The sequence below is a fragment of the Nannobrachium achirus genome (genome assembly GCF_963921795.1).
Source record: "Nannobrachium achirus genome assembly, chromosome: 14".
In the NCBI taxonomy this organism is placed as follows: Eukaryota; Metazoa; Chordata; class Actinopteri; order Myctophiformes; family Myctophidae; genus Nannobrachium; species Nannobrachium achirus.
In genome coordinates, this window is record NC_137821.1 from 34,833,078 (window position 1) to 35,051,217 (window position 218,140).

At 43.2% G+C, this 218,140-nt stretch overlaps 5 protein-coding genes across 5 annotated transcripts; 3 read left to right on the forward strand and 2 right to left on the reverse strand.

Annotated features, from left to right (window-relative positions):
- Positions 1 to 322: 322 nt before the first annotated feature.
- Positions 323 to 9,223, reverse strand: oxa1l (OXA1L mitochondrial inner membrane protein; the record flags this gene model as incomplete). The annotated part of the gene is made up of 10 exons (XM_080742010.1): positions 323 to 494; positions 1,553 to 1,633; positions 1,916 to 2,078; positions 3,160 to 3,264; positions 3,908 to 4,072; positions 5,935 to 6,020; positions 7,158 to 7,301; positions 7,592 to 7,892; positions 8,027 to 8,149; positions 9,113 to 9,223. 10 exons carry the CDS (start codon positions 9,221 to 9,223, stop codon positions 358 to 360), a joined length of 1,416 nt encoding a protein of 471 aa, XP_080598136.1. The 3' UTR covers positions 323 to 357.
- A 9,715-nt stretch (positions 9,224 to 18,938) lies between these two features.
- LOC308297983 (E3 ubiquitin-protein ligase CCNB1IP1-like) lies at positions 18,939 to 26,673 on the forward strand (the record flags this gene model as incomplete). The annotated part of the gene is made up of 4 exons (XM_080741547.1): positions 18,939 to 19,241; positions 19,460 to 19,606; positions 25,793 to 25,961; positions 26,507 to 26,673. The coding sequence occupies 4 exons, from the start codon at positions 18,939 to 18,941 to the stop codon at positions 26,671 to 26,673; spliced, it is 786 nt and encodes a 261-aa protein (XP_080597673.1).
- Positions 26,674 to 29,916: 3,243 nt separating this feature from the next.
- Positions 29,917 to 31,916, forward strand: LOC308297719 (putative E3 ubiquitin-protein ligase RNF144A-A; the record flags this gene model as incomplete). Its single annotated transcript, XM_080741274.1, has 4 exons — positions 29,917 to 30,007; positions 30,325 to 30,419; positions 31,136 to 31,309; positions 31,461 to 31,916. The coding sequence occupies 4 exons, from the start codon at positions 29,917 to 29,919 to the stop codon at positions 31,914 to 31,916; spliced, it is 816 nt and encodes a 271-aa protein (XP_080597400.1).
- Positions 31,917 to 34,767: 2,851 nt separating this feature from the next.
- On the forward strand, positions 34,768 to 38,423 carry LOC308297984 (beta-1,4-galactosyltransferase 1-like; the record flags this gene model as incomplete). Its single annotated transcript, XM_080741548.1, has 3 exons — positions 34,768 to 34,869; positions 36,168 to 36,305; positions 37,758 to 38,423. 3 exons carry the CDS (start codon positions 34,768 to 34,770, stop codon positions 38,421 to 38,423), a joined length of 906 nt encoding a protein of 301 aa, XP_080597674.1.
- A 34,990-nt stretch (positions 38,424 to 73,413) lies between these two features.
- LOC308297985 (sodium/calcium exchanger 1-like) lies at positions 73,414 to 207,168 on the reverse strand (the record flags this gene model as incomplete). Its single annotated transcript, XM_080741549.1, has 17 exons — positions 73,414 to 73,793; positions 89,213 to 89,485; positions 93,866 to 93,965; positions 98,029 to 98,153; positions 102,780 to 102,886; positions 167,927 to 168,119; positions 169,580 to 169,765; positions 172,750 to 172,846; positions 175,951 to 176,103; positions 177,674 to 177,784; positions 190,444 to 190,605; positions 191,671 to 191,910; positions 195,321 to 195,548; positions 199,554 to 199,706; positions 201,803 to 201,942; positions 206,508 to 206,588; positions 207,147 to 207,168. The coding sequence occupies 17 exons, from the start codon at positions 207,166 to 207,168 to the stop codon at positions 73,414 to 73,416; spliced, it is 2,751 nt and encodes a 916-aa protein (XP_080597675.1).
- Positions 207,169 to 218,140: the final 10,972 nt, after the last annotated feature.

The following is a 218,140-nucleotide window of genomic DNA, read 5'->3' on the forward strand; positions in this document are numbered from 1 at the left end:
CACAAATGAACTCCTTACAATTGTATTCTCTCTCTCATGTATGGACTATGCACATGCAAGTGGGTTTGTGATGACAAGAGTACGGAAATGCAGTAAGATGTATGTATTTATAATAAAAAAGGTATTTGTGGACAATAAAAATGCATTTTTCACCCTGTTTTGTCTAACACACTGCAATAAATGAGCTAGGAAATCAAATCACATCACAAGGAACACACCACCATGGTCGATAGAAGACAGCAGATAGCTGCTCTTTAATTAGAATACATACATAATGACAAACCCTTCCTACCCACCCACCCTCCCGTCCATTCATTTCCACTTTCATAAATATATACACGATTCTTTTAATCTTTTCTATCCTAGCGTCTCCTTCCAAGGCCTGGTCTTGTCGCTGGATGGCTGGGCTACTTGCTTGCCTTTGGCTGATGGTGGGTTGATGGGTGGAGCGATCTGCTGGAGCGGGTTTTGCGTGAAAGTCTGCCTTAGTGGCCCTGATAAGAAAGGAGTGGAGCAAATTAAGCACTGTGCTGAAATGTATGAAACATTACATGTTCACTGATGTACCTACTAGAACTGGGATCAGGCTCATTTTTTCAGCCTGAACGTTACAGAGAGCTTATCTGCCGCAAATTGAGTCCGACCATTAATTATTAATATGCTTCCGACCCCGATGCCATAATTTAGCTGAGGACAACCTGGAACCCCCTCAAGGACAAGTGGTTGAAAACCACAGTTATAGACAATCATATTTTCCTTTTAAGCACTTTAACCATAGTGTCCCTATTTTGGGTATGTCATTATATAGAATAACAAAAAAGAAAATAGCAACTCTAAAAGCATTGTGATTTTGTAAATAGGCTACTTTGACATGTTTTAAATAGACCTTAGGTGGTTCAGATTGAGATCCTTCACTTCACATGTTTTGACTATTCCTGTCCTGTCTGACCCTATCAATTATAATCTGTGGAAATAATAAGATTTGATTTTGCCCTACACAACAGCAAAGGCTAGCTACTGTTACACTACTAGGCTACAGGGGTTAAAGCCAAAAGAAATCCCAGGACAAACTTAATTTCAGACCATGTCCAAATATGTGATTTTTGAAACGTGGCGCGTGCAGCGTACACCAATATTCGTTTCCCTGAAGTTCTGAACTGCCTTCACTGAATGCGTGGGTGCCAATCCATGCATCATTTTATAGAAGTATCTTCTTGAAGTTCTGTTGTATTCTATGCTAGTCTGGCCAATGCAAATACTCATCTTGAAATTAAAACAGCTTTTTAGTTATAGTTTATTATTTTGCGGATCTGCACTGATCTCAGAAATAGCTCCTATGGAATCCGCAAGACTGAAATCAGTCCCCAGGACTGAGAACTTTAATCCCTGAGGCTAACATCTATAATATCTAATGTTTTGGGCATTAGCCCAGTGTTTTACTGGCTAAGAAATGCGGTGTTAGCGAAACTGTCTTCTGTGTCAGTGCAATGCTAGCAATTGAAGTGTGGAGAAAGATCCATGTACACAGGACTACTGAAGCGGTGGTGCCAACCTTTAGAAGCAAGGTCTAAATGGTTTTTTATCCTCCGCTCCCTCTCCTGCAACTGCTGGGCCAACTGCGCATTTTTCCAGCCTGAAGGGACAGACAAGACATTTCACGTCACAAATAAAGAAAATGAATATAGAGAGAGAAAGAATAGAGAGAAAAAAAAAGAAAACAATCAGAAAATACAACACAGTTTCTTTTTTAGTTCTGTCCATTAGAATTAGATCTCTTCAGATGGACAAAATGCTGTTGAAGACTAATTTGAGAAAAATAAGTTGGTTAGTTAACTTATGTCTTTGTACACCCACCTATAATATGCCACTTCCTACAGGATTTAAAGAATGTATTATTCTTTTCGAGAACACCCACCCTTCTTCATACTGGCGATGATGCCGTCGCTTTCAGGCTCAGTAGGCTTGGGATGCGTCACCCTCTCTGGAATATTCAACTTCTGTCTCACCAAAGGATGCCTCAGCAGGGCCACTTGTCCCAGGGAGAAGCAGTTTGAGGTCAACCAATACGTGAATACCGCCTGAGGAACGAATGACAGGCAGAGAAACATGTTGGTTTAGAGGAGAGGAAGTGTGACATGGCGTGTTTCAGGCCTTGTGGTGATATATTTCCAGTCTTAAAAGGATCATACCGTTCGGCATCAATCTTTGTTATGTATTCTGTTCATTCAATGTTAACAATGTTGTAAAATTTGAATTTCATTCATAACTCATTCATATTTTTGTCAACAAATTTCTAATCTAGACACACAAAAAACGCAACTATAACAGAACTTTGACAAAGAATAGTAGTTACTGTATATTTAGCCTGTTGGATTACCTATCTCAAACAAGTTTCAAGTATTAACAAGTTGATTTTCATACCATACTGAAATTAACTGAATACAATGGCTTCATCAAAAACCAATGGTATGCTTTGGGAAATGGTCAGTAGAAAAGGGCAAAACATGATGGAACAGGGCTGGTGGAATATGGGCGACACAGGGATTCCTTGTCCTTCCACATTCAGGTATGAACAAACAGCCTTTCAGCGAGCATATGGCACTGTTCTATGACAGTAAGTGTGCTGTGGACATGGTGCTGTTAATATCTTACTAATAATCATAAGCCTGATGGTACTACCTATTTTCTTTTCTTTGGGTTAAGGTTCTTCTCCAAATAGAAGCCACATCAGTTTAATATCTTACTGCACGTTTCCCAAACATACATTTTAATTGTATCAAAGAAAAACTACAGATGATAAAATAAATGATGAATGCCACACATTCAATTAATATTGCTGGATTTCCTCAGTCAAGGTGGCCACAAGGGTAGCCTTGAAAGTGATAGGGAAGTATGGAACAACTGACAGCCTATGCAATGTGTACAGCTTCAAGCAAAGCTAGATTTACCAGTAAGTTGTGTAAATATAAAGCCCTTCGCAATTGTTTAAAGTTAACGGCACAAGATCAACATTTTAATCCAATCAATTTGTCCTTTTCCTAAACATCCATAAACAGTTGACAGATGAGTTGAATCTGATTTACAGTAGAAACTGTATGAGGTCAGCTGAGGTTGGTGCAATAATAAAAAGAGTTTAAAAAAGAAGAAAACGATACTGACTGTGGGGAAATTGATGGTGAGGGGCAGAATTATGAAGGGCATGATCCTGAAGACCGTCTTCATCGCCTTCAAGTTTGGGTTGTCAACCCCTGACTCTGCTCCCAACTGAAAGACACAAAGTTGACATGTACATTGGGTTAGGCTCACTCACCGATAATAGCTGATTTTCAAATGAACAACTTGTCATCATGTCAGAAGATCTTTTACGGGTTTTTCCAAATCACCGCAAATCTGTGCCACTTTAACCATTATTTTATGCTTTAACTATTGAAAAATAGCAGCTATACAAGTTCACAGCTTGTAGATCTTGTAGATTTGCTATTTTTGAAAAATTGTGAACATTTGTGCAAGTATTTGAATATTTTGGACCCGATTCTAAAAAATCCTTCTAAATCCTTCTTCTAAAATCAGTGATTCTCAAACTTTTTCATGTCAAGGACCCCCAAAATGACATATGTTTAGCCGTGGACCCCCATCTAAAAATATGTTGTTCCAGGGACCACCCAGAAGCAAATATTTGAGAGACAAATGTTCGCTTTTAAAAAGATATATTCAAAGAAAAAAAAGATATAAAAAAGAAAAAAGAATAGCAGATCTACAAGCTCACAGTGCGGCTTCGGTGCTGCACTGTGAGCTTGTATATCTGCTATTTTTCAATAGTTAAACCATTAAATAAGTCTAGGCCTAAATCGGTTAAAGGTTAAACATCTTATTAAGTGCTTTGACAAGGTTAAACATCAATGCTGACCTCCAGGATGAAGAACATTGTACCGGTGACGACCACAGGGAGCAGGAAATAGGGGTCTGCTGCCGTTAGGTCTGTGAACCAAAGTGCACCTCCGGTCTGCAGGCTGGGAACTGGGAGATACGCCATCTTCCTCAGCGCGATGAAGAAGGAGATGAAGACTGGCGCCTGAGGAGAACACAGAGGGATGTCTGATTGGTCAGAATGATTTGTCGGGTGTCAAATAGTTGATCTTCAAGCTCAGAACGGCGAGTCTCAGGCTTGGATATAGGGCTGTCACTATATGACATTTTACATGACGATTAATTGTCACTCAAATAATTGGCGATTTAACGATTTAATTGTGTATTTGTCGTTGATAATTACATTCCTGTTTGGCTTTTAGGCTTTGAAGTTGCATATGGTAGATATGACACATAACCTAAATATACAAATACATTACTGACATATTTGACAACTTACTACTTAAAAAAGAACATTGATAGTGGAAATAGCAGATCTACAAGCTCACAACGCATCGCATCGTGAGCTTGTAGATCTGCTATTTCCACTATTTCTGACATTTTTCAACATGACGATTATGACAAAATAATTGCGATAATGTCAAATAATCACGATTAGACGATTATGTAATAATTGTGACAGCCCTAGGTTCATGTGGTTAATAATCTGAACTAAAATTACTACAATTATAATCCAAATCATGTTTATTGATTTTTTTATTAGGTTGGTCTGTCTACTCTACATAGAACATGGCTTTTATGCATATACTGTAGTTTTTATCATGAATTCACCACCCTGGGCAAGATACGACTTCCCCTTGGTTCCAAGATTTCTAGCGAAGTGCTGCATTTAAAGGAAGTTACGTCATGCGGTGCGGGTCTGTTTACATTCCCCAGCGAAAAAACTAAAATAGGTTGTAGCTCTTAACACTTATGTTGCAATGATTTTTTCTCTTCAATGTCTCGCGTTGCCATGGTTACCATAGACTTCCATGTAATTGTGCAATTGTGTAAAAAGTGCACGCCCATGCCTAGATGATGCACCACGTGTGTAGATGCTGTTCACAGCTTTCAAACAAAAAAATCCGCTTGGAAATCCGTTCAGGCATTCATGATTTATCAGCCATTATGTTTTCTTCAGATGTAAACAAACATGGCTGCCATGTTTGAAAGAATGAGTTGGTATGGGGGTTAAACATGCAATTTCGCGATCGCGATCATGCCTAATACATTTCTGGAGGTCCAAAAAAAAAAATTATTATTTTTTTTTTTTTATTTTTTTTTCAAAAACGGCCCAAACTCGGGAAACTCGGGGTTGGCACAGCGGTAGTACCAATACAAAATCGGGAAACTCGGGGTTGGCACCATATGTGTTAATAGGTGTAATATCGCCTGAATTAATGTTTTTGTTTGTATATTGTTTATTGCGAGCACAACCGACGGAGCAGGAGACATAGACCAGTTTTTTTTCCAGCAAATAGGTTTGCAGGGACACCACACTGTGAAAAGAAGACAACTTCCGGGAAAATTCAGCCCCACCTCCTAGAACGGTCTCTGCCTCATATCTTGACCAGGCTTTTTTCTTCGCTAATGAGTAAGCCTGGCTACGCGAGGCTATGAATTCACAATGATTTAATCTCAACAATAAAAACGTAATGTGACTTTTGCCATCTTGTGTAGATATATCCAGTGATTTGGAAACACTAAATAGTCTAGCTCTAGCCTTTAACTACTTGAGCCTTGTATACTTTGTTTTATCTTAAATTGTTTTCATTTATTTTTGCAATTTTCAAAGGATTTGAAAACTTGTGAAATGGCACATTCTGTATAATGAGTACTTTCTACTTTTGGTACTTTAAGCACATTTTGATGCCAATACCTTTGTACTTTTATTCAAGTAATTTTTTATTACCAGACTAATAGAGTATTTATGTATTGCAGTATTTATACAATTACTGAAAGTAAAACATTTTAGTACTTTTTCCATCACTGCAAAAAAGGGAGGCTGTTACAAAGAAATATACTGACCTGCACCAAGGGAACCAGGAAGCCACGGAGAGGGTTCACGTCATGCTTCTTCTGGAAGAGGTTAAGATCAGTGTAGGCCTTGGCGACTAAGATACAGAAATGCATTAGAAGGCATTAATTAGGCTGCCGTTTTGAACACACACACGCTCGCGCCATGGCTGGACAGGAGCTAAAACAATAATGATTTAAAGCCCCACTAAGTTAACTTTTAATGAATAAATTGAAATTTTGTCCTATCTGTATGGTAGAGTATGTTAATAATACAATATACAGTAACTTATACAATGAATGGGGTGGTTGTATTTTGTCTCCCTGCTCTTCTATTGAGACATTTAGATCTTGTCAAAGGTCATGTCTCACCTAGACACAGGATCTCACACAAATTTTGAACTGATGGTCAATATTAAATGTATCCCTTAAGCAAGCAGGCAGACTCGTATTAGCTCAATTGTAAAATGTCAGCACTTAAAGGACAACTTTGTTTTTTTACAACAAGGGTTCATATTTTAGATTGTAATTAGAGAAAAGAAAAGGTGAGTGTTAAAATGTTTTCATTTGCTTCGTTCTATTGTTTTATCAAGTTTACTGTGCTAAAATGTGGGGCATGCGTACGCATGGGGGCATGCGTACAAGTGGCTAAATATGTCTTTAACACAATAAGCCAGCAGTTTCTTTATTGCTATTTACAGTAACACTTCTAGCCCCCATAAGTCACATCCAACCATGAAAGGTTGCGTTTTATCATGGGAATGGGCTTATTCTGTGTAAAATGACATATTTAGCCACTTGTACGCATGACCCCAACCACTGATATAAGAATCTCTAAAACAATGGAAAGAAGTAAATGAAATAATTTTAACACTCATCTTTTATATTCTTTAATTACAATCTAAAATATGAACCCTTGTTGTAAAAAATCGAACCTCTGTTCGAAGTGGAGCTGTGTGTGTGTGTGTGTGTGTGTGTGTGTGTGTGTGTGTGCAACAGCGCCCCTCCCTTAACATGTGTGGCCAGAAAAGGTTACTGCAGGCTACATACCCGGAGACAGACAGACAAACAGACAGACAGACCCACACACACGGCCACGTATAGGGAGCTCCACACAGCTCCAAAAACGAAAGTTATCCTTTAAGCAGGAAACCAGGTTCAAATCAGGGGGAGCAGAGGAAAGTTACATAATGCTGCTTTAAAAAATCAAGAAGAAAAACAACAAGAGAATTTACATTCAAATTTGTTTCCAGACTGTTTGGCCTCATTCATTCTGTTGGTAAGTTTGGTCATCTCCGGTAACACGTTGTTTAGCTTGGCTGCCTCCCTCTGTCCTTTCACGATGACGGGAAACACAGCCAGGCGAGCAAACACCGTTCCTGCATGAAGACAAGGAATGGATACAGAACTAGGACACCGTGTCATACAGTAGATGGTCGCTGGTAGGCAGAAACCTTGTAACTCCATTAATTCAGATTTTCATGTTTTTAAGCGGAGCTAACTTGTATATCCGTCCAGCAAAGCTGGGCAGTGGGCATTGGCCAAGCTTCACAGGACGTTTAATGAAATTAACCCATAAAAAGGCACCGCTCACTTCACACTGGACGTGATTTTTCATAAACGAATGATCTATTTTACAAGCTTTGGGTTTGTACCATTTTGTGCTTACCTGCAACAATGGCGCCCCACCAGGGTAAGCCTACGTCCATGTGCAGAAACTCCAGCAAGTTCTGGATCAGCCCTACTGGGGTGTGGTGAGCGAGGCCCAGCTCCGCTAAGCTAGGTTCATGAAGCACCCCTTGTAAAAGCTCCCCTGCGGTCAGCGGAGCCTCGCTCACCAGCTCAGAGACGGGCTGTGCGATGGCAGTGGAGGGGTCGGAGGGCACAAGGACAGGAGTGGACTCCAGGACTGGAGGGGAAGCGGAGGCTTCCACGGCGGGAATCGCCGCGCCAACTGCTTCAACTGGGATCTGGTGGTATTAACATAACATGGCGTCACTGGGAAATTAGGTACACAAATGACCTGGCACGATTTCAAGCAAACTATACAGAGATTGTCTATCAGAGCTATTTGATAACAACTAATGTCAACCAGACAACTCACCTGTGAGCTGTTATATCGCACTGCTGCACACTTCAGCAATGGGAACCTTCCACTGTGTTGTCTACCCAGAATAATCTGAGTGGCAGTTCTCCTGCACTCCACAACCGTATGGAAGTGGAACTTCTATATGTACATGGAAGGAGGGGGAATATTGTCAAACAAATGCTCATTACATAGGATTGATTTCACAAGGCTCTATAGTAATTGTTTTCAACCCTTTTCACATCAAGGTCCATTATTTATTCTGCATTTGAGCCACAGACCATCCTCCCACCATTTGATGAGATTTAGCCTCTCAGACCCAAAATGTGGAATATTTTGTTATCGTCGGATAATATTTTGTTATTCCATGCTGTATTAATGTGGTACAATAGGAGAGATAACAATTGATCCAAACAATTCTTCTACATTATGGTAATGCAGATTTCTAACAATAATTGAAAACCAAATGAACCCGTAAGGGTCCATTTGGTTTAATTTTACACTCTCAAGAGTTAAATAGCTAAAAGGGTCCATTTGGTTACCAACTCTCCATTTAGCTGGGGACCACCTGGAACCCCCTCAAGGACCACTGGTTGAGATTGAACCACTGCTCTATATAGGAACACAATGGAAATCATAGTTGTGTGTGTGTGTGTGTGTGTGTGTGTGTGTGTGTGTGTGTGTGTGTGTGTGTGTGTGTAAATTAAAAAAAACACAAATAATCAAAGATCCTATGGAGCAGGGTGACATCAACCTAGAACTGTAAGTATTGATGGTATATCCATTGACACAGCAGGACAGAAATACTAAGTCTATGTACTAAATGGCAGGGAAAACACACTGCAATGTTTGACAGATGTAGACTTAATTGTGCTACGGACTGAGGCTGTTGCTAAAATCAGTTTGAGATCAGATCAATCATTATCTATCTGACCCTCCTATTAGCACAAGATGCACTGTCAAAGTCACAGGAGGCATGCTGCTCGCTGCAAAGCACTGGAGATGCTAACCGGCTAGCTGGAGACGTTTCACTGTTTTTCGCTTACTTGCGAAAGCACCGATGTAATGACAACGCACACGCATACATATGCGAGCAGTACACACCTGTTTCCATGTCCCTGGAAGTGAATGGCTGTCAGGCCTGGATTTCCCCGTCTGTCTCAAAAGACATCTTGCTAAGCAACCCTGAGTCGCACCGCTCCTGATGGCAGCCATGTTTACTGAATAACAGTAGGCGTCTACGGAACACGGAAGCGGACAGAATACTTGTTGATACGTTTGATGGTTGTCAAAGGTTGTTGTTGAAATGGTGGGTTAGTAAATACATTAACTGCCTAAAATAGAAATATTGTTATAGTGATGTCATAAGTGAGTAGTCAGTACTGTAACATATCGCCGTCTTCACACACACACGCACGCACGCACGCACACGCACGCACGCGCACACACACACACACACACACACACACACACACACACACACACACACACACGCTAGAACAGGCCTGACACAGACGGCAACATTTTAATGTTTTGTTTCCTACATTTTGTTTTTAATTATTCAATTTTTCAATAATTTTTTTCAGTAATTTTATGATGAAATAAAAAAAATCAAAGACATTTCATAAATTGGAAAACAATGAATTAAATGTTTAAGAAGTAGTAAAAAAATTGCCGATCTATAAGCTCACAACTCTAGTTTGTGTCCAGGTGTGAGGGGGTGGAAGTAGCGTTATCCTTTTTATTTTTATTTTCTTTAATAATTGTTTGTTTTTACAATTATTTCCTTTTGTTTGAGCATGTTTTGTATAATTTCTCTAATATGTTTCGTTGTGATAATGCTATATTGCTGTCTCCCTCTAACAACCTCCTCTCTTTCCATGTGTGAGTCTGACTGCGAACTGATAGGATAACTAGACGCCGGTGCTGGCCAATGTATGGGGGACTGACGTCATGACCAGCCAATGGGCGGCTGGCAGAGTGGGAGGCGGCCCTTTAAGAGGAACGCCAGGCTCAGTCTAGGTTGACAAGCAAGGGGCGCAGACGTGTGTGTGGAGCAGGCTGAGGGAAGTGACTCAGGTGGCCGGCTGTGATGAGCAGAGAGACAGGCACAGGCCGAGCCAGGCAGTAACTGAACTGAACCTTATTGAACTAAAGTGCTAGGACCGAGTAGCGCTTTACCTTACAAACCCAGCGGATTCCAGACGGTGATCCGGGTGTCAGCGGTACCAGGCAGGGTCCGGCCATCCAGAGACGAGCGAGAGGGTCCTGACGAGCCGAACCGGCTACCCGGCTAACGAGAGGGGTCGTTGTGACTACTGTGGTGTCGTGCGAACTATTCGCAGCGGCAGGTCACAAGCCTGCCTGCGTGTGAGTATCCAATCCTGTACACCACTGTCACTAAAGTCACTGGCCTAGAGTTGAGCTGTATAGTCGTCACGACAAGGATACTGGCGTATTCTTTGTATTCACAGAACGGTGGACTAAAGACGTAGATGACCAAAGATGAGCTGTGCGCCGCTGTGTGTGCCATCCCACCTGCTGTAGAAGTCACTATTCCCACCTGCTGAAACGATACTCTGCCTATTATTTCATATCTGCTTAGTTATATAACATTTATTCGTCCTTAAATCTGCAATCCTTGCATTATAATTAATTATCGTAATTATTATACTATTACGATTTGAGGCCTTAACGAGCCGGTACCCTAAACTAAGTGCACTTTAATTGTCACCAAGAACGTTACGATAAGAGAAAGAAGGGGGGTTGAATTAATGTTTTATTGTTGACAGTGCTCTTATTTTTAGTTTTCTAGTTAGTTGGCGCCGTAGGATTTTAGGGTTCCCTTTTATTTTATTATTGTGTTTTTGGCGTGATAGAGGCCGCTGTAACCTAGTAATAAAGATTGTTATACTTTTCTAAACTGTCGTCCTGGTCATTCTCTCCTCATGATTATATTGCTCTGGTGTTCCGTAAACGAACTTGTGTGTCCCTAAAGGTTGTGCCTTTTGTGCACTTATTTTCCTCTTTAAACGAGGTGGCGTTGTCGGAAACTTATAATTATACAATCTGCTAATGATAATACTTAATAATATACAACAAACCAAAAAGGTGTATTTACAATTATTTATTGGCAAATTCAGTAACAAGGTAATGACAAAGGTACCAGTTTAAACACTGGCGGTTAATGTGAGTTGGGCCACCCTTACATAATTGGCGTTTGTAGCGGCAGGATCGGACACAGAGCAATATAGAGGAGAGAGTGAATAAGTGTGTAATTGTGAACTTGTTAATATGATGATGATGCCGGTGTATCCGGGCGCCCCGTGGCTGCCCACGTTTGGAGGTACAGAGGGTGAACTTAAGTACAGGGAATGGAAAGTACAGATTAAAGGGCTATTGGGGACGCAAGATGTTAATGAGGCTAAAAAGGTTGCCATTCTATTACAAACCTTGACTGATGAAGCTAGACGGCAAGTTAATGTGTTGGATGAGGGGGATCGAGATACTGTGGCCAAAATCTTTGCTCATCTAGATAACGTGTACAAGGAAACAATCCCTGTTGCAAAGGTACGCTCACAATTTTATAGTTGCGCACAGCGCCCTGGAGAGAGTGTCAGTGCCTTTATTCTGAGACTTAGAGAATTATTTTGTGGGTTGCGGCGTTATGATGCGACTACAGCCCCCTCCGAGGCCGTCTTGAAAGACCAGTTTCTTATGGGGTTAACTGAGGGCCCACTTGGTCAAGCACTGAGAATATATGCTCGACGCCACCCTGACGAAGACTTCGCCGCGCTGCGACAGGAGGCCTTGACGTTGGACACGGAACATGGAGGTACGCCAGCTACTGAAATCGCTTGTCATGCTATTAACCCCGTAACTGTCCCTGTGCCACCACAGACCTCTGCGTGGAGAGATGAGCTGAAGCGAGAAATAATGGAGGATGTCAAGACGCAGTTGCACGGTATGACGAAAGAGTTGATGAGTGAACTCCGACCGCTCATCCAGGCTGCCGCTCCTGCTGTGCGTCCCCAACCACCGCCGTCTGAGGCGTCCTATGTGCCACCTGCGCGCCGGTACGCGTCACCTCAGAGATATGAATGGGATGGGGAGGGGAGGCCCATATGCCGTCAATGCAAACGGTCAGGACATATAGCTAGATGGTGCACTACTAATCAGCCGTCGTTAAACTAAATCGTCCTGTTGCCGAGGTCCAGGCAACAGGAGTCCCCTTATCTGTGACACATACTCGGGCCAATGATGCATTTATCGGGCAATGCCCCATGATTAAAGTAAAGATGGGAGGCGTTCACTTAAAAGGGTTGCTTGATACGGGGTCCCAAGTCACTTTAATGCAACAGAGCTTATTTGAAGAACACTTCTCTCAAACTGATTTAGGTGCAGGGCCACTTGTGTTTAAATTAAGAGCAGCAAATGGCCTTGACATACCGTACACTAGTTATGCGGTATTTGATTTGGAGCTAGAGGGAGTGCAAGTCCCAGGGCGAGGGGTCGTAATTGTTAAAGATGAACACTGTACGCAGCCCTTGATTATTGGCATGAACGTAGTGAGTGCATGCTGGCGTACACTGTTTAAATGGCCTGGGAGGGTTGCGTTTCCCCCGCGTCAAGCGAACGCGTTGTGGCGAGACGCATTCGCTGCCTGTAAAAGAGTTGAGGCTGTGACTAATGATGACGGGTCTTTGGGTTATGTGTGGCCCGTCAGTCGCCAAAGGATTCGGGTCCCCGCCCGCAGTGAAATGGTCGTATGGGGACGCACACGTCGGGGACCGGGAGGAACTGACTTTGAGGCTCTGGTCGAGGCGCTACCAGACATGAAGGAATTGGGGTTGGCGCGCGCCTTGGTTACGGTACGGGGCGGGCGGGTCCCTATTCGTCTCTGTAACCCCTTTCCTTATAGCCTGACGGTGAGGCGCTATCAGAAGTTGGGGAAACTGTACCCTGTGCATGATGCTGATGTTCGGGGAAGTCAAGATCTGAGCCTGTCCATGTCCGCTGATGGCCTGGTGGATGTTGCCCTGGTGAGCGCTGCGGAAGACGGACCCGTGCGCACCCTATCCCAAGAACTCGGTGGGCTGGCTGATCGCACTGACCTGCCCGAAGGAGAGAAAGAGGGACTGCAGTCCATGTTGCTGAGATGGGAAAAGGTGTTTGCTGTACACGATGAAGATTTCGGGCGGACGGACGCCGTGCAACACCAAATCCACACAGCGGGCGCCGCACCCATTCGTGAGCGACACAGGCCACTGCCGCCCTCCATGTACAAAGAAATGAAGGCCTTGTTAGGTGACATGTTGGCGAAAGGAGTCATCGCGGAGAGCTGTAGTCCGTGGGCCGCACCGATTGTGCTGGTTAAGAAGAAGGACGGCAGCTGGAGGTTCTGCGTGGACTACCGTAAGTTGAATGCAGTTACCCATAAAGACGCGTTCCCTTTACCTCGTATTGAAGAAACATTGACCAGTTTGACTAAAGCACAGTGGTTCTCGACTCTTGATTTGGCCAGTGGGTATTGGCAAGTAGGCATGGATCCACGTGATCAAGAAAAGACTGCCTTTACGACCCCACTGGGTCTGTTTGAATTCAAACGAATGCCCTTCGGGCTGTGTAATGCGCCTGCTACGTTCCAGAGACTCATGCAGCACTGTTTAAGTGGACAAGTAGCTGAGTCTTTATTAGTTTATTTGGACGATATTATTATCTACTCCCCTGACTTCTGTTCTCATCTACAGCAGCTGGATCGGGTGTTCCAGCGACTATGGAAGCACGGACTGAAACTGCGCCTTGATAAATGTAAACTGTTACAACGTGAAGTGCAGTTCTTGGGGCATGTGGTGGACCGGGAGGGAGTGCGCCCCGACCCAGACAAGTTAGTGGCGGTGCGAGGGTGGCCAATTCCAACCACGGTGCGGGAGGTTCGTGCATTTCTGGGTCTTGCAGGCTATTACCGCCGTTTTGTAGAATCATTCGCTGCTATAGCCCGTCCACTGAATAATCTCTTAATTGGGGTCCCCGTTGATAACAAGTCCTCACAGAAACCGATTATATGGACGGCAGAATGTCAAGCTGCTTTCGATGCGCTAAAAGGTGCCCTCACCCAAGCTCCGGTGTTGGCCTATGCTGACTATGAGGAACCTTTTGTGGTATATACGGATGCGAGCAACCGGGGGTTGGGTGCAGTGCTAGCCCAAATCCAAGATGGGAAGGAACGAGTTATCGCGTATGCGAGTCGTAGTTTGCACCCAACAGAACAAAATGATGCTAATTATAGTTCCTTTAAATTAGAGTTATTGGCCCTTAAATGGGCTGTAACCGAGAAATTTAAAGATTATTTGGCTGGGGCGCGGTTCACTGTATTTACCGATAATAACCCGGTGGCGCACCTCCAGACAGCTCGCTTGGGCGCTATCGAACAACGCTGGGCGGCCCAATTGGCTTCTTTTACGTTTGAGATTAAGTACCGGCCAGGCAAGAACAATGCTAATGCTGACGCCCTATCTAGATTTCCTGTAGACACCGGGGCGGTCGCGACGGTGGAACTAACGCCCGCAGCAGGAAATGCTGGCTGGGCTGGTGCTGAGTGGCTGCGAGCACAGAAGGATGATGAGGCTATCCAGGTGGTGACGCGGTGTGTGGAGAGGGGCATCCACCCTACGTTGACAGAGAAGAGGAGCTGGACGAAAGAGGCGGCCCAGCTGTTGCGCCAATGGACGAAACTGCGGGTGGAGGGGGGGATATTGTACCGTAATGTGACTGACCCTTACACCCAGGAAGAATATTTACAAGTTGTCTGTCCAGGTTCCAGGAGGAAGGAGGTGTGGAGAGAGATGCATGTGGCTGCGGCACATGCGGGGGTGGACCGGACGCTGGTGCAGCTCCGGCGGCGTTTCTACTGGCAAGGCATGGAGGGGGAGGTACGTCGTTTCCATGAGGGTTGTGTAAACTGTAGCTTACAAAAAACTAGGGTCGAGCCTAGAGCCCCTTTACAACCTTTCGAAGTCTCGTACCCCTTAGAAGTGGTGGCTATTGATTTCCTTACCCTGGGTCGACCTGCCGACACCTGTCAAAATATCCTTGTAGCCACAGATCTATTTACTAAATATAGCTGGGCCATACCCACACGTGATCAAACTGCTCAGACCACTGTTCGGGTGTTATGGACCCATATTATACAGCCGTACGGTTGCCCCGCCCGTTTTCATTCGGACAGAGGCGCTAACTTCGAGTCTGCGCTCATGCAACAGTTATGTAATAATTATGGTATTACTAAGAGCCGTACTACGCCGTATTATCCAGCCGGAAATGGTGGCGTGGAACGCTGTAATCAAACGGTACTTAATTTACTACGCTCGTTGGACACTGATAAGCATGGCCGATGGCCTGAGCATCTGCCTGAGTTGATTCATGCGTATAATAACACTCCTCACAGCGCCACTGGCTATGCCCCGGCGTTTCTAATGTTTGGCCGCCATCTGCGGCGCCCTGTAGACGTGGAACTGGGAGTACAGCCTAGGCAGGACAGATTTGGGGTGGGGGACTGGGTTCAGCATCACCAACGGCGGTTGAATGATGCGTATCGCACCGCAGGGCAAAGGATGGAAAGGATGGCAGAACAGCGCAAGCGCACGTATGACAAGAGGGCGGGTATCCCACCGTTGGTATCCGGAGAGCGAGTGTGGGTGAGAAATCGGAACAGACAGGGGCACGGGAAGTTGGCTTCTTGGTGGGACCCAGAACCCTTTGTTGTACTAGAAACAGTGGGCGAAGCTGGGCTAGTTTATAGGATTCGACCAGAAAAGGGTGGGCGAGATCGAACGGTGCACCGTAATGCCTTGAAAGTCTGTGTAGCGCCTCCAGAGGTGCCCCAGTGTCCCGAACCGACACCCCAGCAGCCAGTCGTGGGGCCGGTGTGGCAGCAGTGTTATGGTTTTTTCCCCGTAGCTCAACGACGTTCAGGGCGGGCTAATTTTGGGCAGCCGCCCGTACGCTACAGCCCTGGTTGAGTTGGTCGCAGGGACTGCTAATGATTTAGTAGGGGGGAGTGTGAGGGGGTGGAAGTAGCGTTATCCTTTTTATTTTTATTTTCTTTAATAATTGTTTGTTTTTACAATTATTTCCTTTTGTTTGAGCATGTTTTGTATAATTTCTCTAATATGTTTCGTTGTGATAATGCTATATTGCTGTCTCCCTCTAACAACCTCCTCTCTTTCCATGTGTGAGTCTGACTGCGAACTGATAGGATAACTAGACGCCGGTGCTGGCCAATGTATGGGGGACTGACGTCATGACCAGCCAATGGGCGGCTGGCAGAGTGGGAGGCGGCCCTTTAAGAGGAACGCCAGGCTCAGTCTAGGTTGACAAGCAAGGGGCGCAGACGTGTGTGTGGAGCAGGCTGAGGGAAGTGACTCAGGTGGCCGGCTGTGATGAGCAGAGAGACAGGCACAGGCCGAGCCAGGCAGTAACTGAACTGAACCTTATTGAACTAAAGTGCTAGGACCGAGTAGCGCTTTACCTTACAAACCCAGCGGATTCCAGACGGTGATCCGGGTGTCAGCGGTACCAGGCAGGGTCCGGCCATCCAGAGACGAGCGAGAGGGTCCTGACGAGCCGAACCGGCTACCCGGCTAACGAGAGGGGTCGTTGTGACTACTGTGGTGTCGTGCGAACTATTCGCAGCGGCAGGTCACAAGCCTGCCTGCGTGTGAGTATCCAATCCTGTACACCACTGTCACTAAAGTCACTGGCCTAGAGTTGAGCTGTATAGTCGTCACGACAAGGATACTGGCGTATTCTTTGTATTCACAGAACGGTGGACTAAAGACGTAGATGACCAAAGATGAGCTGTGCGCCGCTGTGTGTGCCATCCCACCTGCTGTAGAAGTCACTATTCCCACCTGCTGAAACGATACTCTGCCTATTATTTCATATCTGCTTAGTTATATAACATTTATTCGTCCTTAAATCTGCAATCCTTGCATTATAATTAATTATCGTAATTATTATACTATTACGATTTGAGGCCTTAACGAGCCGGTACCCTAAACTAAGTGCACTTTAATTGTCACCAAGAACGTTACGATAAGAGAAAGAAGGGGGGTTGAATTAATGTTTTATTGTTGACAGTGCTCTTATTTTTAGTTTTCTAGTTAGTTGGCGCCGTAGGATTTTAGGGTTCCCTTTTATTTTATTATTGTGTTTTTGGCGTGATAGAGGCCGCTGTAACCTAGTAATAAAGATTGTTATACTTTTCTAAACTGTCGTCCTGGTCATTCTCTCCTCATGATTATATTGCTCTGGTGTTCCGTAAACGAACTTGTGTGTCCCTAAAGGTTGTGCCTTTTGTGCACTTATTTTCCTCTTTAAACGAGGTGGCGTTGTCGGAAACTTATAATTATACAATCTGCTAATGATAATACTTAATAATATACAACAAACCAAAAAGGTGTATTTACAATTATTTATTGGCAAATTCAGTAACAAGGTAATGACAAAGGTACCAGTTTAAACACTGGCGGTTAATGTGAGTTGGGCCACCCTTACACAGGCAAACGTCTAATAAATCACGGGCAAAAAAGTTTGGGAACCATATGCACTGATTTGTAACATTTCCATTTTGAAAGACAAGAGTGCAATATTAAGTGTAAATCTGTTAAATATAATAATAGTTAAATATAATAATTGCTTAATAATATGCCATCATATATGCCACAGACCTATTAGGCTTTAATTTATAGACTAGGCCTACACAGCGCGAGCTACAAAATACTAGTCTGTCCACGCAGCACTGCAGCAGCCTAATAGTAGTAGGCTACATTGAGATAAAGAACGTGCTATCAAGCAGCAGCAATTGGTTAATAATTAGTGTAAGTATTAATGCAAACATATCTGATACATTTATCTTATGATGAAAGGTAACACTTAACTTATTATCCACACAATGCTTTGTGGCGCTGAAGTTAAAGTTAGCTGCAGTGCTAACGCTAGCCAAATGAGGGCAGCAAAACGTAGCCTAAATCTCGTAAGCTTTTGTCAACCACAAGCAAGTTTGAATGCCAATGCCATAGTTTGATTTCTCACAGTAATATTTATAGGGTAAGCATCCATTGAACGTTTGGTGTTTTAAACAAGGAAGTAATTGTGTTAATGTATTAGTTATAAGCACATTATGACTGTTTCCCCCCCTGCAAAGTAGGACAAAACAAAAGTCACAAAACGTCTGTTTGTTTCAGTCCAAGCTAAAGGCCACTTCCAATTTCAGCTGTGTATTCTTCAATTGTCATTTTACACTGAAATTACACTTATCTATCATGCTTTGACATAACTGTGATGTCATGGGAACCACTCTAATAGAATCCCTTTTATGCCCATATATGGAGATCCCTGATGTCATCAATAAAAGCCCATATCTAACAGGACTTCATATGGGAATGCCCATATGGAGGAAGGCAGCCTGTATCTGTGTGGCTGGTTCAGACAGGGATCTCCATGTATGGGCATAAAAGGGATTGTATGTATGATGTCAGATGTGATAGACGTCATAAGATTTTCACATAACGATTAAATGAGTAAGCATGTTTGGGGTCTCACAAAATATCTCCATATACAGTGCATGGATCTCCATATGAGTCTCCATATATGGGTAACTGCTCCGATATACATCACTGGCCAAACGGCCAAAACATGGCGCTTGTCGCCCTGAGGCGTCTTACTAGTAATACATGTCCGCAGCCCTCCTCTGAGACACAGAGCGAGTAGCAAGAAATTTCTCCACCATTTCTCGCTACTCGCTCTGCATCTTATAAGGAGCACGAGGACCCATAATAAGTATGTGTTTTAACAACTACAATAAGTATTTTTTTAGCTTGACATTCTTTCAAGGCAGTTATTTACTGAAATGTTTCTTTGTGCAGATATGACCATGTCTCTCTGCGATGACACACTACTCTGCAACTTCCCTAAGTGCCGGACCAAGTTGTATGGCTTTGCCTGGGTGACAGCGTGCTCCCACGTCTTCTGTGACCAGCACGGATCCGGCGAGCTCAGCCGGTCCCCTGCCATCTGCCCAGCATGTTCCTCTGCACTCTCTGGGAAATTTGACATTGTTAGGACAGAGTTGTCACCCTCTGAAGAGTACAAGGCAATGGTGCTGGCAGGTCTGCGGCCAGAAATAGTTCTGGATATAAGTGCCCGTGCTCTGACCTTCTGGAGCTATCAGGTCCTAATTGTATTTCCCTGTTTGTGTAATTTTCTGTACATGTATTCAATTTGAAAGCGAAGAATCGGAAATCACATTAAGTTCAACAACAGAATAAGAATGAATCCATGTCCTGTATCCATGGACATTTTGTAGCTCTGGTGTAACGTTATACTGTTCTTTCAGTGAGGTGTTCACTCCCTCAATGTCACCACCTTGTTCCTTCCATGTGTATACAGGTCCACCAGGAGCGTATGTATCAAGAGTACAGTCTGTCACGGGCCGAAACTCAGGTGAAGCAAATGGAGAAGGTCTTGACCCAGCAGAACCAGACCAGAGAACTGGAGCTCAATGCCATTAGGGGGGAAGTCGCTTCATTGAAGAAGGTAGACATAAACATTTGAAGTGAAATAAAAAGAAACTTTCAAAACCTTTACAATAGGATCTCTACAAGACACGAAAAAAGGATTGTGTCATGTGGATTAACACAATATCACTCACAGTCTTGAAGAGATCCCATTGTAAAGAAATTTGACAAGTTATAATCAAAAGCTACTTTTATAGATAGATAGATACATAGATACCTTTATTATCCCAAGGGGGAAATTCAGTTGTCCAGTTGTAGCATAGCAGTATACAGTTATTTACAAAGTTACAGAGAAGTAAGAAAAAAGATAGATAAGAGGGGGGGAAAAAAACAAGAGCAGTACAGACAGGAACAGGGAGAACACAGCTGAAGGCACTCACCAGAGGGATATTAGGGTAAGACTTTGACATTTAGAACCTGTATTTAATTATAACAGGGTTGGTCTCTGTGTTGAATTTAATTAGAACACTTTGTTAGCTTAGTATCTATGGGGGTTTTAGCAGCCACTCCACTGTTCTCACCTCTGCCTAAGCTGATTGGCTCACCACTGCACACTCCCCTAAATATGCTAACCAAGTGGCATATAAAGGGAGACAGTGGAGACACACTATCACTGATGGCTCAGACAGGAACAGGGAGAACACAGCTGAAGGCACTCACCAGAGGGATATTAGGGTAAGACTTCGACACTTTAGAACTTGTATTTAATTAGAACCATTCAGTGAGTTAAAACATCAGCATGCGAACCATTCAGATCCGGAAATCTGAGCTACCAGTCGGGGCGGGTGGGGCTCTTAGCCATGGTAGGCAACCCACCTAGGAGAAGGTCACTCTGAGGTAAAAACCAGGACTGTGAGAATTTGCGACCCCACAGTCCTTAAACTAGCATTGTAAAGCCAACCATGAAGAACAAAGTCATCCCAAATCCTATACTTCCAGCGGCGGGAGTCCGCAGGAGCATCGCGGCGGATGGTGGTGCTGGTCCGCCTTCCGGAGGACATCATGACGACAGGACCTCAAACCCACGGGAACGAGGGAGGGTTCTGTCTGACCACAGCATCCCACCCAATGCACTCATGCGTTGTCGGAGACCATTTGTAATGGGGACCTTCAACGCATGCACAGTGAGAGAAGAAGCTAGACTGGTGGAATTGGCACATTGTGCTGAAGAACAGGGGGTAGAGATCCTGGGAGTCCAGGAACACAGAAGAGTCCACACTGACGACCAGATAGTTTACCACACAGTGGAGAAACGCACGTTCATCACTGCATCTGCGGGGCGAAACGGGGCCCAGGCTGCAACAGGGGGAGTAGGGCTATTGCTAGGTTCTCTGGCGCGCAGGGCCCTCCGACGGGTCCACAAGCACACCGAAAGGATCCTCATGGCTGAATTCGCAGGTAACCCAGTAACAACAGTCTTAGTGGTGTACTCGCCCACTAACACGGCATTACCTGAGGAGGTTGAGAAGTTCTATGAGGACCTCACAACAGCAGTCCGAGGTGTCCCAGCGCACAACTTCCTGGCAATCCTTGGCGACTTCAACGCCAGGATTGGACAGGAGGATGCACCATTCCCATACCATGAGTCTACCAACCGCAACGGCGCATACCTCACAGCCCTTCTCATGGAACACCAGCTCCTGGCAGCGAACACCATGTTCCGGAAGAAAACAGGGAAGAGGTGGACCTTCCAGGACCGAGCCTCGGGTATGCAACGCCAGTTGGACTATATCCTAGTGAGGCAAAAGTGGAGGAATTCCATCCTGAACGCTGAGCCATACAGCACGTTCAGCTCTGTAGGCTCTGATCACCGTGTGGTCTCCATGAGGGTGCGACTGAGCCTCAGGGTCCCAAAGCCAAGCCCCAAGATTCGGCATGACTGGAAGGCATTCACGACCAATCCGGGCCTCCAAACCAGGTACACGGAGGAAGTCAGGAAGCGCTTTCGGCAGCTGGATAGGGGAGAGGAGCCCAGCCGTGAATATGGGAGATTCATCACAGCGAATGAGGAGGCGACCAGACTGTGCGTGCCAGTGCTGAACAGAGTAAGAGCACCACCACGGTCCAGACACCCGAAGGTTGTAGCAGCACGAGGCAGGATGGAGGAAGCACGACTCAACTTTGAGCGTGAGCCAACAGAGGAGGGTCGCGAGACACTGAACGAAGCCAAACAGTCTCTCTTCAGCACCTACGACACCATCAAAGGGGAAGAAGTGATGGAAAGTGTGCGAAGAGTGCAGGCAGCGCAAGGTGAAAGGCAATACGGGGAGGCCTGGAAGGTAATAAATGAGATGACAGGGCGGAAGAGGGCCAAGGAGGGCCAGGTGGAGGGACACAGCCCAGAGGAGAGGGTGGCAACATGGTTCGACCACTTCCAGAGGCTCCTGGGAACATCAGTGGAAGAGGGAGAGGAGGAAAATATACCGACAGTCCTCCAGGGCCTGAACATCGACGATGGACCCTTCACAATCAGCGAGCTCGCCAGGGCAAAATCCACCCTAAGAGAGGGAAAGAGTGCTGGGCCGGATGGCATACCCCCAGAGGTCTTGAAGAACTGCGACCTAGACAACCTCATCCTAGACTTTTGCAACAATGCTCTACAGCACAACAAGCAGCCTGAAATATGGTCTCTGTCTAATATCATCCCGGTGCCTAAAGCTGGAGACCTCTCAAAGCCAGACAACTACAGAGGCATCAGCCTGACATGTATCACTGCTAAGGTCTTCAACCGAATGATACTGAACAGGATACGGCATGCCATCGACCCTCACCTGAGAGAGAACCAAAATGGTTTTCGAGAGGAGAGAACAACCGTAGCACAGATCCTGGCATTAAGGAGATTAATAGAGGAGGTGAAAAAGAACAACCTAGCAGCTGTACTGTGCTTCATTGACTTCAAAAAGGCTTTTGATTCTATCCACAGAAGCAAGATGGTGAAGATCCTTGAGGCCTACAATGTCCCTCCCAACATTCTCCGGGCTATCGAGACCATGTACGCAAAAACAAGGGCCAAAGTGGTGACCCCAGATGGCAGCAGTGAGGTGTTTGACATCCGAGCTGGGGTAATGCAAGGAGACACCCTAGCCCCCTACCTCTTCATCATAGTTCTAGATTATGCGCTCAGGAAAGCCATAGGGGGACGGGAACAAGAGCTTGGCTTCACGCTAACACCAAGGAGGTCAAGACGGCATCCCGCAGTAGTTCTGACAGACCTGGACTATGCGGACGACATCAGCCTGCTCTCCGACAGCATGGAACAAGCACAAGAACTCCTGAACAGGGTGGAGATAGAGTGTGCCAAAGTTGGTCTCAGGCTAAACGCTAAGAAAACTGAGGTTATCACCTATAACCTACCTGATCACTCACCTCTGACAACAACAGAAGGAGCTGTGTTGAAGGAAGTCAAGGACTTCAAGTACCTGGGCGCATGGGTCGACTCAACTGAGAAAGACCTTAAAGTAAGGAAGGCACTCGCTTGGAGGGCCCTGAACGGCATGAACAGTGTATGGAATTCTAACCTCCCCCGCCAAATCAAACTTAGCTTCTTCTTTGCAACGGTGGAGTCTGTTCTCCTCTATGGCAGTGAATGCTGGACCCTGAAGCCAACCCTGCAGAAGTCTCTAGACGGGTGCTACACTAGAATGTTGCGTGCAGTACTCAACATCAACAGGAGTGCACATGTTACAAACGAGAGCCTGTATGAGGGAATACCAAAGGTAAGCGAGAAAATTGCCACCAGAAGAATGAGACTAGCAGGACACTGCCAAAGACACCAGGAGCTTCCAGCCAGCAAATTGGTACTGTGGGAGCCAACACACGGGCACCGGCCGCGAGGACGTCCCACAAAAACATACGTGGACGTACTCAAGGAAGACGTAGGGACACAGAACACCAATGAGCTGGCCAGATGTATGGAGAACCGAGATGACTGGAAACAACGATGGAGGGCTCGTCTGAGGACGACCTAGATAGACAGTACCAATAAAGAGAAGGTGCATCAATAGAGGGGGCGAATGATATATAAGTATATATACATAAAGTGTCTTACAAAAAGAGACCGTAACAGTCAATGCTAGTTAGTGCAACAAGTATCTCACTGTCATTGTTAAACAAAGCAGAATACTCAGAAACTACCAACACAACCTAATAGTGCAATGTCAAAAATCAGTGCGAAAAACAAAACAAAACAAAAAAACAGCTCAGAGAAGAAGAAACTGGGGAGCGTGTCACCGCAAGACGCACATGAGCACTCTCCCTGGAAGGTCCTTAGGGGTCAAAGTCAATACAGCAATAGTTCCGTCAGTCTAAGTTAGGAAGGAAGTCCTTTTCAATCGTCCGTTATGTGTCTCGTTGTACAGCTTAAGGGCGGCCGGTACAAAAGATTTTCCTAGTCTCTCACATCTCCGTCCTGGGTAGGCAAAGCGGTCGTTTCCTCTCTTACTCCAGTAACTGGTGATCTCCAGATGGAGGGGGTGAGAGGAGTTCTCCAAGATGGAATCTAGCTTCCTCGCTGTTCGCACCCTGGTTACTTCCTCCACCCCCTGCAGAGAGGACCCAACTACAGAGCCTGCTTTCCTCACCAGTCTGTTTAGGTTAAACGTGTCACCTGCTCTGTTGTTGCCACCCCAGCATGTTATACAAAAAAGAGGACACTTGCCATGACAGACTGGTAGAACATCTGTAACATCCTATTGCACACCCCAACGATCTCAGTCTTCTCAGGAGGAACAGCCTGCTTTTTCCCTTGCTGTGAATCGCCTGCGCGTTGTCCGACCAGTCCAGTGAACTATTCAGGTGTACTCTGAGGAATTTGTAGTTATCCACGAGCTCAACCACCTCTCCGTTAATGGTGCTTGGCACCGGGGGGACTCTCTTGGAAGTACGGAGGTCAACCACCATCTCCTTGGTCTTGCTAGCGTTGAGCCTATAAAAAGAGCCTATAAAAAGATCCCACAATGGTGCCATAACAAAAATCTGTCATTATGCCAGCTTGGCTTTTTACACAGAATCAAACAAACCCATCCCTTGTAAGCTTTTAAAAGGCATTCTACTAGCATTCTTAAATCAGAGACATGCACAACAGCACCTAGTGTTACACTCTGCTGTTTGACAGCTGTTGATAGATTCTATACATTTACAACTATATCCTACACACAAAACTTTCAACATAATTTAGTTATTTACCTTTCTCTTGCTTGCTCGATCTCTCAGTCTTTCTCCCTCTCTCACACACATGCAGCACACACACAAATTGAGATGGCAGCTGTCGGTATAATTTATACATTTACTACAATAGCCTACAGGTATATTTCACAAAAACGACTGTATTTTTATTTATTTAGATTTTATTATTTAGGGGAGTGGTTCTCAAACATTTTCATATCAAGGAATATTTATTGGCCATGGACCCCCAATCTCATAATATTTTGTGCCAGGGACCCCATACAAGATGTGTGTTTCCAAAATGTTTCAAATCTTTTCAAGATGTAGATTGGCTATTTCCAAATAGCCAATGTATAGGGTTAAAGTGTTAAAACTTTTTGATGCTATTTCTGGAGACCCCTTGAACCCCCTCAAGGAGATTTAGAGGTATGCATGATGATAACCACTGATTTAGTGTAACTGATTCTGTTGTTGCTTCTATTGCATAACAATGCCCCTCCATTCTGTGTTCTTACCTTTTTCAGAACAGCAAGGTGGCAGCTGGGGCAACATTTTCATCTTGAACAGGCTGTGTAAAGGAGCATAAGAGAGAATAAAAACAATTGCCATCACAATCTAACATAACAGGGATGGCAGCGATATAATGTACCATCTGTGAAAGATCTGCACACTTAAATACATAAGCCGGTCAATTATAGTACATGGCTTGATTACATGTATTCTATTCTATGAAGTTCTTTGCTTTTTAAGAATTAAAATTGGGTAGTGTTGTGTCCAGTTTCTACGCGGACTGCACATAAGTCTGACATCTCATTACCCTGAAGGTAGTTAGGTTTAGGGTTAGGGTGAGGGCACCGTTTCTACTTTGTGTATTTTTTGTTGAGCGACAATTGTGCAACAAAGTAGAAGTTAAGCCATTCTCACATGTTAGACACGTGTGACGTGTTACACCATTCTCCCCTGTTTGCTGTTTCCTTTTGAAAATATGTTTATTTACCTACTGCTTTGCTCTACTTAATTGTGTCTCACCATAACCACTCAGATGATGGAGGAGTACAAGAGGAAGTACAGCGAGGTGTCAGAGAGACTGATGGAGAGAAACCGACAGTATCAGAAACTCCAGGGGCTCTATGACTCTCTGAGACTTCGCAGCATGGTTGGGGTGGGGGAAAGAGAGCCACCACCACCACCAAAAGAGCAGTTCAACACTGGTGAGCAAGCAGGGTGCTTTCAAGTTTTAACGTTAAGTCTCATACTGGTGTATAGTATGAGACTACATAGAGTTATCTTTCCGTTGACAGAACAGACTAGTTATCCTTTCACAGAAAAAGATTCATCAAAGGAACAGTATATATTTTTGGGATCTATCTACTAACTGAGATAAACATAACCGAGTGGTGGTGTCCATTAATTTAAAGGTTGTGTGTGTGTGTGTGTGTGTGTGTGTGTGTGTGTGTGTGTGTGTGTGTGTGTGTGTGTGTGCGCGCGTGCGTGCGTGCGTGCGTGCATGTACATTTCCAGCCTGCTCAACAGCACCTCTCTGGTCACTCAACGGTATCACAAAATGTATCAGCAGGAAGTGTAAAGAATAATGTTAAATATCACAAAGATTGCCCAAACAGAAGGAATTGTCTTTAGTAGTGCTGTCACCAGGACAGAAAATTAGGACTTAGGAGTAAAGAGCTGACTGGCAACGTACTGTACAGTGAATTCCTCTTGTTGACTGACAACTCTCTAATTCCCATGTCTCTCCCAGGGTTTGTCCAACAGGCGTCTCCCCGGGCAAGCCCCCAGTTCCTGTCCATAGGCCCCCAAGGTGAGAGCAGACTATTCTCTTGCCTGGACCCAGATGCAAACCAGACCTTCTTCCAGTTTAGTTCCCCTCCCAGACACAGAGGACGTCCCTTCCTGAAGAAGCACTGAGTGAGGCCGAGATGTCATTGGCTACTAGGCTTTGATAGTGAATATCACACAATATTACAAGTTCATTATATGCAACAGGTGTTTTTGTTTGTAGCGTTGAAACTGTCTAAATTGGGCATGTGTTTCATGTAAGAAACGAATAAAAAATATTTTGTGAATCGTGAATATTCTCATTCCATAAAGGATGGATGAAGAAGGGCTGAGACTTTTTGTACAACTACATTCACTACTACTACATTTTACTACGCTATGTCTAACACCAATGAACCAAAATTTGGCATTCTCATAAACAATAAATACGATATATTAACGATGGAAATCTGTGTTTGAACAGACCAGTTAAATCCACCCCGAACCCAACATTCAGTAATCATGCAGTTTAGTTGTTTTGTGATGTCAGGACTCAGGAGTGGAATAATTCCACCTTGATAAACTCATCCAAACACAATATACATAATTCTATATTTAACTGAAGAAATGCCATAGCACTGCAAATACAACTGTTTTTGAATGCTAGACATTTACAAAGTACATTTACAGACCAATATTACACATATTACTTATTAAGTACAGTCAATACAGTATGTAGAACTAGAAACTTCCTCCACTTGATTTTCAGAACTTCTCATCTATCTATAAATTACAGAATAATTGGTGTTTGTCCTGGGCTTAACTTGGGCACCCTCCAACTGATCGACTTCAAACTTTGCGTGTGTGCCACCAATGACCCGGGGATGGCGAGTGGGAATTTGGTCAGACCAGCGATTGACCAGACCCCCCAAAAAAACACAAATGACTATCTGTGTATATGTCTGTCTGTGGAGGATGCACTGAATCTCTCTGTGTGTGGGAGGATTTGGCTTCGCCTTGCGTTTTGCCAACCCAAACCATTGGCTTGATTGGCCGAGCTTTGCTGCTGCACCGATAGTGGTAGCATGCACTATATAACTCTATTCTTCTACAGGGTAACAGGGCCATACTATGAATGTCTACCGCTATCTACTGTAGACTACACGAAATAATGACTTAATCAAAAAAAGGGAAAAATAAAATAAAAAGCCTTTCCAACGCTTCATTGCTTCCATGCACTTTAACAGGTGTAACAGTGTCATATTTAAGTACAAGAATAATAATAATGTCAGTGTGCAGCTGGCAGACGGGCTGGGAGTTTAGTGTTGTGTTGTGTTGTCAGCAGCTGCACACAAGGTTTGGTAGCTATTTTAAATAATAGTAAAGTATAACATTTCTCAGACACATGGGAACAGAGTTTTAACCAGAGCCTTTAACCAATGAATGGAGGCATAGACATATTCATCATATTTACAGGTTGAGTGACTCAGTAGACCCCTTCATGTCTTTTCATAGCCCACCACTAGGTGGAGCCATGACGCCAGAGATGAACCATTAATAGGCTACATGGTTCTCAAACGTGTCAAGGACCCCATGCAAGCTTCGTGTTATTTCTTTTATTTATTTTTGGAGCGGTGAAAGCGCTCCCAATAGACAGGTATGTCTGTGGCTGGCTATGTGGCTATGTGGCTGGCTATGTGGCTATGTGGCTGGCTATGTCCGTAGCCTGGCAATACCTTGAGTGGCCACAAATGTTAAAGGAGGGGCGCTGTTGTGCAGGCACACACACACACACACACACACACACAGTATAGCTGCTCAGATTCACCGCTCCACTTCGAACCGAGGTTTGATTTTTATAGAAAAATTGCATGAATATTTTCAAACAGCATAGGCCTACACACTGATTTTGATGTTATATAAAGAAAAATGCTGGTGGCACCAGAAGACAATTAAGGCAGTGAAGCACCATGACCATAGGATTATAGGAAGCAAAATAGACACACATAAGTTTATTAACATGTGTACTACTCCTCGTTTTAAACCATTGATTGTAGTGACATGTAACTTGGCCTATATTGTGTAGCCTGATTGCACAGAATACTTTAACACTTTTACTATCCGCATCAGGCTTGCCTGTAGAGTTGCTAGCTCTGTCTGGTCCAGACAGAGCTGCAGTTGCCAGAATCAAGACCCTTCTTCAGTTCGTAGATGACACGTTGTAGTAGGCTACTTTTAACTTTGGGCTAATAGTAGGCTAATGAGTCCTACAAAAACTGCATGCGAACGGTTTAGTACAAGGAAAAAGGTTTCACCTCTCATAGTCATATTACAGTAGCACACTGTATGGAATTCAGAACCATGGACAGCGAACGCCAAGGAAGAATAGATCATGGCAACTTCTCAACAGGATACTTTTATTTATAACTTGCACATAGGCCTACTTATGTGGAACTTAGAACAAAGTTCTGCCAATGACCTAAATCACAATAATGAACAACAGCCTAGCATGGCAAATATTGTGTACAGAACAATACAGGAACGGTCGGCATCAACAGTAAACAAGTAGGCCTAGACCAGGGTCAAAGAACAGCAGCATGCTTTCCCTCTCTCTCTCTCTCGTGTCCATCTCGTCTGTCACAGTTTCAGTCCTCCAGGAACTCTAATCACCAACTGGATGATTGACTGGTGCTGGATTCCATAAGACGACAGAAGGGTCGAATCGCCGTCCAGTTGTTTGTTTGTGAAGATCAGCCGCAGTGTCTCACTGTCTGCACACACAAAGAGAGTATAGGCTAATTGAAGTACATTTCACAGCACGTTTTTGTTTTATTTTACAACACAACACATGTTGCTCATCGTTGCCAAAAGCTACTTACCAACGCTGCCTGGAAGCCTTTCTGCAATTCTCTCTTTCAGCTGCAAAACTGTCATGGTCTTCATTTGATCCTCTGTGTTGCACAAGTCAATCACCATTTTCTCTCCCCTGAATCCAGTCACCAAGACCTGGTAGATTTTACCCATCTTTGCTGTTTTTTGCGACTGCTCCTGCCTGCGTATCCGACAGCTTAAAAGTGACCTACACAGTTTGCTCTTTGCCGTCTCTGATCTGACTGACTCGTGGAGGTCAGAAACGTTAAGTTTCACTTTGAAGTTAAAACACGTGGCACATGCAATCAGTGTAAGCCTATGGGATAGCCTTTAGGCAATTGCTTTCCCATAAGTCACTTGGCTTGTTGGCTTCTTGGAACTGGCGGTGGCACTAGTCGAAAGCGAGATAGCGAGAGGATAATAAACATAAATTAACAAATTCCAGTGAATACCCTTCCACCAGTGCAGTCTTTAATATTGTCCTGATCGTGAACGAAGCTTTGGTGACTGACCTGAAGGAAAATGACCACACAGCAGCAGGAGGAAAAGAGATACGACCCCAAGGACACCACTCTGAAATTTGTCAATAGACCAGATGATTTGGATCCACTACGTGAGTATATGAAATATAATTGCAGGCAATATAGCCTATTGTCTATTTGTGGATGTGCTACTTAACAAACACTTATTGGATATCAATGTTTTATGTATACCAGTCAGAATGCAAGTTCAACAATATAATTATACACCAAATAGCCCTTTCTTTGACTGTTGTCTTCGAATGGTATAAATTCTATCTCCTCAAGATGTTCTAAAATGGAGCTGGGTGCTGGTTGCAAGTCACAATTCTCATATTGCAAACTTGTTATTATCCCATATCCATAGATGTAACTGTACAGTTTCTATGTGTATTTTATTCCTCAGCGCCAGAAGATGGCGACAGGTGTCTCCGAGCAGAGATGTCCTGCGGTCATGCTGTTACACCTGAGTCTCTGACAGCATGGTGTCGCAGCTTACTGGACCAGGTAATGTCCTTCCTATTCATAGATCCTATTACATGGGGTTGATCTAAGTCAGTGGTTCTCAAAGTGGGGTCTGGGGACCCCCATGGGTCCTTGAGGGGGTTCCAGGGGGTCACCAGCTAAATGTGTTATTACAGCATCAAAATAAGTTCAACCACTTTAAACCTATTTTAGCAGATCTACAAGCTCATCTAGAAGCTTTTGAGCTTGTCGAGTTGTTATTTTCTAGACGTTTTGAAAAATCAAAAAATAATTGGGGTCCTTGGCCAAATAAATGTCATTCTATGCGTCCTTGACATGAACATGTTTGAGAGCCACTTATCTAAGTTGTAAACAGTGTTTTCTTGACAGAGTTGGAGTTTTAATTTAAAGCAGTGTTGATCATTGGTAGAGCCATTGTTATCTACCTGGCCAATGATATAAGTACAATTAAATTACAGATAGTCTTTATCCAGCTTGTTTTTGTGCGCTGAGTGAGCAATATAAAAAGATAGTGGATTCCATTCAGTTATTTTAAGGTGAAACCGGTCTCAAAATCACACTTTTAAGAATGTGAACAATGTAGATTATGCCAATATATAATAAAACCAGTTAAAACCATGTGTAGGAGGAATATTCATTTTCATCCAGTGTTTTACAGGCCTCATTTTCGTCATTTGGCACTACCGTGCATTAACCTGCTTTAACTTCATAGTCTGTCATCTTATCTTTAATCCCAGGGCCAGTACAATTTCAAGTGCCCTGCATTAAAGGATGGCACTCTGCAGAAGTGTGATCAGGTGTGGTCCTACCAAGAGGTGCGTAAACTGGCAGTGCTGACTGCTAAGGAGATGCAGTACTTTGAAGAAGTCCTAGCTCGTCTGGCTGCCACAGAATACTGTGACTTTAAAACAGTGAGTGATCTAGTATACGTATATATTCCCAATTAAAACATAATAGGTTTTTGGAATTACGAAAAGATTTCAACAGCAATACTTTGTTGTGACTTTTTACAACCTAACAACTCTCCATTTCTGATGCCTATCTTTCTACTCTTTTCCAAAGTGTCCAGGATGCAACAGCTATGTGGAGAGAGAGGACCTCACCAACCTAAATGTCCAGTGCACCGTCTGTGTAGCAGAAAAGAAGCAGTTCCACCAGTTCTGCTGGCAGTGTTTGAAGCCGTGGAAAGGGCGTGCTCCGCGCTCCGACCGCTGCAGCAACAACGGCTGCATGAATCACAACCTGGAAATTCTGAAGAACTGCAAGACCACCTCCCTTCCTCAGGTCCAGGGAGTGAATGCCTGTCCCTCCATCCGGGCCTGCCCCACCTGCGGCCAGAGAGTGGAGCACGACAAGACAGGGTGTAAGAACATCATCTGTCCTCGCTGTCAGATTGAGTTCTGCTTTGTGTGTCTGAAACTCACCCCCGAGTGCTTGAAGACGAGCTCATATTTCATGCCTTGCAGTGCTGGCATGGCTCCTAGGCAGACATCTATACCTGTATGGCGTAAAAACTAGGAAGAAAGGCACCATACACATGTACATACACAAAGTAGCTACTGTAGTGTATGCTGTCAGATGCATAAGTACGTTTGAGTTAACCGTTAACATCCAATATTGCCTGAGTTTTTCAGTTTAATGTTTTCAATAAGTGCATTAATAATTTTTGTCAAAAAAAGTTAGGTATTTGGTTACGTATTATCCCAATCCCATTGCCTGGAGGGCACACGGTGACTCCCCAGTTGCATGTGACATCTAAGTTCTTCCGTTTTGGATTTATTTTATTTTCTAGTTTAAGATGGAGAAGAGTAAACTATTTTATGGGATGATACTGTGCTTGCTTTTTCTTTCACATTCCCTGTACAATCGTGAAAATCTAGTCTGCCTTATTGTCATTTTGGTTAGAAAAATGTTCGGCTAGAGGCTGTCTTAAATGTTTCATATTTTGTGTTTGATTTGAAAATGTTGTATTGATATTGGTAGTTGTATTGAGAATAATGATTGTTGTGATTACATTTGATCTTTGATGAGACTTAAAACACAGCTAATCGGGTAATCACGGTTTGGATTAATAAAGTTCAATTAGCATGAATACAGAATGGGTATTGGGTATGTGTTTTATATCTAAAGCTGTACTGTATTTACCCCCTGTTGTCTGACAGTGAAATAACCTATTTATTTTACAATTATATTCAGACAGTCTGGTTAAACCATTAAGACCTGAGGCCGATTCTACAAATGCCTTCTAAACCACTAGTTTCTTTCGTGCCATGGACCCACCAAAATGATATGTATTTGGCCTCTGACCCCCGTCTGAAAATGCTTTGTGCCATGGACCCCAAAAGAGAAGATCTCTTTCTTGGTTAAAAATCACACCCGTGTGAACTGAGCGGTGGTTTACCCACCAACCCCCCCCCCCCCCCTTCCCCCCTGTGTGTGTGTGTGTGTGTGTGTGCATGTGTGTGTGTATGTGTGTGTGTGTGTGTGTGTGTGCCTGGCCTGGCCTGGCCTGAAAACAGCGCCTCTCCCTTAACATGTGTGGTCATAAAAGGTACTACACCACAGGCTACACCACAGGCTACATACAAGGCGCATTTCCACTGTAGGGCCAAGCCAGAACCAGAACCAGAACTTTCAAGAACCTGTGAAGTTCCAGAACCAAGTTCTGCTTTTGTTTCCATATAACCAGACCCAACCGGGAAGCTCCACTGGTCAGCCTGATTTGGCTGAGACAAAACAGCTGGTCATTTTAACAGCAGCACATTCGGGAATCTAAAATCTAAAATAACAGCTGTATGTAAATACGTATATTATTAGTTACTACTTTCTGAATATAAAAAAAATTAAAACAATAGAACGTTCAAACAAGCTGCTATACTGTAGGCTACTGAGCGTTTGGTCGGTACGCTGCCTTTGCTCTAGGGAGGGAAAAAAGCGTCTCCCTCTCTCACACACACGCGGCGCGCACGCACACACACACACACACACACACGCGCTGCCTCGCGACTCGGGAGTCACCAATGGACGCCAGCGAATGTAGAAATGCGTATCTCCACCGTAGTTTGTTGTCGGTCTATCGACGTACATTTTCTTTATTTTTGCTTGGCACCGTGTCTGTCTGCTTGTGCACTCAACGCCCATTTCAGAAAGACGACGGCGACGGAATTTGTTTGAAACTCCTTCATTTAGAACGGATACTTCTAACTCCTGGATATTTTCTTCTCCCGCCCAGACACAAATAAGAGCCTGTATCATCACATTCACTTGTGTCGTGGCTGTCGTCTGGCGTCGCGTCCATAGTGTTTCTGCCTGTCAGAATAGTATTTTAAAAATGACGGGGTTGTGTTGTGAGAGATTTCTCCCAGTTCTCCTCGGCGTAGTCTCCGCTCAAGCGGCTCAACCAATCAAGAGCAGTAGCGCTGCTAGCCCCGCCCATAGGTTCCCAGAACTCAAGTTTAGTTCTACCTCAGGAGCAGGACCGAAAAAAGGTTCCAGGAGGTTCCAGGAACCTTGTATGGAACCGGGCCGTTTGCAATGGAAACAAAACCAGAACCAAAAAAATAGGTTCTGGTTCCTGAAAGTTCTGGTTCCACCTTGCAGTGGAAAAGCGCCTACAGACAGACCCACCCACAAACATACCTACACACACGGCCACGCTATGGAGACGGTGTGACCACCGCTCAAAAATAATAATAATAGATGTACAAGCCTTCAGTGTGGTAAGAAGTAACACTCTGTGAGCTTGTGGCTCTGCTATTTTTGAGAACCACTGTTCTAAACCACTGTTCAGAACTTTCTGAAAAAACATCCTTGCTAAAAAATAACTGGATGACAACAAAGTGAACAAACAAATCATATGTACATGTCCGTACATGCACAAACATATCTTTTTTGTCTCAAGTTTCCTCATTCCAGTTTTGTCTCAAGTTTCCTCGTTCCAGTGTTCCTCGTTCCAGTGTGTTCCTCTTTTTTGTCTCTCAAGTTTCCTCGTTCCAGTGTACCATTAGCATTTTATCATTGACTTTTTCTGAGAAGTGTCATTATTATGTCTAATTAACAATAGTAAAAAACCCATATGGTAACACAAATGTGTGTGTGTGTGGGTGTGTGTGTGTGTGTGTCACGTGTGTGTGTCACGTGTGTGTGTGTGTGTGTGTGTGTGTGTGTGTGTGTGTGTCTGCGAATGCACGCACCAATGTGCGTTCTATTGTCTGGCCATTTATCTTCTTCAGCATAGTATCGCTGTAGTTTAGGTCAAGGAAGTTGTTCTCACGCCACTCTTGGTTGGTAGTTGGCTGCTTTTCAACACTTTACGTATCCACAAGTTTCCCAGTGTGTGCTCCACTTCCTCCACACAGTTGATTCAACAATGCACCAAGTAATCAACAGTGATTCAGGTGTGACAGGCCACCGGCTCACAGCAGTCAGAATCATAGAGTATGGTCAGAATGAAACGGCTGAGGAGCAGGAAGTGAGGCCCACCTTTCACGCAAGGGCTCATGGGACATAGGAAACTTGTGGATATATCCTCTTTTTTGTGCCTTGCGCTTTTCACTGTACATAACGGTACTTCTTTTCATACTTAACTTTATAACCTTAAATTGCTATCTATCTATCTATCTATCTATCTATCTATCTAATAATATATAATATAAATGGTAAGACGGAATTTATTTCCCAGTGGATTCCTCTTCAATTTCCCTTCTTGTCTCTCAATTTCCTTATTTAACAGTATTTTACTTGATTTTGGGGGTTAAAAGCATTACACTGTCAGACAACAGGGGGTATGCAGTATATGATTGCTATAGAGAGTTTGTTTATTACTGGGGGGTCTCCCTGTCTCTCCAGCTCTTTATTAAATAGAAAATACATTTTCAGGTGGGCTGCCAAATTTCAGCCAATCAGGAGAGATCATTTATCAGCTTAAAATGGATAGTTTACAGTTCCAATTTAATCTGCTTATTTATTTGTGTCATCACTTCCAATTTCCTTTGTTCATCCCGTATCTCTTTTTTTTAATTTCTTATCCCACAATTTTGTAACCCATTTTTTCACCCAGTGCCAATTAGCTAACCTATAATCCTGGTTTCTGCTCTCCCTCTGCCGCGCCTGGGGAAACAACGGACTGACCTCATGCTTCCTTCAGTGCATGAGTAGTCCAAGTTGCTTCTTTTCACCTGACTGGGGAGTGGAAGGAACACGTTATTCCAAAGAGTTCCTTTCCCTTTTTGTGAGGGTATCTACCCTAGGAGACACGGGGAGAACATGCAAACTCCACACAGAAAGGCCCTTTCGCCAACCCCACCTAGGGTGTGGGCGCTCATGACGCGGAGGAGAGAACACACCCCCAGCGCCCACAGCATCCCCCGGGAATCGAAACCCAGGACCTTCTAGCTGTAGACAGCGCTACCAACTGCGCCACCGTGCCCAACTTGTCATCCCTTATCTCTTATCTTTTTCCTCTTCCAGTGAACCTGTCTGGTGGGATTTTTGGCTGTGGCAGAACAGATATATAAGGGCACAGCGTGATAGTTGACTACTTGACTCATCTTAATTCTCTGCCCATCAGTTGTTCCACATCTGCCACTAGACTCAGGAGGAATAGTCAATATGAAGATAAAACTAGCAATACTAACACTGTTGCAGATGCTCATCTTATTTGCACTGTGGCTGTGGATGATGACAGCAGATGAACCAGAACAGACCAAGAGACCAGAAGACAAATGGCTCAAGAAAAGCAACATTACCCCTCTGCCCTCATGTCCTCAGACCTCCCCACACCTGGTGGGTCCACTTCTGGTGGAGTTTAACTGGAACAGGACTATGGATTCTGTGAGAACATACTTGAACTCAACTCTACTTGATGGAGGGCGATACAAACCACCAAACTGTACTTCACTTCATAAGGTAGGTACATTCTTCCTCAATTGATTTATTTGATACATTGAAATAAAAATTATGGCATATTCTGTGTATAATTAAATAACTTGTAATTACAGTTTTTCTTTAATTTAGTTGACATGAATCCAAACATGCTTATTAATTAACACAATCATTTTTAAATAGATGTCATTTTACCAAATAGGACAATTATTTTCAACAAACCAAAATCAACAATTGATGAAATAGCCACAGGTATGGATAAAACATGGTGATCAGAAAGTTACACAATAATGTTATGTTCCCATAATGTGTTGAAGGTATTTTCTTTATTGTAATGTAATGGCAGCACCTCAATATTTACACATTAAACTCCCATAAGGTAGAGGTTGTCTGAACAATTAAAAACTGGTATAATCCACGCGTAGAGGCCTACACAGCCTTATGGGGTATGAAGAAGGCCAAACGGTGTGACTTGTTTTTAATTTATTTTGTATATAACTAGAAGTTCTTCTCTATAGCTGCATCCCCATCCGGAATCAATGGGGGTAGATATACTATAATCACATTCTTGTCTTAGGAATGCAACAAATACAAAAAAATATTATTGAAAAGTCTCTTGGGCATGAGAAATCAATAGCAAAAAAAAGTAATTTTGGGTGTGAACCTATGAACAACTCCTTTAATGTTAGTGACGTCAGGGTTCTGAAACAGGCCATGCCGGGGGAGATGGGTAGACTGTTGTCCCTCTTCATGTTGTTGTCACAACAGCATGAAGAGGAGAGGTAATGCAAACATTGTACTCGCGTAAGACATCAAGTGTGGGAGAAGTGACCTCGCCCTAAAGGGATCATAGATCACATATGTCCATATACTGTATGGTTCATAATTATATATACTGTAAGCTCAGTTATGTTCAATACATATATATTCTAAATTCAATCTAAGAGTTTGACTGAAATATAATTGTATTTGCATTCTTGTTGATTAAGCAGGAGATCCTGCCCAAAGATCTTGTTCTTTGGTTGAGCTTTGGTGCAATTCTTTCCCCGGAAAGTTTGTTTTCCAAAATACAACCCAAATAGATGACCTCTTCTTTACTTGTTATTACATGGTCACCAACTGTGACTGTGAGGTTTTCAGACTTACGGACGTTGATGTTACACCCAAAAATAATGGATTCCGTTTTTCAAGGTGTAATGAGGTGTAATTGTTGTCAGTGTGGATTATTATTGAGCTCAGAGCTGAAAGCTTTTACAACATGCAATTTGTTCTTGTCTGAGACTACATTCATACTGCAAACCTTTGTTTGTTTGTTTTCAAAATACAAAGCAAATTGAAAACAACCATTGCTTAGTTAAAAAATATGAATGAATTTGTGTTGGGCTCACTGCATGTCATCAGCCTTTTCCTGTTTCTCTTCAATGTCCCGGTATTGTAATGTAACATTGAATATATATTATTTTCTCTCTCTTTTAGGTGGCAATCATAGTTCCATTCCGCAATCGGACTGAACACCTGATTCAATGGCTTTACTACTTGCATCCCATATTGCAGCGGCAGCAGTTGGACTATGGCGTGTATGTCATTAACCAGGACGGTGAGGGGACGTTCAATAGGGCCAAACTGATGAATGTAGGGTTTATCAACGCATTGAAGGCGTACAATTATAACTGCCATGTCTTTTCTGATGTGGATCTAATCCCTATTGATGATCGCAACATCTATGGCTGCTTTAGTACACCCAGGCACCTGTCTGTGGCTATTGACAAATTTGAGTTCAAGTTGCCCTGGCCAACAAGCTTTGGAGGGGTTGTGTCAATGTCCAAAGAGGACTACTTGATCATTAACGGCTTCGCGAATGAGTACTGGGGCTGGGGTGCAGAGGATGACGATCTCTACCAAAGAACTGTCATCAAATCCCTGACTATCTCAAGGCCTGACATGACGACTGGCAGGTATGTGATGATCAAGCATGAAACAGACTTGCACAATGAGCCTAATCCCAAAAACGTTGATTTGCTCTCAAGAACGTCAGCAAACATGGAAGAAGATGGCATCAGCTCCCTCATGTACACCATCAAAAAGGTTGAGAAACATATGCTCTACACATTTATCACTGTGGATATTGGCGGTCCAAAATAGAAAATGACAACAATTGGGTGTGACAAGGTGCAAAGTCCCAAGGTCAGAGACTCAGAGAGGTGTAGTTATTGATGTTATACATGTTTCCTTATGTGTTGTTCTATTCTTTTCTTTTACATGTTTGTTTATCTTGTTGTGTTTGTCTTGTTGTTGATTGGAAAACCTTTTGGGTGCTTACTGAGCCCGTTCTCTGGTATTGTGGGGAGAGAGCTGGCTAAGAACGTGGTCTCTTTGCACCTGAATAAACTCCAGTGTAGTGGAGTTTATATCTACCACAGTACCACACCAACCACAGCAAATGTGTTTGACAGGCAACCTTCATCCAGTGAGTTCCTTCAGCAGTAAGATCACTTTACTGTACCTACAGTAGCTAACCAATCAGCCCAAGCTTTCACCCTATCATTCTTTTATCATCCCCTCAGGGGGCAGGACAGGGGACTGAGGGGAGGCTGCGCAGCTGTGCTGGGGGAGATTGTGACACAACACCACCATGGCAATATGCCAAGATTTTTTCATATAAACTCTTGGAATGTTTACAGGTAATAAGATAACATTGATATTTCCTGCTCCTCTGCATTCTCTCTGCATCTTGATGAAAGTGTTGGAAACCCCCATGCAACTTTGTGTTGTTAAAATATTAAAAATACAAATAAATGCAGATCTACAAGCTCACAACGTGCCGCATCGCGAGTCATGTAGATTGAATATTTTCAAACTGATTTTGATGTTTATCCACAACTTTCCAACATCCCATAGTGCATTTCGCAGAGGTTGGACGGAGCTTCCGTCGCTGCAGCTGAGTGTGATCTACAAGCTCACAACGGTACCTATGGCAAGAAATGACTGGTATTAGCAATCTGTTGATATATTTTTATGCACTGATATAATAAATATAATTAAGTGATTGCTTGCTACATTCAGTATGAGTAATCCAAAAGTGTATAAACAAACCTTGATCAAACTGTTTAAAGAAAGTAGGCTACTTTTTTTAAGCCATTGATTGTAGTGATGGGGACATGTAGCTTGGCCTATAATGGGTAGTCTGCTTGCACAGAATACTTTAACACTTTTAATCAGGCTTGCGGCGGTCCAATGCAAGTGTAAATCTGACTGTTCTTCTAGCAGATGTTCCTGCAAAGCTAAGCCTGTATTGACATGTATCAATGCAGCAGCCAGTTCCAGAACGATGATGATTCCCAATCTGTGATGCACGAAAGTGATGATTGTTGAAGGTCGCAGTATACCATGACCAATGTTGCAGCTTGTCTCTGTCTGTGTCAATCCTTCCTTCAGTCAGTCAGTCAGTCAGTCAGTCAGTACCCATTTTTACAGTCTATTGGTTCCCTTGTCACTGTGACATCACTCTGACATCATGCTCTGATGTCACTGTGATGTAGGGGAACCACTCTTAACAGAATAGGTTTGCTGCTCTGACATCACACTCCTGGCTTCATGTCCCTTCTATGCCCATTTATTTTATACCCATATATAGTCGACAATGTGATGTCAGAACATGCCTATATATGGGCATTCCCAGATCACACTTGCAAATTATTACGTCCTTGTCCGTTCTATGCCCATATATGGAGATCCCTGTCCCGATGTCATCAATATTAACTCATTCTGGGCGATGCCCGTAGAAACCGTAGATTTCCCGCTGTACCGCGGTGCCATGCCCGTCGAACCCGGAAGTTTAATTAGCTTTAATCATTATGAAAGGATTAAAATTATTATCGCAGATTTTCGCTGATTCTGGCTCTTTAGGCCCGCCCCCCTAACTGTATCCGGTCATTTCCGGTCTGGACCGGATCTAGCTTTCCGTATCCGGTCTGAGCCTGGGCCATAGTCCCGCCTCCGTTGGTTTACAGTGTAACAAAAGAGAAAGCTACTGCGATGGAACACTCGTTTTTCAATCGGATTTTTGCGTTTGGAAACTTTGATCCAGTCTCTACACGCCTGGATTATGATCCCCGCACATATCGTGCGTTTTGTGCGCGAACGTGTCCACTTGTTACCATAGCGCACAGTTGGCTTTTTTCAATGTTTTCTCATGTAAACACTGGCGGATAAGCAGGGATACAGCGTGGCAACGGATATGTCTATTTCAATGGGGTTTTTTTTATTCGAAAGCTTGTCACCGAGTCTACAGTCTACTAGATGAGTCGCGCACAGATTGTGCACGATGCGTGCGCGTGCCCACGTTAAAAGGTAAGGACAATTTGGCAGCTGCTTACTAGAGCTATGTTTAAAATGGCAGCAAAATTGTTAAGGGCATATCTGGTAATGCCCATATATGGGCATGTCCTGCAAATTTCAACAGGCACTGTTGAGATTGGGTAACTGGTCCGATATACATCCCTGGCCAGATAGCCAAGAATTGGCCTTTAGGGCAAGGTCGCATGTCGCCCTGAGTCGTCTTACTAGTAATGATTATGATGATGCATAGAGACTGTCTATGATTTTACACGTCATGATGTTTAAGATGGTTACACAAATATTTAAAGTTCACAGTTAGATATAAAACTAGACCAGGTCAACCTGGTTGTGCCAGACCCCCTGTCTGTCATCATCATTTATGACATCATGCCTTTTGTAGGCATGTCATCATCATGTCATCATCATATATACCCTTTATATAGAAAAGGGACAGACCGACATTTGCTTATGTAGGCCTACCCATTTCATGGGTCTGGCAATAACTCTGAGTTCTTATCTGACTGACTGCTGCCCTTGGCTGTGTCGGTTTTTTACTCATACTGTATGGTGGATTATGCATTTCAATGGGATGATAGAAAAAATTAAATGATAACTTGGACCATTTGATTCCTTGACCCTGAAATGTACAGGTTTAGCCATTAAAATCAATGTTCCGTCTTATTTAGAAGCCAAGATATGACAAAACATATTCCAATATGGCCGCCATAAACACATCCGGGCAAATGGAAACATTGATTTTCTGATTCCTTAGATAACTAGACCAGGTCAACCTGGTTGTGCCAGACCCCGGTCTGTCATCATCATTTATGACATCATGCCTTTTGTAGGCATGTCATCATCATGTCATCATCATATATACCCTTTATATAGAAAAGGGACAGACCGACATTTGCTTATGTAGGCCTACCCATTTCATGGGTCTGGCAATAATCTTTCCAAAAAATATATAGTCTTGCAAATCTTCAAAAATAATCCAACAAAATTACTTAGTGAAACTAATATTGCAAGAAAACAATCACACCAGGCCGTTTTGGACTCAATCATGCATCTAAGGGTTAATGTTGTAATTATTTGAGATTTATAACTACCACCATTGGATTCCTTGACCCTGAAAATGTAGGTTTAGCAGTTAAAATCAATGTTCCATCTTATTTAGAGGCAGAGATATTACAAATCGTAATGTTATGGTGGCCATTTTGTAAATTCCAATATGGCCACCATAAACACACCTGGGCAAATGGAAACATCGATTTTCTGATTCCTTAGACAATAACCTTTCCAAAAATGTATAGTTTAGCAAATCTTAACAAAAAAATCAACAAAAATAGATAAGGGACCTGACTAGTAGTGAATTTTGTGGCCCCTGCTGTCAGGTGGTGAGCATTAAGCAACTTTTTTGAGGGCCAAAATAATTTGAAACAGACAATTACCTGTAGTCATGCATTTTAGATAGAGTATATGGTAACTTTAGTCTTACTGAGTTTTTGCCTGATAAATTTGAAGCAGACAGCATATTTCTATAATCCTGCACAAGTTTATATTTTCAAAATTTGAATACATCGATGACATGGAAGTGTCCCGAGGACGAGGGTCTCAATATTTATTTTAGACACATAATTGTGCTCAACAGCATAACAAAGCATAAAGGTCACCCCTACATAAACGTAATAATAAAAATTATGATAATAATAATACATAAGCTTTAGAGTTTGCTTTTCTAGGTATTCAGAGTTGCTACAAAACAAAACATAACTTTATTAAAGCAAAGAATTAGTAAAAAAAGAAACATATGGGTTAAAAAGAAGAAGAAAGCTATCTCGCAACATGAAATAGCTTCAGACATACCAGATGACAGGAGAACGAGCAGGAACACTGTGACTGGAACAACGGTCTTAAAGTTCATTCTTGCTGCGACAAAAAAACAATATAGAATTGTTGTGGACAGTGTTTCGGTCCGGAGTCCTCAGCGACCTCTCTGTCTGGTGACTGACAGCCACGGGTGCAGCGTCCACCCTCTATTAAATAAACCAGCCATTATCTCAACAGGTGCAACACCGACTCTGGGGACCTATCGAAAGCGTTGACCACATCAGTGCTGTAATGATGCCTATACTAGCAATTATGTCATTTAATCCGATGAGAAATAAATAAGAAATTAGGGGACTTCATTGTTCATCCCAAAATGGATGGATTATGGCCAGTGCCACAATCCATCCTTTATGGCCAGTGCCATAATCCATCCTTGACTACCAGGGGCCCGTGGAGTCTGTAAATCCTGTATGATAAAAAGGTCTACAGGTGCTTTATTGACTCACACTCACACATGCTTTATAACTACAGCAGTGTTTACATGCCCACACGCCCATGTCTATTCTGGATGTGGGGTAGGGGGTGGGGGTAATAGACAACTGGCCTCCTGAGTCTATATCCGTCCGATCCTATCAACAATTTGAAAAAGGAAGAATGAAATGAGCATTTCTTGCCAAAATAAATTCAATTTGTTGTACTCAAATTCTCCAGGTGACATGACACCCCTGGAGTTGCACAACAGCAGGGTGTTACAAACTCCCATGACTCACCAATTACTTCATAAAGAGGAAATGTTTGGCGAGGAAGAACAGCTGATATGCAAAACATCCCAAAGACAAATCACCTTCAAATACTACTATTATATCAGCTACCTATGTGTGGAAGCCCGTTTCACAAGTAACTACAAAGTACTGTTCCTGAAGAAACAGTGTGGGCTCGCTAAGAATGTTCATAGTTTTAAGTTAAAAAATATTAGTGTTAAAGTGAAGAGTTCAGTTGACTAATGACTGACATTTGTACACAATGAAAGATACCGGTAAGTCAGTCTCATAAGCTGCAGTGATGAAAGATGTCTTACCCTGCAGTGATGATCGATGCACAGTGAGGCTCCAAAGTGCCAAACAAAGATACACACACACAGACATCCCATGCCTACTAGGCAGGGTCCTGGATAAAAACACAGGTTTGCCAAATAGGCTAAGCAGCATATAAAACATCCACACACCAACTAACTGCTGTCTGCAGACCTTTACTGAATGTAACTTCCTCAGAATAGCAGAAGTCTGACATTAAGGAAAAAGAAAAAAAAACATTGAGCGTGGTGGCTCTAAATGTTACAATAAATATCTGCAAAGGAGAGTTATTTGGTGCAGATTTTACTTTGTTTGCTTAACATCAAGTAATATCAGAAAACAATTATACCATCAGAATCAGCAAATACAATAATTGTATAATTTGTCTCTGTAAAAATGGTGCAAACTAACATATTGACAATATTCACAGTGCATAAAAAAATAGAATATCAATTTGGCTCAATAGACTACAAGACCTCACAGACAGTGAACAGAATGTGCTTTGCGAAACTTAAATAATAATTAAATAAAGGTCTAATCTAAACTGAAATGTAAAATAAATATCTTTATGACACAAAATTATACTATATGTGAAGTATTCAGAAATATACCAGATACTGTATGGATTAACAAATACAGACTTTGAGACAAGTTAAACGTACATGTATTTGTGTTGAGAATGATGTGGTTGCCTTTCTAACTAAAACACAACTGAACATAACTTCCAATGTAAATAATTAAAATGCTGAATTTAAGTTACGAGAACAAATGCTTGTTTTTCATTTGAGGATACCAAGTTGTTTAATCGTCCCCTGTTTATGCTTTTGTCAATCACTATATCCTAATTCAGTACTTCCATGGTGGTTTTTTCTTTTCTCCCTGAAAAGTTGAAGACTTGTTACTCCTGGCATTTTTAGAGGGGCTCAATGCAGAAGGGGGACAAGGAGCATACCATTCGTTTCTAAATGACACAGGTAAACTGCCTATGTGTTTTGACTCCATAAAGAGGCTCTGTGTTTGTCTGGACAACTGTGAGAATCCAGATGTGCCACTGGGAAAGGTATGACAGAAATGTGTATCTCCTTGTTTAAGATCTCTGTGTATGTTTGTGTCAGATAAACCCTCAGTTTTTCCATCTTGGACACTCTTGATGGCTATATCTGGACTTACTGTACTATCTTTACAATAGCTGCGTCCATCAGCCATGTTGTCACATGGATAGGCACTATACTGCTCTACAGTGTTTAACCTAGGATGACAGTAGTCAACCTCTGATGAAGCATTATAGTACCTCTGTGGTTTATAAACCCTTTCGTGTTCCCTGGTGTTGATTTCTTTGGTTTCTCCTCTCTCTGCAGGGTAAACTGCCATTGCCAGTTTTACATCATCACCCAGTCTAGTCATGGTCAGCTGCTTCACTGCTTTTTTAACATTATCCAGGTGGTCCTCATGGGTAAACTTAGAACTGCGTGGTTCTTGCCAATAAGCTACATCACATGTTTCCTGAAATAAGTGAGGTAACAGGTGATTCTGCTGTTTGTTCATCTTTCTATCAACACTCGCCTCCCTCTGCGTCTTCATATCATTGTCCCACCATGACGATTCCTCACACTTTTGCTCAGGCTTTCGGAGTTCCGGGTTAGCTTCGTATTTTACTTGAGAATCTGTCGAGGCCACTGTGAAGAGTAACAGCAGATGTTGACACGTCCTACTTGGTTTCAGTACAGAGGTTTGAATAAATATGTAAACAACAACAATAATTATCATTATTAATATATTCACATACTGCATTAAAGCTGCATTGATGCATTACATTATTCATACAGCATGTCAAACCAAGGCTTTGTTGGCTAAAATGTCTCTTGAACTCTGCTGGTAAAATGCTACAATAAAGAACTGGGGCTTGAATCCACCATTACTGATATAGTGATGTCTATAAAGTAGTAGGCTATGTGTATAAATCTGTACAGTACAGTTATTAACTGAACAGCACCCTCTAGTGGTGAAACCTGCAGTGATGTGGAGAGAGTGATGTCTACTCTGTACTGTCTACTCTGTAATTTGTAGGTACAAATCAAACAAAGCCACCTCACTAAGGTAGTTTTCAATTTGCTGCTTTGACTAATGTGAATACTGAATATTATATATTTGTAATCTTACCTTTCCGGTACAAGAGCAGATACACATTCTTGGACCTCATTGGGGAGGAGATGATGAGAAAAAAGATAAACAGCCACATCTAATGCATGTGGAAATACACTTCAACTGTGCATGTGGACTGGTTCAACACTGTAGCTAGCTGCACTGAGCAACTACCTGGCATGAATGTGAAGCAGGTCACTACAATCACATTTACCGATCAGGGAAACCTCTTTTGGAAAATAAATATGAAAATATGTTTACCTAAAAGCAGTCTCACGTGGCCCAAATGGTGGCTTGATCTGTCAATGTGAAATAGTGCACAATGATTACTTTATCATGCATGCAGAGCAGCCATTTGAATAGTACTGGTGCTCCTCTTCAATATCTGGCATGCAAGTGAAAGAAAAATAATAATTTCCTCACCTTTCTAACATAGGTGTCATTGAAGCAATACCATTCTCCAGTTTCGTAAGATTTGACTGTTGCCGTGTAGTGTCCTCCTTTTATGCTCCCAAAATGGTCCACAGAGGCATAGAAGTCATATCTGCCATTCTGATTAAAGAAATAAAGCAAAATATTACATTTTAAAGCAACACTTCTCAATCCTCCCAATGAAATGTCATAATTTCTGTCTACTCAATGTCTATCTTTGACAATTAATCTGCCAATAACATCAAAGTGGATTTCAAATTAAAAGAAACAGCAGCCTTTCTGGAACATTAGCAAGCTAATATAGTAGCCACGGTTGTTGCATCAATGAAAAAAGTGAATCAAAACAGCATCCCGGTTTCGACAATGGAACAAGGGGGGAGCGCTTGTTTTCGGTGGAGATGACGGAGGCACGCCGGCGCTATGATATAAACACAATCTGATCTAGCAATCATGACATAGGCTATTTATTATAATCAATCACTAATTCACGATGAAGTGTCTTTAATTATAATTAAAGTAAAAATAGTCAAATAACAAACAAGGACAAATTTCTGCCCACAACCTTATCAAATCAAAATGCCTAAACTACTGTAAATGTAGGCCTATTATAACTATCATAATGGTTCTTAATTAGTCCCAATTATTAAGTATAATACTTGACCTTATAAATATAGAATGTTTATGATTATATATGTTATGATGAAACATCGCATAGTCAAGCGTTGTGACGGTCGCATGAGCCGACTCAGCGCCGTTACCGACTTATGTGCCGTTATGGGCAGAATAGTAAATCTTCAGCCCCCCGAATTTCGTCACCTCCGCGCGGTGCAGGGGAACACAACGGAGCGCTCCCTACCTCCGGTTCAGCCAATCACAAACTTCCACTGCCGATACCGGGATGCTGTTTTGATACACGCCAATGAAAATACGCTTGAAATCAAGTTAGAAATCCCTGATGATGTCATTGGTAGGTACAGTTTCACACTAGCCACGGTCCACCTCTGAGACGTACTGTAATAATGATAGAATTAGTGAGGACCGATATATGGAGATAAGTTCCTATAAATGAAAACAGCCAAAGGTAAAAGTATGTAAATGTGTTGAAATACCTCTGTCTGTAATGTCTGAGGCACATCCACGCAACAGTGGAGTTTGACATAACACATCTGACCACAGTCAAACTCAAACCTCTTGAGCAGCAGGATCAGAATCTCAGGATCCTTTATTAACTGGCTTTCCTTGTTTATATAAGATAGAATCACAAATATACAATATCTTTGAACAGCAACACAGATTTAAGGATATCGAAGGCTCATGTTTGCACATTGTGATTTACACACAGTTGTTTGTCTTGTAATTGTTTCTGTCATTGTCCCATGTCTTATAAAATGTAATTGTTCTGCATTGTCCTATGTCTTGTAAAATGGTATTGTCAATGTCATGTCATTGTCCCATGTCTTATAAATTGTCACCATTCTGTCTTTGCCCTACAGTATGTCTTGCAAAATGTTATTGTTCAGTTCATTGTCCAATGTAGTCAAGGTTGTTCAAGTTCAAGTACAACCTTGACTAGAATCAATTCCTGGCTAAAGGGTACTTCTTCCAGACTTCAGACCTAACTTTGACTTGTACGTGCTTCATACAGAATACTCACAATGGTTGCACGTGTCTTTGTTTTGCACGTCTCACAGTACATCTTGTTATCTCTGTCCAGTTCTGATGCGATGAAGAATGCCTTAAAGCCATCACTCTGAAAACACAAAAGAGTTGCTTATACTTCACGTGCCCAATTCACCTGTTAAGAAATTAAACAATGTCACTGCTAATAAGTTGACAGTTAATAAGTTGACAGTTACTGTACCACGCTGTAGGATTGAGAATGGGAAACTTCCATCGAGAGTGGAAGAGTCCAAAACAGTCCATCCACATCAGTCTTCTTCCAACAGTGAGAGCATGTGGTCCTGTGTCTCAGATGTCCTTTAAATATCTCAACAAAAAGATAAACAAGTAAAGCACAGTACAGACAGCGCTCGGGTGGCGCAGTGGTAAAGTCCCTGCCCACCAACATGGGTTGGAATCCACTGTGGTGCATCATGCTTTGTCGGGTGTCTATGCAAGAACAATTGGCTCATGTTTCGGGGAGGGAAGCCGGGCATGGAGGGAGTTGGTCATTGCATGTACTACTACGGGCTGGGGTGGCCCAGGCAGGGAGTGTTGGGCGTCCTACCAGTGGGTGAGTCGGCAGGATACAACAGCAGTGCCAGTGACAACACAGAAATTAGCGTGTGTGGGAAGAATTAATTGGAATAACGACTAAAATGGGGTAAAAAGCCACTGTTGTTGTACCCTACTGGCTCCCCTGACAGTAACAAGCGCTGACAGTAACAAGCGCCCCCATGTGGGGACGTAGCATCTCTGTCCTACCACTCCTCCTGGTCCACACACCCAATGTCAGGCACTGCCCCAGCCCATAGGAGTAGTGTAGGTACTTTACCCCTGTGCCACCCAAGATTCTATAAATATTAACTGCATCTGAAAATATAACACAGAAACTCAGTGTATTTTTACAAATATATGAGATAATAGCTTTGCCTCTCAAAATATATTCCATCTTAAATATATATGACATATTTTCTTTCCACATGGGACTGAGCCTATATACTATACTATATGCCAGAGCCATGGCTCGAGCCATGCCAGGCTAGTGCAGAGGCTAGTTGAAGAAATTGAATAATTCTTAATTAAACGGTATGAGATAGGGAGACACGCAGAAATGCTTTTAAATTACTCAAAGAATTCTCATATATTCTCTCTTTCTGACCTTGTATTTTCACCTACTTACCTCAGACACATCAGGGCTGGTCAGACTTAGGATTTTCTCAAGATACTCTGCAGAGTCCCGTTGTTCATGTACTGGAAGTGGAGATGAGTAAAGTCAGATTTATGCTTCATCATACAATGGTGTCACAGAACTACAGTAAAAGCTCACAGTCACATTGCAACACTTATATATAGTATGTATATATCTATCAGATAAACCACCAAACAACTCACTCACTCACTCACACACTCACGCTCTAACGCTCTAACGCTCACGCTTATCTACGTTTATCTATTCACTCACTTCAGCAACTGATCCCAAAGTTCACATGGTATTGGCCATTAGCATTATACCAACGCTGACGGAGCCCGAATTTCATTTCTCCCAAATTAAAGCTGTTTATTAGCGTTTTCTTAGCCTGTTGTCAGGGTTACGGTCCGTTCCTCCAGGCCATGGGATCTGTAGCCCCACACACACACCCCTCTCTCTCACAGTTAGGAATGTGCTCTCTCTCTCTCTCTCTCTCTCTCTTTCTCTCTCTCTCTCTCTCATCTTCCAATGGGTATGAAACTCTCTCTCTCTCTCTCTCTCTCTCTCATCTTCCAACGGGTATGAAAAAACTACAGTATGTGGAGCAAGCGCATACATTATGCCTTACATTATGATGCTCCCACATATGCTCCCACATATTCTCACGCACGCACCAGTTACAGTAACTTTCCCCACAACCCACACTCTGCACATATTTTGGAGCACATATCTTCGAACGGGTAAGGTCTAGTATATATATATTCTACATTTGGTCTGTAACACCGTCATACAGAGAGTGGACTAAAGCGGGGCAATATTAGGAAAACCTTCGATATTCGATAACATTGTTGAATACCTCGATATCGATATTACTCACGATATCAGTAAAAACAATTACATTCTATCGTTTTTAATGTTTTTCTGCTTTAGGTCCACTGCATTTTTTCAGAACTTAACCTGAGAACTGGCAACAATTATTGGCAAAGATTTTGAGGGGAACTGGCCTGGGCACTATTTTTGGGGAGAACTGGGGCTGTTCTGATTCACATTATAGGACCCATATCTAATCACTTAGATGCATAATGGTTCCAAAAACACTAGATTCTACATAACAGACAGACAGACCAACCTACTGTAAGTGACTATAAGTAATTATTACCTCACCTAATGGTCATTCACACATCTCAGAATGAATTTGCTGTGCATGGGTGAAATACTTCAGATTCTAAATTCAGGTGAGAGCCCCATCACTCAAATGCAGGACAGTCCTGAATTTGTCCACGCTTAATCATAGATACGATCATACTTAATTGCTTAATTAAATAACAAAAATGATTGATTTAGACAAAGATACATACTGTCATCATGTATTCTTTCAGAATGTCATTTAGAAACCTCACCATGGATGAAAATAAATCAACAAATACAGAGATGTAAATTGCACATAATCTACACACATAGAAATTAACAAAATGTCACATCAAAACTTACCTTTAGTAATCCCCAAACATTTTGTGATATTATGTGTGTTAGCTGTATGTCTCTCCAAATCAACAAACAATCTTCCCAGGTGTGGATCAATGGTTGCAGCAGAGTCTTGACCACTATGTCTGACCCTGTGGAAATAAAGACATAATAGGAGTCATGGTTACACCATCATTATACAGTAAGTGAGACTGATCACTCAAACAGATACAACCATACAGTACAAGCTATATGCAGGCTATGCAGATCGATGAATGTAGCCTACCAATCTGTAAGCAGTTATCTGTACAGAGGCGGCATTGGGGGGCTTGGAGGTGCTTTAAGAAGCCCATAGGGCCGCCGTAGCAGCCCAAGAAATGCTAAACCAATTTATTTTCACTGTCAGCAAATGAAACATTTCAACTCTTCAACTCTGTGACATTTTCTGGCGGTCATATTATTAATAGCCGATCAATAGGCTAAAACATGGATGTACGCTAAATAATGTATTGTCGAGCGACCGTCATTTACAGTACCCGAATCAACAACCTATCAACAACCAAATGTTAGATAGGAATGCCAATCCTGTAATGGAGGCGGAGGAGTTTCAGCCTTGGTGGTGGTGCTGCTAACATCAGCGACTTTGATATAAAAACAACACAGTGGCTTCCAGCGTGCATACCATGGATGACAACAACCACACAAAGGGGCCAATACGTCCAGTTCTTATAGCATACCGATCTGAGATCTTTGGGGAATCAGCAAGAGCTTCAATAGACACTGGTTTGATGATGTTGTCTGTCTGGAATACAGTGTCACCAGAGATGTTAAGGGTCACCAAGATACTAGGCTGTAGAGGGAGCCCAGCAAAATTTAAATCAAGACGTGTTGTAGATGCTGTGGTCCTTCTAACTACACAATGTGCATGATTTTGTGTTGGCTAGACTATGCTTAATTTGGTAAGCTATTGACAACTCCTTAGTTTAGTACCTCCAAATAGTCAGGCTCCCCCAAGCACCCCCAAAAAAGATTGGCTGTTGCCGCCACTGTAGTTGTAATAGGCTATATGCAAAATGATACCTTGATTTCATATCCTCTCTGAAGTCCCTGGTCATGAAGAGCACCTGAAGAACACCGTTTAAATAGCATGTAGCACCCTGGTTTTCCAAGCCATGGTAGTCTAAAGAAAACATAGAACAAATTCTGACTAAATGCTACGAATGTACTGCCAACATTCAGCATGGATAAGTGGGGTTTAATCAATGAATATATTGTGCTTCCAGTGCATGCATGGTACCTGAAACTGGAATTCCATCAAGTTTCTTTGAGAATTCTATTATCTTATTGTTCATGTTGACCTGTCAATGACAAGGGAAGAACTCAATGACATTGTAGTTGTTTAGTGCATTCTCTTCCCAAAATACTGTATGTTAAGAGAAACTATAGGCATGACCAGCTGAACAGTGTGTGTCTGTGTGTGTGTGTGTGTGTGTGTGTGTGTGTGTGTGTGTGTGTGTGCGCGCGCACGTGCGTGCGTGCGTGCGTACACTAGGAATTTCCCCTAGTGCCCAGAATAGAATGTTTGGGTGTCCCACTCTCTTCCTATGGCTCTCAATCACATGTTGTTTAGGGCTTCTTTCACTTTCAGTTTGACAATGAATGCAGCCTAGAGCCTACAAAAAGGGGGGACGCTTCAAGAGTTTGTCAGTTATTATTTTGGCAGGTGCTCTCTATAAAAGGAAATAATACACGCGGAATTGTATTTTTTTTCACCAGGTTCAATTGGTCAACATCTGGTTGAGTGTGAGTCCAGAGAGCTGCATGGCAAGGCAGATAGAGCAGTGGACGAGTGATAACACTAAACAGTGTCAATCCGCAAGGTATAGCTAAAAATATTCATTCATACAGTCCAAAATATAGGCTAATGTGAGTCTGTGAGAGAATTGCTGTTCAAAACATTTAAAGTTGTCCCTTGACTCCCTTCCTTTAAGATTTGATGTCATGTTCCTGTAACGCACGAAGTGGTTTCTATTTTATTTGCAAAATGCTTCCACGGTAAATAAGCAGTAAGATAGCATTTAAAGGCTACTTCAGTAGTTATTTCATAGATTTAAAAACTCACTTAAATATCAACCTGTTGGCTGGAAATCCACTTTGGGAAATCCCAGGAAGTAGCCAAAGCTTCTTTCTTCTTCATTTCTTCCTTCTGCTCAAGTTTCCTTTCCTAGCCCGGTCTGATCCCGCCCCGTAGCTCTGGTGCGTTAGAATGAGTATCGCTATGGGACGGCTCACAGCCGCGGTAGCCCACGCTGCTCTGCCTCTCGTCTGTAGTAGCAATACAAAATACACTTTCGCCACTCACCAAAACAAAGACGGTTCTAAGATGGAGAAATGCTACTTTCTTTAGTGGGGACACTCGGAGGAGTCGGACTCGGTCTCGGAGCCTCCCACCTCACGTCTGCATAAGGCCAGATTGGGCTGTAATACCGAAATCGACCACTTGGTGTCAGACTTGACTCAGTCAGTAATAAGTAAAATGAAACGAGCAAAGCAGACCACACTTGTGCAAAGCAGACCACACCGTGTCCACACAGTCAGTGTGTGGTCCTGGTCCATGATGTAGCCTTTGTATAATACAAAGGCTACATCACTCAATACAAATTGAATGAGAGCAGGACACACAGTGGTGCTGTCAGGTAAGAGAGAAATACATGCAAGAAATGATGTAGACCAGCGATTCTCAACCTTTCCTGGATCAGGGCCCACTTGAAAATCTTTAAAGTGTTCGCAGACCACCCATCTTCAGGTCATATACTGTATATATACATTTTATATTATCTTTCAAATCTTAATGTTTGGCCAATCATTTGGGGGCCCACTTGCAATATCCTCACGGCCCACAGGTTGAAAAACTGTGATGTATTATAATGGATTATTTCTCCTATGAATTCAATTAGTTCGATGCTCAGGTGCTGGTTGGCTCCCATGGGTTGCACATGGCTGACCGAGACCTGCACCGATGTATAAGTGTGCACACTCTCTACTCATACTAATACATTGAATAGAAACCAACCCAACAATAAACTGAAGCTAATCTGGAAGAAAGAAGGGTCCAAAATAACTCTTTGTGTAGTAAACTGATAAAAAGCCTTTGACTGAGTGATTTGTTAACTATGGAACAATTAAAAATCAACATGTTTCAGCCACAGACTGGACTTCAGCACATGAATTGTCAAAATGACAAACTGACAGACAGGTAAACCATCAATCACTGACAACACATCAGGTCAATTAGCACCATCAGAACTTCATTAGTACATAAAAAGACCACTGGACCAGTTCATTGTAGATACAATTTCAACAACTTAATTTTATAACATAATGAAAGATTATAGATAAACAGTAGGATTTACATCAAAAATAGCAAAAACAAAATAAGCGGCTATATGTAGGCCTATATACCCATAATTGAGACAAATGAAAATCTTAACAAAGAAATATATAATTTTAATTTATAGACATAGCCGCCTTCCATCGTTAAAATAAATAACAATAATAATGAACATAAAACATCAGCAATGGCGCTCATATTTTAACAGCAGTGTGGCACCGCTGTTGTATTCATGTAGGGGAAACACTGCATAATTAAACAGCTCTGTGTGGAGGAGGGTTTGACAGATGCCAGCCAGTTATAGTACTGATTTAAATTAGTAAGTACCTGTCAACTAATCACATATCTTGTTTTAGTTTGACAGTAATTAAGACAGTAATTAGGGAGTTTTATTCTATTGCTAAATTATACTTAGTATGTGTTCCGCATATTATGTTTATTTTATTGTGTTAAGATTTGGTCATGATCTTTCAAAGATTTAGCAAAAAAAGCTAAAGGGCTATTCCCCTGTATGAGTACTCATGTGGGTCCTCAGTTTACATTTAAAACGAAAGCTGTTGCCACAAATTGTACAATTAAAGGGTTTTTACCCTGTATGTGTTCTTATGTGGTTTTTCAATGAATCCTTCACTCTGAAGCTCTTGCCACAAACTGTACAGATAAAGGGTTTTTCCCCCGTATGAATCCTCATGTGGTTCCTCAGAGCTTTATTTTCACAAAAGCTGTTCCCACAAACTGTACAGTTATAGGGCTTTTCCCCTGTATGAATTAACATATGCCGCATCAGATTTCTTTGTATACTAAAGCTCTTGCCACAAGCTATACAGCTAAAGGGTTTTTCCCCTGTATGTGTTCTTGTGTGGTTTGTCAAGTATTCCTTCACACTGAAGCTCTTGCCACAAACTGTACAGATAAAGGGTTTTTCCCCTGTATGACTCCTCATGTGGTTCCTCAGAGCTTTATTTTCACTAAAGCTGTTGCCACAAACTGTGCAGGGAAAGGGCTTTTCCCCTTTGTGATTTCCCAGGGATGGATATTGTTTTGATGATGAGTTCAGGTCCTGGGACAGCTTTTTTCTCAAAGACAATCTTTGTTCAACATTTGGTGTCTTGTGTGTTTTCAGTGTGTTTAAAACGGTCTGAGCTTCCCTTGTCTCCTCCCAATCATCGCTGTCTTCAGTGTCAGATTCAGAACTGTTCTCTGCATCAGCTTCTGTTTTCACGTGTCCAGTTGAGGTGCTGGCTGGAGCACCTGTCTCTCTGTTTACATCATCATCTTCACCTTTCACCGTTCGTGATGTTGATATTGTCCCACCAGCCTCCTCTGGTCTTAGAGGTAGCTCTTCCTGTTCCTCTTTAATCTGAATTATCTCTTCCTGTTCCTCTTTAATCTGAAGTATCTCTTCTTGTTCCACTTTAATCTGAAGTATCTCTTCTTGTTCCACTTTAATCTGTGGAGGCTCTGGCTCCCCATGGTCCAAACTGGGGCTCCTCTCCTGCTGTTCATGTGAAGACTGCTCTTTACACACAGGGACCCAGTCTAGGAGGAGAAAGATAACATTCAGTCAGGAAACTGACTCTTCCCCCTTTGTTAGCCTTCTGCTTCTGGTTGGTCCCTGACTGACCAACCAGCAGGCTCTATCTGCCTTGTCCCACCCTGGTTACGCCTTTTTTATGTTGAATTTGCTAAAACATAATATTTGGAGAAATAAAAACATGCTGAGTCACTACACTGCCACTGAGCAGCTCAGTTTTACTGAAACCAAGTTTGAATTAGAATTGAACACTTGATTGAACAATACGAGGCAACTGAATTAAAATGGTAGTGGTTGGAGTGTCCCACCGAGTGTCCCACCAAGACACAGCAACCAATGGGTGTGAAGAGGGGCGGGACAAAAACAGAGGGTGAATTCGTTCAAATAATGTTTCACATTTGTACGGCCTACCACCAAACGGTGCCACTCCCCATCTTCATTCAAGAGCACCTCTCCGCAATTCACAACAGGGCCTAGATAAGTCTTCTAGCTTGCCACCAGAGTAAGTTGTGATCAGTAAATGATCTGAAGTTTGAAATTCTATGCTTAGAGTTGCACCGATAGTTTTTTACAATTGCAATTTACACCAACAATGGTATTTTATTTCACTTTCAATGGGGCTTTTAAGCCGTGACATCATTTTGTAGGCAGAGGAGAATCTGCCCCCAGAGCATTTTCTGTCCCTCGCTATTTCAAAAAACAACGACTAAAGAATAACGACTAAAGTATAATTCTAACACTTTCCTTTCAACAACAAAGAGAAGAAAAATGTGTAAATAGTAAAAATAGTAAAAAGATTCACGGAAACTGAGGGCAGAAATTCTCCTCTGCCTACAAAATGATGTCATACTTAACAGCCCCATAACAACAGGTCAGCTCGTCTCAAATAAATAACTCCATCTCAGCGACAGTTCCATCTGAACCAAAACAACGTGTGGGGCAGACTTGCATACAGAGACATTCAAATAAGCGTGGTTATACTTTGTCTGTACAAGGGTGTTGCACGGTGAGCATATCCGATTTAAAAGCCCTCAAGGCCCTGAGGATGCGACGCGCTGTGGGCTTAGAGCAGGGGTGGGCAACTTTGATAATGGAGAGGGCCACAATATTTCCACACTCCAGAGGGCCACATTGCATATATAGTCAGGCAGAAACCTCTTATCTCTGTATTTTAACCTTTTTGGTAAATTAATTCTCTACTTTGTCTTCTACAGTAGGCTATGTCACACAAAAGTAGCAAAGAAATAGCTGATATACAAGCTCAAAATGTGTCACAGTGCGACGCGTTTAGAGCTTGTAGATCTGCTATTTTTGAATTGGAATCCTGAATAACTAAATGCATTTAGCTATACTTATGTTAACTTTATGAACTTAAATACAAATACATTGGACATAAAAAAGACAATCATTTTTTTTATACCAGTCATTAAGCTACTGATAGAGACTGGAGTAATTAAAGCGGTACATGTCTGCATGTTTGGAATGGTAACACAGGTGAAATCAATAAAATACCATTTCGATATTTACCTGCGGGCCACAGTAAGTGAAGGTGGGGGCCGCATGTGGGCCCCCGGGCCACCCATCACAGTCTGAGCTAGTAAATTAGAATGTATAATAAGGTGTATTTGTCTCATTAGACAGGGATCCTTTTAAGTCAGTGTCACCCAACTAAATGTATTTGTTTTAATTCTAGTTTTTTAATCAAGGTTCATTGAGAGGCTGTAGATTGGCTGTTTATTTTTCAAATTGCCGTTGCATGTAGGGTTAAAGTTGATGAACTGATTTTGATTCTATATTAGCTCTGGTCCAGAGCGTCAGCGCGTTCTCACTAACGCTCTGACAGGCGGCTGGCTCACAGACAGGACCAGGATTTCTCTGCCCAGGCCTACGAGGGTTCAACTTTAGTCAAAATAAACAAAACTACTTTGCTACTCACCTAACCAAATTTATTTTTGCGTTGTTGATAGTATTCTCGGGGTCCAACCTATGTTCCCCAGGTTCTATGTTCCCCACCTCACAGCATTAGTTTAGTGAGGTTATGGTTAGGGTTAGGGTTAGGTGGTAAGAAAGTGGGGAACATAGAACCTGGGGAACATAGGTACGGTCCCGTATTCTCTGCTGGTGGGAAACCCCTCAGCACCCCACCCATTCTGTAAAATACACTATTTTTGTCATGAAATAAAACACATCCAACTTGACTGCTGCAGACACAACACGGAAATAACTGTTTCTGTTTATTTCTTGACATCCAACTCGACTGCTGCAGACCGAACACGGAAATAAGAATACTCAACTGTTTATTTCTTGACAAATATACAGAGTGGGTGGGGTGCATTTAGTATGAAAACCTGTAGATCGTGTCTGTCTGTCTGTCCATCCGTGCGTCACACCTCATATGTCACGCTCCATATATGGCCAAGATCCCCGATGTCATCAATATTAAGCCCACATCTGGGAATGCCCATATATGGACATATTGTGCCAGTGTGGGTGTCGCGACACGAGTCATACTTGCAAATTAATTCCTTCCTTGTGCCTTTTATGCCCATATATGGAGATCCCTGATGTCATCAATATTAAGCCCATACTGTATCTGGGAATGCCCAAATATGGACAAATTGTGTCAGTCGACCCCCGTTGTTTCAGCACCATCACGTTAGGGCATCTTGTTGTACTTTACTTGAGTATTTCCAATTTCCAATACTTTTACTCCACTACATTTCAGATCCAAACATTGTACTTTTACTCCACTACATTTATTTGAAAACTTTAGTTACTATAATTACTTTGTAGTTTGTAGATTGATTAGTATTACAAAACATACATTAACCACTTCAACCCTATATCAATTCCAGCCATTTGAAAATAGCAGATCTACAAGCTTGCAATGCGACACATTGTGAGCTTGTAGATCTGCCATTTTCAAAAGATTTTTATACATCTGAAAACTTGACATTCTGCATAATGAGTACTTTTACTTTGGTAGCCTACTTTAAGTACATTTGACACCAATACTTTTGTACTTTTAGGGCACGGTCACACCGGATTAATATTCTACCTATCAGAGTGGATTCCACTAATGCATTTCTGAATGGGAATGCGGGGGGTGGGGGGGTGGGGGGAGACAGGACATACTTTGACTTAATTATAACATTTGAGTACTTTTTCCACCACTGTGTTTGACCAACCTGCTCTATCAGGTTCACCGTCCATCAGAGTGTGTTGTGGTGGCTCCAGTAGTGTTTGTAGGGTCTCTATCTCTGGAAGAGCTCACAGATCAGCTCAGCAGCCGCAGTCAGCCGCTCGCTGACAAACACTCTGACAAGCTTCAGCTGCGACAAATCACATTGTTTTTCCAGAACGCACGATATCTCCTCTGCCGCCGACGTCAGCTGTTCATTACCGATAACATTATGATGATACACACCTCCTCCGGGTCAACGTGCTCAACTCCACACATGCTCAGTAAAGAAACTAGGTATGGTCGAGAACTGTTGTCTTCCGCCACCTACTGGATGAGGTCTGTAAATCACTGAATTATATGATTACAGTTGAAAAAACAAAACAAAAAAAAGAATCATGTCACAGGAGGACACCCATCCAAATAGAAATACCTAAACATGCCCCTTACTTTTAAAGTTTTTTATTTTTAAGCGCACGCACGCGCGCGCACGCACGCACGCACGCACGCACACACACACACACACACACACACACACACACACACACACACACACACACACACACACACACACACACCAGGTTTGTTTTGATCATGGTTATATAAGGTTTTGATAGCGGCCTTCACAAACATGGATTCTTTATTGGGTTCAGGTCAGGCCAGTTGGCTGGTCACAGTGGTCAGTCGACACACACAGTACCATTCCATTAACTAGTATAGTTTGGGCACTGTGGGCAATGTCAAGTCCATCAGCATCTCCATAAACCATAAAGCAACGTTTTACGCAAAGCTCAAAGTGCTCTTTAACACTTATGTTGCAATGATTTTTTCTCTTCAATGTCCCGCGATGCCATGGTCTCCATAGACTTCCATGTAATTTATAGTGCACGGATCGTGCACGCCCATGCCTAGATGATGCACCACATGTGTGCACACTGTTCACAGCTTTCAAACAAAAAAAATCCGCTTGGAAATCCGTTCAGGCATTCATGATTTATTAGCCATTATGTTTTCTTCAGATGTAAACAAACATGGCTGTTTGAAAGAATGGGTTGGTATGGGGGTTAAACATGCAAAAAAAACTCTGGAAACTCGGGGTTGGCACAGGGGTGGTACCTTTTCAAACTCGGGAAACTCGGGGTTGGCACCAGATGTGTTTTTAATCTCCTGGCAGATCATGGCTGAAATGAATGAAATGTTGCGTTCCGTATTGAACCAATACGGAACGCAGTTTGTTCCGTATTTCCCAAATGCCCCATAAAGGTCTGTCACTCAAACACTGAATTTAACAATAATGAACTGGCAGCACTCACGGGAGGCAAGCAGGACATTCTGCGAGCGTGAACATAAAACATCAAGTGGCTCGGTGCGGTGGCTGTGCCTGGTCACGGTCTTTGAGTATGTATCTATGGAGTCCACTTGTAGTCCGGCCAGCGGCCGCTGCCTGCAGACTGCAGTCATTTAGGCTGCGTTGCGGTGAGCACCGCGGATTTACCCCACAAGCGAGCCGCTTGTGGGGTAATTGTGTTTCGTTATTTAATAAGAACACTCTAATAGTTCACAGAAGGGTTGTGTAAATTCAATAGGAGACGTTTAAAAACACAAAAAGCACGAGCGCACCAAACTCTGTGTGCGCCTCTGTCAGGTTGGTGGGAGGAACCAGCAGCCACCAGCAACCCCTCTACCAGTTCAAGATAAGATACAATAAGGTGACAAAACCTCTATTGACTCTGAGAAGGAAATTTGAAATAACACAGGAGAGGTATTTTAAAGTGATAGTTCACCTATTTTTGACATAAAGCTGGGTGAAATACTTGCCATTAAAACAGTGGTTCAAAATGTATTAATTGATTAATTGATCATTTGTATTGTTGGCCTATTTCTACCATATAGAGCGAGGTTTCGTTCTGATCAGCTGCCTGCAAAGCACCTTGTTTTGGGGAAATACGTTGCAGCGGCGTAGTGATACTGGACACAAAAAATAGTACCATGTGACAGAGGGGTCAAAGTTGAACGAAAGTTGGTCTATTTGGTAGAAATAGGTCAACAATACAAATTAAGCTATAGTTTTGTGGATTCATCTATTTTTAATGATTGGGCCATGAGCCCCTGCCAAATCACCGGAACTACTTTATATTCATCTAAAACTGACCAGAACTCTGACCACGGGACTCTGGTAATGGATTAATACATTGGCAACCACTATTTTAATGGCAAGTATTTCACACAGCTTCATGTCAAAAATAGGTGAACTATCACTTTAAGCTCACAATGTGTTGCAATGTGACACGTTGTGAGCTTGTAGATCTGCCATATCTTGACAACCTGGCAAAAATATATATAAACTAGAAAAATGCTCCTCGGAGCACTGGTCTCCGCCAGGTCAGGTAGGATATTCATACAATTACATTTTTCATATTTTTTGCAACTGCAAAAAGTTTACACAATATTGTATTTCAGGGTTCTGGAACTAAAAAACTATCTTTTTTCCTGGCACGCAGCAGTGCCGCGCGCCCGGAACCCATGCCACCGCGCGGCCGGAAGAGGTGTCCCTTATTTCAGTTTCTGAAAGGTGGCAACCCTACTCTGGACACCCCAAATCATCTCTAACTGTGTAAAGTAAATTACGTCACACTGGACTTCAACACTGATTTATCCTTGCGTAGCCAGACTATATCACTGCGTGGAGGGCAAATAGTTTTTGTTTCCTCTGACTCAGTGCCTCTGACGTTTCCTACAGACACTCTGCGGGACTTATTGATTTCCAAATAAAATGAAAAATGAGGAGCATGGAGCAGACACAACACTTCTTCTGTTTCTCAGTCAAGTTTTATTTCATCTTTGAGAAAGAAAGTATAAGAAAGAAAGAATAAAAGTTTGGTCTTTGTAAACATCTAGATTATTTGTGTCATTTTAAAAATACTGTCTCCTTTCTACAACATTTTCCAACATCAACACTGTTTTCGGAGGATGAGAGGTTAAATTCATGCATCGACACACTCAAAGATGGAATGATATGAAGAGAGACGCTGAATATATGCACGCACGTATACACATGCTCACACACTCAGCCATATCCCAATTATGAATATGCAAATGTTCTGTATGCTGCTCTTTGAGGGCTTGCATACACAGCAAATAAAATTAATGAAACCCAGAGGGCCCTACAGTATCTTACGGCTGGAAGCGCAGTCAACAGTGTGGCGGGAGTGGCGTGGTGACAGAACGTTCATATTTGCTGGACAGGAGGAGGGCGAAGTTGTACCCGCAGTGAGTTTGTGTAATTTAGATCAGAGTGGATTCCAATGACTCTGTGGGTTCCTTTATTGGGGTCTAAATTGACCCATACAAGTCTGTAACTCTGACAGTGTACACATGGAACCAAATAAACCTATTAGGGTTCATTTGGTTCCATTTGTACACTGTCAGAGTTAAGGGGAAACCTTGAAATGTTAAAGTTTGACAAACACTGATTTAGATGTCTCTATTGGGGTGTGCCTCTGCAGGCGGAGGATAAAGTACTCATACTCAACCCCACTTGAGTCAAAGTATAGATACGCCAGGTCAGTACTTATAGGTCAAATATTCCTCAACTAGAAGTGAAAGTAGTTCTGTCAAATCTGTACTCCAGTTAAAGTACAATGGACAAGCGTCAGTTGTCAAGCGGCTGTCCAATGTATGCCTCACGCCCCGATCAACCACCTGCCCCAGCACAGGGTCCCCTGAGTGTCAACCATTTAAACCCCGGCATCCGTATTGTGGGGAAAGCTTTCGCAGAAAATAGCCTATATCGACAAGCAGCTATCCATTCCCCACAATAGCAGAAAATACACTAGTATGTAGAGCCCTGAGGGACTCAGGTGAAACATAAAGGGTTTAAATGGCTAACCACTTGAAACCCAGCATCCATAACGCATCGCATTTGCGACAACACATTGTGAGCTTGTAGATCAGCTGTTTTTGGTGAAGAGATTTGGTGTGAAAACAGAAAAAAGTACAGAGCTCAGATCCAGTTTACGAAGTCTAGAGGGTTTAAGTGGTTAAATCTCTTGATATTACTGTGCACAGTTAAAACAAAACACCAAAACAACACTGAAACAAGGGGAAAACACACACTCGAAATACATAAATAGTATATATATAAAAAAAAGAAAGATAATAGTACAATAAAGTTATTCCCAAAGCACTTTGTGATGTTTTCCAACCTCTTCATTATATAGGGCTGAACGATATACTGTATAAATAATAAAACCTAATCATAAAGAAATCAAAATAAATTAAAGATAATATTTTTCACGAGCAGGAGAGGCCTGGAGAAGTGATGGGGTGGGTACAAGAGAAAGACAGGCACAGCGATCCATAGTGTCTGATGACACACACACACACGCACGCACACCCACATACACACCACCAGAAGAATGGATGGACCTGATAAGGGCAATCAGACACTGGCTTCTGGTTCTGAAGGAGAAAACAGGTAGACGTGCGCACACGCAAACACACACACACACACACACACACACACACACACACACACACACACACACACACACACACACACACACACACACACACACACACACACACACACACACACACACACACACACATACACACACACACACACAATACAGCACTTGCACAGCAGACAGATGAATAAATCCTCACGAGTCCATCGTTGTGTGACGGCCTATTTACTCTCTCACAGTTAAATTGACACTCAGAATTTTGCACGCAAAGCAACTGCAGACTGAAGGGAAACGGCCTATTGCACTCATTCTCAAAATGGGGTTCAACTTCAGGGACCCGTAGAGTTCCTTGATGGGGTTCCAAATGGACCCTTACAGGTCTGGAACTCAGAGTTATGGGGGTCCTGTAAATAATAATAATAATTAAAAAAAAACACTCCTGCATTGTATTCTGATAGTAATCAGAATAGAGTGTTTTCTCTGTCACAGGGGTCTCTCCAGCTCTTTTAACATTTGTTTTAACCTAAGAAAACCCTGCCTTTAAGTACTGTAGCTATTATTTTCTCACACATAAAATACATAGTGTATTGTATAAATGCGACCGTAGGTCACAAGTTTACTATGAAAACCGGCACATTTTGTCCATGTATCCATGTGTCACGCCTGACATTGTGGTTCCGCTGACACATCACTGTGACATCACAGGTGATATCACAGGTGACCTCACCTATGTAAAAGTCCATATAGTCAGGGACCCAGTCCCTGATAATGGGAGAGGACCTGTGATGTTCTGCCGTACTTTTTATTTCTGTTTTATCTATTAGTTTGGTCATTAAGGTCCACAGAATGAGAGGCCTGCTCTGCCGGAAACATCGTGAAAAAAAGTTATGGCCATTTGTATATTCACTGTCCCATCGACTTCACTATACAAGATTGGAATACAAAAAATAAATGTGCTTTAAGTAGCATGTGAGGGGTCAAACTAGGGGTTCTTCATGATTCTGAATCCATTGCAAGCATTTGTTTTGCATGATAAACATTCCTTGGGCTAAATTTCGGCCCCCCAAAACTGTAAAAAGTGATGAGTCATCAAAGAATCTTCACTTTTCACAGTTTTGGGGGCCCGATATTTTGCCCTAGGAATGTTTTTCATGCAAAACAAATGCTTGCAATGGATTCAGAATCATGAATAACCCCTAGTTTGACCCCTCACATGCTACTTAAAGCACATTTATTTTCTTTTTTTAATAATCTTCTTTTCCTGTACAGTGAAGTCGATGGGACAGTGAATATACAAATGGCCATAACTTTTTTTCGCAATGTTTCCGGCAGAGCAGGCCTCTCATTCTGTGGACCTTAATGACCAAACTAATAGATAAAACAGAAATAAAAAGTATGGTAAGACATCACAGGTATCACCCCTATTCCTTGAGCTTTTGGGCTTGTGGGTCCCTGACTGGTATTCCCCAGAATCCCTTTTATGCCCATATGAAGATCGCTGATATCATCGATATATATCACTGGCCAGATGGCCAAGACATGGCCCATATCTGTGTGTCTGGTTAAGATAGGGATCTCCATGCATGGGCATAAAAGGGATTGTATGTTGTGATGTCATGGAAACAGAATCCCTTTTATGCCCATATATGGAGACCCCTGTCATCAATATTAAGTCCATACCTAACAGGACTTCATATGGGAATGCCCCTATATGGAGGAAGATAGCCCATATGTGTGTGGCTGTTCAGACAGGGATCTCCATGTATGGGCATAAAAGGGGTGTACCATATACAGTACATGGATCTCCATATATGGGTAACAGGGGTCTCCATATATGGGTAACCTGTCCGATATACATCACTGGCCAGATGGCCAAGAATTGTCGCCCTGAGGCGTCTTACTAGTATGTAGTATTATAAATACTATATATAGAGCTGATGGATTGTTCTTTCTTTGCAAACATTACACCAGGGGTCTTCAACAGGGGGTCCGCGACCCCTAGGGGGTCCGCGGAGGTACTGCAGGGGGTCCGCGAAATTATTGCTTGATAAAAAAAGAAGATTTTTTTTTTTTTTTTGCTATTTTCCACATTTATGTTAAAACATAAATCATGATTCTGTCCATTTTGAATAGCTTGAATACATGATTACTATGCAATTGACAGATTGTTGATATTATTGACGTTTGTTCTCAGTTAATAAGTAGTATGTTTAGAAATGGTAGTGGTATGGCCCACCCTGCTCGCTGTAACTTGTACTTGTTTAAAATAAAATATGTCGTAGCCCCGACCCCCCCACCCTACGAGGTGGTAGGGAGTCCCTGCTCCATCTCCCCAAATTGGGGGTTCCCGGCCTGAAAACGTTGAAGACCCCTGCATTACACCAAATACGTTCTGCCAACCTCTGTGTGTGTATGTCATGAGTGCACGTCATGTCTAACGATTTCCTCTCTAAGGATTAGGCACATAGAGGTTAGGTTTAGTGGTTATGGTTGGAGTTATATGCCAGATTTCTACTTAGCTACACTCACATGCCACTGTCACGCAGTAGCGGATCTACAAGCTCACTGTAGATTTGTAGATTGACTATATCAGCGTTTCTCAAAGTGGATTCCAGGGACTCTGTGGGTTCCTTTAGGGGGGTCTAAATGGACCCATACACGTCTGTAACTCTGACAGTGTACAATTGGAACCAAATGAACCGTAAAGGATGCATTTGAGGGGAGACCTTGAAATTTAAAAGTTTGAGAAACACTGGACTGTGTGTTCAGCTTTAGGGTCAGGATTAAAAATGACAAAGTATTTAAGAAATGGCATTCATAAAATCACCATTCTAAATTGTTGATGACCTCACAGGCATAGTAGTAGCACCGTGTGTTGTGCGGAGTGAGTGCTGGCCAACCACTCAGGGGAAGTGCAATGTGTCTGTCTGACTGACAGGGAGTGACACACACTGTACAAGCACATGTGCACGTAAGTGGATTACCATTCATATTATCACACATGCCTGCACACTTGTACAAGTGAGTGAATGGTAAGCGGTCTGCGTTATAGCAAGCACACACAGTACAAAACATATTGTACGCAGACGCGACACACATTACAGCAAATCAATGCAAAGACATATAGACTCATGCACACAGACACACAATTTCCTTGAGTGCCACCATCAATTCCAAGTCTAAATCGACCGCCAAATCCCATTATATATCTAATCCAATGAGACATGCACGCACGCGCGCACACACACACACACACACACACACACACACACACACACACACACACACACACACACACACACACACACACACACACACACACACACACACACACACACACACACACACACACCTGGCTTGACTGAGGAGGTAGAGCGTACCAGGCATACATTATAGCTGCCAACTCTCTCCATTTCTTTCCCTCTGTCTCCCTGTCTCCCTCTCTCTCTCTCTCACACACACACACACACACACACACACAGACATGGGCACACACACTCCAAGACCCAAAGTGCATCGAGAATCACAGAGAAACATGAATGAGCAAGCACAATGGAAGCCAATGGAGACATATCACACTCATTCTCTCACTCTCTCTGTTTCACACACATACTCATGCATGCGCACACACGCGCACGCGCACACACACACACGTGCGCGCGCGCACACACACACACACACACACACATACTCAGTCGCTCACATACAACAGTCAAAACTACAATGGGTGAAGATGGATTGTCGCTAAGCAACAGGAAAGAGACTAAAAATATGGTCCGCATTCCTTCACTGGTTTACAATGCATGGCATTGCCCTCTGTCAGAAATACATGTTTATTTCATAAAATAATTCACTGCTTTGTCATACAATATTGCCACACAAAAGTAGTAAAAAAGCTCACAGTGAGCTTGTAGATCGACTATTTTGTAACGATTTTGAAAGGGACGGTGGTTATGTGTGTGTCTGTGGGTTTTTCTAAATATGTAGCCAATGAAAAGCATTAACAATAGCTTGTGATAACTACACTGGTTCCATTCCGGCACAGGTTCGATGTTCAATGTCCTGAAAAGTAACCATTTGGACATACAAGGTCTCTCCCCGGCAGAGACGATACACACATAAGATCCCCCCATAAGGCTTATCACCCTTTAAATAGCCTGCACTTCAGATTCAGATGTGTAATGTTTTCCTATTTCTTGCATCAGAAAAGCCTACTTCACTGCCCATTCATTCTCAACCGTTCAACAGTCACTAAAGGCCTGCACTCAGTCAGCCCAACAGCCAGTTTATACTTTGTCGTTTGAGCAAAGTACAAATGAGTTTTGCAATGATGTGGTCGTCATTCAACTCTCCTTATTCTTTCATTATTCACTTAAACCCTGTATAGCCCACTTCACTGACCGGGGTTCCCCGGCGCTCTACCCCAGTTCCTCTACATAAAATCTCTTTGTGATCTACAAGCTCAGAACGCATCGAAGTGCGTCACAACTGCCACTGTAATTTCGCCAACTGTAATGTTTGCCTACTGTATTATGACATGCCCAGAATAGGGACGCTAGGGTTCAAGTGGTTAATGAGGGCTGGGATTTAATCATGGGACTAGAGGCATGACAATCCCTCTATTCACTAGCATCCAAGAGTCACCCAGGCCAGCAGTTTGTGCATGTTCAGATCACGTTTATTTTGATGTTCAGACAATTGATTGTATTCCGGTTCTGGCTTGGAAGAATGGAACTAACATTTGTTTTTACATAACTGTAATTTCATGTTATGAAAGTCAGTGTTTTGGCAGTTATTTGGTGAGCCACTTGCAATATCCTCAGTGCCCACCTGTTGGGAATTTGCTGACCTAGGCAAAGTCAGAGGACAGAACAAGTTCATGTCTAAAGCTAAAGATGGAACAAAAGCAGCGACACTGGAAAAGGCTGTGCAGCCAAAGATCAGCCATGGCTGTTACGATTTGTTACGATTTTTTCCTTTTCTGAAAAATACGTGCAATGGCAGATAGTTGGTGAAGATACATATATGTCATATTTCCATATGAAATCAATTTGATATTATCAGTTGACCAATGAGCACTTTACACACGCACCATGCTTGAAACAGCACAGACTTTACACAAAAAAATAAAACAGAAACAAAACAAAAAAACAAAGAAAATATATAGATTTTGTTACAGTATCATTCCCATGTAAATAAAATACAGATGGTTCAGCATGTTTAATACCTTTACATCCACAGGTTCAGTTCCATGTCTATGCTGTTCTTTTTCCACCACAAAGGGTCAGCCATCAAACTTAAGCACTACAGTAGGTTAATCTTCTTACATGAATAGAATCTTGAATGAGATTGAATCAACCTTGAACTCCAGTGGCTCTATTCAATGCACATTCTGTCATTTCAAAGATCCAATAATTCGTTTCAAGTGGACCATTCCTCAGCCTCAGCTTGGAGAAATACGAGAAAGGTTTTGGCTGCAGCATGAGGTTCTCATCAGACAAAAGTGATTCCCCCCATTCAAGGTAGCCTCGTAAACCAGACTCAGGAGGAGTCTAGTTTACTAGGCTACATTCAAGGGTATCATTGCACTCTTGATGCAAACACTGTTGTTTAAAGGCATACAATGTAACTTTTCCCTGCGTTTAATACATAACAAAACAATATGCATTTTTGTTTACTCATAAGTTCCCTCTATACCAGCAGTTATCGGCCACTGGAGTAGTATGGTGGTGTCTACATGCAGAAACACATAGCCCTTGCTGTAATTTGGTGTTTTCACTGTTGTTTTGGTAGAGGGAGAAGTATTTGAGCATTAACTTTTGAGCGCTCCTATAGCCAATAACAGCGCAAGGGTGTGCTCAAAGGGATTTTACTTCAAACTCCGGTGTCCGTTACTGGTAATGCAAGTGAGCACCCAAGTTTGAATCCTTGGTCACAAACAGAAAGCTAGAGAAGTTACATAGTATACCTTCAATACAGTGATTCTCAAAATAATTTATTTCAAAGACCCCCAGTTTCATATTATATTTAGGCCTACCTCTTGGAGTTGGAACCCAATGTGCACTGTAAACTCTCAGTTACAGACCTGCGACTCGGTTAGACTTCCAATCACAGCTTTTTACCTTACACATCATTCCTGTTTGGCAGAATCTACATATCTCATATTATTTATATTTTTACATAAAAGTATTTCTTGTGGGTTCTATAAATATTTCACCAATGAAACGTATTAACAAGTGCCTGTGACAACACTGACTGGATCCATTGGGACACTTCCATTTCTTTACAAGTAACAGTTTGACAGATTTCTGCCGACCGCGACAATATGTAGATCACATAATGCAGGGTAGCTGCACGGATGGAGAAGAAGAGGGCTGTGTTCAGTCTAACGAATTTACAACTTCCCAAGCTGCCAACACAGTTCCTAAAAGAATAACACATTCTCACTCTCAAGCTGCACTATAATAGTGCTGGCATGGGACAGCATGTGACCAAACGTCATTTTACAACGGCACGATAATCCCAACCACAATGGAATGCCGAAGCGCATCCACTTTTCTCTGAATACCTGCTGCTATTGGTGTTGTACTGACATGTAAAGTATTGTATGGCTTCATCATTAATTGAGTACAATGGACCAAAGTTTGTGTTATCATTTTAGCATAGGTTCTTTGACAGTATTTCTGTACTGTTAACGTACTTGTTAATAAAGTAGTCAATCAATGACAACAGAGGGTGAGGACTCCACAAAAAAAACTGTTAAAACTATGGAGGCGCACCATCTGAAACGAGTGCCGAACGTTGCAAAGTCTGTTTCAGCCGACTCGCCGTCGCTTGAGTTGTGTACCGAATCGTGAATTATTATGTCCCCTGTCAGCATGCGATGTCACACGTACCCCCAAAACTTCAAATAGTGCCGTTGTGGTCAAATCCATCCCCAGCTGTCACCCCTTTCACCGTCACGGCATGGGTGTGAGAATGCATTGATTCTGTGGAATATTCCAGAGCTGCCACACGGTTCCTAAAAGAACAACCGGCCCTCTTGTAGACAATTCTATTTCTAACCCTCATCTGACATTTGTTTTTGTCTCATTGGCAAATGTCCATTAAAACATAGTTTCAGAGAAACAGCACAAATTCTTCATTCTTCAAAGTCTTTCTTCAAAATTGACCTATGAAATGTTTCTTATCGGGGAAGGACGGCTTAATATTAAAGTATAATAAATGTATTCTCACATACATCAATGAAGTTCCATAGAGTATTATCATGTACAATTTGAAATAACAGAGTTTACTGGTCCTTTTCACCATCAGTCACCACCATCATCATTGTCGTTGCGCTCTCCGTCGTTACAATCCTTCATTTTGATTGGTCAGTGGAGTCAATGGTCCATTTGGTCCGTACCGTTGATATATTCCTCCCGCTCATTTACTTCCTGTGTCATGATGTTACGTCATTTCCTGTTCGGCCGAGGCCAATGTTGCTTTGAATTGAGCGGAAGCGTGGTGACACTTGACCCTTCTGTACTCTACAGTATCACAATGTAAACAATTGACAGCTTTGAAAGCACGCCGTGCTTTGAATGGCTTTTCTAGGCTAGTTTAACATCAAGCACCATTCAATATTTCCTACTCCACTGTTCAAACTCACACAATTATGTTTTTTTTGTACAAGGTATACATCACTAGCATTTTCCCCCTTAGTGTAAATGTTTCTTATCCAATGCTGTTCCATCATAATGGGTGGTGGTCATCACTCCAACTTTGCCTCGATCTCATATTTTACATGTCTCTTGTGAATTTCTTCCACAAATTCTCTTTGCTTTTCCCTTTCTGTCCATTTTTAAGTTCTTCTTTCTTTTTTTTTGTCTTATTTTTTTGTTACAATTTCACGGTAAACAACATCAACACTTGACACCATTGAGAAAAAGAAAATAAGAAAAAGAAATGGTGTGGGTGCGGGAGGGAGGGGAGGGGAGGGGGGTGTTTGGCGGTTGGGACGCCGTCCTCCAAAGGCGCAGGGCGCTTGGTGATGGGGTCGGAGCGAGGAGGCGGGGTTGGTCTATGGCGGGCTTCGGTAAGGCAGGCTCACGGAATGGCGATACAACGGAAGGAATGAAAGAAGTGTACTTGGTAACACAGTCTGCGCGGCGCGTGTACTCTGTAACACGGTCTGTACAAGTATTTAGCTGTGTACTTCGTAACAGTCTGTACAGTCGTGAATAACGAGAGAGAGAGAGAGAAGCGAAGGTGTCAATATAAATAAGCTATGGCTACTGTGGAGGGAGGAAGGGCTCGCGTATATTTCATTGGACATCGGGGGGAAATGTTACTTTTAGAAGTGTGGGAGCACATTTAGCACTTTCAGCTTTTGTAGATCGTCCATTTTTTTTGGCTTATGTTCCCCCCAGAATATGGATGCTGGGATTAAAGTGGTTAATCAACTGACCAAAACCAAAATCCTATTTATTAGACATGGGGGCGCACCGCTCCCCTTCACTCCCCCTCCTTGCAACCTCTACTCCACTGAGTGGACGGACCATGTTAGCTCGCCAACGAATGGATTTTCATCTGAAAACCAGTTGTGTGACGAAGTACAGGTTAGGGTTGATGGTGCCAATGGGAGTGGCTATATTTAAATGCGTATATTGCACTCAGGAAAGGAGAAGGGAGGGGGAGGTGGGGTCTAGTTTAAAGTACATTGTCTGTTTGTCTTTTCTGTACACACCTCCAAGTAAGCCTGTTGATGAGTTCGTTCTCCATACCGGATTCAACTAAATGCTCGAAGGTGTCTAATAGAATGCAAGTGGCTAATAGAATTACATGTTGGGGTTGCCATGGATATGGCGTGGATCCACCGTTCCTGTGGCGACCAAGATAGGGTGGGCTGAGAGAATGAGAGAGGAAATGTTGCAAAAGAGAATATATCTTCGTTGTCCGGTGAAAACCTTGTATGTCCAAAACCGTTCGTTTTGCATTTATCATTTTAAAAATGATTTAAACTAGTGAAAACAGCCGATCTACAAGCACACAACGCCTCGCAGCGCCAGGCGTTGTGTGCTTGTAGATCGGCTGTTTTCACTACTTTTGTGTGACGGCCTTGTATGATGAAGCAGGGCTTTACTTTGCGAAAGAATGTACACATTTGAAACTTGGAGATACGAGGTTTCCACCCGACAACGACAATATATATATATATCCTGTACTTTTTGGTAATATAAACATCCAATATTTAAACAGAGGAGTGTGTGCCAGCGGCTGCATATCTGTTTAAGCTTCTCGTTATCTCTCGCTTGCCTTCCCCTCTCCCTCTCTGTTCTTCCCACTATGTGTGGCTCAGTCCCTGGGTATTGTTGTCGTGTTCCAGTTGGCAGACGAGACCACAATACCTAACAACTCCATTCAGTCCCGTCCACCCGCCGCTGCTTAGAGCCCACTTGATTGGCAGAACACAGAATGGCAATATGCTAACTCTCTCCTCTCCACTCCTCCCCTCCCTGCTCTCCGTGTCCCCCTGCTCCAACCCCAGCCTTCACAATCTCTAGAAACACCAATATTTGGCAGTAGTAGGTCTCTCATTAATAAACCTGTCCCCTCATCTTTCTCTCTCCCCCTCCTTTCTCTTCGTCCCCTGCTGCTCACTCCCTGTCTTTCTCCATACCTCCTGCACCAACCCCTCATATCTCTCTCTCACTATCCCCTCCCTTCTCTCTCTCTCTCTCTCTCTCTCTCTCTCTCTTCTCTCTCTCTCTCTCTCTCTCTCTCTCGCTCTCTCATCCAGATGTGTCCCTTGGTATGCTACGATGGGTCAGATTAGGTTAGGTTGCTTTTATTAGACTGTGTGTGTAGAGCAGTGGTCCTCAAAGTGAGGTCCAGGGACCCTCGAGTTTCCTCAAGAGGAGCTTTTTCAAATGGACCCCTTTCAAATGGGCCGTAACTCTGAGAGTGTGCAAAGTTGGAACCCTTTACGGGTCCGTGTTTGCACACTCTCAGGGTTAAGGGAGGTCCTTGACATCACAAAGTTTTGAGAACCACTGGCGTAGAGAGAGAGACGTGTCAAACGTGCAGAGACTGCAGACCACGAGCGGTTAACCGTCAGATTCAGATCTTTCGCTGCCGCCCCGTCCTCCTCCCTCCCTCCCTTCATCCATCCATTAATCCATCCATCCATCCATCCATCCATCCATCCAGAGGTGTCAATTGGGTATGGCAGCTGCCATACCTTGGCTACAGGGGAAAACATTTGAATGTACTTCTTAAAATAAATTCTTCATGCCTGTTGCTAAGGCATGGCAACATGACTGGTGTCTTGCGCGCGTGCAAAACACCAGTCATGTTGCCATACCTTAGCTTTTGCTAAACCGACGCCACTGCATCCATCCATCCACCCACCCTCCCTTCCTCCCTCCCTGGCATCCCCCTCCTCTTCAGAAGCCTGGTATGTGGCAATAGGCCTCCAGCGAGGCCAGCAGGATGTAGAGGAGCCACATCGAGAGGAACATGAACGCCGTGATCAGCTTGCAAGTCCGCGGGCCGCCCAGCTCGCCGCCGGCCACGCCGGGCCGCCGCCGGTACAACAGCGCGAACATGCACACCACGGCCATGACGGTGAACACGGTGACGGAGAAGGCCAGCGAGCCCGGGTCCACCTTGAAGGTCAAGCCGCGCGAGCGCCACACCACGGCCGCGATGGTCCAGGCCACGCCGATGCCCAGGAAGACGTTGACGGCGTTGGAGCCCGTCACGTTGCCGATGGAGGCGTCGGCGTACTGGTCCTGGATGGCGGCCACCTTGCTGGCGAAGGTGTCTGCGGCGGGAGGGAGGGAGAGAGAGAGACAGTGGTGTAAATGAAGCGTCAGCGTTAGTTTATGCAGGACATGGGAGTCAAGTCGCTGCTCAGCTGTAGTCAGATGTCAGTTAGCTCTGTTCTCATACCTCATTAACATATCTGCTGGTCATTATGTCACATGACTGCCATACTCCAATCAAAGCTCAATCAGTAGGGAAGGCTCCTTTAAATAGGGCTTGCTTTCTCTACCAATGCTTGGTTTCCGAAGCCTCGGAATCTTTGCTGCTTGCTGCCTCCTCCACCCGAGCCTCCACCTTTGCACGATCAGTCTGGCTAAGCTCAATACTTGTGATTGTCTGATTAAGTTACATGTCAATGTGGTTAAGCTCAAATACTGTGATTTTGTCTAAGTTCATGTCAATGTTAAGCTTTTACTATGTTACATGTCAAGGTTGAGCTCAAATACGGTGATTTTGACTAAGTTCATGTCAATGTTAAGCTTTACTATGTTACATGTCATGGTTGAGCTCAAATACTGTGATTTTGTCTAAGTTCATGTCAATGTTAAGCTTTTACTATGTTACATGTCAAGGTTGAGCTCAAATACTGTGATTTTGACTAAGTTACACGTCAATGTCTTGCTATTATTCTGCTATTGTATCCCTATGGGGGGTATTGCTTGCGTTCCCTGATTTTGCTTAGCATGCTCAGAAAAGCTTGCGCAAAACTTCAGGGAGCATCTCCTATGGCGGAGCCCTTTAAACGCCAAGATTAACTGTATTCCATTTATGCTATAAATGGTTAAATCAGCTTGTTGTGTATTCCATTTAGCAATAATTGGTTAAATGACTTGACGTGAATGTTCCTGACTAAAGTACATTTACTCAAGCACTGTACTTAAATTGTGTGTGTCTGTGTGTGTGTGTGTGGGGGGGAGGGGGGGTCAGACAGTGTTCTCTATGAAACTTGTTAACATCATTTATTTCCACGTACCTACTCTCACCTCCACATGTCCCCCATCTATTTCTCACTTTTAGTGTCGTCTGTACACAGAATTACAACGCCAAAGGCAGACAGAGAGGACTGACCTCATCATGTTTTGTTGCACAAATAAGATATTACAGATCCCATCCCATTTCAGCTTGATGGGAAATATAGAGATTGGTGTAAAGTTGTAGCCTATCTGCCTGATGCCATTGATTATTGCGACCGTAGGTCGCAGTTTACTGTCAGAACCGGCACAGCTTGTCCGTACGGATGGGTAACACCGACACTGTGGTTCCCCTGACACATCACTGTCCTGGCCATCTGACCAGTGTGGCACAGAGTCACAGCGATGTCACAGTGATGTGGTAGGGACAGAGTCCCTACCACAGGTAGGTGGTAGGGACTCTGTCATCCCAGGGATCTCCATATCTCCATATATGGGCATTGGGCATGAAAGGGATTTGTTCCCCTGGCATCACAGGGATCTCCATATAAGGGCATAGACGGGAATAGTCTGTCTGTCTGTCTGTCTGCACTGTCTGTCTTACACCCAGTGTGTATTGAGCCGTGCCTTCTATGTGTTCATTTCATTAAACGTCTTGCGAAGCTTGGCCAATGGCTAGCTTTGCCGGACGGACATACGGACGGAAAGACATACACACAAAGCCAGGTGTAGAAGCGGTTACCACCGCTCAAAAATGTAATTAATTCGGAAATAATGCATTCATATTTCTAGTGAAGACCAGGAAAATTGTAAGCGCACACACACACGCACTCGCGTTTGCACACGTATGCATGCATGCACACACACGCACACGCACGCGCACACCCCTGTGTATCAATAACAGCAGACACAGGTCAGAGTGATGGATGATGGCAGGGTAAATAAATACACAGCGTCTCATGAGAGGAGGAGAGGAGGGGAAGGGCAGTCCGAATAAACAACAGATGATTGTAACAACAGGGATGCTGGGAGCTAGCAGAACGAGAGGACGAGAGACATAGAATATTGTAGAAAGAGAGAGAGAGAGAGCGAAATTAGGATGTGAGAGAGGTGCTGAGTTGGGTGTGTCTGACAGCAAGACAGACAGACAGACAGACAGACAGACAGACAGACAGACAGACAGACAGACAGACAGACAGACAGACAGACAGACAGACAGACAGACAGTATGGCAGAGAGAGACAGAGAGGGAGATTGGGGGAATAAAGAGAATATTACATTGAATTGGGATACGTGAAGAAAAAAACAATACAACAGATGGCAAATTCAAATTGACATCCCTTGAGAGACTACACACACACACACACGCACGCACGCACGCACGCACACACACAGTACACAAACATCACAAGCAGACAGAATCGAATCCTGAGACATCCCAGGTGAGAATCCAAACATCAGCATTGGCCCAGAAATACATGATGTTTATCTGTTTATCTGTCCTTGGAAACACCCTTCAGTTGGGGCTTAGAGTTTTACTTTGTGCCCAATGCCACTGCAGCGCCACCAATGTTCAGAGACAGGTACAGCACTCTCGTCCGTGTTGCTCCCCATGCATCTTAACAGGACGAATAGCAGTATAATTTCTGACGCATGGAAAGGAAATCGCCTTTTGGAAGTAACTTTGTATCTCCATATTTCAACTTTGTATGTCCTTCCCCGGTTCATTAATGACCTACTTCGTCGTACTACAGTGTTACACAAAAGTAGCGAATAATTTTTTCGATATATTTGGAACGGGGAATCCAAGCTAATAGAAACGGCAGGCTTTGTATTCCTGTAAAGTTAGTAAGCTATAATGGAAACCATTGTTCTGGCATAAATAACAAAATAAATACATTTTAAATCTTGCCTAACGATGATATAGCTGGTTTTCTGAACAGTCCACAGCCCTCCTCAGAGATATATTACCATTTTAATGTGAGCATTATAGTGTGGTACGATGTGTACTTCCGTAGGATTTTTGTGCTAAAATTGATTTTTTTGCAGATCCTGGTTCTATAGAGTCCAAACTATGAGAAAATGATGGGTGCCAACTTTTCCGGACCCCCGCCCCCTTTCTGGGGGTCATCTAGTTTGGGACCTCCCAGAACAGTATGCCATGTCCAATTTTCTTAATATTAGGGTTGTTTTGTAGGTTTTAAAACATTCTGAGTTCATTTATTACACTTTTGAAGCAGCCAGAATAACCTTTCTGACTTTTGGTTGGGGTCTTTCCTCACCTGGGACCCCCCAGACGTAACCCTGTGCCTATCTCAGTAATCGCTCTGCTCCTGCTCCAGAAAAATGTCATATTAGATCATAATTGAATAAATGTTTTTGTAGCTGGGCTCTGAAAACAAAAATGAGTAGTAGGCAAATACCACAGGGGCTTCGGGAACCTTAGGGGGTCCTCAGAGTTACTACATAGTGTACTTCTAATGATTTTTTAGCTGAACTTTTTTTTTTTTTTTTATAGGGACCAAACTGTCAGAAAATGATGGGTGTCAGATTTTCCCAACCCCTGCCCCTTTTCTGGGGGGTCATCTATTTTAGGACCTCACAGAACAGTATGCCAGCCAGTTAATGTCCAATTCTCATAATATTAGAGCTGTTTTGAAGGTTTTCTTCATTCTAAGTTCATATATTGCACTTTTGAAGCAGCCAGAATAACCTTTCTGACTTTTGGTGGGGGTCTTTCCTCACCTGGGACCTGGGACATTACAGTCCTTGATCTGCTCCTGCTCCAGAACAGTGTCAAATTAGATCATAATTGAAGCACAAAAGCTTTTGTAGCTAACAAAAACGAGTAGCTAATACCAGGGGTCTTCCACAGGGGGTCTGGGAGGTGTCCTCAGAGTTACTACAGGGGGCCAGACAAATCTCTGGTCACCCCAACCTCCCAGTCAGCCAAGACATCTGACTGGAAAATACCCTCCACTCTCTGAATTCCATCCATTTTCTTCAATTGGTGGAAGCAATTTGTCAGGTATCATTTATACTGCATTGTGGCATTGTGATGTAGTTGGCATGGAGGATATGTGGTAGCAGTGCAGCTCCAAGTTCTTGGAAAATGGACATGTTGCTCTGCGTGCCCGCTCTGACATCACACTCTGGCTTCACTGTGATGGCACACTAACATAATCCTTTCCTTGATGTCTTCAATATTAAGCCCATATCTAACAGGACTTCATATGGCCCATATATGGAGTCCACATTGGCCACATGCCACACTAACACACGAACATATAGTGTATGGCCAAGACAGATGGCCAAGACAACCCATATCTGTGTGGCTGGTTCTATAGACAGGGATCTCCACGTATGAGCATAAAAGGGTATGATGTCAGTTGTCATAGACATAATAGGACTTTCACATAACAAATAACTGAGTAAGCATGTTTGGGCTCTCTCAGCATATCTCCATATACAGTACATGGATCTCCATATGGGTACCAGGGGTCTCCATAACTGGTCCGATATACATCACTGGTCAGATGGTAAAGAATTGGCGCCCAGAGGCATCTTATTAGTAAATAATACTGAGAATACTAATAAACCATCAAGTACACTACATAAACCCAGGATGCATAAAACTAACAGTTTCTAATATTATTCAAAAATAGATAGCAAATTGCAGAACTGGTTGCAAGAATAGGACCAAAACTGAAATAGCCGTTTGGCTGGCCCCCTGTAGTAACTCTGAGGACACCTGGGGGTCCCGGATCCCCTTTGGATGGTATTAGCTACTACAGGTACAAAAGCTTTTATGCTTCAATTATGATCTAATTTGACACTGTTCTGGAGCAGGAGCAGAACAAGGACTGTAATGAGTACTGAGATAGGCACAGGGGTCAGTACGGGGGTCCCAGGTGAGGAAAGACCCCCACCAAAAGTCAGAAAGGTTATTCTGGCTGCTTCAAAAGTGCAATATATGAACTTGTTTTAAAACCTTCAAAACAACTCTAAGATTATGACAATTGGACATTAACTTTTTCGCCGCCGTTGACAGTCCTCACCGTCATTGAAAGGGTTAATACCATGGCGCCGTTGACGGTGAGGACTGTGAATCTTACTGTATATACAGTAAAGATATTATTACTTACTTAATGTCGCTCCGGTCCCGCTCGCATCGGTAATGTCGGCGATTTGTTTACAACGCACGTTGGGCGTGCACGCGAAGTGAAGCTCCTCAATGTTAAGTCAATGGAGAGGCCCATAAAGAAACTTCATTTAAACAAAATAGCCATTTTGAGACATTTTGCAGCAGATCTAAATGTAAACAAGGCACAAGGCAGGGCGCAGCCATCTTGCCTCTTCTTGTCCCACACTGTCATGTGACTAGATGACGTAATCGTTGCCGTCAAGTGATAATCCAAAAAAACAAAAACAACCCCCTTCCGGCCCTTCAAAATAATAGCGGCGGCCGACGGAGGAAACGACGTGGCGCCGAGGCACCAAGCAACCTTCAGATTAAGAGGCAGTAGATGTGTTAACTGGCTGGCATACTGTTCTGCGAGGTCCTAAAATAGATGACCCCCCCAGAAAGGGGGCAGGGGTCAGGAAAATCTGACACCCATCATTTTCTGACAGTTTGGTCCCTATAAAAGCCAAAGCAGTAAAAAATACATTTTAGCAAAGAAATCCTTAGAAGCACACTTCGTATTACACTATGTAGTACCTTTGAGGACCCCCAGGGGTCCCGAACCCCCTGTGGAAGACCCCTAGTATTTGTTACTACTTATTTTTGTTTTCAGAAAAAAACTTTTATGCTTCAATTATGATCTAATATGACATTGTTCTGGAGCAGGAGCAGAGCGAGTACTGAGATAGGCACAGGGGTCCGTCTGGGGGGTCCCAGGTGAGGAAAGACCCCAACCAAAAGTTAGAAAGCTTATTCTGGCTGAACTCAGAATGTTTTAAAACCTACAAAACAACCCTAATATTAAGAAAATTGGACATTAACTGGCTGGCGTACTGATGACCCTAGATGACCCCCAGAAAGGGGGCAGGGGTCCGGAAAAGTTGGCACCCATCATTTTCTCATAGTTTGGACTCTATAGAACCAGGATCTGCAAAAAAATCAATTTTAGCACAAAAATCCTACGGGAGCTGTTTTTTGGACGCATCGTACCACACTATTAGTGAGAACCAAGTATGAAGGTTGAAAATGGTCCTTTAAGTGAACGTAAAAGTGCTTACGTGTGTCTGTGGGTTTTATAAATGCTGATCCAATGAAAAGTGTTAACAAGAGTTACATTGAACTACACTACATTGGAACACAGGTTATTGTTTTCCATTTTCTGACAAGTAACAGTTTGGGATATACTGTGTGAGGTTTCCACCCGACAACAACGGAATATGATTTATTTTCTCCTTCAAATCATATTTGTTGTGTGTCTTTATCACCTGCGCCAGTGGAGTTTCGGGGACGTTTATGTTTACATCCATTAGTCTGCCTGTTTGACTGTTAGCAGGATATCTCCTGAAGTTATGACTGCATTTGCAAGAAAACTTGCGGAAAGTTTGGCCGTGGGAGACAGGGAAGGACCCAATACATATTCACACTGATTGGACTAAAGGGGCTTCTGGGCAATGCTTCTCACAAAAACACTACATTATTGACTCAACCAAGCAAATAACGCTCACATATCCAATGTGGAATTGACAAACTGTATCTGGGAAATTGCGGTGTAACTGGGTGCAGTGTTTTCTGGTTTATTATGATGTAATACTGCAGCAAACAGAACTGCATAAATGTCTTGACACTTGCTTTTTACTTAGTAGGAGCTGTTATTCATTCAGGAACACTTAGGTCAGGGAGTAGATGTAACCATTTATTGAAACAAATGAAATAGACCTAAACCAGGCGTTATGTCCAGGGAGTGGGAGACAGATAACCCCAGAGCCTTGTATAGAGAGTTCTGCCAATGCGGGTTCAGAAACAGCACCGGTCACGTTATGCAGGAAATGTCACTTTTTCCCCATAGATTCCAATGCATTCCATAAACTTCCGGTTCAGTGCTTTATCACTATTAGATGTGTATGTAGAAGACCTGGCCCCATAAAGTGAACGGAGATGACGCGACTCTCCAATAGAGGGAACCCTAGCTGGGAACCCCACCCTCGCTGACTTAATTTAGGAGAAAATAAAAGCGATCAGTCTGGTGTTGTGTACCAGCAGGTGCCGCACACAGCTGTGATTGGAGTGTAGAAAAGCGTGGCTCATAGAGAACAATCAGCAGAGTGCCAGTTGATTACAGCTGAGGCCGGCATGACTACCGTGCCCTGTATGAACTAAAGCGATGCTTCGTTTCATTTCACTCACTTCTAGTGAGCGACTATCAACTCCTCAATCCTCACTCCTTGCTGGGGAGCACATATAAAATAGGACCATAAACCTAGGGGAAATTATCGTCAATTTCTGTGGAACCATTTCTGCTTTTCAATCTTTCAGGCTTACATTGATGAAGGCTCTGAGGGAACGGATTAAACTGTTACTCACTACGTGTTCAACTGCAGCTGCGATCGTTCCTTTACTTGGTATTCCGTCCTTCACTGAGACAGGCGCAGTAGGAGAGAAGGCCCTGGGCAGGATTAGATTTGCCAGGGGGGGTCTACCACCCTCTGGAATATCATTTTTATGGCTGGTGGGGATATGTTTTATCCCTGCTTCCGGTCAGGCTGAATTAAATAGTGTGGGGTAATCATTGTCGAGATGAAATAAGCGCAGAAAAATAGTGCCATTTGCAAATGTACGATCGCTATTTTCACTAGGTTTGAAGATTCTTTACAACAGGGATACAACTGGTTAAAACAGCAAAGTTATTTATGTATGAAACATTGAAAAAGATTTGTACATTTTTAACCACCACTGCTCCGATTGCGATTATTGGGGCTGATAACGATCACCGATCAACTGGAATCAGTATTTCTATTTATTGTGTTACTGTAGCAGCATTTATATTTAATGATTCTTCTTACAAAACATAGACATTGTATATTAACACATTGGCCGCCATTTTAACATTGACTGTATGGCTCTCCTGCCATTTTGTTTAATAAAAAAATTGATATATTTTTTTTATATTGAAATTTTTCCTAAATTCTGTATTTTTTCGACAATGTCATACAGAACCTCAAATGAAACAGGACAAACTCTAGTCTCACCGAAAAATAAAATAAATAAATAAAAAGCTTTTTTTTCTATAGTTGCAGCCATCTCAAAATAGCAATTTTTGACCAAAATCCAGCTATAATTGAAAGAACTGGAGATATTGACCTTTTTGTGATTGATGGCTTTTCGAGCGAATAACTCAGTTGATATTTGTATTTATGGCGTCAGGCACTTATCAGATAAGTGTACTAATGTAATTATGTAATAGGAATTATTTTTAGAATTTTCTGTTTAGAAAAATGCAGAGAAAAATATTTTTATATGCTATGTCTGACCAAAAACAGCAAGTTCACATTGATATACTATTACTGCTACAGTATTCTACAAGTCTGCTACAAGTCACTTGGGGGCGCTGTCTCTCTGTTTCTGTGTGTAAATGCTAGTTGCGCTCTGTAGGCCTACAGGTGCACACACACACATTGACATCAAAGGGGGCATGAGTCTTTACAACCAGTAAGACTCCCTAATCGGGAGATAAGCGACCGTTGGTCGCTTATCTCCACAAATATCACAACCTCCACCTCTCACGTCATACGGGTAGCCATAGTTACACCTGGAATGTTGAATCTCCATATATGGAGATAACCTACGCATCACACAAAGTCTGACCTCACCAGCCCATACTTGGGCATGGACGACTTATATCTCCATATACGGAGATGGCCATATATGGAGATACGATGACATCACAGAGTCCACAGCTGATGATGTGGCGTGATGTCATACAATACACAAACAAGCCCTATATAAAGGGGCAATTCTCACCAGGGAAGAGAGCATTGCCTGGAATGTTGAATCTCCATATATTGAGATAACCTACGCATCACACAAAGTCTGACCTCACCAGCCCATACTTGGGCATGGACGACTTATATCTCCATATACGGAGATGGCCATATATGGAGATACGATGACATCACAGAGTCCACAGCTGATGATGTGGCGTGATGTCATACAATAAACAAACAAGCCCTATATACTGATGCGATACGATGACATCACAGAGTCCACAGCTGATGATGTGGCGTGATGTCATACAATAAACAAACTATGGGTTTATGTTTTTTGTTTTATGTTTTATGTACTGTCTGGCTGGTGGTGTGCGCGTGTTCTCGGGGGGGTGTGCGGCGCTGGTGAGTGTCACACTTGCGAACGGTGTCAACGACACATAAATCTAATAGCGGGTTACCTAACGGGGCGTTAAGATTTCTTAGCTGGAACGTAAAAGGCCTGGGTAATCCTGTCAAGAGGGCGAAAGTCCTCGCCCACCTTAAGTCCCTGCAACCCGATGTTATCTTTCTACAGGAAACCCATGCAAAGCGCAATGTGCAATCAATTCTTCGGGCAAACTGGTTGGGTCAGGCCTATCATGCCAATTTTGGTGCTAAAGCTAGAGGAGTAGCTATATTGTTTCGCAAAAATGTTCCATTCATCCACTCTGCAACATTGACCGACCCTGACGGGAGATTTCTTATTCTTAGTGGTCAATTGGCTTCACAAAATGTAACACTCGTAAATATATATGGCCCCAATTTTGACTGCCCTGACTTCTTTCAAAAACTTTTTAACTCAATCCCTAACATCCATGCTACCAATGTCCTTATCGCAGGAGACGCTAACTGTGTAATGGACTCTACTCTGGACAAAAGCTCCACGCTCTCATCTAACCAATCAAAGGCTGGAGGCCTATTGAACACCTTGCTTAAAAGCCTGAATATTGTTGATATTTGGAGATTGGTTAATCCTGCGGGGAGGGAATACTCATTTTACAGTCCAGTGCACAAAACTTCAAGTCGCATAGACTATTTCTTCCTAGACTCTAAACTCTTGTCCGCGGTAATTGATAGCACATACCATCCGATACTTGTCTCCGATCATAGCCCAGTTACACTGGACTTACAATTCAAGGATCTAGACAATAGAAGGAATAAGTCTTGGCGGTTTGATCCCCTACTTCTTAAGGACGAAGTTTTCCACAAAGAAATGGGGGGCCATATCTCCTTCTTTTTTGCCTCTAACGATAATGGAGAGGTCGATGACTCTGTCCTATGGGAATCCTTTAAAGCTGTAATGAGAGGTCACATAATTGCATTTTCGTCAGCCAAACGTAAGCTTCAAGAACAGTCTCTGAGATTAATAGAGGTTACTTTAACTCAATTGAATAAAGATTATCTAGACTCCCCCTCGTCAGAAATACTGGGCAAAATTACGAAATTGAAATACGACTACAACTCTATTCTTACTAAACGAGTTTGCTCCCAATTATTAAATTACAGACAAAAGATATTTGAATTTGGAGACAAACCACACAAACTACTGGCTAGACTGCTTCGACAATCCCAAGCCTCCCAGGCCATCCTCTCTATCAATAACAAGAACGGAAATCGAGTTACTGACCCTAAAGAAATAAATAACTGTTTTGAAGAGTTTTACCGTGACCTTTATAGCTCCAAAAGTACCTCTAGTCAGGAGGATATCGACAATTTTTTGCAAGAATGTGATCTCCCCTCATTAAGTGAGGAAGCAGTGGCGGAGTTAGATGCAGACATTACATTAGGGGAAGTCAAGATAGCTATCCAGCAGGCTCCGAATAACAAAGCCCCTGGGCCGGACGGCTTTGGGGCGGAGTTTTATAAGGCCTACTCCAGCCTCTTAGCGCCTTTCATACTTCGTATGTTGAATAACTCTAAAGAATCAGGCTCTCTGCCGAAGGGGCTGTACCATGGTAGGATTTCCCTACTACTTAAAAAGGACAAGGACTCTTCACTAGCATCCTCATACAGACCCATTTCTCTTTTGCCAACGGAAACCAAAATACTGAGCAAAATTCTTTCTTCTAGGCTTAAAGAGCATATTTGCAATATTATTCACCCGGATCAGACTGGGTTCATGCCCTCCAGACATATACAGTATAATATGAGGAGGCTGTTTAATCTAATCTACAACCCTGCACGTAGTACGGAGGATGCGGTCGCGATCTCACTTGACGCCCAGAAGGCCTTTGACCAAATTGAACATCCATATATGCTTTCCGTCTTGACTAAATTTGGCTTTGGGGATTCTTTCATTAACTGGATTAAGGTCATATATCACGAACCATCGGCCTCAGTCCTCACTAATCAAAATGAATCGAAACCATTCAGGCTTTTTAGAGGCACACGCCAGGGGGATCCGATCTCACCTTATATATTCGCGCTTGCGTTGGAACCCTTAGCTGCGAGGATACGGGCCTGCTCAGTAATCCACCCGATTGTGCAACATGGTACCTCGCACAAAATTTCGGCCTACGCTGACGATGTGGTCTTGTTTATTTCTGATCCAAGGGCTTCCATCCCCACACTGCTAAACCTCATCAATGAGTTTGGTTCTTTTTCAGGGTACAGAATAAACTGGGATAAAAGCGAACTGATGCCTTTATCAGATGTAGTGGACAAAACCTTTCTGTCATCCACCCCATTCAAAATTGTCTTGGATAAATTTACGAGTCTGGGAATTATAGTCACTAGTAAATTGAATAACTTACTGAAGGCAAACTGGAACCAAAAAAATAAAACAATTGCAGAAAAACATAGAGTTCTGGAACACCTTACCCTTATCAATGGCTGGACGTATTAACGCCATCAAAATGGTAACTTTACCTAGATTTTTGTATGTCTTCCAATCAATCCCAACAAGCATTCCTCAATATTATTTTAAGAAACTAGACTCAATCATCTCCGCCTTTATATGGTTTGGCAAAACTCCCAGGATTACTCGTCTACATCTGTGCAAAAGTAGGAGTGAGGGTGGATTTGGTCTCCCTCAATTCAGACTATATTACTTGGCAGCTAACTTAAATTTTATTACTCAATGGTTTGACTGTTACCCAGGCTATAACCTTGAAAGTATGCCCTCCTGGCTAAGAATGGAACACTTGTCGTGCACAGGCACGTGCCTACCCGCACTGCTAAATAGTCCTGTTAAGTTTAAGAAGGATATCTATAGTCATAACCCTATAATTCAGCATTCTCTTAAAATCTGGTCTCAAATCTCAAAACTGATAAAAGCTCCCAAATTGTATATGTACACTCCCATTTGTGGCAATCATGCCTTTAAACCAGGCCTGACCGACCCAGTTTTTCGTCTCTGGAGGGAAAAAGGAATCGAATCCTTAAGTAACTTGTATAGGGATGACCATTTTGTTTCTTTTCAACAACTCAAGCAGTTGTGTCAACTTCCGGCATCACACTTTTTTAGATACTTACAGATTAGAAACTTTTTCAGAACTCATGTCCCACAATTCGAACAAAAGACTCGTCATCCGACACTAGAGAGCATAATGAGAGTCGATTCCTTTGGTAAAGGTGCAGTCTCACAATACTATGCAACTTTGCAAGATTTGTCTAGTCTACCCTCTCTCCCATTCAAAGAGAACTGGCAAAGAGAGCTAGGTATTGTTATCTCGGACGAAACGTGGGAGGAGTGTATTGACAATATTCATCACAGCTCTATTAATGTCAGGCATGGCCTCATCCAATTTAAGATCATTCACAGATTACACTTCTCCCCGACTAAAGTGCATAAATTATTTAGGGATTCTTCTCCCCTGTGTGGCAAATGCTTTATTGAGCAAGGTACCTTAGCACATCAATTTGTTCAATGCCATAAGTTGCAAAACTTTTGGAACCAAATTTTTGACTTTCTTGGGAAAGCTTATGAGAGGGAACTCCCTCCTGCTCCGTTAACTGCGCTCTTCGGGGTGCTGGAGCCAGGGTGGGCCCAAAACAACCGGGAGAATCAAGTTGTTAGGCTCTCTACATTGCTCGCCAGGAAATTAATCCTTCAAGCCTGGAAATCAGTTAAACCCCCATCCATTGACATGTGGATAAAGGAACTAGGCGGAGTCCTGCACCTGGAGAGAGTAAGATTTGTCCTCACAGATAGGGAGCCCCAGTTCCAAAAAATATGGTCACCTATCCTGCGCCTTTTAGAGTCCCTGAAAAGAGTAGACAGTGCTTAGTCGCCCCCTAGGGTCACCTGCTAACTTTTACTGATCAAGTACAACGTGTGATTACTCTATATGCTGTTCGCCTATCTCCGGGGACGCGTGCCGCCATCAGCCATTTGTTTGTTTGTTTGTTTGATTGTTGTTTGTCTTGTTTATTTTTTCCTTTCTTGTGTGTTTTGTCATTATTGCTGTAGTATTATTTATGTTTTAACTGTCAATTTTGTTTTATTGTTTATATATGTATATTCGACTTTTGTATTGGTATAAGGTTTTTTTCTACTCTGTCATATGGTCCAACCTGGTTTTGTCATGATGTTTTCTCTCCATAGTTGCTATGGACGATATGTCTTTAAAAATGAAAAATACTAATAAACAGATGTTAAAAAAAAATACAATAAACAAACAAGCCCTATATACTGATGCGGAGATATGAGCAGGGCAAAGGTGTGACGTGTGACGTGTGACCGACCGACGGACGGCCGGTGGAGGTTTTCATAGTAAACTGCTCCCTGACGGTCGCAATAACACTTCTAGAATACACCTCTAGAATGGATTGCTATGACATTTGTTCAACAAGGTGATCAGCAATCTCTCAACACGTCGCTCTGCGACACTTTGAGAGCTTGTAGAGCTTGTAGATCTGCTATTTTCACATTCTAGCACATGTTAGAAAATGTCTCCCCCTGCCCCTAAAAAATCCTCTGCACTGCCCTGGCTAGAGCAGGGCAGACGCAGTTTGCTAACGAGGCGAGGCTGTAGTTGATCGATCGCTTGTTGGCTGTAGTTGATGCTTGTTTTGGTGGAGCGTGGGCCAGGGACCCCCACGCCCACCTGGTTCCCTAAGTGTTGGCTGGAGACCAGGGGACCCCCTTTGTGAGACCCCATCGACAGGGACCACTTGTCCCTGCAACTGGATCATGTGAACTTTATGTAACAAATGATCGGCTTATTGATTGATTTTACAATGTTATGTAACTCCGCACTGCTCTGGGAGGTCGGCGAAGCGTTGGACCCGCGGACCCCTTATTGGTTCCGTTAGAAAGGCGACCAGGGACCCCCACCTTTGCAAAGGCGATCATGGCTTGTTTGTGGACTAAATACCATTACAAAACTAATATTATAGCCTGGATATATGGATTATAACCCAGGGTGTGGATTCAAATCAACCATCATCATTATCAGGTACGTTTTAGAAGCATTTATATGGCGAATTGGCGATAATTGTGTGTTTTGTGTCTTGAGAGAGAGAGAGAGAGAGAGAGGCAGATCTCACTGATAGCACTGTTTTTTTATGGGACTGAACACCATCAGGGGGTCCAACAGGGACCACTGAAACAGAGATATAGTGGTCCTGGAGGGAAGCACACACACACACACACACACACACACACACACACACACACACACACACACACACACACACACACACACACACACACACACACACACACACACACACACACACACAGCTGTTCTCACACTTTTTTTTCTCTTCTCTTTTTTTTTTCGGCAGCCAGCCTTTTGAGCTCAAATGCGTCTTTTGCCAGTTCACTGTGGGTTATGGGGAGATTTATACATTTGTATTGCAATTTATACATTATTACAGTATTTTTTTCAAACACACTTACTTTGATGTGTGATATTTTAGGTTCCCTTTAAGATAAAAGGCTCAGACTTTGTGACGGGCTGTGGAAGAATGTAATTAAACATTACATTATATAAAAGCAAATTCTCGGGACTATCGGGCCTGGCGGGGAACGACATTGGGATTTTCTCGGGACTATCGGGGGAGGCGGGGAATGAGTTAAGTATAAACATTAGGAGATTGCAAGCCGAGGTCCTTTAGTATCCAATTCAACTTGTAGAAGTTGAAGCTGGGGTTACATTCAGTCCCACAGATACATATTGTGAAAATAGCTGATCTAGCTTGTAGATCGGCAAAGCCGATCCTGATCAAAGCATTCTGCCGATCGCCATCACTCACCGATCAATCGGAACATCGTCTATTTGAAAATAGCCGATCTACAAGGTCACAACATGCGTTATGCGATGCATTGTGAGCTCATACTGTACATCTGATACCTTCAAAATTTGGAAAAATTTTGTTATAATGAATATTGTAACACAAATCTTGTATGAGGAACCGAATAATTTGAGATCGACAACCTCTTAACTACAATAGCTATGCTGAAGTTCTCATTAATGGCCCAGCAGGTGGCGCCAATTCCCTTCCTGGGCTGCAGAAGAAATACAAAACTTTCACTCCATCAAAGTAAATGGGAACTCAACCCTGGAAGACTCACCTGGCACGGACGTGCCGAGGGCCACGAACACCACGGCCGTCACCGAGTCCTTCAGGCCCACCGTGCAGCCGAAGTGGGACGCCAGGTCGCCGGTGACGGCCGTCAGCACGCCGATGAGCGAGATGGACACCATGAAGCACGCCCAGCCGTTCCAGTACTCGGTGGGCGGGACGAAGGCGAACAGCACCTTCCAGAAGACGGTCAGGAAGTGCATGATGTAGTCGAAGCAGGACGGCAGCCGCTCCTCGCCGCTCTCCTCCTCGTCGTCGTCGCCTGGCGGGGTAGGGATTAGGAAGGGAGAGACAGACAGAAGTATTCAGATAGTAAAATATACTTACAGTACCGGTAAGTAAAAGTAATACATAATACATTTTTTATGACTACCTCATAACACAATAAATGTCGTCATGTCATCACCACAGCAACTGAGTGTGGACAGCCGGTCCTAATGGTGCGTTCACACGGGGAAATCTCGCTCTTTCGAATGACCACCATTTCGACAACGGAGCGTCGGGAGGGTAAGCGACTCACCCCACGGAGGTTAGGGTTAGGGTAATGGTTAGGTTTGGGTGTCAAAAAGATGACACATACTGTAGAAACAGCTACAAAGATACAGTCTACCATTCGTTGTCAATGGAAGCCAGCGACATATATACGAAGATACGTATCGGCTACAAAGTAGTGATGGGCAATCCCGTTCATTTCGGTGAACGAATCGTTTCATTCACGTTCACGGTAACAATCCGTTCAAACGATTCGTTCACGCTCACCGTTCATAGCGCGATCGTCCCCTGAAAAACACTATCGCGGGAGCGTTTTTATTACGTCGCGCATACAGCCCGTCCTCCCGTCCTGTGTGCCGGTGGCTATTAGGGGGAGGGGGGTATGAACGAAAGTGTGAACAACACATTTTAAGGATTTGATAGATAGATACCTTTATTCACATTCACATGATTCGATTCTTATGAACGAATCACTCATGAACGACACATCACTACAACAAAGCTACACGTAAAATGAGCTGGCTTAAACCTCACACAGATTTGCTGTGTAGCTTTGTGTCTTATTTTGTGTCAGCCAATGTGAACGCAGAGATCATACTTCAGCCTGACCACAGGAAGAAACTCCAGACGGAGAGAAAGTTCCCGCTGAAGTCAGAGAGGCTGATTAAACTGTTAGACGTGTGTGTCTCTAAGCATTTCTGTATTGGTGTGCTTGTGTGGGGAAAAGAATGCCTTGAATTGTGATTACTGTGCTTGTTTTAACACACACGTACGAGCGTGCACACACACACACATGCCCGCGCGCAGCCTGTGGCCATCTGAAGTAGCCCGTGAGCAGTTGATTGGTTCTCTCTTTTCTGTTTAGGTCTGTAATTCCTCAGTAATTCTGCAGTGAGCAGCAGTCAGCCGTATGCCCACCCAGCCTCTAATCAGGGCTCTGGCTGTGTACACAAGCTGAGTCTCTCACTGAAAAGCCCCCATGCCAGATATATCAATGGTGTCAGGCGGAAACCTTGTATCTCCAGAGTCTTACTGGTAAAGTAGAAAAACGTTTTTTTTCTTTTCTTTTTTTTTAGTTTTGTTTTTTAATTTAGAGTAGCCAATTATTTTCTTTATTTTAGATCCCTTGTCACTGCTATTGTATCCTACTGACGCACCTGGGCTGCCAGTGAGGAGTCCCCACCGGGAGGACACAGAGCTTTCGTCCCACTCCTACCGCCCAACACTCCCCGCTGACAGGTGCCACCCCCAGCCCGTAGGAGTACGTGCAATGACCAATATCACCCCCCGCCCCGGCTTTGCTCCCCTATAACACGGGCCATAGGTGCCCGACAAAGACGGTTGCACCACGGTGGATTCTAACCAACAACCTCTGTGGTGGTGGGCATGGACTTTACCACTCCGGCACCATTTTCACCATGAATTGAGTACAAACGGACCCCAATGTAAACAAGCCATTTTGCTTTCTTGGGTTTAAATCCTCTTAGTAGACCTTGTATATGTCAAGCAAGCAATCAATCAACCAATCAATCAATCAATCAATCAAACAAACCTGTGCACCAAATCTGCTATTTTAGCCTTTAAAGGAGTAGTTCACCCCCAAAATGATTTTTTTCCTATTGATTACGCATGCCATGGAGACTTGAGTTTAATAATATTTTTCGTTTTTTGTCGTATTCCTAAGACAATAATTTGATTACAATGAATTTACCACCATTGATTCTGGATGGGGACCCAAATGCATTCGGGTCCCCATCCAGAGTTAATCGGGGTAAATTTACTCAAATACATTGTTTGTCTTATGAATGCGACAAATACGAAAAAATATAATTAAACTCAAGTCTCCATGGCATGCGTAATCAAGAGAAAGAATTATAATTTTGGGAGTGAACTACTCCTTTAACTCACACATTTGTGAAAATAGTATGTCTGTGGGTTTTTAGAAATGTTGAACCAATGAAAAGTATCAACAAGAGCTTGAGACTAAATAATAACCACATTGGACCCATTGGAACACAGGTCCATTTTTACAATTTCCTGAAACGTAACCGTTTTGGACATAAAAGATTTCCAGACAGCAGCGGCCGATATGCTTGTTACATGCAAATGACTAATCACAGCGTCCTTCCACTGTGCTCTCCAGGCACTGACTAATCCTCACTTCCACTCAGACATGGCCAGAATGCCTTCCTAATTATCACATGCAATGTCACATACAATCATTTGTGAAATCATTTCATGAGTATTATTCCTGCCTTCTGGAAGGAAACATGCCTTTGGGTGTGCAGTAACACATAGATAATGATGCGTGGGTGGGAGTGTGTGCACATCGAGGGATCTGTGCCGCTGGCCATTATTTTCTAATACAGGGCCGCTTGTAAATCCCTCCCACCAGACGGGGAATATGTTTGCTGTGTTTCCTCGCGCCGTGTTAAAAACGGAAGTACTCTGCCACGATTTTGTCTTCTTTTATAGTTGTCTCTACATTTGTAGAAGAAGAAACTCAAATCGGGTGAGAAACTTGAATGTCCAAAACTGTTACTTGGTTACATTGGTTCAATAAAACCCACCGACACATGTAACCACATTCAGGTTTTTTTAGATCTACAAGCTCACAACGCATATATCAAGCGTGTAGATCGGCTATTGTTTGCAACACTGTATTATGAAGACGGGGGCGTTGATTTTACGGTAAAACAACAAAGTTGAAATACGGAGATACAAGGTTTCTGCCCGACAACAACGTGTTGTGTGTCTGCGTGCGTGTGGGTGTTCCTTGCCTAGATGCAAAGATGGTGTTTGCAGACTCAATTATTTCCGCTCTTTTAGTGGCGAGTCTACAGGAGCAGATAAACGAACTCTGCTAACTAGACTGTTTGTGTACAAGAACAACGCCTCAAGCTCCGAGAGACTGATCACCCCACTTGATCATTCTGCACCCACACATAAAGCACACATACAGTATATAAATAAGTATATTGTCGTTGTCGGGTGGAAACCTTCAATGTCCAAAACCGTTTGTTTTGTATTTATCATTTTTAAAATGATTTAAACTAGTGAAAACAGCCAATCTACAAGCACACAACGCCTCGCACCACGAGGCGTTGTGTGCTTGTAGATCAGCTGTTTTCACTAATTTTGTGTGATGGCCTTGTGTGATGAAGCAGTGCTTTTTTTTTTTTTTTTTTTAACAATGTTTATTTTCCTTCTTTTTTTTTTTACATACAAAGCAATATAACAAAAGCATAGATCAATATATAACAATATAAACAAAAAAAAAACCCCACAAAAAACAAAAAACCCAAAAATACAAAATAATCATGACACAAAGAGCACGCACATCACATGAACATCCCGATTCATAAGCCACAAGGCCAGACAAATGACCGTAGAGAGAAAACAAAACAAAGAAACAACTAACCCACTCCTGGTTCCTCCATCAGATAGGAAAGGTCGTTTCCCTTAACATACTGAATAAAATGAAGCAGTGCTTTACTTTGCAAAGAAATGTACACATTTGAAACTTGGAGATATGAGGTTTCTGCCCGACAGTGACGACATACACATACAGTATATCCAACCACACATATAGCAGAATTTGTTTGTGTTGAATGTTTAATGGACCACAGTGACAAACAAGACTTTGTTTTTTTTTTGTCTCAATACAATATTCAATCAGTCAATCAAAAGTTTCCTGGTCCTCACAAGAGAAATGTGTACTGTCTTATGGTTTATGAAAGTCTTACAGTAAGGCTTCCAATGAGATTCAGGTTGGGGTTAGGATTTAGTATTAGGCATTTAGAGGTTAGATTTAGGGGTTCATGTCGGAGTTATGCCTGATATGCTTAGTATGTGACGGAGTCTCGAAATGATGCAACTCTGAAGAGTGAATGAGAAAGCTTGCAGATCTAAAATTTTAGGTGCACTACGCACAGGCACAGGGTTAAAAAAGGGCCAAAGGATCAAAGTGGCCTTTATAAAATTGCCGTCCAAAACCTTCAATGTCCTCACAAGTAATGCAGTGTGTGTGCGTACATGTGTGTGTGTGTGTGTGTGTGTGTGTGTGTGTGTGTGTGTGTGTGTGTGTGTGTGTGTGTGTGTGTGTGTGTGTGTGTGCGCGCGCGTGTGTGTGTGTGTGTGAGAGTGTTACCTGCGCTGACTGTTACCGCGTTGACAAACTGTTCTCTCCAGCTGCTGCTGCCCACAACCAGGGCCAAGTTGGTCTTCTTAATCAGCTTATCGACTGTGCTCTGAGGGCACACACACACGCACGCGCACAAGCACACACACACACAAGCACGCACACACACACAAACAGTGTGCCACCGACCCCCAAGCGAGAAAAGGAGAGAAAGAAGACAGACACACACACACACATAACACTCTGGTTGTTAATTCACAGTCAGCCGCACAACAAGGACGCGTCAATTTCCGGCAAGGTTCACCTGGTCGGCCATTAGGAAGACGGAGGAAGAAACAAGCTGCCGATAGCAAGTAACTAGGTGTGCATCATGTCAACACCTCATTAGCTGCAGGGGCGTCATGTGTGTGTGTGTGTGTGTGTGTGTGTGTGTGTGTGTGTGTGTGTGTGTGTGTGTGTGTGTGTGTGTGTGCGTGTGTGTGGGCGCGCGCGGGCACGTGAGTTAAGTGCTGTCCACATTAAGAAGGCCGTGATGCAACAAATCGTTAACTTCCGTGGTGTTTCAGGGTGCATCTGTTCTCCTCTGTCACTTAATCCATTGTTTCTCAAGGTCTGGTCTAGGGCCCACCGGTGGTCCAAATGGACCCTGTAACTTGGGTGTAACTTAACCCTGGTTCTGTAACTCTTTGTATATACAAATGGAATCATTATTTCTCTTTTTGGAACTAAATCTACGCTAGGGGTGGGCGATATGGAAAAATACAATATCACGATATTTTCCCAAGCTGTATCATGATACACGATTGTATCATGATTCTTTGTCACGTTGGTTTGTGTGGTTATTTTTCAAGTTACTTGACAAAAACTAGACTCTCTGGGTTCCTTTTGGGAGGTCTAAATTCAACTTTACAAGTATGTAACTCTGACAGTATACAAATGAAACCAAATGGACCCTTACGGGTCCATTTGGTTTCATTTGTATATTAGTTAAGGGGAGACCTTGAGATTTTAAAGTTTTAGAACTACTGATTTAGACGAAAATGCAGGTTTAAATTGAATTCTGCAATGAATCTCTGTATTAACGATTAAACAGGATTTTTTACAAGGCTCCCTCAATTGTATCACGATGTATACGATACCTCTGAAAAGGCATATCGTTGAGACATTCTATCGTCTCAACGATAATTATCACCATATCGCCCACCCCTAATCTACGCTGTGAAATTCTCAGTGGTAATGCAACTCTGAGAGTGTACAAATCTGTTGCAGACCCTTATATTCAGACCCCCTGCTGGTAATGTTGTGACGTCAGCATGCACGGGAGCAGCATGAGCACGAGCTGATGTACAAGCTCAAAGCGTGGCGAGTTTTGAGCTTGTAGATCGACTATTTTCGGCGAAGAGATTTGGTGTAGAAGGAAAAAAGAAGGGGGCCAAGTACACAGTACAGACCCCGGTCAATGAAGTTCAAATGGTTAAGGGATGTAAGTGTTGTGCCTGTATGAAGGCAGTACCTTGACTATGGCTGATTAGAAATGCAAACCTATTATATTTAGAACAGGCTAAACTGATTTAGTTACAGTATGAATATTCCAGATTTCACTTAAACGCCTACTTATATGCGTGTTATTACATACCGCATAATATAGACAATATTTTCCACAGCTGGTCACAACATTTTGCTGCTTGAACCTGTATTAATGAGTGTCAAATAAACCCTCTTGATTCTATTGGTTCTTGATTCACTCGTGCTAAGGTTTACAGGTTAAAGGGATCCCTGGCTAATACGACAAATATGCCTTAATACATTTGTCCTCTATAACTACAATGTAAAATTAAAAACACCTCAATTATTTTATTTCTTCTAGAAATAGCGAATCTTTCACTCAATAGGGGAAATGCCCGTCGCAAGTTGATGATGTCATAAATGTCATGTGTGATCTATCCCTATGGAATTTATGGCATGCATGAGCAAATAAAAACAAACGTAATACTTCCTAAGGTTAATATGAGCATCAAATCAATATTTCAAATGTGTTTTGTGTTTTGTTTTTGCACATGCATGCCATAAATTCTATAGGGATAGATCACACATGACATTTATGACATCATCAACTTGCGACGGGCATTTCCCCTATTGAGTGAAAGATTAGCTATTTCTAGAAGAAATAAACTATTTAAGGTGTTTTTAATTTTACATTGTAGTTATAGAGGACAATTATAATGTATTAAGGCATATTTGTCGTATTAGCCAGGGATCCTTTTAAATACACGTATCGTCGAGTAAATTATTTGAATAGCTCGCATCCGTATGCTGTTAAGTTCAGCACCCCGGGTGAAAAACCTAGGCGTAATAATCACCAAATGAATTCATGACTGTGAAATTAGTTGTGATGCCACGTTCCGTTGGGCTGATGGTGGGCTCAATCCCCCCATGATATCTAAAAAAAAAGCGGTTTAAGAGCTTAAAGGGGACTGAGAAACATAGTTCTGAACGGAAGCGCTGGATGGTTGTAACTGAACTGTCGAGAGATTATCTTTCAGTAAAGCCGTCAGCGCTAACATGAGACGGCTTATCTCCATTATGCAACGAGGATGTTGGAAAAAAAGATTCGAGTCAAGCAGTGCACTGCGAACGCCCAGCGTTGATTCAACTCTCAACGTGGAGAAATGGACACGTTCAGAGATCAATCAATACTGTGTATTTTACAGTGTGTGATTCAGACACAGCCTTTGAAAGAGTTCAGATTTAAAAGGCCTGAACACTAGCGCCCCTCAGTGGTGGACAGTCACTAAGTACACTTACTTACAAGTTACGGAGTACATTTTGGGAGTGTTTTTTTATTTTTGGTAAGCTTGTGACTTTCACTCTGCTACATTCTCTTGGGACCCAAACGTATTCATATTCGCTAACAGGAGGACCGGCCGGCCGTTCAGCAGGATGCGTCATGACGCTCATGTCACTATGACTCAGCCACAACCAATGCAGCATTGCAGCTATGCCCAAATATGGAGAGTGTTGTCTAATCTCAATCTGTTGTGAAGGAATCAGGTGCAAACAAGTCCCATGCCCATGTATGGGCATGGGACAAGGTTGTATGGGCATGGGACAAGGATATGGGAATATCGGTCAGATCAGCCAATCGACTTAAGCCCTATTTCAAATGTAGTGAAAATTGTGAAAATAATACAAGCTCACAACTCGTCACGGTGCAACGTGTTGTGAGCTATTTTCACAATGAAAAATCTTTTGGGGGGAAAATGTATCAATTTCAATACAGCAATGCAATGATATTAAAAAGAAAATCATGAATAGCCTACCCGTAAATGCCGGACTATAAGCCGCGGCTTTTTTACCATGTTTTGAACCCTGCGGCTTATACAAAGGTGCGGCTTATATAGAGATTTATACAGATAACGGCCAGTTAGTTAGTTTTACAGTGTTCTTTAACAAGGATTTATATATAGATTTTTACAGCTAACGGCCACCAGGGGCGCTCTAGCGGGAAGCAGGAATGACACCTGCGGCTTATAGTCAGGTGCGGCTTATACTGTATATGTAAACATTTGTTTTTTGTTCTAAATTTAGCTGGTGCGGCTTATATTCAGGTGCGGCTTATAGTCCAGCAATTACGGTACTTGAGTATTTACTTTGTCCACCACTGGTGACCCTAATCTGGTCATATGTCAGCAGAAATAGCTGACATACAAGCTCACAACGACACACAACGCATCATGTCGTGAGCTTGCAGATTGTCTATTTTCGGAGGTATACAGTAGGGTTAAAGGACATGCACCATGCACCATGCACCATGCACCGAGAGGAAGAGGATGGAAGTAGATGAAGAAGATGAAGGACCTGCTTAGAACGCCAAAGAAGCACATCTACTGCCCTCTGCACCCACACACACACACACACACACACACGCACACACATACACATACACACGCACTCATGAAATGGATCTTAAAATGGATTAGAAACAACATGAAAGACATGTGTCCGATGATAAGGACAGGACAATCAATATGCAAATGCACGCACGCACGCACGCACGCACGCACGCACGCACGCACGCACTCTCACACACACACACACACACACACACACACACACACACACACACACACACACACACACACACACACACACACACACACTCATGTATTTACCTTGAACTCATAGGACTCCTCTATGACCACCTCCATCTGTGTGTGTTCGCCCAGACTAGGACATCCCATCTTCGCCACCTCCTCATCCTCGGCCCCCACCAATGGCTTGTTCTCATTGGAGTCGCCTAGGAGACCATAGCAAACAGTCAGGTCAGCTGATCGCTCATTTACCAAAACGCTACCACGAAGCTAACATCAGCATACACATGTGATTACACAGTATTGCTTTGGCAGCGGTGCTCAAACTTTGACATTTGAGGATAGACCCATAACTCTGAGAGTATTTGTACACTCTCAGAGTTACAGACCTGTTGGTGTCCATTTGGAACCCCCTCACGGACCTCTGAGGGTCCCAGGACCCTACTTTGAAAACCACTGTTACATAGAATATGTATATATGGGGCGCCCGCTGGCCTACTGGTCCAGGCGAATACCACTTAGGCATTGCACATATGCATGGATGCCTGGCAGCGTCGCCGGTTCGATTCCCGATCCGGACGACCCATCTCTCCCCCATTTCCTGTCAGTCCTATCAATAAAGGTATAAAAAGCCCAAAAAACAAATCTTAAAAAAAAAAAAAAGAATATGTATTTATCGGTAGCATTGATTGATTGATAGGTTGACTGATTGATTGATGAATTGATGAAATAATAAGATTCATCAATCCATTGACTGATTGGCTAATGAATTGATTGACTGATTGATTGATTGATCGATTGATTGACCACTGAGGAACAAGTTACTTACACAAGTAAGTAAGTAAGTAAGTAAGTAGGCCGGTGAGGCTTAACTCTTATTCTGCCAGATGTTGTTATTTATTATTGGGTTTTGTGCCAGCAAAAGCACCTTACCTTTGCGATGATATAGACAAACGTGTATTCTTTTTTTTTTTGAAATGTTCTCTTAAAGAGTGTGCCGTGGCTCTACCAGCAGTAGGGGGCAGCCTCATGCAAGAATTAATGTGAAAATGGTCTCAGCTCGACGCTTGCTTGTCAAGGCTGTTCAAGGCTGATGAGTCGCTACAGAGCAATAGATCCAGAGAAAAACACATGGAACAGTGTTGTGACTCCATTGATGTTAACGTCCAGTTGGATTTTAAGAGTACTTTTATGGGAGCTGTTTCAACGGTAGACACCCGCGCGACACCTCAACAGGTTACAGACATCAAACCAAGGTACAAAAGAACGAGCCAAAGAACGTACAATTGGCATTATCGGGCCGTCAAAAATGGGGCGAACGGGAACGTTCAAAGCAGTATAAGAGTTAATTGTCAGTATCAGCCAGAGTGTGGGAGTCTTTCCCGATTTCACCGTGCACTAGACTGGAACCCTAGGGAGATGGATTGCTGAGGTGCAGTGCAACACCTACCATCAGCTCCCAGTACGCACAACTTGCCAAACCCAAGCCATGCTACCCGTACGCCGAGTTGGTGGTGCCCGTGATCGACCCGTGACCTTGTGGTCGAAAGGCGAGCGCTCAATTGACTGAGCTACCCAGACACTAAAGCCTGTATCAGAGTGTACGGTGGAGACCTATCCACCGCAAATTTGAGGTGGAAAGCTTTCCACCTCAAGTCAGAAAATAAGTGCAGGCCATCATAGTCACGGCCCACGGTGAAGTCCTTCACCCTGTCTAGACCGGTTCAGGTCGACCAATCAGTGAACGGGGTGTAGAGCCTGTCTGTCTGATAGTAAAAACAGAGAGATGTGTTGGGACTCACGGTGGAAAGCTCTCCACCGCGAGGAATGATGTAATGTTGTAGTTTCATGACTCAAAAAGACTCGAAAAGACTACACCGCGGTGTAAAGCCTTCCACCGCGGACCCGACTATGATACGGGCTTAAAGCTACCCAAACGTCTTAAAGTTAAGATCGCCGTCTGCTCATTCAGCTTTCTTCTGACACTCATAAATTGAACACTTCACAGAGTGAAGAATACCTTAAGGGCAACCATAGCTTTTCACCAGTAACAATCTGCCCTTACTGACCTGCTGACTTTACAGACATTTAAATGACTCTCATTATTTTACCGTGTGTGTGTGTGTGTGTGTGTGTGTGTGTGTGTGTGTGTGTGTGCGCACGTGTGTGTGTGTGTGTGTGTGTGTGTGTGTGTGTGCGCGCACGTGTGTACGTGCGTGCGTGTGTGCGTGTGTGTGTGTGTGTGTGTGTGTCTGTTAACACCAGTCAATTAGCTATGTGACAGCGTTCTAAAAATGATGACATTGTGTGCGTTGCGAGAAGTGCCACGGGCTGTGAGATGTTGACATGTAGGGTATATGGATCACTGATCCACAATAAAGCCATTACAGTGAAATGTCTCCGGAGCCAGCACTCTGACGGGGGATTTCATGCTTTTCAAACAAGCTATACGCTCTCGGGGGTTTTAGCGCCCGGGAGGACTGACACAGGACTTCACTGGCAGTTAGAGAAAGATTGTGTTAGTACTTGTGTAGAGAAAGTAACACACATTGAGCCGCACACACACACACACACACACGCACACGCGCACACACACACACACACACACACACGTGCGCGCACACACACACACACACACACACACACACACACACACACACACACACACACACACACACACACACACACACACACACACACACACACACACACACACACGCATACAGAGTAGTGGAAGAAAGTACTCCGATTTGCTAAGTAAGTAAAAGTACAAAATACCACAGTTTAGAAATACCCTGTTACAAGTAAAAGGCCAGTATTCAGAGTTTAACTTGAGTAAAAGTAGGGTCGGGACCCCCAGGGGGCTCCCCAAATTATTTTGAGGGGTCCCCAGATTGATTAACTTAATGTGCAACATTGTTTTCTCATTCAACAGTAAACAAACCAACATAAAGTTTAAGTCTAGTATAGAGGGTATCTGCACATTTCTAAATGACAATTTAAGGACTTTTTAATACCTCTAAAATGACAAATTAAACATTGGCCAAATTGTCAAATAATATATTTTCAAAAATAGAATTGTGTTATACAAAATGTAATTCCTCAACTCTTAGTCCCCAGTTCAAATATGATTATTTTGGGGGTCGCAGCCTGAAAAGGTTGAGAACCACTGCTTTAAAGAAATAGCTCAAGTAAAGTACCTCAACATTGCACTTACTGCCTGTACAGTACTTGAGTAAATGCAGCCTCCTTAGTTACCTTCACCAATGTGCGCGCGCGCGCACGCACGCACGCACACACGCACACGCGCACACACACACACACACACACACACACACACACACACACACACACACACACACACACACACACACACACACACACACACACACACCAGAGATTCCGTTAGCCGGTATTTACCGGCCATTGGCCGGTTAAATGTTTAATTGGCCGGTAATTATAAAGTCCACCGGCCACCGTGGCCGGCTGGGAAAATGCCTCTTAGGCTATTTTATCATTTAATCTTATTATACACATAATTATTTGTCTAAAGTAGTAAAGCTACAACCATTAAAACCTATCATAATTTTAAATTTGTAGCCTATCATGTTCTGTGAGTCTGTCTGATGACAGCGGAGTTCACCGCCACTGCTGCTGCTTCATGCTGCGCTGTAGAGGTGGGACGTTCACAAACGAATCGAGTCTTTTGAACGGCTCTTTGAAATGAACGATAGATAGCATTGTGAGCTTGTAGATCAGCTATTTTCAAATGGCAGATATGTACCTATATATGTCCGAAATAAATGTATATAGGGTTGAAGTTATTTGTAATTATAATCAAAATCTACAAAGTAACTACTAGAATGAGCCAGTCTTTTGAACGGCTCTTTGAAAGGAACGGATCCCAGAGATCCGGCTCACTTCAAAGAGCCATAAATCCCATCTCCACTGCGCTGTGTGCATGGTTACGTGCATTGGAAATATCAGAGCTTCAAGCTCACAACAAGGCGAAACGCGCCGTGCTGTGAGCTTGTATGTCTGCTATTTTAGACACGCACACGGCCTTACGGAGAAGCACACATCACGTTTCACAGCTGACAGTTCCAGCACCTTGTAACAATCAGCGTGGGTTTAGTGTTATAATCAGAACAGAACTGGGGTTCTTCCGAGGTAATCTATACCAAGCTGGACCCAGTAGGCCTAGACGATAATAAAAAAGGGACCCGAACTCTGTGGAATCATGGATATTATACAAGCACGCACATGACTTTCTGATCGCATGGATGTGATGCCATCGTGGTCAAAGCAACAGAGGCAAGTCAACCTTCCTTGCGCCATCATAACATAACATTAACAAAATAAAACAAATGTGTGTAAAAGGTTTAATGAGACGTGAAGCCAAAATCATATAGGCTACTATTAACTTATTAATGTGTAGGCCACTGTGTGGCAGGGCGCGCAAACGGTTCGCTTGAGTTGCGCGCCCACTTTAACCTATTCACTTCTTTTTTTTTTTTTGGCAAGCGATACCTCTACATAAGTAGATAGTTAGGATATTAATTTGTTGGAACATATTGCAATTGCATCTGTGATAAAGAGGAAGGAAGCCCAGCGCAAACATAAAATGGTGTAATTATCAGTTGGGTGCACGGTGCACCATGCAGATACAGTATCTCATCTGCAAACACGTATGTGACGTTCAATATAATATGGCCGATAAATTAATTGATTGGCCGGTAAAATATAATCCTGCCGGCCAAGGTGGCCGGCCCCAAAAATGCCTAGCGGAAACCCTGACACACACACACACACACACACAGAAGCAGACCCACCGTGCTTCTGTCCTATCTCCAGCAGGACGGGCTCTCCCAGCTCTATGATGAAGCTCTTGTTCTTCTCGTATTCCTCATCATCAATGATCTTCACCTCGATGATCTTCCTGTTGACCAGAGAGACACAGACAGTCGGGTTAATAAATGGTTAACTTTTACTTTGTCATGATGTGATCGCATCCCAGGATTAATTCAAGCAATGCGGTCTGGCGGTTAAGCTCTCAAACTTGTCAAGGACCCCCCAATGAATATGAATTTGGAGACCCATCTGAAAATATTTTTGTGCCAGGGACCCCCATACAAGATTTGTGTGTTAAAATGTTTTACAAATATCTACAAGCAGATCTACAATCTTACAACACATCTTATCTACTATTTTAAATGAGCCAATGTACAGTATATAGGATTAAGGTGGTTAAACTGATTTTAAGCTATATTAACTAATGTTGCTGGGGACCCCCTGGAAAACCCTCAACTACCCATGGGGGTCCACGACCCCCATTTTGATAACCACTGGTATTCTGCTTTATAGTCGTTCCATTTAGTGGACAGGGTTGTTGTTTTTTGTTTATCCTCACATTATTCCCATCATTCACTGTCTCCGATTACATCGAATGTCATATTTAATTTACTGTTGCATATCTTATCACTGTAAGAAGTAGCACATCACTGCATCATAAATAACCAAGCATCAGAGAGGCAATCATTCTGGTATTCCAGTGAGACAGGGGCGATCAATGAGAGCATTATGATGAAGTGACTCCCTTGTTGTCTTTCATGATAAACACAGAGAGAGAGGGGAGGGAGAGAGAGAGAGAGAGAGAGAGAGAGAGAGAGAGAGAGAGAGAGAGAGAGAGAGAGAGAGAGATAGAGAGAGAGAGAGAGAGAAGAGAGAGAGAGGGAATGAAAGAACGTTTATGAACTTGTAGACTGACTATTTTTCCTGGCGTTTGGTCAAACCATACTCAGAGTTGTCGCCATAAAGCAGTGGTTCTCAACCTGTGGGTCGGGACCCCTAGAGGGGCCCCAAATTATTTTAGGGAGTCTCCAGATGATTTACTTAATGTGCAACATTGTTTTCTCACTCAACAGTAAATGCACCAACATAAGGTTTTACAATAAGTGTATAGAGGGTATCTGCACATTTCTAAAGTGACAATTTGAGGACTTTTTAATACCTCTAATATGACAGATTAAACATTGGCCCAACTGTCAAATATTAGAGGCAGAAATTGTAAAAATAGCCGATCTACATGCTCACAACAACGCCTCGCAACGCGTTGTGATTCCTCAGCGCTTAGTGCTCGTCAGGGTGGGGGCTCCTCAGTTAAAATGTGATTATTTTAGGGGTCGCGGCTGGAAAAGGTTGAGAACCACTACCAGGAAAGAAAGCACACTGTGCAGCTACAACAGGCTGTTGTGAACACTGTGTACAACGTGAGAGAGTGCAGTGAACCTCAGGTGCACTGGAACAGCAAACGTCTTGTCATCTGACTTACAAAACGCTCTTGTAGTGTTAATTGGGTGTTTTATTTTATTTTATTTTAGGGAATTATTTTCTGTGGCCTGAGCGGACAAGTGTAGCATGCGTATCTGCTGGCCCAGAAAGGGTTTATAGTATAGTGGTTCTGGGCCAGCGGTGGAGGTTTCAGAATTGATTTCACTGATGGCTTTTAAAGCTTTTCGAGGCCAGGCTCCAACACTACTTAGATTTTATATATCTCTGCTCCAAAAACTCCAAAATGTTAATTTTCGGGAAAATGAGCTCAAGTGGAGTTATGAGGTTTTGACCGAAGGGTTTTTTACTACTTTTCATTGGTTCAATATTATTTTAACCAACACACAGACGTAAAGGGTGTTCAATAGCCCTGATTTATGAAAAAAATGCTGGTCCCATCTGAGCCTGAGTGTAGCCTAAGATTAAAGGTCAAACTGGACCCTCTTGGTTTATCTGGGGTGACCAGGGCTTTTGAGGACCGGGTACCAAAGCTGTGGAACACCCTGCCTGAGGATCTATGGCTAGCAAAGACAGTGTCTTTTTTATCACTTTTATGTCAAGGCCTTTGCATGGTGTTTATTGTTTTGTAATCTTCTTATTCCCTATTATTAAACCATGTCTTATCTCATTTTACAACTTTTGTTTATGCCTTCTATTTGTTTTTATGCGATGATTACTTTATCTTTGTATTTTTTATATCATGGCCCCTCAGAGGCGAGCCGTATGAAATAGAAGAGAGTGCTAATCTAGGAAACCACTGAACCGATCAGTGCCAAATTTCCTGAGCACGCTGCCAGTATAGGCCAAGGAAGTAAATCCCCCTACAGTAGTATATCGTGAATATGGTTTAACCTTGTAGAACTTTCATTTTATACTGGAAATCAATGGGCAGAGATGACTGACACCATAGAACTGACGGCAACAGTTAATCAAACTCATCCATTTAATCAATTAGTCAGACCCTTCTCTATAGGACAGAGATTGCAAGCATTTATATTTAGGATGTGAAAGCTAGCGAAGCTGTTTAATCCCAGTTTTGTATGCTGAGAAGAAGAGAATTACACTTCAGCAATTCTTTGGTTAATGAATGAAATAACCAACAGACAGACAGACAGACAGACAGATGGACAGACTGACAGCACTTCAATGATTTCATGTCAACACTCTGGGGGTCCCTGAGGGTTGTATGCGGGTGACATCTGTTCTGCACACCTACACCACAATATAATGATCTGTTTTTAATTGTCACAAGGATGAGTGGGGACAACTGAGGACATGATCCAGAGAGAGAGAGCCAGACAGAGAGAGAGAGAGGGAGAGAGAGAGAGAGAGAGAGAGAGAGAGAGAGAGAGAAAAATGACACATAAATCTGCAGACGGTTTCAACTGAACACACACACACACACACACACACACACACACACACACACACACACACACACACACACACACACACACACACACACACAGGGCTTTGTTAATAAAAACACGTTCCGCTCATCTGCTCATTGTTTACACCTGAGCAATTTTCACCTATCGTGTAGTACACACGCGTGCGCACAGCCGCACACACATTCAAAAACTCACGCACACTCGCACACACACTCATTTATTATTCATAGTCAGTCCTAGCTACAGTAGCACTGAATCCCCATCTTTTCTTTTATTTCTCCTTCTCTTCTTCTCTTTCCTTTCACCCCCAATTTAACATCCCTTCATCTCCTGTTTCCCAAACAGTGGGTTGGGACCCAGTTTGGGCTTATTATTGTTCTATTATTATTGTTTCAAAAGATTTTCAGAAAAACTAATCATAATTTTTCATAAATGAAAACAAAACTTTTTCAGAAGAATTGAATAAATCAAACTAAAAAAACAAACAAACTGTGAGCTTGTAGATCGGCTATTGGGGAGACATCACATTTTCATATTTTATAACAGTTTAACTACAGATCTTGGGGGTTCCTGGCACAAAGTATGTTCAGGCGGGGGTCTGCGGCCAAATACATATTTATGTGGTGGTCCTAGAAAAGGTTTGAGGACCACCGCCATAGACCATAATAACTAGCGGCTCTCCATAGTAAAGCTTGCAGTACGCAGCGTTTTTGATGATAAACACAGAGACTTAATATAACGTTAAACAGGAACCTGCCAGAGACTGCTGTGGCTATAGGCATGATGGGAGGGAGACGGAAAACCACCAACAGCACAATCAGCTGAAACCTTTGAGCAAACATGTCAGAGTCAATTTGCAGGAGAAATGGGAAATGCCACTCAATGGCACACATGACGTAGTGACAGGAACTAGGCTGCAGGCCAGGGCAATATAACCCAAAACAATATCCAAACCAATCTTTAGAAGCAATAACTGACTTCATCTTGCTCATGCCGATTAATCGAATAATAATAATATATTTCTCTTTTTATTTTTCTATATTTTTATCCCACGATTTTGTAACCCATTTTTTCACCCAGTGCCAATTACCTAATCTGTAATCCTTTCTGCTCTCCTTCTGCTGCGCCTGGGGAGACAACGGACTGACCTCATGCTTCCTTCAGTACATGAGTAGTCCAAGTTGCTTCTTTTCACCTGACAGGGGGGATTTTCCCGGTTTGGACGTAGCGCGTGGAAATAATTTATTTCCTATATATGAACGAATTGACAGGCAAACAAAATTATATATTTTTTATCTTTGACTAAATCGATTAGTCAATCTGGCAAGCCATCGTCAAAAAAAAAGTTCCTTTTCTTATCAGAGAGTCTGTTCTTGAGAGATTAGTTGTAACATAACAAGCTCACAATGCGATGCGACGCATTGCAACACATATTTATTATTTTGTATTTCTTAATAATCGCTCGTTGACCAGAATCAAGGCAAACGTTTGAAATAATGGTGAAATGAATCTGGAGTCATATCGCCCAGGCCTAACAGGGACAACAGTGAGTATGTTCTCTTTGTAACCTTTTCTTTTAAACTAATGATTCCCAGCAGGGGGCGGTACAACCCCCCTAGGGAAGTAGTTCAGAGAACATTGAGGGCTCATAAGAGGTTGAGAACCACTGATGGGGGGGTATTTGCTAAATAGAAATAGTCGTTTTAAAAGCCGTGGTTCAGGTATTTGTGGCAAAGAGCAAGTACAATGGAAACTCTGTGTCTGTACTGTACCCTTTTGACGTATTTGTACTTTTTTTTGCCATGTGACACATGCGTGGTGTGCTTGTAGATTGGCTGTTCTCACTATTTTAAAATGTTCTAAAAATAAAAATACAAAAGGAATATGCAAGGTTTCCACCCGACACTGCCGACAGCAACAAGTTATGTTTTGTATACTATGATTGTGACAATAAACACTGTTCTACTGTCTATCTCACACAGCATGACTTTAGAAACACTTTTAACGCCCGAGGAATCTTCCTCAGACCACCTCTATCCGTTCCCTCTCTCTCTACTATCTTGTTATTTCTCAGCACCTGCTACCCCCTCTCTAAAAATAGACCAGAGAACTGAGAGACAGAAAGAGAGAGAGAGAGACGGAGAGAGAGAAACACCGAGTTTTATAGGCCTACCATCACGGAGTGTGCACACACGCGTGTGTGTGTCTGTCTGTCTGTATGTCTGTGTGTCTCTGTCTCTGTTTGTCTTTGAGCGTGTGTGCGTGTAGAAAGTTCTTGATCGAATGACAGTTTCATTGATGAGTACAGACTTCATTGCATTACTTACAGTATTGGTAACAAACATGTTCTCTCTCTCTTCACTCTCTTATCTCTCTCTCTCTCTCTCTCTCTCTCTCTCTCTCTCTCTCTCTCTCTCTCTCTCTCTCTCGCTCTGTCTGTCTCTCTCTTCCTCATCTTTCATTCCAATTTCATTATTCCGTCTGACAACTCTGTACCTCTTCATCTGGCTCTGCTACTTCTCTTGATTTACCACTACAGTATGGACGCCCAGTGTACGTGTGTGTGTGCCTGCATGTGTGTGTGCGTGCATGCATGTGTGCATATGTGCGTGCGTGCGTGTGTGTGTGTGTGTGTGTGTGTTTCCAGGCAATAAAAGACTGCCCGCTCTATTTTTAGTGTGTATGTGTGCATGTGCCCACAATATTAAACAACTCATTTTGCTGAGTGAGGATGATTGATACACACACTCAAGTTTTATGTCGCTTCTGCCATTATGGAAACCTCTAAAACTCTCTCTCTCTCTCTCTCTCTCTCTCTCTCTCTCTCTCTCTCTCTTGCTCTCTCTCTCTCTCACACACACACACACGCACACGCACGCACGCACGCACGCACGCACGCACGCACGCACGCACGCACGCACGCACGCGCGCGCGCGCCTTGTGCAGCTGGGAGAGAGGCTGAGGTATACAATGAAAGTGAGATCATTAAACTTTTATGCTTCCAAGAGTTTAGTTGAACAACAATACGAACCACAAGGCTCTGCTTCTGTCTAAGGCCTTCGTATATCTACACTGGTTCCCAACCTGTGGAGCCATGGCCCACTGGTGGACCATGAGGACATTGCATTTGAGGACATTGTGTGCTTGTAGATCGGCTGTTTTCACTAGTTTAAATCATTTTTAAAATGATAAATACAAAACAAACAGTTTTGGACATGGACACAAGATTTCCACCCGACAACAACGATATAGGCTACAGTAGGCCTAAGCCATGCATTCAAGTCAAATAATGAGTGTTTTATCTTTTGTGATTTACATGAAAAATACAATAAAACATAAATGAAAAAAAAAGAAAAGCCCATGCAGGTGCTATATATATTTCACCTGACCGCAGTGCCAACCGACAATATGTATTCCGTAATTTCAAACTCACACACAGACTGAAATAGTTCACGTTGTCTTTCCCGAGAGCCTCGAGAGAGACCAAACGAGAGAGAGAGAGAGAGAGAGAGAGGGAGAGAGAGAAGGTGATTAGGGAGTATAGCAATAAGAAGGAAGCTTATGAGAGGAGAGTAGATACAGTATATTATATTAATGACAGCTTGAAATGAGAACACACACACATACGTACGCACAAACGAACGCACCCACACACGCGCAGCGTCGCGCACGCATAGCACGCACACAGCCACGCCACACGTATGTTGTGTGCGCATAACACACACGCACACGAACACGCACACGCACACACACACACACACACACACACACACACACACACACACACACACACACAGCCATGCTAAGTGGTCTCTTGTTGTGGTGGTGAGCAAGTGTGGGGATATTAGAAGGAGAGAGAGAGAACATCTTCCAATATTTCTGAAACATTTTAAGCATATATTGATGCCAATACCTTTGTACTATTGCATACAGGCCTCTTGTCTGTAGTATAAACAGTACTTGTATAGTAGTATTTCTATGCTGATGTGCTGCTACTTAAAAGTGCTTCCATCACATGAATGCCAGCGTATGCTAAATGGAGCACACCCACTTATTGAGGGATTGCATGGGGAATGTGTGGTTGGCATGGCAACTGATGGCGCACAGTGGAGAGGTGATGTAACACACACACACACACACACACACACACACACACACACACACACACACACACACACACACACACACACACACACACACACAACTACAACCACTACTACTACGATTAATCATGAAAAGAATAATCACTCCTTCAGGGTGATTAGACCCCGCCGCTACAGTACGTGTACGGGTCTAATCAGCCTGTCGGGGGTTTATTTCTCAATAATGACCTTCTCCCCATTGGTTATCCCTTTGTTTATTGCTTTGCAGTGGTGGGGAAAGTACACTCACATTTCTGACTGAAGTAAAAGTATCAATACTGCAAGGTAGAAACACTCTGCTACAAGTAGAAGTCCGGAATTCAAGAATTACTTGAGTAAAAGTGCAGGAGCATAGGCATTAAAATGTACTTAAAGTACCAAAAATCAAAGTACTCATGCAGTACTCAAAAGTACTCATGCAAGCTCACAAAAGTAAAAGTACAACAAGCTCACAAGTAACTAAAGTTTTCAAATAATTGTAGAGGAGTAAAAGTACAATATATGGATCAGAGATGGGTAGTGGAGTAAGGGTGCGTGTCGATATTTCGACATAACAAATTTTGTTCTACGTCCCAGTATTTCTACACGGGTGAACGTTAACCTGGTGAAATGCTAACCTGCCGACGCTGGTGAATGTTAACCTCTATGCCTAAACCTGACCCAAACCCTAACCTCAGTAACCCAGACGCTGGTGGGTAGCTAACCTGCCGACGCCTGGTGACCCTCCCGTAGTCAAAGTAATGACACGAAGAAATAGCGAGATTTCACCGTGGAGTAGAAGTAAAAGTATTGGAAATGGGAAATACTCAATACCTCAAAATTGCACATAAGTACGGTACTTGAGTAAATGTACATACCGGTAGTTACTTTCCACCACAGAAACTTGGCACCATAGGTACCTGTCTCTCTCTGCTGGCATTCTATCTGTTGTTGTGTGGGTTTATAGCCGTGAGATTCAGTAGTACAGGGTGAGGAGCGCACAATTAGACAATATTAAAAACACCTGCTGATCAATTAACCCTGGGCACTGCACTGACTGCTTGCATGAGTCACTCCCTCTGCAGCAGAGCCCAAATCGCACACCCCACTACCACAGTCACCCTGACAACCGTGTTAATAAACAGCGTGGCTTTGGGAGACGTGAAGAATCAGCTTCGTCAGTCGATGTAGCCCACAATTATGTCAATGGTTCCAACAAAAGAGACTCAAACACAACAAATGCACACGCACAAGCATGTGCATTTGTGCTGTTGTGTCTGACACAATCATATGTGTACAATGTGGTATAAATTACAGCAGAAAGCATTTGCTGTAATGTAGACAGAAGTAGACAGCGGAGGACAGGTGCATAGAGTGCACATAGAGTGCATTTACCCAGTGAAGAAATTATAGTAAGACTCCCTAATCGGGAGATAAGCGACCGTCAGGTCGCATGTATGTTGTCTGCAAAAAGCAACCTCATGGTGGCGCTAGAAGAGGGGCATGTGAGAAATCAGGGACGGAGGTTGTGGTTTGCCAGCCAAGGAGTATGTGTGCAAAATTTGGCATGCATAGGGGCAACGGTGCCGGAGATAAGACTGACGGACTGACGGACAGCCGGTGGAGGTTTTGATAGTAACTGCGACCTGACGGTCGCAAAAAACAGCCAAAGCACAAGGCCACACGTTGAGTATTCAGGTAGAAAAGATGGAGTGTTAGAAAGAAAGAAAGAAGGATGTGTTTTTAAAGGCATCTGGTATGAGCACAATTAAAAGGGGACTGTTGAATTTCTATCCACTAGAGGGTGCTTTTGTTCACTTGTTCAACTAAACTGCTTCAACTGTCTTGGCATCCCTATTTTGGGAATGTCATTATATAGGTAGAAATCTTCACCATATTAGCTACAAGCTCACAACATCTCACTATTTTTGCAGAATAAAACACCCATAATATAACATTCTTACGGTGTTTGTGATAGTGGCACAAATATACCCCTTAAATATCTGCAGTAAAAAGTTCTAAACATTTTTTTGATAAAAATCCTCAACAACACAGTGTTTACTGCACCGTATGCCTGACCCAGCCTGTTTGTGAAAATTCACACAGACCTGAGTTGATCTCAATAGACAGCGCTCACAGAGGAGTCTGCTGTTTAATCCCCCAGATAATTCTGTTGTGACCACAATTGAAACGCTGTAAATAAGTAGAGATGAATTGGCGGCAAAGGAGCTTAAGCTTAAGGCTGAATTGCCAGGTAAACACAAGAGAAAATAAAAACGTGAATACACTTATTTTTTACCACTTTTAAGCTGGCGGCCCAATTTTCTTTGTTCTAAAATAGCCCTATTTTTTGTCTTCTAAAAGTGAACCTACAAGCTCACAATACATGATGTTGTGTTCTTCTAGATCTGATATTTTTGCTATTCATCATGATGTTTAAGTATATGTATACTGTACATACATGTAGCTAAGTGAGCACTTTTATCCAAAGCACTTTACAATGTACATGATCACACACTGACTTTAGAGCATACATGGGCAACTGGCGGCCCGGGGGCCACATGCGGTCCCCAACTTCGCTTAATTCTAGTATGCCTATGAGATACTAGAATGACAAAGTAGGACGTAGCAATATGCCCTCTGGAGTGAAGGTGGAAATATAGTGGCCCTCGCCATCATCAAAGTTGCCCACCCCTGCTTTAGAGGAAATGCCAGGCACCAACCTGCACATCGGGCGCAATAAGGGGTTCAGTGTCTTGCTCAAGGGCACTTTGACACTAGCCCAGGAGGAGACGGGGCTCGGACAGGGAACCCTCCGATTCCCAGGCGGCCGCTCAACCTCCTGATCTATACTGCCGCCCCAAGTGTAACGCCCAGGGTTCGAACTCGGGTTCTCCCATGTGAAAGTCCAATAATCTTAACCACTAGACGAAAGAACATCCCTAAGGACCAGGGGAGATGTTAGACTTCCGGGGCCATCAGGCTGAGGGAATGAGTTACACAAGGGAGAGCTACACAAGGGCTTAAGACAGTGTTTCCCAACCACTGTGCCGCGGACCTTTGGTGTGCCCTTTGAGATGCTTTGGTGTGCCCTTTGAAATGTGACAGTGAAGTCACAATTAGCCAGTAGCTATGCCCCTCCCAAAAAGCTTTTGTCCAATGCTAGCTTAGAATAACTTCCTGCTTGCCAAGGTTTGCCTTGGCAACAGCCATGGCAAGCTGCCGATTGCTAAGCTAGCATTGGACAAAAGCTTTTAGGGGAGGGGCATAGCTACTGGCTAATTGAGGGACTTTTAAAACCTTTATAATACCTCAAGAAAGAAAAGAAAAAAAGACCATTACTGCATTAAATGACTATATAAAAACTGGTAAAACATTGGCCAAATTGTAAAATAATATAAGAAAGAGGCAAACATTTTGAAAATAGCCACACACACACACCGTATATCTAGGTGTGCCCTGGGATATTTTGGCTATGAAAAGTTGGGAAACACTGAAGTGTTTGAAGTTCACTGGGTCTAGGAGGTGATCGTACTGGACATCATCAACACACCATCCAAACACTGGCTGCATGCAGAGCATGAGAGATGGAGGCAGAGCAGGAGCCAGCAAATGGAAGGAAAGAGATAGGGAGGGAGGAAGGAAGGAAGGACGGACAGACAGAGGGCAAGGGTGGATGGTGAGGGAGGAGTTGTGCGACCTGAGGTGATCTCAAGCAACTTAATTATCATTGTTGTCAGGTGGAAACCTTGTATCTCCAAGTTTCAAATTGGTATGTTCTTTCGCAAAGTAAAGCCCTGCTTCATCGTACAAGGCTGTCACACAACATTTGTGAAAACAGCTGATCTACAAGCACACAACGTCTCGCGGTGCGAGGCGTTGTGTGCTTGTAGATCAGCTGTTTTCACTAGTTTGAATCATTTTTAAATTGATAAATGCAAAACAAACGGTTTTGGATATACAAGGTTTTCACCCGACAACAACGTTATTCTTGTATACAGTTCAGGGGAGCATGCTATACAATACAGGCTGAGACAGAAGGTCACGCGCACACGTGGCGGCACACACGCGTGCACACACACACACACACACACACACACACACACACACATACACACACACACACACACACACACACACACACACACACACACACACACACACACACACACACACACACACACACACACACACACACACACACACACACAATCCAATCTCCATATCTCCTTATCACTAATTCATCCATTCATCTCCGTCTCTGCACACCACAGCCTCTTGCCAGGAGCTCCCACCCTCTCTCTCTCTCTCTCTCTCTCTCTCTCTCTCTCTCTCTCTCTCTCTCTCTCTCTCTCTCTCTCTGTTTCTCTCTCTCTCTCTCAGGGTGTTATTGATGCATTGTTTGCCGAAGGTCTCGGAGGAAGAGGCCACAGTTAACTGGACTCAGCAGACACACACAGAGAGAGAGCGAGACGAAGAGGGAGGCTCCTGGCACACACACAGGCCAAGTGAGGTTATAAGCAGTGGAGGAAAGTAAACTTAAAACTACATCTCAGAGGCAAATATTTTACTTTTTAATCCACAAACAATATTTGACAGCTTTAGTTACTAGTTACTTTACTTCGGATATTTAGATTCATAATAAAACATTATACATTGATCACATTAAGCCCTATATTTTCTACTTTGAATATTCAAAAAATAAAGGATTCGAACCCGCGACGCGCTGTCAGGCTGGCAATGCAGTCTAGGGTGCCCGGAATAAAAAACACGCGGGCGGCCCGGGGCTACAAGCTCTAGCTCTATTCTTAGATGTTGTGTTTTTCTTGAGCATTTTCTCCAAAAGTGTTACCAAACTTGACTGATTCGTGGTGAATGGAGGTTAGCACGGCTCAGTGGTTCAGTGCATCATGGTGAATGAAGGTTAACACAGTTCAGTGACTCGGTGAATCACAGTGAATGGATATGAGCACGGCTCGGTGCATCTGTGGATCAAATACTATGCTTAATTTAACCAATTTAGAACGGGTACACATTATTGTGTATCGTTATTTTATGCTTTAACTGTTGAAAAATCGTGAAAATTTAAATTTTGACCCGAAGACCCGAAGTGTCTTTTGAATCCTTCTAAGATTTTTTGAAAAAACCTATGTTTCTATGTCAGCAATCTGGCTAGGCATCGTCAAAGAAAAGGTCCTTTTCACTTGAATGGAGCTCAGTTAGTCTGTTCTTGAGAGACTACTATGTCAGTGGTGCTCAAAGCTTTTCGTGTGAAGGATCCCCAAAATTATATTTATTTGGCCACGGACCCCCATCTCAAAATATTTAGTTACAGCGACCTCCCAGAAGCAACATTTGAGATACAAAACGTTCGCTTTGAAAATACATATATTCAAAGATTTGTACACATTTTCACGACTTTTTCCAAAAATAGCAGATCTACAAGCTTGCAGCGTGGCACTCGGTGCCGCGCTGTCAGCTTGTATATCTGCTATTTTTCCACTGGTTAAAGCATTCAATAATTCTAGGCCCTAAATGGGTTAAGAAGATACGCTTCACCACTAGGTGCAAAATGGTACACATAATGGTCTCCTAAGTGGGCGTCTGACGTCAAGTCCCATGAACGTCCAATGATTGCAGTCGCTATAGATAGACAGAATCAGTGAATCTGAGGGGAACGGAAGGGAGCATGGCTCAGTGGGTCAATCAGTGAGAGAGAGCAGAGAGTACCATGAAGTCAGGCATCAGGTTTGTGTTGCACTGCGCTCGAGTGGCGCAGGGGTAAATGTTTGCCCACCACCGCGGAGTCTAGGGCAGGGGTCTTCAACGTTTTCAGGCCAAGGACCCCTTAGTTGAGAGAGAGAGATGAAGCATGCAGGGACCCCCACAACCTTTTCAGAGATTCCATATAGTTTCATCAGTTTGACAGCACAATCATCAGTGTATTTTGGATTTGTGTCAATTTGTGTTTTCAGATATTTTTCATACTTGAACTTGACCGTTCACTCTGTACTTAGTCTGCTCTTTTTCCCCTCTACACCAAACCTCCATTTTTGTCTAAAGTTCTCAGAATATGGACAAGTGGTTAATATAAAAAAGGAGAAAAAAAGGTTTCTATCACACAAAGATTTGGAGGACCCCCTGTAGTCACTCTGAGGACTCCCTAGGGGTCCCGGACCCCCTGTTGAAGACCACTGGTCTAGAGTTTGGTTCATATCCACCGCGGTGCAGAGGGTTTTGTCGAGCGACTGCACGAACACAATTAGCCCGAGTTTGGGGGAGGGAAGCCGGGTGGGGGGCGGTGATATTTGTCACTACACGTTACGCCACTCCGGGCTGGGGCGACACCTGTCAGCACATGAATGTTGGGTGGGAGGAGTAGAACGGGGGGCTCTAATTCCTCCCGGCGGGGGCTCCTCACTGTAGGTGAGCCAGTAGGATACTACAGCAGGGACGTCACACACATATGTGTATGGGTAGGAATTCATATAACAAGTTGGGGAGATTTTTTTCTTTTTTTTTTGTGTTTTACTTTTGACTTCAGGACCTTGTGCCATATACTCCACAGAGCTGGAGAATGCATTGTTATCCTCTGTGTGTGCGTGTATGTTTGTGTGTGTGTGTGTGTGTGTGTGTGTGTGTGTGTGTGTGTGTGTGTGTGTGTGTGTGTGTGTGTGCGTGCGTGCGTGTGAGCTGGGTTTCTTTATATAACCTGTGAATCCCGACTACAGTACAGGTGAGGGAGAGTGGCATTTTTTCATTGACACTTAACACACACTCACACACCTGCTATAACATACAAACTCAAGCCCACTTAAAGACAACGTATGTTTAATTATCACCTCTACACTGACATGTAAGGAGAGAGATAGAGACAGAGCGAGGGACAGACAGATTGAGAAAGAGAGAGAGAGAGAGAGAGAAAGATTGAGATAGACAGACAGACATCTGAGACAGTGAGAGGGATAGATTGCGAGAGAGAGAGAGAGAGAGAGAGAGAGATGGAAATGGAGAGTTATTGATCATAACAGTCATGGAGTCAACCCATCTGCTATTTTTGAATGCCTGTTTGATGAACAGCTAGTGAATGCTGACCCAGCCTCATGAGAGAGCACATGCATCTGTGAGTCAGCCAAGTGCACGCACACACACACACACACACACGTCACGCACGCGCACACCAAAGTTTCACTCTCACTTTATATACTGTAGCGGGTAGGGCTGTCACAATTATTACCTACCGGTAATCGTCTAATCGCAATTATTTGACACAATCGTGATTATTTTTCATAATCGTCATAATCGTTTCCATGTTGGAAAATGTTCATATATATTTTTTTAAAGTAAAAAAATAGTGGAAATAGCAGATCTTGTAGATCGGCTATTTCCACTATCAATGTTCTTTTTTAAGAATAAAGTTGTCAAATATGTCAGTAATGTCTTTGTATATTTAGGTTATGTGTCATATCTACCATGCGCAACTTCAAAGCCTAAAAGCCAAACAGAAATGTAATTGTCAACAACAAAAACACAATTAAATCGTTAATCACAATTATTTGAGAGAAAATGTAAAATGTCATAACCGTGACAGCCCTAATAGCAGGTTCTCTGGGTTACGTGCCATACTGCCATTTGACTTTTGGTTCAGGACGATGATGAGTCGAAAATGGCACACCTGCATGTGATCTTGTGACACCAGTGTTGCAGTAGTGAGTAAAGTCTCCCACGTGTAGGATTTAGTGTAATGCCTCTCAAAGTGCGGTCCAGGGACCACCAGGGGCCCTTGAGGGGGCTCCAGGGGGTCCGCGGCAAGATTAGAACATTTTGACTATTTTTTAAACATTTTAACAACGAAACTCTGGTATGGTGGTCCCTAGCTCAAAACATTTTCAGATGGGGGTCCGAAGCCAAATACACGAAAAACATTGATAAAAACAAAAAACACTTTGACAAAGACATCAGTGAAGTGTCATTGCAACATGCGAGATCAACTGTACTTTGTGTATTAAACAAATAAAAGTGAGAATAATCTTGAGACGTGCGGAGATTCTGTGCATTCAGAGGCAGATATTGAGAAATTCCCTTCAGGTGACAACAAATCCCTCCAATTATTCCACAGCAGGACATAATGTCATACTAGTCTTCTACAAATGTATCGTCGTTGTCGGGTTGAAACCTCGTACCTCCAAGTTTCACATTTTTATGTTCTTTCGCAAAGTAAAGCCCTGCCACATCGTACAAAGCCGTCACACAAAAGTAGTGAAAACAGCAGATCTACAAGCACACAACGCCTCATGGAGCGAGGCGTTGTGTGCTTGTAGTTCCTAAGATCGTCGGTAACAGCTGTAAAGACGTCTGCTTGTTTCCCGTCCTACTCAATCAAAGCAGGAGACATTCAGTTCCCTGTGCCTTTCACCAAAATAATAAAGGGATGAAATGAGAGACGACAACTTGACAGTTCAGTATAATAGAATGACAATCATAGTGAAGGCAGGGCATCACCATAACACATTCATAAATATGCAGATGATTTTGCTGGCTCGCTTTTGCATGCAAAAAGCAAGCGTTTTGTTGCCCGAAGGCTTTCCTGAACAAGGAAAAAGATTATTGTACTTGCACGACAAGGCGTTTCGGAGTGAGCTTGTACAGTATATCAGTTATTCAACTATTTTGTATGCCACCATTGTACAGCTAAGTATAATACAGGGTTAAGGGGTTAATCAGACTAAGCAATTTAGTTGATAAAAAAAAGTTTTTTTTTGTCAATTTGTTGATATACAGTATTGTCACTGTGGGGTGAAATTTCGGAAAACGGAAAAAATAAATAACTACTTGTGTTCCAGTGGTTATTATTTAGTAACAAGCTCTTGTTAATACTTTGCATTGGTTAATTATTTATCAGACCCACAGACACACTTAACCACTTGAGCTTGTAGATCTGCTCTTTTCTGTTACTTCTGCGCGACTGCCTTGTATGACAGACTAGGCCACTAAATTACAAAAAACATGAACATTTCAAACATGGAGATACAAGGTTTCTTCCCAACAGAATACCCCCCAAAAAACCAACACAAATTCTAAATATTCGATTAACCTACACGAGCGGGACTAAGTGGGTTAATTGGTTGTAAATGTGGGTTTCAGATACATGTCCAGTTAATTGCCCAGTCCTAGTACTGTAGCTGACACACTGTTGACCCGTCTAATCTCTGCTCAGGTTGACCCAGTGAGCCACATTTAGACCACTTGGGTCATTAAACTTTTAGCCTTGTTTCACGCCTGGACTGTTAGAGAGAAACACGGTTGTAAAACATCCAGATGGTTCAGATGAAGCTGCACACTGAAAGATATGCTCTCTCGCTCTCTCTCTCACTCTCTCATTCTCTCTCTCTCTCTCTCTCTCTCTCTCTCTCTCTCTCTCTCTCTCTCTCTCTCTCCCTCTCTCTCTCTCAGTGAAAATAAATGGCTATTTCACTTTAAAACACTTCTGGGTTCAGTACGTTTTTTTGTTGTTCGTTTTTACAAAAGTGTGATGTGGCGGACAGACGGACGGACGGACGGACGGACGGACAGACGGACGGACGGACGGACGGACGGACGGACGGACAGCCGGTGGAGCTTTTCATAGTAACTTGCGCAATCAAAATACGTGATATACCTATGTGTAAAAAAAACATTATTAAATGGGGGTCTGATTCTGGGGGTTCTTTAAGAGAAAAAGCTTGAGAATCACTGTTTTAAATGCTCCAGCTTATTGCTATAGCTTGTGTCAACCCTCATGCAAAACCCATATAAGGCAGAAGCCTTTAATTATGCATGACCCCTGGCTTTATATAGACTGAAGGACAGACAAATGGGTGTATGGATGGATGAACTAAATATACATCGCTGAACGGAGTCCCTCTGGGGTCTATACTAGGCTCCCTCTTTTCTTTTCTTCCATGGGAGTGGCGTGAGGTCTTTTACAAACAACATGTGGAGGTTTACTGGAACACCCTGTCAGCGAAGGGTCTATTCTAAAATATATCGTCGTTGTCGGGTGGAAACCTTGTATGTCCAAGACCGTTCGTTTTGTATTTATCATTTTAAAAATGAACTAAACTAGTGAAAACAGCAGGTCTACAAGCACACAACACCTCGCAACGCGAGGCGTTGTGTGCTTGTAGATCGGCTGTTTTCACTACTTTTGTGCGACAGCCTTGTATGATGAAGCAGGGCTTTACTTGGTGAGAAAACTTACGAACTTGAAACTTGGAGATATGAGGTTTCTGCCCGACAGCGACGATATTTTTATAAGATAAAAAGATACATGTAATTAGTTGGTTTATTTCTGTTAAGACATGAAGGTTTGATATTTTATGTAATATCTTACATATTCTTTTTATAATGAACACAATCGATTAGTGTGATTAACCACTTAAACCTGTATTAGACCTATACTTCATTGTACAATTGAATTGTGGAGTACATAAATTGTTAAAATAGCTGACCTACAAGCCCCCAAACGCGCCACAACATGTTTTTTGTATTGCCCATCTCCTAGGACGCACGCACGCACACACACACACACACACACACACGCACACGCACACGCACGCACACGTACACGCACACACACACACACACACACACACACACACACACACACACACACACACACACACACACACACCATCATCCATCACTATCTCCCATGTTCTCATCTCCTCTCTCTATATCTCTTCATCTGCGCTCTTATGCATGTTTAATGCTCCCTCATCACATATTGATGTCCTCGTCAAGAGATTTGCACACACACACACACACACACACACACACACACACACACACACACACACACACACACACACACACACACACACACACACACACACACACACACACACACACACACACACACACACACACACACACACACGTACGCCTCCTCGTCCTCGGTCATGCATGCACAGTCATTTTGCTGTCTAAAACGTTCTTTGATTATGGACTCTCCACAATGCCACCGTTTCCATGCAGCCTTGACTGCATTACGCGCTGCTTACATTGTGCACGTGTCGTGTATACGTCTGTGGATTGTAGTGTGTGTGTGCGTGCGTGCGTGCGTGCGTGCGTGCGTGCGTGCGTGTGTGTGTGTGCGTGTGCTTCCAACAACTTGGGGTGCCAAAAAAGCAGCTAAACAGCGTGAAAATTTCTATACAATCTCTTCTATTATTTGTAGCCGCCAAATATGGTGAAGACTTTGCTACTTGTACCCTTGAGGGATGTGTAGACAGCACCTTGTAATATTTGTGTCCTTGTATTGTATCTCTTATAAATGATTAAATGTGTGTTTGCGCATGTATGTCTACCCTCATGTGTGGGGTCTATATGTAGTACAATTTGTTTTACACAGGTCAGTTGTGGACTGTGCATGCAAGTTTGAGCACACACACAGACGCATGCATGCACGCGCGCACGCACGCACACACACACACACACACACACACACACACACACACACACACACACACACACACACACACACACACACACACACACACACACACACACACACATACACACACACACCTGTGAAGGAGTGCAGGCACTCATATAGCCCTAGGGCATGACAATAAATGATCCTCTCAACCAGGTACGTGCAGAGAATGTTAGAGAGGCAGGGGCTGAAATTTCTAAAAGGGCGTTTGCCGCGTTTTGGTGAAAACATTGAAAATAGCAGACCTCCAAGCTCACAACGCATCACACTGCGACGCGTTGTGAGCTTGGAGGTCGGCTATTTTCAGTATTTGATACCACACAAAACTAAGCATTAAAAAAGGCAATACTGGAAATGTGGCCTAACTGCATGGATTTCTACACAGAGAGGGCAATTCTTTCAACATAAGATGCTGCATTCAAGTTCAGGAGAGTTTGGACAAGTCAATTCTCTTGAATGCTGCCTTCAGGTATGGCATGGAAAGAGGGCATTTGCATTTCCTTCACCATAGTAAAAACTGCATTCGTGGTCTGGAGAGGGCACTTTTTACTGACTGGTAAAAGGGGAGGGGCTCACGCCCCCTTTGATGTCTATGTGTGCACGTGCCTGATTCATACAGCCCCAGGGCACGACAATAAATGATCCTCTCAGCCCCGCCGCCCCCCGCCCCCACTCTCTCCTCCTCCCCTCATGTCTTCCTCCAGCTCCCACGGTGCCAACAGTTGGCGTGGCCAAAGGTGTGCCGCTGTCCGAGTCCATCATTCTGTTCACTCTCGTTCACCTGCGCCATTTGTTGTCGCCCCCCTTCCCGGGCTGGTGTTTGCCCTCATTCTTTCACTTCATCCTGACTCTGTCGTTCCCTTCTTTACCTTCAGTCGTTCATGTCATCAGATTATTGTCTTAGGAATGCGACAAAGATAAAAAGAAATATCCGGGAATTCAAGTCTCCATTGGGTGAGTATAATCGATAGGAAAAAAAAAGGTTTTTGGGTGACCTATCTCTTTAATGTAAAATAAATGCTCACAGCGCCTCGTCATAGCCAATTTATAGCTCACAACATCAGCTAACTTGGCTATTTCTTTTTTTTCTCAGTCTGATCCTCATCTGTCCTGCTGTCCTTTCATCTCTCTCTCTCTCGGCTGCCGTGTTAATGGTCAGATGGGTGGTCTATCTCTTTCTCTCTCTCTCTCTCTCTCTCTCTCTCTCTCTCTCTCTCTCTAATGTTCCTGCTCATTTATTCCCTGACCTACAATGATCCCTCCATCGCTTTAAAAAAATGCTATATATATATATTTTTTTCTGTGCCCCTCTCTGCTTTCCTAACGCTTAGTCAGTGACTGATTGGAAGGCTAGTAGCTCGGTGACTGTCTGATTGGAAGGCTAGTGGGTGGCCAATGTGGGCCATGGCTGAATGGGTGGGAAAGGCCATCTGGGAAACAGAAGGTCCCCAGTTAGCATCCCGGCCCTGCAATGTGTCAAAGTCTCTCTGAGCAAGACCCTTTAACCCCTAACTACCTCCCCCCAAGCGCTCATCATGAGCACCTGAGCAGTCATTAGCCGGGTGAAGCTGAAAGTGATTTCCCCCCGTGGGAATAATGAAGCTCTCCCAGTCCCTTGCTAGTTTGATTCCCCGGGTGGGCCGGAGAGGGGCTAAAGGGCATGTTCTCCCGTGTTCTCTGTAACCACTTGAGCAGAGAACATACTGTCACTGTTGGGCAGAAACCTTGTATCTCCAAGTTTCAAATTTGTATGATTTTTCGCGAAGTAAAGCCTTGCTTCATCATACAAGGCTGTTGCACAAAAGTAGTGAAAACAGCAGATACAAGCACACAACGCCTCACGGTGCGAGGTGCTGTGTGCTTGTAGATCGGCTGTTTTCACTAGTTTAAATCATTTTAAAAATGATAAATACAAAACAAACGGTTTTGGACATACAAGGTTTCCCCCCGACAACAAAGATATACTGTCAGTCTGATTGGTCCCTGACCGACCAACCAGCAGGCTCCTCCCGCCTCTTTTCACCCTGGTTCGGCCTCCTTCTGGTAGTTAATGTGTTTATGGTTTTGACACAGATCTCCCACCTGCAGCTGTTTAACAGTTATTGGCAGAGATGAATCTTTTAATAAACGTCTACCATGAGTTGCCTCCCCCACCCCCCTTCTTCCTCTCCCTCTCTCTCAATCTCCCTCTCTCTCTCTCTCTCTCTCTCTCTCTCTCTCTCTCTCTCTCTCTCTCTCTCTCTCTCTCTCTCTCTCACTCAACTTGCTGACCATCAAAGCTTTATTGTCTCCACCAGCCGAAGGCTGAGGGAGAGTATGTTTTCCCCTCCGTCCGTCCGTGCGTCCGTCCGTGCGTGCGTGCGTGCGTCCTCGCAGTTTGTGAGCACCTAATCTCAGTCGCCGTTGGCCCGGACGCTGCCAAAGTGAGCACACACACTCCCTGGATGTCAATCTAGAACCTCTGCCCTAAATTTTTCAAATGGGCCTTTTCTAGCGCCACCTAGTGGCCCCGTACGTCCGTGCGTGCGTCCTCGCAGTTTGTGAGCACCTAATCTCAGTCGCCGTTGGCCCGGACGCTGCCAAAGTGAGCACACACACCCCCTGGATGTCAATCTAGAACCTCTGCCCTAAATTTTTCAAATGGGCCTTTTATAGCGCCACCTAGTGGCCGATGTTCGCAAAACACATTTCTGTGCACTACTCTTACAGATTTTGTCCAAAAATCCTACAAATCGGTAGGCAGTATCTCGACAGTCATGTGATCGACACGGATCTGTCCGATTTTGCATATTCCATCCTGATTGGCTAAGGTTGGCTTCCAAAGTTTGCAGGCGTGCGTGCGTCCTCGCAGTTTGTGAGCACCTAATCTCAGTCGCCGTTGGCCCGGACGCTGCCAAAGTGAGCACACACACTCCCTGGATGTCAATCTAGAACCTCTGCCCTAAATCTTTCAAATGGGCCTTTTCTAGCGCCACCTAGTGGCCGATGTTTGCAAAACACATTTCTGTGCACTACTCTTACAGATTTTGTCCAAAAATCCTACAAATCGGTAGGCAGTATCTCGACAGTCATGTGATCGACACGGATCTGTCCGATTTTGCATATTTCATCCTGATTGGCTAAGGTTGGCTTCCAAAGTTTGCAGGATTTGGCCGTTTTGAACAAAATGCCTCAAATCACAAACGCAAAGTGCAATTATCATGAAATCGCGCACACACGTTCCCACTAGGCCGAGGAAGAAATGCCACTTAATTTTTTTTTAAATCAGCCTCATGGTGGCGCTATAACAGGCCGATTTGTGGTTTTACCTATAACTCCACGGATCAGTTTCAAACTTTGTAAACGCACTCCCTAGAGGCTAAGGATAAACCATTGCCCTGCATTTTTCACATCAGCCTCTTATAGCGCCACCTTTGGGCCGACTTATGTAAAACACATTTTTGGATATTACTCCTTGAGATTTTATCCAAAAATCATTCAAATCGGTACACAGTATCTCTATAGTCATGTGATCAAGTCCGATCCGTCTGATATTTCATATTCCATCCTGATTGGCTAACATTGGCTTCCAAGGTTTGCAGGATTGCTCCGTTTTTGAACAAAATGCCTCAAATCATCAACGCAGCTTGCGATTACCGTGACATTTGCCACACATATTCCCACTAGGTCAAGGAACAAATGCTACCTTTTTAACATTGGCCTGTTATAGCGCCATCAGCAGGTAGACTTTACCAAAACACATTTTTGGAACACAATGCTTCAAATCATGCATGCAGCGTCCGATTGCCATGAAAGATCTAAGGTGAAGAACATATGCCACCCTTTTTACATTGGCCTATTATACAGTAGCACCACCAGGACGCACAGCCTGGTGGAGACCTGTGCTCGGAAGAGCACTGCTTCTAGTTAGTAGTGCAATAATGGATCTGTGACAAATCAATAATAGCCACCTAAGGCGTACTCTAGGATCACTCATAAAAAGGTGTGTGTGTGTGTGTGTGTGTGTGTGTGTGTGTGTGTGTGTGTGTGTGTGTGTGTGTGTGAGACACACGTATGTGTACCTGTGTGTGTGTGTGTTTGTGTGTTTCTTGTAAAAGTTAAAAGTAGCCACCTAACAAACTTTAAAAGACCATTCTAGCATCACTGTCATATGCTGCAACATGTCAATAAAAGACCTATTTGATCCCACGGGCTGCATTCTCAGCCCCCTCCTCCCCTAGTCCCTGCGGATATGCACTGCGTGGTCAGCACATGCAGCTCCGATAGTGATTACGTTGGCTGACGACTCGGAGGTGATAGGCCTGATCACCGGCAAACAACCAGAGAGGTCAACACCCTGACACAGCGCTGCCGGAACAAGCTCTTTCCCAGTGTCCACAAGACCAAGGAGCTGACCGGCGCGATCGATGCGCCTCCGCTGCTGCTGCTGCTGCTGCTGCTGCTGCTGCTGAGAGAGAGTCAGCAGCTGTGTTCACATCAAGGAGGGCCTCTCCTGTGACAAGCTAACAGGCCGTGTGGTGAGAAATGCCACAGCCACCTCTCTTTCACCTCAGGTGACTTTGGAACAGTGGTGTAAAGTAACTACCGGTTAAGTACATTCACTTAAGTAATGTACTTATGTGCAATATTGAGGAATTTTAACTTTACTAGAGTATTTCCAAGTTCCAAATCCTTCACTTCTACACCACTACATTGCGAATGCGGATCCAAATATTGTACTTTTCCTCCAATACATTTATTTGAAAACTTGAGTTAATAGTTGCTACACTGCTCCTACAAATATTGCCCTAAAATCACGCAAATCGGTACACAGTATGTCTATTGTCTACACTCCTGTCATCAACATGGATCTGTCCCATTTAGCGCCACCATCAGGCCGATTTTTACATGCATACAAACAAACAAACATTAACCACTTTAGCCCAATTTTAAACCTAGGCTATTTGAAAATAGCTGGTCTACAAGCGACGCACGCGACGCGTTGTTGTGAGCTTGTAGATCTGCTATTTTCAAACATTTTTGTACTTTTCCTTTTGGTACTTTAAGTACATTTTGATGCCAATACTTTTGTACTTTTGCTCAAGTACATTTTGAATTCCGGACTTTCCCTGTAACAGAGTATTTCCACATTGCAGTATTGATACTTTTACCCAAGTAAAACATGTGAGTACTTTTTTCCACCACAGGTTCACATCACAGAGGAGCTCTCCTGCAGTGACAAGCTAACAAGCCGTGTGGTGAGAAATGCCACAGCCACTTCTTCCTTCACCTCGGGTGACTTTGGAAGTCTGGCGTGGGGCCCAGTATCCTACGGGTCTTGTACAGAGCATCCTGACCTGTTGTATATATCACCGCCCGGCAGGAGAACTCTGTGCACTGCATCAAACATGTCTGTCTGTCAGTAGAACCAGAGGAATTATCAAAGACCCCTGTCGCTCAACCAGGCTTATGAATAATGGACCTAATGGACTGTTACTGTATGTAACGTATACAGTAAACCCACACACATAGCTGTGCAAACAACACATGCACTTGTCTTTTAAGGACTACAATTGAGACAAACAACACATGCACTTGTCTTTTAAAGACTACAATTGAGACAAACCACATAACATACACTTGTCTTTTAAAGACTACAATTAAGACAAACAACACATGCACTTGTCTTTTAAAGACTACAATTAAGACAAACAACACACGCACTTGTCTTTTAAAGACTACAATTGAGACAAACAACACATGCACTTAATTGTCTTTTAAAGACTACAATTGAGACAAACAACACATGCAAACAACGTTATACACATGTAGGCAAGTCCTGTACATACGTAGAGTACGCATTGTATTGTTGCGACCGTCAGGTCGCAGTTACTACCAAAACCTCCACCGGCTGTCTGTCAGTCAGTCTGTCCGTCATGTCACACTTTTCCCCAACTCATATCTCCGCCACTGTTGCCCCGATCCATGCCAAACTTTGCACACACACTCCTTGCCTGCCAATCCACAACCTCCACCCCACCAGGGACCCCCGGAGCTCCAGGGACCCCCAGGGACCCCCTTCCGCCGCCGCCAAAAAGTGCAAAAATGACCAAATGACCACCCAAACAGGGCTGTTCACAGGGAATTCCCGGGGACCACCGACTCCTGGTGCTCCAGAATGGATGCCCCTAGTGGAGGACCCCCGCCACTGCAGCGCACATAAAATGCCGTAACTCGGGCTAGGAGCGACCGGGAGAGCTGGGGCCGGTATCCACGCGTCCGCCTCGGCAGCGCCAAGACAGACGTCAACATGAATCTGTCCCATATAGCGCCACCATCAGGCCCATTTTTTCAAACACATTTTTGGACACTGCTCCTACAGATTTTGCCCTAAAATCACGCAAATCGGTACACAGTATGTCTACACTCATGTCATCATCATGGATCTGTCCCATATAGCGCCACCATCAGGCCGATTTTTTCAAAAACATTTTTGGACACTGCTCCTACAGATTTTGCCCTAAAATAACGCGAATCGGTACACAGTATGTCTACACTCATGTTATCAACATGGATCTGTCCCATATAGCGCCACCATCTGGACGATTTTTTCAAACACATTTTTTCTGACGGTCGCTTATCTCCCGATTAGGGAGTCTTACTGGTATTAATACTCTGCCATACAGATTGGACAAAATTAAAATGTATTCACTAAACATGGTCACATAATACCGCTTTAAATATATACAGGAATTGTTTTCATTTGTTTGTGAGCATAGCTAGAGAGGGAGAAATATTTCCCAGATCAACAAACACAAGGCAATGAGAGGGAGGGAGAGACTCAAATTAATTTGCGAATTGAATTTAAACGTTGGACAGAGAGACAGAGAGATGCAGATGTTGTGTGACACAAGTTGTCCCCTCTCTGTAAAGCAATTTGTTGCGTGTGTGTGCGTGTGTGTGTGTGTGTGTGTGTGTGTGTGTGTGTGTGTGTGTGTGTGTGTGTGTGTGTGTGTGTGTGTGTGTGTGTGTGTCTAAGCTAGAAGCTCATCATCACTCTTTTACAAAGTGCAACACATTTATCACATGGCTGCCCTCCCATAGCAGCTTGGAAACCTGCAACCAAAGGGGACCGTGGAATTATTGCTTGTGGGACCTCACATGGAGAGAGTGGTAATAGCATTGTGTTTTAATGAGACAGGGCCCTGGCAGGGTGAGACGCAAAAACTTCAGCGTCAGCCCTTGTCCTGGAAAATGCGTACAGTGTTGAGCACTGCTGGAAAAGTTTGCTTTCAAAAGGTCATTAGTTAGCGTACCATCGTAAAATTGATCAAAATTTCAATTACAAACTAGAGCTGACTTGCTTGAAGCAGCAATCAAAACCACCGGTCTCAGGTGTTGTTTAGTTTGATCGTCTCAAATACTCATTTTACATTTTCAGGATTGACCTCAACTACATACAGTACATGCACTCTCCACCAGTTATAATAGTGTACAGTTAAATTGTTAATTTACCTAAAGTAAATGTTTGCAGTTACTTTTAACCTGACATCGCTATCTTGGCCAGATCATTATACTGTACATGACCTTTCATTTGATTTATTTATTTTCTCAAATTCGTATTTATTTATTTTAATGGCAAAACTAGCAGATGTAGCAGATGTGAGCTTGTCGACTGACTACTGCTTGCCATTTGTCATATTCAGCGTATATACATGAAGAGTTAAAATCATACTAATTACAGTAAGGGTCCTTTTCACCACTTAAACCCCAGTATCCGTATTCTGCATGGGAAACTTTAACAGAAAATAGCAGATCGGCATTGAAACACGCAGCGAGCCTATCGAACCCTTGTGGGTCCGCAAATGAGAGTGTACACATGAAAGCAAATGCACCTGTTCAACTCTCTCCAGGTTGAATAAACTCATTTAGTTACATAAACGCATTTCCCAGTGCAGATTGGATTCCGACAGATTTCAAAAAGAGACAAATTATTGTATCAAACAGGGGTCCGTGGACGTAAAGCAAATCAAATTGGGGGGGTCTTTGAAATGAAAAAGCCAGAGAATCTCTGGAGTATATAGCGCCTTCTTCCCTAAGCAGATGAATAGGATCCTCTCTCTCTCTCTATACCACGGCCATGTTTCACAGTCAATCCACTGCAGGCTCGCTCATCCAACATCTTAAAAGCAGTTGTAGATTGGACAAGAGATAGGCAGGACCTCGCCCCGGCGGCTGTGGCCAAACGCTCTGGGGAAAACCCGATTAGCATTTCACTTCATTCCATTAGTCAAGCCAATATCATTTGCCATATCCTCAGAGTCACTTAAATCAAAGCTAAAACAGGAGCACATTGTTCAGTGAGTTCTGGCCAATTTGAGAATGAGACGCCAAGTGATATGAGGTCATGATCTCGCCACGATGAAAGGGCTAAGGCGGTAAACGGTGCGTTTACTGTAGATACGGCGCCTTTTATCGAAAGCTCTCTGACGTGCTTTACATTCACCCACACACACACACACAGAGGAAAAGGAAACCACGCAAGGCACCAGGCTGCCCAAGTGTCTTGCTCAAGGACACTTCGACACTAAACCGGGATCGAACCTTCAAAGGCCGCTCTTCCGGCCACTGCTGATTTGTTTATTTTTTAGGAATCGTTCTACATTAACCACTGGTGTGGTAAAAGAAAAGTATTGAATGGAGAGGATCTGTTTGAAATCAATGGATGGTCAAAATCAATCTCAACCTGGCTTCCCTAAATCGGGCATTATTTTATAGGCCAAAACGTTCGAAGATCTTCTGTAATAGTGACACATTGTGAGCTTGTAGATCGGCTATTTTTGCTATTCGACATTCAACAAGTATAACGTCACTGTCTGGCAGAAACCTCGTATCTCCAAGTTTCAAATGTGTATGTTATTTTTTTGGAAAGTAAAGCCCTGCTTCATCATACAAGGCCGTCGCACAAAATAGTGAAAACAGCCGATCAACAAGCACACAACGCCTCGCAATGCGAGGCGTTGTGTGCTTGTAGATTGGCTGTTTTCAATAGTTTAGTTCATTTTTTAAATGGTAAATACAAAACGAACGGTTTTGGACATACAAGGTTTCCGCCCGACAACCACGATTACAAGGCCTGCATGAGTGGTTAAACTGAGAAGCCACACAGCCCAGACCCCCGGTGGGGGAGGAACACCCCGGCCCTGCTGGGTGGTGAGCCCAGGATCCAGGCTTTGATGTGGGCTTGGTGTGGCAGGGTGTTGGCCCCAGTTGACTGGAGCTCCAACAGGGAGGCTCCGGGCACAGGGCGTCCGCCGAGAGGGCTCTAATTACGGACGCAGAGCGACAGGAAGGCCGGCCTGTGGTCACAGCTCATGGTAGCTCTGAAGGCCACGATTACAGAGTGCGCATGGACCTCATCTGATCATAGGGTTATGTTCAAGCATGCCATGTGTGTGTTTGAGTGTGTGTACTGGTACTATACTTGAAGGCCAAGTATATAGTAGAATTGGAAAAATAGACATTCTGAGGACCATTGTCCTGGTACTCCTAGATAAATGTTTAGGCTTACAATTTATTATTAGATATTCATATTGGGGATGAGGATTAGATATTTAGGGATTATGTTAAGGGGTTACATTTAAACTAAGGTGAAAAATGGCATTTATAACATCGCTCTCTTAAAATGTTGATGTCCGCACAAGTATAGTAATTCAAACAGTGTGAGTGCGTGCATGCGTGCGTGCGTGCACGTGTATGCGTGTGTACATGTGCTGTGCACTATCAAAGCTTGTGCTCTCGGAGGAGAGAAGCCGCCACATGGCATTAAAAAGAAAGAAAAAGAAAACTAGGAAAATAAACGCAGCAGCAGGAGAGGAGCTAGAGATGCATGATGGGAGACAAGGACAGAGGGGATAGAGAGAGAGAGAAGAAGTGCAGAAAAGGGGGAAATAGATCAATGAATGTATATAGGGAAGAAAGGAGGGGAAAGATGAATGGATTGGGCGTGGGAGCCGGAGGGGAGACAAACAGAAAACAAAGTGATGCAGAAGACTTTATTCCATGAGGCGGTGAAAGCTATCTGAGCTCAAGTTCTGTACTTTTGTGAGCAGGGACGTGCAGAGAATGTTAGAGAGGCAGGGTCTGAAATTTCTAAAAGGGCCTCTTGGTGAAAATATCGAAAATAGCAGACCTCCAAGCTCACAACGCGTCGCACTGCGACGTGTTGTGAGCTTGGAGGTCGGCTATTTTCGGTGCTTGATACCACACTGAACTAATCATAATCAAGTCAATACTGGAGATGTGGTGTAACAGCATGGATTGCTACACAGAGAGGGCAATTCTTTCAACATAAGCATTCAAGTTCAGTAGAGTTTGGACAAGGCAATTCTCTTGAAATCCGGACTCTGAACCGTGGTCTACATCTGGCCTACATCTTGGCACAAAGCACTCTAAGTGTTTTTTCCGGGCTTTGAAGGGTGGCCTACATCTGGCCTACATCTGGCCTACATCTGGCCTACATCTTGGCACAAAGCGCTCACAGTTTGTTGTACGCCCAGGGTCACATTGGCCAAGCTTCGTGGGACGCTTAATGATGATGTCAGGCATCAAATCCTCATCTGGGAAAGGTTTATTTTTAATTAAAGTCAATGGAGAAAATTAATTCACAAATCCATTTATATAAATTAAACTATATATAAAGTATCTCTTAGCAAAATAGCAGGCATGCGTGTCTGGTTAAGCCGGTCAATTTGACATATGGCCCAAGTGTGTGACACTAAAACTGTGGGAGCTCAATTCTGATGGCAAAAAAAAAAAGTTTACTTGGAAGATGGAAGATGGAATAAAGTCTATGGGCTATTAGTCTAATCCTTTTATTGCTACTTTAGGTAAATAATCAGAGTACGTCGTCAGCACTGGCACTGGTGATGAGATGAGAACAAAGCGTGCTGGAGAAGGAGACCTCAGCTGGAGTGGAGACATGCTGTCAGTGGCTGCATGGTGACACTAGTACACTAGCTGTTCCCACAATGTGACGTATATGTCACAGAGAGAGAGAGAGAGAGAGAGAGAGAGAGAGAGAGAGAGAGAGAGAGAGAGAGAGAGAGAGAGAGAGAGAGAGAGGTGACTGTGGTACTGTATTTTGTACCCATACAGAATCTATACTGTATGTAACTAGATAAAGTGACATGTTCATGTCACCAGCCTCACAGAGAGAGAGAGAGAGAGAGAGAGAGAGAGAGAGAGACCGAGAGAGAGAGAGAGAGACAGGAAGAGAGAGAGAGAGACAGAGACACAGAGAGAGAGAGAAAGAGATGATGGTGAAAGTGAGGCAATATACAGTTAGACTTAGTAAACTGGACCTGGGTTGGCTCTGAGCTTTCCTTTCCACAACAAATCTATTCGCCAAAAATAGCTGATCTACAAGCTCACAATGCGTCACAACGTGACATGCTGTGAGCTCATAGATCGGCTATTTTGGGATTAACGTGGAAAATGGTGGTTAAAAACAGATGTAGCCTAGTTATGGACGGAGCAGCCAGGCGAGAGTTATGCAAGGATGTGAGGTTTAGGTATGCGTGTAGTTATTTAGAGGAAGACAGGGGAGCGCCGAGAACAAACATCAATACCTAAACAAAACGTGCTGCCAGCTGCATCGATTTTAACACACATCTGAGACATGCACGCATGCACGTAGGTGCACGCATACTGTAGTCATACAGGCACTCACTAAGAAATACCTTTGTGCTAAACTGCTAGCTGTAGTTGTGGGAGATTGTATTGAGAAAAGACAGAGACAGAGAATGTCTGTTTCCTTCGGGGTCTCTCTCTCTCTCTCTCTCTCTCTCTCTCTCTCTCTCTCTCTCTCTCTCTCTCTCTCTCTCTCTCTCTCTCTCTCTCTCTCTCACACACACTCTTTCTCTCTCACACACACTCTTTCTCTCTCTCTGTGTCTGTTTACGAGAGAGCATGACCGTAGAAATATGATTTGCTCTTTAATCTCCATAATCCTTTTGGCTTTTGTTGTTGTTGTCCTCGACAGTAATTATAACGAGGATAACACAAACAATGGACGCACCTGACTCATACTCACTCACACACACACACACACACACACACACACACACACACACACACACACACACACACACACACACACACACACACACACACACACACACACACACACACACACACACACACACACACACACACACACACGCACACACAGTATTATGCATGAGTTTACTTTTGCTGGGGGTTCCATCCAAATGAAAATGGTAAATGGTGCATTTAGTGTACAGTATATACTTTTACTGTAGGGAGTAGGGACGTTCTTCAAAACACTTAATGCGACCGTAGGGCTAGTATGAAGGTTTAGTATGAAAACGGTCACATCTTGTCTTCCTGTAACGTCTCCATGTCACGTTTCCGTGTAACGCTCGGTTTCACGCTCTGAAATCACCCTCTGACATCACTGAGATGTCAGGGCAATCACACCAGAGCCTTCTACCTACGGAGAGTTGCGTCACTCCCGTTCACTTCATGGGGCCAGGTCTTCTACGCACACATCTATTGGCGTATAGTGACAAACCGCGAACTGGAAGTTTACAAAATGCATTGAAGTCTATGAGGTGTAAAGTGACAATGAACCACGTGACCAGCGCTGTTTCTGACCCCGCAGTGGCAGGACTCTCTGATTAGACGACTCTGAATCACACTAACAGAATCCCATTTATGCCCTTATATGGATAACCCTGATGTCATCAACATTTAGCCCATATCTAACAGGACTTCATATGGGAATGCCCATATAATGGAGGCCACATCGGCCACATACCACACTAACAGAATCCATATATGACCAAGACAGCCCATATCTGTGTGGCTGGTTCTACAGACAGGGATCTCCTTATATGGGCATAAAAGGGATTGTATGTATGATGTCAGATGTCATAGACGTCATAGGACTTTCACATAACGAATAACTGAGTAAGCATGTTTGGGGTCTCACAGCATATCCCCATATACAGTACATGGATCTCCATATGGGTATCAGGGGTCTCCATATGGGTAACTGGTCCGATACACATCACTGGCATCATTCTAGCCTCTCTGCACTGGCTCCCGGTACACTACAGGATCCACTTCAAAGTCCTCACATTTACTTTTAGAGCAATTCATGGCCCAGCCCCTATCTACATCACAGAACTTATCCATCCCACCCCTACCACTCGCTCACTCAGATCCGCAGATCAGCGCCTCCTTAAGGTCTCTTGGACCAACTTAATAACAAAGGGCGACCAAGCCTTTGAGGCGATAGCTCCAAAGCTCTGGACCGCCCTCCCCCTGGACCTAAAAAAAACGGCCCCCTCCGAGGCTTCATTTAAGAGGCATCTGAAAACACACCTGTTCAGACAGCCCTTTGGTCACTTATAGGCATCCCTGATTGTACTGTTCTTTTGTTTTTATGTATTCTCTGTTATCGATTGGTGTTTTTAATGTATTCTCTTTTATTGATTGGTGTTTTCTCTGCTACTGTAAAGCGTACTTACTTTTACTGTGTATCTCTGGTAAAGCACTCTGTGCATTTGTGCTGTGAAGTGTGCTGTATAAACAAAGGTCATTCACTCATTCATTCACTGGCCAGATGGCCAAGACATGGCGTGACCTCGAGGTCACTTTTCACCCCGTAGGCGTCGTGCTATAGAAAATGTGAATGTTGTGGGTGACTGTAATGCCTATATTATATGAAGTACAGTCACCCATTCGCACACACGCAACACGCACGCACGCACACACACACCCGCACGCACACACACACGCGCGCGCGCGCGCGTGTGCGTTTATATTAATGTACTCGTGAGGACATCAACATTTCAGGACAGCGATTTTATGACTGACATTTTTACAACTCGTTGCATTGTTATAAGCCTGATGCCGAAACATTTACGAGAAGAGTTGCGAGCTTGTAGATCAGCAATTTTTCGGTACACGACGACACCAGCGTAATTAGTTATGTATCAGGCATAATAACCCATAGTAATAACCTCTAAATGTTTAATCCTAGCCCTATCTAACCCCAACCTGAATGATTTTCCTAATTGGAAGCCAAGCTCTACATAACTTTCAACCTTCCAACCAATTCTCATGTGAGGACTGAGGACACACACACGGACGCGCACACACACACACAGCTGTAATGAATGCAAGGCATCAATCAACCTGCTCATTGGGAGCAGTTATTAGGTAGTGTCCACGCATGATTTTTTCCCCACATAACGTTAACGTACGGTATGGCAGCCAGAGGCCCTATAGCTTTTTCCCACGTCATTGACTATGCAACGGTAATGCCCACGGTTAATTTAACTCTGACCCTCATATATACAGTAAAAAGGTCCCTTTGGGGGATTGTTGCTGTGTAGGATGGTAGTCAGCATTTGTTATCGCAAGGGCAGTGACTCTCTGCTCTCTCTCTCTCTCTCTCTCTCTCTCTCTCTCTCTCTCTCTCTCTCTCTCTCTCTCTCTCCTTTCGTTATGTCTTTCTCTCTCTCGCTCTCCCTCGCTCCCTCTTCTCTCTCTCCGTGACCTCCCATTGGCTGTGAGCGATCGAAAGCTGCTGCTAACGATGAACTGGCGTGGCGGTGCGCACGCAAAAGGCCCGGGAGGCAGCGGGAGACTTAACAAGTTCTTTGAGGAGGAAAACCGAGAGAACGTAGCCCTTCAAGAGCAAGGAAAATAAGACTGACTGACCATATAAAGATACTTAGTTAGGAGTAAAAGGCCTGTATTCGACATTTGACTTGAGTGAAAGCGCTAAATGTGAAAATAGCTGTATAGAATAGGGCTTCAGTGGTTAATGTACACCAGTATGTTTTACAATAATAAGCTAAATCAAAAAACTATAGTTGTCAAACATTTATTTGTAAAAAGTGCAAGATTTGCCTCTGAGATGTAGTGGAGTAAAAGTATAAGGGAAAGTAAATGCGCAAATGTAAAGTAAGGGTGCCCTCACACCAAAATACCTATGAGAGTGGAATCCGCGTTCTGCCAATGCATTTCAATGAGAAGGGAGCGTTTTTTGCAGAAATCCTCTGCTGGCATGAATCCGCTTCACTCTCATTGAAATGCATTGGCGGAACGCGGATTCCACTCTCATAGGTATTTTGGTGTGAGGGCACCCTAAGTGAAGTCAAAGTACCTAGAAAAGTGTGCTTGAGTACAGTAAAAGATGTATCTAGTTACTTTCCACCAGTGAGAAAAGGAGAAGAAGAACAGAGCGCTTCAAAGCCAGGAAAAAAGGACCAGGGGGTTGATCTGCCCGTTGGCAGAGCGGCGTTTGAACTCAGAAAGGGGAAAAGAGATGAGGAAATATGAAGAAAGACAAAAGGACATCTCCTGCAACAGTGTGCAGCAGGCACGTGCAAGCAATGGCATCAAAGGGGGCTTGAGCCCCTGCCCTTTTACCCGTCTGTAAAAAGTGCCCTCTCCAGACCATGAATGCAGTTTTTACTAAGGTGAAAGAAATACAAATGTCCCTCTTTCCATGCCATACCTGAAGGCAGCATTCAAGAGAATTGCCTTGTCCGAACTCTCCAGAACTTGAATGCAGCGTCCTATGTTGAAAGAATTGCCCTATCCGTGTAGAAATCCATGCCGCAAGCGGCAAGCCACATCTCCAGTATTGACTTGATAATGCTTAGTTCAGTGTGGTATCACACACCAAAAATAGCCGACCTCCAAACTGAGTGAGCTTGGAGGTCTGTTATTTCGATATTTCTACCAAAAGCCCATTTTAGAAATTTCAGCCCCTGCCTCTCTAATATTCTCTGCACGTCCCTGGTGCAGAGAATAACAGTTAAATCCTGGCAGACAGTATACACGCTGCTTCTTACTGACTGCCCTCGATGCTGGTGATCATTGAACACATGGCACTGTCACACTCTGTGCTAACAGGACTGTATGCACTGATCAGCATATTAAGAAGAGCTTTGTTCATGAAGAGAGTTTTTCAAAGCAGAGGTAACAAAGTGTTCCACGGCAAACAGATAAAAGACAAGGGCATGATAAATAAATAAGCGACACGGCTTCAAACAAATTCGATCAAAGCAATCAGCAACGATCAGACGCAACGACTATATATTCTGAAAGTAAAACTAGCTTGAATATGAGTACAACATGTAAAGTACCGGTATGTGGTATGACAGTGTAACCATAGGTACACTAGCAATAACTGAGGAAGATTCTTGGCATAAAGCACTATTCCTGCTATTCCTAACCCTATAACTGACGAAATGAGTTTGTGTTGTGTGTTTACAAAACTAAGACAAACTGAAATCACAGAGAACATGTCTCTATAAAACACTATATCTAGTCTAAAATCTAAAACTAATAAAAAACTAAACAAAAACTAAACCTTTTCACAAGATAAAAACTAAACTAAACTGGCACACCCACTTTAAAAAGGAATCCAAACTATACTGAAGTCATTACCAGTGGTGGAAAAAGTACTCAGTAAAAGTATCAATACTGCATTGTAGAACACTCTGTTACAAGTAGAAGTCCAGAATTCAAAATTTACTTGAGTAAAAGTACAAAAGGATTGGCATCAAAATTCACTTAAAGTACTAAAAGTAAAAGTACAAAATGTTTGAAAATAGCAGATCTACAAGCTTACAATGCGTCGCGATGCGACGCGTTGTGAGCTTGTAGATCGGCTATTTTCAAACAGCCAAGGTATAAAATAGGGCTAAAGTGGGTTTAACATTTTATAATTTATATCAACAAAGTAACTAGTAACTATAGCTTTCAAATAAATGCAGTGGAGTAAAAGTACAACATTTGGATCCCAGATGTAGTGTAGTAGAAGTAAAAGTATTGGAATTTGTAAATACTCAAGTAAAGTACAAATACCTCAGTACAGTAGCCTACTTAAGTTAAAGTACTTAGTTACTCAAAACAAAAACAAATGAAAATGTCAAAAACCATAACAACCTTCTATGTGTACCATGTTTTGTGACGATGATGAAGCCTGCTGCTGGAGAGCAGCTTTCTGTCTGCCATATTTTCCTCTGTTGTATAAAATAATTAAAAAGGCCTGTGGCAGAACATGACAGATTCTCAGTAGATTAGTCTAGAGCGCTGCTTTGGGAACATTTCAGCATTTAACCTCTTGAACCCTATGCTTCATTTACTCAAGTACCCCAGGGTTCCATGCTTGGTTCCCTCTGCAGGGTTCCCACACATCTTTACCAATTGATTTCCAAAACTTTTCCAAAACTTTTCCAGAATATTTAACCCGATTTCCAGGACTATATAACAATAATTCAGCTCAGTAACGAGTCGCTTACTCCTATGCGCAAAGCCCAAAGACAAGTAGTGTATGCCAGTGGTTCTCAACCTTTTCAGGCTGTGATCCCCGAAATAATCATATTTGAACTGGGGACCCGGCACCCTGAAGAGCACTAAGAATTTGATTGTGAAAATAGCCAATCTACATGCTCACAACGCCTGTGAGCATGTAGATCGGCTATTTTCACAATTTCTGCCTCTAATATTTGACAATTTGGCCAATGTTTAATTTGTCATTTCAGAGGTATTAACAAAATCAATAACCCAAGACAATGCATAGCTATTTTTTCCAGGACCTTCCAGGACAAAACTATTTTTCAAATTTCAAAATATTTCCAGGAATTTCATGACCGTGGGAACCCTGCCTTTGGTTTTCCCTCTACACCAAATCCCTTTGCCGAAAAAACTGCCCATCTATACAAGCTCAAGCTTGTGAGCTCGTAGAACGGTTTCGGTGAAAGTTTGCCTATTTTGGTTTGGCACAAGAAGACTAGATTGACGAAGAGATGAGACATATCACAATCATTACAAGCTTTAGCGACTTAACAGATTTGTAAAATAAACATAATGTTTTTGTCAAAACTACAGGTCTCCAACAGTCATTAGCATGTTAAGCTGGGGTTAATCATTTATCTTTCAACAGTATTCATTTGTACTTCAAACCCCACCAGAATCCAAGCCAATAAAGAAATCAATAATCGTGTTACAACCCAAAGCAACCAGAGCCAATACCAGCATTGGAAATGGAGTCAATGTTTTTACTCTGCTATTCCCTTTGCACTCAACCCTTCAAATGGTTTACGTGAGCATGTATCACTATGCATGCTGATGTTTATTGACATTGCTTCATTGTAGGGCTGTAACTATCGATTATTTCCGTAGCGATTATTCTATCAATATTTTTTCTTCGATTGATCCAAAAATAATTTATGTGAACGATGCAACTAAGCACTTAAGCATTATTTTGTACTTCGTTCTGGTGGGGGCAGCAGGGACGTGCTGGGCCCCTGATTCAGCCCGGGAAAAAGAGTTGGAGAGGCCCTCATTGCACTGCTGCTACTCAAGCATTTGCCATTTCAGATCACGACAAGTGACAAGCCAGTGGGCCAATTACAGTACATGAGTTATATTTTGTCGTTGTCGTTTGGAAACCTTGTTTGTCCAAAACCGTTTGTTTTGTATTTATCATTTTAAAAATGATTTAAACTAGTGAAAACAGCCGATCTACAAGCACACAACGCCTCGCACCGCGAGGCGTTGTGTGCTTGTAGATCTGCTGTTTTCACTACTTTTGTGCGACAGCCTTGTATGATAAAGCATGTCTTTGCTTTGCGAAAGAATTTATAAATGTGAAACTTGGAGATACGAGGTTTCTGCCCGACAGTGACGATTTACTTTGTTGGCCGCCCAGCCCCCAAAATGGAACGAGCCGACATTTTATTTTACATTTTTTCCCAATGGCCAGCACGTCCCTGTACAACAGCATGACAACACACAGAAATGTGTGAGTGGGGAGGAATCAATTGGCATAACGGATTGGTGAGGAAAAAGGGATGAAAAAAATATTTAAATGTTAAATGTAAAATTAAACGTTGCACACTAAATTCATTGTATCATAAAATGTGTTGCATTATTACCATATGAGTACTTGGCCCCCCTCTTTTTCCCCCTGAACACCAAATCTCTCGAAATCGAAAATAGTCGATCTACAATCTGGCTATATTTTCTGCCAAATATTCATCTATCATGACTTGCCTGCAAAAGGGACTCTAGGGGGCAGAGGTCTTCAACAGGAGTTCCGGGACCCCTATAGGGGGTCCTCAGAGTTACTACAGGGGGGCCGCCAAATCTTTGTGTGATAGGATCATGTTTTTTACATTAATCACTTGAACCCTATAGCGTCCCTATTCTTAGTGGAACATTAGCCAAAAAATAGCAGATCTACAAGCTCACAACGCCTCACGCCGAGGCGTTGTGAGCTAATTTTTTTTTGGTTTGGTGTAGAGGGAAAAGAAGAGCAGACTTGTAGGTATTGACAGTTCAAGTGGTTGAAAATATTAATCCAACAGATGATAGTGCTGTCAAACAAGTCTAAGCTGTATAAGACATCCATGAACATTTTAGTGGGGGTCCCTGCCTCATCTCTTTTTCAGCTAAGGGGTCCTTGGCCTGAAAACGTTAAAGACCCCTGCTAAGGTTCACGTGCTTAGGAGCATGTTTTCACCTGGCATTTGCTCTCGGAGGGGAAACGACAACAAGCTCTGTTGGACTTTAAATGCAGTATACTCCAACAGACTTGTGAGAAACGGGTACAAGCTGCTGTCTGAATGCAGGGACAGAAAGAAATACATGGAGACAACAGAGAGACTGAGCTGGAATAATAGATGGAGATAAGAGAGAGAGAGACAGAGAGAGAGAGAGAGAGAGAGAGGAGAGGAATTGTAATGAGTGATAGGGAGAGAGGGCGGGAGGAGAGAAATAGAGACAGAGAGAGAGAGAGAGAGAGAGACACACACAGAGAGACAGACAGACAGACAGACAGACAGACAGACAGAGAGAGGGATGGCGGGACGGAGAGAGGAGGGAGAGAGAGACAGCGACAGAGCGAGCAGGAGGGAGGGAGAGAGAGAGAGAGAGAGAGAGAGAGAGAGAGAGGGAAGGAGAAGGGAGGAGAGAGAGTACATGACAGTTGCTTGACATGTAACCAGCAGAACTGTCTGCAAGTAGGGCAAGCTGATGGCATAGTAAACACACACACGCGCACGCACGCACACACACACACACACACACACACACACACACACACACACACACACACACACACACACACACACACACACACACACACACACACACACACACACACACACACACACACACACACACAGACAGTGCATGTACCTCCAGCAACGAGGGACATCCATTCATGCATGCTCCTACGCACATGCACAGCATAAAAATCTAACCACAGAATAATGTATATGGTCACTGTCGGGTGGAAACCTCATATGTCCAAAACCCTTACTTTCAGGAAATGTAAAAAATTAACCTGTGCTCCAATGGTTCCAATGTTATTATTTAGTCACAAGCTTTTGTAAATACTTTTCATTGGTTCAATATTTATAAAACCTACAGACACACTTAACCCCTTTACTACGTTCAAAAGTAGTGAAGAATAGCAGATCTACAAGCTCACTGCTCGTCATGATGCGATGCGTTGTGAGCTTGTTGATCATCTATTGTCACTATCCTCGTGTGAGACTCTTGTACGACGAAGTTGCGCTTTAATTTACGAAAAAAGATAACAAGTTGAAATGTGGAGATGCAAGGTTTCTGCACGCAGCAACGATAATGCTACTGTATACTGTATGAACAGCCAGACACACGTGTAAGCGTGCACACACACACACACACACACACACACACACACGCACCGCACACAGCTACTAGTACCGTAGGGATGTAGAGTTCAAAGGCGTTCTTTTTATTTCTGGAACAGCTGTTGGTTTCTCTTCACTTTAATGATAGACGCAGGTTGGAAATATCAAACACTTACTGTAACAGTACGCACGCACGCACGCACGCACGCACGCACGCAGGCAGGCACACACACACACACACACACACACACACACAGACACACACACACACACACACACACACACACACACACACACACACACACACACACACACACACACACACACACACACACACACACACACACAGTCGTGGCAGATAGCCAAAGATGGATGTACTGTACTGTATGACTTAAGTGAGTGGGATCGTACATCACATAACATATTTTCTTCTGCTTTTGCACTTTCTCACAATACCGTACACGTTTCTTTTTCTTCCATTAGACGCCCTGTGCACATTTTTCTTGCTTACAGTACATGGTATAGCCTATCCTTCATGCACATGTCAGAGTGATAGATAGACATCATTGCAGTTTGACCAATTTTTTGAGGGAAAACCATGCTTGTTAACTCCTGCAGAGAGATCAAAGAGAGAGCTCCATCAATGACGTCACAAGCCTTGTTACAAGTACCTGGCGAGCTTTCATTTCATACACAGTATATTTACAGATGCAAATGACAAAATCTGTATGTGAATTCAATACATAGCTAGATTAATCAATGAATGAATCAGGAAAAAATATATATTGTCACTATCTGGCCAAAACCTCTTAACTCAATTTTTGAGGTTTTAGATTTTTTTTTGCATAAATCATGGCTATTGAACTCCCTTTACATCTGAGTGTTGGTTAAAATAATATTAAACAAATGGAAAGTAGTAAAAGGCCCTTTGGTCAAAACCTCCTAACTCCACTTGAGTTAATTTTTCCGAAAATGTACCTTTTTGGAGTAAGGAGGTTTCGGCCAAACAGCAGAGATATATTGTTTCAATTTAATTGTATTTTATCAATCAATCAATAGATCAGACACTGTGAATGTCCCTGTGGCAGCGTGGGGTAAATCTCACCTCGTGTTAATTAATCACCAAGGAGTCCTGAATCACTATATGCAACCCTGTACCCCCCTACAGGGGTCCTACTAATTGCACCAAAATACCCAAAAGTACTTACTGCAGACATCCTCATATTGCTGAACACAATACACATACTGTACTGCAGTTGTACACTACAGTACAGAGCAGAGTCCAGGTCTGTTGTCATCTGGGGAAATGTTCGTTATCAGTGCAGGCTGCTCTGGTCCGGAACTGGTCCAACAGCCACAAAAAGATCACCAGTAAACTACCTATTTTCTACTCTCTCACAGAGGCAAATATTATAATTTTACTCCACTACAATTATTTAAAAACTTTAGTTACTACTAGTTACTTTGTATATTTTGATGGTTATTATTACAACACATATTACCCACTTCAGCCCTACAGTACAGTATACATTGCTATTTTCAAAAGATCCGTATACTTTTTATACATTTTAAAACGTGAATTTATGACATGGGACGTTCTGCAAAATGAGTACTTTCTACTGTAAGTAAGTACATTTTGACAGTACACTTTTGTACTTTTACTCAAGTACATTTTGAATTCTGGACTATTACTTGTAACAGCATATATTTCTACATGGCAGTATTGATACTTTCACTTTAAAAATGTGAATACTTTATCCATCCACTGATCATAGATGACTAGACCAAACTAACCGTACAAATTATGCATTTAGCAGACGTTCTTATTAACCAGAGCGACTAGCAGTAACAACCCGTTCTCACCCCCTTTGTGTCACCCTCCCGACGCGTTCCCAACTCGCTTTCTGCTTCACCCGTGCGACGCTTTGGAACGTTTACTGCGTCTACGGTCGGACGAGAACGGAGAGTTTTAGGACGAGAACGGAATGAATGAATGAATGAACTTTATTTATATAGCACATCTTCACAGCACGAATGCACAGAGTGCTTTACAGATACACAATAATCAATAAAAAAGTAAGCTCTACAGTTGCAGAGATACAAAATAAAATAAAAATAAGAATAAGCTCTACAGTTGCAGAGAAAACACCAATAAATTAAAACACCCACAGTAACAAGGAATACAAAAGAACAGTAAAAACAGGGATGCCTATAAGTGACCAAAGGCCTGTCTGAACATGTGCGTTTTTAGATGCCTCTTAAAGGAGGCCTCTGAGGGGGACGTTTTTAAGTCCAGGGGGAGGGCGTTCCAGAGCTTTGGGGCTATGGCCTCAAAGGCTCGGTCGCCCTTGGTTACTAGATTTGTCCAAGGGACATCAAGGAGGTGTTTATCAGCGGATCTGAGTGAGCGAGTGGTAGGGGTGGGACGGATAATTTCTGAGATGTACGTAGGGGCTGGGCCATGAATTGCTCTGTAGGTAAACGTGAGGACTTTGAAATGGATCCTGTAGTGTACCGGGAGCCAGTGCAGAGAGGCTAGAATGGGGGTGATGTGACATGACTTTTTTGATCTAGTGAGTAACCTGGCAGCAGCGTTATGAACCAGCTGCAATTTGTCAACGGATGTTTTGTTGAGACAGGTAAAAATGGAGTTACATTTCTCCTGGATGAGATGAAAGCATGTACGGCCATTTCAAGTTCAGAGTGGGATATGATGGTCCGGAGTTTTGCAATATTTCTGAGGTGAAAGAAACAGGTGCGTGTGAGTGATTTGACATGATTGTCCAAGTGCATGGATTGGTCAAAAACCACGCCCAGATTTCTTAAATGGGGGCGTACGTTACCCTTGAGGGCCCCCAGGTGTGTAGCTATTCTGGCAGCGTTATTCTCAGCTGCTACAATCAGCACCTCGGTCTTATTTGGGTTCAGCTGAAGGAGGCTGTTTCCCAGCCAGGCTTCAATAGCCAGCAGACATTGCTGGAGGACATTTAGTTGATCCAGTTTATCCGGCTTGAATGAGCAGTATAATTGAATATCGTCTGCATAGCAGTGGTAACGAATGCCGGGAAACTTGTTTATGAGGAGACCTAGGGGGAGCATATAAATGGCAAACAGGAGGGGCCCAAGTACAGACCCCTGAGGTACACCACAAAGGAGGGGTGCCTGAACTGATTTAAAGGGGCCCATAGCCACTGAGGATTTTCTTTCCCGTAAATACGAGGCGAACCAGTCAATGGCACTCCCAGTGATGCCCACCCACTCCCTGAGCCTATCTAAGAGGATGCTATGGCTGACCGTGTCAAAAGCCGTGCTCAGATCCAGCAAGACCAGAACTGAGCACTTCCCAGTGTCAGCGGACATCATGAGGTCGCTTGAAACTCTGAGGAGGGCGGATTCAGTGGAATGATGTTTGCGAAAACCGGATTGAAATTTGTCTGAGATGTTGTGGTGTGTCATGTGGGAGGTAAGCTGGTTGGCTACAACCTTCTCCAACACCTTTGAGACAAAAGGCAGCTTTGAAATGGGTCTGTAATTATTGTGGATGGAGGAGTCAAGGTTGGGCTTTTTGAGGAGAGGTTGTACAACTGCTTGCTTGAAGTGTGATGGAACTGACCCAGAGGCTAAAGATGTGTTTATGATGGTGACAAGACTGGGGCCAACGGAACTAAAAACTTCCTTCAGCATGGAAGTGGGCAGGATATCAAGGGGGCTAGAGGAGGAGTTCATGGAGGACACTATAGTGGTGAAATCATCTAAGGAGACAGGTGAAAAGCTGCTCATGGATGCTGGAGTGGTGTGATGGAGGGGGAAGGGAGAAGGGGAGGGAGTGATGTTTAACATAATATTATTAACCTTAGTGACAAAGAACTGCAAGAATTGGTTACTGTCCTCGTTTGACAGCACAGGTACAGAGGGGGGAGGGGGGCTAACAAGAGTATCTATAGTTTTAAATAGTACTCTGGGATTATGCCTGCTAGATGAGAGGATGTTACTAAAATAAGCAGCCCTAGCACGCTCTACTGCAGCATTAAAATCAACCCTCAAATCTTTGAGATAGAGGCGATGGACCTCCAGCTGTGTAGCTTTCCATCTCCTCTCTGTTCTGCGGCACTTACGTCTAAGCTCGCAGATGTCATTGTCAAGCCAGGGAGAAAGGTTCACAGGACGGACATTTCGGGTGACTAAGGGCGCCACGTCATCTAGAATGGACGCACAGCGCACGTTGAAACAGTCTACCAAACAGTTGACGTCATCACCAGGGGACACCAAAACACTGTTGTTATCAAACCTAGCAATGAAATTAGCGACAACTGTGCTGTTTATAATACGAGAGCTTTTAACGCGCCTCTCTGGCACAAAATCATTATCGAAAGACACATTGAACAAAATGCATTTGTGGTCAGACACTGATAGCTCCTCCATGCAAACATTACTGACTTTTAACCCGATCGTGAACACAAGGTCCAGCGTGTTTACCTTTACGTGGGTCGGACCAGAGATGTGCTGGGTAAAATGGAATGAATCCATAACATTTAAAAAGTCAGTGGCAAAAGAGTCTGTGCTCTTATTTACATGGATATTAAAGTCCCCGATCAAAAGGATCCTTTCCAGGCGAATAATTCCTTTTTTTTTGTGCTTTTATCTTTGACAACGTGGATGATAACGTAGTCCCTTCTTTGAGCCGTATTCGGACGTTCACACCGTTCGCCGCGGCGACTCGGTCGCTACCGCTCCCTCGGCGGCGTCTCTCGGCGTTCATCGCGCCTGAGACGGCGTGGCTCCGTCGTTTATAGTGGCGTGAGCGGTAGCGTCGGGTGGCTGGTAAACCCTTCATAGCGGTATCGAATCTCGCTTCGGGAACTACTTTTTTTTTCTTTCTTCTTAGACCACTGGCCATACCCAATGCGTCCAACCCTTGACACAGTAGGCAATCCCAAAGCGTCTATCGTCCGTCGCAGTACAGTACTTCACAACGCGTCGGTTGTATGACGCTTTAGAGATGAGAATGTGTTGGCAGTAAACACATGAATCCAAATGCAGAGAGACAGTGTGGTGCCTCAAGAGACATGCAGTGCAGTGTCTTATAATTGTTGTTTTCCATAAAAGTAAATTATAACACTTCATCTAAAACTAGCTTCTGGAATACAATGAACATCAAGAATTGATGATAGATATCGAGTCTCCAGGGGTGGAATCAGCAACGTTTACAACTGCAATTCATGCAAAAATTTCAGTATTTTGCAAAATGTTTACTCTTATTTCTCATGCAATTTGGTTAACTTGGCAAAAAGACATGCAGCAGAGTCCCCCAAGGCTCCATTCCGGGGCCTCTTCTTTTCAACATCTAGGTGCATTCTCCCATTGGTTCAGATGATAGAAAACAACAATTACGTTGCCATTATGCAAATGACACATTTGCATACCTGTATCACCCAAGGGTCTATGGTCCAATGCAATCAGTGATTAAGTTTACTAAACAAATCAATGCCTGGATGAGTCTACATTTCCTTCATCAAAGACAAAAATGAAGAACAGTAATTGTTTTTGGGAGCCAAGGGAGAATGATAAAAAGTCAAGTGCTCAGCTTCAACCGGTAATGTTAAATAAGACACAAACACAGCAGAAATCTCCCGTCATGACCTGAATTTCAACAGCCACCTTAAGACGATTACAAAGTCGGCCTTCTATCACCTTACGAATATCTAAGGATTAAAGGATTTAAGTCTCAGCAGGATTTGGGAAAAACTTGTAGATGCAATTAACTGTGTTTTTTTTGCAACAAAAGGTCATTACTAATACCATAAGTGGATCATATCACTCCAGTTCTTACATATTTACAGCAGTGGTTCTCAAACTTTTTTTAATGTCAAGGACCCCCAAGAAGTTAATATGAATTTATCTATCAGTTTTTTATGCACCACATATAGGAACAAACTCCGGGAAAACTGCTAAAGCTCTGTTTTTTTTTTACTTGTTTTTTTCTTGAAAAAGGTTTCTATTTAGCATTTATTGAGGCGTTTAATTCATAATGTATTTTGCACTGCAACTTTCTATTTGCTTGAACAACTATGTTGTAATGGTTTCCATAACATTCTTCTCTCGGTTTCGCATGAAGCATTTTGAAATGTGTTATATATACAAACAGGGACGTGCAGAGAATATTAGAGAGGCAGGGGCTGACATTTCTAAAAGGGCCTTGTGGTGAAAATATTGAAAATAGCAGACCTCCAAGCTCACAACGTGTCGCACTGCGACGCGTTGTGAGCTTGGAGGGTGGCTATTTTCAGTACTTCATAACACACTAAACTAAGCATAAAAAAGGCAAAGCTGGAGATATGGTGTGGATTTCTGGACAGTGAGGGAAATTCTTTCAACATAAGATGCTGCATTCAAGTTCAAGAGAGTATGAACAAGGCAATTCTCTTGAATACTGCCTTTGGGTATATGGCATGGAAAGGGTTCATTTTCATTTCCTTTACCATAGTAAAAACTGCATTCATAGTCTGGGGCGGGCACTTTTTACAGACGGATAAAAGGGCAGGGGCTCAAGCCCCCTTTGATGTCTATGTATGCACGTGCCTGTATACAAATATATATAACTGCCATGCCACTTATGAGCACGCTTATTTGTTTTTGGAGCGTGACGAGTCAGACTAGCATTAATAGAATATTGAGGACATGTACCGCTGTGTGTTCTAATTAATGTCCCCGGTTGGAACGGTGATGCCAATACCTGGAGGGCCCTATACCTCGCATCACCAGCCTTTCCACTGCGGAGGAAAGCCTGGTACTCGTTCTAAACTGGCCCGTGTGATCCGGTTTAGAAAGAATAATTGTGTTATTCGGTGTTGGGTTCAGATTGGTGTCGCATTGTTTTTGTTCCCCACATAATGCGAATCAATCAGTTTAGTCTCGCTAGTGCTACGAGTTGTAATAACATATGGGCACACCAAACGGTTATTATACCAACAGAAGCAAAACGATTATTCCAAACACATTTTAAACAAGGGCTGGATCAGAACTGGATCAGAAACCCATAAATGTTATTGATCCCAGACTAGGAGGGCCCACATGATGATTAGAGCCATAACACGAGTTTCCCGAGTTTGGGCTGTATAGTGGCTGTGCCAAACTAGCCTCGGAAACCCAGGCTTCTTTTGGCGATAGGAAGAAAAAGAAGCCTGGGCGATCGCGTTATGATCACTGTTGGAGGAAGTGTAGAATTTCCCTAACCAATCAGAGTGCAGAGAGCATCGCACCGAATGTGTTGACGTCATGACGCAGCAGCGTTCTCTGCGCTGAGCAGAGGAGCAGGGGGGGTGGGGGAGGAGAACACATGCTATTGGCCAGAGACTCGCGGAGAGATTCGCCGCGCCCGCCCATCTGCCTACACAAACTGGTCCGTGTTAGGTTAGAGTGGTGCCAAACACAAGTTTCCCGAGTTGGCCGTTTTTGAAGCTCTCCTTCTCTCCCTACTTCCGGTTTCGGCATGATCGCGATCGCGAAATGCATGTTTGACCCCCAGAACAGCTCTATCTTTCAAACAGGGCAGCCATGTTTGTTTTCATTTGAATAAATGATTTCCAAGCGGATTTTGTTGTTTGAAAGCTGTGAATGGTGTGCACATGTATGGTGTATCATCCGTGCATTATCCGTGCATGACCCGTGCACATCGTGTACATTAGAAGGTAAGATTCTGGCAATTGAAGACATTAGAAATGTTTAATTCTTGGCAGCAAGCAGGTTAAACCCTCTCTAGACTCGTAAACCCTTTCTAGACTTAAAGGTCCAGTAAACTGGACCTGAGTTCGCTCCGTATTTGGACTGCTTTTTGCACGTCTACTCTTCACCCCCAAAAGAAGCAGGTCTACAAGCTCGCAAGCTTGTAGAATGTTCCTCCCAGAATATGAATGGTGGCGGTACCAGTCGTTTACATTTCCAGGCAAACGGAAAAGTTTGAACACGCGTGTCAATTTGTAAGGTCAAATATTGAAGCAGGGCTGTGATTTATAGCATAGCTACAGTACACTGGTGTGTTTACACTGTTGGACAAACACTGTTTATAAGGCTGTGTGTGGTGCATGAAGCCTGTTTACATGCGCCGTTTGCACACGCGCACGCACACACGCACGCACGCACGCACGCACGCACGCACGCACGCACGCACGCACGCACGCACGCACACACACACACACACACACACACACACACACACACACACACACACACACACACACACACACACACACACACACACACACACACAGACACACAGACACACACACGTACACGCACACAGAGGGCGGGGCGGTCAGTGAGCAGGTGTCGGCACAGTTTGGTGGAGACTGAGGCTCATTATGAGCAGTCTGGTGAAAGGGCACACACACACACACACGCACACGCACACGCACACGCACACACACACACACACACACACACACACACACACACACACACACACACACACACACACACACGCCCCCACACTCGCGCACACACATTAGTCTGTGTCTTGGCTATGATGCCCTGAACTGCAGGTCAGAAGGCAGCTAAGAATAAACCTCTCCTGCTGTCTGTCTTTCTGTTTGTCTGTCGGTCTGTCTGAACTGTCTGTCTGTCTGTCTGTCTGTCACACACAAGCACACACGCGCACACACATATGAGCCTGTTGGTCAGTTAAATGTTGTACTCTTGCCAGTCTGATGGTCTGACCACACACGCACACGTACACGCACACGCACACGCACACACACACACACACACACACACACACACACACACACACACACACACACACACACACACACACACACACAGGCTGGCTGTCCAGGCAGCTGGGTCTCACTCTGCCAACCTCACTGTGTGACCTCTGATAACCAGCAGGACAGAGAGAGACAGAGAGGGAGAGACAGAAAGAGAAAGAGACAGACAGACAGACAGACAGACAGACAGACAGACAGACAGACAGACAGACAGACAGACAGACAGACAGACAGACAGACAGACAGACAGACAGACAGACAGACAGACAGACAGACAGGCTCCTTCCATTCAAACAGGTTGCATACAAATGAAAGGTAATGTGACAGAGCAGAGCAGAGAGATAATTACCAATTCTGTCTTGCTGTCACAGACAGCTGATACTCACTATGCTGGGATGTGTGCGCGCGTGTGTGCATATTTCCTAATGTTCCACCCGAACACTGTCTGCACCCCCCGCACCCCCCCCCCCCCCACCCCCACACCCACACACACACACACACACAGCAACACCACCCAGAATTAATTTAAAGTTTTAAGTGTGAAAGGGTAACGATTGATAGCATCAATACAATTTCAGACTTAAACTTATAAGCTCTGGATTTCACTGTGCGCGCGTGCACACGCACACGCACACGCACACACACACACACACACACACACACACACACACACCTCCCTTCATTATGAAATGAATTGCAACATTCTCCTCAGCATCCCCATCATCCTCTCCTGACATGAATCATTCTGTTTCTTCTCCTCTTTCCCCACCTTCCTTCCTTTCCTTCACTGGTGTCCTTCCTTTCTTCCTACGTTTCTTTCCCCTCTGTTCTCCTTCCCCTCCCTCCTCCTCTGAACCTCTGTCTCATCCTGTCTTTCTCCTCTCTGCAATCCTCCTCTCCTCACGTCTCTCCTCGTCTCTCCCCCCTGTCCTCTGTCCTGGACGTGTCCACGTTTTTCCCAATGACGCTAGAGCGTGGCGGTGGGGGCGCGGGGGGCTGCAAGGGAAAGGAGCGCTTGTTTTCGGTGATGACGGCGCGCCGTCTCAGGCGACCATGAGCCACGCGAGACACCGCTGAGCGAGCAAGTCACCGTGTCAAGCGTTGCATCAGCCGTCTCAGTGCCGTTACCGAGTTATGTGCTGTTATGGACAGAATAGTAAATCTCCGCCCCCCGACTTTCGCGCGGTCCAAGTGAACACAACGAAGCGCTCCCTACCTCCTTGCCCACCACTGGCCCCCACCATTGTGCTTAGGTTCCTTGGGAAATGCCAGGTCGTGTCCTAGATTTCTTTGCGAATCGTTTGATTGATGTTTTATTGATACCACTCAATACGGCTGCCGTAAATAGTCAGATGGGGGGCCCGCGAAAACTTGCAAGCTTTTCAAGTGGGCCCTGATCTAGAAAAGGTTGTGAACCAACCTGTCTAGACATTTCCATCCTCAAGGGTGTCTGTCTGCAGCTGAGTGGGTAGAGACAGAGGCTTTCTGGCAATCAGAAGGTCAGCGGTTCAACGCCTCATCTACATGTCAAAGTGCTCTTGAGCAGAACACTTAGAAGTCCACTGGGTGAACGCATGCAGACAAGTGATTCCCCATCTCCCGGGGACGATATAGTACGTATATTACGGTTTATTGGCACCAAACATACTGTGGCCAATCTACAAGCTGACAACACATGTTGTGTTATTGCGACCGAAGGTCGCAGTTTAGTATGAGAAAAGGCCCATCATGTCTCTGTCCGTCCGGCCCGTTTGCACGTGTACTCTTTTTTACTCTTTTTTTTTTAGCAGATCACTCACGGACATTTAGGCCTCCCTCAGCGTGAATCAGTTTCACGCTGGGGAAGGCGTTGTGTGCTTGTAGATCGGCTATTTTCACTGGTCTTGTGCGACAGTCTTGTATGAAGCAATGCTTCACTTTACGAAAAAAATAATTTGAAACTTGGTTTCTGCCCGACAGTGACAATATACTAGAGATCCTAGGGCTCATGTGGTTAATCATAGAATGAGAATTCTACTTGGTTCACCTCATCTCAATCCCCTTTTCTCTCCTTTCTTCTTCAGCTTCTTCCCCCCTTCATCTCCTTCTCTCTCTCTCTCTCTCTCTCTCTCTCTCTCTCTCTCTCTCATCTTCTTGTCAGTTCATCTCCAGAGCCCCTCAGGTGTCAACCAAGACTTTGCCACTGATCTCTCCATCGCCCATTCTCCCTCAATCCTCTCTCCTCTGACGTTCAATTCTTCACTCTCTTCCCCAGACTCCAGGGAGGGAGGGAGGGAGGGAGAGAGATAGAGAGATGGATAGAATGTAAACAGGATATATACAGTACAAGCGGGTAAGGGGAGAAGAAGTGATAGATATACTGTACAGAGAAGTTGTACATTTACACAGAGCAGTTTGACTGCAGGTAATGAGGTTAAGGGAGAGAGAGAGAGAGAGAGAGAGAGAGAGAGAGAGAGAGAGAGAGAGAGAGGAGGAGGGGGAGGACAGATTTGTAGATGCTGAGTTATGAGGTAGGTTGTCACCCAGCTAAATTGCCTTGGCAAAAAGTCCCACTTCTCCGAACCTGACCCGAACGGAGAGATGGAGAGATGAACAGAGATGGATGGATGACTGGAGGAAAGAACGGAGGGGGTGGGGGGGCGGTGTAGGGTCAGTGGAGGTGAGGGAGGGAGGGATGGAATGATGGTGAAAGAAGAGAGAGAAACCAGGTACTGTAGGGGCAGTGCTCAGACGCTCAGTCAAATTTGTACTTGTGCACTTGATTTTAAAAAAGTATTCCAAAAAGAAAGTATCTGCTATATCACATCATTTGAACGGGCTAATATAGGTTTATTCATAAAGTTCCTTTCATAGACATGTAGTAGAGTCAAAAGTACACCATTTGTCTTTGAAATATAGCAGACCTACAAGCATCGTGACACATTATGAGCTTGTAGATCGGCTATTTTTGTGTTGTCTAAGACTACAGGGGTTTAAGTGGTGAAGAACAGTACTCAAGTAAAAATACTGTTACTGTCCACCACTGGTGACACCTGATTCGAACGTTATCATCCGATACCATCTGAGATTATCACGTTTTATCAGCCGATATCATCCAGGGAGAAGAGCCATGCTCTGCCGACTGAAGCGCTTATCAGCCGAGTGTATCAACATGCTCTACAGCATGGGTGAAAAAAAAAAGGGAATCCCCTAGTGGGATTTGAAATGACTACCGTGGTTTCCCAGCCACCCGGTGCTACCGCTAACGCCACACTATCCACGACGGAGGCGCGCCGTCTCAGGCGGCAATGAGCCCCGTGAGTCACCGCCGAGCGAGCGCTAGTGAGCGAGTCGCCATGACGAACGGTGCGACCGGCGCATGAGCCGAATCAGCGCCGTTACCGAGTTATGTGCCGTTATGGACAGAATAGTAAATATTGACCAGGGGACTGCTTCTGCGTCAGAATGCAGCTCAAAGGGACTGTACTGCGTTAGTATCCACGTTGTCAAAGATAACACAAAAAAAAGGAGGTTTGGTCAACCGCTCGGTAGCTCTGTAAGTAGAGTAACGTGGCCACAATAACTACGGTCCAGGATCGCGTCCCACTGAGGGGAGATAACTATTCTAGTCAAGATGTGTCTGTGCATGCGCACTAACACTCTGACGACTCAGTCGGCAGAGCATGGCCCTTCTCCCTGGATAATATCGGCTGATAAGAAGTGATAATCGCAGAGGATATCGGATGATAACGTCCGAAGCGGGTGGCGGTGAGGGGTGAAGCGAGGGTCGAGGGAAGTTGAGAAGAAAAAACTAAGCTTGACAGAGAGAATTAGGAAGAGGTTAGAGGAGGTGGAGAAACATATTCCACAGCAAATCCCATGACGATCCAGCCTGGAGTAGTTCACATCTAAATGAACACTCTCTGGAGTGTCTGGATCTCACTATGTGCACGCGCACGCACGCACGCACGCACGCACACACGCACACACGCACACACACACACACACACACACACACACACACACACACACACACACACACACACACAGACAGCTCTAGCTCTAATTAAGTCAAAGATCTTAGTATTCTGCTTCTCTAATATTATCATTCTCTCCTCCTCCCTTCCCTCTACATTTTCTTTTCCTTCTGGGTCTTCACTTCTTTCCTTGCCCCCCTTCCTTCCAGCCAGCCGTGCATCCTTTCTTTAGTCCCTCATCTCCTCGCCCCGTGATGATGATGACCTTTGTTGTGTTTGTGCAGTTGAATGTGGACGTTTTAAGTCAACTCTGAACTTTGACAGAGTTAAGGGGAGACCTTCAAAAGTCAAAGTTTGAGAACCTCTGGGGTAAGTGATATTGCTTCAAGTAAGCAAATAAGTGTTAAATAGCTCTATATTAAACACTACATAATACACTATAGAGCACAGGTTTTCAACTGATTTTAACCCAGGGACCACCATCCTGACTAAGAGCAACCTGGGGGACCACCACTATTGTGTCGGGTGGGTCCATCATAGACCCTCCTGATATAACTCAGCGGACCACCAGTTGAAAACCCATGTGTTCAGTAAGAGGGGTCTCCCTGTCTCTCCAGCTCTTCAGTAAACAGAGAAGGCATTTTCAGGTCGGGATACTAATATGACCCAATCAGAAAGAGTGCAACTCTGGCCACAGCCAGAGGCTAAAGCTAATCGGGGGGGGGTCCTTGGCATGGAAATGTTCGGTAGACCCTGGATTAGGGTGGTGAATACAGATTATTATTATGGGATATCGGATTGAATCATGACCAATCACATCATCTCTTTTCATTTAGCTTTAAGAGCACACACTGCACTGCGCTCTGCAGCACAAGACCGCGAAGAGAGGAAGAAGTCAAACTCTCTTGGGAGGAAATAACAAACGCATTTAACATGTCTGTCACGTCCTGTGAGAGGTGTTGGCAGTGTGTAAAGCTCAGTTCATAAGCCCAGTTAATATTCGCCATATAAATTACACGGACGGACACGAAAGAATGACTGCTGGGGAGACCTCCCAGACTGAAGTATGCTCGGGGTCCGTGTGGATACATAGCAGATGTCACCCAGCACTCCATTTGCTGTGTCCTTGCGGACCAGGCCATGTGACCTGTGCTTGACAAATGTTGTGTAAACTAGAATTGACAGAGTCAATATTAATAAGCTGGGTGCACTTGTCGTTTTCTTTAGCATAACAAAGAATAATAAAGTCGGCTACACCATTGTACTTGACTGTTTTGCATTTCTGTCTAATACATTATTCAATCAATCAATTTACTATGCTTTAATCGCGACCCACCCATGGGTCGAGACTCGAGACCCAGTGCTTGGGAAACAGTGCTGTAAAGTTATTAATTCAATATTAGACGCTACTGTATACTGTCTCTCTCTCTGTCTCCGAGGCATTAACTCACTCTCACACACACATGCGCATGGTGGCTTCACATAGCTTGGTGGCTTTCACCCAGATAAAAAGGGGCAAGTACGCTCTAGAGTGGTCCTCAAAAGTTGTAATTTCATGTACACTGATAACTCTGAGAGTGTACAAATGGAACAAAATGGACGTGTAAGGGTCATCTATTTTCCACGTTATGAACCCATGGGTGTGCAACGCCAAGTGTCTCGCTCAGGGACACCTCGACACACAGCTGGGGCCGCGGCTGGAATTGAACCTGGGAATTTCTATTTCCCAAAAGTGGCCCCTCTACCCGTTCAGCTATGGCCGCCGGAGATTCATCGGTGGCTGTCCGAGACGTGAGAAGAGCTGACAACAGGAAGGAAGTACATCAGATAACAGGAGTGCCGTACAACGGGTGGGGAACGGATTCCATAGCCAGCGGCATGGCCCTTGAGTACTAGTTAAATTTTAATTACGTGAACAAGAGGTGCTGCATGGGGCCCCGCTGTACTTGCTCGCAGGTCTAGCTGTATCATTGTGCATGCTGCAGTATGGACACAGATTTTCTTTCTCTGTGTCTCTGGTCGCTAAGGAAGCGTCATACAATCCTACAATCCTACACATACAAGATTGTATTGTCCTTGGCCCATCTTTGAACATTAGGTTTTCATTATAACATTCTTATTTTTATGTGTAATGTGCGATGAAAGCACTGATTGGAACATTGAACACTAGGAACATAGTCCACTGGTATACATTTTGGCTAGCCACCCTTCCGTTAAAAAAAGGGAACGCTTCTTGTCTGGTATACCGGCACCAAAAGGATCGCCTTTTCATTGTGCTTGTGATCAACAACAAGTTGATGGTTATAAATGTCCAATTTATAACAATACAATGGTATCCCTGGCTTATTTTATGTCTGTACGATTGTACTAATTGGGTGAAGGGAGTGGTATAAAGGACTTGGATATGTTGGATAGAGAGGCACTGAACCAAAAAAAAAGGCTTGAGAAGTACTGCCGTAGACATTAAGCCTCCATTAATCTTCACATCACCCTGCTGAGACTCTGAGCCAGAAAGCTTGTGCAGTATATTTAGGACTTGAACTTTTACACTTAGTGGCAAATCCTTTGGCTTAATTTCTGTCCAAAGTTTAGTCATAATTTCCTCCGGGGGTACAGTATATATGAATATTACCGTAAGGGAGGGGATAAGGCTTTCAACGTAAAAAAGACTGTAAAATGTCTTATTTGAGACGTTCCTTTTAGGCAGGGTGTTTAACTGTACTTGTACTGTACTACATTTCAATTGTATTGACTATACTTGTACTGTTATCCATTTTTTTTGTCTAATAAAATAATCAATCAATCAATCATAATAGTAATATGTGTTTTTTAATAATGTTCTAGACCATTTAATAAAGGCCCTTTATTGTTAAATCCACCTTGAGTGCCTGGACCTGGATTCTTTTCCTCTTTTTGCTCATTGTATTCCCTTTCATGAGCACTGGTGGTTTGAGGGATACCAGTAGCGCCCCTGCTATCTTCTTTCTCAATCAATCATAATGTTGCAAAGTAATTCAAGGTTGTCTCGTTTAATGGCATAAAAAAAAGAAGAAGTCAATATTCAACCCTCGTAATTCGCACTTCAGAGTCAGGTTGATTTGAAGGTAAAGGTCCCTGAGGACTGTCTAGCAGTAACTACGCACGCACACACACACAGGCATTGACGCACTCGCGTGCGCTCGCACACGCTAGGGATGGGACGATACGAACATTTCACATCACGATTATTGTGACCAAAGAAATCGCGATTTACGATATTATCGCGATAATCAAAATATCCCCAACATCCAGTATCCTGGGGCGGTACATTTGCCAAAATGTTTTTGGCAAAGAGAATTGGTAGAGAGTGGAAAAGGGGACTGTATCAAGTACGTATATTATAAGTACGTTTTACCAATAGAGGGTACATATTATGCAGCTCGGCAAATAAAAGGTGAATTGATCCCAGTGCATGACGGAGGACGATATCACGATAAATTAAATCTCCACGACGCGATTATCGCGAGTGTTTTTTATCGATAAACGATAATATCGCATATCGTCCCATCCCCAGCACGCGTGCACGCACGCACGCACACACACACACACACACACACTTTAAGCATCTCTCTGGTGTCCTTGGGCACCATGCATTTTTAATGTGCTGATGTTAGCGCTGTTAAATTGACCAATGCATAAAGTGGTTGGGGAAGCATATCCATCACCCCCCCCCCCCCCCCCCTTCACTTCTACAGGGCCCCATTAAGATAGCCCTGTGTTTGTGTGTGTGTGTGTGTTCGCATGTGTGCTTCCAAACATTGCCACGAACAACCTAAAACTCAGACATGGTTCGAGGGTTCACAAACTGTGCACGTTCACCTTTGGGATTATGTTGCGTGCCATACATGTGTCGCGCACCGCGCATGGGCGATCTAGAATTTCTCAAGAGCTGTGAGCTTGTAGATCGGCTTTTTACATGCATGCCATGTATGAATCAGGCATGAGTGAGGGCTATAAATGGTCTCGAAGCGTGCCAACTGATAGCAGCTGGCCTCTACGAATAAGTGTCACGACAAGGACAGTGTGCGTGTGTGTGTGTGTGTGTGTGTGTGTGTGTGTGTGTGTGTGTGTGTGTGTGTGTGTGTGTGTGTGTGTGTGTGTGTGTGTGTGAGTGAGAAAGAGAGAGAGAGAGAGCAGGAATGAGAGAAGGAAACGGGCTTAGCAGAAAGTAGGACTAAAAGCAGTGGTGTAAAGTAACTACTGTAAGTACATTTACTCAAGTACAACATAAGTACAATTTTGAGGTACTTTGCTAAAGTATTTCCAATTTTCAATAATTTTACTTCTACTCCACTACATCTCAGAGGCAAATATTGTACCTTTACTACAGTACAATTATTATTATAGTTACTAGTTACTTTGTAGATTTATTGCGACCGGTCGCAGTTACTATCAAAACCTTCACCGCCTGTCAGTCAGTCTGTCAGTCTGTCAGTGGTTTGTTTTGAAAACTTGTGAAATGGGACATTCTGCATAATGAGTACTTTCTACTTTAGGTACTTTAGGCAGCCGATAGAGGGATCAATAATGCAGCATCACCATGTAGATGAGTGTGAGGTTGAGAACAGTCGTTTCAGGATTATGAACTGGTCTCCATAAGCGAACGCCATCTGTTTTGTTAAATGGCCCCGCCAGCTGTCAGAGAGCTTTCACTTTGAATTATTTCAGACATGAAAGTCAATATGTCCCGGATCTGTGTGACTCGAATGTAATCATCCATGGGAAATATTAAAACGCCGCCACAAGACGATCGCATCCAGGGTCCCCGTGCTTAAATCATGCTCGCCTGACGAAGTGTAAATCAGGCCTAACAACTTAAACCATTTAGACATAAGTGCCTTCTAAATCAATAGTTCTCAAACCTTCTCCTGTCAAGAACCCTCAAAATATTTGGTCACGGACCCCCATCTAAAAATGTTTTGTGCCAGGGACCCCCAGAAGAGAAGATTTGTGTTAAAGAAATATACTGTATGTATTCAACACTTTTCACACTCTGTCAAGCTTTTTCAAAAATGATCAAAAATAGTACAATCTTGCAGCGCAACACAAAGTGACGCGCTGTGAGCTTGTAGATCTCACAGATACCGGTACAGCTAAAATCTAAAATGCCACAGATGCTTTCCCAGTAAACTGGACCTGAGTTCATCTTCATGTGATCACTCCTCCTCACTAATGCTATATGGCACCATGTCCATTCACTGTCTCAGAGGAGGGCTGTGGACAGTTAAGTGACCTGCCTACCAGTGGCACCATCGTTAGGGAGGGATTATTATTATTATTGATGCACGAAATATGGCTTTTATCTTTTATCTAAAAAGATGGTACTGTAGTTCGTAGATCACTTTTGATGCAGTAATGGTCTAATTACTATACTAAAACAATTTAGAGGTATTAGAAAGAACCCAGTTTCATGGCTTAGTTCTTGTGGAGGAAAAGAGACATATTTCTCTCTACCTCTTCCCTGCCTGTGTCTTCTGTCTGTGATGCCTCGTCTCTCACCTCCACACTTCATAGCACCTCCTCTCTCCTGGGCTCCTTCTTAGCCCTCCCTGTCCTTGGATTCCTCCTCCACCCCTCTCTCCTCTCCTCGCTATCAGGCATGTCCACATTTCAACTGTTTTTTTACTCCCTGTTTTTTTACTTTTTTACTCCCCGCAGTGCGGCACTCGGTGCTGCGCTGTGAGCTCGTATATCTGATATTTTTCAATAGTTAAAGCATAAAATAATGGTTAAAGTGGTTCCAGGTCTAAACGCCCTTGGTTCCAGGTCTAAACGCCCTTCCTCATCATCACACAGTGTTAAGGCGAGTGTCGCACAAAAGTGGTGAAAAAAGCAGACCAGCTATTTTCACTTCTCTCTTCTCTTCTTGTCTTGTTTTAATCATAATAAAAAGGAATGCTTTTGGATACATGAGGTTTCCACCAGACAGCAAAGTTTTTACTCTTTTCTCCTCAGACGCCCCCCCTGAACCCCCCCAACCCACCCTCCCCACGAATCCACCCCCTGTGTTCTCCCCGACGTTTCACTCGTTTGTGTCCATTTCGTCAAAACGAAGGAAAGAGGAAAAAAAACGTTCCTCGTCCATATTTTTCCGTCTCACATAAACCTCCTTTTATCCCCTCACATTCGTTTTGTCGCTCCCCCGCCGTCTGTCTGTCTGTCTGTCCGTCCTCTCTCTCTCCTCAGTTTCTTCTGCCTCTCATTAAATTTCTTCTCTCCGATGACCTTGGTATTGTACCGTACAATCACTGTCCCTTCTCTCTCTCTCGCCCTCTCTCTCTCCCGCCATTCTCGAGCCCCCCATTTACAGCATCTCTAAAGCGTATTTTTAGATTTTTTCATTCACACCGGATGGGGTTTTAACAACGCGCTCCTCTTTAATTCATGCTCACTCTCTGCTCTGCCTCTCGCTCTCTCTCTATCTCTAATCTCTTCCTTTCTCTCTCCGCACCTGTCCCCAATTTGCTCTGTCAAAGCTCAGCCTGTTACCTTCTCCAGATACTGCATAATACTTGGTTTTCGATTACTTTTGTTCTCACCAATAATTGGCAATTAAGTCAACAATGTCAAAGCACACCTGTATTAAAATAGCAGGGCCTTTTGGTGAAAATATTTGGTGAAAATATTGAAAATAGCAGACCTCCAAGATCACAACGCATCGCGTTGTGAGCTTGGAGGTCGGCTATTTTCAGTACTTGATACCACACTAAACTAAGCATCATCAAGTCAATACTGGAGACGTGGCTTAATGGCATATGGATTTCTACAAAGAGAGGGCAATTCTTTCAACATAAGATGCTGCATTCAAGTTCAGGAGAGTTTGGACAACACAATGCTCTTGAATGCTGCCTTCAGGTATGGCATGGAAAGAGGGCATTTGCATTTCTTTCACTATAGTGAAAACTACATTCATGGTCTGGAGAGGGCAATTTTTACAGACGGATAAAAGGGCAGGGGCTCAAGCCCCATTTGATGTCTATGTGTGCAAGTGCTTGCAATATAATATAAATGGTTACGGAATTCATTTCATGCAGCTCTCTAGTTCATAACTGTTTGTATAGCTGCAATAATACTGTGTGGCTATCACAGAATGCCATGGCACATCTGGACCTGTCTCACACCAGTGCCTCTGCATACTGGTGTTGAACGACCATAAACACAGAGGATGCAGAGTGCTCCATCAGTTTACAATGGGACCACATAAATGCTGATGTCCTTCTTTTGGGCGTTTCATTATACAGTCAAGAGAACGATTTCACAGTTTTCCAAAATGCCCTGCCCTCATTTTCCCTTCTCTTCATCTCTCTCTCTCAATCTCTCTCTCTCACCTCTGCTGACCCTACACTACACAGCCCCCCCCCTCTCTCTGTTCTTCCCTCTATCCATCCGTCCATCTCCGTCCAGCTGACTTTTTGCCAAGGCAATTTAACTGGATAATAAACGTAAGTCATAAGTCAGCATCTACACCTCTCCCCCCCCCCCCTCTCTCTCTCTCCCTCTCCCTCTCTCTCTCTCTCTCTCTCTCTCTCTCTCTCTCTCTCTCTTCCATACACTATTAAACAGCTCTGTATTAATCTATCATTCTCGTCCACTTCACTCGCTTGTAATATCTTCTCTCAATATACTCTCTCTCTCTCTCTCTCTCTCTCTCTCTCTCTCTCTCTCTCTCTCTCTCTCTCTCTGTAGGAAAAGAGTAAATAATAAAAACAGAGAGGAGGGAGAGAATGATGTAGGAATAGGGGCGAGAGGGAGGGAAAGGAATGGGTGGATGAAAGAGGGAATATTCTCGGTGGCATCTGAAGGGCACTGGAGATGAACCGACAAGAGGACGATAGAGAGAGAGAGAGAGAGAGAGAGAGAGAGAGAGAGAGAGAGAGAGAGAGAGAGAGAGAGAGGGAGGAAATAAAATAATTGAGAGAAGAGAGAGCAATGGAATGGGTGAAAGAATCAGAATAGGGCTATAGATCACTGACTCTGTAATAAATAATTAACAAATGCCGGGTCCATAAAAGTCATACAATATCATATAAAGTGCATGGAACACAAGAGCCTCACTGCAGTGAAAGCGTCGAGCTTGAAGAAGCTTTTCCTGTTGCCTCGCTAACCTTGAATTAAGTTGTTAATGCTGCTCTAGAAGAGAATTGCAGAAATTGCATCGCACTGTCAACCCAGGCCTTGTATTAAAAATACACACGCACGCACGCACACACACACACACACACACACACACACACACACACACACACACACACACACACACACACACACACACACACACACACACACACACACATACTGCTAACAGAGAAATGTTTCAGCCCCTTTCACATCTGGCAGTGGAATGCCTGGTCGGCTATAGCAACCCAAGTAGTAGATACACCGCGGATCGATTGAATTTAATGTTCATTTAAATTTGGCCTATAGATGGATTTCTAACTATTTTATATTATTCAGAATGTATTGGAAAAGGTTACGTTTTTGCCAATAGCCACTTAACATTTGAAAACTACAACCATTTACAACATTTCCTGCTCCTGTTACATAAATCTGTTAACGGTTAACACCTAGAAATTATTTATGGCTGTTTCTTTTTTTTATAATTTGTATTAAGTACTAGGCTACGCCAGCGATATGTTTGCGAGTTGGAAGCCGGTCGGGCGGACGGTTCTCGAGATACGTGAACCACGCACACGCACACACACACACACACACACACACACACACACACACACACACTTTTTGTGTGTGAAAAATGTCATGCCACAGCCACGGCCACGGCCAAGCAAACGATACCTAAGTACACTCGTAACAAAAGTAGTTCCACCTGGATATGGAGCAGCTTCTACCTGTCAACCAGCAGGCTGTGAAGCAGCACTGAGCCCTTTTGTCAGTCTTGACAACATAAGCTGTTACACAGGTATTAGGAGTACATCGTTGCTGTCAGGCAGAAACCTCTTGGTGTTTTTTCATAGATTAAAGCGCCTTTCAGACGGAGAGCGGGTGCCGCGGGGGCTCCCGCTTGGATCAGCGGGGACCGCGCCGCGGCCTCTCATGTGAAGACACAAACACAATCGCTCCGCGAGGTAAAAGCCGGCCGATATTACGCCTAGCAGCCATTGTTGTTGTCCTCCAGCGCGCCAGCCGGCAAGTGTGGAAAAAAAAAGATGACGACAATCCAGCTCTTGCCGCCCGCGAGCGCTTGTACGAACGATCGCAGGGATTTCACGGGGCCGCGCCTGCTCGCCCCTAAACTTCTCCGCACGGCCAAAATAAACGCCCGCCTCTCATTGAAAATGAATTACTAGGACGCGGCAGTGACCGCGCTCCGTCTGAAAGACGCTTAACGCCCCACTCGATCATACCACAGTGTCACACATAAATCATGCATCAAAAGTAGAAGATGCACAAGTTTGTAGATCTGCTACTTTAGCTAATTCTGAATTTGAAAACTGAAAAGTGATATATTTGGACATAATGAGGTTTCCACCTGATATATTATGACCCTGAATACACTCCAGCTGCACTGTCTCTCTCTCTCTCTCTCTCTCTCTCTCTCTCTCTCTCTCTCTCTCTCTCTCTCTTTCTCTCTCTCTCTCTTTCTCTACAAAAGACATAGATGTCTGACAGCTATTGCTAGATGATATCTCTCATTCTCTCACAATAAACGGTAATGCTATATTTGCTGCTATATGCACTCACCTGATGCTTTAGCTTTGTCTTGTTATCAGTCTTAGTTTCCTTTGTTTCTGTATTCTATATTCTTATGATTATTTATGAAACGGCAAGCGATGGGAGCTCGTACAAAAACATGATTTAACTCTGTTCCACCTGCAAACTTGCAATGTGACAATTAACTCAAAGTTAGTGTGTGTGCGCGTGCATGTGCGTGTGAAGGATTTTCTAAAGCTTCAAACAGAAGATCAGGTTGGAACGCACCAGAAAGGCAAGAACAAAGCTTGAACTTCTCTGAACACCGATAAAATGACTGTGCTAAAACTAAAAAGTCTATCGGTGAACTGAGAACTGCCAAATGTACTTTCATGTGCTCGCTTTGAAATAAAAGTGTATTTTTGTTTGCGGGGAACATCGAACACGTCCCACTTTGTCCTCTGTCTGGTTGTCAGAGGACAACAAGCTCCGTTCACACATAACATATCAACAAGTTTTTAATTGCAAGTTCAAATACCTGGAACGCGCCTGAGTCGCGTTAGATTTTAACCACCATTATTTTGTGCTTTAACTATTGAAAAATAGCAGATATACAAGCTCACTTTGGATATCTTTGACCCGACTTCTAAATCCTTCCTCTAAATCAGTGGTTCTCAAACTTTTTCATGTCAAGGAACCCCAAAATTACATTCATTTGGCCACGGACCCCCATCTCAAAATATGTTGTTCCAGGGACCCCCCAGAAGCAGAGATTTGAGTTACAAAAGTTTGCTTTGAAAAATATACAATGAAAAATGTGCACAGATTTTCATGATTTTTCAAAAATAGCAGATCTGCAAGCTCACATCTACAAGCTTGTAGCGCGACTATTTTTCAATAGTTAAAGCATTAAATAATTCTAGGCTTAAATGGGTTAAAATCACCCTCAAGGTTATTATCAATTTCCCCCCCATTTACTGTATACACACATACTTGGAGAATCCATTCCATATGTTGCCAAGTACTGCAAGGACTTTGTCAAACTGGCATGGATAAAGGATACTGTGAATGAGCAACCTTGCGGCTGCTGAATAAGCAGCAATTCAAAAACAGTTTCCATAATGTTGGCCGCAGCCTGAAAAAAACACGCTGGTGTCATGGTGAAATTGGTGACCTCCGAATGATGTGACTCATGTTGATTCAGTTCACTGGTTCTCAAACCTTTTTCATAATCAAGGATCCCCAAAGTCATGTATTTGGCTAAGGATCCAAGATGTTTTGAAAATAGTGGATCTGGCTATTTTCAAATAGCTGATAAACTGAATAGCTTAAGGACCCCTGGGGGTCCCCGACTCCCCGGACGCCACTTTGAGGAACAGTTGGGGGTTTGGTGCAGTTGACAAGATCTTACAATGAGCAATGCTTCTAACGACAGGTTAAGAGCTATAGTTCTGATCACTTGAAAATAGCTGATCTACAAAAAGGGATTTGGTATAGAGGGGGAAAAAAGGAGGAGGCCAAGTATAGACCCCTGGGGGACACCGTTCAACAAAGTGTATAGGGATTCAGTGCTTAACTAGCAACTTCTTAAAAATATAACAATAAAAAGTCTATGAGTCATGCGAGAACAAAACCGCCGCTGGCTGTCCTGAGAAGAAATCCATTGCATTTTTCGACAAGCTATTGAAAAATAGAGTTTTCTATGAACAGCCAAGGGAGGGAATTAATTGAAATAGTCCAGCCATATCAGACTCCCAGCTACACAGCTCCCATAGTCGCAAAGAACCGAACACACAGCCAAACACCAACGGCCATACAGTTTTAGATTAGATTTAGAACGATGAAAGCAAGTCAAGTCTAATCATGAAATTATGAAAGTGTGGACTTCAATAACACAAAATGACACTTAAAGGGCATCTCAACATCACCCTTTCAAAGATATTGCTTATTTTTTAAATTGCTGAACAATAAATGATTCCACAAACACAGTGAAGGACAAGGCATGTTGTCTGTTGGAATAATAATAATAGATACAGTACCTATTTCCTCCCGTGAGGGAAATTCAGTATTTTCAGCCCAACCCAGCTGATTTGCTGCCCACAAGGAGTGCATGAGCACTTAGGGGTTAAGAATCTTGCTCAGGGACACACATTGACATTGCTACCCTGACCTGGAATCGAACCTGGGACAACCCGTGGCTCTGGTTCCCCAGGGCGGGCTCCCTAACCATTCAGCTATGCCGCCCCTAAAAAAGCAACATAACAACTTTCCAGCAGGTTGCATATACAGCACAGCACAGTAAGTACATGTAATTAATGTCTCGAAGTCCCCTACAGTAAAGGCCTCCAACACATTAGCATTGCCACTTATGCAGACATCAACGCTTGTATACAAAAACATCTACATACCAAACGAGAGGGTTAATACATTATCTCGCTGCATGTGCAGGATACTTCAAGTGGACCATGTATCTTGGCTCCATGTTTTGGCTCCATTTAACATAATGGAGCCAGCATACAATAACAACATGCAATCTGTATGTGGCCAGGCCATACCGTTATTGAGCGATATGCCATCACTCGCTTTGCATTAACACCAGATATATAACTGTGTAGGTACATATGCGTTCTCATCACGTACTTGCTGTCTGCATCGGATCTCATTCTTCACACTCGCTATGCAAGTCAGGCGTGCAGCTGGAGAGGTTGGCAGGTCTGTCTATATTGTTAATGGACATAGAGTGGCTGATGCTGTCTGCACTTGACGCGACCACGCGGCCTGGATATAGCATTCACAATGAGCATCCAAACGTATGCTCTGTGCATTTCGTCACTGCCGGGCAGAAACCTTGTATCTCCAAGGTTCAAATGCATACGTTTTTTTGGTAAATTAAAGCCCTACTTCATCATACAAAAGTAGTGAAAATAGCCGATCTCCAAGCACACAGTAGATCGGCTATTTTGACTATTTTAAATCGTTTTAAAAATAATAAAAAAGGAAGGTTTTGGACATACAAGGTTTCCACCCTACAACTACGATTTGCTCATGCATCTAGGTAATGCCCGTGTTGTGTGCTGGAAAAAGCAGATCACTACACGTCACAGCGCGGATGTGTTATGAGCTTGTACAGATCCTTCTCGAAAAATTTGAACATTGTGTAAAAAAGCATTGCAGATGCCATAGCACCTCAAATCATAACTGACTTCAGAAACTTCCCACTGGACTTCAAGCAACTCTGACTTCCGAAGGTTGACCTTTCTATTATAAATCCTTGTTTTGAGCGTTCTCGTGTAATATTGTAATATTTTGAAATATGGACTTTTGATATTCATGAGCTGTATGCCATAGAAATTCAAAGTTTTAACAAAAAAAAAAAGGTTTGAAATAATTCACTGAATGTCCAATGTGTCTAGAATATATGAAAGTTTCAAGAAATATATGAAGGTTTCAAGAAAATGTACTTTTACACGATATTCAAATTTTTCAAGAAGGATCTGTATATCTGTATATTAGATCCGTATTGATCCGGGCCGTTGTTTACTCACATGGTCTCGTCGTTCTGGAACTCCAGCTTCCCGCTGACCAGCTCGTAGTCCTCGCCGCCTCTGGCCGTGCCGTCCACGGTGCGGTAAGGCACAGCCACCAGGCCGCGCGCCCCCGACGTCCTCTGCACCTTGACCTCCATCACTCCCACGCTCTCGCTCACCCGCTGGCTGTCCGACTCGAAGGTGAAGATGCCTAGAGAGGGAGGGAGAGAGAGAGAGAGAGAGAGAGAGAGAGAGAGAGAGAGAGAGAGAGAGAGAAATTTAGATTTTTAACCAAAACTTTATTTTAACAATCTTTCAAAAATGCTTACAATCAAACCATCTTTAAAGAGGTGGTGCCATAGTTTTGTACTTTTACTGTTTTATATGTGTCTATGGCGTTAACATTACTCTAATAGACCCCCAGGTGTGGTTATAATGTGCAAATTCGCCTTCCCTGTGTATTTTTGGTTTCTTCCTGAAAGCTGAAAAGTCTCTGAGTCAAAAGGCCCGATCGAAAAACACTTGAAGTTAATGACATCATACAATCATCCCCTCCCCTTTTACCACTGTGGGTGTGGCTAACTTCAGCTGGGTCACCACCCACCTGACAACCAGGCATACTTAATGAACTGGTGCATAAAAACATAACTTTCTGTACACTTTTTTGGAGGAAAAAAAACTTCCTCCTAGTATAATCATTATACCTGATCATCATGTTTTAGGGAGGGAAAAGAAAGAAAGAAAGAAAGAAAGAAAGAAAGAAAGAAAGAAAGAAAGAAATATATTCACAGGCAGACCGACAGACAGACAGACAGACAGACAGACAGATTAGGTTGATGAACACCCACGGTCACTCACTCACTGAATGTCTCCGAGCTAAATATACCTTGAGAGGATGAGAGCGACAATTACAGTGTGTTGCATTACTGTACCACCTACTCACTCTAGACACTCTAGACAACGGGCAGTAGGTAAACACTCACTCCCTCGCTTATGCTGCCTCTCTGTCTTAGTATACAACGTCACCAAAGACATTTACAGTACATGTATGGACATATGTGGTGACATGGAGGTGGTCTGAGAACTATCCCAAAGGAGCACATCTAATTTATCGTTTACATGGAGACGCAACAGATCAGACCAGTCACGCATGCGTAGAACCACTTCTGTTCCATTTCCTATCAATTATTCCTTATGTGCTTGCAAAGCATTCCCCACAAGGTTCAGAGGGCACTCGTTTATGCAGCTACATTTAACTCCATAGAACAGAGTGGCTCAGGCAGTAGAGGGGCTGCTTGGGAAACGGAAGGTTCCAGGTTAGATCCTCGGCCCACCCTGGCCCCCTCAAAGTGTCCCTGAGCCAGACACTGTACCCCTAACTGTTCAAATATCAGATACAACGAAGGATTTTCGTTCTCTGTACAACCATAGACTGTAAAATATATGGACAGTGCGAAGCCATTGGTTTCTATGCAGCGCAACTGAAGTATTTTGGGTCCTTGGCATGGGTGTCGCCATCATAGATTGAAATGCGACCAGAGGAGGCTATTGGTTGCCAATGGTCACGTGCAACCGCAGAGATACATGGGAGAATGTGGTCGGAGCCTCCCGAAATACAGCACACGAAGAAGAACACACATTGTGACAACACATGTGACATTGTCCCATTACCTGCATGGTCATCGTCATAGATGGTCACGGTGGCGGTGTGGGCGTCACCTAGCACCGCTTTTGGGGCGGTGCTAGACTCCAGAGGGGCGGGCTCAGGATAGCCAACCACGCGCGGGTTACTGAGGTGGACGTAGAAGTACTCGTCCTCCTCGAAGATGTCGTCGTCAATCACTCCAACCGTGATCTCTGGAGAGAGAGAGAGAGAGAGAGAGAGAGAGAGAGAGAGGGGGGGGGGGGGGGGGTGAACAGTCTTTATGTGTTGCAATGTGTCAACGATTTTCTGCTCTCTGTTCATAGTCCAACCATGCACAGTTTTTGATGGAATCCTCTGTCAAAATCACTCCATCACGCTTACTAGATACTATAGAGTTAGCCTTACTACCGAGACTTCCGCATTGTGACGTTGGGGCGACGGTAGGAGAGTCTTACCGACTTTGTCATACACTCACGCTGGACGGTCGGCAAAACGGTCTCTTGTGGCTCGACACATGAACAAATGCAAAATAATCGTCATTCTCCCAACGGTTAATGACTACGGCGGTAACCTTGCACAATGTATTAGTCCGTTGTTTTCAATAAAAGTAGTTTTTACCAAGTGTCACTGCTTTTCCCCGTTTGCCGCAATGTTAGTTGCAACAGCGCCACTTGGTGGCTGGGAAGCATTATTGTGCACTCTACACATACGTCACGTCCTTGTATTAGCGAGTAGTGCAAGGGATGAACGTCACGTGATAAGTGCGGCCATGTTTAACCAGCGCTGTGGTAAAGCAGTGACACTAAAAACTACTTTTATTGAAAACAACGGACTAATACATTGTGCAAGGTTACCGCCGTAGTCATTAATATTTGGGAGAATGACGACAGTGTCTTACGTATATTTTGCATTTGTGCATGTGTCGAGCCACTAGAGACCGTTTTGCCGACAATCCAGCATGACTGTATGACAAAGTCTGTAAGACTATCCTACCGTCGTCCCAACGTCACAATGCGGAGGTCTCGGTAGGCAGTCTTAATGTAAGGCTACTATAGAGTCACTGTGGTCCATTTAAAACAATGAACACAAAACCAACAGACAAACTAAAAAAAAAGAAAATGTAAAACATGTAAATTTAACACAATTCTAACAAATTAAACAGATGGGAGGCCAGGGATGCAGACACGACTACCACTCCCAAGAGGCCCATTAAAGGCTCACAGTGTGAATCGTCTACAACAGTGGTTCTCAAACTTTTACATTTCAAGGTCTTAACTGACAAATGGAACTAAATGGACCTGTTAGGGTCCATTTGGTTCCATTTGTACACTGTCAAGAGTTACAGACTAAAGCTGGTTGCACACTGCTGAGTTTTTTCGGCCGAATATAGGGGCGAATGTTCGGAGCACGGAGCACCTCACGTTATGTCTGCTGCACACTGCCGCCCGTTTCGTATTTATTTTCGGACCACTGGGTCCCTTGCTCTCTCTGTTTCTCTCTCTCTCTCCTTGCCCTGAAAAACGCATTTCGCAACGAAAGAACGTAGCAGTGTGCAACCAGAATTAGGGTCAATTTAGACCCCCCTAATGGAACCTAGAGAGTCCCTGGAATCCACTTTGAGAACCACTGGTCTACAACCATGGGGACAGCAGGCCAGCCGGGGAGAAAGCTTTAGCTACAGTGTAGGTCCAAACAATTGGTATTTAAGTGAAGACATGATTTAAGATCAACGTTCAAATAGAGTAGGGAATTCATAGCCTGGCAAGCCAGCCTCATACTATGCATTCACTCACTCGTTCCTTCCCACAATATGAGTCTGGACTTTGGCCTATAGGCAGCTTGAAATGTGAGCGGGAGTAACTTGCCTTGACAGACAGACTCCTCTAACCAATCAGCGTAGCAAAACATATGTCATCACAGTGCAGCCAGTCGGAAGAACGGCAAACAAAAACGTCTTTTCGGCCGATGTACTCCGCTAGCTCATACTACTGTTCCTTTTCAATTGTTGTAAATTGTAATTGATTCCAACAAAATAACTTCACATATTGCTTGTTTTATCGTTCCAGCGTTAACTTGTTGCATCAAGGGCAGCCATTGTTGTTTCGAAAATGCTGCAACATGTCACCATCTACACAAGGACCAATCAGGGTAAGCGTTTCACTTGTTGTGTGGAAAGCAGTTGAAACGCAGTCACTGATTGGCCCAGATAATTTTCTGCGCCGGTGCCTATAGGCTGAAGTCCAGACCTGATACTGGGGAAGGAATGAGTGACTGAGCACGTATCAGGGCTGGCTTGCCAGCCTAGGGAATTCAGGGATTTAAGTTCTGCTGGCAGAGCAATTGAACTGAATTGAATGAAATTAAAAGAAATTAAATTGAATTGAATTGAATTGAATTGAATTGAATTGAATTGAATTGAATTGAATGTTTTGATGAATTGAGCACAACTGCCCCCAATGGAAACAAGCCATAGGCTTTCTTGGGTTTAAAATCCTCTTAGCAGACTGTGTATTGAACTGTACCTTCCTGTATTTGCAAGATGCCAATAAAGTATTCAATCAATCAATCAAACCCCTGGTGGATAGTATACCACCAGTCCACAAGGGTGGACAACCAGCTAAAAAACCTGAACGCTTCAGTATTTACCCCACCAACACAGGGGTGGTAACATTTAACACATAGCTTGCCAAAGAAATCCTTAAGACGTCTGGGAACGTCTTACCTGGTTGCCATGGTTATCAGGTAAACAGGTGAGCAAAAACACTACATTTCCCATCAAGCTCAGCGGCCGATCCGCCCGTGAGCATTTCCTGATTCAGATCGCTTGCTCAGTGCTCCATTCTCCTCCTTCCACAGTCCCATAGATGTAAACAGGAGCCATGTTATTGACTCAAGGCAGCGTCAGCTTTGGTCGTGGTTTGGATTTTACTTCACCACCACGATGTTCGCGAGCACAACGCACACGCACGCGCGCCAGTAAGTAGTGTGTTACTGTGGTAGTCAACTGCAATTATCTATACTAGTATAGGAGCTGTTACAAAAAGAAAGATGAACTCAATAAGGTTGGGGGGAAAAATACAGTCAATTTAGCACCGCTTCCAGGCCTTGAAACAGGTTTAATCAATGTTTTCTTTTTAATTATCAAAACAATATTACTTCCAAAATTAACTAGGCTAATTGTTCTCCTGTTGTTTACCTTTGAGGCTCTCGCCAGGCTTGAAGAGGAGAGTTCCCTCTGCAAACTCATAGTCGGAGCCGGCGTTGGCTGTGCCATCCTCTGTACGATAATCCACCTGGCACACACACACACACACACACACACACACACACACACACACACACACACACACACACACACACACACACACACACACACACACACACACACACACACACACACACACACACACACACACACACACACACACACACACACGCGCGCACACACACGCACAGATTTATAGATTATTTTTCCCCCGTACCGTGCAATATCTAGATCTTTAGTTTTTTGGGGGAAGCTGAAACTCTTTTGAAATAATAACATAACGTCGTTGTCGGGTGGAAACCTTGTAAGTCCAAAACCGTTTGTTTTGTATTTATCATTTTAAAAATGATTTAAACTAGTGAAAACAGCCGATCTACAAGCACACAACGCCTCGCACTGTAGATCGGCTGTTTTCACTACTTTTGTGCGACGGCCTTGTATGATGAAGCAGGGCTTTACTTAGCAAAAAAAAAAAAAAAATTGAAACTTGCAGATACGAGGTTTCTGCCCGACAGTGACGATAAATAACACAATAATTAAAGGAATACTTTACTTTACTCGCAACCCAAAGAAACACTTGAATAAACAACCCCGAAACAGAAGGGGGGAAAAAAAAGTTACTTTCACTTAAAAGACTTTCCAAGAGTTAAAACTAGAGGCAACCAAATCTCTGAAAACGGCATTGTTATGGATGAAAGTAAAGAAACAATGGGAATACGGGGAAAAGGGACAGAGAACAGCCGGTGGGGAGAAAAAAACTAAAGAAAGTGGAGAATAATTTTCAGGGAGGACGGTGTGGGAGAACAAGAGAAGGAACATTATTATAGAAGGCCCTCTGGTCAGAGAGAAACTTTGTACTTTGCTTCTCTCAGCTCCTTTCATCCCCTATACACAGTCAAATCCTCCGTGTAAACGTTACGCCGGTGTATTTTCTTCCCCCATTTCTCCTCCCTATAGTCTAGATACACTACAGTGAGATACCGTATCCAACACCCGGGTATGGGAGTAAGGGAACGCAATGCTGTGATCTGACTGAAGCAGACAGATAATTGGGAATGTTTTGCAAAACAGTGTTCGGCTTTGTGAGCATAGATTGAGATTCTGAACGCTTGAAAAGAATCATGGTTCATTATGTAAATGTTGGAATTACTATTCCTCTCCTTTCCTCTCCTCTCCTCTCCTCTCCTCTCCTCTCCTCTCCTCTCCTCTCTTCCTCTCTTCTCTCCTCTCCTCTCCTCCGTTCTTTCCTTACATTCCCTTGTTCTCTCTCCTGGCGTTTAACAACAAAGGGATGGTGTATGTAAAGATTATCAAAGCCTCTTTTAGGAGAGTCTGGAAGAGTCTGAAAACGAAATTGATTCTTTCTTTTAATTTTTTCAATACTTTTTTTTCAATACTCAAGTATTTTTAAAAGCAAGCACTCTAGTACGTTAACTTAACACAATTGACAGAGCAACTTTCACTTGTCTGTCTGTCCATCCATCCATCCATCCATCCATCTTCAACCGCTTATCCGGAATCGGGTCGTGGGGGTAACAGTTCCAACTGAGACCTCCAGATTTCCTTATCCCGAGCAACTTCCTTTACTCCCTCAGGGAGTATACCGAGGCGTTCCCAAGCCAGTTTGGAGATATAATCCCTCCATCTGGTCTTTGGTCTGCCACGGGGTCTCCTCCCAGTGGGACGCGTATCGAGGACCTTCCTAGGAAGGCGCTCGGGAGGCATCCGTACTAGATACCCGAACCACCTAAGCTGACTCCTTTCCAAGTGTAGGAGCAGCGGTTCTACTCCAAGTCTCTCTCGGGTGACTGAACTTCTCACCCTATCTCTAAGGGAGATACCAGCCACCCGTCTGAGGAAACCCATTTTGGCCGCTTGCACCCGCGACCTTATACTTTCAGTCATGACCCACACTTCATGACCATAGGTGAGAGTAGGAACGAAGATTGCTCGGTAGACAGAGAGCTTTGCCTTCCGGCTCAACTCTTTTTTCTTCACCACAGTGCGATTTAGCGACTGCAAAACCGCTCCTGCTGCTCCGATTCTCCAGCTGATCTTCTTCTCCGTCTTCCCCTTTCTCTCATTCGTGAACAAGACCCCGAGATACTTAAACTCATGTACTGGAGTAATATTTGACCAGCAGGAGGAGAGGAGTAGCTATACGTTGACTCAAGTACTGGGGTTGAATAATTTGTCCCCTGCTGGTTGGTGACTTGACATGTGAGTCAATGTCAAGTTGGCATTGGGTATTTTCTGTGTGACATCTAGTCAGTGGTAGAAGATGAAGCATGCTTAAAGGCGAGTTTCGGCCCAAAACGGCTATCTTATCTTTAAACGTATTTATTTGGTCCCCAAAATAGATGGTCCAGGTGTTGGTTTTTCAAAAGATGCAATATGTTCCATTTTGAGTCGATTTGTCCTACCCAACTAGAGCTACAGAATTGAGGCATTATCTGCCGCAGGCATGTAGCGAGAAATTGACTTTCGAGGGAGATAAATACGCGGATTAACAATTTATCGCTCCTGTCTGAAGCCCTGGTCGGGAAGGACAAATCGACACAAAATGGAATATATTGCATCTTTCGTGTCTGATTTTTAGTATTCGCGTTGCGTTGCGAGGCGTTGTGAGCATGTAGATCGGCTATTTTCACAATATTTATCTGCAGAACCGAGTGCTTGTCAGGGTGGGGGTTCCCAGTTCATATTATGTTTATTTTGGGGGTCACGGCCTAAAAAGGTTTGAGAACCCCTGGTAAAGAGCATTAACAAATTCATCCACCAGGGGCATTGACAACTCATTCTTATGACTTCCTATCTAGCCAAGCTTTATAAACTATATATGTTTTAAAGAGAAAACAATAAAAAAAAAAACAATAAGCAAATATTCGACTTCGGTGAACAAGGTTGAATAGTGACTTTGATATTCGAATATTCTAATATTTGGTGAATGCCCTAGTGTGTGTGTGTGTGTGTGTGTGTGTGTGTGTGTGTGTGTGTGTGTGTGTGTGTGTGTGTGTGTGTGTGTGTATGTGTGTGTGTGTGTGTGTGTGTGTGTGTGTGTGTGTGTGTGTGTGTGCGCGTGCTGTTTCCGTGTTCACAGGCAGCCTTGGGGTCCACAGCACACACACTGACCTTGACGGTGACCCCGTTGTCTCCCCCGCGCCGGGACACGGTCAGCTTGAGGGAGCCGCAGTTCTCGAAGCACTGATAGAGAGAAGGCTCAAACTCCATCCTGATGGTGTGAGGGTCGTACTCCTGGGCCTGGGTCTCATGACTGCTCACCACCTGGAGGCACACGCACGTACGCAAGCACACACCATGTATGACTTGTTGGCAAAGCACAATTACAAGTAACACTCCCTAAGGTCGAGTAGCGACTGCAGAGGGTGCCAGCTAATTTGACTATAATTTATACTTACCTAAGTTTAAAAAGAATTGCAAAAAAGAAACACATCAACATATATACATAATATGCATATGAGACATGGTGGGGGTGGACATTAATTGACGATAAATATTGCGTGCAGGCGAGCATAATTGCATGTGCTCTTCAAAGCACACGTGAGGAGGAAAATGGCAGAGGAGATCTGAACACTTTGAGACACTCAACCAAACTGATCAGAGTTTCAGGTGTGCTGGACATCAATTGAGCTGATCTACCACAACTGAACAGGCTTAAAGGAGTAGTTCACCCCCAAAATGACTTTTTTTCTATTGATTAGTCATGCCATGGAGAGTAGAGTTCAATAATATTTTTTGTTTTTTGTCACATTCCTAAAATTTAATTAGATTAAATCTACCCCCATTGATTCCGGATGGGGACCCGTTTCGAAACGGGTCCCCATCCGGAACGAATGGGGGTACATTTATTATTATCACATTTTTGTCTTAGGAATGTGACAAAAAAACTAAAATATTATTGAACTCTAGTCTCCATGGCATGACTAATCAATAGAAAAAAGTCATTTTGGGGGTGAACTACTCCTTTAACACTAATTGTGTGTGTGTGTGTGTGTGTGTGTGTGTGTGTGTGTGTGTGTGTGTGTGTGTGTGTGTGTGTGTGTGTGTGTGTGTGTGTGAGACAGGCAAGAGTAAGAGCTTAGAGTAAAGCCCTTTGCACACAGGCGCGTTTAACCGCACGGATAAAACGGACAATATAATTTTTTGAAAAGAAAACAATGATTCTCTATGACCTCATGCACACCGGCTCCGAATTAGCCGTGCGACGAGTGGCTGCCGCCGTGCGTTTTTTTCTCGATCGAACCGAGTTCGATTCGTGCGTCTTGACGCATGCGGTAAAAAACTCATCACTCCTTTTATGACTCCTTTTTGGATCCGCAGCGCCGATTCTGCACAGCCTTGCACACCAAATCCAATGCGTTTTATTCATGCCGCAAACGAAAAAAACGCAACTGTCCTGTGTGCAAAGGGCTTAACAGTGTGACAGGCAAGAGTAACAGCTTAGTGTGACAGCGAGACACAACTGCTTCAAGTTTTCACACTAAACTGCTCCCTGCGGTCGCAACCAACAATTAAACCATATGCTGTAGTTTGTTGACCGGAGTCCCCCAGGGGTCCATACTAAGATCCCCTCCTTTTTCCCCCCTCTCTACGCTGAATCTCTTTGCCAAAAATAGCCAATCTACAAGCTTACAATGTGATGTGTCGTGTTTGTAGATTGGCTATTTTCACAGATTATTGTCCCCAGAATAGGAAGGGTATAGTGTTTGATATCAGAGAGCTCCTTCTGAATATATGCACATTTTGTCCTACGCATCTGTCACCAACCTTTTGTGTGTGTGTGTGCCTGCCTGCCTGCCTGCCTGCGTACATGCATGTGTGTCTTATTCTGTACCTTACGGGCCTGGTCCGCAGCGTGCTTCTTTAGAATGTTCCCCGCTCCGATCATCATCCTTGTTGCCTGGATACGGTAGAATGCTCTGCTCTTCTGCTGTTGCACCAGTGTCTAGGCAAAAAAAAAACATACAAACAGATTCATAAGTGACAGGGGTTGAAAGTAACTATAAGTACATTTAGTCAAGCAGGGACGTGCAGAGAATGTTAGAGAGGCAGGGGCTGACATTTCTAAAAGGGCCTTTTGGAGAAAATACCGAAAATAGCAGACCTCCAAGCTCACAAAACGTAGCAGCGCGACCCGTTGTGAGCTTGGAGGTCGACCACTGGCCGCTTTTTACAGACGTTAAACCCCCTTGTCTATGTGTGCACGTGCCTGTAGTCAAGTACTGTACAGTCAGTAGGTTAGCCTTGCAGAGGGGCCCATAGGGTAGGAGCCTATCTAGGCATTGTGAGCTTGTAGATCAGCCATTTTTGGCAAAGAGGTTTTGTAGAGGGGAAAAAAGCAGACCAAGTACAGAGTGAAAGGTCAACTTTATTAAGTATTGACGGTTCAAGTGATTAAATATCTGAAAACACAAATTTACATTAATCCAAAATACACTGATGATTGTGCTGTCAAACGATTAAAATATATGGAATCTATGAAAAGGTTGTGGGGGTCCCCAGTTCATCTCTCTCTCTCTCAGCTAAGGGGGCCTTGGCCTGAAAACGTTAAAGACCCCTGCTTTAGATATGTTCAAGTGGGCCCTGGTCCAGGGCCACTGCAGTAGTCAGACATGATGTTTCACAGTACAGCGCGGTTAGACAGCTCTCCTTGCTGTCTCTAGGAGATATGCTGATGACTGATGGCTTCCCGCTTCAATGGATAAGACACTTGCCATAGGAATACTAATGCTAAATGCTAGTCGTTGCTTAAACCTCGTATCTCCAGACTTCAGTATTTTCTGCTTTTTAAAAATAGGGACACTGGGTTGAAGGTGGTGAAGTGAGTCTGTGGGTTTTATAAATAATATCCAACCAATGGAAAGTATTAACAAGAGTTTGTGACCAAATGATAACTACAGTATATTGGATCCATTGGGACACAGGGCCCCCCCTCCCTTTTCATTTCCTAAAAAGTAACGGTGTTGGACATACGAGGTTTCCATCCAACATAATATTTAACGCAATACGCCAGGCGTTGTCGTCTCCGACCACTCACTCATCTCACCGAGCGCTAAAGGGAGGAAGGTAGCATATCGTCGTTGTCGGGGTGGAAACCTTGTATCTCCAAGTTTCAAATTTGTACGTTCTTTCATAAAGTAAAGCCCTAGCTGATTCATCATACAAGGCTGTCGCACAAAAGTAGTGAAAACAGCAGATCTACAAGCACACAACGCCTCGCAGTGCGAGGCGTTGTGTGCTTTTAGATCGGCTGTTTTCACTACCATGATTGCTGGACTATAAGCCGCACCTGACTATAAGCCGCACCTGCTAAATTTAGAACAAAAAACAAATGTTTACATATATATAAGCCGCACCTGACTATAAGCCGCAGGTGTCCTTCCTGCTTCCTGCTAGAGCGCCCCTGGTGGCCGTTGGCAGTAAAAATCTATATATAAATCCTTGTTAAAGACCATTGTAAAACTAACTAACTGGCCCTTAGCTGTAAAAATCTCTATATAAGCCGCAGGGTTCAAAACATGGGAAAAAAGCCGCGGCTTATAGTCCGGCAATTATGGGTAGTTTAAATCATTTTTAAAATAATAAATGCAAAACGAGGAGTTTTGGACATACAAGGTTTCCACCCGACAACGACGATAATCAGATATGTCGTTGCTATTTTATGTCCAAAATGTTATTATTTAGTCACAAGCTCTTGTTAACCCTTAAGTTCTGTTCAGATTCACTACACCTTCGTTCTGTTCGGGTCATTTTGACCCGGTGGATATTTGGTAAAAAGAAAACAACACTAATATAAATTTTAACTTAACAAATCATCATGATACATTGACTTTTACTCAATACCAAACAATTCATATGATATATTTGGTAAATGTTTGCATTTCTGCTTTGCTATATCACATTAAACACTGAAAGAGCTAGGCGTTTTTACTGATTTAGCTGAAATCCATGTAAAAAAAACGACTTCATTTAATACTGGGCGATATTGCTCATGCTTATAGGAAGGGGGGGAGGGTTCGGAATGGGGCTTCGGAAGGGGGGTGTTAGAAGTGGGGGTGACTGTGTGTCTGTGTTTTGGCATAATACTATGTATTTCTGTGCTTCCGGGTCAAAATGACCCGAACAGCACTTAAGGTTCAAAAAATATGAGGGGGGTGTAGCATGGGTGTAGTGCAAAAATATTTTTTTTACATGTTCATCTCAGAAGAATCTTTAAGGCCAGTGAGTTTCAGGTGGAAACATTTTTAACTTCTACCTTTTTTTGCCAGACCCATGAAATGGGTAGGCCTATATAAGCAAATGTCGGTCTGTCCCTTTTCTATATAAAGGGTATATATGATGATGACATGATGATGACATGCCTACAAAAGGCATGATGTCATAAATGATGATGACAGACAGGGGGTCTGGCACAACCAGGTTGACCTGGTCTAGTTTTCAAATGAAAATGTAAAACGGGTCAAAATGACCCGAACAGCACTTAAGGGTTAATACTTTACATAAGCGGTCCACCCGCGAAAGCTTTAGATATTTTCAAGTGTGCCCTGATGCAGAAACAGTTAGGATGCCACTGCAGTAGTCAGACATGATGATGTTTCACAGTACAGCGTGGTTAGACAGCTCTCCTCCCTGTCTCTAGGAGATATGATGATGACTGATGGCTTTCTGCTTCAGTGGACAAGACACTTTCCATAGGGAAACCAAATGCTAAAAAATGGCTTAAACTTTGTATGTATCTCCATATTTCAGCTTTTTATGTTATTATCTTCCAAAATGTGTTCGCCTATAATGGCCAAAATAGGGAGGGACACCAGTTTGAGCCAAAGGCTAGTTTCCATTGTGCAACAACTGAAGAAAACAACATTGCAACAAAAGCAACTAAACAAAAATAAGGTAAAATCTCGCTCTTTCGAACGACCATCATTTCGACCGGAGGGTTAGCGACTCACCCCACGGAGGTTAGGTTTAGGGTAAGGGTTAGGGTTGGGTGTCGAAAAAATTACATGTAGTAACAGCGAAGCTATCCAAAAAAAAAAAAAAATCGCAAATGTCAAGAAACCACTCCATTTCCATTGAAAAGCAGAATCCACCTCCATAGTTAGATTTAAACTTCGAAGTCAGAGAAGGTCATAAAAATAGCAAAAATAGCTGATCTACAAGCTCAACGTTTTGCAAATCCCCTGAAAATCTACTGTCTACTGGACGTGTGAAGTTTTGAAATGGCATATCTGTACATTGTCTATGGAGCACATGGGAGGATATGCAAATATATCGGATATAGGTTATCACACAAAGTGAACATCAACAAAATAAACATAAATTCTAGCCTCAACGCATTCCCAAGGCAAACAACAACTTAATTAAATGACAACAACAAAATTATAACCAAAACGTTGTATATGTGCGCCCCAACGTATGCTGGGTATAGTCCCTCCTCCTGTCCAATGCACAGCCCTGGGGGGACACACTACAATATGTTCCTCTAACTTTGTTGTTCTATAATGGCTGCGCGTGGCTCACACATCACTGTGACAGCTGGAAGAACATAAGGCGATGCATCCAGCCATGTTTGTTCAGATCGGCGTTTATATAACACCCTTGTTTCCAAAGCTCACGCTACACTGTACGTTCACACGCGCGCCCCTCACACAGACGGCGGAGGCAGCCATGCATGCGACAAGGCTGCCGAACTGCTCGCTCAGTGACTTGGTCAAGGACTACCTTTCTCTGGATCAGGGCTCACTTGAAAACCTTGACAATGAATGCTATTCAGATTGGTTCTCAAACTTTTTCATGTCAAAATGATTGCGACCGACGGTCGCAGTTTACCATGAGAAACGTCACAGCTTGTCCGCGTGTACACGTGTACACGTCTACACAGCGGAAAACCCATAGACCGGTTTGCCACTCTGACATCATGCTCTGATGTCACTGTGATGTCAGGGGAACCACTCTGCCAGAATGGGTTTGCCGATCTGACATCACACTCTGGCTTCACTGTGATGTCACACTAACATAATCCCTTTTATGCCCATATATGGAGTTCCCTGATGTCCACATCCCTGATGTGGCGTGACTCCCCTTTTATGCCCATATATGGAGATCCCTGATGTCCAAAACCCTGAAGTCCACATCACTGTGGCACGACCTCACCCTCTAGGGCAAGGTCGCTTGTCGCCCTGAGGCGTCTTACTAGTAAGTATTTGATTGCGGAACCCCATGCCCATCTCAGAAATATTTTCTGCCGGGGACCTCCAGCAAAGATTTGAATATGGCACGAAGTGAGGCACTATGAGTAAATCTGCTATTTTTTAATAGCCAAGTATAATATATGATATTAAAAAAAAAAGATCTGGGGACCTCCTGGACCCCATTTTAAAGACCAATGATTTAACTGACAATGAAAAGAATAGAAAAAAAAAGACTTTGATAGACTTTGATCATTGATAGACTTTTAATTCCAAACGTTTTTGAACCACAAGCATATCAGCGCGCCAGTCAGATAAATGTGCACAAGAGGAAATGCCTTTGTTACAAGATCAATCAATATGCCTATTATACAAGACGGAGTCGTCTGGACTTTGAGAGTTGAAAACCCTGATAATGTCATCATAAAAGTGCCAAGTTGTTCAGTCAACATACAGAGCGGTCTCAAGGGAGTTTGAATTATCTTTGTTGTAGAGAAAAGTCTCTCAACACTGCAGGATTTACGATGGCCATGCAGGGCCGGCGCTCCCTATAGGTGACCTATGCGGCCACCTAGGGCCCCATCTCGAGGGGGGCGCTGTTATGGAAATATTGGAAGTTTGCTTCTTCAAGTTTAGTTGCTGTGGGACAAATGCTATTTACATATGCGTAAGCATCTCTGGCCCTGGCTAGGGGGCCTGACACCTACCTCTTTTGTGCTTACATCCTCAGCATTGAATGAATACTGTATGGAAAAGGCCATGCCACACCTATTGTTTGTTGGCAAGGGGACCTCCTGGGTTTAAGTTTGAGAGAAGGGTATAAAGACACCAACAAATGAGATGAGAGGGACTTCTGGAGGGAGAGTGGAGGGACTGGACTGAGTTAGGGCAGACAAGGCTTGTGATTGTCATATTCTGTATTATGGACTTGTTCTGTTTTGCCTTCTAAATAAAGCTCATCTTCATCTTCACCTGGACAATATATTTCTCCCATAACAGCGCCGAAATGGGAAGAGGTATACTGCAGGATTTACGATGATGGCCCTCAATAATAGACGTTCATATTAGTGTCCAGTACTTCAATTAATGTGGGGAATCCCTCTTGATCCATTTTCCGTTTGATGTTCTCGATGTAACAAGTGTGTTCAGCATCAGCAATTACAATCCCATACAGAGCCTCTGCTGGCAGGGTTGCTGGTGTAGATTTAGTAGGCGGCTTGGCATCAAAAAACATTTTGCCCTCCCAGCAGCAGCATAGCGCTTGCTATGGTTTCAAGAATCAAGAAGCAAGGACCTTTGTTGTTATGTGCTGTTGGGTGTACAGTATGACGCAGCTTCATGCAAAGCAGCAGGGGTGTTGCACCAAATTCTGGGCCCTGGGTACAAGGATTCACTGCGGCCCCCCCATGAGCTCTATCTATTTTGTGCTTTAACTATTGAAAAATAGCAGATATACAAGCTCACAGCTGCGAGCTTCTATGCTATTTTTGAAAAATCGTGAAAATTCTTTACATTTTTCAAATCCTTCTAAGGTTTTTTTTGGGAAAAACCTATGTTTCTATTTAAGTGGTGCTCAAATCTTTTCATGTGAAGGACCCCCAAAATGATATGTATTTGGCCACAGACCCCCATCTCAAAATACTTAATTCCAGGGACCCCCTTGATGCAAAATTTACAAATGAGTTACAAATGTTTGCTTAAAAAATACATATTCAAAGATTTGCACACACTTTTCACGACTTTTCACTCTGTGCCACGCTGTGAGCTTGTATATCTGCTATTTTTCAATAGCTAAAGTATAAAATAATTAAGTTCCCTCCACCGTGGGCCCTAGTAACTCAGTCCCACTCCCCCCCCCCCCCTTGTGGTGCCCCTGAAAAAGCAGGTAGCTGAGTGTTGGAAACACACACCTAATCACAAATGGAAAATCCGCCGGTGACAGGATGCAGGGAATAGATAGATGTGGTGTTAGGTCTGTCTGTCAGCCTGACTTGATCAAAGAAGACATAGCAAAGACACACACAGCTGCCTGGCTGACAACTTGATCTGAAATTTAAGGTCAGGAAAGCTGGGAAGGCACAGGTTCATTCTGGTAAGGCCTGAGCCTATCCTGGCCTACCGTATATATCCGCCCCTGAAGCTATTATGACTCTCAAGAAGTTTTGTTAAGAGTGAAGAGTAGAACCGCTGCTCCTACGCTTGGAAAGGAGCCAGTTAGGAGGTTCGGGCATCTAGTGCGAATGCCTCCCGAGCTTCTCCCTAGGCAGGTCTTCAATCCACGTCCCACTGGAAGGAGACCCCAGATTTAGTGGATAAGGTTGCTCAGAAGAGGGAACACTGAAAATCTTGCGACCCGATTCTGAATAAGTGGTTGAAGATGGATGGATGGATGGATGGATGGATGGATGGACATAACATAATGGGTGACACAATAGTTTCTCTGGCTGCGTCCTCCCTTTGCTCCTGACACACTTTAAATATACAGTATCTTTCAGAATTGTTCAAGCCGTCATCATAACGGTATAGTGAGACACTCATCACTTCATATTTATATTTGTGTCAAACAACATTGTGTTTCAGTATACTGAAGGAGGGGTCTAATTCTCACATATTTAATGGAGATATGTCTATGCATACTGTGCATGCATATGCATGCATGCATGCATAAGGAAAACATATCTAAAACATTTCATTCATTAGTTGTTTACACCCATAGTTAATTTCAATGGTTTGACAGTTTGGTGCACAATCTCGTTGCCAGTTTTCTGGCTGTCAGCTGCTGATGTAAAAGCAGTGGTGGACAAAGTACAGTAAATACTCAAGTAAACACTCAAGTATGCATGCATTGCTGCATTGACATTTAAATCATATATATTTTTTTCTCTACAATCCTTTTTTTTTCAAAATATTTAAAATATAGTGTAAATAACCAGCTTTCAGAGCTTCTAGATCTCTCTTTTTGAAATAGGGTTAACACATTTTCACATTTCCCAATAGTCCCTCCCTAAAAATGTAACGGAGTCAAAAGTAAAACATTTCAAAAATGCAGTGGAGTGAAAGTCATGAGCTTGCCATTTTTTCCCACCACTGTGTATGAGTGAATATTAAGTATAAGTCGCTCATCTCTCTTATCTTTAACAGGCATCAGGGACAACATACAGCAGTAGTCCACAACATGCAGTGGTAGAAAAGGTACTCACATCTTTTACCTAAGTAACGGTATCAACATAATACATAATACATACATAATATTGATGTAGGGCTGAAGTGATTAATGTATGTTTTCTAATAATAATCAAAATACATAAAGTAACTATAAAGTAACTAGTAACTAAAGTTTTCAAATAATTGCAGTGGAGTAAAAGTATAATATCTGCCTCTGAAATGTAGTGGAGTAGAAGCAAAAGTACAGAAAATCAGATATATTCCAGTAAAGTAAAACTACTTTGTTTTTGTACTTAGTTACACTACTGCAACATACAGTAGTGGTCTACAGTATGTGCAAGATCAGCAGGGTCAAGGCTAGACTAATCCAACAGATCGTTCCAAACTCATTATCTTATCTCAATCTACACTGCTCGCTGTTCTGTTGGCTGAAGAAACTGGCCAACTCCTCTGACCTGTTTGCACCCCCCGCGGAGAGCATTAAAAATGAATGATTTTAAATATTAACTCACGGAGCGGCGCTGACTACAAATCCATCTTCAAAGCTTTATTTAACAGGGCGAGTCACCCAGGGACACGACATCATACTCTTAAGGGGTGCATGGGTGCCTCGGCCAAGTTAATGCATGGAACCGCAAAGTGGCTGCAATGTTCCTGGGACCTTTGCCACGTGTAATCACTCATCTATGCCCTCCTTTCCCACCCTCTTCCCTGTCCTACACACATCATCTCGCCACGGAACACCCTTTTATTTACAGTGACAGCAAGAATTGTGGCAGGGACCTTGCCGCAAGGGATAAAGGGTTTACAGGCACGGGCACGCACGCACCCACACACGCACAAGGTCTGTTCGATGATGCTCCGCTCCTCTCCTTCCCCATTAGTGTTGTTACCGTACCAGGAAGGAAAGATGAGAGGAGGAGGCACAAGAGAACATCATATCGTCGTTGTCGGCATGGAAACCTCGTATCTCCAAGTTTTCAAATGTGTACGTTCTTTCGCAAAGTAAAGATCTGCTTCATCATACAAGGCCGTCGCACAAAAGTAATGAAAACAGCAGATCTACAAGCACACAACGCCTCGCACCACGTTGTTTAAATCATTTTTAAAATGATAAATGTAAAATTAAAGGTTTTGGACATACAAGATTTTCACCCGACAACGACAATATTGTTTCTATCGGTTGGAAACCTTGCACTGTATGTAAAAACAAAAGTATCTGTGTTCCAAAGGATCCACTGTAGTTATTGATTAGTCACAGGCTCTTGTTAATACTTTTCATTGGTTCAATACTAAATGGTAAATGATAAAGGGTCTATTTATATAGCACTGTACAATCACACACACATTCACCGATGGCAGAGGAAACCATACAAGGCACCAACCTGCTCATCGGGAGCAATTAGGGGTTCAGTGTCTTGCTCAATGACACTTCGACAGCAACTCTGGGGGAGCCCCGGGATTGAAATGGTTCCCAAGTGGCCACTCTACCTCCTGAGCCACTGCTGCCTAATACTATATATAAATTGGTGGGTGGGTGGTGGTAACAATTCAGACTTAAGAGGTGCACCGTTGCTCCAATCCGCGCCGTACTTGGCACAAACATTGTTCATGGGTCTGCCATGACCATGTCACACTGGGGCCACGTGTTGTCCCCTGGGGGCGATAGGGGGCCCTAAGGAGCCACATGTGCACAGTTGCTCCAATCCACACCAAACTTCACACAAGCACTGCAGCAGACTGACAAGCGAATAGTCACACCAAAAACAGTGTCTAACACTTCAAATAGCCATAACTCGGTGACCATTGTTATGATCAGCGCAATAGAAGACTAGATATAACCCACATATACACTAAAGCCCCTTTTCCACTGCAAGGTGGAACCAGAATTTTCAGGAACCTGAACCTCTTTTTTTGGTTCTGGTTTTGTTTCCATTGCGTACGGCCCGGTTCCAGACAAGGTTCCTGGAACCTTTTTTAGGTCCTGATCCTGAGGTAGAACTACATTTTTGTTCTGGGAACCTATGGGAGGGGCCAGCAGTGCTGCTGGTCTTTTCTTGGGACCTTCCCAGTTAGTTCTGGTTGTATGGAAACGTAAGCAGAACTTTGTCCCGGAACTTCACAAGTTCTTGAAAGTTCCTGATTTCGGAAAGTTCTGGTTCTAGTTCTGGGTTGGCCCTACAGTGGAAATGGGGCTTTAGACACTTTCAATTTTTAAATAGATTATAAAACAGTAGAAATATATGATCTACAAGCTTGCAATGCGTCGCATCGCGACCCTTTAATTTTCTGAAACAAAGTAACTACTGAAATATGGACATACAGTACAAGGTTTCTTCCTGACAGTGTTGTCTAAGCTCATTTGGCACTGTTTGTTTGGTCTTGTGCTAGATGTACTGTAGTGCAGGCATCAGCTGCGTATGAATTATGTATGGCCTGGTTCAAAGTGTCTGCCAAGTACTGGAACATCACCAACTGTCATCACCAACACTGGAGCGCCTCAGGGCTGTGTCCTCAGTCCCCTTTCTTTTACAACCTCTGCACAAATGACTGTACCAGCCCATCACCACATACATCAAATAAACTGATGACTACTGCCATTCCCAGACCGCTCAATGTCTATAAAGCGCCGTTCAAACCGTAACAACGACAATAAATTATGTTGTTTTAAAAAAAATGATACTAGCTGAAGTGGATGGCAGAGTCCACACCACCAACTCTAACGACAGTCGTAAACAATATCGGTTGGATCACTTTCAGAGCGATTTTATGAACGATGATTAGAAACTTTGACAGTCGTTCAAAATGCATCCGAAGGGCATCTGGAATGCAGTGGGTCTCGCTCACAACGTTTGGTTTTTTGGACAGAGATGAGGAGACAGTTATGAATAGCTACTGTATAACCAGTGGTGTAAAGTAACTAAGTACTCAAGTACTGTACTTAAGTACAGTTCTGAGGTATTTGTACTTTACTGGAGTAGGTACAATTTTTAATACTTTTACTTCTACTCCTCTACATCTCAGAGGCAGATATTATACTTTACTCCGCCACTTTAGTTACTAGTTACTTTGTAGATTTAGATTATTGTGTCAAAACATACTTTACCCATGCATTGTGAGCTTGAAGCTTGTAGAAGATTTTTTATAAATGTTATACATTTGAAAACATGTGAATTCTGCATAATAAGTACATTTTCATGCCAATACCTTTGTACTCAAGTACATTTTGAATTCCAGACTTTTACTTCAATCAAGAGTCAAGAGTACTTCTACATTGCACTATTGATACTTACTTTTTACTTAAGTAAAGAAATGTGAGTACTTCTTCCACCACTGGCTATAACGCTAGATCAGTGGTTCTCAAAGTGGATTCCAGGGACTCTTTGGGTTCCTTTAGGGGGGTCTAAATGGACCTATACAAGTCTGTAACTCTGACAGTGTACAAATGGAACCAAACGAACCCTAACGGGTCCGTTTGGTTCTATTTGTACACTGTCAGAGTTAAGGGGAGACCTTGAAATTTGAAAGATTGAGAAACACTGCGCTAGATGGTAATATCCTGACCTATTGCCTGAGCCTCTCAGCACCTTGGAGAGCTCCCTCTCTCCTCACTCGGCTCTCACACAGCTGGACTGCACTGCTCTTTTGTGCCACTGTGTACACAGAATGTATGGTTCATCAGGCTGGATACTCACATAATTATGGTTATAGTTATAGTTATGGTGCTTGGCGTGAATGGCCCTTAAGTCTGTATCAGCCTATCAAAACAAAATTCCTCACTGTACACAATGGTGTACAGATAACTACCGGCAGCTGAACGCGGACAAAAACTAAATAACTGGTCGTTATCAAACACATGCCTCTTTCGACTGAACTGAACCCCTCCATCGAGGGAAAGACATTAGAAGAGATCGACATTTTTTCAATGTCTTGAACTCACTATTACAGGGTTCCCATGGATTTTAACCAATGAATTTCCAAAACCTTTCCAGAATATTTAACCCAATTTCCAGGCCTATATAACAACCATTCAGCACAAATAACGAGTATCTTACTCCTATGAGCAATGCCCAAAGACAGGCAGTGTACAGTAGCAAAAATAAATCATAGAATGGTGATAGAATGAGATTGTAGATCTGTTTTTGTCACGTACATTTAGGCTGCACTGTTTGGCAAAAAAACTACTTACAGTATGTTACATATCGTGTGAGCTGATATAAATGTTTTAAAAAATCAATAGCCAAAAACGAGGCATAGCCAAATATGTTTCCAGGACCTGACAGGACCCTTGATTCCAAAACTTTTCCAGTACTGGAAAAAAAAAGAAAATCTAATTTCAAAATATTTCCAGGAATTTCATGACCGTGGGAACCCTTGATCAATTCCAAAACTTTTCCAGTACTGAAAAAAATAAAAATAAAAATCTAATTTCAAAATATTTCCAGGAATTTCATGACCGTGGGAACCCTGCTATTAGACAATTAAACTCAGTTCAACTCAATTACTTCTCTCCATAAACAATCCCAGCCATTACATGATAAGGCGGCTACATGCTTCCATCCAATGTCACACTGTGACCCTTTTTCTTTTCTGACGGCTTTGTCCCTTTATACACTTCAGCAGGGGTTTTGTCCACTCTGCCGTTGCAGCAACTGTCTGGCAATGTAGTGCACTGGGATTTACGGTATACAGGTGTATTCATGGAGACGTGATGAATTGTCTTTATTTACAGTATAATGCTGAGTTTATATACAGTGCTTCTGTGTTGCACTGGCTGTGAAAAGCAAATCTCCCTCTGGGGGAAGACTAAAGACTAAATCTGTGTGTGTGTGTGTGTGTGTGTGTGTGTGTGTGTGTGTGTGTGTGTGTGCGTGCGTGCGTGCGTGCGTACATGTGCAGTGACAAATAGCACCCTCCCCTCCCGGCAACACTAACCCGAACATGACCTATAGTGTTCCTAGAGGCGCTCGACAAAGCCGTATGCACCGTGGTGGATTCGAACCCCCAGACTCTGCGGGGGTGGGATGCTACTTCACCACTGCGCTGTGCACCCGAGCACCATCTTATTTCATCTTTTATCTATCTGCGAGCTTGCACATCTGCTGTTCCTGAACATCTTTGAAAAATCTTGAAAGAACTACGGGTTTAGAAGGCTTTTGTAGAACGGGTTCATTTGGTCCCATTTGTACACTGTGAGAGTTAATGGAAGCCATTGAAATTTGAAAGTTTGAGAAACACTGGGTTATCTTACCTGGTAGTTGGCCATCTCGATGAGCTGCTCCATGTCTTTATCGGGGTGTCTCTGCTTGAGCTCCTTCAGGTTGCGCGCCATGCCCTTCCTGGCCTCGTCCTCCTCGTCCTTAGCTCCACCCTCCTCCACCATCCCACCGTCCACGTGACAGTTCAGCCCCACCTGAAGTAATACAAGTATATTTACTGGAATACTGGACTTTAGTTATTTTTTCTTTTTTTGCATCTGTACTTTACTATTTGTATTTTTGGGGATACTTTAAAAGACACATTATTGTACTGACTCCACTACATTTCTAAGAGAAAGGTCTATGTATAGTGAAAATATCAGATCTACAAGCTGTGAGCTAGTTGATCTGCTATTTTAACTATTAGGGGGATGTCTACATTTTAAAACGTCAATGATTGATATTAAAAATAAAATGTAATTCATAATTTGCACTTTTGAACAGCACTTTTAAAAAGCGAGTACTCCAGTACGTTAACTCAAAGCCCAAATTCAACTTTCACTCATAGAGGAGCAAAACACTCGTATTTTGTATTTACACTTTGTCTCGAGTTCTGTGGAGTTGAGTAGCCTATTGTTAATAGTAACAATAGTTAACCCATTTAGGCCTGAACACATTATGACGCAATATTTTATGCTTTAACTATTGAAAAATAGCAGATATACAAGCTCACAGCACGGCACCGAGTGCCGCGCTGCGAGCTTGTAGATCTGCTATTTTTGAAAAATCGTGAAAATTAGAATTTTGACCCGATTCTATAAGTGTCTTTTGAATCCTTCTAAGATCTTTTGAAAAACCCAATGTTTCTATGTCAGCAATCTGGCCAGCCATCATCAAAGAAAAGGTCCTTTTCACTTAACTGGAGCTCAGTTAGTCTGTTCTTGAGAGACTACTATGTCAGTGGTTCTCAAACCTTTTCATGTGAAGGACCCCCAAAATGATATGTATTTGGCCACGGACCCCCATCTCAAAATATTTAGTTCCAGGGACCACCCAGAAGCAAAATTTGAGTTACAACCATTCGCTTTGAAAATACATACAGTATATTCAAAGATTTGCACACATTTTCATGACTTTTTCAAAAATAGCAGATCTACAAGCTCGCAGCGCGGCACTCAGTGCCGCGCTGTGAGCTTGTATATCTGCTATTTTTCACCGGTTAAAGCATTCAGTAATTCTAGGCCTAAATGGGTTAAGTGCTGTTGTGCAGCGGTGCCCACCTGCCCGTCCAGCTCCATGATGTCCATCTTGGTGAAGCCCCCGCCCAGGCCCATCCCCCCGGCGCGCCCGTCCAGGCCCCCCGGCATGTCCGAGCCCTCCGTCTCCACGATGATGCCGCGGTGCTTGTCGGCGCGGTAGCGCTTGCGCACGTACTTGTAGAAGAGCAGGCGGCGGTCGGCCACCCACGCCTGCACCACGCACAGCGGGAAGAACATGAAGGTCAACACCGCCTCCCACACCTGAGAGAGAGAGAGAGAGAGAAAGGTGGGGGTTCATTTATTGAGAGAATTCTTTCAGATTTTTATGGACAGTAACACATTTAAAGAGGTGGTGCCATAGTTTTGTACCTTTTCTGGTTTTCATGTGTCTAGGAGGTTGACAGTACTTCAGCTGTCAACCACACCCCCTGGTGTGGTTGTTATGAGCAATTATGCATTCTCTTTTTATTTGGGTTTTTAGCTGGAGGATGCCATGCACCTGCTGGGTCAGACGTGCCGTTCCAAAAACACCCATACTTATTACATCATAGAATCAATCCCTCCCCTAATTACCATTCACCCAACACATGTGGGTGTGGCTAACTTCAGCTGGGTCACCACCCACCATGACAACCACGCATACCAATGAACTGGTGGGTGTGGCCACATAAAAACACCATTTTAACTCTTTCTGTATACTTTTTTGGAAAAATTCTTCCTCCTAGTATAATCATAATAGTAGATAATCATGTTTTATAGAGGGGAAAATCATGACACCCCATCTTTAAACAATGACCTTTTGGATAAAAGCACACAAAAAACAAAGGCTTGTTTTCTAAAACATTAAACACTCTAACAGCAGTGCAACACGGGGGGGGGGGGGGGGGGGTTAGAGAGGGAGCGAGAGGGGGAGAAAGATAGGGTGAGAGAGAGGGAGAGAAAGGGAAAGTGGAGAGATAGAGAGGGGGGACAGAGAGTGAGATAGAGAGGGGAGAGAGAGATGCAGAGAGTGGGAAACAGGGAGAGAGAGAGAGGGTGAGGGAGATAGGGAGAGAGTGAGATAGAGAGGGAAACGTAATTTAATTTAGTCACAGATGAATGAGTCAAGTTGTTTCCAGAGATGTGCCCGTTGAAGCGCTGTGATTCCTTTTATATTTTATTTACTTGAACAGTGTGAAAAAAGAGAAACGGATTGCGTTGACCTCTATCATCATTCCTTTTATCCATGAAGCAGAGGGAGGAGAGAGAGAGAGGGGGGCATTGCTATGCTGACCTTATCTGGCTCTCTCATTTCAACACTCATCCATACATCATTGACAAGAAGCCTCCGGGAACCTAGTGTAAAACCTGACTCATTCCAAACAAAGCCAAACTTTCTGGGGGGCTTTGGCAGGGCTGGACAATGTTTGGCGAGGACTGAACTGTTTTATACTCCATCTTCGCTCTGGGATCTGACCGTTAAGAGTCGCCCACGGCAAAGACCAGGGGTTCTCAAACGTTTTCATGTCAAGGACCCCCAAATTAATATTTGTTGTTGAAAATAGCAGATTTACAAGCTCACAGCGCGTCACATCGCGACGCGTCGTGAGCTTGTACGTCGGCTATTTTCTTGATTCTGATTCCAAACTGAATGTCCTATTTCTTTTTTCTTTTAGCAAAAGCAAAAATATTATTGCATCCAAATGTTATTGCGTCCGCTCTTCCATCTACCCATCCATCCACCAGTGTTAATTCTTTCAGCAAATTTTGATTTAGTCATAGTCTTAGTCTTTTGAATAACACACCATTTAGTCTTAGTCCTGTCTTAGTCCTCTGAAATTGTTTTAGCCTAGTCTAGTCTTATTTGACAAAACATCAAAATATTTTAGTCTTAGTCTTACTCTTTTGGGATTAGTCTTAACACATTCCCCGCCATTTAACAATACCTTCGTACTCTCCCCTGCCTCTGTCTCCATAGACTTCCATGTAATTCATAGTGCACGGATCAGGCACACCCATGCCTAGATAATGCACCACGTGTCTGCACATTGCTCACAGCTTTCAAACAAAAAAATCCGAATGGAAATCCGTTCAGGCATTCATGAGATAGCAGCCATTATGTTTTCCTAAAATGTAAACAAAGATGGCTGCCATGTTTGAAAGATGGGGTTGCTATGGGGGTTAAACATGCAATTTCGCGATTGCTATCATGCCTACTAAAGTTTTTGGGGTCCAAATTTTTTTTTTTTTTTAAACATCTTTGAATTTTTCTTTTTTTTTTTTTTTTCTCGGGATTATCGGGCCTGGCGGGGAAAGACATTGAAATAATCTCGGACTATCGGGCCTGGCATGCAATGAGTTAGGAGCTATAGTCAACTTTTTCATTGTAGGGCCGACACTTTGTTTACATCCTAGTCTATAGACTAGAATGTAAACAAAGTGTCTGACAATGGCCAAAATTATTATTTTATCATTATGTTACGCTTTTTGTGGTCATTTTTTAACGCTTCCAGTGCCAGCCCCTAGAGGGCACCAAAGAATGCCAGGGTTTGTCCCATAGGCGAGCGCATTAGCATCCGGGGACTCACGTTGCAGTGACGCGCGTGCTCACGTTCGTGCACGTCATGGAAAGGTCCCGGATGAAAATGGCTACAGAATAGCTATTAGCATTTTGTCATTTAAAAGATCATTTTTAGGCGATTTCGCCGTAAATAAACCTCGCGCCACATCCCTAAAAACACAATCCACAGATATGGGCCTCCAAAGATGTGGTTTTTCATTGGATTCGGCGGCGATTCGCGGCGCCGTTCGCGGCTAACGGCCGGCATGGCGGCCCCCGGATTTGGAACACTGGATTTAAAATTTAGGCTCAGGCTTCAGAAGGCCTCGGATCATTTTATTCATTTCATTAAAAAAGCCGAACATGTTCGGGATAGGCACACTGGACGTCGTTCCGGAAGCGGCGCTGAACATTTGGTGAACATTGGGGGGCTCAAAAATGTATTTTAAATCATTTTTAATGGAATATATCGTCGGACCATGTAAAATGGCTAGCTGGCTAGCGTAGGACGAGCCAGGACCACCCACGACTCTACAAGCAGCTCAGGTTAAGTCAATTAAAAAAAATAAAATTGTATTGGATTGAAATAAAGCCGAACATGTTCGGGATAGGCACAGAATGAGTTAATAGAAACACATATATGAAGCTTATTTTTTTATGAAATATTTTCAAAACATTATTTTTATTTTAGCATCCGTTTTTCAAGAAAAAGTTGACTATAGCTCCTTTAATCTTTTAGTCTTCGTCTTTTAGGCTAAGTCTTTTGGGCTAAATATAACCACATAACTCTGAATAAGTCATTGTCTTCTACTGCCTGTTACTTGGTCAAACTAAACCATACATAAAAGATGTATTTGGCTTTCATTTTATTGCAGTTACATACCAGTGTTACATTTTTACAGCCATTAGTCTTAGACTTAGATTTAGTCTTAGTCTTTTGAATAACACAAATAATAGTCTTAGTCTTAGTCTTCTGCAATTGTTTTAGTCTAGTCTAGTCTTATCGACAAAATATCAAAATCTTGTAGTCTTTTAGTCTTAGTCTTAGTTGACAAAATTAACACTGCCATCCACCCATTAATCCATCCTTCCATCAGTCCATCCACCCATCAACCCATCCACCCAGTCTCACCTCCACCTCTCCCGGGGAGAACACGCTGAGGATGAGGTAGAGCCAGATGTAGGCGAAGATGCTCCAGGCCGCCGTGACGAAGAACACGCGCAGGTGCTTGATCTTGCGGACCTCTCCGTCGGGCACCACGTACACGCACAGCGCGATGATGACGAACATGTTGAAGGCTGCACTGCCCACGATGGTGCTGGGGCCCAGGGAGCCCGCCTCGAAGTTATGACCACACACCTGCAAGGAGACAGAAGGGCACAACATAAAGCCATTTAGGCCTGAACGCAAATCTGTGTCACGTTAGGTTTGAACCACTTTAACCATTATTTTATGCTTTAGCTATTGAAAAATAGCAGATATAACAAGCTTGTAGATCTGCTGTTTTTGAAAGATCTTGAACATTTGTGCAAGTCTTTGAATATTTTTGACCTGAGTCTATAAATGTCTTCTAAATCAATAGTTCGCAAACCTTTTCATGTCAAGGACTCCCAAAATTACATGTATTTGGCCGCCCAGAAGCAAAAATTTGAGTTAGAAATGTTTGCTTTTAAAAAGATATATTCAAAAGATATCACAACTTCTCAAAAATAGCAGATCTACAATCTTGCAATGCAGCACTCAGTGCCACGCAATAGTTAAAGCATTAAATAATTCAACTTAGTTTTTTTTTTACAACAAGGGTTCATTTTTAGATTGTAATTAGAGAAAAGAAAAGACGAGTGTTAAATGTTTTTCATTTACTGCTTTCTATAATTTTTAGCGATTTTGATTTCATTGAGTGGGGACATGCGTATAAGCCATACTGTGTGTAGTAGACTCCTTGTTTACCTTCCGCTTCCCATTCCCAAGATGCACCGCAATCTTTCATGGGCCCATGTGACATATAGGGGCTAGTAGTGTTACTTTATATAGTAATAAAGACATTGCCGGCTTAGTGTGTCTAAAAATACATATTTAGCCACGTGTACGCATGCCCCATCCCAATTAAATCAAAATCGCTAAAACGATAGAAAACAGTAAACGATTTTTTTCTCATCTTTTCTTTTCTCTGATTACAATCTAAAACATGAACACTTGTTGTTAAGAAAACAAAGTTGTCCATCAAAAATAACAAAATAACAGAAACTAAATTTGACATTTTAGCTGTGAATCACCGGCGGTACTGTGTTTTGATCATGTTAACTGCTCATGGACCCGTCATTGCAGAAGTGCAGGAATATTCGAATAAAACTGTTGGTTTATTTGTGCATGCCAGAAACAATCTAATATTCTGCGAAGTAAACAGGATGTAGATCAGATTAGAGCCGGGCTAATTAAATGAATCCCCTAATCATGTTTGAAAGAAAGTGACTCATGTGACGCAGACTGTTGTCAAGAGTGCAACGGGCATTGGATAGCTGGCGCAAGATGAAAACAGGCTTGAGAAGCACAATGCGAATGACGGTACTGTAGGCTACAATACAAAGATACTACGGTAGTTCATCATCTTGTACTGTAGAATGAACCCTTGTTTCTGTGGCCTTAATTCCATCCTACATGAGAACCAAATAATGTATGGGAACTTTCTTGGTCTTGCAGAGCTGCATACTGTACACAATGAGTGAACGGTCAGGCACGAAAGAGATTGATGACAATGTCGAAACAATATTACTTTTGTTAATTGAATGTGAGTGAATACTGTTTAAGCTGTTTCTATCTACAGTATAGCTGTCCATGTTGGAAGTGCATATAGCCTAATAATTCATTTAGTTTGAAAATACACCATTATACAGTAGAAGCAAACCAACTTCAGTCCGCAACTTTGTGAACCACTGGTATAAAACACCTGCCAGCTCAATTTGTATGGCCTCAACTAACCCGCCTAAATGAAGGAAGAAGTATGCTATGGTGATCGGGGAATGTAATTCCCTCCACACAATGTGAGGATATGATTCAACCAACAGCAATGGCGAACTACTTGAAAGCCTGGACGGAAAACACAGACATGCAGCTGAGCTGATTCTCAACTCTTAAGCTCCCAGAGTCCTTCAGCAGCCACTGGAGAGGAGCGGAGGCTTGAGCACCAGGACCAGGGTTTTTCATCAGCCAGACACCACCTTAGGACAGAGTTTCTCAATCTTTTCACATTTCAAGGTCTCCCCTTAACTCTGACAGTGTACAAATGGAACCAAATGAACCTGTTGGTTCCATTTGTACACTGTCAGAGTTACAGACTAGTATGGGTCAATTTAGGCCCTCTTAAAGGAACCCACAGAGTCCCTGGAATCCAATTTAAGAAGCACAGCCTTAGGGAAGTGCTTCTCAAACTTTTTCCAAGTCAAGGACCCCTAAATGTATTTGACCGCTGGCACACATCTGAAAATGTATTTGGGAGTCCCTGGCACACCCCCACATGATTTTGGGGGTCCCCAGATGACAGTAAAATGACAATTTAAGAGCCTTTAAAGGTCCATGAAACACAAAATCACTTTTTCTATAAATATATATTATATCAATGAGTCACTTGTGATAGGGAGCAGTGATATGGTTCAATTTGCCCATAGGCTTGGGGATTCAGAGCTTTCTGCTGTCTCTGTAGCTATTTCTGTGTACTTCCACTTTCTAGGTCAAAAAGAAATCTTTGGCGCCACTCATTAAATATTAGCTATCACTGTTCTATGGTGTAATGTGACGTAGGCATATCTAATTAATATTAACGTTTGTTTTACACATAGCCCTAGAATGGAGAGTTGCGTCACTCCCGTTCACTTCATGGGGCCAGGTCTTCTACGCACACATCTATTGGCGTATAGTGACAAACGGCCAACCGGAAGTTTACAAAATGCATTGAAGTCTATGAGGTGTAAAGTGACAATGAACCACGTGACCAGCGCTGTTTCTGACCCCGCGGTGACACCACTCTCTGATTATACTGCTCTGGTTTTACAGAGTCGTATCAAGGGGGGGCGTGGTTTCACTGTATGCTTGTTTCAGCCAGAGAGAAGAGCAGGCGCTGTCAACAGACAGTTACACTGTGTGGTGCCTGAGTTATTTTCTGTGTAGTGTAGCCTGTGTGTGTGTGCGTGCGTGCGTGCGTGTCGTGACAGTGCACGCACACACACAACGTCCACACACGAAAACTAGCAGATCTACAAGCTCACAACGCGTCGCGAAAGCGACGCGTTGTGAGCTTGTATATCGGCTATGTATGTAGCCTAGCTAATAGCCGTAGAGCCGAAACCAACGTGTTTACATGAGAAGCTGCTGCTGCAACGGCTGTTAGCTAGGCTACATAGCTACATAGCAGATATACAAGCTCACAACGCGTCGCGAAAGCGACGCCCCGCGACGCGTTGTGAGCTTGTAGATCTGCTAGTTTTCGTGTGTGTGGACGTTGTGTGTGCGCGCGCGCACTGTCACGACACACACACACACACACACACACACACACACACACACACACACACTACACAGCAAATAGCAGCGCTAGCGATAGCAGCGCTAGCCTAGCGTCCATTCTTCACTGGTTCCGTGGTCCAAAGCTGGAGAAAGTGTGTCCATGGATAAAAGCTCAGACCGCTTGTTTGTAAAATACCTGCACATTTTAATTGGTTACAGAACATGGAGTTGCCGAATCTTTATACTTTTTACACCTCCAATGGCTGGTTTTAAAAAATGTTTCCGAAATGGAAAAGCAACAAGTGCCCACTGCTGACAGCTTCGGTCTGTCTCTCTCTGACAGAAGACGCATTACTCCGCCCCCTCCCCCCACAACGGCAGATAACCACGCCTACATTTTAGAAATCTTTTCATGTTCTGAAATCCCATAAAACAAATTAGAGGCGGGGTTTCTTATCCCTTTAAGACCTGCATAAAAAGTAATCAACCAAAATGTACCATAAAAACTTGTCAAACATTGGGCAAATTGTCAAATAATATTAAGAAGAAGGTAAAAAGAGGAAAATAGCTGATCTAAGCTCACAATTTATAGATCTGCTATTTTCACGATATTTATCTGTGGAACCGAGTCGAACTATATGAAAGCCTCAACTCCAATTCCAAGTGCTTGTCAGGGTAGTGGGTGTCCCCAGTTCAAATATGATTACTTTGGGGTGTCCACAGTTCAAATATGATTACTTTGGCGGATCACAGCCTGAAAGGGTTGAGAACCACTGCTGTAGAGTACACAGTGCAATCCCCAGTGTTGATATAATAAATACGGTGTAGAGTTTATTTACTGCTGTGCTGTGGTGTCTCTTATACCTCAATAACTGACAGCAGTATCTCGGGCGCGCTGGAGCCCAGAGCCATGAGCGTGAGATTAGACACCGTCTCGTTCCAGATCCGCACCGTGGCCGTGGTGGTTTCCCCGTTCGGCTTCTTAATGGTTATCTCCTTCTCCTGCGAGGTTATCACCTGGTGCCGAGAGAAAGAGGAAAAACACACACATACAATAAAATGTAGTGTAATCACTGTTTGGCCAGATGGCAAGATCAATAGAGCGTGGAACTGGAGAGGGGTGGGGAGAGGAAGAGAAGAGAAGAGAAGAGAAGAGAAGAGAAGAGAAGAGAAGAGAAAGAGAAGAGAAGAGAAGCATGTAAGGAGAAAAAGAACTCCATTGCACGACACATGGCGCTCACAGAAATGATCTACAAGCTCACAACGCACTGTGTCCGTGCTATTTTCTGTACGTGACAACATCATGAAGTACAAAATGGGCTTGAGGCAACAAATAAATGTAACCAATGTAAACCATGCTGTCACAGATTACTGTACTTACTTACTGGGAGGCGAATAATATGACGCAAAGGAAGGAGATGAAGATGAATAATAATACACATATTTACATAAAATAAAAAAAGAAGTGAATAGAGCATTTATTGACCTCGACACAAGTCTGACTACATCTTATTAAGTGTAGTGCCATACTCTGCAAGCAGCATACAAGTGCAGACTGAAAGTGTTTATTATATTAAATCCGGGCTGAGGAAGAACATCTTCCAAGCAAAGCGTAGTCAAGGGGAAAATAAGAGTTTGGCAACAAAAGTACGAGTATTGAGTCAACTAGGGATGGATCCGCGAGGGGAGCACAGATGCTCACAGAAAGGAAGACTTTCATATGATCCCATTTGAACTGCCTCTACTACTTATTCTAGCGGTGCTGCTGTGCCTATGACTCAGACGAACATTTCAGGATCAGTGAAAGTTGGTCTCACTCTCAAGGTTATTATAGTTTGGAATTTTTCCTTCGTTTAAATTATTTATTTTGTTTTGGATTCATGTTTTCAGTTTTGGTTTAGTTTTGATTCTTTTTTAAAGCAGGTTTGCTAGTGTAGTTTAGTTTCTATTTAGGTAGTCAGTGGCAAGATCCAGAAAGCTATTTTAATAGCTGATCCGACACTGTGAGCCTTGTAGGTCTGTCATTTTATCATATTTTTTTATGAGAGATATTGGATACTGACCAAGTCTAAGACTATGGATATGTTCTCTATGTTTTAGATACTATTTGTTCATTTTGTACAATAATACCCAATAATACTCAATAATGCTGTCTTAGTTTTTCTCAACTATGATAGGTGGTGGGGGGGGGGGATCATGTCAAAATTCATGTTTTCCATAAAGTTGCAGGATATAAAAGTTCTTGTGAGGCTTGGGCATACATATGATGAAATTTCGAGGCAACAGCACTAAGCACTAAGAACCACTTGTTGTTACTGTCTGTAGCTACAAGCAGGTCAGGATGCGTGGGAGATAAACATGGGAGAGAAACATTTTACATAGCGAAGATAGACAACCTACAAGCTCACAACACGTCACATTGTGATGCGTTGTGAACTTGCATATCAGCTATTTTCACTACTTTTATGTGACACTCTTGTGTGATGAAGTACTGTAGGGCCTCCATTTTACAAAAGAAACATAGAAAGATATGAATCAACGATGACGAATAGAAGAGGGTTGAAATATTTTACAGATATTTACAATATTCATAAAGTGTAAAATGCTGAAGAATTATCAGCAGAATTGAAATGTGCATTCACTGTTTACCTGGACACAAGGTTAATGATATTAGCCCTTACTTGTAATGTTCATCAGACTTATAAGAAAATTAGCATTCCATTGAGCCAAACGCAAGCAATTTCCCTCTTAAACCCATAACATTACAGCCAAATTAAAATTGCTTAGGCTGCATTTGCACCCATTTGCATCTATTTGCAAAATTCACAATAACTCAAAATCTTTAACACTACAGGGCATATCATGTAGTCATCATTGCATATTGATGAGTAAAAGTAGATGAGGAGAAAATGAAGAACATGTATTTGATGGGGGCACAGTTTAAATACATTTAAGAAAATAAAAAAGATAGCCAAATGGAACTATTTGGCTGTATTTTTTACAATATGGCGTGTGCTGGTGGAGGTGTGTGTGCGTGCGTGCGTGCGTGCGTGCGTGCGTGCGTGCGTGCGTGCGTGCGTGCGTGTGTGCGTTCGTGAGCATGTGTAACATACCTCTATAGAAGACATGAAGCGGTCAGCTATAATGCTCATGCCCAGAAACATGTAGATGAGGGCTACAAAGTAAACGATGGCCCGCGCCACTTTGTCCCCCACAGAGGGGTTTTGGGGGTTCCACACGGGCAGTACCACTCCTGGAATTAGAGAGGGGGGGGGGGGGGGGGGGCGACAAGTGAACAAGAAGTCAAGTTATTCCAGTGAGCACATTTGTCTATGAAACAAATCATACCAGAATCTGTCACCTAAGATGACAATAGAAGATTGTGTATAAGGGCATACTGAAAATGCCTAATAAATATTGAAGGTCATCTGAGGCATCCTATTTCATGGAGTCTCGTATAATGAACAAGTGTAACCTTTCAAATGCGACGCGTCGAGCTGAAAATCAAGTCGTTTTCACAGAGCGCATCGCGCCTGTTTTGTGATTGCCTTTAAATTAGCACCTTGTCAGAGGAGCCGTGAGGGGGCGGCGGGCGGCTCGGCTTAAGTGTGTGTTGATTACACACACCTTAACTAGATGTCACGCAGAGCGCATTCGTTCTTATTGGCTCGCATGTCAACACATCGACTCGACGCAAGCCTTCAGAGCCAGCCGAGTCCTTCAATCCCCCACGGAGAGAGAGAGAGAGATGTGACTCACCCAGCTCATCATACGAGACTTGATGTGTGCAGGGACATGCTGGGCCCCTGATTCAGCCCGGGAAAAAGAGTTGGAGAGGCCCTCATTGCGTGCTATAGAGAGAGAGAGATCTCTCTATATAGCGCTGCTGCTACTCAAAGATTTGCCATTTCAGATCACAACAAGTGACAAGCCAGTGGGTGGCTTGTCACATGAGTTATATTTCGTCATTGTCGGGTGGAAACCTTGTCCAAAACCATTTTAAAAATGATTTAAACAGCCGATCTACAAGCACACAACGCCTCGCGGTGCGAGGCGTTGTGTGCTTGTAGATCTGCTGTTTTCACTACTTTTGTGCGACAGCCTTGTATGATGAAGCAGAGCTTTGCTTTGCGAAAAAATGTACAAATTTGAAACTTGGAGATACAAGGTTTTCTGCCCCACAGTGACGATTTACTTTGTTGGCCGCCCAGCCCCCAAAATGGAACGAAGACATTTTTTTTCCTAATGGCCGGCCTGAACCGGCCAGGAATGAACCGGCCGTTCGGGAGTTGTCCCGCTTTTTCCAATGGCCAGCACGTCCCTGGATGTGTGGATTCTGTTCTCTCTAATGTCGTTCCTTTCTTCATAACAGCCATGACAGCCTTCTGCCAATGACGCTGAGAAGCTTTAAGTCCACTGCATTACTTTAATAAACGTCGCCGTCTCTTCGGAGAGAGGGAATGGATGGGTTCAGGCGAGCGCTGTGGTTTTGTGCGTCCTGTCAGGTTTGCTCAGTAGAAACGTATATGATGTATAATGATTAAAGTAACGGCAGGAGAATACCGTCTGTGCCGTACAAAGAAGAGGTCCCTTCCTAAGAAGAATCTGAGGGAAGCACTGTTTAAAGCAGTGGTTTTCAACCAGGGGTCTGGGGACCACCAGTGGTCCTTGAGGAAGTTCCCGGTGGTCCCCAGCTAAATGATGGAGAGTAGATGGTAACCAAATGGACCCTTATAGATACCCTTACGCGTCCATTTGGTTTCATTTTACACTCTAAAATAACGGGCCTTGACATGAAAAAGGTTGAAAACCACTAGTTTAAAGGAGCACTTCACCCATTTTCAACCTATCTTCCTATATTTGGTCTTCGCTAATGCTCATCATAATAATGGCACCATTCTGTCAACTCAGTCTGATCGACAAGCTCACAAGATTCGCTGCTATGTAGATCTGCTGCGCATAATTTTAAGTTCAAGTTAAAGTGGTTAAGTGTGTCTGTGGGTTACATAAATATTGAGCAAATAACAATTATCAACAAGAGCTGGTGACTAAAATATTAATGAGGTGGTGCCATAGTTTTGCACTTTTTCGGTTTTGTATGTCTATAGAGTTAACATTACTCTAATACTGCGGTTCTCAAACTATGGGTCCCGACCCAAAATGGGGTTGCGGGGAGGTGCCATTGGGGTCGCCAAATGGCTACCAAAAAAATAAGCAATATCTACAGGATTTGTGTAATTTGTCATTTAAATGAATGCCATACTTGGTCATGCTACTATGTCCCGCAAAAATAGCAAATATAGCCAATCTTTTTATTATTTAAGTGAAAGGGAAAGTGGTTAAGTGTGTCTGTGTGTTTTATAAATATTGAACCAATGAAAAGTATTAACCAGAGCTTGTGAATATACAGTATAATAACTACATTGGATCCAATGGAACAATGGTTATTTTTTCCATTTCCTGAAAGTAACATAGGAGGTTTCTGCCCAACGGAGACACATTGCTCATTAGATCGGGTGACTTTTCAGAGATAAAATTGTTTCCTCCAGTCATGCTGTGTTCTCTATTATAGCAATCACACACTCATTAATATATCTGTGGAGCGTTAATTTAAACTGAATCTTACATTTACATAACACTTAATCAACATGAGTTAATTTCACTGATTATCAACAGCAATTTCCCACTTAAGCGCTATGTTGTCACTGTTGGGGGGAAAACTTGTACAGTAAGCCTATGTCCAAAACTCCAATGGATCCAATTCAGTTAAAGATGAGGTGCCGTGGATTTTTATACAACATAATCATCAGGTATTATGATTTTACTTGGAGAAATATTTTTTTCAAAATGTGTACAGAAAGTACACATTAAAATTATGTTTTATGAATTTATGTGACCCAGCTGAAGTTAGCCACACCCACAGTGTTGGGTGTATGGTAAAAGGGGAGGGGCTGAGTTTATGATGTCATTAACTCAGTGTCTCAAGATCTACATTTTTGGAAATGTTTCATGGCCAAAAAACAGGGACGTTTTTTGTTCCGTACCCCAGTTTAGATCTAGCCTCGTAAACCGCCCACTTACAGAAAACATTCTCATTTTGGATTACAGAAGTTGGTCGTTTACTAGGCTAGTTTAGATCGGGAAAAGGTTGAGAACCACTGGTCTAGAATGTGTCTTCTTAGCGTTCATCACCACTGCAGGTTTAACTGGCCACGTTCGCGTCGTTACTGCTACTGCTTCCGCATGTGATCACATGACAAGAAATGCCGTGAGGTGCTGCGCTCGCGCATGCCTGATAATCTCAATGAAATCCTAGAGTGCGTGATGCCCCATTATTTAAAAACTCTTGTAGTGTGTGTGCAAGAGAATCTCTCATACAATAATCTTTGTATGAGAGATTATCCTGTAGTGTGTGATGACAGATTTTCCAAATCTGATTTTCCAAATCCTGTAATCTATCTGAGCCCAGCTTAAAGCTTGTAGCTGTGATACATGTGGAGGATGACATCTATTAAAACCAGTTGTTCTCAAAGTGGGATCCGTGGACCCCCATGCAGGGGTCCTCGGGTGATGTGATGTTAGTTAATATAGCATCAAATCATTTTAACCACTTTATCCATATTTTAGCTGGCTATTCAAAAACAGCTGCTATTTATCTTATCTGTGGAACCCAGTCAAACTAAATGTAATGTAGGACTCAAGGTGGGGGTCCCCAGTTAAAATATTTTTGAACATTTTAGAATCTTGAAAGTGTTTGAAAAATGTTTAATAATTTTTAATTTTTTAACACAAATATTCTCTTCTGGGTGTCCACGGCACAAAACATTTTCAGAAGGGGGTCCGCAGCCAAATACATATCAATGTGGGGGTCCTTGACATGAATATGTTTGAGAACAACCGTATTAAAACTGTCTGACACTGAAAACTGTTTTTGACAAGGTGCTAGCGGGGGGTTCTACCCAGTGCACCAGCCTCTGCCTCCTGCGCCCGCGATCCATATCAAAGTGATGCTCACAGCGGGGGCCTTGGCTGTATCAGAGTCCAAGGTGAAGAGCTATCACCTCAAATTTTAGGTGATAAGCTATCACCTAAAAATGTGGAGGCCATCATAATCACAGACTCACAGTGAAATCCTATCACCGCGCCTCTGTGCCTCTAAAACCAGGGGGCACACTGATTGGTCTAGATCAGGGGTCGGCAACCCAAAATGTTGAAAGAGCCATATTGGACCAAAAAAACTAAAAGTAAAAACTAATCTGTCTGGAGCCGCAAAAAGTTAAAAGCCTTATATAAGCCTTATAATGAAGGCAACACATGCTATAAGTGTCTATATTAGCTATATTAGCCTTCTATCAAAATGACTAAGTAGGCTACAAATACATAATGAGCATTCATGATTAAATGTTTATTTTCCCTGCAGCGCATCCTGGAGAGAATGTTGAAATGTAATATTTATTCTACACATTTTTACAGCATTGGAAAACGTTAAGAATAAAAATATATTTTCCCCCCCTTACTTTTTCCATTTACCATTTTAAAATTTTCATAATTTTTTTAAAAAGCTCCAGGGAGCCACTAGGGCGGCGCTAAAGAGCCTCGGGCTCTAGAGCCTCGGGTTGCTGACCCCCGGTCTAGATTGACCAATCAGTGAACGGGGTGATGGGGAGATGTCTGAAAGTAAAAACAGAGGAGAGATGTCTAGGTCCGCTGTGATGGCTCTTCACCGTGGCGAATGACGTAATGTTGTAGTTTTCTGACTTTAAAAGACTACACCGTGGTGTTAGCTTATCACCGCTATTATACCCCCATGACACCCACCTTCCTGACAGGGGTCCCCACTGGCCGTGCAGTTCTTCTTCTCAAGCTCCCCCGACGCGCCCGACGCGCCCGCTTGCACCGCTCCGGGGAAGGACAGGAACACCAGCGAGGAGAGGAGGAGGAGGAAGACGAAGGGGGTGGAGGAGGAGGTGGAGGAGGGACGGCGGCGGTGGGCGAGGAGGAGCGGAGGCTCTGCCATGGCTGCCAGAGGTCCGTGCGGCGATCTGGAGAAAAAAAACCCGTCTACGACTGGACTCTGTTATGGCCGACTGGGTCAGGTCACGTCAACACGGCCCGGGATTCACCTGGTAGAGAGAGAGAGAGAGAAAGAAGAGAGAGAAATGTATTATAAAAACAGTTTTCCTCTGTGTTTTCTGTATCATAGCCCACTCGAAAGCTTTTGCGGCCCATTTGCAATGTCCTCAACTTCAGGGGTTAACCCCAGTGTCAACTCCTAAAGCTACAGTACAGTATGTCTTCCATTGCTTGCTAGAGCTGTGTGGCTGTGTTTCAGCATCCCTAACTTTGTTTTGGCATCTCCAGCACCCGCCAGCAACATACTGTATTTGCAAACAGAAGTTACAAACATTGCTTAATTATAAATAGACAGGGACAAACAGACAGCTTGCATTACATCACTTTCACACTCCAAACTGCCCATGTTCTCGTGTTCATTTGCCTTGCATAGCAACTGGTGACATTAAGAATGCTCTTTCTGTAAAACTCCTCACTATCTAGTCAATGCCGGTACTGTAGACTGCTGACTATATGGCTGGCAAGGTAGTTGGGCTGTTGGTGTAATATACTAATTTATTACAAGGCTTGGTTGAATGCTTGATTCTGATTGGGCGTTATGTGTGTGTTGTGTGTTATTTCTGGATCATGACCGATGAGCTCTATAACAGACCTCTGTCTAATCAATGACACGGAGCACCTGCTGCGAGCTGCTTGATTTTGTGCAGTATCCAACATGACAGCCGTGTAAACAAACACGCAATGTAATTTACAACTAAACATTTCTCTCAACAATGTTTCTGAAAACATTTGAAGCGAGAAATAGACAATGCAGTAACCGGAAACCGATTCTCTTTGATCAACACTTCCTTGTTTTCCGAGGCGACCGTGTCCGCCCAAGTGCAACACTTATGGAATACTTTCATTACTGTAACAAGGAAGTACTTTGTTTTGTTGTTACTTTTGGGTCATTTTATTAATTAATGTATTAAGTAGCTGTGTAAGCGGGATAATTGACACCCAGGGGGCACCTCTCGCCTAATCACCCCGTTGGGTTTTATTTTTCAACATCCCTTGCATAATGTGTTAAAGGCACAAAGATCAACGAGCACACTACTTGTGTTTATTGTCTGGTGATGCAAACCTCCTTGACATCCTCATGATAAATGAAACAGACCTGGGGTGACAGGGCTTTCTCAGTTGCCGAACCCCACCCCCCAGCCCTCACCCTCACCACGTTTAAAACCACTACATGAGTACCTAATAGGCTATTTAAACAGCACACTTCACTACTAATCTAGCCACATTTTTCCGTACAACATTTGGTAGTCAAAGTGATTTGCAGTGAAAACAGGGTATGACTCTAAGCTACGACCTCAGTAAGCTATTAGCATCAATGAAGAGGACCAAGATTCAAGAATGTATTACCGTTTTGATTAAACGTGAAGTGGAATTTGTGCTGTGTGCTCGGGGTAGACACAACTATTCGATCCAAAATACATCAGCATGAAAAATATCCAACTAAATAAATGAAAGTGCATTAACAAAACACAGTCAAGATAAATGCTCATGAAATGAAAAGTTGAGTTACAAATGTTCGCTTGAAAAATACATATATTCAAAGATTTCTTCGCACATTTTCAAGACAAGCTCGCAGCGCGGCACTCGGTGCCGCGCTGTGAGCTTGTATATCTGCTACTTTTCAATAAAAGTATAAAATAATTAATGCTCCTCCCTCCACCTTGGGCCCAAGTAACTCAGACCCCCCCCCCCCTTGTGACGCCCCTGCGAGGAGTTAAAGATCCACGGCTGCCACAGGATGTGCGCAATTAACGGGAAACGAGTAGTTCTGCCTTTTGTAACCCGGGACAAAAAAAAAGTGCAATTTGATGGATGAGACGAGTCCATGATTATTATCGGGCGCATCATTAAAATGCCAGTGTTATAAATATCACAGATGCTAGGCAGATCTGATGAGAACGAGGCCCAGACGACCCAGGTCTGAGGAAGAGCCTGGCTGCTCAAAATGTTACCACCTACCGTGTTCATTTTGACAGCAACTTTTGATTTAGTTTTAGTCATAGTCTTTTGAACTAAGGTTTTAGTCATATTTTAGTCATCTGAAAGGTTTCAGTTTTAGTCTAGTTTTAGTCGACTAAAATCTGCAGTTGATTTTGTCGCCACAAATGTATTTTGGCAGGCCTTGATGGCGTCTTAAAGGAGTAGTTCACCCCCAAAATCACTTTTTTTCTATTGATTACTCACGCCATGGAGACTTGAGTTCAATAATATTTTTTAGTTTTTTGCCGCTTTCCTAAGACAATAATTTTATTACAATAAATGTATCCCCATTGATTCTGGATGGGAACCCGAATGCATTTGGGTCCCCATCCGGTATCAACGGGGTGAAATTTACTATAATAACTTTTTTGTCTAAAAAGATTATTGAACTCAAGTCTCCATGCTGTGAGTAATCGATAGAAAAAAAGTCATTTTGGTGGTGAACTACTCCTTAATGGCTGATTTTACACTTGGTTGCATGCTGAAAATAGTCGATCTACAAGCTCACAATGCGCCGCTCTGCGAAGCGTTGTAATCTTGTACATCTGCTATTTTCACAAAATTAAAATGACCTTCTCCATTAGGGAGTGTGCGATTTTAACGCGCGGTTGGTATGGTCCATAACGGGGGGGGATCATCAAATATTTTTTTTAGATCTTGGGGGGATCATGATTTTTTTCATTTTGGCTTTAGGGGGGCCATGCAACTTTAATTTGTCGAATTGTGTAATTAAAAATGCTTAGTTTGTTCTTTATCTAAATAACATCATCAAGTTAGTATACCCAGTTTCAACTATACATTGTCCCCTACATAGTTGATGGACTTGGTACATTCCAGTTGTTCTAACACATCCCTCGGCCCCTCCCCCTCCGGCTGCTCTCAGTGCGTCTCTGTGTTGTCGAAGTTCGCTGCACAGTGTGCAGTGCACACACAGGAGTTTCTCGTAGCAGCTGGACTGGATACATAGGCTAACAACCACCATATTTGTTACCAAGAGAGGAATATAGCATTAGAAAGAAAGGTGTAGTGTCTCTCTCTCTCTCTCTCTCTCTCTCTCTCTCTCTCTCTCTCTCTCTCTCTCTCTCTCTCTCTCTCTCTCTCTCTCTGCTGCGAAGTGGGAATTGGAGTCAGAAGGAGAGAGAAAAGACTCATGCACACTTTGTTGACTTGGTTGCTTGATGAATATCATGGAAAATAGATCAGTTACTCAATCTTTCTTTAGTTTGGAGTGTTTTTGTAACCCCACTACAAGTCTAGAATAAAAAATGTACTTGAGTAAAAGTACCTAAGTATTGTCAAATGAAAGTCCCAAAAGTAAAAGTACTCATTATGCAGAATGTCCTGTTCTTTAATGATATTTTAAAAATAGCAGATCTACAAGCTCACAATGGAAGGCACGCAGGACAACTAACAACAACCCATATAAAACAAACATTATACACTTGATTGAAGTTCTTTATGGGGAGATGTTATGGAAACTGTACAAGATCACCACCAAAGCCCTTTCAACCTTCTCAAAGTTGCATAACAGAGATGTATGCAGCATCGTGACCACTCGACCATACCAGTGAGTAGCCTATATATTTGATTAATTGCTGGCCAAATAAATCTATCAATTTATGAAACATTTGCGCAGACCCGACTTTCAGACTATTTCTCATTATTCTGTACATGTGTTGTTGGCCTGAAACATGATGCAACAGAAACACCGTGTTGTGAAAACATGCAGTATGCGTGCAAACACAGCCTGTGCGATTAGTCCAATATAATTAATTTCCTTATGCAAGATGAAGCTGTAGTATGTTTGTTGTACAGCCTACTACTCCTTTACATTCGTTTTTGCACCTGCTTGTCTTCCATGCATTCAAATTATTATGTCCGGTATTTTTTATCAGATGTCTGATAAATTAAAAATACTAGCACGATAGCTTAATATATATATATATATATATATATATATATATATATATATATATATATATATATATATGTTTATTGGGAAGGGGGGTCATGCATTTTTCTCAAGTCACACAGGGGGGACCACAAAACAATATTTTAAGGTTGTGGGGGGACCATGAAAAAAAAAAAAAAAGATATCACCTGTCAACCAGCACCCCCTAGTGGGTAAATAACGTACACTCCCTTAGTCAATACCTAACATTTTAGTTTTGTTTTTATTTGTTGACGAAATTGTCAATATAGCCTATTTACCGTAATCTTAGTTTTAGTCATCATAGCTTAGTTTTTATTTATTTTCTGTCAGCGTAAAAAGATAGTCGATGGACATTTTTGGTAATAGTTTTAGTTTACGAAATGAACACTTACCACCTAATACATTTTTGCAAACACGAGTTCACTGGTGTGTAGATTTTTTATTTATTTTGATCGTAAGGCAGATCTAAACCAAAGATCAGGTAATTCTGACACGTTTCCTCCAGAGCATATACAGTATGGGGTTCAAGTGGTTACAGTAGGCTTCTTCTGTCATGGGCTGAGCCGCTTCCATACCACACACTGTGACAGAGAACGTGATAACACTCTCTGTCACAGCTCAAGTCACACATCCCTGCCTTTGACACCTTCAACTTTTTGAGCTGTGGCAGAAACAAAAATAGTCGGTGGGCTTTCTGCACAACATGGCTTACTGAATATTGACAAGAAGAAATGGCCCACATTTTGCAAGGGCTAAACCTTATCTTTGTTTATGCAGAAGTCCACAGGTTTTGGACACAACTGCAGATATCCACTCAAACACACACACACACGCGCACACACACACACACACACAAACACACACACACACACACACACACACACACACACACACACACACACACACACACACACACACACACACACACACACACACACACACACGCGCGCGCAAACTCATTCAACCTTCTTCAAGAATATGCTGACCCCATCTTGACATGCATGCAACCGTGACCACACATCTGCACGCATACAGATGAACACACACAAACACACACAAACACACACACACACACACACACACACACACACACACACACACACACACACACACACACACACACACACACACACACACACACACACACACACACACACACACACAGCTGACTCTACCAGTCAGCTGGTCAACACCAGACCGTCTCTCTCTCTCTCTCTCTCTCTCTCTCTCTCTCTCTCTCTCTCTCTCTATCTCTCTCATGACATTTAGCAGACAGTGCGGCTTACAATAAAAAAGGTAATCGCGTAAATTGAATGAACAGACATTGTGTAGTGCCTCAAGAAACTATGATACCAGCCAGGTAAACAAAGAACCGAGCATCAGTCAAACAACTATTGAAATATACCTAACCCTAACCCTGACCACGGGTAACAGGGAATCATTGTTCGATTCCGGAGAGGGAGCCTGAGAAACTGACATCAGCCTAAAAAAACAAAACTGTACCGAAATGACAACCTGCGCATTGAAACAATAGGATAGCGGGTAAACAGTGAACCTGGCATCTGTTTAAATAACATATTCTAGATTAAATCTTTCAACAACCTCCAACGTATTTTCAGATTTTCGCCCCCTAGTGGCGGAAAAAAATTACCTCTGGGAACTCAGATTGCCTCCAACGTAGCAAAAACATGAGAGTGAGTGAGTGACCAAGATCTGCATGGTAGCCTATCTTGGTCAGTCAATAGAGACAGAAGGTGGCAATAAGGGATACAGGGAGGGTGAAGTGCTCTCTCTCTCTCTCTCTCTCTCTCTCTCTCTCTCTCTCTCTCTCTCTCTCCCTCTCCCTCTCCCTCTCTCTCTCTCTCTCTCTAACTCAAATACATACTGTACATCTTCTCTTCTGATGTCCCTGACACAAAACATTTTCAGATGGGGGTCCGCAGCCAAATACATTATCAATTTGGGCGTCCTCGGCACTAAAAAGAACCATTGCTCTAAACTCCCTGTGTGCAACCTTTCCCTCGGTTTCCTCCGTGCATGCTCTTTCTTAGCTTCCTACAGTAAGTACCCGGTCCTCCCAGAGGTTTCACTCCCTCATTCTCGAAATAGATTGTATTTTTTTTTTTTTATTATTCTCGGGTTGTTAGCGCGCGGCTGACTGAGCATGGATAATCCCCCATAGTGCCTCGCTGCCATACGGCTGCATGCATGCACAACCCACCTGGGGACGGCATGCAACCAGCCACGTGCCTTCACTTTACTCGAGTGTTTGCCTTTCACTGCATTCACTGTTAGGGCCAATTATGTACGTTCTCCAACAGCGGTGGACAATAACTAAAGGACATTTACTTTAACCCTGCAAGACCTTTAAATCAGATGGTGTTGTAGGAGTCCTAATCACAGGAAAATGTAATGTTAAAAAATTAATAATGTTTTTGTAAGGTTTTATAGCGATAAATCATAAATCATGCTCTAATTTGCATTTTGGGGATATTTTTCGCAATAATAACATATGTATATGTTCTAGACATTCTAATGATCACGGAAAAAATATTACAGGCATTTTACTTATGTTTTAGTGAGGAATAGCTTCAGTTAAAAAGTGAGATGTTGTTCGTCCAGACGCTGGAATTTCAACTTCTCTGGGAGGTGTGAATGTCAGCCACTGTGGGGGGTATTTATATGCAAATATCGTGGCCAATGGCATTGTAATACTAAACAATGGGATTTAATGGTTAATGTGAAAAAAGAACAGGAAAACTAATTAAATGATTTAAAAAATGTTGCCAAAAAGCAACACTGGGCCTTGCAGGGTTAAGTACTGTACTTCACTTGAATAGGCTATATATTTATATATTTTTTGGATACTTTATGAGTTTCACTCCACTACATTTTGAAGACAAATTGTGCTTTTGACTCCATTGCATTTCTAGGAAGGGAGGAAAACAAATGCATAATGAATGAACCACTCAAGCCCTATTTCCAAATATTGAAAATAGCACCTCGCATTGTGAGCTTGTTTAAAGTGGGGTCCATGGGGGTACATAAGGGGTCCCTGGCAAAATTAGTTAATCACACTTTAACCACTTTATCCATATTTTATGCGTTGGCTATTCATACCGGTACATAGCAGATATATGAAAACATGTAGATCTGCTATTTTAGCAAAACTTTGAATATATATATAAAGGTGTATTTTAAACAAAAATGTTAAACTCAAATCTTTGCTTTTGGAGGTCCCTGGGCTGGCACAACTTATTTTTTAGATGGGGGTCCGCGGCCAAATACAAATAACTTGGGGGGACATTGATATAAAAAGGTTTGATAACCGCTGGCAGGGACGTGCAGAGAATATTAGAGAGGCAGGGGCTGACATTTCCTAAAGGGGCTGTAGCAACTCATAATGTAATAACGGCTCATAATGTAATAAGGGCTCATAATGTAATAAGAAAAATGTAATAAAAACTCATAATGTAATAATCAGCTCATAATGTAATAAAAAAACGAGCGCATAACGTAATAATGGATTTTTCAATAATGTAATAATGTAATAATGTGTTACATTAAGAACCTCCACATAGGAGGCTCATAATGTAATACAACTTCATAATGTAATAATGTCTTTTTTATTACATTATGAGCTGATTATTACATTTTGAGTTTTTATTACATGTTTTTATTACATTATGAGCCCTTATTACATTATGAGTTGCTACACACCCAGCCAACTTTGTTGATGAAGAATGGAGCAATTATCTGCTAAACATGCAGCAAATGAATGTGAAATATGGGGATCATTTAGCTGTACAAAGAGCATCCACAATGTTCAACATACAGTTCGTGATTGTATCGACACTGGGTGTTGATGCAAATCGATAATATCCCCATGTGGTCATTATGACGACAGTCTGCCATTGCTAGTTCTGGGCCACTTTGCCGAAGGTCATGGGGACCATTATGTAAGCCTTGATGGACCAGTCACATACTTGATTCAAAGAGCGCACCACTTTGATCTGTCCAGACCTAGGGCCAGAGTGAGGTACCGGGTCAGGGCCAGAGTGAGGGCCTTACTGCGAGAGTGAGGGCCAGAGCAGGGCAGGATTTACCCTTCATGGTGCCCTGTGCTTGGACCTAGTTTGAAAGTTTTCAATCAATCAATCAATCAATCAATCAATCAATCAATCAATCAATCAATCAGGGATAGATAGCACCTTAACTCTGCAGGCGCTCCAACACAATAGTGCACCAGTTCTTTTAGAGTTGTGCATACTAGTATCCACCTAACGTTTCTTCAAAACCCTTAAGTGTAACCAGTCATTACAGACAGCAACGTTAGGTTAGCTTAGCTTAGCTTAGCTCATGTGAATATCTTTCTTTTACAGTTGATCCTCCGGTGCCCCCCTGTGGTTGTTGATGCCCTGTGCAGTGCCGGTTCTAGGACTCAGGTGGCCCTATGCAAGATTATTTTAGGTGTCCCCCAACTAAAATAAACAGATTATTATTATTATATTATATTTGGCATGGCACCACCCCTCTCCACCCCACTCGACCCGACCCCACACACTTGTGCCAGGTATTCCACTACAAGGAACTGGGTAGAGTGGTGTGACAGTGGTACAAAACGTGGTAGTATAAAGTTTGCCTGGCTCCAGCCAATAGACCTGCCCACTCTCTGAGTGGACTGCTTCTCTTGGTCTGGTTTTGTCATATGACGCATCTCTTTCTATCGGTGTCTTGGCGCACCGACCAATGAAATCAATGCAAGACGGAGGAGGGGTGTGTCTAACTTTTGAAAATCAATAGAAACAGTGGAGGGAGGGGTGCTCCCTTTGAACTTCAAAGGGGTTCTGAACTGCAGTCATTGATTGAGCCATACAAGTGTAAATAGCTTGTTAGTGCTTCTCTCTAATCAATGAAACATCAAAGACAACAACTTGATTCCTGTCATACAGGGGGAGGGGGAATGTTTTGTGTACACAAGTCAAACACAACCCCTCCCACCAGATCTCTTGTGATTGGGAATTTCAAATTTTAAATCCCCTCCCCTTTTAAATCAAATAGAATAGGGACAACTTCAGACTCAAGCTCAAGCGCAGAGTCTGAAATCAGGCTAGTATAAAGTATCCACTCTAGAGTAGGTCCGAGCTCGGCTAAGCGGGGCCAAAGCAATGACGTATAACGCTGCTGCGGCAGACGCTGCTGTGGTCAGTAGTAATATTACCAGGGGTCATCAGTGACTTATATTCATTAATACTGAAAAGGTCAAACATCTCATCCATTCTACTTCTTCTTCATGCAAACTTCCAGTGATGCAATCTATTCTACTTCTTCTTATTCCCAGTGATGCAAACTATTTGAAATCTGGCAATTCTCATTTGAGATACTATTAACTACAGAGTGCTTTGTTTTGAACGAACAGTACCTTCCTTCCTTGAGTTTTCTTCAAGTGTCGAAGTTGTTTAACGCAGAGATCTTCATACATTTTAAATTAGACGTATAAACGAGCAGCGACTAGTAAAAACTTCAGCTGTACTTTTAATGAAAGCACCAACAAGCAGTGGGAGAAAAAAACTAACAAGAATAAATATTTCAGGGACCACAATGGAAATAAGTCGCAAGACTATGTTGTGTTTGTATCCTTGACGCTTCTCAGATGAACATGATGTAACTTGAGTTTTTTCCTGTATGACGTCTAATAAATCAAGGATACATATTGTGATCTTCTGAATATGATGACAGCTTGGTGAGTTGATAAGAACACATTGTTACGTGTGTATCACGCTACGATGTCATCATTATGGCATGGGCTGTTCCCTTCTCCCCTCTCTATAGTTAAAAAAAAACAACTCCAGAACAAAAACAAAGTGTCTGAGCACAGGTGAATTGAGAAAGTAATGCCTGTCTGTCCGATAGCAGCAGGGACATGGCCCCATCTTCTCCCTGTGATGTGGCCCCCTTAGTGGTTGTGGCCCTAAGCGACAGCTTATATTGCTTATGCCAGGAACCGGCCCTGGCCTGTGCTTCAGCACGTCAAGCCCTATTATAAATCCGGCCCTGGGCCAGAGCGAGGGACCGAGTCAGGGCCAGAGTGAGGTACGGAGTCAGGGCCAGAGTGAGGTACCGAGTCAAGGCCAGAGTGATGGCTAGACTTAGGACCAGAGTGAAGGACAGATCGAAGTGGTGCGCTCTCCTCTGCTTCCTGGACTCTTTGAATCAAGCGTGTGACTGGTCCATCAAGGCTTACATAATGGTCCCCATGACCTGCGGCAAAGTGGCCCAGAACTAGCAATGGCAGACTGTCGTCATACTGACCACATGGGGATATTATCGATGTTGCATCAACACCCAGTGTCGATACAACCACGAACTGTATGTTGAACATTGTGGATGCTCTTTGTACAGCTAAATGATCCCCATATTTCACATTCATTTGCTGCATGTTTAGCAGATAATTGCTCCATTGCTCCATCAACAAAGTTGGCAGGGTGTGTAGCAACTCATAATGTAATAATCAGCTCATAATGTAATAAAAAACAAGTGCATAATGTAATAATTAAAATGTAATAAAAGCTCATAATGTAAGAATCAGCTCATAATGTAATAAAAAAGACATTATTACATTATGAAGTTGTATTACATTATGAGCCTCCACATTATTACATTATTACATTATTGAAAAATCCATTATTACGTTATGCGCTCGTTTTTTTATTACATTATGAGCTGATTATTACATTATGAGTTTTTATTACATTTTAATTATTACATTATGAGCCCTTATTACATTATGAGACGTTATTACATTATGAGTTGCTACAGGGCTTTTGGTGAAAATAACGAAAATAGCAGACCTCCAAGCTCACAGCTTGGAAGTCGGCTATTTTCGGTACTTATACCACACTAAACTAAGCATAATCGGGTGAATACTGGAGATGTGGTGTAACGGCATGGATTTCTACACAGAGAGGGCAATTCTTTCAACATAAGATGCCGCATTCAAGTTCAGGAGAGTTTGGACACGGCAATTCTCTTGAATGCTGCCTTCAGGTATAGCATGGAAAGCGGGTGTTGCGTTTCTTTAGCCATAGCGAAAACTGCATTCATCATCTGGAGAGGGCACTTTTTACAGACTGATAAGGGGCAGGGGCACAAGCCCCCTTTGATGTCTATGTGTGCACGTGCATGACCTCTGGGTTCACGGACAGTATTTTATTTCCATATGTGGTCCCATAGATAGACATATGCTGTATAATCACTGTCAAAACATGGATACACTGACACTAGCAGCTAAAACATTGTGATATTGCACATTTAAAGGGGGTGCTGCTATATCAGACTAGTGTTCACAGAGAGATGCTCGCAGAAAGAATGTCGACTTTAATCCGGCGTGATGTTTGACTCTGTC